This window comes from Vitis vinifera, chromosome 18 (assembly GCF_030704535.1).
Source record: "Vitis vinifera cultivar Pinot Noir 40024 chromosome 18, ASM3070453v1".
NCBI classification, from domain to species: Eukaryota; Viridiplantae; Streptophyta; class Magnoliopsida; order Vitales; family Vitaceae; genus Vitis; species Vitis vinifera.
In genome coordinates, this window is record NC_081822.1 from 13,271,212 (window position 1) to 13,534,565 (window position 263,354).

The following is a 263,354-nucleotide window of genomic DNA, read 5'->3' on the forward strand; positions in this document are numbered from 1 at the left end:
TTGGAGTCGCCACTTACTTTTTATTTTTGTTTTTAAAATGGGGAAAATTAAGTAAGAACAAAAACCCCTAATGACCCCAGTATGGAAAAAGCGGTCTACGAAAACTAGATTCTGGGTCCGAGGATCAGGTTACCCGTTGGGAAGGTACCTCATGCGAGGTAGCACCCCTCTAGGCCCGAAACTCGATCTCTACTAATGAATTGGGTATGTGGGAGCATATGGGTCAAAGGTCAAATGAAACCCTAGGTTAAATAGATGTCATGAATCACACAATCCTAATTGGTATTTGGCATGCATATGAATTCAACCAAACAAAACAATGGGTGCGTACCTGTGGTCCCTAGCCAAGTGCTGCATAAAAGGTCAGCCAAACATAGATAAACACATAACAAACATTCAAGATTAAGCACCATGCATGCATATGAATTCAACAACCAAAGCCAACGATGCATACTTGTGGTCCCTAGCCAAGCGCTGCACCAGAGGGTGAGTCAATCACGCAACATGTATTCAAAATCAAGCATCAAAGCTTGTGCCAAAAAGGAAGATAGCTAGTTGAAATGAGGTAAGGGACTCCCCAAATGTCATACAAATCGAACTAGACTCATCTAGACCACACCACCCATAACTTCCAAATTGCCCATACTAACTGAAATCAAACACTGACTTAAACCTTCAAGATGGCTCACAAGTGCCCTATAGCAAATGGGTTTGAGCCCCCATGGATAAGGGCATGAAAAATGCCAAAATCGAGGGCTACCTAAAGTCCTCCAGCATAACAGGTTGAACTAGTTCTTAACTGGTACAACCTATTGAGAAAAATTCCCAAATTTTTTTAGAAAACTCCTAAATGAGTGAGGATTCAAACAAAAGAAACGACACTCAATCCCGAGCCCGGATGAGTGAGAACCAGACAAAGAAAGCCAGGTGTTCCTCATGGCTGACAAAGGCAGCTAGCTATGGTGCTGAACCGGTTGAACCGGTTCCCAACCAATTCATCTGATTGATAAAAAATCCCAAATTCGGTTAGAAAGTTCCTAAGTGATTAAGGAAGCAAACAAAAGAAACAGTTCTCAATTCCGAGCCCAGATGAGTGAGAACCAGACAAAGAAAGGCAAGTGTTCCTCATGGCTGACAAAGGTTGCCAGCTATGGTACTGAACCGGTTGAACCGGTTCCAAGCCGGTTCAGCCGGTTGGTAAAAAATCCCAAATTCGGTGAAAAAGTTCCTAAGTGATTAAGGAAGCAAACAAAAGAAACGGTTCTCAATTCCGAGCTCGGATGAGTGAGAACCAGACAAAGAAAGGCAAGTGTTCCTCATGGCTGATAGAGGCTGCCAGCTATGGTGCTAAACCGGTTCAGCCGGTTGGTAAAAAATCCCAAATTCGGTCAGAAAGTTCCTAAGTGATTAAGGAAGCAAACAACAACAATCATGTGTGACCTTTATTATCCACACCCAAGCAATACAATCTTCATATCAAAGGGAAGAAAAGATGATGAGGAAGGAGAAAAAGCATATGAAGACGAGGAAGATAAACTGTAAGTAAAGAAAATTCAGCACGCTTACCTCAGAATCTCCACCAAATATGATCCGTGTATGCAGATGATGATTTCCAAAACTGAGATGTTGTCACTCTCCTCTTCAAAAAACCACAGTGCTGAAGCTTTCCCCCATGCTCTCAACTCAGAAGATGCTACTGACCTTTTGTTTTTCTCACCAGCAAAATTTCCCATCTCCAAAATGTCTCCTCCTGTCCTTTGCTCTCCTATCCTCTCACCTTTTATACTCATACCCCTCTTAGCATTTGAGCCTCCTGGATTCCTTTCCCTTCAGCACCGAAATCCCCTCATCAGCATGGGAACCACACCCCTCATTACTTCTCTTAAACTTACAAGGCCAGCTCACTCCTTCAGTTTTCAGCTTGCTTCACCACCAAGAATCCATATGGATTCGTGGTGGGCTGCAAGGAACCCAAACCAAGGCCCAAAATGGACCCACAACATTGCCCAAAACCGATCTGGAGCTTACGGGCCTGAGCCATGTAGGATTTGGGCCTCAAAATTACTAGAATTAGTGTTTTACCTCAGCTGACTCAATGAACCGGCTGAACCGGCCGAACTGGATGCCAACTGGTCGAATTGATGGAAAAAAATTCTGAAATTTTGACAGAATGTTCCTAGTAGAGTAAGGAATCCATTAAAAAAACAGTGCATGATTCCAAGTTCGGAAGAGGGAGATATGATCAAAACAATTACCAAAAATCAGTGTTCTACACCGGCTGACTCGATGAACCGGCCGAACTTGCTGAACCGGCTGCCAACCAGCCGACCGGTTGCAAAAAATTTTGAAAATTTTACAGAATGTTTCTGGAAGAATAAGGAATCCATTAAAAGAAACGGTTCTTGATTCCGAGTTTGGATGAAGGAGATACGATCAAAACAAGCCCGAGTGCTCCGAACCTCAACATGCCCCTATAAACTCCAACTAAGCTAAGACATCGGGATGACCCCACTTCCTTCCTATAGCGTAATGTGAACGACTAGGAAAATGGCCATGGTGACCCTCCAAAATGAACCACATATGCACCACAATGGACCATAGACAAACCCACACGAGGCTCGGACACCTACTAAGCCCAAAAGGGGCCTAAGTGGTGCCATATGCGAACGATGGGTGGATGTGAAACCCGAAGGATAAATGCCAGTGTCGAGGGACAAAATTGAGGGTCTACACATGGATAATTGATTTTGGTGCTACAGATCATATGAATTTTGATTCAAGACAAGTTTCACCCCTTAGACCTTCCTTACAAAAAATTGTTTCCACGGCCAATGGTAACACAACCCCAGTCATTAGGGAAGGATCCTTAAGTCTTACTGATACTTTGAATTTGGATTCTGTTTTAGTTGTTCCATCTCTAAATTACAATCTTTTGTCAGTTTCTCAAATCACTGTAGCCTTATCTTGTATTGTCATTTTTTGGCCTGAATTTTATGTGATTAAGGACATCCAAACAAGACAGACGATTGGTTGTGGTATTAAGCGGGGAAAACTCTATTACTTGGACTTGCAGTCAAAGGATTCAAATAAGTTGCAACAAACCTTGATGACAGATGGATCTAAGGAGGAGAAGAAAAAGTCTTAAATTTGGTTGTGGCATCGACGTCTGGGACATGCTTCCTTTGGTTATTTAAAAAAATTGTTTCCTAGTTTTTTTGCAAATAGTGATATTTCTGGTTTCCGTTGTGATATTTGTGAATTGGGTAAAAGTCATCGTGCTTCATTTCCATTAATTTTGAATAAAAGTCCGCTTCCTTTTATGGTTATACATTTTGATGTTTGGGGCCCATCCAAAGTCCCAACTTTGAGTGGCTCACGTTGGTTTGTTACTTTTATTGATGATTGTACCAAAATGACATGGTTATGCTTAATGAAGACCAAAGACGAAGTGAACTTGTTGTTTCAAAATTTTCATGAAATGATTGAAACTCAGTACAATGCAAAGGTTCGAGTTTTACGTAGTGATAATGGTGGAGAATATCAGAGTTCTGATCTTCAAAAGTATTTGGAAGAACCTGACATCATTCATCAGACTACTTGTTCCAATACACCCCAACAAAATGGAGTCGCTGAACAGAAAAATCGGCACTTGTTAGAGGTTGTTCGTGCTTCCTTGATAGCAGCAAAAATACTGATATCTTATTGGGGAGAAGCAATCACATCTACCGCATACTTGATCAATCGGGTACCTTCTAGCTCAATTAACTTCCAAACACCTCTCCAAGCTCTTACTAATGTCATAGCTGCCCCAACCATCCCAAATCTACCTCCTCGTGTTTTTGGTTGCGTGGCATTTGTGCATCTACACAAACACCAACGCACCAAGTTAACTTCTCATGCATTGCAATGTGTGTTTGTTGGATATGCATTGCACAAAAAAGGATATCGATGTTACCATCCTCCAACTCAACGAATGTTTATTACAATGGATGTGGTGTTTCATGAAGATTCGATGTATTTTTCATCTGAGTCTGAACTTCCGGGGGAGTACCATAAGGAAATTCAGACTCTCGATTATGATTATCATATCTTTGAGGAGGATGAATATGGACAATCTGAACTAGTGAACCAGGAAGCGGGTGAGTTGGATATGAGTGGTCAACAATTTGGGTCTGAAGATGTCTTCACTGAAATACCAAACCAATCATCGTCTGCTGAGGGTGTTCTTAATCTGGAACCTGATCCATTCATGAAACGGTTACCACACCGTCATAATAGAGGTATTCCTAAACCTACATATGAACCTGAATTGTCTACCAAAGTCAACTATCCCATGAGCAACTATGTGTCTAACCATCGTTTGTTTGAATCAAATAAGTTATTTGTAAATCAATTATCTACTGTAGCTATTCCTAACAGTGTGCAAGAAGCCTTAGTTGATCCAAGGTGGAAAGCAGCCATGAATGAAGATATGAAATCATTGCAGAAGAATGAAACATGGGAACTCGTAGAATGTCCACTAAGAAAGAAGCCAGTTGGGTGTCGTTGGATCTATACTGTGAAGTACAAGGCAGATGGTAGTATTGAACGATTTAAAGCAAGACTAGTAGCAAAAGGGTACACTCAAACTTATGGAATTGACTACACAGAGACATTTGCACCTGTAGCTAAGATCAACATAGTTCGAGTATTACTGTCTTTAGCTGCAAACCTAGATTGGCCATTACAATAATTCGATGTGAAAAATGCCTTTCTGCATGGCGAGTTATCTGAAGAAGTATGTATAGATCTTCCACCAGGATGCATGGTGTCAGAAAAGCAATGTCAGAAGGTGTGCAAATTGAAGGAGTCGTTGTATGGGTTGAAGCAATCCTTGAGAGCATGGTTTGGAAGGCTCACAAAATCAATGAGAGCTTTTGGCTATCGTCAAAGTAATTTAGATCACACTTTGTTCCTAAAAAAGCAACATGGTAAGATTACGACACTTATCATATATATGGATGACATGGTAGTTACAGGAAATGATCCTGAAAAAAGAAAAACTTTGCAAAATTATCTATTTAGAGAATTCGAAATGAAAAATCTCGGTCCTCTGAAGTACTTTCTTGGGATTGAAGTTTCTCGATCAAGTGAAGGAATTTTTGTCTTAAAGAAAGTATGTCTTAGATCTTTTACAGGAGACTGGAATGTCAGGATGTCAACCTGTTAATACACCAATAGAAAAAGGTCCGAACTTGTGTGTTGAGCCTCATCAAGTATCAACCGATAAGAAAAGATACCAGAGACTTGTGGGGAGATTAATGTACTTAGCTCATACAAGACCAGATCTTGCTTATGCATTGAGTGTAGTGAGTCAATACATGCATAATCCTGGAGAGCAACATATGAATGCAGTCATGCGTATTTTGAGGTATTTGAAGAATGCTCCTGGGAAGGGAATTTTGTTCGCTAAAAATGTTGATCATTAGAGTATAGAAGTATATACTGATGTTGATTGGGGCGGTGCAATGGATGATGGGCGATCTACATCTGGTTACTTTACCTTTGTAGGTGGTAATCTTGTGACATGGAAAAGTAAGAAGCAATTTGTCGTCGCTCGTTCAAGTGCAGAAGCGGAATTTAGAGGTATGGCTCTAGGACTTTATGAGGCATTATGGTTAAGACTCCTCTTACAAGATTTAGGCTACCTATCTAGGCAACCAATCCGATTGTTCTGTGACAATAAAGCCGCATGTGACATTGCTCATAATCCAGTACAACATGATCGTACAAAGCATGTTGAGGTGGATAGATTATTCATTAAGGAAAAGTTGGATGATAAGATTGTGGAATTGCCTAAGATTCTATCAGAAGGTCAATTGGCCGATATCCTCACTAAAGCTGTCTCAAGTCAAGTGTTCTCAAAAATTTTAGACAAGTTGGGCATGTGTGACATCTATGCACCAACTTGAGAGGGAGTGTTGAGATATTAGGAATGCTTTCCTTATATCATTCTTTCCTTGTATCATTTAGTGTTGAGATATTAGGAATGTTTAGATATTAGGAGAGTTGAGATATTAGGAATATTGAGATATTAGGAAAGTTGAGGTATTAGGATATTAGTTGTTATTTCCTTATATCATTCTTTCCTTATATCATTATTTCTCATTCTTAGAATGATGATTACCCTCTATATATACTCTGTACATGAACGAATGAGAGAATGAATGAAAAAACTACCATTTATCAATTTGAAGAGTAGGTATTGGAGAGAATAAGTCTTTAGGGTAAAACGGTCAAGTAAATCTATGTGACTTGATTCAAATAGTAGATTTCCATTGATAGGTCTTAGATCTCGTGGTTTTTTATATTCACAGTTTATAAGGGTTTTCCACATAAAAATCTTGTGTCTTAGTGTCTATCTCTTTATATTTAATATTACACTTAAATTGCCTAAAATAGGTTAATTTGTTTTAAACTAATATCTTGTAGGGCTATTCTAAAAAGTTTATATTTATTTATGCATATATTATGATTGAAGATATTGAATATATAAGATTAATTGGTTAATTGGTTGTTGAGTTTGTTAGGTTGGTTATTCTTGTGGTTTTTATTATCCCTAACATTCATCATCATTTATTGTTAATCTTTGGATATCAATTAACCATAAAAATCAAATTTTTATTGGGGTAAAATCCTTTTTGAATATCTAGTTTATCCCTATAATATTTTGCGACAAGAAACAATTATTATAATTCACAAATATTGATTTAATTTTTTAAATCACCCATTCACCCCCTCTAGGTGTTCTCTATTGGACTTTCGGTTATTCAAGGGGTATTCAAAGCAATACTCATATTTTTTCATAGTTGACACTTTGTAGTAAATGTTTAGTCAACTTCACAATTGGATTGTAAGGGATTTGACTCTCATAACACATGATATTTGACTCTAAACTGCAATATTACTATAATGTACACTTAGATACACTTTTCATATAATGCATTTTAGCTTATATATATATATATATATATATATATATATATATATATATATATATATATATATATATATATATATATATATATATATATATATATATATATTGTTTCTATCTTTATTTATCAAGTCTCCAAAGACTAGAAGATTTCTCCAAATTTAAGGGGTCTTGTTTTCAAGAAAATTAGAATTTCCTAAGTTATGCACATCCAAACATAATAATTTTATATTTGATTATATGATACTTATTCCCTAATTAAGATACAATGAACCAAAAGCATCCTTATGGTTTTCATGAAATTAAAGTCATGTTAGATTTTTCCCTTTCTTTTTTGGTGTTACCAGCGAGGAGCTAAACATATCAAATTTTAGGCCTATGTTTAGTTTAAGAGAGCCATAGATTGAAGCCTATGTTCCAATAAAATTTGTTAAGAATTCATATTTATTACTCCCACATATCAAATTTCTTTTAACAAGATATATTCTTAGAAGCATACAAAGAGAAGCTACATAAAATTAAAAGTTATGTTATGATGTGAACTAATGGATGATCAAATATATCATTATTCCCAATGTAGATAATTATTACAATATTAATATAAAAGCTCTCTAACTATCTATAAAAGGAAGACAAGTCTTTAGGTTCTGGGGAGTTAGCATTTGCAACTCTATTTTCTTTTTTGTCTTCACTCTAAGATAAGGCATGTTATGTTTATCATAGTTTTCTTGGATGGGTGCTGAGTTCGCACCTAAGATGTAGTCATTGATGACTTCTCCCAAGAAAAGTCTCCAACTGATTCGAAGGTGATGAATTAGGAAGAAGGCAAAGCTGCTAATGAAATAAAACAATATTTTTCGGTGAACATTCTAGTTCTATCTTCCTCTACCTATTTTCTTCCTTAATAAAAGCCCATATTTGATAACCTATATTTTCCACCTTTTTCTTTTGATAATACAACGTTCTAAAGTAAAGCCATAAATGTATAAATTACTATTAAAATTATTTAATGAAAATTTAACATACAGGACACATATATCTCATTATTCTCTATCAAACAACCAACATTTGTATTTCATCTGTGAATGTTAGAAAATAGTAAAAATTAAAATTAAAATTATGATATTAATTGAATAAAAACATTTTTACATTGAGGAAGTGAAATCAAATTAAACATATTTTTTATTTTGAAGGATGAGTTTAGTTAACCTTTGGTAGAACAAAACCCAACTTGACTCCAAAAGTAAAGTGGTTGTTCATGTAAGAAAGGGCAATGATTTTCTATCTTTCCCTACACATATAACATAAAACATGGGTCTATTATTGTTAAAAGTATCAAAAGTATACTTGTTTTCTATACATACCAAAAAGACATCGACAATTGGATGGTACAATGTATACAACTCTTATCTCATTGTTTTATATTCAAGTCTCATTCTTTTGCACTTAAAATAAAGTCTCATTACTTTGTACCTTGATTTAATTTTATTACATCTTGGTTATTGGTATCATTTCTTTGTATGTTGATCTCATTTATTTCTACTCATATTTATTAGATTTTATCGTACATAGTCATGTTCGAAATCTAACTAATTATAATAGCCATTGCTATATTAATATTTTCCATAAAATATTCATGTTATTGGGATAGTGAAGCATGCGCAAGACTTGGGATCAAGGTATGTGTCTTGAGTTGGAGTTCAATGTCAACTTCTATAGCTTCCACCTAAGAAAATTAAGGAAAAATCAAAACATGAGCCATGATAAGGTTTTTAATGAAGTGTGTTATAAATTCCAATTAAGGTTGCAAAAGGTGCACAAGGGCACTTAATTTATGCTTTGAAAGTGAGCTTGATCTTGTGAAAGATATTCTCTTTTCTAGGACTAAAAAAAGGAGTGCACAACAATAATCTAGTGCACTTATTTGTTCTTCTTGGGTTAGCACACCTAAGATTCAAACTTATGTAACATAAAAAATTTCAAAGTTCTGAATTAAATTGTATGAAATATACGAAGAGACAATTCTCAAGCATTTACCGTCATTAGTTCATTGGTTTGAAATGACAGAAAGGACCATTTAAAAAAAAATTGTGTTTTACACCCACTTGCGCTTGAAAATTGGCCCAAGATCCTCATTTCCCTTATATTTGAGCCCAAAACCTAAAGGAAGAGCGAAAATTGAGTTTAAGGACATTATCTTTCAAAAAAAATTGAAATGCCCTTAGCTATCAGGAAAAGAAAAAAGAACAAACAAACAAACAAACAATGGGCTTCTCACTTCTCTCTCATTCTCTCTTTCCCTTTCTCTCTCTCTTCACTCACCTTACCTTTCTTTCACATACTAATTGGTGGAACCATGTATATTAATTCCTACCTAGGGAGGTGTCACTATTTCCACCAATTATTTTTCTCCCAAAAACCATGCCTAGAAATTGAATATTGAAAATCAATGGTTACAAATGATTATTACTACATTTTTTTAGTAAATATTTTTTAAACACCTTATAAAATATTTTTTTTCAAACTTACAAAATATATAATAAATATTTTTAAACACCTTAAAAAAATATTATTATTCTTTTTATCTAATATATATATATATATATATATTTAAGGTTATAGACAATTATTTGAATATTTTCTAGATTTTATGGACAATACATAGATATTGTCTTAATATATTATTTTGTAACATGATCATCTTTTAACTAATGGTGATAATTAATTTTTAATTGAAAAATGTATTATAATTTAATAATTTGAAAAATATTAAAATACTCTTTTAAATTTTAAATAGATATAGACTTGACATGATTTAAATTATTAAAACACGATGTCATTAAGTAAAGCAAATATATCATATTAAGAGATGTGCATTAATTATATCATAATTTCTCTTCTTTTTTTCTCATAGATGATATCTTTTGTATGAAGTTTTGTAGATGAAAAATGATAAAATCTTTTGTTATGAAAAGAGATATAAAAACACATTAAAATCAAAAAGAGAATATAATGGGACACAAATTAGATGAAAATCATCTTAAATAGGGATATAATAGAAAACATGAAAATGTGAGAAAAAGCAAGTTTAGATAAAGTTTAAGATAAAGAATCAAAGAAAATAAATTAAAAGTAATAATATAAAAATCATAGAATCTTCAAAACTATAATTACAACAAAAAAAATATTTTAAATTAACTCGATAATTTAAATTAACGATTTTTAAAAAAAATTACAAATGTTACAAAGATAATTTTTATCATTTTTAATTCTATTTAAATATGATTTTTTTTAATCTCTGCTGAGATTATGTTTATAAGGGTAAAATAGTAAAAATACATATTCCATTAGGTTTACTTGTAATGAACACTTTAAATATGATCATTTTTAATTTTAAATCCTATGTTTTAATTTTGGTAGAGAAGATCTAAATGACATAGTTTGGTAAAAAATATTGATAATTTTTCCTAAATAGTTATTATATGTTGTTTATATTGTCTCAAGTCATTTGAAACAATGACACTAATGTGTTATCCATTTATTTTAATTTGATTTTACAAAAAAAAAAAAGGTAGTACCTTAATATTGTGGTTAATTTTCCTTTATATGAGATGTAAATGTACTAAAAAATTATTGTTAAAACTACTCAAATGAAATATGCAATTAAAAATTTTGAATGATGAAATTTAAAAATTCAAATCGAAACAATTTTTAGGTGAAGGAATGTGTGTGGGGGGGGGGAGTGTCCAATTCTTAGGTGACAAGAAAAAAAAATGGTTCAGAATTGAATAAAATCTTGTATAAAGGGTAGCCTTATACACCCCTTATACAGTTAGTACATTTGTCTTATATAGTGAGTGTAACACCCTTGTACAGCAGTATAAATTTCATATACAATCCATGGATGACAAAGAAAATAAAGAAGTGATTCAAAATCGATTAAAATATTTCATAAATGGTATTCTTGTGTAGCATTGTACAGTTAGTATATTTTCCTTGTATATTTAATACATTTCCCTTATATAGTTAGTGTAACATCATTGTACAATGGCGCAATAGATCCCTCTTAAGTTATATGTCCACGTAGGTATGTTAACCATATTTCTAATTGTTTGACATTGAGAAAATGGTGGATGAATTAGGGTTAATTTTTTTCCCCAAACATTATTACTAGGAAAAGTATCAGAATTTTCATGTGGGACGTAAATAAAGTGCATGACATGGGTATGCAATCCATGGGTGACAAGGAAAATGAAGAAGTGATTCATAATCTATTAATATATTTCACGAATGGTAGCCTTGTACACATTTGTACACTTAATACATTTCACTTGTACAGTTAGTATAATATCATTATACATGGTGCAATATATCTCTCCTAAGTAATGTATTCACATACATGTATTAACCATATTTCTAATGGTTTAACTAAGAAAATGGAGGATAAATTAGGATTAAAAAATTTTTCCCCAAACATCATTATTGGGGAGAGTATCATAATTTGCATGTGGGAATTAAATAAAGTGCATGACATGGGTATGCAATCCATTGGTGACAAGGGAAATAAATAAGTGGTTCAGAATCAATTGAAATCTTTTATAAATGGTAATCTTTTACACCCTGTACACTTAGCGCATTTTCTTTGTACAGTTAGTGAATACCCTTATACAATAGCATAAATTAAACATGATTTTAGTAGTTTGATTAAGAAAAATAGGGGAAAACTTAAATCCGATTTTTTTGTGAAAATATTATTATTGTTGTGAAAAAATGTACAATTAATCAATTCCTTTATGTAATTGTAAACATATTATATATTTTTATTTTATTATTAAAATAACTAATAGAAAAAATAAAAAAGAATAATCCATTAATGAAATTTAATTCTTTTTATTATTTTCATATAAAAAATAGCATTAAACAAGGTATTCAATGTTCATTTTTAAAAATAAAAAAATAAAAACTAGAAAAATATTTTAAAACCAAGCTCAAACATAATCTATATAATTTTTAACTACTTATTTTCATTTAAAAGAGTAAATATACTATTCAACCTTTTTATATGAGAAAAATTTAATCTATACTGTACTATGTATTGATATAATTCATTTTTAAATATGAAAGCATTTTAATTGGATATTTAAAATAAAAACTCTCAGTCCATCCTCTTTCTCTCCCTCTTTTTTTTTTCTTATTTCAATAAATTTCCTTAATAAACAAATTTGCAACATTTTATATAACTTATTACCAAAAGTCTATGTTCAAAAAATTATTAAAATAAGGAAGGAAAAAGATTAAAAAAAAATTAATCTTTTTATTTCATAATAGTAAAACAAATAAACTTTAAAATACTTTTTAGTATAAAAGGAAAAAAAGTAAATATATTCAAATAGTGTTTTAATCATTAAATCATATACTTCTAAAATGTAAAAGATAACTTTTATTCATTTAAATTATTTTTTTTTAAAAGTATTTTCTAAAATAGTTTTTGAATCATTAATATAATTTTTGTTTATTTATACTTTAAAAATAGAAAATAATGCTGATTTTTCAATTATTTTTAAAAGAGTGTAAAAAAATAATGAAAAATAAAAAAATGATTAAATAAGAGAGAATTTTATAGAAGCGACACATAAAGAATGGTGATATAAAAACAAAAATAATAGGTATAAATCAAAGGGATATTTTTGTTTATTTCTATCTCATATTATTGTAATCAATTATGAGTGTTTGAATAACTTTTTATTAATTATCATATAAATTATCAGGCTCAAAGTGAGTGTAAAGTACAATTCTCCCAAAAACCAGACCCGTGACATTGACTTTATCAAACAAAACAATCCCAAACTATCAAATGGCGACGAAGCCCGTGACCTTGGTGGGCCTGCTTTCATCTGCCAGGACCGGGATCTAGGCTTCAACTCTGACATTACATATATTATGTGCTTTCACATGACCCAAACAGCCCTTAAGATACAAAGTAGGACAAGATAATTTTATATATTTACTAGTGCCCATTAAATCAAACCCAAAACCGATATGGTGGCCAACACTAGTCTTTTTAACTAGGACTATAATAATTAGAGTGATAAGCCTTGATACAATATACTTTCATTAATTAGACTGCATTCACAGCAATCTTCATCCCAGACTCACAGTGGCCAGCATAGTTGCATATGAAGAAGTTCTGTCCCTTCACCAGCTTTATCTGTTCCTTACCGCTTTGATACACTTTGGCACCTGCCGGAGTGGTGCAGCTGCTGTATCCACCCTCATTCACCGCAACCACATTGTGGACCTTTGAATCATAGTTAAATGCTGCAACGCATATCCATACATACCCAATCACTAATTAATACGGAATGCAGGTGGTTTCTTCATCCTTGCCTAATGTAATATGCTCATAATGAAGTGTATATACATAATATAACCCCAACTGAAAACAGTTTTGTAACTCAGAAACAAGTTTGACATATTTTTGTTTATCAATGGAAGTGTTTTCTTCTAAAAGTGTTTTTGAAAAACTTATCTATCAAGTATTTTTTTCAAGAAATATTGTGAAGTAGATGAATGATAATGTAACTTACCTAGCACATCACCGGCTCTAAAGCGCTTTCCTTTAGGCCAGTTAGCGGAGTTGAAGGTCCAGCCAGCAGAGCCTCCAACGGTATAGGTTGCTCCATGAACTGGGGCGGAGTACTGAATCAATAAGTAAATTACTGCAACCATGATGAGCAGCATGGCTCTGCCTGCACTGCCTCTTCCCTCACTAGACATCTCAAGAGTGGAAATAGCTAGCAAAGGGAAGCTGAAGTTGTGAGAGTGAGAAGCTATCCCTTGATATTTCAAAGCGGAGGAGGGTGGTGGCCCTTTTAAAGGCTGAATTGGAGCTAGGAGAAGAAATGTGGCTCCCATATGTTTAAATTAAAACGAAATGATGCAAGGAGTTTTTATTTTTTTAAAGCATATGTTCGAACCAACTCCATAATAGCCGCTTAGTTGGACTTTGTGCTGTTGATTTAAAGCTAGTGGCATCTAGAAAGTGTGATTACACGCACGATCGATCAAGGTGGATTCGAATCAGCCCACTCCATTGAGATCTGATTGGATGGCTGTGGCTCAAGTCCTTCGTTAATTAAGTTTAGGGATGCTGCTACATCCAAATCCAAACTATTTAGTTAAATTAATCATGTCCTCGAAGGATCACATGACAGCTTTTTTCTAATTTTTATGTACATATTGTTGGGGTTTGAAAAAGCCATCAGAGTAAATCTAGAAGAGAACTAGTCATTTTTCTTACTCTATGCTGCCATAATTTTAATCGAATTAAAGTTCCACCAGTCCAATCCAGACCAAAAGTCAGGCTTGAGTAATCAATTTTATGATTTGGATAAGGCTTTGGTTTGAGTTTTTTAATCATTCTTGTTTAGCTTAAATGGAAGTCCAACTAATGAATCAATTTAATATTTTCATCATACTTATCATTTCTAGTTCCCTATATAATAATATTTATTTTATTACTTTCAATAGAAAAATATTAAATTGTAATTATCTTATATATTGTTTCATTTTGTTATTTTCTATTTAAATTCTAATATAAATATATTAATTTAAAATGCAATTCTTTTGAAAAAAAAAAAAGAAAAACTCTACAATTATCTTCAACTCAACCTAATCTTATCCAGCCTAATTTTTTCTTTATCTACAACTTAATCAACCCAAGTCTAATTTGAATTCAACTAAAATTTGAAAAAATGAATTATAAAGAAAGAAAAAAGTCCAACAAATTTTTTAGACATCTAAGTTTAAAGTATCCCCATTATTTGAGAATATTATATGTTTAATATATTATTAATTAATTAAGGTATTTGTTTTCAATCGTATTTTTTTAATTCTTAAGATTTTTTCAATAAATTTTAAAATAATAAATTACATTCAAGATCACTATTATAAGAAAGCTCTAGTACCATATGTTATGTTAAAAAAGCTTTGGCACCACTTATTATATGTACGAAAAAAATTGAGCAATAAACAAAAAAAAAAAAACAAATAAGAAAACAATTACATTTGAACATAAAATTTAATGCGGTTTGACAATGTGTCTATATTCATAGAAAAAGAGGAAATTAATTCACTACAGTCAAAGAATTAATTGTAATCCTAAAACTCTCAAATCCCAAAAGTTGAAGTTGACAGAAATTAAGTTGGATAAAAAGGTAAAAATTGTTAGATCTAATAAAGGTGATAGTCATTAATATGGAAAATATCAAGACAATGTCCATTGCTAAATTCTTAGAAAAGCATGAGATATGTGCTCAATACACTAGGTTAAGTTGACCATAATAAAATGGTGTAGTTGAAAGGTGTAACCTTAATGGACATGGTTATGATCATTATATATGTTAAGTAATTATATATTACCTATATTACTATGGATGCATACTCTTAAAGCTATCTGTATTTGTATAAACCCTCCATTTTCTCCTAGTAACACATGTTACTCTGTGTATTTTCCTTCACTTATTATTTTATAACCATCCCGCAATAGTCCATTGTCACTCATTTGATACTATTTTTGAGCCACCTTTAGAGATTCTTTGTCAAGGGATTATTATAGATCCCATTTGTGACCTTAGTCACACCTTATTTTAGTACATTTAGTTGCATTTCTAGGTTTAGTTCACTTAGTTGCACTTTATCTGAATTTTAGTTCACTTAATTGCATTTAACTTCATTCACTTAATGTTACCTTAGGTTTAGTTCACTTAATCACACTTTATCTTAGGTTCAGCTCATTTATTCATACTTTATCTTAGATTTAGCTCTTATCAACCCACTTAGTCATACTTTAGGTTAGTTCACTTAATGGCACTTTAGTTCAACTCACCTAGTTACATTTTAGGTTAGCTCACTTAGTTTAGTTCGCTTAATTGCATTTTAAGAATTTTCTTAGTTGCACCTTAGTTTGGTTGCACTTGAGGCTAGTTCATCTTAGTTGCACTTTAATTCATTCCATTTAAGTACACTTCAAGTTAATTCATCTAGGTGTATTTTAAGATAGTTTATCTAGATGTATTTTAGGAAAAATTTTAGGTGAATTTTAGGACAACATTTTACATCATCTTACATGGCATGAGCATGGGAGTGCTTATTTGGGAAGATAAGAAAGACATTAAGACATTGACATTTTGGAGAGTTTGAGTTAGGAAGGATTCTTTTATGATAGGAAGACAGATTAAAACATTGATATTTTGGAGCTCTTTTATTATTATTTTTAAGATTTGGAAGGCTCCCATTGAAGACATGGAGAGATTCACACAGCTACATGGAGAATTTTTTTGGACTGAGGAGATTATTGAATAAGGAAAGAGGAGTCTTTGGTATCAGCATGTAACAAAGATCTGTTATCTGATCTTTATTCAAATTCAAATATTTCTTTGTATATAGCAGAGTAGTTGAGTCTTCCTTAAGACTATGACTTCCTCTTGTATCTAGGAGTGATCTTGTTATTTCTCTGTGTGTATGTACTCTATTTCAGTTAATGAAAATCAGTGGAAAAATCATAATTGATTCTCATCTCGACATGGTATCAAAGCCCATATCGATTCCTCCCCATTAATTTTTTTTTTTTCTTCTCTTCTTTCCTCTATTGTTTCCCTCTTACTCTCTTGCTATCAAACACCATAATGACAACACCACACTCCATCGACATTACCTCTGCCGCTAGTCCTCCAAACACTGAAATTCCTCTTATCACCATCAACATATTGGCTCAAGCACCACTCAAACTCACCTCCACAAATTACCTATCCTGGAAGCTGCAATTTGAAACTCTATATGACCTCATTAGGTATATCGATGGATCCAAACCATGTCCTCCCACCACCATCACAGCAAACAACACTGCCACAACCAATCCTTCTCACAAACTCTGGATTCGTCAAGATTAACTGCTGCTAAATGCCTTAATTGGCTCTCTTTCCCCTACTATCATTCCCTTCATTACCCAAGCCAAGACTGCCAAAGAAGCATGGACCATCTTTACCAATACCTATGTCAAACCTTCATGTGGTCGCATCAAACAAGTCAAAACCAAACTTAAGAATCCAACAAAAGGCAGCCAGAATGTAACCGAGTATTTTCATTCTATCAAAGCTTGTGCTGATGAACTAGCCATCCTAGGTGCACTATTGGATCTTGAAGACCTCATCGACAAGATCCTCGATGGCTTAGGCGACGACTACAAGGAACTGGTCTGTGCCGTACAAGCTCGTGATACTTCCATCACATTTGATGAGCTCCACGAGAAGCTACTCTCCTTTGAAGCCTCTGCACTTGCAATCACAAGTTCAAAAACTCCACTTCCAATTACTGCCAATCCAACAAACAAAACAAACCACCAATGGCGCCCAAACAAACCAAATAATTGGCGTACCCCCTCTCCCTCACATGCACCTGCTAGCAACCAGAATTGGCGTCCACCAGCACCCAATAATGGCCGTCCACCAATGAACTCAGATCAATGCTTCAAAAATCGCAGCAACCGTCCTCCATCTCGACCTTATCAGATCTATGGCATCCAAGGACATACAGCCAAGAGATGTTCCTCATTTCAAGTGCTTCTCATTCAATCCTCTACCACTGCACTCTCATCCTTCAACAACTCAACTGCTCCTTGGCAGCCACGAGTTAACTTTGCTGCCAACAGCACATCACCAAACCCGACCTGGTTACTTGACAGTGGCGCCTCTCATCATGTCACAGCTGATCTAAACAATCTGTCCCTTCACTCACCTTACAACGAAATAGATGATGTTATGATCGGGGATGGTATAAGTCTCTCCATCACACACACGGGCTCCACTACTCTCTCATCTCCACAATCAACTTTCACTTTATCTGATGTTCTTTGTGTCCCAACCATGAAAAAAAACTTACTTTCCATTTCTCAGTTTTGCATCACTAACAATGCATCAGTTGAATTCTTACCATCTTCTTTTTTTGTGAAGGATCTTCGCTCGGGAGCAATTCTATTCCAAGGCAGTACTAAGGATGGAGTGTATGAATGGACGGCTCCCAAAAACCCAATTCTAGCATTCTCTATAGCCAAAACAACATCTATCAACTGGCATCATCGTTTAGGACATCCAGTTCTTCCAATCTTACAGCATATTCTCTCTAATTCTTGTTTAGAATCATCTTCCTCTATGCCAAAAGATTTCTCATGTACTACATGCCTCTACAATAAAAGTCCCAAATTACTTTTTTCTACTTCATCACTTGTGTCTACACACCCTCTTCAAATTATCTTTTCTGATGTTTGGACCTCTCTCATTATGTCTTCCACTGGTTTTAAATATTATGTCATATTTTTCGATCACTTTACAAAATATATCTAGTTTTATCCCCTCAAACGAAAATCAGATATTCATGAAGTGTTTAAATGATATAAAACCATTGTTGAAAATTACTTCAATCACAAAATCGTCACTTTATATTCTGACAATGGGGGAGAATATCTAGGCCTCAAAGATTACCTTTCTACCGTTGGTATATCCCATCTAACTAGTCCACCTTATACACCCGAACACAATGGCTACTCTAAAAGAAGACACCGTCACATTGTCGAAACTGGCCTCATCTTACTCTCCCATGCCTCCTTACCTCTCACCTTTTGGTCTCATGCATTCAGTACTGCTGTATACTTAATTAATAGAATGCATACCCTTACTCTCAACCTCTCCACTCCCTTTGAATTAATTTTCAAAACAAAACCAAACTATGCTAAACTCAAAATCTTCGGATGCTTATGTTATCCATGGCTTCGTCCTTAATCATCCCACAAACTAGCCCCCAAGTCCACACCCTGTGTCTTTCTTGGTTACTCTTTGTCCCAAAGTGTCTATCTCTATTTTGAACCAGCCACCTCTAAAGCATATGTCTCTCGTCATGTCCAATTTGTTGAATCCATATTTCCTTACACCACACTCAACATTCAACAACCACATCTTGCCACCACTACAGTTTCTGATTGGATTCCACCAGTTATCACAATTTTCATTCCTCCTCCAGCACAACCGTCTTCTTACACTCCAGAAGTACAAGCTCCGAACTTGGCCCCTGCTGCAGATCACATCTCAAACACGTTTCCACCACCCCATCAACCAGGACTTACACTGCACCCAGAACCTGCCTTACAACAAGTCTCTACACCAACTCCTCGCCATTCCATGACTACCCGCACCAAAAACCATATCACCAAACCTATCCAAAAACTCAATCTCCACACACACCTCGCTTCTTCCCCTAGTTCTGAACCCACATCTGTTGCTCAGGCCCTCAAATACTCAAACTGGCGCAAAGATATGTCCGAATAGTATGATGCCCTTGTTCGCAATGGGACTTGGGAACTTGTTTCTTCAACCGGCATCACCAACCTTGTAGGCTATAAGTGGGTGTTTTGCATTAAAAGAAACTCTGACGGTTCTATTGACAAGTTTAAAGCTCGCCTTATAGCAAAAGGCTTTCATCAAAGACCAAGTGTGGACTATCTTGAAACATTCAGTCCCGTAATCAAGCCAACTACTGTGAGACTTGTGCTCAGTATTGCCGTAAGCAATGGATGGTCCCTTTCCCAATTAGATGTAAACAATGCCTTCCTCCAAGGTACTCTATCAAAAATAGTATATATGGCACAACCTCCTGGCTTCATTGATGCTAATAAACCCACCCATGTATGCAAGCTTCACAAAGCCATTTATGGTCTCAAACAGGCTCCTCGGGCCTGGTATCATGAATTGTGCCAATTTCTTGTAGATTCTAGGTTCAAGAACTCTCACTCTGACACTTCTTTATTTATTCTACATGCTGTAACCAACCTCCTCTATCTGTTGGTATACGTTGACGACATTATAATAACTGGGAATAGTAACGATCTTGTATCCCAAGTTATTGAGTGTTTAGCTCAGCATTTTTCTCTCAAAGATCTAAGCCCTCTATCATATTTTCTTGGTGTAGAAGTTGTTCCTCATCGTCATGGCCTCCTACTCTCACAAATGAGATATATAAAGGATCTGCTCACTAGAACTAATATGCAAACTGCCAAACCAGTTCATACACCTTTACCAACCAGCTCGTCCTCCATCAAGTTATCATCTGGATCACCTCTCTCTGACCCCACGGAATACAAAACTGTAGTGAGCAGCCTTCAATACTTGTCTCTCACTCATCCGGACATTTCATTTGTTGTTAACAAAATGTCTCAGTTTATGCATCAACCAACAGATGAACATTGGACTCTAGTTAAACGAATTTTGTGTTACCTCAATGGCACCGTAAATGATGGCCTTCTTCTTCATCGCACCTTACCGCTATCCCTTCATGCTTTCTCTTACTCGATTCATGCTTTCTTCGATGATGACTGGGCAGGTAACAAGGATGACTACTCTTCAGCTGGTGCTTACCTTGTTTACCTAGGCAGTAATCTCATTTCCTGGAGCTCTAAGAAGCAGAAAACTGTGGCTCGTTTTTCTACTGAGGCAGAATATCACTCAATTGCTACTACTGCTGCTGAACTCTGCTGGGTTTGCTTTTTGCTCTCTGAACTTTACATCAATCTAGTCAGCCCCCCAGTTGTCTATTGCGACAATGTCAGTGCAACACAGTTAAGTTCAAATCTAATCTTCCATTCTCGAATGAAGCATGTGGCAGTTGATTATCACTTCCTTCATGATCAAGTTCAATATGGTGCTCTTCGCATGGCTCATGTTTCATCTGCAAACCAACTTGTTGATCTTCTAACCAAACCTCTGCCTCATTCTCAATTCCAAAAATTACAAGTCAAGATTAGCCTCTTTCCACGTGGCCTATCTTGAGGGGACATATTAGCATGTAACAAAGATTTGTTATCCGATCTTTATTCAAATTCAAATATTTATTTGTATATAGCAAAGTAGTTGAGTCTTCCTTAAGACTAGGACTTCCTCTTGTATCTAGGAGTGATCTTCTTATTTCTCTGTGTATATGTACTCTATTTCGGTTAATGAAAATCAGTGGAAAAATCATAATTGATTCTCATCTCGACATTAGGAAGGTGGGCTGGCATTGAGACTTTTTCCATTGAGAGGACTCTTACAGACACGGTTTTGGAGGATTCTTTGGGACTTATGGCTTCCATATATTGTTATAGGAAGACACGGATTGAAATTTAATTTTGGAGGAGAGATACATGGTTTTAGGAAGGTAGGAGGATTTTTAGGAGATCGAGGAAGACTCTTTAGTGAGGATTCTCTTAAATAAAAAGATGTGGGTTGCCACTTGCCATGAGAGAGGGCTGCCATAGAGAGTTTTATATGGGAAAGGAATCTTCATATAAGGATATGGGCTGCCACTGCCATATGAGATTTTTTAGATAAGGACTTTGAGATCACACATAGGCTACCACTGCCCATAAGAGTTGGGATTTTTAATTTTTTTAGGAGACTCATACACAAGGAAAGAGGGATTAAGATATCATGACATGAGCATTAGATAAGAAAACCCAGCTGCCACATTAAGGAGTCTACGGATTGGAGAGATAAAGGGAAAGTAGGAGAGCTTTCCTATTGTATGTTGAACAAGCTTTGGTATTTAATTTGGGCATTACTTTCACTATAGATAGTGAAATAAGGTTATTACTAAAGCTATGAAACACTAACAGGAAGGACTACAACTATCTATTGAGAACTTTTCATAAATCAATTGTTATTAAGGATTAAATCTCATGACAAGGTTCATGTGATCTTTCCCATCATATGTTGAACAAACTTCGGTATTTTGAACATAAATTTCGATACAAATATCAAAACGAGGTGATTCTTGAAGATATAGAAATCTAAGAGTAAGGGCTATAATTCATATGCTGACAACTTATCCTAAATCAATCGTTATCAAGGAGAAAATTTGGTGACAAAATTCAAATATAAGATTAGCCTAATTGGAGGATTCCCTTGGTGTAGACGTTTTGGAAATTGAGAAGAGAAGAAAGTGGTGGCTGCGTATAGAAGGGGGCTCATGCACCATTGTAAGGTGGAGTTGGAAGAGGAAATGTGAGGTCTTAAGAAGAAAGGTGAAATCTTGAGAGGCAAAAGTGAAGTCTTGAGAGACTAGAAGATGTATGTTATCTTTTCTTTTATTTACACTCCTTGGTTATGATCATCTCTTTACCTTCTTCCTTTATTTCCATCTTGTTTGGATTTAGGCTTATATTTGGTTGGTGTGGATGCATAGGCGACATGGATTATTGATTTCCATTTATTTGATGATTATTGAGGATGATTGCTTATTGATGCTAGAGATTTGTGGTTTTTTTATCCATTCTCTATTTTTAAGCCTCTTCAATTATCATATGGTTTTCTTTCTCTATTTTTTCATAAAGATTCAATCTTTTTGTGTTCTAAGTTCATCTTGTGTTTCTTGGTCACACAAAAAAATCATTTTTTTAAAACATGCAACCATGTTTCATTTGGTATGTAGATTTGAAAAGTTTTTTATTTTCGAGTTCTCACATGAATAAAAATTTATGGCTCCAAATATTGGAGTAATCTTTTATTCTCATCAACTTCCTCATGAATATGAAGGATTGGGAAACATGGATTAAATTCATATATGTTAATTTGGACCTTAATGAAGTCCATCTTTCAATCATTTTTTTCTGAATAAAAGCCTACTACCACTGTTTGTTCAACCCATTAACTTTTGGAATAAAAAACTAGAATCAAATGGGTTAGGATTTTTCTAAAATTATTTTGATATTTATATGGTGTTCCTAACTTCTTAGACTTGTCAAATAAATTAGGCTTAAAATCATTTTTTTAATTGGGATATTAAATCAATTTTTACACAGGTCTAGTTTTAACCTTATTCTAGACACCTAAAATGATTTTGCAAATTTAAATTATTTCTTAAGCTCCATAATTCTTATTGATATTTTTTTCTTAATCTACACTTCTTGAAATTAATTTTAAGACCCTATTTCGTTATAAACCAATTCCCCAAGAGGGAGAAAACAATTCTTTTTGTTACACCTATTGCATGACCCTATTCTATGGTCAGGGATTATTTGGCTTGATTTTAAAATCCTTCTTGTGTGATTAAATCATATTGTTATTTTTCCCGTAAAATAAGCATATTGAATATATTGTAAAATTTTGCCCTTGATTTTACTATGCTTCTAGGTTAGTCAAATAAATTTATTCTAAAATACTATCAAAATTTGTTATATTTCTAACCAATGTGATTGTAATGAAATCCAGTATTGGATAGGATACAATTTAATAACTTGGCCTTTTGAATTGTAATTTAGGCATATTAAAGATGTTGTCCAATTTTTTTCTTGACAAAATTTAGGATTTATTTTTCAAGCTCCTCCATTTTGATTGTATATTGATGGTTCTATGTAATGTCCCTAATATAATGAAATTTGGTATTGATTGACATGTGATTAAATAATTTAGGTTTTTATATTGTAATATAGACATGTTAAAGATGTTATCCAATTTTTTTCATGATAAAATTCCATCTCTAGGTATTTTTTTTTTTTTTTAAGATTTATTATGTAAGTATCCATGTTCTAACCAGTGCTAAATGTTTTGTAGAGTGTTGAAAATTTTGATTTAATATGGATTAATTGAGGGTTGATTAATTTATATTGACAATTAAGTTGCCTTTTAAACACTTTGAGGATGATACCAATTTTTTATTTTAATAAAATACCATGTCTAAATATTTCGTCCTAATTTATGTTATAAACACTTCAATTTGCTCTATTGCTTATTGTTTTGCTTATTCTTTATAATTCACCTTTTTATGTACAATTAAGAGTTCTTTTAATCTTAGTTTATGTTGAGGGCATGTTGCACATTTCAGGTATGTATCTCTTTACTTCATTATATCACTTTAATATATTTCATTTGGCTTTTTTTTTTTTTACCTATGCATTTATGATGTATTTATTTTTGCCTATACATTGACTTCACTATTGATCTTTGATTTGTGATTTGGGTTGATCCATGTTATGTATGATGTATCATGATTTTTTTTATTCATCGTTGTATAGTGTTGGGCTAACATTTATTGTCTTATGAAAGCACTTTGTTTAGTATCAAGGTACACTCTTTTTCTCCTTCCTTTGTTCTATTTTCTAAGTATGCATGTATTGTTTGAATGACTTTTAATAATGCTTTGATTTATTATGTATTTCTTGATTCTTGATATTCACTAATTTACAAATCAATTGTCATAATTGTCTCGACTGATAGAGCTCTTTATTTATGGCTTAAAGGGATGCTATCTTATGGGACCTTCCCGATAGGTAATCTAACCCCTAGATTCAAACTCAGATTTTCAAAGACACACTTTTCCAAATGAGGAGTCATATTTTAGAGTTTTATTTCTTATTTTATTTTCCTTTTAAAAATAAATGGTGACTCCAATTTTTACAAAAATCAATTTTTCATGAAAAAAAAAACGAATTTCACCATAAGTGAGGATGCACGTGAAAAATGTAGGTCCAGAATTTGTTAAACTAGATTCCTAGTTAGGTTGTTCTAAAGATACTTTTTCAAAATACGTGGATTGGAAAGAAACCGAGTTAAAGGCAATTGTATGTTTAAAGTTATTCGATAGAGGCAAGAACACATGAAGAGAAATTAGATTCTCAAGCAATTAGTGGTTACTTTATTGGTTATCTAGACAAATCCTTAAGGTGTGGGTTTTACTATCCTAACCATATTCAAAAGAATTGTGGAAGTTGGTAATGGTAGTTTCATTCAGAATTGTGAAGTTAATACAAGTAAAAATTCACAAAATGTTATTCAAAGAAATCATATGCAAGTATATCATTCACAAAATGTTGTATCTACAATTTTTTGAATAAAATGATGACAATATTTAACAACAAATTTGTTAGGAATATGAGGCTAATCCAACCTATGGTAATCACGTTAGAGGGGGGGTGAATAAGGTGATGGTCTCTTTTCGCAAATTTAAACTATGTGAATGAAGAGACAATTATATGCAAGTATATAACAAGCAATATAAAGACAATTGCATATAAATTAAAGAGTAGAGAAGAGAGAATGCAAACACAAGAGTTTATAGTGGTTCGGGGTAACCCGGCCTACATCCACTCTCCTCTATCTTCAATCCCGAGCTTGAGGTTCCACTAATTCAAGGCTTCCAAACTAAGCCTTCAAGCAATACAATTGGATTATGGTTCCAATTCACCCTCTTGGACTTTTGGCTCCAAGCACCATTTACACTTCTCAAGAGATATCCCTCTCTTGAACAACCCCTCAAGTGATACCTCACACTTGAGAAACTTCCTTTCAAAGGTTTACAAATAAAATGATCTCTCAAAAATCCTAGCACGAGAACTTTAAGCTCAAATGATACAAGAAAAACTAGGATTGAATGGTGCACTAAAGATATGCAAGTTTTGAAATAATGGTGCACTCAAAAATACTTTTCCAAGGCTCAAATATAATCAAGAAATATTTGGAAAGGTTAAGCTATTGAAACAATGAAGATTGGAGCCTTTTTATAGAAGAAAAAAGTCAAACTAGTTGTTGGGAACTCGATCGGTCGAGCTAGGGGTCGACCGGTTGATTAGCCGTTAGCATTTAATGCTTGGCAAGTGACCATTAGGCCTCAACCGGACCTCAACCGAACCTCGACCGGACCTCAACAGGTTGAGATTCAACCTTGACCAGGAAGAGAAGGCCATTGGGAGAGAGATAAACTTTTTAGCCTCCATCAACCGGTCCTCGACCGGACGAGCACAACTGGTCGACCGGTTGAACTGGTTGAGCTATTTTTTGGCTCAACACCCAACCTTTTTCAACTTAAAACCTTTTAACACAAGTTTGAAAATCATTTAACACAAAGTTTTAGTTGAAAACATGAAATCATCCAATTCTTAAGATATTTAAAACAATATTACTCTTGGATGATTTTGGTGCATAAATAAAGAATGAAATGCATGAAAGTCCTAGTGCACCAACAACCTTTCAAAGAGATCTTATGAAGCTTGGGTCTTGAAAAACTCTTCTCTTTAAGGTGGTCTTCTTCTTCATGATTTCTCATTGGCATGATTTGTCTTTGTGATTGCCACTTTGGAAATCGTCTTGCCTAATCACACTTGAAATATGAACATTAGTTCTAAACCTTGTTTTGTTATCATCAAAATCAAGATTAACCAAACCTTGGTTTCACAAAATTGATGATGATTCACATCATACCTATACTATTGATGAACCCATCACAGAAAAACCACTAAGGAGTAACATGATTAAGAAGATCTACTCATCTAAATGACAATTAAATTTTGATATAAGAATCAACAAAGAGTCAATTTCACTTTCACAACCCATAAAAGTTCATATTCTACTAAATGGATTGATGACATGAATGATGAATTGAAATCCATGGAATAAACTAAAGTCTATGATCTCATTTAGTTAGTTGCAAGATGTAAAAGAATAGGAGACATCCTTAAGACCAAATTAATGTGATTGTAATGGCAACATTAAATAGTAAAAGGTTAAAATTATTACCAAAAAATTTCACTCATAAAGAAGGCATTGATTATAAAGAGACATTTTCATACACACACCAACACACATATATATGACTCTTTTGGAATCATTAATTGTGGCATTAGTAGCTCGTTATAACTTCGAGTAACATCAAATGGAGGTGAAAACAACCTTTTTGAATGAGGATTTAGGATAAGAAGCTTATAGGAATCTACCTAAAGGCTTCTCAATTAAAGATAATGATCACACACAGTGCAACTTAAAAGTTCAATATACATATTGAAAAAATAAACCTCTCAAAAATAGTATCTTAAGTTCAATGATACAATAACTTCTTTTCGATTCAAGGAAAAAAGTGTTAAGATTGTGTACTTATTTAAAGGTCAATGGAAGCAATTTTATATTTATAATTTTTTATGTAGATTATATCTTTCTTGCTAATAATGATCTTGGTATGTTCATGCAATTAAAATCAAGAAATTTGTTTCAATGAACTTTGAAATGAAAGATATTGGAATGACAACTTGTGTAATAGGAATTGAAATATTGTGAGATAGGCCACATGGACTATTTGATGCAGTGCATATTGACAAGAATTAATTTTATTTCCTTTATTTTAGGAATTATTTTTATTTCCCTATTTTATTGTTTCCTTTATTTTAGTTAAAGTAGGATTGATTTCTTTTTCTAATTTTAGATAGGGATAGTTTCCTTTATCAATTTTAGATAGGGATAATTCCTTTGGTTTGAATTTTAAATGGTATATTTAAAGTTGATTACGAGGATTGTGATGTAATTGTTTTTTAATCAAAATTTCAGAGATTATTCTCTCATTTTTTGCTTGTTTTTTGGTATACTTTGAATCAACGAATTACTTGCACCCTTTTTTTATGGTATTTACATGAATCAACAAACCATGGTTTATTCTATGCTTCTACTTAATCAGTTGGTATCAAAGCACTCTTGCTATGATTCGCCTTCATGTCACCTTAACATCGACTTGATAAGATGGATGAACTACGATTATAGATGGCAAAGTAGTAGCAATAGATTGTTGGGAACCTTAGATTGCTTTGTTCCCTTACCCTGGTTCAAATAGGTGCATGTAAGTCTACCCTAGGCCTCTAAATCCTATGCAACGAAAGCAAAAACAAAATTGTAACAAAATTGAAACTAGAGAAAAGCCATTAGAAAACTTTAACTTTGATTTAGATGTTCCCAAATCAATTTCACTCGGAGAAGATGAAAAACAAAGAATCTGGAAGTCTCGTACAACTAAAATCTTTCTCCCGATGACTCAAACCATGATCTTACACTCCAAAGTGTAGGATTTGGAAGGGGGGAATCCTATACTCTCTTTTTTTAGAGATGGAAGACAATTGTCTCTTAAAAACCTTGGCCCATAAGGGAGTATTTAGGGTTCCCCTGCTAAGCTTAAGTGACTTGAGTCCACCAAGTCTTAAGTCACTTAATCTAACCCAAAATGAGTCATAATTGATTAATTAACCATACAGGTTCATCTAATTAATCAACTAACTCAATCTAGAGAACTTGTTCACAATCCTCTATACAACCTTGCATAATTATCAAAATTCCTTTATGCACAAGAGTCAACCAAGAGCTAATTCAACCCTTATAAACCGTGTCATCATGGTATATGAGCTTAGAGCAGTGATCACTATGACCCATAGGAGTACTGGCTCTCTCATAATCCAATTTTGAAGTTGATTCAACACTTCACTAAAGATAATCAATTGCACTCCAAAACCCTATGTAAATAATAATGAGACAAAGCTTGGGTTTGTGACTTACTATCAACTTCATGCAGACTTCCCATGAATTGGTATATGTAATCTAATAAGGTAGTTCTATCATGATTAGAGCTAAAATATGTACTCTAAAGGCACATATTCAATATGATTTGTGCACCAAAGGACATTCAAATCACCCAACTTGACCTAAATCAATGCTAAGGCCCTAGCCATGAGTTTAATTTGTACTTTGGAGACTTTTCTCAAGTTCAAGGGAGGAAAAGGGTGTAAGTTGAATCACTTTAGATTTTGAAAGATCAAGAAAGGGTCAAATGAGGAAATAAATGAGTCAAGACTCATGGACCATAAGGAAAGGCAAGAAGAGGATATCATGAGTTTGAAAGATGAAAAATGACCATTGTGGAGTAAGAAAGAAGGCAAGAAAACATGGAAAATGAGGCATGAAGCAAGATTCAGCTGCATGAAAATTTAGAACTCAAAAATCTGATAGTAATATATACTCTGAATTTGAGTATAAATTTAGCACACTTCTTGGAGTCCATTTTATACATACTATATAACTTGTCGAAGCTCGGGAAGTCAGGAGTCCAACACTTCAAACACTATACAAATCAGAGCTGGAATGAAGAAGTTATGGTCATTTGAAAACAATTGCACCAAGTTGAAGGGTCATTTCGAAATGATTTCGAAATTCAACTTATGATTTCGAAATTTAACTTATGAATTCGAAATTCAACTTATGAATTCGAAATCCACTTCAAAATGAAACCAATTTCGAATTCACCCACTGCCACTTTGATGTTTCACCTCCTCTACCTCGGGAATTGCATCTAGGGCACTCCATCCGCCCTAAGTGACCCCACAAGACTAGAAATCACCATTTTATTTTATTTTTTTAATCATTTTGGGAAATTATTTTGTAATAAGTGGCCAATGAGAGGGTGCCACATGTTAGGTAATTGAGGATATTATATAAACTCTCTTTATTCTAAGTTTTAAGGATCTTGGATATTTTTCTAGAGAATTTGACATTGAAGGTGGAAGAAGATGAGAACTTTGGTTTGTTTTCTTTTTCTTCTTTATTAAATATATTGTTTTTAGTTTTTTTTTATTCAAATTATGGGTTTTTACCCTGTTATGGATTGTGAATGTGACATCACCCCCATGAGAGGCTAAAAGCCAACTTTGGGCTTGAAGCATGAAAACCTAAGGGCTAAGAAACCTATAGGGACAATGGGTAAATTATTATAACAATGAGATTAATTATTGGTTGGGTGACAATTTATCAATTTTTTTATCCTATCCTTATGAGTTAGTTTAGGGAATGATACGGTAGGTTATTACCCGATATTAGTGATTCTTGATAATTCTTGATCATTAGTTATCCTCGTCTTCCCTATCATTATTTTCCCCAAAACAAAGCTATAAGGAGTATGAAGGTTAAAAAGCCAAATTTTAAACTAGTAATCAATCTCATTCATCTTATGGTTTTTGGAATCTGTTTTTAAAAAGGAAAAATTAGGTTTCGGATGCAATTTTGAGTTGTAGAACTCAACTTGATCTCGAGCGACCAAGAATCCCAAAACCCTAAGATCATATTACTTAAAAGACCCTTGATTCCTATAATTTATATACCCTAGGCTGGATTGTGGAAAACCCCAAACTTGAATCAATCGAATTTAAAATCGATATCCATTTTGTTATTAATTTAATTTATTTTACTTAGTTTCACATTATTCTCATATTGTTTTTCACTTTATGATTTAAACAAAAGCAATTCATTTATTCTAGTATTGACAATTTCCATAAGCCAGTCCTTAAGGACGATACCTGGAATACTATAAAAGTCATAGTGACTCTTTCTCTAGTTTTTCTTTACCAGAGTTGCTACGTAAAAAAAGGTTAAGTATTTTGGTACAATAAAGAAGTTCGGTCAAGAAACCGGCGTCGTTGCTGGGGATTGGCAATCGTCCTAACTAGGATATAGTGCATTGCTTTGTTTTAGTTCTTTTAATTTTTTTTTCTTTATATATATATATATATATATATATATATATTTCTTCTATTTTATGCTTGGTTGGGAAAGAGATCTTTCAGGTGACTTCAAAGAATAGTTGAGAAATCTCAACCAAATATGGAGGAGACTGAAGAATCCAACAGCAATAACAACAGGCCACGACCACCTATGCAAGACCAAAGAGCTATGAGAGAGTTTCTAAATCCTCCCAGGTTGAGTACACCATCATGTTTTATGCTACCTCCAAATCATGATCATGTTACCATTCAGCCTCAAGTGGTATCTCAACTACCGATTTTCAGGGGGATGGAAAATGAAAACCCATACTCTCATATCAAGGAATTTGAGGACATTGTTTCAATTTTTCGAGAAGCCAACACTCCTTTGGAGATTTTCCACATGAAGCTATTCCCCTTGTCATTGGAGGATAAAGCTTAAACTCGGTTAAATAGTCTTAAACCTTATAGTATCAAAAATTGGGGTGATCTACAATCAGTTTTTTTGCAGAAATTCTTTCCAACACATAGAACCAGTGCATTAAAAAATGAGATCTCAAATTTCAAGGCTATGGAGGATGAGAAATTTTTTGCATACTGGGAAAGATTTAGAGAGATGGTTGTAGCATGCCCCCATCATGGATTTGACAACTGAATGCTAGTATTGTATTTTTATGAAGGCATGTCACCACCAATGAAACAACTTCTCGAGACTATGTGTGGAGGAGATTTCATGAATAAAAACCCCAATGAAGCATTTCAATTCCTTGATTGTGTTGTCGAGGTATCTAGAAGTTGGGAAGAACCAATTTTCAAGGAACCACCTAGAGATAGAACAATGAACAGGGAAAGAGCTAGTGGAGTGTATACCTTACCAGAGGGTTTAGATGTCCAAGCAAAGTTTGCAACCGTTATGAGAAGGGTGGATGATTTGGAAGCCAAGGGAATTCAAGAGGTACAAATAGTCAATGAGGGAATAACTCAACTGTGCTTGATATGTAAGTCTACAAAACATGGTGTGCAATCTTGTCCCACTCTACCTGCAATGCAAAACATGTTTTCAGAGCAAGCCAATGCCTTGGGGGCATAGAAGCAATATTCTAGCAATTCTCCATATTCCAACACTTTGAGAGAGTTTATACAAAATCAAGACAAGCGTAATGAGGATCAAAATAGGATAAATACTCAAACATCTCAAGAACTAATAGATATTCGAACCACTTTGAGCCAACTTGCTGCAAGCTTATCTCAAGAGAAAGAAAAGTTCCCAACTCAACCACAGAAAAATCTGAGATGAGTAAATGAAGTTTCTAAAGTGCAAAATGAAGATTGCAATGCAGTTATCATACTCAGAAATGGGAAAGAATATGAAGGGCCTAAGCTACCTGTAAGTGAAGATATTCCTTCTAGAGATGAACCAACCGTGGAAAAAAATGCTAGAAATGAGAAAAAGTATGAAAAATATGAGGAAGTCATCGTGAGCAAAGACAAAATGAGTGTTTCCAATCATTTACCTTTCCCCTCAGTGATGTAGAGACACAAAGTGGGGGAATAAGACTTTGGAGATTTTGGAAGTTTTGAAGCAAGTGAAGATCAACATTCCACTCCTTGATATGATTAAGCAATTGCCTGCTTATGCAAAGTTCCTCAAGGACTTATGCACTGTGAAGAGAATGATTAAATTAAGCAAGAAAGCATTCCTCACATAGCAAGTTAGTGCCATCATTGAGAATAAGGCAATGGTGAAGTACAAAGATCCAGGTTGCCCTACCATCTCAGTCCAGATTGGAGACTCATTCGTGGAAAGGGCGTTGTTAGATTTGGGAGCTAGTGTAAATTTGCTTCCATATTCAATCTATAAGCAATTAGGATTGGGAGAGCTTAAGGCTACTACCATTACACTCTCTTTAGCAAATCGTTTGATTAAAGTACCCAAAGGAGTAGTGGAAGATGTTTTGGTGCAAGTTGAAAAGTTCTACTATCCAGTGGACTTTGTGGTGTTAGATACAGAATCGTTGAAAAAATGTGTGAATTATGTTCCAATTATTCTTGGGAGACCCCTTCTTGCTACAACCAATGCTCTCATTAACTATCGGAATGGATTGATGCAATTATCTTTTGGGAACATGACAGTGGAAATGAATGTTTTCAATTTATGCAAGCAACCAATGAACCATGATGATGTCGAGGATGAGGAAGCATGCCTTATAGAGGCCTTGGTGCAAAAACACACAAAAAAGTTAATTGAAGAAAATATCGATGAATTTTTCTCTACAATCGTTAAAGAAGAATGTGTTGAAGTTGCTACAAAGTGGAAAGAAAAATGTACCATTCAATATTTGAACAGTGTTGAGAATGATGAAGAAAGCAAAAATGAGGAGGTTGAGATCAGAAAACTAGAGTTAAAGCCCCAACCACATGGTTTAAAGTATGTTTATTTAGAGGAAAATGAAGCAAAACTTGTGGTCATTTCAGCTACATTAATTGAAGAGCAAGAAATCAAACTTTTGAAGATGCTTAAAGAAAATAAAAGAGCGATTGGTTGGTCCATTTCAGATTTGAAAGGGATAAATCCCTTGATTTGCACGTATCATATTTATTTGGAAGAGAATGCAAAACCAGTAAGGCAACCACAAAGAAGGTTAAATCCCCTTATGCAAGATGTAGTCAGAAATGAGGTATTGAAGCTTTTAGATGTAGGTATTATTTATCCTATCTCTGACAGTAGTTGGGTGAGCCCCACTCAAGTAGTACCTAAGAAAAGCGGGATAACTATAGTGAAGAATGATGAAGGAGAGCTTATTCCTACAAGGTTGACTACAGGTTGGTGAATATGCATTGATTTTAGGAAGTTGAATGCAGTCACCAAGAAATATCATTTTCCATTACTTTTCTTAGATCAGGTTTTGGAGAGGGTAGCTGATCATGACTATTATTGCTTCTTAGATGGCTATTCAAGTTACTTTCAAATTGTCATTGCATTGGAGGATCGGGAGAAAACCACATTCACATGCCCATTTGGCACCTATGCTTATAGGCGCATACTTTTTTGTTTTTGTAATGCGTCGGCCACATTTCAAAGGTGTATGCTCAGTATTTTGGAATCATGGAAGTTTTCATGGATGATCTGACAGTTTATGGGAAGACCTTTGATGATTGTCTCTTAAATTTGAAAAAAAGTTTTGAAAATGTGCATTGAGAAGGATTTGGTCATAAATTGGGAGAAATGTCACTTCATGGCAACCTTAGGGGTAGTACTTGGTCATATCATTTCTAGAGAGAGCATTCAGGTAGATCCAGCAAAAATTGAGCTCATCTCAAAGCTACCTTAGCATAATACTGTTAAAGAGGTGAGACAATTTTCGAGGCATGTAGGTTTTTATAAGAGGTTCATATAGGACTTCTCAAAAATCTCTCAACCTCTTTGTGCTTTATTGCTTAAGGATGCAAAGTTCATATGGACTAAAGCATGCCAAGAAGATTTTGAGAGACTAAAGTCACTCCTCACTACTGCACCAATTGTGAGACCTCCCAATTGGTCTCTTCCATTTGAGTTGATGTGTGATGCTAGTGACTATGCAGTGGGAGCTATACCAAGTCAAAAGGAGGATGGAAAACCATATGTGGTGTATTATGCTAGTAAAACCCTTAATGATGCTTAGAAGAACTACACACAACTACTGAAAATGAGCTCCTTGTAGTAGTGTTCGCACTCAATATATTCAAGAACTACCTTTTGGGAACTTCAATAGTAATTTTTACTAATCATCTGGCCTTGAAATATCTACTCAACAAAAAGGATGCCAAAGCAAGACTTATCATATGGATCCTTCTTCTTCAAGAATTTAACATTCAAATCAAGGATAAGCAAGGGGTAGAGAATGTAGTTGTTGATCATCTCTCCTGAGTTACATTTCGAGGAAGCACGGATTAATGACTTTGTGCAGTGGAAAAGTTGTCTTGGTTCACAAATATAGTCAACTACTTGGCAACCGGAGAGCTTCCCTCAGAATGGAACATGGAGACAAAAAAGTATTTTCTTTCACGAGCAAAACACTATGCTTGGGATGATCCATATTTGTATAAGTTTTGCCCATATCAAATTATTCGAAGATGTGTTCTAGAGGATGAACAACAAGACATATTGAGAATGTGCCATGAGGGAGCTAGTGGAGGTCATTTTGCTCCGAGGAAGACTTCAGCAAAAATTCTACATAATGGATTCTATTGGCCAACTATGTTCAAGGATTGTAACACTCACTGCAAAAGTTGTCCACAATGTCAACAACTGGGGAAAATCAACACAAGGTATCAAATGCCACAAATTATATTTGTGTTGTTGAGGTATTTGATTGTTGGGGTCTTGACTTTATGGGACCATTCCCTCCTTTTGGTAATCTATATATCTTGGTGGGAGTGAATTATGTTTTTAAATGGGTAGAAGCAGTGGCATGCAAGAGCAATGATCACAAAGTGGTGCTCAAATTTTTAAAGGAGAATATTTTCTCTAGGTTTGGCATTCCGAGAGCAATCATTAGTGATGGAGGTTCACACTTTTGTAACAAGCCCTTTTCCACTCTTTTGCATAAATATGGAGTGAGGCATAAAGTGTCCACCCCATATCACCCTCAAACGAATGGGCAAGCTGAGCTAGAAAATCGGGAAATTAAGAGAATCTCACCAAAGTAGTCAATACTATAAGAAAAGATTCGTCTACCAAGTTGAGTGATGCACTTTAGGCATATAGGACAACTTATAAGATTGTCATTGGCATGTCATCGTATCATACTGTTTATGGTAAAGCATTTCATTTGCCTGTAGAGCTCGAACATCGTGCATATTGGGTTACAAAGAAGATGAACTTTGATTTGGATCAAGTTGGAGCTAAAAGGAAATATGATCTGAATGAACTTGAGGCATATTGAAATGAGAGTTATGAATGCTTACGTAATGCATGGGAAAAACACAAATTCTACCATGACAAGCTTACTTTACGAAGGGTGTTCAAACAAGGTGAAAATGTGTTGTTGTACGACTCCAAGCTTCACATTTTTCCAAGAAAGCTTAGGTCAAGGTGGAATGGCCCTTATGTAGTAAAGGAAGTCTTCCCTTATGACACCATGACCATTCAGAATCCGAGGACTAGTAATGAATTCAAAGTTAATGGTTAACACTTAAAGCATTTCATTGAAAGATTTGAGCCACAAGAGAAGAATCTCCATTTTCTTGATGGGAATGTTCAAAAGGGTTGAAGTATTTTCTGAAAATCCGGTAGGTAAAAATTAGATTTAGGTAAAACTTTTATTTATTTAATTTCTCTTTTATTTTATTTTATTTTATTTATTTATTTATTTTCCTTTGTTTAGTTTTGCATTTTCAATTAGTCATTAGCAAGGTTTAGATTCTCACCATTTATATTTTTCTCTATGCATACTTTTGTTACTAATCTTGTTGCTTTTGTGCAAGACTAGTTTATATGAAGTCCTCATAATAAACTTCTCACTCGATGATCTTGAGGTAACATTAACTCATTCTTATCACTTTGATTTTAAGGAGTAAAAGTAACTTTGCTTATTGTGCTTCTACATGTTTCTTGACAAATGCTAAATTGTCCAGACACCTGTTCTGAATTGCTTTTTCCAATTGATGCATTGACATGGATGTGATTTATTGAAAATTTGAGATGACTATGGAGTAGTCTGGGGATTGTCTCATGTGATTTTGTGTTCCTCATTCCTTGTATTCATAGCTCAGCTATGTTGGTGGATTATATGGCTGAACTTTTTGGATATAAATTATAGACTAGCTGAATGCTTATGATTCATGGTGTTCACCACTTTCCTTCTTAATTTCTTTAGATTCTGTTTGGCTCTTGGGGAAGGATTAGTAAATGTCTACAGATGGCTTGCATCTGTATGCAGTTTCTTTGTCTCTCTTCTCAGATTTTTCCCAAATAGGGGGTTTTAGGTATGGCACAATGTTGAAGGTAGAATCGTTGTGTTGTGTCAAATGTATGGGTGTAATTAATGGGTTTCTCTTGTATGCAGAAATGGCATCCAGATATGTGGACGAGAACCCCTTCTGTATTGGGTGAAGCCAAGCGTAAATTCCAGAAATTCAGGATGCCCATTCAGGTAATATTTAATTCTTCAAATTCTTTAGAACAAGGATTTGAGTATACAGATTCTTCTCGATATGAGATGTGGTGGTAGCTCTCCTCCAATTTCACTTATAAACTTTTTTTGCCTCTTGCATTTACGTTGTATCCGAGCAGTACTATCAGACCAGAGGAAAATAACAGTGTACGGCGCAGGCTTGTATAACCCTAATGAAGAGGAGGACGAGGTGGGTGTCAATTTCATCATGTTATTTATGCATTTGCTCCCAGATTCTATCAAGGTTTTAATAATGATCACTATTTTTCCTTTTTTGCTTCTCTAATCACAGGGCTTCTCTGATTTCTTGCAAGAAATGATATCACTTATGGCCAATGTCAAGAGAGGTAAGAATTTTCCATATTTGCAGTGTTTTCTTTTTGTTTCTTTGTAGTTGTTATTATTAGTGCTCTCAACTGTGAGTGTTTTGCAAATGTACAGGGTAACATCTACAGTAGGGAGGAACTACAGAGTATGTTAATGGAGATGGTCCGAGACTTTGAGTCTCCTCAGCTGTTTTGTGGGGCCTCGATTTTTGACAACTCTCGGAGCATGAAGAGAGGTCGATGGGAAACGAAATTAATGGTGGACAGAAGTTCACGTATCCATGTGTATGGGACCAGCAGTTAGTGCAGTTAAGGAACTGAGGGGTAGCAGTTTGCTTTGAACAATCGAGTGTATGGCTTTGAAGGAGGGAGCTGACACAAGTTATGGGGCGGATCTGATTGATTGATAATCAAAGTTCCCATGATTTTCGGCTGTTTCCAGTATTTACTGGTGCACAAAATTGAAATTGTCAAAACACGAAAGCTGTAATAGAGAACCATCTTGATCGATCTGAGTCCGGAACTCAGTTGTAAAAATTTTGAATGAGCTTTTTAATGGAAGCTATGACTGTTGCTGGGATTTTTTTTTCTTTTTCAAAGATATTATTAAAAAAATAGATGCTTAAAAAATCAATACAAAAAAGTGGTAATTTCTGCAATAGTTTTGCATAACTGATTTTTAGAAAATAAAAGTACAAAATTTATTTTATTATTCAACAAATTGATAATCATTAAGATCGTTGATTTTGTTTTCCTTCCATTTTTTTTTTTACTTTTTTTCGTGGTTAACCAAACAAAAGAAAATGACTATATTCCTTTCCTCGAATTTTTCTTTCCTTCCAATTTTCTTTCTCTCGCATTCTCCAGGAACCAAACATAACCTTAATTTCAATAAATTTCAAATTTAATTTACCCATTATTAATGCAAAAAAAAATTAAGGTTGACTCAAAGAAATGATTAGTTCTCTGATCAGGAACCAATTAGTAACATATGAATGAGAAAAGGGGTGATAGGAATGAAAAAGGCAAGCAAAAAATGAAGCAAACATGCAACTTTGTTCTTATTGAGTAGTAGTCGCATTACATCTGCCAGGAATAGTATCATTTCCAAGCTCTCTTGATTAACCTTAGACTATAGTCTCATATCATATTACTTATTTTGCAGTCACGGTGATCTTCATCCCTTGAAGACAGTGCCCCTCGAAGGTACAGATGAAGGAGTTGGTACCTTTAACCAGAGTTATCTTATCATTTCCACTATTATGGACTTTTGAACCTGCAGGAGCCTTACACCTATTGTAGCCATTTATATCAACCTCAACCACATTGTGAACCTCTGGCAAGTAGTTAAACACTGCAACAAATGAATGCATTCATGCACAAGTTTATTTGGTCAGTTGAGCTCTCAAAATGACCTTCTTTTGGTTTCGATTTAGTTAATTAACGCCTTAAAAATGCAGTAGGCAAACGCATATATATGTAGAGTAATTAATCAAGCATACCTAGGACATCACCAGCCTTGAAGGTCTTTCCATTAGGCCAGTTAACCACGTCATAGATCCAGCCATCCGCATCTCCGACTGTATACGTTGCCGCATGAACCGGGGCAGAGTGAACTAGTAAGCAAAGTAGTGCAACCATGATGAGCATGGCTTTACCAACACTGCCTCTTCCCTGAGACATCTTAAAAGGTTACTAATATAGCAGAGGAATGGAGTCGCAAGGATGAAAAACCATCTAAGGATGCATGCTACACATGCCTTTTTATAGAGAGAGGGTAACACGATTGGCATATGTTAAGATGATAAAGACGAGATTTCTTTTTCTCAAATTAAGGAATAATACAGTAATTTGATAATTTTGCCTTTACCCTTTTTCTTTTCTTTTCCCTTTTCTTCTTTCTTTTTCCATTTTTATTTTTATTTTTTCTTTTTTTATTTTATTCTCTAATTAAGTGTTCCATTTTTTCCATTTTTTTCTTTTTTGAGTTGTGTTGTGCTTTAATTGTTTGTTTAAAAAAATTAAATATTGTGTGTTTGAGAAGGTAATTATTGGTAGCATTTTTTCTTATAATTAATTAAAATAATATAATTAAGGTAACAATGATTAGTCCTCTCGAACACACATGTGTCTAAGAGAGATGTAGCTCTTATACCCCTTCAAACGATATCAGCAATGACTATTACTCAAATGGAGGAATAGGAGAGAAATTTATGTGGCTCCTTTTTCCCACTCATTTTTTATTTTTTCCATTTTAATTTGTTTAAGTATTATTCACTATTAGTTTTTTTTTCCAAAAGAGAAAGAAAGCGGCAATGTGATTTTCACATGCTTAAAATAATATTGACAATAACTAGATCACAAATTAGAAGTATATTTAAATAGGAGAGTATCATGGTTTCCATACATTTAAAAGAACATAGATAAACATGGCCATTCACATATCAACATATAGCATGTAGCCAAAGAATAGCTAGAGTAACATGTTTATTATTCACAAATTAATGTGTGTTTGAAAATGAATCCTACGAGTTTGGTCGTGTAATTAAAAACCAGCTTTTGAATTTTAAAAATAGAAATTATTTTTAAAAATTTATAACATTATTTAGTCATTATTTTTTTCAGTTTTTTAAAACAAGGTGAAATAGAGAATCGTATCATTTTTAGTAAATAAGTAAAAGTTATTTTCACCGATTTTTAAAAACAAAAGAAAAATATAAAGAAATTAAAATTTTCAAAAAAAAAACCCATTAAAAGCAAATAAAATTGAATATGACATCATTCTTCTTCTCTATCCATGATCCAATTTACCAAAATCTTCAAATATGATATTTCATTCAATTATACGCGTTTTTTTTTCCTTTAACTTTTCTAAAACTTTTCATTAAACAAATAAATTGCACTTGATACATAAATTTATTAATTTTTAAAATAATTTGAAATTTAAAAACTGATTTAATTTGTATTATAAAGTTATAGAATTTAATAATATTAGAAAGTCATAAACCAAAATTCATTTTGAATGACTTGACTATTTTCTTCTTTACATATAATTATATTTTTGCAAATTTTTTTCACTATGCAAATTAAACTTTAAATCAAATAAGACTTAATACATTATATCCATCAACGAGTCTAGTAATTTTTTAAAATAACTAGAAATTCAAATAATGATCTAATAAATATCAAAATTTTATGGAAAAAAATTGATCTAAAATGAATCTATTGTTTCACTTCTACATAGGACCATATTTTTCTAATTTTTTTCACTAAACAAATAAATTTTAAATCAAGTAAGACTTAATGCATTAGATTTATTAAGAAGTCTAGTCATTTTTACAAATAATTTGAAACTCAAATAATAACCAATTAATACAAAAAAAAATTATGGATAAAAATTGGTCCACAATGACTTTATTATTTCTTTTTTGTACATAATTATCTTTTTATAAATTTTTTTTTATTAAAAAAATTTCAAATTAAACAACTTTGCATTGAAGTTATTAATGAGTTTCATAATTTAAAAAAAAAATGAAACTCAAAAAATAGATCAAACCACCAATAAAATAATGGACCAAAATAGAAAAATTATGAGTCATGATTTTGTTGTTTTTCCTATACATGAAACTATATTTTTTTTATAAAAAAAAATTCACTAAGTAAATAAATTCTAAATTAAATGAGACAATTATTAATTTTGTTGTAGAATAAAGTGGAAAGGGAAGAAATCAAGGAATGAGAAGTTTTCACCTTTCTTAAGGGAGTTATAAAGAGATTTACATAAATATGGATGATCATCCACAAATTCTCATAATCCGATAAATTATCATATTTTATAACACTCCATAACCTTATGAGTATTCAAACTATAACAATTGCGATGAAGAGTCACTCACTTTGGACCATCATAAGAATATGTCTCATTAAAACCTTACTAAGACAAACTTAGTAAGAAAAACTTTAGTGAAGGAAAAAAATTATAATATTCTTTAAATGTTTTGATTATTTAGAACTACCTTATTAAAAACTTTGCGAGTAAAAACCCAGTGGGACAAATTAAACCTATACAAAAGAAAAAAGAGAGTAGTATATCCATATCAGTATTCTCCTCCTCATTAGATATGAGTATGCTTTCTTTACCACTTTAATGAGTAGATTTCTCAATCTTTGCATTTTGATGTTATGTATTAATTTTTTCAATGTAATCAAAAAGATAATGCTTTTGTGAATAGTTTTGTTAAATTATCATATAACCAAATTTATTGAACATCAATTTCACATTTCTCTTAGAGCTCATGAGTATAGATGAATTTGGGAGAGATATGTTAAGTTTTGTCACCTTTTATAAATCCTCATTTAATTTGTGTAACACAAGCAATATTATCTTCATATAACTGGGTAGCATTATCTTGATGAAGGGTATTCCACATAAATATCACAACTTACTTCATGAACTGAAATTTTTTCTTAATGATTTGAAGAGATGGCTACCATTTTTGTTTGGTTGATCTCCTTGATATTGTCATACTACCATAGGTAAATACATACATTTGATATCAAGCTTTGTAAAGTTCTAAAAGATAGTCAGCATCAACATATCCAAGTAACTAAAATATTTTGATCCTTTCAAATAAAATAGACACATGTCAGTCGTTCCACGAAGATATCGTAGTACATGTTTGATTTCATTCCAATGGATGTGATTTATCCATATGAAAGTGCATCAAGAATTTCTCTATATATGTTGACTAATGGACTAACAAATCATTTAGAAAGTGTTTGATCTATAGGCCAAGACAAAATTTTGTTTTTTCAAATATATCATTTCAAATTCAACTTTTAGATAGTCAACAATTATTGTGAGCTCTTCAAGAGTTCCAACAAGATTCAAATCGTCTGCATATACTAGAATAATTGCAAATCCAATTGTTGGTTTCTTAATGAATATGCATGGGTAAATAAGATTATACACATATCATTCCCTCAATAAATATTCACTGAGGTAATACTCACCAAATTGCATCAATAAGTCTAACTTGTCTGTATTGCAATTTCCATTTTGGCCACTTATTTCTTTGTCGATATTTTTGTCAAGGCTCATCTAAAAAATACGATGGATGCATTTTTAAATATGACATTATTTTGATATCATCTTCCCCATGTCATGTAGATAACTAATAGGGATCTCTTTAGGTATATATGCCTCTTTAGGGGCTATTCCTTCTATTTGTACCTCTTCAAGGACTACTTATTCATTATATGACTCTTCAAGAGCCATTTATTATATTTGTGCCTTTTTAAGGGCTACTTGTCCAATATATATCTCTTCAAAGGCTATTTGTTTCATTTATGCCTCTTCAAGCAATATTTGAGACTAATTAATCATTTTATGGCCTCTTTGATAATACCAAGTTTTCATGTGTTTTCCTTATATTTTCCACTTCTTGGAGAATTATATCCTTTAACAACAAGTCTACCTTACTTCAGGCATACTTTAAATTAATTTGTTGTTATCATAGTTGCATGTCCTTCCATGACATAAATTTATCACACTTTCGGTGTGTTTTAGATTTATTTCTTGTAGCACTAGTTATTTGTCAATTGGTTAATTATCCTTCAAAAATAAAAAAATTAAAATAAAATTAAAATAAATACTTTCTAAGAAATTTCACATTATCCTTTTAGAATTAGCTTTACTCCCCTTAATAGCCCAAAAAATTGCTTCATCCAAATAACAATCTGCACATCATATCAGACTACCATTCAAGTGTATAGATAGACTAAATGAATACTTTAATCTTCATATGCTCAAAATAATGCAGAAGAAAATAACTACTAGATGCATTTAGGCACTATATCAGTGGGTACACGTACGGATGCACCTAGGAATGGAAGGAAAAAGAGTGCACATCATAAGGGAGTCCTGCGTGCTTACATATAAATTACAATTTTACTTTTTATCATGCAAAGTACTAGTAAAGTAAGTGGTAAGTTGTAGGACTTTTCTAACTAAGATATATATACAATTGGTTTGTAGACAAACTACAAGGTTGCCTAGCCATCGGATGGTTTAGAGTCTCAATCAAGATCACTGGTATGACAAATGATGCGGGCTGACTTCTAATTTTTGAAGTAGAATGTTAGGTACTCACATTCAACCGGAGGTACCCATCTCATATTGTTAGCTGTTATCTTATTTGCAAGTTTGTAACCCAAGTCATAGCCATTATCCAAGCGTGTTGAAAACATCAACTTGAACCTTTAGATATCAGGCGCCACCTGAATTGACTTATAGGTTTTGGAGGGCTGCACCTAATCAAATATAAACAGATTAAGGTCTACCTGAGTGATCAAGCCCATTAAAATGAATATGCATTCCCTTATGTTTTGGGTAACATTTAAGAAAGCGGTAGATGTATTTCATAATTTATACTACATAGCATAAAAAGGAGTCCATCTGTCCAGTGTGGAGGTTACTATATATGGGCAATTCATTCTGAGGATTAATTTCACTGAAAAGAAAGAGTTAAGTGATGGGTAAGTAGCAATTTATATGATAGAAACCTGCATTTCCATTTTTAAAGGTTATGAGGGTTTATGAGTGGAAGGAACAGCCTCTCTTGTGCTTTTCCAGCCTTATCTTTAAACATATGCCTCACTTATTTGGACACTTAATTTCTACTTGGGCAAGAGGAATCATACCCACCTCTCTTCATTTAGAGAGGATGGGTATTGAAAAAAACTGAAAATGCTCTATTTCTCAGGGAATTAATTTTGGATAGCTAGGTTGTTTGTCAGTTAATGAATGTTACAGACTCAATATTTTAAACTGCGTACATCGAACTAAACAAATTTTCAAATTTATCAGAAAACCTCTTAATGTTGCTAGAAATTAACCCACATATAAACATTTCAATATGCATAGCACTATGGCGCCAAGGATGCATATGTTCTATCAATTATACACTACAGTAATAACAAGTTTTGAATCTGAATTTTCTTTTCTTTTCAACAAATAGTTGTAAGATCAATTTTTTTTTCTTTTTTTGACATATTTTGAGCATCTTAAACTAGCATTAAAGACTCTCAATATTGGAAGCCATTTTTTATATATGGCAAGGTGATCAAGCCAGCATATATTGCATCAACCCTTTTCATATGCAATATCGTGCATTGATCCTTACATACATGAAAGGTACTTATAACATGCCATAATGGTTTGCATGACAATTCTTCGATATATATCATATTTGTGTCATCATGACCCCTGCCTTGGGGATTAGTTGCAAGACTGCTAGAAGATTTCATCCATGAAGTCAATATCATGTGTCATCATGACTTCAACTAATTTTACAATATGAAGTTTCTTGTAGCAGTTAATTTGACAATGCATGTCTCCATACTGATCATCTGGTATACGCATAAAATGCTTAACACGATACTGACCACAATTAGTCTAACACGTGATAGAAAATAGCACATTCATCAGAGTCTAAAGTATTAATTAATCTTCCACTCGATCCTGAAATGGAGAATAAATATTTTTCAAAAACATGCATCACTTGCATTAATCTTTGATAACAGCTACCTTGGGGTTGGAATGGCTGCAAGGCTCCAATTACTTTCTTTTCCTACAGCTTCTAATCAGTGAGACCCTCAGGGTGTGATTGAAAGCAACTTCAGAGAGGAACAACTGCTAAAAAAAACTTCAGAGGTGGAGCTTTGCACCCATGAAAAAGGGAACCTTTATTAACAATTTTAAACAGTTTTCCTGTTGAAGGCTTGAAGGTGCTTGTGAGAAGATGCAGGTGCCCCTTGCTTTCCACAAGAATATCCCTTCAAAAATTGCCATTTTGTTCAAAGAGAGAGAGAGAGAGAGAGAGTAGAAAAAAAAAAACTTAAAAGGTGGAGCTTTGCACACATGAATAAGGGAATCTGTATTAACAATTTTAAACGGTTTTCCTCTTGAAGGCTTGAAGGTACTTGTGAGAAGATTCAGGTGCCCCTTGCTTTCCACAAGAATATCCCTTCAAAAATTGCCATTTTGTTGAGAGAGAGAGAGAGAGAGAGAGAGAGAGAGAGAGAGAGAGAGAGATTCAGTTGAAGTTGCATATCCCCAATATTACCTTTTGCCATCTGGCCCAGCTAGAAATCACTCTTCCCTGAACTGAACAATATTCTAAAAGTATTTTCCCCTTTATTTTCTTGCACTTTGGTGCATTGATTGGTAAAGAAACAAAACAACGAAATCAAGAACTTGCAATAAGGACCATCCATACAGAAACTTGGATTCATGAAATCTTCAACCTAGAGAATAAGGATTCATGTGTCTTGCAATTTCATACAAATATATGGCATTGGCATTTCAATTTAAGCACTACTGATATAATCTCCACTAAATGGAGTTAAAATAACAGCTAAACTGCAAGATGGTCATAAATTTGAGATTTGTGTGAGATTGGCATACACACATATATATATATATATATAGTAAGAATAAAAATATTTATGCTCTGAAACTATTATATATAAGAACAGAAGTTAAATAGAATGGAGTTTTTGGGTGGTCAGGAAGAAATTCCCACGCCAAGAAAATCTATGAATGGAATATTCTTTTGTTTGATGGATTCATCTTCTTGCTCTTGCTGGTTGGTCATTATCATCTTTGCAAATGTGGGCGAGTTATCACCAAAATTCACGAACTCTCTCTTGAGCATTCCGTGGGGATCACCGAGTTTAGAGTACCCAACTGGACCTGAAACTACCCTCTTGTAGTTCGGAAACCCAAATGCAGTGGAAGTCCTATATCCGCCATATGCCGAAGAATTAGAAAAGTATCTGTAGAGAGATCGGTCTAAACTATTTTGGCTGTCCATGATGCCATCACTAGAACAAGAATTGAAATGATCTCTTCCTCCTCTTCTGAGTAAATCTGTAGAAGATGAGTTGTTTGTAGCCTTAGATATTGATCGGGCAAAAGTCCAAGAAGGTGAAGAACTTGAGGGTGATATTGAGAAAATCCCTTCTTTATTTGGGTTCAAGAATTCAAAGAGCCTACTATTCTCAAGCCGGTTTGCTGAGCTATACTGTTGAGACCTTGAATTACTTCCTCGAAAACCATTAGAGGAAGTGTTGGAATCACTAAGAACATCTTTGTAACTCCTCTTCCCACATAGCTTGGATTGCTCCCTTTGCTTTCTTGCCATTATTACATGCCAATGATTCTTCACAGCATTATCTGTTCGACCTGGAAATAGCCTGGAAATTAGTGCCCACTTGTTTCCATGAATGCGATGTGCTGCGAGAAGCCTTTCCTCTTCTTCTTCTGTAAATGGCTTTCTGTTAATTCTAGGATCGAGTTGATTAAACCACCTCAATCTGCAACTCTTCCCTACAAAAAGAGGAGAAATAAGAAAACCTACTTAGTACTTATTAGAACAAGAAAGAAACAATTCATTTTTGCCTTCCATGAAAAACGATATTATCTCCCCCAACTCATATTTTCTTAAGAGTTGTGATTAAGGTTCAAAAAAGCCCAAGAGAATATACTTGAGAAATTAGATGGAGATATTAGTCCAGAATCAGAAAGAGATGCTCAATTAATTAAAAGAGACCATATATAATACCCGATCTTCCTTGGAGCTTCTCTGCAATCGAGTTCCAGTTCTGGGCACCATATTCTTCCACAAGTTGCCTGAGCTTTTCGTCCTCTGCAGGTCTCCAGTGCCCTCGAGGGCAAGTCTTTGCATCATCACTAGATTCCTCCATCAAGTACTACAAATCCTCTAGCATCAATTACACCAGGGAGAAGTCCACAGCAAGATTTAAAGGATGGATGAAGCAGAGAAGAAAAATAAAACACCCAACAGAATAAAAAAGTGGGTTGGTTTAGGGTTGTGGATGGGCAGTCACTTTTGTTGGTTTTACACGACACATTGTGCCTATATATGTATCTATCCGTAGAACCACTCACCCTTCCTTTTTTTAGTCATTGGCCCATCTACTTCCCTATCAAGTCCCACACATTCTCATTCCTGTTTATATCTCCATATTTTCAGCCATGGTACTACGTTAAATCAACCCCAGTGATCTGGGCACTTCCTACTTTTTATTAAAGGGACTGCTCTCCTATTCCAATGACAACCCTTCCCCCCATATATATTTATGGGCAAATTTTTTTGTCTTACTGTTTCTTTTGTAATTAACAAGGTATCTCATTTATCAAAACTGGGGTCTGGTATAGTTCAGCTCTGTGATCTGTTCCACCCTTTTTTTATTAAGAAATTAAATTTTAGACATGATGTGGAAGAGCAGAACTGTACTCGAGCATTACAATTAATGACCTTCGATCAAGTGCATGAGAGTGTGTGTTCAGTGTAGTTGGGATAATGAATCCTTGTCACAATGCCATGGCCGGTTACCATTAACATTGAGCAAACTACAGAAATATTTAAGCTCGTTAGTCTATTTGGTAATTGTTTTCAAAGACAGTTTTTATGAATAATTTAAAAAATAAAAATTAATGTTTTATAGAACATATGTTTGAGTATTGTCAAAAATCACGCCCTGCTTGCACACCTCTTCCAAAAACTCAAAAATAAGGGCAATTTAAAGAATGTTTTGTCCATTTACTTTTCTATAAGTAGGTTTTACTTAATTAATTTAGCTGGTGTATCATTACTTCTTACTGGGAGCAGGTTATTAAATTGGCCAGGTAGATGGAACATATAAAGGTAATTTTAGTAATGGAAAGAAACTTTGGTTAAATTAACACAAAGCTGTTCAAAGCCCCAGCAGATATGGCAAGCAACATTGCTACTACTGGCAAACCTTTAAAAGCATCCACATGTGCCATGTGGTAAAAATAATCAGTACGAACTTGTTTGAGTTAAGACTTCATTTGATGCCATCTCTGGTTAAAACTTGCATGAAATATATATATATATATATGCTATGTTTAGTTCCAGGAAAGATCGAGGGAAAATATGAGGAAAAAAAATAGAGAAGAAAAATATAAGGAAAATAAAAAGTAAATACAAAGATAGTAAATTATTTTTATATATTAATTTAAAAATATATATGTTTTTTACTAATTTTAATTATATTAGACTTTTTTTCGTATTTTCCATAATAAAACCAAATATCAAAAAATTATTTTTTTTTAACATTTTTTTCTTTCCTTAATACATTCCGAGAACTAAACATAGCCTTAAAGATTTTTTTACAAAATAATATTGTACATGAGAATGGAATGTAATTATTTCCCTATGGAGAATTGAGGAGCAACTTCACTTTCTTCATGCTAGTTTTTATGTGGGTTTGGGAATGGGTTGAAAGAGTGCTTGTGACTCATGAAAGTTGAGGTCATTCTTAAGAGTTAATATTCCAAATGCCGTGTGAGTAGGGCATCAAGAAAAATATGGGGTAACCCTTTTGGCCATCCATAAATTCTTCATGCAGATGGCAAGTCAAGAATAAAAACGTTGAGACATATATTCTTTGAATTCTAGTCTATATAATAATAACAATAATAAGCTATCTTAAGTGATTAAGATTTCATACCCCACGAAATCAAACACTTTTCTTCCCATCTATCCATTAATGTTAGTATCAAGCTTAATCATATTAAGTAATTAAACATTAATAGGTCAGCAATTATATTGGTGGTTGTTAAATCCATGTCTAATAGTAATTGGTTGATATGCCACTCCATCAAGGCCATCCAATCAGAGAGCAATTCGTGGACTGGTCACATAATAAACTTCACTTGATTGGTCCATCTATCCAAACTCTTCTTCCATCAAAAACTTGACCCTTGGCTTTCAGCATATAAGTTTGACTAGTTTTTTATTGGATGCTTAGCTTTCAACTTTTCTTCTCCTGTATTTCCAATAACAAAACTTGACTACTAAACCTTACTTTTTAATTAAATTTTTCAATGGTAAAAGGCAATCCTCAACTCCTATTATGGTTAAAAAATATATATATTTATTAATTATTTTTTATTTCAAAAAAATTAATCAAGATTTGGTTGGATTAGTAGAGGTAGCCATGTAGGTGGGTTAGCAAGTTTGGTCAGGTTTATGTGCTTGTATATATAAACTATATCTTAATTTCCAAACTGTTAGATATCATTAGCTTCTCTACCACATCAAAGTTTGCAAAGATCAATTTGTTTAAGTTAATGAATCTTGAGGAGAATAACTTTATGAAAGCAAAGTTTTCTCTTGAAAATGACTGTAAACGGCCCAATTGTGAAGTTCATATATACCCCTGATGGTTGAAAAGTATTGTAGGGAAGAATTTATATGAAGACTTGGTGTACTCCAAAAGTGGGTGACAATGAAATGTTCTGATTGATATTAATTAATTCAATCTATTTTTACAGGTTCAATCAAAATTTGACACCTCTTGGATGGCTTAAATGGGTGTTTTAGCTTTCATTGTGAAGGAATTTTCATGCTTTGCCAATAGTGAAAAAGAGCTTTATTAATTATGTAGGGAACTAGTTCCAAAAATAAGGTATCTTAGTGCTATTTTTTATCCATTTAAATAGCCTTTTTAAATAGAAATTACACAAATGAACATCCTTTAATTTTGTAAATTTTTGCAGCATATGCTATTGAATGGGTTGGAGAAATAATTCATGAAAGTACTCTTCCAAGAAGAAAACATTTTCCAAAGACATGACTTAGAATTAGTTTGCCCGTGTTGTTATGAAATTTTTTTTTTAATAAAATTTAGAAAATATTTTTTAAAAATTAAGAAAAAATCTTTTTAAAAAAAAATTAGTAAGTGATTTTTCTAATAACACTTTTAAATAAAACGCTTTTATTCAAAATACATTAAATAAAAGTACTGCCAAATTCATTCTTAAATAAGTAGAAGTCAAAAATTAAAATCAAATTAAGAGTTTATTTGATAATGTTTTTCTTCAAAATGTTTTTAATAGAAACTTTTTCTTTAAAAGTGTTTTTGGGATAATTACCTATTAAGTGTTTTTTTTTTTTTTTTTTTTGTTAAAAAGTGTTTTTTAAAAACACTGGAAATCAGCCTCTATGCCAACATCTATCACGAGCCTAACCAACCTTAGAATATACCACTAGCTAATCAGCAATCAATCATGGAATTACAGGTCATAATTCTTTCTTGAAGCTGATTTATCCCCCACTCTCCATTTGTGTGTGAACATGAAGAATGAAGAACCGAAAAATGAAGATTGAAGCATGAAGCATCATGAATAGAAAGGTTTGGAATAGCTTTCAAACAGTGAATGCGAAGAATTTCAGTCACTGCACAACCAAATGTCTTTGTACGAAAACCATAAATCTCACCTTTCCAATAAACCCATATAAGCAACCCCCACTTCCCATCTTCCTCGTTTGGACTTCAACAAACCCTCAAAATCCTCAACAAACCACTTTGACTACTCTTACACTAACCACCCCATTTTTGCAACCCATGTAAACTGCCCTAGCTTTCAAAATATTACCCCTTTTGTTATTCTCAATTAATGCATCTTGTTACATGGTAGGTGTTCATAATGCCACCCTCTTTAAATTTTCTCAGGCTTCTAGCTAGGGTTTTTTAGTTTCTGATGGACCTCAAATGCATGGAAAAACAATGCTGCAGTGGGTCACTGGACAACGACTGCATTGCATCAGCGCGCAGCAACCTTGGATGGAAATCAAGTACTCTCAGAGAAGAGAAAGGCATATGACGTGTTATCCAACACAAATGGTGAAGTGAAGTAACCCATAAGAATTTGCTTGTTAGACTTATTCTTGTTTGATGATCATACCACCTTAACCCTAACTAAAATATTATGTTTCAAATATAAATAAAGTACGGTTAGTTGTTTTTTCAATGGATTTTTTTTTTTTTTTTTCGGCTTTGCTTAACCTCTCATTATCAGCAAACAACAACAACGTCCCCATCCTCCATATCATTTAGCAATCTCTATAAAAACAAGTGGAAGGACCTGATGAGATAGGGACAATTCAGCTACATGAAGTACCCTTACTACAAAGGGGTCATCCTCAATATTAGTCCAGGCAACTTGTGGGCAAAATTGGACAATTGCCCAATTCCATTACTTAGCTTCGCCATCTCTTTTTACTGTGTTGGGATGTCAACACTTGGGTTTGTGATCAAAGTAGGTAAAAATTGTACCATTTGCCGCCTTTCAGTTGAGCAATGCCTTTGGATTGGTACTACTACTCCTAGTTGCTTGCCAAACTTGGCTTTTCAGCTAGCATGTTTATTAATTACTGTAATTCAACTGTGTTATCATTTTTCATAAGGTGGCAAGTTGGACAGTTAGCGTATATATGTTGCTTTAGCATGACACCCTACCCACCTATACATGGACAGTTACGTATTTAGCCACTCTCTAATTATGACATTTACTTAGCGGGATTTTTATTAATCCTATTATAGTAGTTGTTTTTGTTTTTGGGTGTTGTAGATGTACCACTTATTTTGTACATCTTTTTTTATGTTATCTTTTAAGAAATAGAAGGATGCATAAAATTATCTTCTTACCCATCTTCTTCAATCTCAATTCATCACCCAAAATCCTATCCATCCCTTCCCCACCTTTCCCTTCTCCCACCTCATTGGCTTTTCCTCATCTAATTCCATCTCCCCCCTTCAAATCGGCCATATGGTGCTTCCCATTTTTTTTTTTTTTTTGTTTTGATCTGAAGAAAGGATGGGGAAAAGAAAATGAGGTGAAGAAAGGGATGAGAATGAGGGAGAGGGAGAGGGAGGTTGGAAAAGGAAGGTTAACTTGTAGGGTTTTGGGTGGGATATATGGTTTGTGATTGAAGAAGATGGGTGAATCGTAATTTTATGTCTTTTACTTTTAGGTTAAAAAAACAAAAATAAAATAGATTGTATGAAGTACATCCGAAAGTCCCTTTTTTCTCTTGGGTACGATTATAACAATTGCCCAAAAAAAACATCATTAAACCACTGGTACGTGTTTAAGGCCTCTTGGAAAGTGTATTTAATGCCCTTGGCAATTGTCCGTGTTCTCAAATTGAGGTTTTTAGAGAACAATTTAAAGATATTTTCTCTATTTCATACATTGTTAAGGATAACAAAAAAAAAAAAAAATGAACCAAATCCACAAACCCTTAAATCAAACAAATTCAATCAAATTTCAAATTCATATGAAAAAAAAAAAAAACAAACAAACAAACAAACTCACAAATCCTCAAATTTATGTTCTCAATTTTTATTTTTTTTTCTCGTTTCCTTCTCCAAATAAGATAATGCTTTAACAGCAATATTGAATGTGAAGGATGGTAACAATTTGCAATTTGAACTTCACATATATTAGGCAATGGGAGGTGGGTATAACCGTGAATAATGTTTAGATGAAAAAATATGTAAGAGTAGGGAAATAGAGGTAACAATAAAAGAAAGGTAGAGAGAGATCGTGAGAATAATCTCAAAGGAAAGAAAGAAGGTGCAAAAGGAAAAAAAATCGAGGTGACGAAAGTGATGCAAAAGGTTTAAAAAAAATTTTAAAAAATCATTTTTTATTGAAAAATGGATACAATTTCTTTTAATTGTAAAACTATTGAAAAAATTTTATATAATTTTTTTTACTTAAAATTATTTATATTTAAAATATTAATTTGATAATCTTATTATTTATACCTAATTTCATTTTTTATATATTTGAACCATCTTCCAACTGTTCAAATTTTTTAAAGTACTTTCAACAATCAGTATGAGATGAATTTGAAGCCCCAAATCTCATGATACTTTCTTGGAAATGGGCTACAAATACAAAGCAATAAAGAAGCTAACTCTAGGTTATAAATTGTAATTAGGAGAAAAGCCCAAAGGCCCACAACTTGAAACCCAAATCCATTGTGGGAGTGGACTGCTCTTGGTTGGTCCGGACTCTGGACATGGATTTTCAGACATGGGTGAAGTCAAAACTCTAAAGAAAACTGGCCTTCCCAAAACGACCAGCCCATCAACCAAGGGGTAGTTGAAGAAATCCATGGTTTCCAGAGAAAAAAAAAACTAAAATAGTGAAGAACTTAAGTATCGGCATACTACTGACTGGGCACTCCAGTATTGAAAGAAACATGTTTCCCTCTTTTGTTAGGCGTAATCCAATTATTGATTGGCTTTAGGACTTCCAGTCTTCCACTGATTTCTGCGGCCGCCTCAGGTTTGTGAAGAAATTAATCATAAAAGTTGACACAAACAACCGTGCAAAGGAGAAGAAAAAAAATTGTTCCATGCACGGCTACAATAATGATCGCTTCTGGAAGCTTGTGTTTTTTGGCATCATGGGTAAATAGGGAGCTACCAATGATCTTGCTTTGCAGTAATATGTTTCAACCAAAAATAAAAGATGCAAAGAATTAGTATGAATCCAGCACTTCACAAGATTATGCTTGGCACCCTTGGAACACACATTTTTTTAACTATTCCAAGGAGAAATTGATATGCTATTTTTAGCTCTATGGATTTTAGCGGGCGTTTTTAGGTTCAAAAGCATTTTTTTATTAAAAAATAACATTTTTGAATGATTCTAGAAAGCGTTTATAATATTTCTGATATTTGAATGATAACAATTTTTAAGTATTAGAAATATTAAAAATGCTTCATAAAATCATTACCAAATGGGTTCTAAAAACACTTGATATAGTTCTGAAGAAGCATTTCATAAATGACTATAAAAACACTCTCTTTATTAAAAATATTTAAAATCCATTTGGCAGTAATTCTAAAAATTGTTTTTATAATCTAAAAATTATTTTTGAAAAAACATTAGGTGTTTCTTTTTAAACTTTTGAAAAATTATTTATAATATTGAAAAATCACTATTTTATGGAGAAATATTTTATATGTGATTCTTTTAAAATTACTTAGAAACATACTTTCGTTAAAAATACTTTAAGTAAAAATACTTCTAAACACACTCTTAAAGTTCATTTGATACTTTGAGTAGAAATACTTCTAAATACACTCTTAGAGTTCGTTTAATAGTGATTCTGATAAATGTTTCTAATTTTTTTTTTATGCTTAAAAGATAATAAAAAATTTAAGTGTTAAAAATACTAAAAACACTTCCTAAAATCATTATCAAACGCAATCTTAAAATTCATTTGACAATGTTTTTACTCAAATTGTTTTCAGTGAAAGTATTTTCTCCAAAAAAAATTTTAGGAGAATCACTTATCAAAGTGTTTCTCCAAAAAACACTATAAGTGATTTTTTATATTTTATAAAAGTATTTCCTAAATTTTTTCAAATACCTAATTTTTTTCAAAAACATCTTTTAAGTTAAAAAGTACTCCTTAGAATTACTGCTAAATAAACTCTATATAGAAACCATAATAAACTCACTTTTATAATATTATATATAAAATATTTTTAATAAAAATGAAGATAATTTTGTTATTTTAAAATATTTATTGAATAGAAATATGTTTTTTATATGATCCATATTGAGAGCTCCTTTCATAATGCTTTTGAAAAATACTTTTAACTATAAAAAAATGATAAAATTAAAAAAAAACACTTTTAAAAGGTATATATAAAAATAAAAATAAAAACATTTGCCATGTTTTCTAAAAAAACATTTGATAAGTTATTCTTCCTTACAAAAAAATACATTAATTAAAACACTTCAAATAAAAACATTCACATAATCATTATAAAAAGTGAGATTCATGTTTAAAAATTAAAAGAAAAAAATTTAAATTATTAAAATATATACTACATAATTGAAAAAAAAAAATACCTATCGTATTAACTTAACTCCAATCCAAGCTGAATTGTATATACCCACTAATGTTTTTTTAAACCCACCAATAATGTTTTTAAACCTTACATTCATCTATACTAAAATATAGAACATAAATAATCAATTAATTAATACATTAAATTAGATATTTTAAATTAATTTAAAAAAATTATAAAATGATATAAATAATAAATAATATTAAATTATTAAATCAAGTTTTAGTTAAAAAATCTACTTGAAACCCAACTCAAGTAGCAAAAAATAATTGGCTACAATAGTCACACATATTGGGTACAAGATCATGATAAAAAGGAATTCAAAATAGTTGATCTCCCTGTCATTGGCTGAGTTGGAGGACAAAAATGTTGAGAGTCTTGTACAAGATAAGACAGTTGGTGTATGATTAACACATTATGTATATAGAAAATTAGAGATTAATCTATGGCTTCTTGAATTTTTCCCATTCTGCCATGCCTAATCCCACTACTTCTCTTATCATTGGTTTTCTCCCAATTATTCATTTCCCACTTCCAACCTTGGAAATTGCTGCCTTCTTCTCTCTTCCATTGCCCACAGGCTAAGCTCTCTTTCTTTCGCCTGATGACTCCATTGCCCCTCTCTTCCCTGCAATTCCCTGCTTAGCCAGTCGACGGTTGGAGGATTCATCCGTCTTTTCACATCTACACGTGTTTGACCAATGCACTACACGTAAAGATTGATGGAGGACCTGAAAACCTTTGACTTTTTCATCATATGTCATGATTCTTTGCTGGAAAATTCGCTGCCTTATTCAATTATATGTTTGTCACACACGTCACCTTTGCATCATGAAATATCTACCGAGTTTCACCCTTGCCATACACATGTCCTAAATCGGATGGTGTTGTGTTTTGCTTTTTTGGCAATCCGCAGATTGGATGGTCAGGATGGAGTGATGAAAGAAGGTATGGGTGTGTTTGGTGCATTGGGAGCACACCACATGAGCAGAGGCCATGGGTGATGGCACCGTCAACAACTTCAGTCAGACAAGCTGGTATAAAGATTCTGACAAACAGAAAAAAATGAAGAAAAAGTGAAAAACATAATTTGCAAAGGTTGAAGGAAGGAGTTGTGAAATTTCTCTCGAAGGAAAAAGAACATTGGGTGAGTTCCTCATTCTTTTCTCAGATTCCAGAAGATGGGATTTTCTTGGGATGGACTTTTCTAAATGGGTCTTGGATGTTTGATCGGTTCAAATTCTTTATTGGGTAGCTCAAACCCCTCTCAACAACCTTAAATATTTTAAGCTTTTTTTTTCCTCGTTCGGGTCTTGATTCATTAATTTAATTATCTTTTGTTCCAAGTTGATTCTTCCTGTGCTGCTATCTTTATTTTGTTTGTTATGTGTTTTATTGCTTTTCAACCTACCAAACCTCACAATCTGCAAGTTTTTTAATGCCCAGATGCCATAAAGAGGTATATTTTGCCTTTAGGGCTTTTTTTTTTTTACTTTTACGTGATCCATGGTCAAAACCCAAACTTTGCTCTTACCTGGAAGCCGGTTCTGATGCTCATCTCCATCTGGGTATCTATGAATTTTCAGGTTATAAATACTGATTTCATCTCTGTTGCTTCCTGTTGAGGTCTTGCTCCTGCTTCAGGTATATGTTGTTTCTTACCCTTGTTTCTTATGAGCTTAATTGCCATCTATTTTCTATTTACTTGGTCATAGATCTCTCCTTCTGAGGAGATGATTCTGTTTGCTCCAACCTCAATTTGTAATTTTTGGCTTTTCTGATAATTTTTTTTCTTCTGTTGTTTTTAAATTGTTGTGGCCTGTGTGAGGGAGAAAGAAATATGTTTTTTGACTGATATTTTTGTGACTTCAGATAGCTTTTTAATCAGTTTTCTTTGTAACTTGACTTGTAAACTTTTCTGCAATCCTGTTGGTCTTTCAGTTTTTGTATAATCATGGTTTGTTTTTTCCTTTTTTGTTGGTGGGTGGGGGGGAGGTAGGCTGAAGAGAGATCTTTCTCTTAAGATGATGTTGGCTACTTTCCCATATTCACTTAATTTCAAAATTGATTTTTATCATAACCCATCACAAGTTGTAATCTGACTGCTATTTTAAAGGGGAATTTGAAGCTTGAAGGTTTTATCTTCTTCTTGGCCTCAATTGGTATCTGAGGGATGCCCTTCATACATAAATTGAAACACTCTCAACTAGGACTTGAAAATCATACCATTCCAATATTTTAGTTTGTACTCTATAATCTCCATAGATTCTGAGATGAATGTTGTCTGCCTATATACTTCTTGATGGGCGTCAAGTTGATGGTGATGGAACAAGTGTATTTCATTTGCAGACATGACTCCATTATGCTGAGGAAAAATGTCTGATGACCCCAAAAAAGCTTTTTGATAATTTAATCTTAGAATGTGACCTCTTTTTGGTTTTCCCAAGATAACTAGGACCAGAATATTGTGAAATCAGAGTTTTTTTGTTGTGCATCAGCGAGAACTTCTTTCCTATGCTTTGTGGGACTGTATTTGAGTTGATATAGTACCAATCCAGGATGACTAAAGAGTTGATTCCAAGTTAGGTAACCTCTGGAATTGTATGGTGCAAATTATTTGAATGTGTCCTGGTAAATTATGATTTGATTTTGCTGACAAAAATGCCATAATATTGAAAACATTGAATACTTTATGCTGATTCATTTTAAAATAACAGTAAAAATGCATGTCATGAGAATTAATTGCTAGTTTTTTGAAGCATGGGGAAAATTTTGTAATTTCAGTGTTCAATTTAGTGGCCAAGAAGCAGGAAAAGAACAGGAAAAAATTGGATCTTTGAACTATTAGGGTACCAAATATCCAAAAAAAAAAATTTGTAATAATGTTGAAGACGAGGGTTTAGCTTGAATACCCCTTTTCTTGATTAAACAATGATGGGAAAACAAAAGTTTACCTTCAGAGATTTTTGTTCATCACACACCCTCTCATAATCTGTTTAGGTGTTGCTTATTTTGCTTCAAATGGTGATTCTGAATTGGCATTTTTATTTTCACAGCCAGATAATCATGGTACTGACAATCACAAATTATTTTCCTATGTGTTAATTGTTCTTCATCCATATAATAACCTTTCCTATTCTCTTAAACTTCTTCCATGAGACTGAAGTAATTTGGAAAGGGAAATTTCTGATACCAATGTTGAGCTCCCTCTGAATTTTTTCTTCGATCTCCATATGAAACCTTTTAGATTGTCATCTTTTAACCCAGGATGATATGTTTGGTCAAGCTGAAGTCTACCTAGGATATAAAATATTCATAATATCATATAAAATAAAATAAAAAAGGTTATATTTATCTCAAGCCCTTGAGGCCTGGCTCAAGTGGTAAAGAGATGGGGAGGGTTTGTGGGAAATTCCAGGTTCAAGTCCCAATGAGGACAAAAATTTACCTATAAATAGTAATAATAATAATATCCAATCAAAAAATAATAATAATAATAATAATAATAATTATAATAATAATATTGTCAAAAAAATATAAGGCTTATGGAAGACAAGGCTTGGTAATAGAAGGATGGGAAACGGTCATAACTCTAGAAGGAGAGAAACCTCATTTGCAGAGAGTTGAAGTTTTGGCATGGAAAACAGAGATGCTAAAATAACTCTAATAAATTTGATGGGATGGAATACCAGTTATCTGTACATTATGTTATAAGGTTAAAGCTAGTTCTCATCCATCAACCTTCCAAAACATATCTTGAGTTGATTATGATTTGCTGAACTATCTTGTTCCTCCATTGTTTTGTTTGGTCGAATGCAGGCATCCTTGACATTTCGGGGAGATTTCTATTGAGAATTTGCAGCATCAGGTGCTTATTTAGTGCTTCTTCTCGGCAAAGGAAACACATTTGTTCTTAAGTTGCAGTTTACCGGGTTTAGCAGAAATTTCACATCAGGCACTAGTGACAGAGGACTCTAATTCTAGAGGCAACCAGTTTCCCTTGAAAACTGAGTGATTAAAAGAAAACCATGTCTTTAGTTAGATCTGCAGAGCTATCTGCTAAAGCTTATGGTAATCCCAACCTCTATTCATTCAAGGGAAGCAGTACGGGCCCTGGCTTTTCTACTCAAATATTCCGCTCTGATAAGCGGAATATCGTGTACATGACTGAATCTTACTGTGGTGAGAGTAATGATCCAAAGTACTTAGTTGACTCTCCAACAGAAGAACTGATACACCCACCTAGTTCTGGCATTTCAGGAAGGCCATTTCACCCACAGGGTACCGCTTCTTACCAGCTCATAGCTGATTCTGTTTCCTCCATGACTCCTGAAGGCTCATTTTTTGAGTCAGACTACTTGGAGTGTGAAAGCCCAGATCAAATCAATTACAATGAAGACAAGATGAGATTGAAGCTTCAAGAATTGGAGAGAGCCCTTCTTGATGATAATGATGATGATGATGATCAAAGCATGGAGATTGATGCTGATTGGGCTGATCCGATTGGGAATGAACTCCTCCATGACTCACCCAAGGAGTCTTCATCCTCAGATTCTAACCTAAGTAGCATCAGCAGCAACAAAGAAGTATCACTAATACCTACTCGGACCACCAAGCAGTTGCTTTTTGATTGTGCTGCTGCACTTGCAGAAGGAAACATTGATGGAGCATCAGCCATGATAAGTGAACTCCGGCAGAAAGTCTCAATCCAAGGAGATCCTCCACAGAGGATTGCAGCCTACATGGTGGAAGGTCTTGCAGCTCGCATGGCTTCCTCTGGAAAATGCCTCTATAAAGCTCTGAAATGCAAAGAGCCCCCATCTTTGGACCGGCTCTCAGCTATGCAGATCCTCTTTGAGGTATGCCCATGTTTTAGATTTGGACTTACAGCAGCTAATGGTGCAATCACAGAGACATTTAAAGATGAGAAGAGAGTTCATATAGTAGATTTTGAAATAAACCAAGGGAGTCAATATATATTGCTGTTACAATCGCTTGCAGAACAGGCAGGTAAAAAGCCCCACATTAGGTTAACTGGAGTGGACGACCCCGACTCAATCCAGCGTGCTGTAGGGGGCCTAAAAGTCATTGGGCAGAGGCTTGAGAATCTAGCAGAAGATCTCAATTTGTCATTTGAATTTCAAGCAGTGGCTTCAAAGACTTCAAATGTCACTCCGGGAATGCTCAACTGTAAGCCTGGAGAAGCACTGGTAGTAAACTTTGCTTTCCAGCTGCACCACATGCCTGATGAGAGCGTCTCAACAGTAAACCAGCGAGATCAGCTTCTCCGGATGGTTAAGAGCTTGAACCCAAAACTTGTGACTATTGTTGAACAAGACATGCACACAAACACAGCCCCTTTTTTCCCGAGATTTGTCGAAGCCTACAACTACTACTCATCTATGTTCGACTCTCTTGATGCAACTCTCCCCAGGGGCAGCCAGGACAGAGTGAATGTTGAAAGACAGTGCCTGGCACGGGACATAGTTAACATTGTAGCATGTGAGGGTGAAGAAAGAGTAGAACGGTACGAGGCTGCAGGGAAATGGAGGGCAAGGATGATGATGGCTGGTTTCACTTCATGTCCAATGAGTCAGAATGTGAGTGATACAGTCCGGAAACTCATAAGGGAATACAGTGAAAGGTACACAGCAAAGGAGGAAATGGGTGCTCTCCATTTTGGGTGGGAAGATAAGAGCTTGATTTTTGCTTCAGCATGGAGGTGACTGGTGTCTAGATTATTCAGTTGCAGATATCGCTACAGCATCTGGCTTGCCTAGGTATTGTTTTGGCTGCGTATGAACTATATTTCTATGTAGGATCAGTATATATTGCGTTGCCACTTTATTTAACGTAGAATTAGGATATAAGGAGATGTCTGATCTAAGTCACTTGACAATGAAATTGTATGAAGTCTAATGCTTATAGGACTGCAGATGAAAAAATATATGAACTGAGTTGTAACGGCCATTGATTAGTTTACCAATTTGTGTTGCTGGACACCCAAACTAATTCACCAATTGTTCAGTCCATTTTCTTGGACCTGCTTCATGTGTATAACCATGGCATACAAGCCCCTTACCTTGATTCGTCCACCATCTATCTGATCAAAGGAGAAGGCTATCATCTGCGTCCCTGGTGAACCTACTTGTGATCCTTGGATTTTTCAGCTATGGTTTCTCATGGAAAAAACACCAACCCCTGTAACTAAATGAATTTCTTTTTCAGTGGAGCGTTCCAAACGACTGGAACTTTTTCAAGTTTGTGTCTAGCTCTAAGCAAAGTTCTTTCTACAGAAATAAGCTTTCCTCCTCATGAAGGATATGCCATCCAACCCTGGTCCCTGTTCCTTTCCACGATCGGATATGATTATATGAAGCCCAACACATTCCTCCAACTATAGACGGCGGGAATGATCACATTCTTCCCCAAGTTTACGTCCAAACCGGAGTTGAGTCAACCTGAAAATCCCCTAGTTGGTCTATTAAGAAGGTTCTATGACGAGAAACAGCTAAGTTGGTCAACTATGAGAATTCATCACTGTTGTAGACAAAAACTGCAGCTTGAATTGTCTCATAATAATAAATAAGAAGGCCGAAAGAAACACGATTTTGTGCAATTTATAAGACATGAATAATGACAGAATGTGATAGGATTATTTAAAGAAAGGGAGTAGGGAAGAACAAGACAAGATAATTCTCTGCTTCCGGTTACAAAAAGGCCAAAATATTCTTGAATGTTTTCTTCTAGAGGTCTAGAACAAGACAAAATACTAGTGAAAATCAACCATTCCAGTAGATGACCAACTGTTCCTGCGCACGCTTGAAAGATAAATTAGCGTGTTTTGACCAAAAATAACTCTTTTTTAAAAAAAATAAAAAATCCACAAACTAAACCTCATTCCAAATTAATACTAATCTAACGCGTTTCCACTGTATAAGCATCCACGTCATAAATTATGGTTTTGACCTTTAAATTTAAAACCGTTGGTGGTGATTATGGTTTGGGAAAGTTGTGTTTTCATGGGCCAATATGGTAATAATATTGTTTTTGGAACCAAGGTTTGTGAAATATGAAAAACATTTGTTAATGTGGAAACTTATATCAGATTCATGCACTCTAAGCCGGCTGTGTTTTTTCTACCGAGCTTGCCCCTCCAGGTATCCACGTCAGCAGCCCATCTCAGTCCGGGGGATTTTCAAAACCCAAATAATTCCAATTCCGAAGAAAACAAATTTCCCTATATTCTCTGGAAAATCAATTCTCTAGAAACCACATTTCTCCTCCAAAATCAAACCCCCCAACCGTCCCTTAAGCTGAAAACAAACGCAGAAGCATCCCTCCTCAACTCCATTGTTTCTCTCTCTTCAATCCCATGATTCTAGAGAGAGAAAGAAAAGAGTTTCAGACTACAGAAATGGCCAAAGCGTGTGATTGATCATCCAAGCCTCTCCACAACTTCTCCTTACCACGCTTGAAATGGGGCAATCAGAGATTCCTTAGATGCATGAAACTCTCTCCAAATACCTCTAATTCTTCATCTTCCCTCATACCCACATCTGTGATTTCGTTCCAAAACGCCGAGACCGACGCCAATGGTGGAATCGAAGCCATTCGCCAGAAACTCATGCTCGATCTCAGAGAGGTCGTCGACAAGATGAGACACTCCATTTTGGAGGACGATTCAGAGAGGCCTTGTTGGATTTTGGATCGCATGAGCGGCTGTTCGATCTCAATATTTTTGTGTATTGGAGACTCATGAAATGGAAAAATGTTGTGGACATATTTAGAAATTGGGTGGAAAACTTGTGTATTTATTCAGATTTTTAGACTGATGGTAATAATTGATGAATATAATTAGGCAATATCATATATTGGCGAAAAACTTGATAATTCAATCATATATGTTGAGAATAAAAATAAAAATAATAATAATAATAATAATTAAAATGCATAAATTATGTGTTGGTTAGTAGAAATTGTTGGTAGTGTTTGTGAATTTGTAATGTTTGTTGGAATTTGTAGTGTACATCTTTTGTCAACGAAGACAGAATTGTTTCATCGCATCAGGTACTACCTTAATGCAAAACATGTACTACCTTAATGGTCTTGAGGTACTACATTAATGTACATCAGGTACTATCTTAGTGCATATTTGAGAAATGTTGTTGTTGTGTGACTTAAGACACAATTAGTTCATTTCATTACACATTGCAACATGACATTGTTATGTTCTCATAGGTTACTCCATCGGTGGCGTATGTAATTATAACAAATTTCATGTACTACCTTAATGCACCTCAGGTACTACCTTAATGGTCCTGAGGTACTACATTAATGTACATCCGGTACTACCTTAATGCACCTGCGAGAAATGTAGCTCTTCTATGACTTTAGACACAATTAGTTCATTTCATTACCTATTGTAGCATGACGTTGTTATGTTGTCATAGGCAACTCCATCGGTAGCTTATGTAATCATAAGAAATTTCAAGTACTACCTTAATGCACTTAAGGTACTACCGTAATGGTCTTCAAGTACTACATTAATGTGCCTCAGGTACTACCTTAACGCACCTGCGAGAAATGTAGCTATTCTATGACTTCAGATTTTTATTAGTTCATTTCATTACCTATTGTAGCATGACGTCATTATGTTGTCATAGGTGACTCCATCGACCTGATGTAATCATAAGAAATTTCAGGTACTACCTTAATGCACATAAGGTACTACCTTAATGGTCTTCAGGTACTACCTTAATGTACCTCAGGTACTACCTTAACGCACCTGCGAGAAATGTAGTCATTCTATGGCTTCAGATTTTTATTAGTTAATTTCATTACCTATTGCAGCATGACATTGTTATGTTCTCATAGGTTACTCCAACGGTACCTTATGTAATCATAAGAAATTTCAAGTACTACCTTAATGCACATAAGGTACTACCTTAATGGTCTTCAGGTACTACCTTAATGTACCTCAGGTACTACCTTAATGCACCTGCGAGAAATGTAGCCATTTTGTGACTTCAGATTTTGTGAATCGTCCTCCAAAATGCACAACATTTTTCCACCCAATTTCTAAATATGAATAAATACACAAGTTTTCCAATACACAAGTTTTCCACCCAATTTCTAAATATGTCCACAACATTTTTCCATTTCATGAGTCTCCAATACACAAAAATATTGAGATCGAACAACCGCTCATGCGATCCAAAATCCAACAAGGCCTCTCTGAATCGTCCTCCAAAATGGAGTGTCTCATCTTGTCGGCGGCCTCTCTGAGATCGAGCATGAGTTTCTGGCGAATGGCTTCGATTCCACCATTGGCGTCGGTCTCGGCATTTTGGAACGAAATCACAGATGTGGGTATGAGGGAAGATGAAGAATTAGAGGTATTTGGAGAGAGTTTCATGCATCTAAGGAATCTCTGATTGCCCCATTTCAAGCGTGGTAAGGAGAAGTTGTGGAGAGGCTTGGATGATCAGTCACACGCTTTGGCCATTGCTGTAGTCTGAAACTCTTTTCTTTCTCTCTCTAGAATCATGGGATTGAAGAGAGAGAAACAATGGAGTTGAGGAGGGATGCTTCTGCGTTTGTTTTCAGCTTAAGGGACGGTTGGGGGGTTTGATTTTGGAGGAGAAATGTGGTTTCCAGAGAATTGATTTTCCAGAGAATATATGGAAATTTGTTTTCTTCGGAATTGGAATTATTTGGGTTCTGAAAATCCCCCGGACTGAGATGGGCTGCTGACGTGGATACCTGGAGGGGCAAGCTCGGTAGAAAAAACACACCCGGCTTAGAGTGCATGAATCTGATATAAGTTTCCACATTAACAGATGTTTTTCATATTTCACAAACCTGGGTTCCAAAAACAATATTATTACCATATTGGCCCATGAAAACACAACTTTCCCTTATGGTTTTAACTTTTAAAAAAAAAAATCATAATTACCAATTACGATCTTAAGCTTCAAGTTTTCTATCCAATGGAGATATCTTTGATGTTCATTTTGTATTATGTTTATTTATTTATTTATTATGAATGAATTATTATATATTAAAATAAAAATACAATAAATTTTAAACTTAAATTGGACTTATATATGATATCACATATGACATGCATTATAGTATATACAAAAAAATTAATTTATATCATTTTTTTTGCAAATTTGATTTCATATTTTATTTGTTTTGAATGAATATAATTTTTTATATTTAATTTATATTTTAAAATAAATAATTAATTATAATTTATATTAAATATAATTCCAAAATTTTAATAAAATTTAATAAAAATATTTTTATATCAAATTAAAAATATCAATTATTTATTTCATATATATTTTTTTTTTAAATTCATATAATTTTATATATAAAAAAAAATTAAATCAAAACGATAACTAAGGCTTTAAAATCAAGTTCAAAATCATAATCATCTACTATAATTTTAAAGCTTAAAACTGTAATTACCAAATATGGTTTTAACTCCAACTTGTACTAATTGCATGCACAAGGGCAATCAATCAGTCATTTACCAACAGCATCGAACATTGTTCTGCGGGGACGATCATTTCCCACAATGATGGCACATGGCAGTGAGATGTTTTAGCATACCAGCTGAGGCCTCTCCAAAACGGCTTGCTCTTCGGCCCATTCTTACTAGGATAAAGAAAAATTGAAGGCAAGAAATACATCGGGAAATCATGTCACCCTACATCAACCAAAAAAAAAAAAAAAAGATTTTAGAACTTTAATTTTTTCTTTTTAATTTTAATATAAAATAAAAAAATATTATCAATTCGTACACTTTAATAATGTTTTTTTAAATTCATACCTTTAAAAATAAATGACAAAATGCAAACCAATTTAGTACAATCTATTAACAAATATATGTCATTTATTTTTATTATTTCCTGTCATCTCTGTTATAGTTTTTATTATTATTTTTCTTTTTTTCTTTATAATACGCTCATGTATTTTCTCATTACACTTCTTTAATTTTAATTTGCCTCAGGACCATACTGCTCTGGATCCACTTTATGGTATAGAGATTATCATTACAAAAGAATAAAGATGACAGGACTGTAATGAAATTCTGATGAGTTAATGAAACAAAATTGAAAGACAATACCATAAAATTATACAAAAATAAAAGATGTAATAAAAACAAAAACAAAATAAAAACAAACCCTTAAATCTATTGTCTCCTCAGGGTACAACAATTCCCCCACATTCACTTTTATGGCATAAAATCATCCCAAAAAGGGAGAAAAAAGATGGCACTAAAGGGATCATCACCTAGAATTACAAAATTTCCCTGCCATCCTCTTCACAAAACCCTGCCATATTCCCAAGTCATAAAAAACATGAAGGCAGATATGTAATCTATACTCAATGCTTCACACCCACAAAACACAAAGCTACCTCAGCCTGGGCCTGGAGCTCTTCCAAGACTTTTACAAGTTTCTCACGGCTTACTGTGGTTTCAATCTGCTCTCTGAGCATTTTCCTCAATCTTCATCCATGCACAAGACACAGAACAAACCCAGAATGACTAACTGCAAATTCAAACAAGGAGGAAAAAATAAAAGTATTTGATTCTTATGCATGCCTGGCAGGATGTATCATCACCACAGATTTCAAATTGCAATGTAAATGTGAATGAATGAAATAGTTAGAGATTTTGCTCTTATGAATAGCTGCTATTGCCACTCAAGCTATCATATTATGAGCAAATTAAGGGTGTACAACCTACCTATATTCTGGAAAGTGACTCCTTAAAAGATTAAAACAAAAATAATACTCTTCATTTTTGACAATTAAAGGATTGGTCACTAAAATACTAATTTCCTTGAGTTCCAACACAAGATTAGCAATGCAAATTTAAGATACTTCCTGGTTAATGCATGGCCAGCAAAAATTGCATAAAAGCATATTTTTTTCAACCCCTCTTTCCTTCATTGTGAACAATTAGAAAATTCATTCCGTAGTCCAAATCTTCTGGTTGAACAGGATAAGCAGGAAAAACCTGAAATCATCTACTTCATCTGCCCTTTTCGAGATAACATCCATTAATGCAGAATACAGACAAAATGTATGGCTAGCTTATACTGTAATATGATTCTGGAAAAGCGGATTCTTCAACCCATTTTTTCCTTCATTTTGGGCAACTAAAGAATTCATTCAATAGAGTTCTGATCTTCTGGTTAAGTAAGATAGACAGGTAAAATATGGAAACCATCTATTTCACTTACCCTTTCCTGGAACTACCAAATGCAGCCTTAACCACCGAAATGCATTACATATACCTAAAATTGTATACTATAATACAGAAGTATCAATGTGGAAGGTAAGTTTAAGCAGGGACCCAATGCAATGGCCTCCTTAACAAATAAAAAACCAAACAGTGCAGAATGGGTTGTTAGTCTAGGATGAGGATTTCTGACTGGAAAAAAACAAAAAAAAAACCAAGGGTCTTCAATTGGAAATCACAGCCAAATTCAATGCTATGATTTAAACTTACTTAACATTCAACTCAATCAATGAACTGAAGTTACTAAACGATGTATGGAGATGATATATGGATGCAGCATGGGAAAATTTTTTTATTTTGTTATCAAAATGCAGCATGGGAAGATTAAAAGGTTCTTTTCTTTTTTGTCTTTTTTTTCATAGGTTAAAAGGTTCAATTCTATATCTGATAGGAAAAATAAATGGACACCAAAGAGTGCAACTAGGAATTATCATTCTGATCTGCATATAGCATTCCTTGTTTCTAGCCCTCAACAAATGCAGAAAGAAAATAAAAAGGAAGCATGCTTAGCAATGAAATAACGTGGGACTGATGAAGAAGTACCTATGGACAATGGCTGTGTCTCCATGACCTGTGCAAATTATAAGCATAGTATTAGCAGGCAATTCATGGTAGAGGCTTCGGATTCTAGTGTCAATGCAAGTTAGTATGTCCTTCAATTCAGAAGTCACACTAAACTTGATGCCTTTTGGTGTGGTAGACTTCTTATTACAAGTAAGCAATGATATCATCTCTGCCAGTTTTGCATTCAACTTGTCCGTGTCCTCTGCTTGTTTCTTGAAATAGGAATTCAATTCTGAGAATTGAGTCCAAACAAAGTGTACCTTATCATTCTTTACCTAAAATCACAAATATACATAAACAGTTGAAAGTGTTCCAATCATAAAATTACAAAAAAGTGTAAGAGCATATAGTCATTAACCCCAAAAATTAAGCAAGGAGAGGCATATGGCCAGTTAGTAAGATCTACCTCCTTTTTGGCCTTTGAAAGAGCTTCAACATCAGAAGACACAGGAAACGCATGGGATGCCTCAGAAGTGTATCGCCTAACTATAGAAATATCATCAATGAAAGAGGAAGTTTTGCCATAATCATTCAAAACTGTAAGGAGCTTCTTCCGCATAAATGACGGAGGTGAACCAAATTCAGGTCCTAATTCCAGAAAAAAAATAAAGAAAAGAGTCAAAGGCATACATTTAGGAATTCAGGATTAAAAACATGCTTGCTTATATATAGGAAAAATAATAATTAAAAAAAAAAAAAAAAAAAGGAATCAAGTCTTGTATATGCTAGTCTAGAAGAAATTAAAAAAAAAATACAATGTGATCTATGAGTTGTTTAGATGAGGCATGTGCAGGTCATTGAATGAGACATAGCAAGGACAGCCCATGCAATACTTGCCACTGGCACCTGGGCACCTACATTAAAGGCAAGATATACTTGTAGTGCCCAATATCATTCCAGACCAGAACAATGCCACATGATCAGCATTGGATATGTACGACCAAGGCAGACACCTTTTCCTAAAGCAGATCCAATAGTGATGGAGAGGAAACCTGTCCTAAGAGTGGACACTGAGAACAAACTTTCCCAATGTCCTTCAAAAGCTTTAGCATAGTACCCAGATGCCATATGCCAACCCAGGTTGGAAAGAAAAATTTCATCACAGGCCTGGCAGTGTTGGACTTAAAAATCAACTCACCATTTGTTTCTAGGAACATAGTTTGGTGGCTAGAGTTAGGGACTCAGCAACATAGAGTCTGCCCTTGGGTGCTACTATTATACTTTAGTCAATCCAAGAGAATGGGATGTTTGATGTCATGCTAAGGATCACTGTCATTACAAGACTCACCCAAGCTGCATCAGTAGTTTACTACTTGATTAGTTGCATGCCAGGCTACAAACCTGTGCCCAGGTAGTACTGACAACAGGTACCCCATGCAGTGGCATTGGTCCAGGACTGCAATCCAACTAGCTCAACCATACCAAGCCTTCGTATAAGGTCCAAAGGGACTCAAGTGAAGGGCCAAGAACTTCATCATCTAGACCATATTTCTCAACCTCACTATTGCCATGCCACATTCCCTATCTAGGCTCTCACTACAATTCCTCTACTGTTTCCCTTTCTCCCCAAATCGCTCCACTCTCCCCTCCAAGAAACTAGGTGAGAATCTGATCTAACTTCTTTTTGTTTTAACTTTTTGCAGTAATTATGACTTACGAGCAAGCTCGAAACTCAGAAGAGGATGGAAGGACTAATGTACTGGAGGACTAGAAACCTCATACTTTGCACTATCTGAGTCTAGAAAGGGTGAAATGTAGAACAGTCTGTGAATGTGAGCTCAAATGATCAGATATAGCTATGAAACAATGGTAACCTCAAATATGTTTGGTGCATACATGACCTTAAATAGTCTGAATAATGGTAAACATGGATTCATGGAATATTTTTCAAAAGCTGGCCTCAAATATTTATTTGAAACAAAGCTATGGTGAAGGTGGCGGTGCCAATCATTACTGATCTATTCTAACCCTCTTATTTATATGATGATTAATGAACTATCCAATTCTTTTCCAAATATATGATGCAAACCCAAATGTAGCCTGATCTTTCATAAAGAAAAGCAATATCTAATTGCTCCTTGGATGCTCCATTAGCTTCATTTCTGACATAAATGGTACCATGAGAATGCATAAAACAAATGACTTGCCATGTCTGATCTTTAACAGTGCCAGCTCCATAGCAGCTCTTGCATCTTCAATGCTGTCATGTCCATTTCTTGATTCCTGTATCTCCCTAGAAAGAAATCTCCTAGTGAGCACTCGAAGAGCAGTTTTATAAGATGCACCACGAGGGTGCTTGTATAATACTGCAGTATCAATCACCAAATCATGAGAGATCTTCAAAGCTAACAAATCATTCTCCAATGAATGTCCGACTAGGATGGTCTCTTTGTAAACCAGCTTCAGAAAATCTTCCTGAATACAGAAAACAACTGTAAATAAATCAAGAAACAATAGTTTAAATATGAAAGAATCAGTGAAGTAACAGCAGACATCCGTGGGTAACCCTAATCGGCATGGAATACAAGAGAAACAAAATCCAAGCAAACCTGAACATCCTTCAGACCTGTAGTCACCCCATTCAACATCTCACAGGTGATTCCACTATACCTGCATAATCCAATATAATCCTTATAGCAAAGAAGAAAATGTAGTTACTTTTTACACACACACACGGATTTTATAAGGAGATATTTGGTTGTCCAACAAAAATTTAATAAGTTCATTGCGTTTTACACAGCATTTCAACCAACACATTGATATATAGAAATTGAACCAGTATAGAGTGTTTCACAGACTTCCCTATCAAAAAATAAAAAATAGTGTTTCACAGACTTCTTGAACAAATAAGTTGGAGAGGTGATATTAAATACGAAGACACCCCCTACTCAAAATACCCCCGAAAAAAGTTACAATTCAAAAGGCTCATGGACTTATTTTTGTACAGGTACACCCCAAACACTGATAAAATGATGCTGCATGAGGGAAGGAAGAAAAATAAATAAATAAATCAGGAGTCCATTAAATCATTTATTTCCATCCCAAAATCAATTATACAGCTCCAATGCTTATGATATTAAAAGACCAAACCACTCCAAAATCAAAATTTATACAATCCCCATTGAGCCAAAATATCCCCAATCAATTTTCAGAGTTCAGAAGAGAACATTCAAATCATGTCACTAGACCTCCCCATCTTCTACAGTGACTCCAGCACAGAAAACAATGAAGCGGATCAGTTTGCCCCTGATTCTTTCCTTCACAACTTTCAACTTGGTCTCCATAAATTTTAAAGCATGTGAAGAATAAAATTCTTCTAAAATTGTCAAGAGTAAAAATAAAAAATAAAAAATAATAATCATACTAACAGGAAATTACATCAGAACCATTGTGTTAGTGCAACATGTTAAACAGTCAATAAAGAAGAAAGATATCAAGTAGATGAATGCACATTATATCCAAAGAGTGCAAGCTTTACATTGAAAATTTTCAGATTTCAAATAACCCAGTCCCAGCATAGTAGTTATTAAGGATAGGCATTGGAAAAAAAAAACCTGAATCTATATCAATTCTATGTTCAGGAATTAAAAGCCAGAAAGTGTGTAGCAATAATTTGGATAAAAATGTACCTAGTGTTGTAATCAATGATACGATTTGATGGCTTAACCAATTTATCTAACACGACCTGTCAAGAATTCAAACCAATCAGGATTAGTTAAACATAAAATGACACAAGAAAAGGATTTCATCTTTTAGAAAACTACAACTTAGAAGTCCCAATGGCACACTAAATATGGAGTGAGGCATGTACTAAATATGCAGTTAAGCAGACTAATATAATCCCAACTAAGATTTCTTAAACTACCTACTTTACCATTTGGAGAAAATAAACAACAAAAAAGCAAATTTAACCCTAAGCTTAACAACTATAGCATCCAATCCAATAAATATAGATCATGCAAGTAATATTAAAAAAAAATGCTTTTATTTAATTCATGAATAAAATATGTCTTCTCCAATTCCATTTTTAAAGAAGCTTGTGTTTCAATTTCCATTTATGAAACAGTTTTCTTTTCCTACCAGTCCATCAATGAAAAAAAAAACAGTTTTTTTCTCAAGTTCCATATATTAAAAACTTTTTTTTTTTTTCAAATTCTATTTATAACAAGATCTGGTTTTTCTAACTTCCAAAATAGAAAATATTCTATTTCTATAAGTTCTAATTATGAAAAAAAGACTATTTTTCCAAAATCCTATATGAGAGATTTTTATGCTTTTTCCAATTCTGTTGATGAAAATTTCAACTATGGTATCCAAATTCCATAAATAGAATAGTTATACTTTCATTCATAAGAGGATTTACCAGAAATACAAATTTAAGGGATCACAATTATGCATTTGTTGAGGGGTAAAATGATAAAAATATTTCATGTCATTAAGGCCATGCAGCCAACAGCTCCAATGACTGGTGGAAGGGTTGGATAAAAAACGAAACCTTAGGGGAGGTAAGTGGCCTATTTCAAATGTGAGGGAAGGTCCCAATAGTTTTAGCAAACCTCAGAGGAGATGGTATACTTTCCCCAAAATAGATGAAAGATTTAGATATATATATATATATATAAATAACCCCATTACAGAACCACTTAAAGAAGAGTTGTTCGCCATTAAGTTGAATATTTCAAGTGATGTAAACATCACAAAAATTATCCAGATGAAAATAAGGTGCACATTATCCATGTAAAATATAGATAGACACGGCCCAAAGATTGAGCCAAATGGTAGACAAGGACTTATACCAGACCCCAAATAGTTGAGAGTCAAGGATCTGTTGTTCACTGTTCCTGTTTTTGTTGTTGTTATGCATTGTGATTCATGCAAAAGTTAAGACACAATTGATAGTTAGCTTTTTTTTTTTTTTTTTTTTTTCTGATAAGTAGACAGCTAGCTATAACAAAGTGAGATTGGAATAAGGAAATTACACTAGTGGACAATGGTTTTCGTAGCTGAAACGAGATTGGAAACAACAGAATGAATAACAAACCAACACCACCCCCAACCCAACCCAACCAAAAAGAAAAAGGCAAATAATAGGGGGAAGAAACTTTGGAGTCAAACCAATTCCTTTGCAATATAGAAAGCAAAACATGGTAAAATGTACCTGTCCTTTAATATCTACCAGACTAATTCTTGTGAGCTCAAACCCCTCGCTTGTGACACACTACAAAAAAGATTGTTGACCAAGCCAAACATGAATACACTGTGAATATAGCACCAAAAGATTTATTTGCTCCTAGTAATACAAAGAGTAGAACCACTTGAAACCGAAACAATGTTTTAAGAAACATTAACAGATTATCACTCTTATTAGATACAATCCTTCCTGGCATTGTCCTTCTAAAAGATAACCTGAACATGCCATCTGAAACAGAGTGCTAAGTGAAACACAATAAGCAACCTAAAATGGAGAAGATAACTCTAGCATACTAAATAAAGATTAATAGCTAGAAAGAAATCTAGAATAACACATCAAAGTCGGCCCATGTGCAGACAATAATTAACAAATAAATAACCTAATTTTGGAATTGAAGTTCATATATGATTTCTTGATGAGCAACAGTCCATATAGAAGGAATCAAATCATGTTTTGCCAATCTTAATATGTAGAACTTCATCCATCACAACAAAATTAAATCAAATAGGAAATCCTTTTTAAACCCATAGAAGCCATAGTTTAAGTGTTTCAACCAAATCCAAGTACGCAACAGATATGGCAGGCCACCTAGGTCATGTACAACCTTTTCAAATAAGTCTAAATTGATAGCACTTTCATGTACTGTATAGGCATTAATTTAAAGCCTCATTCAACAGCATTTTCATATTTTCAAGTCAATACTGATATCTGTAGCCTTACCATCTCGCAATCAAGTGCCAACATTTCATAGAGGCGACATCCTGAAGGAGCAGGAAGAGTCGAAACAAAACCTGCATTACAAAATATAACAATTAAGAAACTAGTTATCAATTAAACAAGAAAATCTTTCTGAGGTACAAAGTTTTCATTTCTTCCTCCAATAGGTTTTACTGAGATACAGAGAAAATAAATAAATCAACATTTGTGATTATACATCACCTGGTTGATCATGACAATATCCATTATCTTCCAGTTCCTTTGCTGTGAGTGTGTAATATGTAATGGGGAAAGGTAAATCTTTCAAAACTTCCATGGACGATGAATTATTTGAACCACCACTACAACCCCCTGCACCGTAAAGATTCTAATGAGTTGCAATGAAATGGAAATTGATGAAAGACTCTAAAGAAAAAGTTCATATAATCGTCTCATAGGTCAATGCAATACACACATGCTACCCAGCATTGTTCATTGTACAGCCTAAATTAAAAGAGCAATACCTATTGTAAATAACTAAGAAGCATATAAAAACTTAAAGCCAACTAATCACTAAAAAACACAGAGAAGTTACAAGATATAAAACATGGCTCCCACTCACATGGTGACTAAGGGCTACAATATAAACATCAAAACTTGGAAATGGCAGATCCACTGAACTCTGTTATGGACAAGCAAATAGAGCAACTCACATCTGGCTTCTATGGTATGCAATAACTGTGATACCTTCACCTCATGCATATTCCTAAAACCAATAACATAACTAAATGACCATACAAGCCCACTTTAATAACATCCTGGACTAGTACACATGCTGAGAAATTGATAAGCATTGTAAGAAACCTATTCAATCATGACATCAAGAAAATTAAGAAACAAATAATTGGACCATTCAACATAACAAGTGAAATAGTTTCAAATAAGAAATAGACCTTGTTCAGATGTCTGATCATGTTTTTTCAATGCTGAATCAACTTCATTTCTCTTTCTTTTGAGCTTGCATGTCAGGAGTGCATCAATCGTCTGCATTCTATCTGATACACAGCTAGGATAGAATGACACCATGAAACATAATGGTTACCAACGGGAAAGTATAAAAAATAGCAATTTGATGGAAAGAAAAAGGAAAATGAAATATGTTCATTACCAACCTAAGAGCTAAAACTGCCCTTGGATTGCCACAGAATTCTTTCAAACCACTAAGTATTTTAGATTGTGACATGTACAAAGCTGCATCAAGGCCTGGGACATAGAGCATAACCACTTTTGGAATCAGGGGTTTGTTCTGCACATCATCAAAAAGTTATTTCAGTATCCCCATGGATGCAATTTTTTTCCTATCACATACCAGTGAGGTAGTCATGAAACAAAATGTATTGAAACATAGCATCTAAGAAAAATATTTAGTTCTCAATCTAACTGAACTTTTGAATCACATCATCACAACTCAAGAAGATAAAACAATATAATAAAGCAAATTATTTTTTTAAAGAAAAAAGAGCCACGTTAAAAGCACATAAAACAATGGTTAATTTATCCCTTGTTCCTCAGTACAAGTTATACTGCTAAGTTTTGAAGCTAGATTATGTGATAAATTTAAATTAAATTTTAAAAATAAAATAAGAAATAAAAAAGGAGAAGAACAAGAAACTGCAGTGTGCTACAAAATGAACTACATTTAAATGGGGGGCACATACAAACATTTGTACATGGATGCAAAAATATGTCTACGTGCAAGATGTATCAAGGCAATAATGAGGATGTAAGGCAGGAGCGGAGGGGGAGGGTCCTTACTTTAATAAAAATCCACGATGGCATGAATCCTTCAGCAAGCACCCAAGTTACAAGTCCTTGAACGTCCTGTTTCACAATGCAACTCAAATAAAATTGTTTTGTATACTATACATCTATTAATTAAGATCTCAAGAAATTTAGAAAGTAGTGGAAACTGACTTGCAGATTCAACGTTGAGTCGGCATCGGGAGTCTTGAAAACAACTTCAGCCTTAGCCTGAAAATGTGCATATATGCATCAAAAAACACCACCAAAGCTAAGTTTTTTTTTATTGTTTTTTTTATAGGCAAAAAGAAGGCATGTATTAAAAGTGCCTAAAAAAAGGTGTAGCAAGTACACACGAAGTATACAACCAAAGCCTAGTAAAGGCGAAAAAAGTAAGAAGCAACAAAACCCTCGCCTAACTTGGAGTCCAACCAATCTACAAAATCTAACATAAACAACATGTGGTGCTCTATATACACCCTAGCCCACAACAAGCACAAAGGAGTTTTTTACCCACAAAAGAGTCATGCCAACCCAACAAATTCCTTCTAACTAGGGAATGCAAAACCCACTACACTCCAAAAAGGGAGTAAATAGTCAATACAAAGAATTTTGCCTCAAGACACTTCCCAGACAAAAGAGCCGACCTTCATTGGAGCCCAAGTCCTCCACACTATACTAGCCGGAAAAGGCTCTCTAGGTCCCCTAGGGAAGGAACCATAAAGAGATCTAACTGAAAATTCACTACTCTTGTTTTCATTCCAACTTAGTTTGTCCTTCACTTCCCTTTTAACTACCAAAGAACATAATTTCCGAAACAAAGTCTCCACTTCAACTAGCTCCCAATCGTTGAAATGTCTAGAAAAACAAGGGTTCCAGCTACCCCCTTCCCTAACCTCCTCCCAAGCCTCTGCCACCCATCCATCTTTGTTGGCCACAAGAGAGAACAAGTTCCGGAAGGCTTCTTCCAAAGTTTGATCCTCACACCACAAGTCTTTCCAGAATTTAACCCTTCAATGTCATCATTAATGTTTGGCAGCATACGCATCTTCTTTCGCAGGCTATATATGTCTCTTTTTAGCAAGGATTGGTTTCTTGCCATTGTAGCTTGAATCTAAACCCTAAATCTTGCCTGCCTTAAAATTTAGTCTACTATGTAACCAAATGCATTTTAAAGCAGTTCAACAGCCAATAAATACTTCCAGACTTCTGAAAGCTGAAGCATACAAACCCAAGTCTACTAACTAGGTCTCCAGATTTTACTGTGCATAAGCCCTCTCTCTATTCTTCACACTCTATGGCACATTTCCTAAAACATGCCTGACAGGTTCACGGGCCCACATGTGAGCCATGCCCACAAATATACCAGAAGATCATCCAGCATTCTTTCACGGTTTTCAAATTCACCAGCTATTGGACATCTGAATTCAGCATTGTCCCTTGAATTCAAAATGGAAGAAGCCCTAACAAGAATCTCGTTGCAAATGTAAATACACTGTTAAATCTGGAAATTTCCCGAACATAAAACCCAGCACAAGCACCCAGGATGGCATGAACTTGTCCAAGGTTCATATGCTTAACTTGATAGTAAAAATAATTTACGAAAACAGAAACTCTGTTTTCCATTAAATAAGAAACGTCATACCATGCAGTACGATTATTTCTTCAAATTTGTTGATCAAACAACACTAATCTAACATAAATGATCTTCATGTCCGCATGACGAGACATCAGAATTTCAACTGACACATATATGTATATATCGAGAGAGAGAGAAGAGAGAGGGAGAGAGAGGGGGGTTGAAGGAGGGTACCTCTGGACCGTAGATATCAAAGAAAGTGGAAGAGGCGGTAGCATTGGTGGCGCTCTCCGGTTTGGAAACGGGTTTTTGAGTTTTGTGTTTGGGAGAGCGCATGGTGTGAATCTCAGGGGAAGGCAAATTGACTTACAGCGCTAAGCCTCCGCCGGACGATTATCGACAAGCAGGGACTAAGCTTCGTTGGTTGCTAGGTTTGATCGTTGCTCACTTGGAAACCATTCTCACTTCACAGTCCTGCTGTCTCAAACTAGGGCTACGGAAATCTTTGGAATCAAAAACAGAAAAAGGTCTTCAATTTCTTCTAGGAATATTTTATATTTGGTTAAAAGGGAAAAATAACTCTACCTGATAAATGTCGGGTAATTATATTTGCATCCACTCCTTTAATCAATTTTTTAGGATTAATTTTATTGACCTCCTTTAAAATTTTAATTAAATACATTTAGTGTTTAAACCCATTTAAAATTCTAAAGTTGAAAATGATAATTTATTTTCATCCCAATATTTGATAATAATATGAACGACAATAAAAAAATAAATTAATTAATAATAATATCCTTATATTTTAAAAGAAATCAATTTTGAGAAGTTTTTTTACTAAAAAATAATATATATAATATTCAAATATTATTTTTATAAAAATAAAAAGAATTGAATAATTTGTGAAGTTATAAAATTATATTTTATAAAAAAAAATAGAAGAAATATATTTATTATTATATTTAAATTCTTAAAATCAGCAAATATTTTTCTAATTTTTAAAAAGGGAAATAAAAATTTAAATTTCATTCTAATTTTCAGTAAGCATTATATCCAATAAAATCCACAAACCTAAAATATATGAATTTTCATTTGAATAACTTATCATGCAAAGAAGCCGTAGAATTATATTTTATCAAAAAACAAAAAAATACATGTAAAAGCATTTAAATTCTTAAGGATAAAATGGTAATTTTAAATTATTTTATAATCAAAATTAAAAAAAAATATGTAAGAACATTTAAATTCTTAAGGGTAAAATGGTAATTTTATATTACTTTATAATGATTTCCATTTCTCGTTCCCATATAACAAATGCTCCCTTAGTGGAAGATTTTTTTTTTTATTATTTTTTTTGAAGAATTTCCTCTTAGACGATGGAAAGGTTGAACGAAGGTAGACCGTAGATATAGCGTGGAAATGAGGTAACGGCCCAAATTCCAGCCCAGCCCCACTTTGGGTCATAGGTTGGATCCGAGGCCCCCATCCAATGCCCCAACTCCATTTTCTCTCTCTTTGACCAGGGTTTGAACTTTGTAGAGGCAGAGAAGGAAGGAAGATGTCAAGGGTAGTACAGCAGCCCATAGGGCAAAAGAGACTGACGAACGTGGCGGTGGTTCGTCTCAAAAAGAAGGGTATTCGCTTCGAAATTGCTTGTTATAAGAACAAGGTCCTCTCTTGGCGCTCTGGAGTGTATGCCCCAATCCCCTTTCTCTCTCTATAAAATCCCGAACCCTAATTCCCTTGGCTTAACTTCGTCAGTTCTTGGATTCTGTATTCATATCTCTACCTACTGTTATTGCTTCTAAAACTTATCCGTGTAAATCATAGAATAATGGCCAACATGCTAAATGGGTTCAAATTTCCATTCAATTTTTTCCCCAAAAAGTACTTGGGGATATTTTTAGGGATTCTAGTGTTGCGAATGTCTATACATGATTAAACGGTTATAGAAAATTAGTAATAATTCGTATAATTATTTTATCTACGAGGGATTGAACAAACTTGGGTGTTTCTTGTTGCATAATTTTACTTAATAGGATGTTGTTTTCTTTGTTTACATTGATATTTTTTGGACAATTCGGTTGAAAATTTTGTTGCTTTTGGGGGTATTACAAAATGTTAGACTTAGACTTACATGCATTCAGGTAGCCATCTTCTCCTGGCTTCTTTACTCCAACAAAAGAACTATGTCCACTCACCTGGATTGATTGATATTGCTATGTGATTTGAGGATTTCATTTGTTTGTCTGGATTTGTATAAGTGTACATAGTGTGAGCATCACTTAATCAAACATCATTAACTTTGCTAGTTACACTGGCAAAGGGCTGCATCATTGATACATGTTTACGTATTGCATGTTTTTCCTGTACAATATGTAGAGTGTATCATGGTTTATGTTTGCAAATATATGGCTTTGTTTGGTAGTGGTAAAGAACTGCATTTGTTTTCAGGAAGAAAAAAAACATAGAAAAGGTGTTTGGCAACAAATTTTCAAAATTTTTAAAAGATGTAATATTGTTTTTCATGCTTTTAAAAATCCAAGCAGATGAACAATTGAAAATGAACATGTTCTTTCTTAATTTTCAAAAATGAAAAAATTTCAAATGAAAATTCATTTTTGTTGACAAACAAGCCCTATGACATTGCTTTAGCAACTTAAAATTTAGGAGCTGAAAATTTTTATTTCTACCAATTTCATTTAGCACACATCCCAACACATTTATGTCTTATTCCTTTATTTTTTGACAGCTTGCATCGTATACTGTTTGATACTCATTCCAACAAACTGACAAACCTTGAGTTTCTTATAACTCTTTAGCAATGATAGATGATTCGCAATCATCAAACAGTTTTTGTTCATTCTATGTGTGATATTTAGAACATCCTTCAATGCTAAGCATACTGGAAAATGATCAACACAACACGTTTTGGAAACCATTTTGGTCAATTTTAATTTGTGTACTGTTATTTGTTAGTGAAATTATAGAAGAGCGTGTATATTTGAATAATTTATGCTTTTTTTAAGAACTCTCAACTCTTCATAAATTTGATATTTTATATACTATTTCACTGTTCCTTATTTACACTTAAGGCCCAGATTTATGTTATGTTATGATTTCTATCTTTTTGTTTGACTATGAAAGAATGAAGAGAATAAATTGGTGAACAAGAAAAAGAAAAAGGAAAAAGACACAAAGAAAACATAAACACAAATGAATTCATTCTTTTCATAAAATACATTTTTTTAGAGGCAAGCGTACATAATATATTGCAGACACTGATAAAAAATTGGGGGTGTGTGGTGTGGAATGTTTCATCCCCAGTATAGCCAGCGTATATAAAGGGTGTCAAAATGTTAGAAAGCAACAAAATATTAGTGTCACCCTATTGGAAAATAAAAATCTTCTTATATTCACTTTGAAAAATTAGTACAAATATATATACAACTTTTAAACTTGTACAATAAATGGAAATAAAATAAAACAACTGACCTACTCCTAAAATTCTTCCTACAAATCTTCTAAATTACAACATCCTTAGTTTACATAATCAACTAATTAAATATGCACAAAATCAGGAATAAATCAAATAAACTCCATGAAATCAGGAATAATTTTTAGATTTTGACATTCCCCCTCAAGTTGGTTCAAAGATATCTTCCATTCCTAGCTTGCCAACCATAGAGTTGAATGTAGGATTCTGGGTTGTGAGTAATGTTGATTACAGCCTTGTTATCACAATTTTTTTTTTTGATAAGTAAAGAGAAATATATTAAACAAAAAGAGGAGACACCAAACTAGTGTCCTCTAGGTATACAGGGAGTATACAAAAGCAGCCCACAGACTCTAAACCAAGGAAGAGGAGAGAATAACCCCTACCCTTACATAGAGCCTAGCCACTCAAAAAAGATAACAAGAGAACAAGGGCTCAAAACTATAAACACCCTAACCCAATACCACAAATTACATACAAAAGAATGTTTCAGCCTTTGGAGTGAAAACACCTCATTCCCAAAAGCCAACAAATTTCTTTCCTTCCATACTGACCAAAACATACATAAGGGGGTCATTTGCGACGCCTTTTTATAGGTTTTCCCCACAAATGCTCCATGTCATCCAATGAGAGTTTCCTTAACTGAACCAGAGAGAACCCAAGCCACACCAAAGAGAGAAAAAAGAAGATTCCACAATGCCCGTGTCTTAACACAATGAAGTAAAAGGTGATCCACCGTTTTTGCTTCAGAAAGGCAAAGAAAACACCTATTTGCCAAAGAGTACCCCCTCCTCTGGAGTTGCTCCAAAGTTAAGATTTTGCCCCAGGAAGCTTCCCAAGCGAAGAAAGCTACCTTAGGAGGCACATACGCTCTCCAAATACTATCATAAGGGAACAAAGCAGATCCTCCGAGCTCCAAAATAGAATGGAGCGACTTGATTGAGAAATCTCCACTTCTAGATGTTGTCCAAACCACCTTATCCTCGTCCTCCCTTTGCACCCTAAAGACTTGGATTTTTAGCATAAACTGCTCCACCATCTCAATTTCCCAATCATTAAGCGCCCTTGAGAAAAGAGGGGTCCAACCATCCCCTACACCATCTGGGTTCCACACATCCGATACCCAGGCATCTTTAGCCAAGGAAATGGCAAATAAAGAAGGGAATGACTCGCAAAGAGGCTCATCTCTACACCACTTATCCTTTCAGAATCTCACTCTCCTACCATTCCCCACGCAGTAGGCTAAACTGTTATACATACCCAACTACTCCTTTCTAATAGCTTTCCAAAGCCCTACTCCATGCCACCCACTTACGGCCCGAGTACACCATCCCCCTCCTCTACACCATATTTGTGACTGATCACTTGCTTCCACAAAGCCTCACTTTCAATGGCAAAGCGCCAATTCCACTTACCCAAGAGAGCTTTTTTCATCAAAGCTAAATTTCTCACCCCCAAACCACCTTTCTTTCTTTCCAGACAAACCGAGTTCATCCTAACAAGATGTGGCCTCTGTTCAAGACATAGGAAGTCCCTCTGAATCTTCTCCAACCTCAACCTTACTTTTTTGGGCAAAAAGAAAAGAGACATGAAGTAAACCAGCAAACTAGATTTCCAAGATCTTTGGTTTCAAATTCTTTTGCCAACTTTCCCGTAAGATTCTACATGTCTTCTACGTCATCTCCAGTGACAATTATGCCATTTACGTAAACAAGAAGTGCAGTAATCTTCTTTTTAGGTGATTGCTTGATAAAAAGGGTATGATCTCCTTGGCTTTGGTGATAGTCAGATTTGAGAAGAGACTTAGTAAATCTTTCAAACCATACCCAAGGAGACTGCTTCAAAACATACAATGATTTCTTCAATCTACAAACCTTTCCACTGTTGAATTTTCCTTCAAAACCAAGAGGCAAATCTATAAATACTTCTTCTTCCAAGTTCCCATGCAAAAATGTGTTTTTTACATCAAATTGTTGTAGAGACCATTCAAGATTTGCTGCTAAGGATAAAAGAACTCTAATTGAATTCATCTTTGTCATGGGTGCAAAAGTTTCTTGGTAGTCAATTCCTTAGGTTTGTGTGTATCCTTTTGCTACTAACCTAGGTTTATGCCTCTCAATCGAAGCATCAACTTTGTATTTAATGGTGAACACCCACTTGCATCCTACTGATTTTTTTTTTCTTTGGGCAAATCAATAATATCCCATGTTTCATTTTTGCACAAGGTTTTCATCTCCTCATTTATAGCCTCCTTCCCCCTAGGATCACTTAGAGCCTCTTGTACATTTTTAGGAACTGAATTTGAGGACAAATGAGTGGTAAAGGCCTTATATTGGTGGTAAAATCTATGATAGGATAGAAAGTTTGGCAAAGGATGTTGAGTACAACTTCTAACATTAATCTTTACGAATAGCTATAGGAATATCAAGATAGTGTCAAAACCATGATTAAGAAGAGAGAGATTAGAAGGATTAGATGTACCTCATTCTAGAGTAGAGGACTGGTTGTGTGTAAGAGAGATTGGGTATTGCTCTTGCATTGGTAGGCTTGGCCGCCTAGAATAAACCATCAAGTCTGAATCAACGTTTTCTGCTATTGCTGATTTTATGAGTTTAAACAAATAATGAGTTTAAACAAAGGTGAAAAATCAACATGGAAACCACCTTTAAGCAATAAAAAAAAGGGGAAACAAAACATCTTTAAGAAATTGAATCAAACTCTCTATTCCATCAAATTTCCCATGCTTTAGCCTTGGCCAAAGCATCCAAAACAAAATAGAGGTGTCATTCTCCATTCTACTTTTCTTCCTCACAAAACTCTGATGCTACCCCAATAAGACCTCTCTAACCAACCTTAGCAACACCCAAGACACCCCGATAAGTGCAAATTATCTGTTGCAATAAACTTACTGTTATGCGGATCAAAAAAATAAATAAAATAAAAATAAGCTTCCTGTTATACCACAATGAAGAAAGATATGGCTGATTTTATAAAAGCAACATGGGTCATTTAGAGGCCTTCCTCTTCTTCTTAATTTATCCTGTGTCAAAATTTTCTTCCAAGTCGCCTTCCATGCAAAAAAAGAAACTTCAGGAGCTCCTTTCAAAGAGCTAAAAAAAATTGGTAGAGAAATCCCCTCCTTCAAGCCTTTCCATGCTGACCTATTCTCACATCCCCTAGTCACCACAGCTTCTTGAATTTGCTAAAGTTGAATTGATCAGAACAAGCAATGAACCGAATGCCTAATGTAGAAGTTATTGCGCATTGGTGCTTTAGTTTGATTACTGGGCGACGTATTTTTATTATTATTATTGGTGATTACTGGGCGACATATTGAAAGGAAAGAAGCTTTAGTGTATTTCTGTGCATTAGTATCTTGTTAGGTAAAGAAAGACTTTTAATCCCTAGGTTGTCTTTTTCTTATCCAAAAACACAGTTGACTAATTACGTAAGCGTAAGGACCACCTCCCCACAAGAAGTCACACTGAATTTTTCCCAATGTTATATGGACCCCCTTGAAGGAAAAACTAAACGAAGTGCTCTTCAAAATGTAAATCTGCCACCATTAGACAACTATTAACTTTCCATTAGGGTAGTATTCTAATGTGCCTTTCCTCCATCGCATCCCAAACAATAGAAGATTTGAAAGGAGCATAGGTGGAAGGCAACTGACCCAGCCTGGAAGGCTTAAGTTTTCTCCCAGGTTAGACTCAACTCTGAAATGGCTTCAAACCAAAAAAGAGTCCACCTCAAATACAAAATTTGATTAGAGGACACATCATTAAAAAAAATGAGTAAATGGAAAACCTCCACCACTTCTCCCTCCTCCCCCCTCCCCGACACCAGTTATTTTTAATAGACAAAATGAGGATACATATTAAAAGCATTTAAGAAAGGGTGCACCAAAGTACACATGATGTAAACAAAATGCACATCAGGCAAACAAAAAGAAAGTAAGCCAACAAAAAACAACCACTCTCTCCTTAGTTAGAACCCAACCAATAAACAAAATCTATCATGGTCATGGAAGTGTCATCTATGTACTCTTTAAGCCAATCCAAAAATATACGCATGAAGGAGGACTTGATTGTCTGTTCTGAGTGTTTTGTATCGCTGAAAATTCTTATATTTCTTTCCATCTAAAGTGTTCAAAAAGGCACAAAGGAGCAGCTCTCCAAACTTTCTTTTGCTTTTCACTAAAAAGTAGCCATGCTAACTCCATAGATTTCCTCTTAAAGGAGTGTAGCACCCAAGTCACACCAAAGAGAGAAAAAACTAGTTGCCACAATATTCTTGCTAAGGAACAATGAAGGAGCATACGATCAATCGACTCACATGTAGCATCTATTTGGCATACTCTAATCTTTCCTTCTTAATCAATCAAGTGTTAACCCCCTTCCTCAAGTGATTTCCCAAGACAAGAAACCAACTATCATTGGCACCCATGGATTCCAAAATATGATTGTGAGGAAAGGCTCACTGGTTCATTGAGCTAAGGAAGCATAGAAGGATTTGATAGTAAGCTTGTTGCTCTTGGATTTCTTTCACCCCAATTTGTCTTCCTCATCCCTTCTAACTAAGCATGAATGTAACCTCTGAAAAAAGTCTCTGCCACTTCCAATTCCCAATGATACAATTATCTATAGAAGTGAGGACTCTAATGGCCACCCTTCCCTTTCTGCTCTCGCATCTCAGCTACCCAAGGATCTTTTGCAACCGCAATAGAAAATAACTCCAAAAAAGACAGTTCCAAGGAATTTTCACCACACCATATCTTTCTAGAATTTAATTCTTTTGTCATTGCCCACATAGAAGCAAGTTTTGCTTTTAAAAGTCCTCCATCTGAAGCTTTCCAAACACCCACATCACAGCTATCCCTCACTAACCTTGAACACCAAACCCCCCTCATGTGCTCCAAACTTTCTTGTTATGACCTACTTCCAAAGGGTTTCCTTTTTTGTAGTGAATCTCTGTTTACTGAGCAAAGTCGTGTTAAGGGTATGCAGATAACTGATGCCGAGACCTCCCTTTTACTCATCTAAATAGACAATAGACTAGTTAACCAGATGAGGCCAATTCCTACCAGCCCTTAGGAAGTCGCTTTGAATATGTTCCAATCTTAAGCTCACCTTTTGGGGAATAGCAAAAGAGGATATAAAATAGATAGGCAGATTTGACAAATTACTATTGAGAGTCCCTATGACTAAAACAAACAAATAAGAAGAGAGCAGATGCCATGGTCATAACCCCCTCGAGCTCCAAAGAAGCCAAGAGGAAAGTCTGATATTAATCTTATACAATAAGTCCTCTTTGGCCAAACCCCATCCTACTCAACAGGAAGGAGGAAATTCCAATTTACATGATCATAAGGTTCTTTTCATAAAATACATGCACTGAACTATGTGTATATACATGTGTTTCATGTCTATTCTTTGGTGTTGTGTCCAACACTTAGCTGTCTTAAAGCCTGATTAGTTCGCAGATAAGTGCTTCTAATTAACAATTTTTTTGTTTTCCTTTGTGATGGATGAATTATAGTTGTCCACTCATTTTATTTTCTTTTTCATTTGTTTGAATATTGAAGTTCTTTAAAATGTAATTATTCAAATCTTTACTAAATTCTTACACAGAGAGAAAGATTTGGATGAAGTATTGCAGTCACATATTGTTTATTCAAATGTTTCAAAAGGAGTTCTTGCCAAATCAAAAGATTTGGAAGCAGCCTTTGGGAAAGAGAGAGATCAGACTGAAATTTTGTTGGAGGTGAGTAAAATTCATTATCATACTTTTGAATATACCATTCTGGTAAGTCATTCATATACCATGTTTTGTGAATGTTAACCTGCTACAAACTTTCAGTTGGTTTGATTTATTCTAGAGGGTGTTGCTTTACCGATTTCCTTGTGGTGGTAGATTTTGGACAAAGGAGAGCTTCAGGTTGCAGGAAAGGAGAGAGAATCTCAGTTATCAAGTCAGTTTCGGGATATTGCCACAATAGTTATGCAGAAGACCATCAATCCTGAAACACAACGTCCATATACCAGTAGCATGATTGAGCGACTAATGCATGAAATCCATTTTTCTGTTGATCCCAACAGCAGCTCAAAGAAGCAGGTTATCTGATTTGTTTTACTGTAACTTGACAATAAAAAACTGAGTCTTATGAATCATAGTAATTTTTTAGCTTGTAAACATTACCATGCATGTAAATATTAAATTTATCATTCAATTAATTAATAATTCACTGCTTTTTAGTTTGTGTATCTTAAACAAAATTTTTTTTTTTTTTTTTTTTTTTTTTTGATAACCGTGAATGTCCGGGCCAGCTTATGCGCACCTCGACTAATCCCACGGGGTCCTGAAGTTAACGACCGGGTAAACCTCCAGTGGCCCTGAGGGGACTTGAACTGGTATCTTAAACAAAATTAACTTCCTGCATTTCATATATGCCTTTGCAATATTTGATCTAGTTTTCCTGTCCTCTTGAAGTTGTGTTGATGTGGATTCTATATTTATTCTTGATAGCAAAAATTCCATTTTCATGCTATGCTGTTTCTTCTGCAGGCACTAGAGGTTATTCGTGAGCTTCAGAAGCACTTCCCCATAAAACGCTGTCCAATGAGACTGCGGCTCACTGTTCCTCAACAGAATTTTTCTTCTCTTCTAGAGAAACTCAATGTCTGGAATGCTAGCATTGTTTCAAAAGATGAATCTGGGGGTCAACTATCCATTGTAAGTTTGAGATCTCAACCTTAAACTCTAAAGTATTCTATTTTGAGCTTAATGGATTTTGAAGTGTTATTTTTATTTTTTTTTATTTTATTTTTTTTGAAGAAGAAGAGACATAACATTATATATTATAAGATCTACAACATGTTAGAGTGCATGATATACATGGTGGACCTAAATCTTACAAGATTTAACTTTTAGGAAAATTGGTTGATCAATATGGTATTATAACCTTGTTTATTTCCCCATTTATTGTGTAAGTCCAAAAGAGATTAATTGTAGTTGTTTGTCTACTAGCCCGAGTTTCTCTCCATGTGTGGGTATGGAGCAAGAAAGGGCGTTAAAGTGCATGATATGCATGGTGGACCCCAATCCTACTAGTTTAAGTTTTTAGGAAAATTGGTTGTTCAATATGGTATTAGAAGTCAAAATTCCTCTAGCATCCTCACACATAATTCAAAACATATTCCTAGGAAAAGAAATCATCTATATCTATTCATCATCAATACTATGACCAAGATGAGCAATATATAATAAACTAGCCTATTTGCTTTCACAAAAATATGACTACATATAACGTCAAACTCATTGATCATCAATCAAATATCCTTGACTAACTAGCAACATTTGCATGAAACTTAATTAACCTGTTAACAATATCAATAACTATTTTGAAATCACCTTCAATACTTTCGTTGAATTGTTTTGCTAAGTTCATTCCCCAAGGCTTCACACCCAGCTACTATAATAATTGATGCTTGACCCATTAATTTTGTACCCTGACAAAAATATTACCATCATGTTTTTTAATAATGCAACCCATTGTACTAGATTTCCCAGTACCAACCCTAGGGCCATCAAAATTAAGTTTGAAACCTCCATGTTTAGGAGGATTCCACTTGATCCATATACTCAAATTCCTGTTAGGAATACAATGATAACCAGCTCTAAAATCACTCAAACAGATTAGCTGTACCAAGTGTTCAGATTTAGTTTACCCATCATTAACTCATGTTACTGGTTGGAATTCAAATATAATTATATATGTTAGCTTGCTTAGCATCATGTACAATAATCTTTATCTATTTCTTTATCTGGAATATATAATGAATAGGGGTCCCCTTCAGGCCTTTTCTAGAGCTCTAGGAGATTTGAGACAAGGAGACCCATTGTCTCCTTATTTGTTCATCTTGGCAATGGAGGCTATCTCCATGCTTGCTCTCTAGGGCAAAGGAAGGTGGTTTTTTTTATGGTTTCCTGGTCAAAGGAAGACATGATGTAGGAGTGGAGGTCTCCCATTTATTCTTTGCAAATGATACCCCCATCCTTTGTGACGCTAGTAAGGAAAATTTTGAGCACCTAAGTTGGGTCTTCGTGTGGTTTGAGGCATGTTCAAGGCTAAAGATTAATCTGGAGAAAAGTGAGTTAATTCTAGTTGGGAATGTCCCAAATATGGAGGAGCTTGCTGAGGTTCTAGGGTGCAAGGTGGGTGTTCTCCCAACCACCTACTTAGGTCTCCCTTTGGGTGCTCCTTACAAGTCTTCTAGGATTTGGAAAGGGGTGGAGTAGTTTCAAAAAAGGCTTGCTTTGTGAAAGAGGTAGTATTTCTCAAAAAATGGAAGACAAACACTGTTTAAGAGCACTTTATCAAACAATTAAAAGTTCTTTTTTGTATAACTTTTGGGATTGGGTTAGATTGTATATTGGGGATGGTTCTATGTTGTTGTTAGATTTTGTGAACTGGTTAGGCTCTTCGTAGGGGGCGGTTGATGGTTTTTGTGTGTTCATGCTTTCTTTCTCTTTGTTTGCTTTGTATACATCATATATACTTTTTAAATATTAATACAATCTGCATTTACCTATCCAAAAAAATAAAATAAATAGGGTGGAGTAGCTTTACTTGATAGCTGTTGGAGTGTTTACAAAATCAACCAGGAGAACATAGTTTAAATCAAGTACCAAAACTCCAAGACTATGCCCTTTATTTGACTCATTTTGAATGATGCAATGGAAGAACTGGTGATTACCACCATTTGTTCCCCCACCGCCTACCAAAAACATATTAAAAATGAAAAGAAGAAAGTATAAAGAAACCAAAAAAGCCTTTATAACTTGACTTGTCATAAATAAGCAATGGTCATTGGGAGGTCAACATTCATTCCTTTCATATGGTCTTAAGAGACAATGGTGACAAATTGGGAGCCATTTACTTGTGCAATAATTTGGAGTAGTACATTTTAAATTTTTTTCAGAAAGCAGTTACTGAGGCAGTAATATTCAGCAAGCTTTTTAGGTTTTTTTTTTCCCCCTGGTGGGTGCATAGGTAGGGGCTTAGAATCAATTTGAATGGATGGAAAATAATGCAGGTTAAAGAAAATCATCATTTTGGAATCATCCATGGTGATTCAAGAGTTTTAATTATTCTAGAACTAGTCTTAAATTTTATATACCTTTGCAATAAACTCACCTATTAAAATATCCTACACAACAAATTCTGATTTTTTTTTTTTTTTTTGCTCTATCAAGAGCTAGAAGTACTTTCTTGGGTTATTGCTCTAGAGAAGGAGAGCATTTCTGACTTGCTTTGATTTAGAATTATGAGGGCCTCTACCCAAAGTTTAAAATTGTAGGTGAAAAATGTTTCTGCTTTAATAGGAACCAAATCTGGTTAATAAGCCAAATTTGCAATTTAGAAATTGAGCATGTCCTGGTAATTTAACAAAATTATAAAATTTAAAAAAAATAAAAACCCTAGAAATGGGGCATTCCTTCTAGTCATATCTTTATGTTATTGATGGACTGATTGAAGTGAAAGTATTAAAAAGGTTTTTCTAAACTGGTGTATGCAAATTCCCTCATTGAAGTTGGCTCAATTATGAAGTGAGTAAAAAGATTGTATTAAATCTGTAGGCTTGATGTACAGCTGATTGATACACAATTGAAGTGTTAGGATGTTCCTTTTTTGTATTTTTCTTTTTTGTTTGTATTTTATTCTTTGTAGTCAAATAAAGATATCAGTATCTCACATTCTTTTGATATTGATTTTCTTCTATTTTTACTTCCTGGAATTCAACATCTTTATTCTTTTGCAGATCTGTGAAATGGAGCCAGGTATTTTCCGAGATTGTGATGCCCTGGTGAGGAACCTGCAGGGAAGGTTGGAAATTCTTGCTGTCTCTCTGCACATGGAGGGGGACACCCATGTGGATGATTATGATGATCATGAGCATGTGCCATCAAGGCTACCTAAGGAGTCTGCAGATCCTGTGCTCCAACTGAGTGAGAAAGTACAGAGACAGACAATCTCTGTGGGAAGCAGTAGTACTGAAGGGGAGGTAAAACAAAACAAGTGCAGCACATGTGATGCGTTTGTAGGGGATTCCAAGCAGTATAGAGAACATTTTAAAAGTGAGTGGCACAAGCATAATTTAGGACGCAAAACTAGGCAACTCCCTCCCCTTTCTGCAGAAGAGTGCCTGACTGATATGGAAATGAATGACTTGAAGGCAGATCTGAAAGATTATTCATTTTGAGGTGGGGCTATATTTTTAGTTAGCACTAGTTTCTGTTATACAAAGGTTTTCATAACCTTATCTACAAGTTCATGATGTCTAATGACAAAACTAGTAGGTAAATTGAAGTATAAATAGGAAATTCAGCAGAATAAGGATCTGGTTTATGGCTCTTGGCCAATATATATACTAGAAAACTGTGACAATACAAAATTTTCCATATATATATTATGTGTGTGTGCATTCACACCAAATTTGTATGGTAGAGTAGGGGCTAGCGTAGTATCAAGGGAAGCTACAGAGAAGTTCTAGAGAGTTTCAGAGTCTGTTAGCTTTTGTGGGATGTAGGAGTTGTAAGACTGGGAAGTTGATCTATTGGAGTTCTTAGAAAGTTACCTCATACATAAGATTGCTCAATTTATTTTTTATATTTTGAAATAACATCAAAGGGTAAGGAATCATACTGACCCTGTTTGTGTTTGTAAACACACACACAACATGCTAATATAGAAGCCCTTGGGAGGTTCCGTAGCAAATTTAGTCTATGAATGGCATGAACATTTCTTCCAAGTTACAGTACTGATGAGAATCTACTGCCAAATATATAGCTGGCAATTGACAAGTTGGTGGGTCAACATGACCTTTTCCTTCTTTTATTTTCACTATAGGATGATATAAATGGGCTACTTTCTTCTATTAGGTCTCTCCTTCTATTAACTGTGGTTTTGATGGCTAGATGTCTAAAGTTTTTAGTTGCATCATGTATTATCTGACTGTTGGTTGTATTTTGACAGGTTTGGGCATATACTGACGTTAGCAGATGAAGTGTAGGGCAGCATCTCCAAATTACCTATAGCCACTGTGTGTTTACATTACCCTGGGATCAGTGCTGTGTATAACCGAGTTTTGAAGCCCCAGCCCTTTTTGGTCTGTCAGATACCTACCCAAGGTGAATGGGGTTTTGTCATATGTCTACATGGTAACAATCAAGTGAGTTCACATGTAAAAGAGACCCATATGAGTATTTACACCATATAACTTAAGGATGCACGACATCTGAAAAATTCCCTGAAACTCTCTATGAAGCCTCGAACTGAAGTCGATTTCAGTCCTTTGAGGACGGTATTTCAAGTTTTTAACCTCTTTTTTAAACACTCTAATCATAGACTGTTAGCAATGAAGAGAAATAACATTGCTCTTATTTCTGCATTAAGTTCTTTTCTAAATTGAAAGATTTTTTCAATAAAATTATCTATATAAACAAATAAGTTACATTGGGTGAGGTCTGAATGGATTGGGTAGGAGCTGATTCTGTAATGGGCTTAAGGCCCAATACCATGTTTATAAAAGAAAGTACAGGATGTGGAGGCCCGATAAGAAGGTTGAGGACGAAAGGGAATATCGAGAAATTGAGAGCTGCGTGGGAACCACTTGGAGCCATTTGGTCTCCTTTGGATTCCTTCATTAAATGGAGAGCAAATACTATCCACATGATCATCACCACCTTAGCCACCTCACAATCTCCTAAGAATATCCACCTTTTAAATAATCGAAAAAAACCTCAGAAAAACATAGTTCAAAGAAAATAGGAAATCCATATAAAATCGTCCAGATTCTTGGCTGGCTGGTAATGCCAAGCCCACATTCTCTGCTCACCACCCTTTCAAAACTCAATTCACACTGAACACACATAGAAAAGGGCAAAAGAAGAAGAAAAAGAGAAGGTACTCAAAGGAGAGAGTAAAAATGGCTCTGGAGAATTGTTTTCAAGTGAGCACAGTGTCTTGTGCCAGAGCTGGTGTTCTTCAGTCCCACCATCCATTTTCTGCTAAGGAAAAGCTTAATTTGCCGACATGTAAAGGAGTCAAACCGTCCATTTTATCATTCTCCTCCTCACCTTCTTCCTTGGATTACTCCTTCCATCGCATCTGCCGCAAGTCCCGCATTGTCTGCAAAGCTCGCGAGGCCGTAGATGAAGGTTGCTTAGCTTCTCCTCTCTCATATCTTTCTAATTTGATTCTGCATCTTTTTAGTATTCCTGGTAGTTTTTCCTTTTAAGTATGCGTGATTCTCCTCTATTGGTAACTTGTAGAGATTGACAAAAAGCTTTAAAATTGAGAGAACCATAGTAGATATGGCTCCACGGTCACCATTTTCTGATTGTGCCAATCAAAACGTTCGGAAAGATTAAACCCCATTTTTCTGTGGTGCCATTTGCATATATATATAGAGAGAGAGAGAGAGAGAGAAGCAGTTTCAAGTAATTTTGTAAATAAGGGGCATTTTTCACTTCATCTTCTCTTAAACATGAATTGTCAAGTAAGGTAATCAGTAGTGATTCTTTGCTAAAGTGAGTCCAAAAAGCGTTCCCCAGAAGTTGAATTAATTAAAAATGCATGGTGGAAACACATGCAGTTCAAGTGGTGACAGATTCAAGCTGGAGTAACGTTGTGATTGCAAGTGAAAACCCAGTTCTAGTGGAGTTTTGGGCACCATGGTGTGGGCCTTGTCGGATGATTGCGCCAGTGATCGATGAATTAGCCAAGGAGTATGCAGGAAAGATCGTGTGCTGCAAGGTCAACACTGACGATTGTCCAAACATTGCCACCCAGTATGGGATAAGGAGCATCCCCACTGTTCTCTTTTTCAAGAATGGGGAGAGGAAGGAGAGTGTGATTGGTGCGGTGCCCAAGTCCACCCTCACTGCCACCATAGAGAAATATGTAGACATGTGATGAGAGACTAGCCTTGTATGTTTCTGATGTATTTTATCTTCAAATACTCTTTTCCTATTCTACACCAACCTTGCAACAAGTGTCCATCACAACCCATATGATTTTTGAGCTTTCGTTTTGCAGATTTTTTTACTTTGGAAATTTTATTAATCTGTTTTCTATTTTCTTTGGCTAATGTTGCAGACCTAGACACCATATTGATGAAAAACCTTTGATCAGAACCATACCATAGATAGATTAAGTGCAACCAGAGATGGGGCTGAACAGATCCTCCCCTTTTCCGAAATCAATCTGATTTGTTAATTCTTTTTTCTGAACACCGTTAGTAGCTTTGATCCATCCATGCATTAGACTGGAAGTAAAAAAGAGTAGAATGGATACTTCAAAACTGGCAAATTTGTCAAAATCCTTCCAAACCGGCAATACATATATATATATATATATATAGATATATATATACACTCCATGTGTCCAGGACATCCGTCCACGTGCAAGCAGAGAGAGAGAGAGAGAGAGAGAGTTGCAAATACTTGGTTTACAAATGGTTTCAGAAAAAGAATAGAGCAACTACTTAAGAAAAGAGCTCCACCAAACAATATTCCCTCTCTGAATTCCCACGTCCATTCCCATTCCCATTGTGAGTGAGTTGAGTTAGTTGAGGATAAGCAGCTGTATCGAGTGATAAAATCAGGGAAAACAAAAGTTAGAAGAAAACAAAGCCACTTAAAAGAGGATATAACATTTCAATGATAAAAGCACTATGCTATATGTTTTCCTTTTTCTGAAATTAGTACAGAGCGGGAGGAAAGGCCCTGAAACTATTCCATCATCATACACCGCTACCTCCTCCACAGCCTGGCATTTCACCAATTTCTCGTGCTGCACAAGCAGCTGTGATCATGATCGACAACAGAAAACATTAGTCAGATTCCCCATAGGTTCTTTCACGGTGACTGCTTCCAATCAAACTGTAGATTATTGAATCCATTAACTGCTCCTAGCCCGCCAAGCAGCTGGTTCCCCAAATCTTGTTGATGATTAATGCTTTGATCCCGAGTCATGGGTGTCATGCCCACCCTTCCATTTATAGTCAAGGAGTTATTACCCATTGCAGCTCTCATTCCATTAACCATAGCAGACTGCCCTAGTCCACCCATGCTGCCAAATCCACCGCCTCCAATACCTGGAGTGCTGTTTCCTGGCCCATTCCCTACCAGACCACCATTAAGGCCTGTGCTGTTACTTGTGGGCAAAATCCCATTAACATTTTTCACATCATTCCCCAAAGAACCAACACTCACCATACCCGCTGTGCCATTAAGTTGGGATGACATCATCATTTCTTGAATGATTTTCTGGACTGAGCTCTGCGAATCACTTGGGTCGGCCTCACCAGAGAGAGAAGGCTGTTGCATGGAAATATTCGCAGGTGAATTTGCTGTACTCATGTGAGTGGCTGCTGTCAAGGCACCATGGGAAGTTTGGGGGGGATTGTTAGATGAAGAGGGTGTTGGTGATTGGAATGGAGAAGGATTCGGTTGAGGCTGCGGTATTGAACTGGAGGAACCAGGGGATGGAATCTGAACAGCACCTCCACCATAGGGACTGTTTGCATTGTTCATAGAATTTTGCTGTCTAGAGTTCATGGAGTTCTGGTGTAGAAGCCCAACTATGGTGCTGGAAGAGGTAGAGGCAGATGCTGGGTTGAGGGAGTTATTTACACTAGTTACACCATTGCTAGAAGCAAGCTGCATCGCAGTGGCCTGGACAGAACTTGGATCATTGTTTGCATTCTGAGCAATCGTTTGTTGTTGCTGTTGTTGTTGCTGCTGCATCTGTTCCTCCGGTTGTTGAGCTTGGTTATGAAAGCCAGATGAGGCATTTGTTCTCCGCGGGAACTTGGCCAAGCTCTCTGAAATGAAACAGAAGAAATTAACTGAGTGGAATTTGATAATTGTTTCTGTAGCAGAAATGTAACTCAAATGAAATAACGATTCTGAATTTTGGGATGGCTAAAGATGAAAAGCTACACCCAGAACTGTAAGAAGTTCAAGAGGCATATATATGGTGAGGGATACATAAGACTGCTCTGACTTGTTTTTGGTATAGAATCAATAAAAAATAAGTCAACCTTTATTTTTTGATATAGGAAAGATGGAACCTGATTACCATACAGCATTATCTTTTACAAAAAAGAGAAGGACATGGTTTCGAAAGGACAGTATGAACAGTAACATTTTCATCTAAAAAGTATTAACCTATTCTTCAACCCATATATGAACAAAAAAGAGAGTGCAGGGAACCAAAAGACACTGAACCCAATGTAGCATGCATCACGAAACCCAAGGAAAAATTAACTCAGGGTTGCCCTCTCTTCCTGATAGACACTCACATGAAAACAGCAGCTAAACTCTCCCCACCCTCACCGTCCCCCCAGCAGAACTTCCCCAAAAGACCACTTGAATTTTTCTAGTCGCAATAGAAGTTGGCCCCAATCAAACCTTCTAATAAAGCTAGGATTTTGGTGTCAATACCCAAACTTGAACCAGCTGGCCTGGACAATGCTCTAACCACACTGCCATCAAGATTTATAGAAGCACCACTAATCTCCTCCCCTGGGTTTTCCCAATGAAAGACCACAAGGCACCCTAAGAAGGAGGAGCCCAGTTGATCCTCATCCCATCATCCCTTCTATTGGGTGCTACATAATCATATGCTAATTGCAATTGCCAAGAACTCTCTAGTGGCTGACCCCCCAAGTGAAGTTAAATGTAGTAGTGAATGACATGAGAAAAGTGACCTCAACGCCTCTGTTAATCCTTAAAAATCACAGCGCCATCATATCAAATCAACATCTGGAGAAAGAACCCAGGAAATATTTGCCAGTCACAATAACCTCTTCTACAAACACAAAGCAACAAGAACAAAGAAAGGTTTGCTGTCTTGCCACCACCCAAGTAAAGGAGACAGCATTCAAGGTTAATGACTTTATAAAACCACCTAATCTGCGGCAAATAATTAATACTAACCCTTTATTGCCACTAGCCATGTGTCATGCATATGCACCTTACTGAAGTCTGGAGAGTTTGGAGGGCAATGGAATTCATATCTCCCTCTTCTCTATTCCATGTACAAAGTTTCTTGCCAGTGGAAGTCATCTCTTATTTTCTCTATCATATCATTTATCCCCTCCCCCCTATTTCTTCACTTGTGGTAACATTTATATTAATGATATTACAGATCTTAGATAAATGAATTGATTTTTGTATGGGTAGCTTCAGATAGTCTAGCAACACTAGAACTGTAAAGACTTTCAGAGCAATTTCTCTATTATATTCTTCCAAGCCACCACTTGCAGCCTCATAGAATTACAACCAACAGAAAATTGAAAGACGAGAAAATCACATGTAGCTCACCCATAGGTCCAGTTCCTGTGTTTCGACTGTAATCAATCAAGTCTTTCATGCTATTAACGACTTCTGATATCTGAAATGTATCCAGAAACAAGAAAAGGAAATAAATAAATAAATAAATGTGACAACTAAGTTGCACAATCAAAAATGTTATTCTCCTTGAAGCGGGACCTGAATGGAACATAGGATAAACAAAGAATGCTGATAATTAAATGCATGCAAATATAGGAATTACAGGTATGAGCACACCAGTATGGACTATGACCATGATAAAATCATAATGATTATAGTTATCATGATTATGATGATGATGAAGACAACAATAATGATTTGATAGGCTACAATCATGAACATTATTGAAAAAACTCATTCTTAAAAAATGCAATAAATGCAAATGTCATTTGCATTGTATCTCGATATGAAGGAATGTTCTCATTATTTAAAGAAAAAGGCCAAAATTATGTGAGTTTAAACTTTAAACCAATTTGGGCCTCATGGCAATAAACCAATGCCAAATCCTCAAAGAATTCAATGGTACATCTTGGGAGAGTGAACTGACTATGTGCCAAAAGAAATCAAGGCCTTTAGGAATTGAATCTTTAGTTGGACATGCGCTAGGTAGATCTATGACATAAATGAAGAGACAAATATGAGTCTAATTGTACATAAAGAAGATTGATATACTCAAGAGTGCAGGATGAGGTCTGAACTGCTGGATTCAGGGAGGATAAATAGTTGAAAACAAGAACCCATTAAACTCATTAGATGGTGGTGACCATGGAGTGAAAATTACAACCAACCTAACATCAGTGTGGATTGCATCCAGCAGAAATTAAGTATGGGGTTAAGGAAAGTTCTGTGTGATCTGGTTTCCTGAATCATGCACTTTTGAAGGTCAGGTAAAGAAGAGAAAGTTCATTATAGTGGCTGAATGGAATGAGCCAGGAAGCTAATATAGGAGAAAGTATATGCCTCGCTACCAACAAATAAGGCGAATCAGAAACAGAACTTCACAGTTGGAGACTAAGATTCCATATTTTAAATAAAATGAGCATGGAAAACAACAAAATATCCTGCTCAGACTAGCTAGACATGATGGCATCAAAAAGCAAAATATATCAGCAGGTTTCAGACTCTGCAGAGTTCTCAAACTTACTTCCTACAACTTCGCAACTGTTGTCCATCAAAAGACACCCAAAGCGCTCAACTTGTAATACTTAAAAGACCAGTAGTTGCAAAAATATAGTCTAACTTTGCAACTTTTGACTGTCAGAAGCTACCAACAGCATTCGACTTCTAATGGTTAAGAAGCAACTTCTAAGTTGTGATGCCACATTCACCAAAATAGAATAAGATGGGTCACCCAAAGAACAAGTACAGTTAGCTAGTCATGATGCCAAATTGATGAGAATAGAAAAAGTGCCCTACCTGAAGGCAGCGAACATATCTCTTTGTATATCCCAAATCATTTACTAATGGTACTTCCAAAGCTTTTGCTAATTGACGAGCTGACGCAACAAACCTGAATAACAATTACAAATTACTGAACAATAAAGGGTATTGTAGGTGTCACACTATAAACATGGAACACTAGTTAATTCCGCATTCCACTGATGTAATGCAAAATTATACATAAAATTATGTCCAAGTCCTGAGACTGTACACTTCAGAAATACAGAAGATGAATCAAAAGAACTATAGCAAAACATGCAAGCCTCACAAGGATAAAGGAACATTTTTGAGCTCGCATCACATGTAACTTACATCCCCTGCATGTAAGCAGATCCATCTAAATCGAAAACATTATTCAGTTTGACATATTCCTCTGAACACCTCAATTAAATAAACTAATTAAGACAAACAATCTACTGATTGTATTAAGGAGAGGAATGACAAAGTATTATTAAAGATGCAATACTTCTAATTCATATTTGCTTTCCATTTCTTCAAAATATGGTGCCCGCACAGCCAAGAAAAGATATGCCAAGTGTCAAATATTTTATGATGTCAAAAGTACTTTGAATAAGTACTTTAACTTCATGAAAATGTTGTAATTTATTCATCTAATAAAACCTTGAAAGATGATGCTTTTCATTGAGAGGAACAAAGTTCAAGAGAACAATAGACGGCATGATATTGTTATAAGCAGCAGTAATCAACAAGTATATAAACTTTACAGCAGAAATAACCAAAATATGCACAAAACAAATACATGATTGATTACATGGCATGCACATGGACAATTACAAAGAGAGTGAAATGAAAAATATGGAGTATAAGAATTAAGTTTAGAGAATTCAAAACAGTATATGGACCACTAAAACTGCCAAATTCTCAATTTAAGGACAAAAATAGAAGCACGGCTTAGAGCCTCAGGTCACATAGAACTGAGGACTTACATATTACAGTTGCTTTGTAACTCTGGAACAGACAAATTGGATGATGCATTTTGAGTAGCAGACTGGTATTTCTGAGCTGCAGCCCCAAGCTGACTAACCTGCACAGTCCAAATAATCATAGTTAAAAGAAGGTAGTTTTAACAACACAGACTTCATAGAAAGTTCCCAAAAAACACACAACACCCAAGTACACAGCAAGTCTACAAGACACACCCAAAAGGGAAACATAAACGTAACAGTTGGAAAATTATGCATGACAACTGGCATCAACAACTGTCATACAGAACACGATATCAAGTAGAAATGCAAACCTTTTCAGTTAATTAACAGTAATATTGGTATAATAATGAAAATAACATTAAAAGATGCTTTAGATGTCCCAAGGAGACGATATTAGATCAGAAAACTGACTAGACAAGGTTCAATCAGAACTCATGTAAACAGTGATTTAAATAAACATGATTTTAGCTAATGCTAATTGTATCGTTATATCCAATTGGCTAATCTGAACGAACCAAAAAGAAAGGCAGACCAAAAAAAAAAAAAAAAACAAGAAAACAGAAAATCAGCACTCAGGGTATGTAATAATACAAGTCATTATCATTTTTTGACAGGCAAATTATAGATATAGATTACCAAGCACCTAGTAAAAAGATGGATCACAACTCAAATACACAGGAAGCAGACAAAGTGTGGCAGAAGGCAAGAATAAAACTAAAAGGAAACTCTAACCAAGCCTAAGCCATTCCCACACAATCAACAAATTTTAAAAAAGAAAGATGCAATCCCAAAGGAATCCCTAGACCAATCAACCAAAGATTTGAAAGCCTTCATGGTCTAACAGTTGGAGATTGACTAGTACAACTAAAAGGGCAAATAACTCCCTGTTACAATAAATTCATGATACAAGTATCTAGGCCCCCTTAGGAGAACTTTTTCTTTTTTCAAAAAATGAATTAAAGTTCAGAAGTTTCCTTACTAGTCGTCACGGTTTGGGAGATCCAAGCCACAAGAAATTGCAGTTCTCTATAGTTTGTCATTAATACACTAAAAAATTTGTGGTTCTCGAGAAACATGGTTTTGGAGTTCATTATATTTGCAGGTAGAAACCCCAACAGTTGGAACTCCACCCGACAAAAACAACTACAACCACTACTACTACTACTATAATACCAGGAAGTTAACTCCAGCCCCCGCCACCACTACTTCTACCACTTCTAAGTCCAGCTCATTTGGATGGTCATATCAAAACATGTTAACAACCCCCTTTTTTTTTAGATAAAAAGCAATAGCATTGGAAAGTGCCAAAAAAGGGGCACGCCATAGTACACACAATGTATACTGTCATCAAAAAGCGCCAAAAAAGGGACAGAAAAACAAAACATGCTAACAACCCATTTGGATGGTACAGCTACATTGACCTGACTAAATGAAACCTGTCATTTTGCTTTCATTTCCGATATAAGGCACAATCTACCTGTGTTAATGGAGTTATTACCCCCCACCCCACCCCCAACATGAAGCATAAAGCAATACATACTAAATTTTGTGAAAAATACTAAGTTAAAAGCAGTAAACATTGGCATTCGTTAATATCAACACATGAAAACAATGGCACTGGAATTTTGATGAAACCAACTTAACAAAATATGAATTTTAATGCATATAAACGACATTCAATCCATAAATTACATTTTAATCATATACTTGGATGGACTGTTCCCACATGTTTGTGCCATTTTCAAAGTTCCTAATTTCCCAGTTCATTTGTACTCCCCTTCCCTAATGAGGAAAAAAACACTTGAGAGAAAAAGCTAATACATTAAGCAAAGTCTTCATTCGTCATCATCCACAAGGTCCACATTCAAATCATTTCAACAACAGTTACACGTAAGCTTCAATCCATATGTTTCTTACAATCTGTTTATAGCATCTTTTACATGGGATCATTCCTCCTCTTTCTTTCCTTCCGTCATCCATTTCTACTACACAAAGTAATTAATGAAATCATCTTTTTTAGGAAAACAATTTTCAAATTTGATTTCAAAAAACTATTAAAATAGTCAAAGGATATTTGAATCATACCACTGTTTACCACATATACCTTAACTTGTATCATATATGCACTCTGTACTGCATACACCTTATCTCATATCATATATGTACCAAAAGATACACTCAAGACAAGATGCAAACCGGCAAAATGCATCCTTTTATATGAAAATTAAAATATAATTTGCAACACAAGTTTTTGATAATCATAGACACAAACACACTTACTATAAATTCAAGTAATTCCATATGCCTCCAAAACAAAATGATTTCATTGCACTGCTAAATACAATGGAATGGCTTTGCATTCATTAAGCCTACTAAACAATGATTCACTATCCATTGGATGTTTAAGCACTCCATAGAACAAGTAACAAGTTCAAGACACAAAATATCAAAACATAATTAGCCAAAACAAGTTAAAAGGAAAGGAAAAATGGTGAAGGCAGCTACACCAAAAAGGTCATAGACATGGGTCATGTAGTTAGCTCCCAACATCAGAATCTCATAGACGACAACCTCTCTTCCCTTCTTCTGTCTTTGCAAATTGTTTTTCCTTCTTCATTATCCCAAACAAGGGGGTTTGCATCCTGGATCCCACTGGTCTTTTCTCATCCAAGTGGTTCTATGCTCTTCCTAATACTAACATCTGAATCTTGTTCTTCATTCTAAGTTCATCTAGAAATTAAAGAATCCCCTATAAATCGAGGCCTTCACATGGATGGTGTTGAAAGAGTACTAATGATCCACTCTAGGAGAAGAGGCAATCAAAAACTATTTGTCCTAACTTTCAGAAGGAGGGGTGTCGTCCACAGCCCCTTTGCACCAAAGTTGAGGCAAAGGTTGTTATGTTGGGTTGCTATGGAATAGGTTGCTCCAAGAGACATCACAGATATAATGTTGATGTCTTTCCTGGCTTTTTTAGAATAGTTGGTGATCAGTGGAAGATGCTTGATGTCTTTCCGGGGTTGCTCCAGCATTTTCTCATTCTGTTTCTTGTACTTCCATCCTTCTTTATATATTCTGTCTCTATTTTCTTATAGGCAAAAAGTTTATCTACTCATTACTCCTCCCAAAACAACCATAATCTCATAAAATCAACATGAATAAATCGCAGTTCCTGCAAATGATAAATATATCATCTGATCGACACATCGGGAGGATTTCAATTAGCTAAGCTTATAAAAAGGGAAAGTTCTTCAAAGCAAAGAATTGGCTTGAAGGTGATAATCCTAAAGTGTCATTCCTCCCAAACCCAACCATTCCCTGTCTCCCACCTGCAATAGGTAGTTCAACTGGCAGGCACTCCCTCTCAGGTATTTGAGGTCCTAGGTTCAAGTTTCAATTGTACCTAAAACACATTTCTTGAGGAGGAGCCATGTATCCATGGTTTCCTAAGGTCAAATGAAGCAACACTAGTGGGATTTCGCATGAGTGAAATTGATTTTGTAACTACTTTTATAAACAAAAAAAAAAATGTCACTAGAATAAAAGAAAGCATCTTGTTGCCAACAGACAAGGATATAAACAGGTGAAGTAACTCAACCAAGCAAGCAAAACTGACTTGGTGAAGGTCCCTGACAACATAAAGGATCTTGTTGTCAGCAGGCAAGAAATATAAACAGGTTAATTATCAACATAAACAATCAAATAACTTTGATTTGATCAAGGTTCCAGGCAACATATTTAGTTCAAAAATGAAAAAGCAACAGAAGAGCTTCTTGATGATAGAGCCTAAACCACTTGATCAGTAACCTGAGGTATCAACAATCTTCTAGGGATAAGCTCCTCATGACGTCGAGCACAGAACTCCCACGAGCAAATCTGACCAAAAGCAAGAAAAGGGGCCAAGAAATTGTAAATAACTAATATCCCTAGAAGTTGTGATTTGTTGTAAATAAGAGGCTAGTTTATCAGTGTAACCTTCAAGTCAGGTGAGAAAACTATCCGAAGTTGACCTTCACGAACGACTCGAAGCTGTTCAAAGACGCTTTCCTGTATTGCTTTTGCATAGTCCAGGATAATTTGCCCAGACGAATTTTGATACTCACGGGGCATATCAACATAAAGAAGTTCTTCCAGAGTACCACTTTCATACTTGATTTTGAAAAGCCTGGGCAGAACCTCCACAGTCGCTTCTGAAAGTAGAGTTTCAGATTTTAGATGGTGACACAAAAAGAAAAATCAAATAAATGAACTACAAAGTAACAAAAATAATTCAGACAAGACAGCATTTCAACCTAGAATTTTTTTAGAAACCAAAACATACCAAAACCTCGTCCTGGCTTGCGGTTGCATATCTCACAGTGCCACACATCCTACAAAATCGCAATACCATAGTTTACATGATTGTTTGAAATTGATAAGCAAAACAAAATAATGAGTTCACCATAAATTCTATTAAGAGAGTTGAGTCAAATATATGATGCTGTTAACAACCCGAGAGCAATACTATAAAATAAGGAATATCAAAACTAACACTTTACAGATCTGAAAAAGTGGTAAGAAGTGAGTAGTAAACATGTAAAGGTTCATAAACAGTGACCTCATCTCACTAAATATGACCAACTAAGATAAGATTGCTAGGATTTACAGCCCTTAGCTTCAGATATTAGAAATGGTAATGCTATATATCAGGGCTTTCTCTAACAGCATACCTGAGGAAAAACTCCAGTTGTTTGTCGGCCACTTCCATACATAGAAACACACCACTTCTTCTTGGCATGCGGAGCAAAATACTCAGCAACAAACTTTCTCCAGAATTCAATATTGTTGTCCTATGTGGAAAATTAGAACAAATGCAACTCATAATAGTCTCATACAATATGCAGACAAAATATTTTTTTTAATGAAAGTAATCCTCACAGTGGGTTTGTGTTGTTGCTGATACATGTAATATGTCAGCCGCCGGGCACACATCCCAGGTTCATATCCTGGTTTCACAGGAGATCTCAAAGGCAAATTCTGCGCTTGAAATTGCTGTTGTTGTAGTTGGGACCGTTGCTGAGGAATAGCCTTCAAAAGTTGCTGTTGCTGCTGTTGTTGTAGCTGCATGTATCTTTGTTGTTGCAAAAGACTAATCTGCGCAGCAGTAGCCTGCGAAGACTGCCTTGACATATGCAGGAACTGCTGCTGTTGTTGCTGATGCTGTTGTTGCTGATGCTGCTGTTGCTGTTGCTGCTGTTGGTGCAGAAACAATGACTGATCAGAATGTTGGGGTTCCATTTTGACAGGTGCCAAGCTTCTCATAGTTGGAATTTGTTGTGGCTCCAGTTTCACTGGACCAATATTTCTCAAGGACTGCAACTGCTGCTGTTGTCCATGTTGATCATTGGTCACCTGGGGCTCTAGCTTAACAGGTCCAACACCACCTAGCCCACCTCGAATTGATTGGTATTGCTGCTGTTGCTGAGTGTTGAGTGGGGCGGAGAACTGTTGCAATGGCTGTTGGCCATGCTGGAAATTTTGTGCTTCAAGTTGTTGAGACTGCTGTTGATCTGGCAACATCTGGTTTCCAGAAGGGTTTTGGAACTGTTGTCCCTGACCAGCCGAACCAGGGTTCGCCATGTTGGTCGGAACAAATGATGCCGGAGGAGTGAAACCCAATCCATTTCCAACACCAGAGAGTGGATCAGATTCAGCACCAGCATCAATACCTCCACGCTGACCACTTCCTGGACCAGAAAGCCCAGGGTTTGAACCCCCGTTTCCAAAAGACTGACTGAGCAGTGAAGAAACACTGGGTACATTTCCAAGTAAATTCATATTATTGTACTGAGTTCTTGGAGACACAAGCGAAGGGAACCCTGTTTGGGGTGGCACAGGACCCGCCTGAGCTCCTAACATACCAGAATTCGAACGCAAAAGTGAAGGGGGAACAGGTTGGGCTCCACCTATAGGAGTGGGTGGCCCGGATGGCACCATCTTTCCAAAATAACAATCTACAAACACTCACTCAAGTACACCACAAGATTCAAATAAACTTCCAGTTACACAACAAAGTGCGCAAAACCTGACATTTCCCTCATCCCATCAAGCAGTTTACACCCAAAATCAAGGCCAGAAACTCCAGAGTCCTTGTTGTGCACCAAAAGAAATGGGGAAGCTTTGTGCCTGAGCATACGGAGTTGGGCGTTACCAAACACAAGAGGAAAGCCAAACAAAACCAAAACCAAGCAACAAGCTTTGATTCTGAACATTCTAGAATTGGACTAGCTCAGCGATTTCTTCAGTGAACCGCTGTACAATTGATGAGTTTTTAGATCAAGTAAAGCTTCAAACATTCTACAAAAGGGCAACCAATCAACGAATCGAACTCCTAATACAAAACAGGGGTTCAGAATCTCGATATCACCGCCAGTCACTCCAAACCCTCACTAAAATCATCACAAAACGACTTCAATCGACTCCCAACACAACTCCAAATCTCCAAACCTCACAAACCCAACAAAGATAAGTTCTTTTTCACACCTCGCACCTCAAATTCCAATCTTTAAACCCCAAAATATTTAGAGAAAATAAAAAAAAAAACAAACAAAAAAAAATTAACACTCAAAAATAGAAAATCAAACAAAAACCCAAAAGACAAGAACCTAAACACATCGATCGAACCCTAAATCGGCGATCCGGAGCTCCAAACGAGCAAGAGAAATCGATAGCGTCCTGAAAAGCTGAGCCTAAAACGACGACGCTTGAGGACTTACCAGAGTTGTAATTGAACACTGAAAGTCTTCAGAAACTCCAAAGATTTCGATCGAAGACAGAAAAACTGATCAAAATTGGGAAAAACATGCAGCTGCTCTTCACTTTGCTGCTGGTTTGCATTGAGTAAGAGTACAAAATTTCTAGGGTTTTTTTTCCCTTCTTTTTTGTTGCTCTTGGGCGAGTTCTTCACAAGGTCCCTCAGTATATCTCCATGTTGCTTTGCCCGTTCTTCCGCTGTATCTAGAGAGAGAAAGTAGAGAGAGAAAGAAGGTGCGTCTCCTTGCGGACGTCAAAATTGTGTTCAATCAGATTGAATTTTTCTTCATTCCTTCTTTACCTTTCTCCTCTCTGGGAATGAAGTCAAATCCTCTTCTCCCTCACTCATGTCATGCCCCCATGTGCCATACCCCATATTTCCCCATACACCATGTATCATCATCATGGACCGGCTAATGTTATCCTTATTACAATTATGACACTGGATTGCGGTTTAATTACTGAATTGCCTTCCACTTGGATTTGCCTAGCGTGTGAAGGCACATACCATACTCATCATAGTCACCCGCATTGATCAGCAGCCGTGGCACCAATCTATAGGCTAGAACATATATCCTTTATTTAGAAAAGAAAAATGGAAAATAAAAAGTAAAAAAAAAAAATTAAAAAGAAGGGTAAAACTCAGCTTTTGATATTATTAAAAAAAAAATTTTACTTTTATGTGAAATTCCATTTAAGGAATATATGGGACATTTAATGCTCTAGGAAAGCAAGTTTTGACTTTTCTTAGTCAATTCAAACATGGATGCAATTCCATGGTATATATATATAAATGTAATTTAAAATTAAAAAAAAAAAAAAAAAAAAAGGAGAATAAGGGTGGAAAGTTTGAAGGAAAATAAAACTAAAAGAAAACATTGAAGAAAAATTGGAGAAAATAAAAAGGGAATAAAAATAAAAAATAGATTTAAAGTTAATAAATTTATTTTTATTAATTATTTTAAATTTTGTTATTTATTTAATTTTTCTATAAAAATGATTAAATAATTTTTTAAAATATATAATATTTTTACTAATCTTAATTATATTTATCCCAATTTCCATAGTAAAACTAAAAGCTTGTTTTGTAATTGTTTTCAAAAATAATTTCAAAAAATAGTTTTTAAGAACAATTTTTTAAAATCCGTCTTTTAATTTTTGTAAAACAAAAATTTATTTAAAAACTTAAAATATTTTTAATCCATTTTTAATATTTTAAAAATAATTATTATATCTAGTGTTTTGTTTTAAAACATTTTATATGTTTATATAATTATTTTTTAAAACAACCTTTAAAAAAAACAAGTGAAAATATCATAAAATAATTCAAAGATGTTATATGAAAATATAATATTTTATGTTCTTAAAAATTAAAAAAAACAAAAATAATTCTCAAACAATTCCTAAACGTTAGAAAATCATTTAAAAAAACAAATTACTTATTTTCTTAGTATTTTTCAGACACCAAAAATAGTTTAACTTATGTTTAGTTTTCGAAAAAATTGAAATGAAATGTGAAGAAAAGATAAATAAAGGAAAATCATAAATACATCAAAACTTAATAAATTATTTTTATGTATTATTTCAAACTTATTTTATTTATTTTAATTATTTTATATAAGAATTAAATAGTTTAAATATATATAAATTTATTATTATTTTTAATTATATTTAATTTACTTTCCCATTTTTTAAATAAAACTAAATATGAATATATATATATATATATATATATATATATATATATATATATATATATATATTTTTAACTTTTTTCTTTCTTTCTTTCTTTGCTATTTCTTTAAAAATATACACATAGCCTTAAAAGGATTGTATTATAACTATTTTTATTGTAATTTTTAGGAATTAAATAAAAGTAAATCATACAAAATAATGGAGAAGTAAATTAATAAGATCATACAAGAATTAAATTATTGTTTTTTATTATATTAAAAATATAATATAAATTCAATTGTATTTTTTTTTTTTAAATGGCTTCATTTTGTTTTTTTTTAAATAAAAAAAAGGTAAAAATTATGAAGCTCTCAACCAAATAAATGCAGAGGACCACATGAACAAAGATCCTTGTTTTTTTCTTTGGAAATTTCAAATAGTCATGAATCTCCTTTGTAATTTGTAAGGATTTCACAAATAAAAATGACATAAAATATTGTAGATTTTATTACATCACACCCACAAGGTTACAACTTACAACCCATTGCCCTTGTGAGTGTATGATGATTTCACATTGAATCATTCCCCCATCCCAAAATCCCACCTTCACACTTCAATGCCTTCTCAATTTACTTGCCTAATTTTTCTCATGTCATGCGAATCTAGGGAAACAAACAAGGATTTTCTTTTCTCTGTACTACCATATCAATAAAATATTCCATCATATTTTTTTTACATTATAAGACCCATAACTTAAAAGATCAACCAAAATATGATTAAAGTGTTGCATGGGAAGCTTCTTTTGTATCATTTTCTCTACTAAAAAGTAAGGGCGCATATGGAAACTATTTTTTTTTCAATAATTTTTTATTATTCAAAATAAAAAATACATAAAATATATTTAACAACTAAAAATTGTTTCATGTTTTTATATTAAAAATAGAAAATAAGTCGTTTTCAAAAAATATCTATTAATTATTTTTTATTATTTTATCTTTATTTTTAAAAATTGTTTTAAGAAATAATTATATAAATATGTAGAATAAAAAATAAAATAAAATATTTGATATAAAAATTATTTTTAAAACATATTTTCAAATGTTAAAAACAGATTGAAAATATTTTAAAATTTCAAATATATATTTTTTTTATAAAAATTAGAAAACTATTTTTAAGAACTATTTTTTAAAATTATTTTCGAAAATAATTGTCAAACAAACTTTAAAAATAAAAATTATAAAATTATTTTAGTAGGTGATGCGAGTTTGTTAAATAAAAAAGAAAAAGAAAAAACGAGTTTGTAAAATTTTTAAAAATAGAATCATCCGGCTGCCACGTCAGAATATCAAGGGCGAAGGTTGCTTTCTAATGTTTTATAGTTAGTTTGGGGGTCCAATCGTGGCCGTTGAAAGGTCGTAAGCATGACAATTCAGGGTCTTGATGAAAAGATCTGTAGCAGTGTAATCGTATGATCAATCTGCTCAACTGTCATTAATCAGAATCGTTATCACAATAATCTCCATTACTAATATTTTCAGAAAACGACACTAAATCCGGGAGGGGGAAAAACACGACGACATTCTGTGATTTTTGTCAGCAACCGAGGGCCTTTTCGTCATGCCATGAAATTTTGGATTGCCGCGACAGTCCATCAATCGGGTGGCCCTGAAATATCCAATCATTTGGATTTGAGTCTAGGCGAATGGGCCTCAGCCACGTTTCGCGCCACATGATTAATGAGTGTGAGCGATTAGACGGGACGAAGTCCGCAATGAATGACAGAGAAGCAAACAGCGAAGATAAGAGGACAGCTAACCTCCCCGCTGCGGTAGATCTCTGTGGCCCGTGCTGGAAGGAGGAATTACGGAGATGCCCCCGGGCGGACACGTGTTGGATGATGGGGGCCGCGTCATGGCGATGCTGTGCACACTGGGGTAGAGTTATTCTCTCGGCTGAATCATTTCCAATGATGAGTATATAGCCCACATATCACCATGTAGTTGGGGTTGAATACAAGCTGAAATGACGAAATTACCCCTCGGGACCCTAATATCTTAAATAACTAATAAGAGCACGGCCAGACCATGGAGTACAACTCAGGTGCAGCACGAGGGCGTATGAACCCGTTGGGCTGGGCCACTTTGAAACTTCCATCACAATTACAACATGGCTCAAACATTAAATTAAAATAAAATTAAGCACAATTTTTTAGGCAAAATTTTCTAATTAAAGGATTTTGAAAATACCCAGATGATGAGGTGGCATTTCATGTTTTTTTCAATTTAATGCAAAATTGATATTCAGACTTCAGCCAACAGATAAAATAGAAATGAAAAAAGAAAAAAGAAAACTCAAGTCTATTCTGACAATAAACAGCCCAGCAGATGAGTCTAAAACAAAGAAACTGAATGGAGATGATTAACCAAAAGGGCCAAGTAATAAGGTTGTCAAAGCAGCAAATAGCAACAATGAAGCATTTTTGTCATGTAGTTGGTGGTGATTTAGTGAGGCATGGAATCAAAATGGAAAAGAAAACTAAGGCTGCCAAACAGGCCTTTGGCCACCCAGTCTTCAACCTTTTTGACACCCAAAAAAAAAAAAAGGACCTCTAAAAATGAGCATAATCCAGAGGGCTGGGGAACATCTGATTGGTAGAACTTCTTTCTGGTACTCCTCATAAAAAGGTACCACGTACTCGTCTCTACCACCAATACATCACACTTCAAAGTTCAACACACGACTGGCTTTATAATTTTGTTCACCATCCTTCGTTGCATATATACCCTGTTCGTCTGATGGCTGATGGCTGGCCCCCCATTAATGACCATTTCCAAACTCTTTCAACTGTTTTTGACCCTTTCTATTTATAGCAAGGGCACTTACCTGCTCATTCCAACTGGGATTTACTTACAAAAATGCCACTCTCCCTAGAAAAAATTTGTTTTTTATTTTTGAAAAAATGATTATAAAATTTGAGGTTTTTGCCCTTTTTTCAATCTATAACTTTATTAATATCATAGTTAAAAATATATAATAAAGCTTTAAATTTTAGAGCTGAAAACCATAATATATTTTTTAAATTAATCATATTTCATCTTATCTCAAATTTTCCGAAAAAAAAAAAAAAAAAATCTTAACAAATACAAACCGAGGAGAAGGGAATTTCGGTAGAAAAGCAGGGCAAATTGGTACTTCAGTAAAGCTTCCTATATCTGACGTAAGTGACGACAGACGGAGCTGGACTACAAGAAACCCTAACGTGGATAAAAACATCCTGTCATTTATCACCTCATGCCAAGCCATGCGATGCCATGCATCACACATCCATGCATGGATGTGCGAATACATACATACATGAAGCATGCGTGGTATTGAGTCACGTGTCACGTAGTTAACGGAAAAGCACCGTTATTGAAAAGGCATAACGGCCGTTTAAAGTTATATATATCAGCACTGCTGACAGTTGGACCCTGACCTTAAGTGGTTCAAAAGAAGATTCTCTCTCCTATATAATATGTTTTGAGGTCCGATCCCCTGTAATCAGACCTATTATATTACCTTGTCACCTCCCATTACTGTGCGTCCATATTCTTCTTCACCGTTCTCTTACTTTAATCGTAGGGATGAGGGAGTTTGCTCAAGATGTGCCACTTAATCGCGTAGCTCGCGATGTAGGGGAGAGAAAGTAGTAGGTTTTTTAATTTATATTTTTAGTGAGAAGTGTTAAGATAGAAGTAGGAGTATTTTATTAGGGTGTCTCTGGGAATGGGTATCTTCGACGGCGATGTTAACTCCGCATTCAACCAGATTCACACTCTTGATTTGGCTCCAGAATTAGGGTTCCAAATTTGGCGGGTTGAACCAAATCCAATCCCTTATTATTATTATTATTATTTTTAAATATAGATTTGGATAAATTTATAATTTAGGTTAAACTTTTTTAAAAATATAACAACTCAAATTAAAATCGGAAGAATTTGATTATTATTTGAATTGAATTTAGGTTGAATTTGGATTGAGTGCAGGGACAAAATAAATATGAAATTACAAATCCAATTTTCTATATTTTTTTTTAATAAAAAAATAAAAAAAAATATCAGGTAAAAATGCTATTATTATTATTATTATTTTAAATTACTTTCTTGTAAAACCATGTAAAATATTAAAGGATATTTATGTAAAAAATAAATTATTCTTCAAATTCAAGAATACAGTACGATTAGTTTTACCAATTTGAAATATTTTCATCATTTTTAACCCGTTTTTTTTATATTGAGTGTTTTATTTTTAATCATTTTACATATTTATATAATTATTTTATAATACAATTTAAAAATAAAAATAAAAAAGATAAAATAATTAAAAGATATTTTTTAAAAATATTATATTTTTTGTTCTTAAAAATATAGAAAATAAAAAATAATTTATAGTTATCAAGCATATTTACTTATTTTTTGTTTTAAAAAACAAAAAACCATTCTTAAAAATAATTAACAAATAAGTCCTAAATATTCATCGTTTATTTGCCACAAAACAATTTTTTATTTTTTTTTGGAATAATTGGATTAATTCACAAAAATATAAGTAGGTGAGGAAGGAGATCCTGTAAAAAGCACACTGAGAATGGCTGCTAATTTCAGAGAAAATGACCACTGCTCTGTGATCTGTGTGTCAATCTATGTATATGTATATATAAATCCCATTCAGATTTGGTTTGACACGTCTGAAGATGACTTGCTTTCTGTTGCTCTACAAGCACCTATTTGGATACCAAATTCTCTCCTGTCTTCCTCGGCACAGTCTCGACTCTTGATTGGTTCTCCCACAGAGATTCTGAATCCATTGCCCTTGAGTTTCCATGATTCCCCATCTCACATGCAGCTTTTTCTGATTATTCCTCTACTACATGGTGTTTGGAGGACACTTCAATTTTTTCATTCCCATAATTAAAATTAGATTGGGCTAATGGGATTTCAAGGGGAAACAAAAAAATCCAAAACAATTTATGTTCAATGAAGAAAAGAAAAGAAAAGAAAAGAAAAGAAAGGAAAGGAAAAGAAAAGAAAGGAAAAGGGTCAAATGTAAGATAATGAGAAAGTTGTATGTTTTATATTTGGACTGACATCCAACTTTAGGAACACAACAATGATGAAAGTACCAGCAGGCTTCTCAATTATTGTTGGAACATTCATTGGCATAATTACATTTTGTTTGTAATGTATACTTAGTTCTAGTGTTAAACAAGGAGAATATCAAAAGTCAATAGAAGAACCACCCTCATCCCTCACCAAACTTTTGTGGTCTTCACTCAAAATACCAATCCTACCACTACTTTTTTTTTAAAAAAAAAGTCTTTAATTTATTTTTAAAAATTATTTGGAAAAGATTTTCCAATTTTTTCTAGAGAGAGAGAGAGAGCATTTTTTTAAAATCTTAATTGGGATTAAGGAATGGTCTTTGAATTATTCTCAAACCTCTTCAAGTTTCATTCTTAATTTAAAATAGATTATTTTGAAATTATTTTGAATGGATTTCAACCCTTTTAATTATCGATACTATTTTTTTCAATAATTATGTTTCGATTATCATATTTTATATTTTTCTTCATTTTCATACAACATTAGATTCTATTCATCTTATTCAAATTTTACCATTTTTATTTTTGCACCACTCAAACTATTTCCAAACATTTTGGTTTTTGATTCATTTAAAATTAATTTAATATGGGTTAAATTTTATTCATTTATAAATAAGGATGAAAATATCAGTTTACCTGATTTTATGGATATATTGAAAAATATTAGTCGATTAAATAAAAAAAAAGATCAAAACTCATAGAAATATTGATAAAAATTCTAAAAAATGATTTAAAAAGTAAAATAGACATGTTGAAGTTATAAGAATAAAAATTGATTTAAAAAAACTTATAGAAATATTAAAAATAAACTCAAGAAATGATAGAAAAATTAATGATACATGTATTGAAGTTATTTGACTGTATAGCTTTAAAAATATAATCCCATCCCAATCCCACATCGGAATTAAAGAAAAACTAATGTGGTATTTATGACTGTCAGCAAAGGGATCCAGGCAACATTGGGCTGAGGAATTATGGTGCCTCGAGGCCGGCCCACTGGCGCCCTAACTGTTAGTGTTTCTTCAAGTTAACCTGAATCTGCAGGCGGTATAAATCACAGGCTAAGAAATATTCTGAAACCTGTCCAAACATGTGCCTCGGATTGGATGTTTCCTTCATGTGCTTTGGATCGCTTCCCTCGCTCTGTTTTTCGTCAAAAACAAATAGAACAAAACATCATGTTTATTTACTTTTGTTGTCTTCTGATCAATGGAAAGGAATCCAGGCAGTGAAGAAGGATCCACAAAAAAACTGAATTGGCATTAAATTGTTGACTAAGGGGAATATTGGTTTTGGAATGGACTTTATTTGGATATAAACTCAAAGTTGAATTGACATTGGATTTGTGAAAGCAGAAAAAACCTGCCATGTGGAAGGTGAGTTTTATTTTTCAAGGCCGAACGCATCTGCCACAGGGGTGAGTTTTAAATGCGGGGCTGAATGCATCAACCATGCATTAGGTAAGCTTTAATCGGCCAAGCAGAGCACATCCAACATGTCTGAGTTGAGCTTTAATTGGCCAAGGCAGAATGCATCCGCCATACCTTTAGTCATGCTTTAACCAGCGAAAGGCAAGCTATGCTTAAGGTGAGATTTGTATATTTATTTATTGATAATGGAGAAAGCCCACTGTGGCAGGGTCCAAGGTAAGGCCCTTTGGACCCATCCATGGTTTCCAAACTCTTGGGAGGCTGACTGCACCCGCCATAGCCAGTTTTGAGTAATCCATGGATTCCCAATGGAAAGAATAGAACCTCAAAACTGTACGTCTATATATACCACACATCTTGACACTCGCCCTTACCATTGAGCCATGCCATGATTGGTGAGATTTAGGTGATAAGGGTAGAAAATATCCGCCATGCATGAGCTAAGCAATAATCGGCCCAAGAAGAATGCATCCAACACACCTAAGGTGAGCTTTAATTGACGGAAGGAAGAACACATCCGCTACCCCCAAGGAGAGCTTTAACTGGTTAGGGCAAAACATATATACCATACTTAAAGGGTGAGCTACGATTGGTAAAGGCAAAGTGCATCTGTGTGATCCTGCATTTTCACATGCAGTTTCACTCGATGGCAAGACTCGACTTTTGTTTCTGAAAAACCAATTTTATAAATAACGGAGTCGCCACTTATTTCCATTTTATTTTTTAAAAATGGCAAACAAAATAAGAAATAAAAATCCAAAAAAATGATTCATTTTCTTTAGAAAGGTTTGTCTTTGAAAACCAGAGTCTAATAATGGTGTGTTTATTATTCAAGGAAGAAATTTATTTTACTTTATATTTTAAAACGAGGATTTAATAATTTTGTTTCAAATTATGATTAATGATAAGTTCGAACAATTAGAAAACCTTAAGTTACAAATTCAGAGGTTTATGTTATTACATCAAAAGTTTTGTAATTTATCCTCCAAGAAGCTCCCGAGGAAGAATCAAAGACTACAAGTTGATGAATTACAATGATTTGCTTGGATAGTAATCTATATGTGTCATGGGCAAAAGGACGGGTCTACAATTTGCCATGTTTAAGGTTAGATTTAATTAAGGAATACATAACACATCCTCCACACCTTAAGTGAGCTTTAATTAGCAATAGTAGGATGCATCTCTCATGCCAAAGGTAAGCTTTATTTTGCTAAGGCAAAACGCATTCGACACTCCTATGGTGAGCTTTAAATGACACATGTAGAATGTAGAATGTAGAATGTATTAACCATGCTTAAGGAGAACTTTAATTAATGAAAGCAGAATGCATCCGCAGCATCTAAGTTGAGCTTTAATTGATAAAGATATAACTCATTTACCTTATCCGATGTAAGATTTAACTTGCAATGGTAAAATGCATCCATCAAGTCTAAGGTGAGAATTAATCAATTATTTCTAATTACTTTTATTCCAGAATAGTTCTTTATTATTCTTCTTTGGATTGTGCGAATGAAATCACCACTATAAGAGACTAAAAAGTTATCTTGAGGTGTAAAACATGAAAACCTAGGGTTAGAGCCACGGGAAAATAATGGGTAAAATTGGACTAAAAATGGAATAAATGAATGGTTGAAGCATAATAAATGAAAACATAGATATCCTTTGATGCTAATTTGAATTAAGGGATGGTACAATAACTTATTCCTTGATACTAGAGATTGTTAGTAATTTTTTATCCCTAATTATTTGAGGTTTTGTTATTGTTATCTACCTTAAAATAAACATACATAGAGTGGTAAAGGTCTAAATCCAAAACCTAAACCCAGATTTCATATCAATTCATCTATTTGGTATTTTAGCAATGAAATCAAATATTAAAAGTTAGGATACATATGCAACCCTAAGTTATAGAACTCAGATTGATCTTGTTTGACCTCACATTCTACATATCCTAAGACTATCTAAAATTGATACCCTTGTTTTGCTTGAGGCCCTATACCTAGAGTTGGATTGTGGAGCCCTCAATCTTGAATCATTTGAATTAGAAATCAATAACTCTTTTGCAATTTAATTAGGTTTATTTTCGTAAATTTAATTTTATTCTAATAAATTTTTACACATTCTCAATTCAAGAAATTAGGCAAAAAATAATTATTTAGACCTAATTTGATAACTTCCCTAGGTTAGTTCTTGAGAACGATATTTGAAGTACCACAGAAGCTGTAGTGACTCTTTCTTTTGTTTTTTTTTTTTCTTGGCTAGAGTTGTTATGTAATTTAGGCTTTGTAGTTTCAACAACAAATCGTGGTCAAGAAAGTCTACCCTTGATGTGAACTTTAAGTAACAAAGGAAGAATACATTTGTCATATCTAAAGTGAGCTTTAATTGACAAAGGCATAACTCATTTGCCTCATTTAAAGTAAGATTTAATTTGAAATGACATAACACATCCATCAAACCTAAGGTGAGCATTAATTAGTGAAGGCAGGATGCATCTACTACACTTGAGGTAAGCTTTAGTTGGTGAAGGTAGAATGCATCCACTAATTGTCGAGGGAATAACACAACAATTATAATTAAGGTAAGCTTGAATCGACAAAGGTGGAGCGCATTTGCTACAGTTGTGTTGATATTTAATTGGTGAAGACAAGATACATCCACCACAACTAAGGTGAGATTTAATTAGTAAAGGCAACACGCATTTGCTACTCTTGAAGTAAGCTTTAATTGTTGAAGGCAAAATGCATCTATCACATCTGAGATAAACTTTAATTAATGAAGGTAGAAAGTATTTGACACGTTTGAGGTGAGTTTTAATTGACGAATACTAAATTCATTCACCTCATTTAAGGTAAAATTTAATTAGCAATGACAAAACTCATCCATCAAGCCTAAGGTGAGCTTTAATTGGCGAAGACAGAGCACATCCACCATGCTTGAGGTGAGTTTAATTAGCAAAGATAGAACACATTGTCACATCTGTGGTGAGCTTTAATAGTTGAATAAAAAATGCATCTGCCATGCCTAAGGTGAGCTTTAATTAGCATTAGCAGAACTCATACATCATGCCGAAAATAAGATTTAATTGGCAAAGGCAGAGCGCATTCACCATGCTTGATGTGAGCTTTAATAGACAAAAACATAACTCATTCACCTTACCTAAGGTAAGATTTAATTGGCAATGGCAAAACACATCCACCAAGCCTAAGGTGAGATCTAATTGGCAAAGGTAGAATCCATTCACCAACGTGAGTTTTAATTAGCAAAGGTAGAATGTAACTATTAGGCTGTGGTTTGCTTTAATAGGTGAAGGCAAAATGCATCTACCACACTTGAGATGAACTTTAATTGACAAAAGTAGAACACATCCACTACTCTTGAGGTAAACTTTAATTGGTAAAGGCATAACACATTTACCACACTTATGGTGAGGATTATTAAGCAAAGGCAAAATGCATTTGCTATGCCTGAGGAGCTTTAATTATCAAAGGCAAAACTCATATACCTTGCTTGAGGTCAAATTTAATAGGCAATGATAGAACACATTCGTCGTAATTAATAAAAGCATAATCCATCTACCATGTCTTAAGTGAGCTTTAATAGACAAAGGTAGAACTTATTCACCTTGTTTGAGCTAAGATTTAATTGACAAAATGCATCTACGAAGTCTAAGTTGGGCTTTAATTGGCAAAGGCAAAATGCATATGTCACGCTTGAGTTTTAATTAGAAAAGCCAAAACACATCCACCATGTGTATGATGAGCATTAATAAGTGAATGTTAATTGACAAACACATAACTCATCCACCAAGCCTAAAGTGAGCTTTAATTGGCAAAAATAGAACTTATTTTCTATGCATGAAATGAGCTTTAATTAGCGAAGACATAACACATCCACCATACTTAGGGTGAGCTTTAATTAACAAATGCAGAACACATCCACCATGCCTATGTGAGCATAAATTGGTGAAGGCATAATGCATCCACTACACCAAAGGAGAGTTTAATTGACTAAGGCGGACACATCTACAATGCTTGTGATGAGCTTTTATAAGAGGAGGTGGAACACATATGTCGTGTCTCCTAAGGTGAACTTTAATTGGCGAAGGAAAAATGCATATGCCACACCTATGGTGAACTTTAATTAGTGAAGGCATAATGCATCTATCACGCATGAGGTGAGCTTTAATTAGCTAAGGCTAAATAAATATACCACACCTATGATGAGCTTTAATTGGATAAGGCAGAACACATCCATTATGCATAAGGTGAGATTTAATTAATGAAATTAAAACTCATTTGCCTCATTTGAGGTAAAATTTAATTGCTAATGGTAGAACATGTTAGGATACTTTATGCTATTTTTAGTTGTTGGTAATTTTGTTTCTTTTTATTCTGGCAAAGAATCCTTTTTAGATAGTAACTTATTCTTCATGAAAGATTGAAGGTTGTTGTTCACTCAATCAGATTGTCATAAGTATGAAAAAGTTTGCGTAGTGACAGGTTAGTATTTGAAAGGTTATCTATTAGATCGGTTTCAAAAGCTTGAGTTAAAATGTTTTAAAACTTATTTTTAGTAAAATAGGAGCACTCAATTGTTGGCTAAAGCGCTTGAGCATTGAAGCCACCACTCAAGAGCTTAAATAAGCGCTCAAGCACTTAAGGCACTCAAGTGGTGGATAAATCTACTCGAGTGCTTGTGTCGAGAATTGTCATATTCTGGTAATTCAATTTTTGGAAATTCAAGATTTTATTTTTAAGAAAATTCAATTTATGATCCTTTAGGTCTTTGGACCTATATATACCCTACCTAAACTAACATGTTTCAAGGTTCAATGTTTTTTTTTTTTTTTTTGTTGAGAAAAACCATAACTTGTTCTATTGTTCCCTAAAGCTCTTCACAAATTGTTTAACAAATTTTAGGTTGTTAGAGAGGCATGCATTCCCTTAGAGGCTAAGGCAATTCATTAAAGCACTCAAGGTCTTGTATCCTAGACATAGATTATGATATAGGTACTGGAGAGTCAATCTTAGGTAGCATCTACTAAGTAAAACTATGTATTTTGATCTTGTATAGTGAATTATAAATTTGAGGTTGTATACCTCGTGGTTTTTTATCTTCACAGTTAGTGTGGGGTTTTCCACATAAAAATCTATTCTCTCTTTTGTATTGGTTAATTTTTTTTATCATTCCAAATTTCTTACACGGATTAATTGTTATAAAAAGTATTAAATCATTATCAAATGATTAATTGGATAAAAATTTCCAACCCTTATATTAAAATATTTGAAATTCACCCATTCACCCCCTCTGGGTGTTATCTTACTAGACAATCGGCTTTCCAAAACACATCGACTATGCCTGGAGTGAGCATTAATTAGTAAAGGCATAATGCATCTACCATGCCTAAGGTGAGCTTTAGTTTGTGAAGGTAGAATGCATATGTCATACATGTGGTGAGCTTTAATTGTTAAGGGAAGAACGTAACAACTGTGTTTGAGGTGAGATTTAATTAACAAAAATAACATGCATTTGCCATGCCAACATTGATCTACAATCGATGAAGGTAAAATGCATCTGTCACATCTAAGGTGAGATTTAATTGGCGAAGGCAACAGACATCTACCATTCCCGAGGTAAGCTTTAATTGGTAAAGACAAAACATATCAATCACGTTAAATTAAATTTTAATTAACAAAGGCAAAATGTATTCGCCACATTTGAGGTGAACTATAATTGGTAGAGGCAGAACACATCCGCTATACCTTAAGCGAGCTTTAATTGAAAAGAACATAATGCATCTATTATGTTTATTTTGAGCTTTAATTAACAAAGGCAAAACATATTTGCCATGCTTGTGGTGAGCTTTAATTGGCGAAAGGAGAGAGTTTCCACCACACTTGAGGTAAGTTTAATTAACGACGACAAAACACATCTGCCACACTTGTGGTGAGCTTTAATAAGCAGATATCGAACACATCCACTACCTTTTTCCTTTTTATTTTCTTATTGAAAAAAAGTCCATTATCCATTTGGATTGTTTAAATTGAAAGGCTTTTATCCAACAACTAGTAGAAAAAAAAATTTAATCATGAAATATTTGTGCCTACAAAAATATTCTTGTTTTGAAATGCAAACCCAAAATTATAGATGTACCTCAAATAAACAAATGTATCAAAATAGCTTTGATATTATGTTACGAAGAATGAGTTATTTGATCAAATGATGAAATAGCTCCTAATTTGTAAATCTCATCATTTTTTAAACTTTTTTTTTTTTTATAAAAATATTATCACTTTTTTCTTTTAAAAATAGTATTTTACAAAGAAATGACATATATAAATACAGTTTAAAAATGAAGGAATTAAAATTAAAGGCCACTCAATCAATCAAAGTAGAAATTGAAATAAATAAATTGATTTCCCATTTTAACATATTCATCCATTCATTAATCTCGCTTTTTATTTTGTTTTTTTTCTTTTCTATTAAAATTTTAAGGTAAAGACAATAGGTTTATATTTGGGACGAAAATAATAAAATCACTGAAGACCTATTCCCATTAAAATACTGGACAATTTATTTATTTATTTATTTTTATAAAAACATTAACACTATTCACATTAAATATATATATATATATATATATATATATATAATTTAAACGACTTTGGATCGAGCATGACCACATAAGCAACAACTTTGGATCAAGTACAAGTTCTTCACTTGGAGTCTTCTACTTCTTCTTCATACTTCGTATGCAACTCCGACCAACCTTCACTATTGCCTCACTACCTCCAATATGACTACCTTTTTCTTCAAAATCAGCATTGCTGATAAGAGCATAATTTTTTTTTTAAAAAAAAGAACCAATTTTGAGGAAATGCAGAAGAGAAACCAAACTTTACTATTGTCTCACTATTTACAGCATGGTCACCCTCTTCTTCAAAACCACCATTGTTGACAGGAGCATAAAAAAAATAAAAAATAAAAATAAAACAATTTTTGAGGGAATGGAGTAGAGAAACCAAGCTTCACTATAGCTTCACTACCTCTTACACGCTAGAAGAGGGCGAGAAAGAGTGGATGACCGACTACCTTTTTCTTTTCTTATTGAAAAAAAATATCCATTATCCATTTGGATGGCTTGGATTGAAAGGCTTTTATCCAACAACCAATAAAACTTGGTGTAATGGTATTGAATGGGTATTATAGAATTTTCCAACGAAATATTTATGAAAAAACATTTGATAACTCTGAGAGGACGTAGGTCTTTTCAATAACTTAGAGTTTGTTCAAAAAACATTTAAGAGATTTTGGAAATGATAACACAAGTTAGGGTGTTTTTTAAATGAGGGAATCCAACTCTAAAAACACATTTAGATAGGGTATATACCTAAGAGCCTAGAGGGTTAGAAATATTTTTTTTTAAAAAAAATATATAAAATCTCAACTTTCCAAAAATTAATTAAGACATTTTAGCTCAATTTTAAAACTTTTTATCCAACCCAATCTTATAAAAAAAACTAACTTGTCTTTACTCAAACATTTTCAAACTTACTTGTGTTGGTTTGGTTGATTAAACAACATCCTTGAATTTTTAATGGATAGTAAGTTACTATCTAAAAAGATCTTATGCTAAAAATGAAAAGGAACAAAATTGACAACAATAAAAACAAGACATAATGTCCTAATACTTCTTTCACTTGGATTTCAAGGTCTCAATGGACCTCTACAATATCTTTAAATAATCATCCTACTTGAGGTTTTTTCTCTCACAATGAGTAAATAAGAAATAATTTAATGCTTTCAATCATAGAGAAAAGTTTAGCCGTTAATACAAATAGAAGTTAGGATAGATTTAAAGGTCCATTAAAGGAATCGCAAGTGAGAAATCATCGCACTCTAAAAAAAGATCTTTCAATGAAAGAAAAAAAAGTTTTTTTTTTTTAATTGAATACAATTGTTCTCTTATCAATAAATGCTCTAAAATTATTCAATTCATAGGTTTATAGTTTGGGGACCCTAAAAGTTACAAAAAGGCGACTTGTTCAATAAGTTCACTAATCGTTGGAGTTTTTGAGCTCAACAAATAATGCAATCAACCCTTAAACGGTTGAGGTTATGCCTTAACCAGCTACACCATGGCTACTAGAGAGATGATACAAAAGTACCCTCGATTGATCTAGCTTAACTGACTTAGCTTATTTTTAACCTCCTCGATTGTTTGCACTTAAAAGTGCTTAAAAACCTCAATTCGAGGTCTAAAACCTCCAATAATTTCGATAACTCTTCTTAAAACTTTTTTTAAAAAAATTAGAAATTATTTAACTTAAGATTTTAATTGAATTGAAACAAAGATTCATCTAAATCTTTGATAAAAATAATCGTTTTAAGCTTGGGTAAAAATGAACATAAATTTTTAAGTGCATGAGAAATAGTTTAGACTTAAGTGCACTAACACATACCATCTTACAATATATCTGAGATCATTTTAAGTTTTCAAGGATTCAAGTCTTCATGAAATTTATATTTTTTTTTATAATTACTTAAGTTTTTTTTTAATAAAAAAGATTTAATAATAAATTTGAAAAACTTAACTTGATTTGAACCATTAGTATCATTAACTTGTTTTGTTATCATTAGAACCGATTAGAAGAACCTTTAGGCTAAGAGCATTGACAAAATAATAATAACAATAATAATAATTGCCTTATTTTAAATTAATTAATTAATTATTTATTTATTTTTTCTACTTTTTTCATTTCTCTTTCAATTTTTCAAAATGTTACTTTTATTACTTTATTTTTATTATTTTATCCAAAAGTTACGAGTTCCCATGGAAGAACTTGGATGATGAGGAGAAGAAAACATTTATCTATTTTGGTGAACTTCATTTTAAATTATATCTTTAGTTTTCCTTTTTTTTTTTTTTTGTTTTGTTTTTTTAACTTTTGAAATGTTTTTATACTTCCATTATTATCACTATTTTCACTTTATAGAGTTTTTAAGTTTTTATTTTCCACTTGGAATATTTACTTTATATCTTTGTTTAAAATCATCTATATTAAAAATTTTCTCACTTTTATAATAATAATAATAACATTTCATTTCATTCGAAAAGCTTTGAATTCATAATATATTATCAAAATTGAAAATTTGTTAAAAATCTTGACAAGGGTCAAATTGGCTGGGTTGGGCTGACCAAATGCATGTCTAATCTAACCCAGCCTTTGGGCTTACTTTTAATCTTTGAGGTGGCCCGTGGGCTTAGGTTAGGAGAACTTTGGGACAATTTTCATTCTCAAAATGAAGCACTTGAAACAGTAAATTAATTCTATTAGATAAAACTTACTAAAACTCTATAATTTTTTAATAATTTTTGCCTAAAAAATTAACTAGAGTATTATTATAAACAATAATTCCATTCTTTAATGGATATTTTGAGTTGTTGGACACATTGGCGGAGTCAGAAATGTAAATGTAGGGCGGGGGGAGGGGGGAAATATGTCTTCAAGATGCAATTTTGGCTCCATGGTCAAGTCTTTTTTACCTTTAAATTTGGTTTTTCATGGAGGCACTTGCCCACGGGCATATGCTGCCTCCGCCAGTGGTCGGACAAAGAAAACATTTATGTCTGTAATTGTTGCAAGGTGCGTTGTGGGCCGGCCCTTTACCCTTTGGCTTGTCTGATACTCAAAATTCAGTCACAACCCCCATCATAGCCCATCTCCGTATAAGATCGGACCAACAAAGCGAAAATCAGTCAAACATTCTACTTGTGTATTATGGTAGCCCATTTGAGGCTTGGTCATTAGACATTCGAGATACAGCAGAAAGGCAACGCTAAACCAAAAAAGGAAAAAAGGCAAAAAAGTCACTAGTAATTGAAACAAAGCCCAGGAAGTCCAGGTTTGTTGACCCTGTCCGCCCATGTGGCTCTACACGTTTCCATTTTGCGCCCTGGATTGCTTCTCTTGCTGGGGCTTCCCAAGCTCCATGTCCACCGGCTTGTCTGCAGCGGCCAGATTCTTGGACTTGCCTTTTTTGCAGTAGATGGCGTACAGTATCAGCTGCATCGCCCCTAGGCCGCACCCAAAGCCGTTCGGCACCTGCAGCACCATATAATGTCCCGCTTGATTAAACTACAAATTGGGTAATTCCCCACCACATAGGCAAACCTCGACAAGGACCAAGCGCTTACCGCGACAAAGGGGTCTTTACCGAGTAGGCCAAAGACAAACCAGGAAGTACCGCAGAGGAACACGAACAGTGATAAGAAGAAGGGCATGTACTCTACACTCTTTGTTTTGATCACCATTCTCTGCAATTACATAATAATCAGGGAGTTTAATCCCATCCAATCCAGTCTGTCTTATTCAAGAGACTACTAAAGAAAAAGGGAGTAAACTGAGCTTACCATGATGGACAGAGGTGATGCATACATGATGATGGAGAAAATGGTGGCGGCCAAACCACAGAAGAGCTTCCTGCTATGGCCATGTAAGGCGAAGAGGGAGACGAAGACGACGACCCCAAACACAGAAAGCACGAAGATGAATAGGCCTAGTATCTTAGCCCTCTCCTTCTTGATTGAGTATGCGATGAAGATGAGCACATATATGATTTCAATGGCTGCTCCAGTGCCATTGATGGTGGACACCAGTATGTTGTTCTTTGATACAAATGGAAGGCCATACCTGTTTGATTCATAGAGGGTAACTCAGAAAGTATAATGGAGCCTTCCATACTGAAGGGCGTGCCAGAGAAATTCAAAGGAATAGGATGAAATATTGTTCTTAGAGATAGCCTTTCCAAACATATGATTACATCATTCAGAGATCAATTTAAGAATCTACAGAATTCTAAAATAATTTCCCAAGTTTTCTCTAGTTTTGTCCAGTAGCATAGAGAAATGAACAGAGGGAATTATGTCATTTTACCATGTTTCCCGGGGTACCCACCGATCAAAAACCCCCGGGGTTTATGGTAGGCTGGTGATCGCTTGACAGAAACGACCCCATTTCATAAAGAAAAGAGAATCCAGTGAAGGTCTAGACCCAGAAAATCAGATGGGTAAAAAGGGCATTAAGATAAAGGAGCACTAAAAGCAGAGGAGGCTTACCAAGCAGAGAGAAGGCAGTTGAGCAAGGTCATGACGTACGGTATTCCTGAGAACTGCTCCGTAGATTTGCTTTTAATGATTCTCTTGAAAGTAATCCTAAAAAAAGAAAATATTTCAATTAAAGTTAAATGATTCTGAAGAAGTTTGATGGGGATAGAAAACTGAAGTTGGAAGCTGTTTGATCTTTTATCTGTTCCCATATCCGGGAAGTGCTTTAAGAAGTGGGAAAACTATACTTGGAGAAATGAAAACCCATTTCAGGAGAGGTTGGAAGAGGAAAATTTGGATGGTAGCTCTGCGTTTAGTTGGTAAAAAAAATGGAAGAAAAGATCTGAGTTTGCCGATTGTCTGAAGTGGGAATGAAGGAACAGAAACGAAAGGAAAAGAAAAGAAAAGAAAATCACTTATGTCATCCTCATCTGTATATATATATAGCTGGTATCATTCACCAACTTTCTTGATGAACTAGAGCCCCTTTGAGCCCAACTTTTGAAAACGCAAAAGAACAAGAATCACAGGAAGAGAGAGAGAGAGAGAGAGCCTTCTCTACTTACAGTGGAGCCAAGAAGAGGAACAGAGCGGTAGCATTTCCTGTTTCAAATAATTCAAAGATCAAAAACAAACCAAGAAAAGGCAGAAAGAAAACAAGGGTAAAAAAAAAAAATCTAAACAAGAACAAAGCTGATGACTATCTTGATGGAAATAAAAAAATACCCACCAAAAATCCCAAACGTGAAATGAAGAGCATGATGAGCATCCATCCTTCACAATCCAACAAGAACCAAGACCAGGAAAATGCTTTTTCAAGAAAGCGCCAGAGACCCAAAATTCAAGAACAAAAGGTGGTGAGAGCAGCAGCAGGAGGAAGGCCCAGCTATATATAATGAGAAAAAATAACTATGGGAGGTGGGATTAGCTTCGCTCTAGCACGCGGTAAATACAGAAATCATCCTTATCCTAAAAGCCCATTTAGTAACAAGACTTGTCTCTTCCCCACAGCATTGAATGCGCAAACAAAATGGTAGGTGATGGAATCAGAAAGAGAGGTGAAAAGTGGAATGTGAAAATGGTGATGGGTGGTGGTTTACTTAGAGGTTGGTGGTTTGAGTGAAAGAGGTTTCCTAGTCATACGTGTGGAGAAGTGCTTTTCAGTTAGGTTTGAAGGCTTGGACTGTTTGTCTTTTTCCTACAAACTACCATTTCATTGCCGGGATGTCTCCACTCTTTTTAGCATGAATCTTTTCAATTCTAGTCTCATTTTTTCATTTATTTCTTCAATATTTTGAAATTTTCTCTTAGATTCCGTAAGATACCCCACCATTTCAAATATTAAAAAAAATAAAAATGTGTGCCTACCATTTTTGAATCATTAATTAATGGTAAGATTTGTTGTAAAATTTTTAAAGCATTTTTCAAAAGATAATTGATAAATTTATACGTTTTTGCCTCGGGAGGTTCTGTCTTTTATATAAAATTTATTACTAGTTTTTATTTTTTTAAAACAAAAATTAAAAATATAATCGAACAAATTAAATTATTGAATTTTTTTTTTCTAATGCTTTGAACCATTCAAATGAATGATAGAAAACAAATCACTTTTGAATCATAGATATTTTCAGATAATCCATAAATAGTATGTTAAGATAAGAAACAAAGTCACTTTAAGTCGACTCTAAGAAAAATAAGTCACCTCATAGGCCGAATTCAAAGACTACTCTTTTTCAATTTTCATACACAAGATGGCAAGATGAGAAATTATTTATAGGTAAAATAGATAAAGACTGAATTAGTGAATTTTTTTTTTTCACTTTTTAAAAAAGAGTGAATTATTATTATTTTTTAAAATCCCATAAATAGAAAATTAGGGGAGAAAAGACTAATCATTATATGTCAAATCTATGAAAAAAAACCAAATTCAAGAATACTTTTTTTTCTTAAATAAATGAAATTTAAAATGAGTATAGTATTATTTATTTATTTATTTTTTCATTATTCTCTCTAATAGATTTTGCAATTCAAAAGAATAATAAAAAAGTACATTTAATATAATAGGAATTTTTTTAAAAAAATCCCATAAATAGAAAACTAGGGGAGAAAAGACAAATCATTATAGGTCAAATCAAGAAAAAAACCAAATTCAAGAATACTTATTTTTTTTCTTAAATAAATGAAATTTTAAATGAATACATTATTATTATTATTATTTTCATTATTTTCTCTAATAGATTTTGCAATTCAAAAGAATCATAAAAAAGTAAATTTTATATAGTAGGATTTTTTTTAAAAAAAAATTCCCATAAATAGAATATTAGGAAGAAAAAACAAATCATTTTAGGTTAAATCTTTAAAAAAAACAAGTCATTCCATAAATAAATTTAAGATATTGCTTTTCATAAACAAGATGATAATATTTATAAATATGAGGAAAAGTGAGATTTAACTCACTAATGCAAAAAAATATAAAAAAAAATGAACTTAAATTTTATAAGTCATACTAAAAAAAATTTAAAGCTAAAAATATAAAAATAAAAATTAACATTCACTTTGATATATACACTAGTAGAAAATATAGATTCGAGAAAGAGTTGAAAATATAATAGGAGTTGATATTTTATTTTATTTTATTTTATAATTTTTAAGTTTTTTGTTTTAATTGGATTTAATTTTTAAGTATTTTAGTTTTAATTTTTAAAATTTCTTATTTTATTTTTTATTAACTTAACAAAAATTTTATTCAATTTTATTAAAAAAGAAGAAGAAGAAAATGAGTGAATTTATATAATACAACATATAAAATCATTATTAATTAGAGAATTAAATAGATTTTATTTATATCATGGATGATTTTTTTATTATATAATAAAAAATTATAACATATTTATTTGTATAATACTTTTATGAAATTAAGATAATAAATTAATTTTTTGATAATTTTATTTAATATTATGAAGTAAAAGGGTATTTCAAAAAATAATTATTTTCGAATTCATAAAAAATATATGCATTTTAAAATGAATGAAGATAAAACTGATTTATAAAAGTTGAGATTAATTTATTTTTATATTTTTTCAAATTAGCTAGTTAAAACCAGCTCTTTCCTAAATATAATAAAAAAAGTATTAAATTATTTTTATTCAATAAAAGGACATGTGAATTACTAATTTGCCCATTTTATTTTATCTTTACCTTTCAAATTGCAAAAAATAAAATAAAAGGAGTCATAGTATTTTTAATTTGAAGTGGGAAGGAAAATAAGATAAATGGAAACCGAGGAGGTGAAGGATGATGAAGGGATCGAAGTGAAAGAGAAGAAGAGCAAGAAAACAGGATCCGAGGTAGGGTTTGAATTGAATGTGGGATAAGGGCATTTTAGTAATTTCATATATTAAAATTCCAAGGTGCAAGAGGGAATCTTTGGTCCAACTAGAATCCCTATGGCATGGCTGATGTAACAGAGTAGTGTTAAAAAGGCCCCAACAAAAAGGAATTTAAAAAATATTATTAGAAAAGTCTATTTTGAAAAATAAATAAAATTATTTTTTTGGACGATTACATGCTACCCTCTTTAATTTATTTTATTTTCATGCTAAACTCGTCTTTTAAAAAAATGAGTTCAATAAAAGTTCATTTTTAAGCTCAAATTATTATCATTTATATTCAATTCATCTTCTTAAAAGATAATTTTAGACTTTTTTTTTTATTAAATCATTTTATACATATATATATATATATATATATATATATATATATATATATATATATATATATATAACTTTACTTGTACCAAAAAAAAAAAAAAAAAAACATAAAAAAGCGGGCCAATGAGACTCCCCTCTCTTACACATGACCGCACACAACATCATACGGTTAGCCATGACCTATGTGATGGGCAGCAACACATAATCTCCCATTTCTCATTCTGCAGGATGGAGTACACTCCAACAGAAAAACCTCTTCCAAAGGAATGCAATGGCTCTCTTTAACAGAACCCAAAATTTAATTCTACAATCTGAAATAATAATCTGAACAATAGACAAAAAAAAAGAAAAAAAAAAGGATTTCTTCTATGAAAGGCCTACCACCACTTTGGGAATAGAATGTGTGAAGAAGGATGAATCCAATTCCAATTAGAATAGAATCATAAGCTTACCTAAAATATGTTGGCAGCCCTCTAAAATTTTGTAATCTTTTCTTGAATATTTTCGAGATAGTGACAAATGTGGTAGGATATGATATTGTCCTACACTATCTTTATGTAAAGTGTGATGATGATGATGTGATATTGTCTTATTAACGGTGATAACCTTCAACTGAAAGGTAAATGACCTTATACTTTGCATAAGAGGTATGAACATATGATGGTAAAGTCGTAACATATCTTCTTATTGTGCCACCAAAGAAAATCACGGCATATCTTTTGAGATGTCTAAGAATATTTACAAATTGTTTCATCTATAAAATCCTTTTTCTTTGATTGTGGATAAACTTAGAACATATAGCAAATGATAATTACAATACAAATATCTTCACTTTTGTTGAATAGTTTGATTGGATTGAGAAAAAGAAGAATATATGATTGAGGAAGACAATTTATCCATTTTCTTTCTTTATTTTATAATAGCGATATCTAGATGGTTTTAGAACTTCCTAAAAATTACATTTTTATTTATTTATTATTTGGTTGCATCAAGTCGAGTCAACCCTGAAATACATCACCATTATTAACATAAAAGAAACTCTACCAAGAATCTCATGTTAAACCATACAAAGAAATCATGCCTTGAAGGTTTTGCGGAATGCTACCATATAGAATCCGAACTAACCTGAGTTCATTGTGCGTTTGAAGACGGTATGGATCTTCTAAGGGCAACGGAGGGCACCACCTCTTTCATTGTATTCTCTCAGGCAATGGGAGCGGGAGAGAGAGTGGTTGTTTTATTGTGTTCAAAAGATGTGATTAATTCAAAAGACACAAACTTAAGCCATTTTATACCCTCCTGCCTTAGGGACCATACCCATTGGTTATTGGGCTTCACGGGCCTTAGGCCCATCATCTAAAGCCCGTGATGGCATTGGGCTCTACACATTAGGTGACCCATACTCAAGATTAAATAAAAAATTGCATGTTAAAAGATAGCTTAATCCTAAACAATGTTTAATATATTGTCGGTCCACATATATTTTATCAAACCCATGAAGAATGTCACTAAAATATTGTAAAAGTGACTAACAGGATATTCGATAAATCAACTTAATAATTTAATGACTTAATTTAAGTCGTTAAATAGATTAAACATATTTGACAAAATGACTTTAAGTATTAAATCAAAATAATTAATTTATTATCGATCTCAAATCTTTTTTACCTTATTTTCTCATATTATAGAATTATGATTTAGATTCATTACTTATTTTTATAATAATATTTTATAGTTATCTTATGCATCAATAATGCTTAAATATGAATGTTTTATAAATAAATTTATTACTTAAAATTAATGAAAATAATTATGAGTTAAAATGATGAAGATAAATATTAGTTAAATTCACAAGGGTAAATGCATTAATTTAATGATTAAAGTTAGATTTTAAGTGAAATTATTCTTAAATGGTTAACTTAAAGCTTTATTACTTATTTTTTTATTTTAAGTATTAAGGTTGTTTAATAAAATTAATTAAAAATTTATTCTAAATCATCAAATTGACATATTTATCCTTATAAGTTATAACTAGGATAAAGGAGATTGAATAATAATAGAGGTCGTAAAGTAGTGAAAGAAATCATAAAGATAATTAGGACAAATGAGGATAAAAAGATAAAATGAAGATGTTAGACTTAAAAATAAGTTAATTATTTTTACTTATTACTTAAAATTATTTTTGATTTTGAATCGTACCATTAAGTTTTTAAGTCACTTTAAGTTATTAAATTAGTTTATCAAATACGCACTAAAAATGAGAACAATATGAATATGAACAAGGCATAAAATTCGAAAAGACACTTTTTCTATTTTATTATCTTTGTATAATTTATAACAAAAGGAAAAGTTTACAAAAGTATTGGTAAGAATATTGCAAATGAAATTGCTAAAATTCACTCAACCAAGCATTAATGCCCAAACCGCTGCAGTGTGGAAAAGGAATTCATCAGTTAAACCCACCATATTTAAATTGTTGAGAGCTTCAAAGTAGGATCTCAGAAGTGTTGTTTTCTACAGGTTTCTTTTTCTGATCATGTGAGGGCCTCCACTGTGTCACATCCATGCTTTGGCTTTCAGAGCTTGTGAATCCCTCGAGAGGGGAGTAGCCTCCAAAGTTGAATGAGAAGAGGACAAATGATTTGATATTCTTTTTAGGGAAAATAATTAGACTTCCTCCCAACCCACCTGTGTCCACACATTATGCACACATCACTGAAGAAAAAAGAGGCAAATATCAGAACTTCTTTTTCAAAGGTTGGTGGGTTATTCCTTTGAATTTGCATCATTGAGTTTGCTATTAGGATCATTCTTAATATTGCTAAGCTAATCTTTTCACATTCCTATTGGGAAAACCCGCCTTTTCATTAACCTTATCGGATCTTATGCTGATCTTTCAGATGGCTCTCTTTTAATCAGCATCTCTTTCTCCCTTTAGCAAACTAACTATCGATTAGTTCTTTGATTTCAGGATTAGTGTTTTCCCTTTAAGAAAAAAAGGAAAAAGGAAAGAACATGTGCTATTCTCATTCCTTTTCATAGGTAGGTAAGACAAGCTAGGCATGTGTTAGCACTCAGTGAGGATGGTGCTGAGGCCAATGATAGAGAAAGATCACTCCTGCAGATGGACACAGATTGAGTAAGTTCCCTGAATTCAATATCCATGCCTTCAGTTCATTAGCAAAAGTGGTACAATGAAAGCAATGAACCCACAAATTTAGAAAATTATTTTACCTTCTTTTCAAATTATAGGGAATGGGCTTTCTGTATTCTAGTTTCATTTATTAGAAAGTTATGGGAAATGTTAGAAATCATCACATATTTATATGCTTTGTGGTATAAAAAAGATAGACAAGATTAGATGGTCACTCCGCTGATGTAACTCCAGTGGAATTTTTTAAAGAATATTAGCATGTGAGAGGAGCCTAGCCAAGGATACAGACCCATATCTTCATGCAATTTCTAGATGCATTGGGGTTGGGGTCCCAGGCCTAGAGGCATCTTCCATTTCAGTCCAAAACAAGAGCTTGTGAGGGTGTGTCTCCCATCAAATCCTTTGTCATCAATGCCCTCACAGACAACTTCATTTTCATATTGCCACTTCCTCATTCTCAGAATTGACCACCCTCCCTTTCCATCACAAGTAGCCAAGTAGGCACCATTTGGAACCCATATTCTCTGCAAAATCACTAAAGAAAATGCAGGCTTTTCATGGTTATACTAGGAAAGCCTGTTGAGTACTCCAAAGGAAAGAAAATTTTTCTCCAAACAGCCCACCCTCAAAAGGAGATATTGTCTACCCTTGTCACCGTGGCAAAGACCAGAATACCAGGCTCTGTGATAAGGAACCATGAACTTTTAACTTCGAGTGATTGGCAGTGGGTATGTCTGTGCCTCTTGAACTTTTATGATGCCCACCTTTTGGTTTGACAAAATGGAGACCAACCTCAATCAAGTTAGTTCTATGTTTGGGTCTTGGGAAAGTTGGTTCACCCTCAAAATAACATACCTAATTGAATTAAACCATTTTGGTTCTCATCTTGAGAATGATTTTGCCAATAATACCATCATCCACTGCTTAGCTTTTATATAGATTGATCCGAATTTCCCCATTCATTTTGCTTTTTTACAAAAATTTGACAAAACAACAGTCTATGCCAAACTTCCACAATCATGAGGGAGGCTCATGGACTGAAATGTAGTAGGTAAACTAGCCATGGGGGGTAAAGAGCCCTCCTCTCTGTGTTCACTCTACTCATAAGGACCCATCACAGTCATTGTATTATAGGGGGCTGGTATTGAAGTTTTGAAGGCTACACTGCCTTCTTGTGAAGGGCTCTTTAAGTTGAAAGAGCATACAAGGGTCTGTCCTAGCCAAGGTTTGGCCACATACAGAAACCGCAGGCATTAATGATTCTACAGAAGATAGAGATGAAGCTTATGGCCAACAAAATCACGAATACTTTCCGTGTATGGAGCATATATAGTCTTCAAATCAAACTTGTGGACGCAAGCTTAGCTGCCATTAATGAGGTTCTCCTTTCCTCTTATTTTATATTTTTGGGCAATTCTTGGTGCCCTGTGAGCTAGGTCAAGTGCAGATGAAAATTAAGTGACAACAGGTTACTTTTCTTCTCCCTTCTTTATGACTCGTTTGGTAATGAAGCTTAGCCACTTCAACAGGGGGGAAGTTCAGTTTGACATAATTTTGAGCCCAGAGATCCTGAAAGGACCTGAACTTGAAGGTAGGCAGGCATGAACAATGGTCAGAAACCATGTGACAATTGCCAACAAAATCTTTTACGTTGTCCGCGTCTGCATTTTCACTTTCATATCAGCCAAAAGTTGTTGAGTAGGCTGATATGTTCCCCCAGATACGTGAATCAATAGGCTGCTTTCTTCCCATTATTCTAGAGTGTTTTTCCATCTCCTCTCTTTAATTTACTTCGATGTTATACACAAATTCACTTAGTTTTCCAGTGAGGTTATTCAAATGAAAGCCACTTTCTTTCTTCCTTCACATCCCTTGCTGTCAAGGAATCCATATGATGGATTTGAGGGACTTACTTTGTTTGTTTCTGTGTTGTGTTATGGCACAGGTCGTCTTTCTCGGCCTCCAGTAGTCCCACCACACATTTCCTGTGCTACTTGGCACCACTCCTGACTTATGTCATTAAGGCCATGAGGTTTTGGAGGTTCGCATTGTCGTCAGGCAGGAAAAGCAGCCAAGGTGCATGGAACTTGGGACCATATACCTCATGTCTCTTGTTCGCTTTCGCTTTCCAGTCACCAATAGATTCCGTAACCGAATTGATTGAACAGATTGCTTCTGGTGTTAGAACAAAACAGCATCACATACAAATAACCAATCTCCACGACACATGCATAATTAACTCTCTTCATCCAATAATTTGTTTGCGTAAGTAATAATTGGAAGGCGACTTTTAGACACCCTCAAGCAGAATTTTGTGTTGCAAAGCTAGAGTAATACAAAAGTTATGATTACACAAGAGGTTCAACGAAGCTGAACCAATCCTAAAAGAAGGCTGCAGTTCCTGGATTAGAACTGTTTTCATCCTTTCTCAACAACCAACGTTGAATTTTGAATTTTGATATACAATCAACATTGAACACCAAAGTGTTGTGTGTACCACTTGGCTCTTGCCCATCACTTCATTCTATTTCAAAATGAAATAATCATCACCTGGGATGAATTTTTGTTCAGAATGGAATAGCATCTTACAATATTTTTCTTGTAGTTGCATCATATTCATGCATTGATTCCACCAAAAATGATAACACCCAACAAGAAAAGAACAAAAAGAAACTGATATTGAACATAACAAGAAGGACGATTTCATCCACACAATCCTCAAGGAAATGTGAAAGAATCAGATTTTGCCACCTTGTCAGACAAATCGTCACCATTGATCCGAAACGAGAAAATCATTGACATTGACAATAACTGAGGAACCATAACAGACACTGAAATTGGAGAGGGTTGAAGGACAGGCAAGGATTGAGACTCAAAAGCAATGGATGGCTGATTTGTTCCCCTACAGATGAATACAAAATAGTGATGAACCAATAGTAGAATAGAGGATTTATTGGGTGGGAAGGAAATTTTGAAACAGTTGCAGAACCATTCATGCTACAGTTAGAAGACAAACAACCTAAAAGAACCGGTAGAAATGCCAGGGAGAATTGTGTTTTGGAACCAACAAGGCCCAAAAATTAAAATTTGACCCATAAAAATTGCATAATTGATGGAAAAGATGTAAAATATGAAGAGACCAATATACCCTTCAAAACTATTTTGAGTATTTTCTAACACAATGTTTGACAAACTTTTTTATCTTAATTTTTTTTTAATAATCATTTTGAAAATTTATTATTTTTAGAAAACTAATTTTTTTAAAAAATATATTCTAAAAATATATCATTTAAAAATAATAATTTTGACATATTTTTTAGTTATTTTTTATATACACAATTTTAAATATATATATTTTCCAAGATGTTTTATTTTTAAATAATAATAATAATTTTATTTTTATTTTTATTGGAAAATGGTGTATTTTTTTCCAAATCATTAAATTAAATTTTATTGAGGTTTACAAAAGAAATAAAATTTAAATTAATGCTTTTCTACTCTTTTTTTTCATAGTCAATAAATGTCATTTTTGGAAAGATAAAAAATCAATATCCTTCTTCTCAATTTTCATACTTCCTCTAGGTCTTGGGCTTAAATGATGAACTTATATGGACCAAAGCTTAATTTTTGAGTCCAACTAGGTTCAAAACACAATTCCCAAAATTATTTTCACACAGTTACATTTGACAGTGTAGCAAACCTCTCAGATGAAATCATCCACTGAAAATAAAATAAAATACAAATCTAGATATGGTTACAGGTGCCCATGTTGTCTTTCCCAGTCAGAGATTTGATCCTCTCAAAATTGCTCCTACTTATATGCTTGAAAAAGGCTTAAGAGGAAGCAAAACCAAACTAATGGTATCACAATTGCACACAGAAACTCAAAAGCTCCTTTGCCAAGAAGCCAAATGGAGTTGTTTCCATCTCTGTTGCATTCTTGTAATGAGACTGTGCCCAACAGAAGACCACAAGTTAAATTACTTGTCCAATCTGTAAGAAAATGTAGCATTCCTTTACAACAATTACTTTTTCACTGCCCACAGTTCTTTCCATGCTAAGTGCCCACAATCCCATTTGCTAGATACATCAATTCAGAAATTTAGTCATCCATGCATAAAAATGCAGTTTCACCAGGGCAAAGTTCCTCTTCCTTCACCCTAAATTAGATTTTTCAATTCAATTTCCATATTATATCACCCATCTCGTGAAATACCTTCTCATTTTACTATACTGCAATATAAGTTTTCCCATTCTTGAAAGCAGCCAAAAAGTGCCTGCTTTCACATGGCAATTTGCTCAAAAGGTGATATATAATTTCATTATTCATCCTTCTTATTTGCCACTCTTTAAATCATCCACCATGGGGTAAACATCCTTACTGCAATAGTCATTGTGATATTCTTATAGCACAATCACATTCAACTTTCAACTGTCCATTTAAACAAACCAAAGCTCTATAAATTTCCTTCCTTTGCACATGCCGTGTATCCTTAGCTAGAAATTCATGGACCCTGTTCCCTACTTGGATTGAGCTACAACCAGGTACTTTTTCCATTCTTTGCTGTCTCATTGCTACCCGAAAGCTCAAGACATCTTCCCACCGTCCAAATGAAGCACTCAAATTTGAAACCAAAGTTAAATAGCTGGGATTTGAAGGCTCCTGATCCATAATTTTCTCAGTCACGGATTTTAACAAATCTCCATTTCCATGAATCTTACAACAAAATAACAAAGTGGCCCAAATGACAGCATTTGGCTTCAAATGCATTCTTGCTGTGAATCTGACTGCTTCTTCTAACTTCCCTGCTCGACCAAGAAGATCAACCATGCAACCATAATGCTCAATTCGGGGTTTAATACCAAATTCTTGCACCATTTGATCAAATACCCTTTTACCTTCTTCCACCAGACCTCCATGAGTGCAAGCTGACAGAACAGCAATGAAGATAACATCATCTGGTTTTGTTCCTTCTAGACACATCTTATCAAAGAGATTTATGGCTTCTCTACATTTCCCATTAACCGCAAGCCCTGAAACCATTGTTGTCCATGTGATTATACATCTTTTAGACATATGATGAAACACTTCTTTTGCATTTTCTACATCTCCACATTTTGCAAACATGTCTATCAAAGCATTGCCTAATGGAATTGACAAGTGAAGCTTGTTTTTCTTAATATATGAATTGATCCACTTCCCATGTTCAAGAGACCCCAAATGAGCACAGGCAGACAGTATACTGATCAAAGTAGTCTGGTCAGGCCTGCACTCACCATTGATTAACATATGATGAAATACACACAGAGCTTGATCAAACTCATGGTTGTGAACATAACCTGAAATCATAGCATTCCATGAGACCACATTTTTAACTGGCATATGATTGAAAATGTTTTCTGCAGATTTAAGATCTCCATTTGTTGCATATCCTGAAATCATGGCCGTCCAGGAAACCACAGTTTTCTCAGGCATCTGATAAAAAATAGACTGTGCAGCCCTCACATCACCAATCCTTACATATCCAGAAATCATTGAATTCCAAGAAACCTCATTTCTCAGTGGCATCTGCTCAAAGACAGAATGAGCTAACTCCATGTTCCCAGCCTTAGACAGCCCACAAACAACAGAATTCCACGTCACAATGTTCCGCTCTGGCATCTTATCCAACAACCCTATTGCAGATTGTATCTCCCCACGAGTCATATAAGCACTAATCATAGAATTCCATGAAATAACATCTCGTTCAGGCATTTCCTCAAATACCCGGTAAGCAGAACCTAAATTCTCACTGCAGTTTGCATAGAAACCCAAAAGGGAATTCTGAACAAACACACTAGAACCAAAACCCAACTTCAAAATTTCACCATGTATCACTCTACCATCTTCCAAGGCTTGTGAGGTTTCAAAACATTTAAGAAGGAAGGTAAAGGTAAAACTATTGGCCTCAACCATCAACGCCTTCATTCGACTATATACACGCAATGCCTCTTTATGAGTCTGTCCTATCAAACATTTAATCATAGTATTATAAGCAATAACATTTGGATTACTAAAATTTTGAAATATGCTCACCGCATAATCGAGTAAATTGAAAGCGGAGGAGACAGTGATCAGTTTCGGTAGCATAAAATCGCTATGCTGGAGGCCATGTATGAAAATCTGAAGATGGGTTTGCTTCAGTTCTCGGATATTCTTGCAGTGTTGTAGGATCCGGAGCATTTTCTGCTCCATTACCGGAATAGCTTCAAAATACAGTTAATTTAGTTTATTCTCAAGAAAACCATTAGGAGGGGCATTTTCGTTATTAAGTAGGGAAATATGGGCATTTGTTAAGAGATGAACCATATTATGTTGGCCAACTTAAAATTGCAATGTGATTTAGTGCATGGACCAATGGATAAAATTAAATATTTTCAGATATAAATCTTTATTAAATATTTTTCAATATCTATATACATATTTAAAAATTATTATTTAAAATATAAGTTGAGTTATTTTTTGAAAAATAATTTTCAAGTAATTTTTAAAATTTTAAGTTATTTCTATACAATTTTAAAATTTAAAGTCCTATTTGATAATCGACTTTTAAAATAGTTTTTTTTTATTTTTTTAAAGAAAAAACAAAAAATTACGTTTAATAATAAGAAAATAAAAAACAATTTTTTTTTGTTTTTAAAAACAGAAAATATGTGATTTTTAGTTAACATAGTTTAGAGCCCGTTTGGTAGTGATTCTAGTGGAAGTGTTTTTATTTGAAGTGTTTTCTACTATAGTGTTTCTGTGAAAAACACTTTTATGATAATCAGAAAAAATGATTTTAAAGTGTTTTTGATAATATATTGTATAAATATAAAAACACTTTTAATATTAATAAATTATCAAAAAGGACATACAATTTTAATTTAAAAAAATGGTACGATAAACAAAAAAAAAATTTATTAATGAAAAAACATCTAAATCACTAAAAAAATAACATTGAATAAAAGATAATTTTAAAATTAAAACAATATATGATTACCTATTAATTTCTAAAAAAAAAAAGACTTTTCTAATTAAAAATAATAATTTTTTATCACTATACTAAAATTTTAAAAAATATTTACAAAAAACGTCTAAATCAATAAAAAAAAAGAACATTGAATAAAAGATAATTTTAAAAGTAAAACAATATATGACCACCTATTAATTTCTAAAAAAAAAAAAGATTTTTCTAATTAAAAATAATAATTTTTTTTTATCAATATACTAAAATTTTTAAAAATATTTACAAAAAATATCTAAATCAATAAAAAAGAACATTGAATAAAAGATAAATTTCAAAGTAAAACAATATATGATTACCTATTAGTTTCCCAAAAAAAAAAATTATAATTAAAAGTAAATAAGAAGACAAGTGTTTTCATAGCAAAAAAATTGGGGGAAATTATATTCTTACATATTAGAGTCATAATCAAACATCAATGAGATATGAGAAGATTTGCAATTCGATCACGTTGTCGAATGAAAATAGAGGTTTACTGTGTTGTCTCAGATGGAGAGCGATGGAGGAGGAGAATAAAGGAGAGAGATATGAACGAAAGGGAAGAAAGATATCCGGAATCACTGAGGGTCATTTTTGGAATATTTCAAAAAAATTGAAGTGTTTTTTTTTAAAAAAACACCTGTCAAGTGATTCTCTAAAAATCACTTCAAGCGTTTTTCCAGATTTTCAAAAGTGTTTTTTAAAATTTGCCAAACACTTTATTTTCATCCCAAAAACACTTAAAAGTGTTTTTAAGGGTAAAAACACTTTTAAAAATCACTGCCAAACGGACTCTTAATTGTTTCCATTTGTTTTTTAAGAATTGTTTTTAAAAATAATTATAAATATAGAAAATAATTAAAAATAAAATATTTTATATAAAGAATATTTAAAAATATAAAAATTGGTTTTTTAAAACATATTTAAAAACATAAAAAATAAAAAAATGATTAAAAATATTTTAAATTTCTAAACAAACATTTATTTTATAAAATATTAAAAAATATTTTTCAAATATCATTTTTCAGTTAAAATCCCACTAAGCTGGCACAATCTCCCTCCAAATGACAGTTGGACTACAGATGATGAGAATTGGAAGTTTGTCCCAAAACTCACGAGATACCCGCAGCCCCCGCCCAAAACCCCAGAATGAACGTCAAAATCACCAGACCCAAAGCCCATCACTCCCCAAATCCCTCAAACAAGGCTCTGATTTTTGCCCCGGAAAAGGCACTCCGAGTCTTTCAAATTGGTGTCACCTTATAAGAAGTTACCTCTCTCAAGGAGCCCCAAGAGAAGCCCTTCTTGTGTATACTGGTTTGCGCAGGAAAGGTGTATACCTTCTGGGTGTGGCGCCTTTGGTTCTCAAGGCTTGTGCTTCTCTTTCCATAGTGAAGCATGGAAAAGCTTTGCATGCTGAGTCAATCAAGAATGGGGTAGACTTTGATGTAATGATTGGAACTTCGTTGGTTTGTATGTATGCAAAATGTGGGAATGTTGTTGATTCTCGTAAAGTATTTGATTATATGCCTGAGAGGAATGCGGTGACATGGAATGCGATGATATGTGGATACTTGGGGAATGGAGATAGCAAGTCCGCGGTTTTATTATTTGAAAAGATGTCTATACGAACTGCAGTGACATGGATTGAAATGATTGATGGGTTTGCAAGGAGCGGGGATACTGAGACTGCTAGGCGTTTCTTTGATGATGTTCCATCTGAGTTGAGGAATGTAGTAACTTGGACTGTGATGGTTGATGGGTATGCTAGAAATGCGGAGATGGAGGCTGCAAGGGAAGTTTTTGAGGGGATGCCTCAGAGGAATTTCTTTGCTTGGTCATCTATGATTTCTGGGTACTGCAAGAAGGGTAATGTTAAGGAGGCAAGGTCTATTTTTGATCGAATTCCAGTAAGGAATCTGGTGAATTGGAATTCCCTAATTTCTGGGTATGCACAAAATGGGTTTTCTGAGGAAGCTTTGGAAGCATTTGGAAAAATGCAAGCTGAAGGATTTGAGCCAGATGAGGTCACGATAGCCAGTGTTTTATCTGCTTGTTCTCAGTTGGGCCTGTTGGATGCTGGTAAGAAAATCCATCACATGATGAATCATAAGGGCATAAAGCTAAATCAGTTTGTTCTGAATGGACTGGTTGACATGTATGCAAAATGTGGAGATTTAGCTAATGCAAGACTGATCTTTGAAGGGATGGCTCATAGGAACAGGGCCTGTTGGAATTCCATGATCTCAGGTTTTGCCATTCATGGACAAAGTAAGGAGGCTCTTGAGTTTTTCGGCAGAATGGAGGACTCCCATGAGGGGCCAGATGAGATAACTTTCCTCTCAGTGCTCTCAGCATGTGCACACGGGGGGTTTGTGAATGCAGGTTTAGAAATTTTCTCTAGGATGGAAAAATATGGCTTGACAACGGGCATCAAACATTATGGTTGTTTGATTGACCTTTTGGGGCGCGCAGGGAGAATAAAAGAGGCTTATGATTTGATCAAAAGAATGCCAGTGAAACCAAATGATGTAGTTTGGGGTGCCCTTCTTGGAGCTTGCCGGGTTCATTTGGACATGGAGATGGCAGACCGGGTGGTGGAAGAGATTGTTAAAGTGGATTCTAACATTAGCTCTGGATGTGATTCACATTATGTGCTGCTGTCAAATATTTATGCTGCTTCTGATAGATGGGAGAAGGCTGAAAAGATGAGGATGGAAATGGCGAATAAAGGGTTTCAAAAGACATCAGGGTGCAGTTCAATTATGCCAGGCAACAACACCCATGAGTAAATCATGCCAGTGGTTCATAACCCATCAGCTATGAAGTGAAGTCTAAAGCATCTTGCTAAATCCAGTGAGCAAACTTAGAACTTGTTTGACAGTGATTATAGGAAATGTTTCTAATCTTTCTAATACTTGAAAGATAAAATTTTTTAAGTGTTATAAATATTAGAAACACTTTTTAAAATTACTGTCAAATGCACTCTTAAAGTGTGTTTAAAAGTGATTTTAAGAAACGTTTTTAACTTTTTTACTTGAATAATAAAATTTTTCAAAATATTAAAAAGATTAAAAATGCTTTCTAGAATCACTACCAAACATGCTCTTACACACAGTAAATTATATGTAATTGCAATATATCAATTCATCACGAAAGCATGAATTTTGGGATTGAAAGGGCACTGCCCCCAATTCACCAGACAAGAGGAAACTTTCTTCCTTCCAATGTCAGGGCAACATGCTTCCAGGCCATCATGTGCCTTGCAGAGAAGTGATGGGCAACAGGTGGTTTGCTTGAAACAGTTTTAGAAAAAGCAATCACAAAGGAGCTGAACCATGGAAATTTTGATCATGGAGAAAGTGGAAGGTTGGCCTTCGATATCTAGGTATACTAGTAAAACCACTGCCAGGCAACTTCTACAAAGCTTCTCGCAAGATTCAATGTGAACCAAAAATATGTAGTCCAAAAATGAATTCTATTTTTCTATACATGCAATTTTTTTGTTGTAAATTTCATTGTAGGAGAAGGATATTATATTTATGCTCCCTCAATTCATAGAAATATCTCGACTAGACAACACGGAAAGAGTCAGCTATCTTTTTTAAATCCTTGTAATGTCTCTTCCATTGAAGACCTGCAGAAATAAGTAACCTATAATTAGTTATAGCTCGTTTTGCGAGACAAAAACTTCATTTATGGCTAACAATTCTTGTTTTTTGATATGAAGCATGAGAGAGCAAAGAAGTTCTATACCACTTGCAGTTACACTGAACAAGTAAAGGCGATTTCCCGCTGCAGTTGCTGTGATAAGAACATGAGGTGGCTCCAATTCGAACTGGTAATATGTTCTTCCTGAGTGCTCCACTACTCCCATGCTCAAGACTTTTCCTTCTACATTCTCCCCAATCACTTCTGGTCCAAAAGCAGCGATCACTTTCTCTGGAGGTCCTATTTTTTCAACTTTAGCATCATCCCCAAGATCTGTACATCATAGCAACACTATGATAAGAAATGAATATCTGAGGCTAGTGAACCAAGTTCACCATGGAAAACTACTTGAGAACTGCATTTCATTTCAAGATTCCTGTCCACTTGTCAAGGTCTTAAATACAAGATCTGTCAGAAACTTACTGTCTGCAAATCTGAGAACTGGGGCAACAATGACAAATAAACGCCCTTCCTTAGAATTGGCAAACCTCAAATCAATCTCTGTCCCACCTAGATCTGCAATTGATACAGGAACCTGTGACATGGATCAAGAAGCTTATTTGGTGAAATTGTGGTAGAGGTAGATGTCCAGGAAGGGGGAAAATGAATCAATATAGGGGTCGAGTCTATAGTCCAGTGGAGGTAGATTATTACCTCTTCCCAACCAGAAGGGACTGAAAAGATGTAAGGAATAATCGGACTCCATCCAACACCATGGCCTCCAGATTTTTCATCCGGTCTCCGGTATGTCCTCCAACCTGTCTGAGCACATCTTTACTAATCAAGGTGACAGTTCACTTTACAACAGAGAGAGCTCTAAGTGACCCAGTTGCTTTAGCTTGTTAATTTAAGTTTCAAGAAAGGGATTCTGCACATAGTTTTGGCTGAATGTGGCAAAACTGCAGAAAATATTTGCAAATGTACATGGGGAAAAATGTGAAATTTGGTTATTGTGTCTATTTAAGCCTATCTTCCAACCTCGCAAGATGGCATATAATGTGATTTTTCACATGTAAGAACAATAGTTGGAGAGGGGAGAAGAAATCAGAGATGATTTTGTTTTTGTTTTTAATTTGGTTCTCATCTTGAATTCTGACCAGTATAAAAGTGCTTAGACTGAGTATGGGAAGCAGACTAAGAGCGCATTTGGGGATGATTTTAGAAAACGTTTTTAACATTTCTAACACTAGAATGATAAAAAATTTCAAATGTTAGAAAGATTAAGAGCGTTTAATAGAATCATTGTCAAAGGGGTTTTAAGAGCTTGTTTGACAGTGGTTCTAGAAAGTGTTTCTAACATTTTGAAGAATTTTATGAAAAGAGTTGTTTTCAAGTATTAGAAATGTTAAAAACATTTTTAAAAATCACTATCAAACAAGCTTTAAGAGTGTGTTTAATAGTGATTTTAAGAAGTGTTTGTAATCTTTTTAACACTTGAAAGATAAAAAAATTTAAATGCTATAAAGATTTTAAGCACTTCCTAAAATTACTATCAAACGCACTCTAATACTCCGTTTGATATTGATTTTAAGAAGTATTTTTAATTTTTGTAATACTTAAAAATTTTTATCTTTCAAATATTAGAAAAGTTAAAAACACTTTTTATAATCACTGTCAAATGCACTCTACGAGTGCATATGATACCGATTTTAAAAAATGTTTTTAATCTTTGTAACACTTGAATGATAAATATTTTTTTTTTTGTGTTAGAAAGGTTGTAAGTGATTTCTAAAACCACTAACAAATGGGTTATAACTCTAAGTGGCATACATGGCATATGAAGAAAGAATGATGATATACACTGAAATGGCTTTTCTCAATGGAGATATGTTTCAGTAGGCAGACTCTCAAGCTAGTGTGTTTGGAAGAGAGAATGTTTAGAGAAAAGTGTTTCTTCTCTTCTGTGGGTTTTGCTTTATTCTGCTTTCCTTCTCAATGTCCAAAATACACTAGTAAAGATAGAAAGAAACAGAGCACATGTGTTTAAGGTTATGAAAGCTATGAAACCAACCTTGTTCATCTGGCTCAGATAGACCAGGTACCCTTCCTGCTAGGAGGCCTTGTTTCACAACTGCCAATCCCTCTCTTGGAAAACCCAAAACTGCGGAAGAAATCAAAGAGACCCCAGAAACAATAGCGGATCTTCTCTTCAAAAACCCAGAGAACTTCTCAGTTTCTTCATCAACAAATTCAACACAACCATTCTGTCTTGTATCTACAGCAGCTTTTGCTACCGATAAACCCTTATCCGGCGAAGAATGAGAAAGAAAACGGTGAGAAGGAATGATATGATGATGATTTCTCCAGGAAAAGCTACAGCTAGTGAATATGGATGTTCCCATTTTCTCTGTACGCAGAAAAAAATGCTGGAAGAGAACTGAGATAGGTTCTTGTGATCAGAAATTCAGACAAGAGAACTGAGTGATATGCTCTTTTGTTCAGTAATTCAATAAATTTTCTTTGGGTGGGGAACAATGGGGAAGAACTTGAGGTGCTCGGGATACTGAAGAAGTGGATTTTTTTATTTTTTATTTTTCCTTTTTTTGTGGACGTGGTATCACTGCTTTATGTTTTCTTGATTCGCTAATATGATCCTCCAAGTTACACCACCAATTACAAGGTCCATCTTATCTTGTCTCTATCAATGGAGTCCGTACTTCCAATTTTTTTTATTTTTTATTTTTAATTCTTAAATCCATCGTGTGGTGATGGAACTCCACCATAATTTTAATTTAAGCATCTATCTCAAGGTAATGTTAGACATGGTGAGAAATTTTTTTATTTTAAAAACAAATATAAAAATAAAAAATGAGATGAAAAGAACAATTTTTTTTTTTTTTATACTTTCAAAAAAAATCCAAGTTTTATTTATTTTTGTTTTTTTTGTTACATTTAACAATTTCAAAACCTTCAAAAAGAAATAAAAAGATTTTTTATTGTTTCAAATAATTTTTTTTTCCCTAAAAGTACTAAATAGAAGGGGCATTTTATAATTTTCATGGCTTGGAATGTGTAAGAGATCAATGATGGCATAAATCTTGAAAGTAGAGAATTTGCAGCAATTAATCCAAACAACACCCTTGCCACCACATGATACATTCAGATTGCAAGTTAAAATCAGCCAAAATGCTTCCAGTTTTCAGGAATCAGAAAAACCTCTCCAAAGTGATTGATACAGAGTAGAATCTGTGAATTAAGAAACAACTAACATGGAATGCCGCAAATAAAAGACATGGGAGACAAAAAGAAGAAAGGAAAATACTGGAATCATAGGAGGGGACCCGTACATAACTAATTATGGCTATTGTACCTATATTCGTGTATGCATAACTACCAAGACAGGAGATCACCCAATGAAGAGGAAAGAAAGTCTCCACAAGTTCAGTGCAACTCTAAAGCTTGGCAGGAAGAAATTCAATAGAATTTAAAAAGAAAAATATGGCACCCATTATAGAGGGGATTTAGGGCATTGCATATAGGGAACGAGACAAGCAGTAGGGGTCATCTTTTGGGCACAATCAAGGCAAAGGCATGGGAGGTTTCCAATTAGAGAATTGTTCCAAATTTCTATTTATAATAGATCCATTGTGCAGCCAGAATGTTTCTGTTGACTGGTGGAATTTTCTCACTTTTCTCTGAAGTTCCCACATGATTCCGCGCATTGCTGAACATGGCTCTGATTCTGAAGCATAAACCCACCAACACCTCACCTCTCGCCCACGGGATATCATCTCCTCTATCACTTTATCTGGTGAAGCATAGCAGAAGCTGTGAGCTATAATCTTCTACATTTTCCTAAGATGTAAAAGCACATGATAAAATATGGAAAAGAGCTGCCAAGATCTAACCTGGTATTGATTCTAGGTACTCCAGAAGTTGGGGTCCAATTTGAGAGGATGGCCATTTGATTGATACCTGGGTGTAGTCAATGACATTCTGGAAAGGTAATTCTACTTGATCTGATAAAATCACTGGGACACACTCCTGTTCAGCAAACAAAATTGTTATTTTGATTAGCACATCCTATCAACATGTGTGCATCTAAAAAGATGGAAACAAAGGGGAGGAAGATACCACAAAAAAGGACTCATAGAAACGAAGAGTCCACGATGACTCCCCACGAGGGGCAAAGCAGAACTTGGCATTGCGCAGGTGATGAAAATACTCTATCCTGCCTAATTTGTCAGGGCCACTGAACTGCAGCTCTGGAGATTCCAACTGTTTATAAAATCAATGTGCATAGTTTCTGGAGGCAGTATCATTTCATTAAAAAAGAACAGAAATAAAAAATAGATGATGTGCTATAATCAAAGGAGATTTTGAATGAAGTGATGAAATAGCATGCAGGCATATCATGCATTAACAAGAAGAATCCAGAACCGAAACAACAAAGTTGTTTTAACAGTTAAATTAAGGCATTTGTTTAGGAAAATCAGAAAATAACTGACAGATCACAACAAAATGCAATAATTAAGGAAATAAGTTGCCTGTGTATTCTAAACAAAAAAAAAAATTAAAAAAAAAATCCCAGGGTATGAAATGAAAATAATAGTTTGGCGATTAAAAGAGAAACTTCTTGCCTATTGGATGGCACAGTAACATCCCTCACCAATAGAAATAACAGTTTGTCAGGTAAGAATTGCAATTAATTAAATAAATCAAAATGGAGTAATCACTTGCCCCAAAGAAACATTGTATAGTCACATTTCAGATCCACCATACTTGAAGAAAAGATGCTTAAGTTGATTCTATGCTAACATGATGTTAATATCACATAGAGGTATGAGTATGCGTGGGTGTTGGGGTTTCAGACTTTCCATTATGTATAGAATACAGGTGGCACATGGAAGGATAACACTCTATTGTGTCTAAAAATAAAAACTGGGAAGAGTTCAAGAGTGATTGACGAGAAGAGATACACTAAATAGTGCAAAATTGAGAGAGTGAAAGAGTTTGTAAGGAGAGATTTTAGAGCAGTAAATTACTTTTGGTGGATTTTGAACAATAAATTTCAGCTGCCTATCTACTTGTTTTAAATTTAAATTGATGATCTTTTTATTGAAGTAGGTGGTTTGATATCAAAATGCATTTTTAAATTGGGAGAGACAAAAGGAGAGAAAATGAGATTTTAGCTTTCTTTATAATACAGATAATGCTTATAGTGACATTAAACAAAAACAGATAATTTTTCTTCATTATGCAAACTCCTACAGACTGAAACAAAATAACCCACTCACAGAGCAAGGAAACAGAGTTGGATACAGGACATCGTAATGAATAAAATTTCAATTTGATCAATCCAACTCCAAATTGAAGCCAGAAAAATTAATTTAGAAAGAAGAAATTTAAGCAAATTGTATAATTTTATTTAGAAAAACCACAAGGTAACAGAAGAAGAGATACCTTATCAGGGTATTGCTTCGCAAGCTCTATTAATTGAAGACGACCAAGCTTTCTCTGTGCTCGGCCTAAGAAGTTTGCCAAGAACTTCCTCTTTGATAGAGGCAAAGGCTGTACAAAGGTAGCTCCATTTGTAGTCATCTCATCAGCAACATTTCCGGGAATGATGATATCTTTCCACGTATTAAAGGCACTTGTGTCTTTTTTGTCTGTACGGTCCCCCTGCAGTAGCACAGACATTGTTTTCAAGTTAGATATTGAGTGTCCTGGAGTTTCTATTTTAGAACCAGCAAAGAAACAGCTACTAAAAGAAACACACTACTGAAAAAGTTGATGATGACACCTATCTATCACAACCACTTATAACTTTGAAGACTTATGACCAGATCACACTCCTTTTAGTTAAAAGATCATAGAAGTCAATAAGATGCCCATACTTTGCCAACCTATAACTCAGAACACTATAGAAGACCATCAACAGTTCCAACCTAAGAAATTTCAGGATTGTTCGTTCCGGTGTGAAATTGGGATTTCCAGTCAATGAATTCTAAAATTACAAGTTCTCATTGAACATATTTACATGGTCTTTCCAAATTATACCAAGAACCAAATGTATCTTTTTAAAACACAGGTAGGAAGAATGATGAAGCTAATGCACCAAAGCACAAACTCAGAAATTTAGATCCTTTAACAACAGCATAAAATGTTTGATTAGAATGATGAAGATAAGGTGTGGGTCTATAATATAGTTTGATTAGAAGACTTTCAGGTCAACATCAAGAGAAGGGGTGTGAAATACCTCGTAGGATAGCATAAAATGTTCCTTACTACTGTTAGTTATTGCAGACAAATGAAAATTAATTCTTATATCCCTAAAGGAATGTAGTCATAACTAGAAATTCAGTCCTTCGGCACACAAGGAATGATCCAAACAGCAAATGGGTTTCTCCAAAAGCGAGCACAAGAAATACATATGTAGTAAACTTAGCTTGATACCTCAGGAGTAAGAATTATTGAGCGGTTTAAGTATGTTGCCCAGGATTTAAACAAGTGAGGCCCAGCACCACTGCAATTGAGCAAGTATTCATCAATGATAATAATGGACTACCAAAGAAAAATGGCATCATAATACACCAACATCCAAATATGTATGCATACATATAGAACTTCACTTAAAACATAAAGATAATAATGACTGACTTTCAGCCTCTATGGATAAATGTGATATCTTACCAAATTAATAATTGTTTGAATTCACCAAGTAACCATGGCTAGAGTAGTCTTGTGCTCAAACCTTGACTAGACACAGTAATATTTAGAAAAAAAAAAATTATTTTCAGTGAGAAAATGTTGTGATTTGAGGAAAATGCCATTGCTGTAAAAAGTTGAGCAAATTTTTTTATTTTTTTTCCAAACACGGCATATCTTTAAATATAAGCATGAAATTAATCTCAGTTATTCACAAAAACAGGGAAACCCATCTACGATATGTAGGCTTTATGACCCTGACAAATTAAATTACTACAAATGCTTCAATTTACAAGGCTCCAATGCATGACCACCAAAAGCAGCCACCAGCCAACCACCAGTATTGCTGCCAAGCACCCATCTCTGCTGCAAACCTAACTGGCACCAGCACCGCAACACCTATGGTTGTTGCAATTGCTGCTTCCATCACCTTGGGCCACCACCTTGAGCCACCACTTTGCTAACACCACCACTAACAAACAGTGGTAGCATCTCAGTCACCATTGGCAATGTTACTAGAACCAGCACTACTCTCTTTGGAGTTCACTCAATTAACTGATGCATCCCTAACTTATTCATATGTTTCTACCTAACATGGAAGACATGATTTTTGTACCTCCATATTACATCATTTTCTATAACTTAAAATACAGCTCCTATCAATTAATGAGTAGAAAAAATTATTTTTCATAATTCAGTCTCTAATTATGCAAATCATACTATTCTCAAAATGCTGACTGAGCTATGCGATAGCAGAGAATGGCATTGACTCATTTTCTTTACAATCTATACCTAAACTGCTATGCTCATGAGTGTGTGAAAGGTAGAAGAACCGTCAACTCATAATTAATATAGCTTGATTGGTTCAGGGTTTTCCATAATCTAATACGCAACATGAATGCTATGAAAATCTTTAGATTCAATATTTTGCTCCAAGTTAAAGGTACATAAACATTTCTCCTAATCCTTTGTTGAAACAAATATATATATATATATATATATAGATAGATAGATAGATAGATAGATAGATAGATAAAAGAAGCGATTATACCTTGGGAAAACAAATATGTGGTTGCGGCCACCAGATAGCCTGAAATATGGCATTTGACTTAAGACCTGAAAAAAAAAAGCCATTGTACAACCAGAAAATTTTCTTAACTCATCTAATCATACTTGCATCAATTGACAATTAACCAAGACAACAAAAATAGCAAGCGATATGCATATGCAAGTGTCAAAATAGAAGCATGAGCAAATGGCGTTTTACCTTCACATACATCTGATCAATCTCTTTGTCATTCAGACCTCCCTTCATCCTAACACATTTAATATAAGTTGGCACAAAAAATAGATCTGCTTCCTCTTTCCTTCTTGTTCTGAATCTTGATTTCAATAGAAGTCTGTGTATTTTAACCTACAATAGACAGATAAAAACATATTAATCACTAATTAAGAGAAAACCTAGAAGAGGGCAACCTGTAGAGTAGTAGGTTGAAGAGCCAAGCTCAAAAGATATTGCAGACGCCCTACCATCCAATAGAGAATCCTGAATGGGTCTCACACAAAATGCTACAATGGGTAAATTCTAAAATGGTTCTGTCTTCAATCTGCATTCCCCCATTCATTTCATTTTTTTGCATTATAGAAGGCGAGAAAAATCACATAATTTAGGTGGATACATACCTACCTCCATTTTGTAATAAAATAAGACTAAGTTCAAGAATATTTATCATCAGAGTTTCATACTCTCATGCAAGAATTCAACTGAAGTTTTCAGTACCTTCGAATTGTTTGAATTATGGACCACCAGTGAGGAAAAGCTCATGTAACTACCGCTGGGGTTTGGCGTGTGAAAATTCAATTTAGAATCTTAGGTTTTACATTTGTTTTTATTCCCAAAACAAATGAAAAACTCAGCTTAGCATGCCGAGCCAAAAACCAAACAGTTGGATTAGGCTCAGTTGAGTAGATTTCATATTCCCATTGTCCTCAACTTAAATTTTTTCCTTCCAGAGCCAAACTTTTTCTTTCCCATCTTACCTTTTTCCCAGAAATCAAGCAGGGCATCAAATTAAACCACAAGAAACCAATTTTTCTCACAAATCCAAAAATAAAAACTCCATTTCCTCGACAATCAAATGCGAAACCGAAACACGACAAGAAAATACCTGAGTCCCCCACTGGCCTGTAACGCAAACCTCCGTGGGGATCGAACCGTCTCTCCCATACAACAATGACTTCAAGCCGTCGATCTCATCCTCCTCGTAGACGTAGATCTTGAGGGAGAGCTGAGACCCGTACCCGCGCTCGGGCCACGACAGGGACCCACCGCCGTTAACACGCAGGACAGTCCGAGAACCAGGAAGCTGAGCAACAGAGGCTTGGGAGGCGCAGGGAGAAAAGGACCGATCGAGGAGCCTTGTGAGGAAGAAGGTGACGATGATGAGGGCTAGGGCAGCAATCTGGTGGGTGCGGGTGCAGAGGCCATGGTGAGTGTGAGATGTGAAGGCTCTGTGCTTATTGTTGGGGCTTCCCATGGTGAGTGTCCGTCCACACCTGAAACAGTCGGATCGGTAGCGCTTTTCAAGTGAGGGGAGAATGGGGACCAAAACGACGTCGTTTAGAAAAGTGGATTTTCCACTTTGATCTCTTATATGGAGCAAATTGTTAAGTGATGTTTTAAGTAAAGGTTGTATAAGTGTTAAATTAATTTGTTGATTTATACCGTAAATATTTAAATTAGTTAAGGACATTTATGTCAAACATTGGTTAGTCTTCAAACAAAAAATATGAGAAGTTTTAAAGTAAGTTGGTTTTAAGACTTAGTAAAAAACATACTTAGACTACATTTGATTGACGAGATAAGATAGGATATGTATATCCTAAATGGGATATATATTCTATGGACATAATATTTTAAGGTAACATATCTAATGAGATATGTTATATTTATATTCAATTTGTGAAATGAACAAAAAATAATATGAAATCTATATATTCAAAATAAAAATTACATCATATTCAAATATTTTCTATTTAAAAAAATAAAATTTTTGTTATGTTTAACAATATTCATGATTAAAGTATTTAAACTTTAAAAATAATTTTTTTTATATTATGTTATTTAATATATAAAAACAATTTATATAATATATATTAATATTATTTTATAAATATATTTTAGTTTTTCTTTTTTAATCATAAATTTAATTTATAATAAAAAATTATAAAATGAGTATATTAAAAAACAAAAAAATTGATAAAAAAAAAAAAAAGAATTTTTGATACATAGGATATATATATCACATATCTTATCATATGTCTCATGTGAAAGAGATGAAAAAAATGTGGTGAATAATATATCTCACCAAAAGAGGGATTTGACAAGTGAGGTCATGTTGGGTTGATTTGATACAACATAAGATAGAATAAGAGAATGAATATTATATCCTATTTCATATTTGGTCGGTAATGAAATAAGATAAATTATTATATTTTATATTGAACCAAGCATGAGATAAGACAAATGGTGATATATATGATCCACCTTTTTTTTTATCCATTTCACGTGGGGTATATTAATCACATGGTAAGATACGAGATATGTATATTTCATATATCAAAAATTTATTTTTGTATCAATTTTTATTTTTTAATATCCTCATTTTATAAAATAATTTTTATATTATAAATTAAATTTATGATTAAAAAAGAAAAACTAAAAAAAATATTTATAAAATAATATTAATATATGATATATAAATTATTTTTACATATTAAATAACATAATACAAAAAATTTATTTGTAAAATTTAAATATTTTCATCATGAATATTGTTAAACATAACAAAATTTTCATTTTTTTAAATAGAAAATATTTGAATGTGATATAATTTTTATTTTAAACATCGAAAATAATATATATTTCATAATATTTTTTACTCATTTCACAAATTAAATGTAAATTAATAGAATATAACATATCCCATATTTGTATATAATTAGAAATCATATCATATCTAATGAAATATAATATCCTAAGATATACATATTTTATCATATCCTATCTTACCACTTATAACAAAGAGAATGACATACCTAAGTCCCATTTGGATTGAGATTTGAAAAAGTAAAACTCTTTTCAAAGTTACAATAAGTTCATGTTTGGTTAGTTAAATATAACATGAAATATAATAAGTGAGAGGATATTATATCATATCTCATATTTGATTGATGATGAGATAAGAAAAGTTATCATATCACTTATCTTATTCTATGTTCAACCAAACAAAAGATTGGATAAGTGGTGAAGTATATTATCCATTTTCTTTTTTGCATCCCTTCTACATGGGATACACTAAGAAATAATTAGTTAAAAGTGATGAAATACTTCTTATATTTGTGAATTTATCCCTTCTCATATTTTATTTGAAGAATAATTTATTTTTGACATAAATACCATTAACTATTTCAAGTATTTACAATATATTTTAAAAGAAATTATTATTTTGACAAGAAAACAATGAGGGTATTTTTGTCAAAATGAGACCAAAAAGGCATGAAATGTTATATTTCCAAAATTGGGTTTCCAATGATTTTTTTAATCAAATAACCCATATATTAATCACATCTTAAGATTTGGGATATGCACATCCCATAAATCATAAATTTATTTATTTATTATCAATTTTTTTTATTTTTGATATGCTCATTTTTCGAAATAATTTTTTATTATATAATAAATTTATGGTTAAAAAATAAAAACTAAAAAATATTTATAAAATAATAATAATAATATATGATATATAAATTATTTTTATATATTGAATAACATAACAAAAAAAATTATTTAGCCCTAAAATATATTTTAATTATTTAACAATCTCAATTCTAAACCAGGAAAGCCCAAAGAACAATCACACAAGAGGGACAAAATGTTTTTTTTTTTTTTTTTCCTATGGAAAACCTCCACACAATGTGAGATAAAAAAAACTACAAGGTCAAAGACCTCAAATTAACAATCCATTATATGAGAATGCAATATATAGATTCATCGAACAAACACTACCCTTAGACTTACTTTCTAGTACCTACACTATATTCCACATCTGTAATGCATCACTTCATGTGTTCTTAGTGGATCTCATCTTAACACTTGACGAGGTGCAGTTCTACTTTAGAACCTAGTACAAGTAAGACAACCTTCTTTAATAGTTTTGGAAATACAAAGGGAAATCAAGTTTTCTCCAATATTTACATCAAATCAAAAACCTTTTTAGGTAAGGTGTTTATAAGACACAAAGACCTAGTAAACTCAAATTAAGAGCCCGTTTGATAGTACTTCTGGTCGAAGTATTTTTATTGAAAGTATTTTCTTTTGTAGCACTTATGTGAAAAACAAGTTTATAAGAATTTGAAAAAAAATGATTCTAATAGTGTTTTTTGACAATATGTTGCATAAGTATAAAAATGTTTTTAATATTAATAAATTACAAAAAATGACATACAATTTAATTACAAAAAGGAAATATAATAATAAATTAGGAACTTTTCATCACAAAAGAATATATAAACATCTATGTTAAAAGAATATATAAACATTTATATTGTTAAAAAGAACTAAAAATAATCATTTTTATGATTACAAGAAAATTTTGAAAAACATTTTTAAAAAATAGATTAATAAATAAACATCAATCATGATATAACAATTTTTCAAAATAAAACAAATTCTTTGATTATATATTAGATTAAAAAATAATATTTTTTTATCACTAAATGATAAGTGATAGCTACTTAAGATTCAAAAGTTTTCTTAAATTATATTTGTCTAAAATTAAAAAAGTCAAATGTCAATTTTTACCCCTTTTATATTCCTACCTAAGGGGTTGGGTTATAAAATATGGTTGAAATTGTAACTTTATGATGCTTGTGATATGTATGTAATTTTTGGGTTCAAACACTCACATATGTACGCTATAAACATATGCCAATTTCTTTACTTCTACAAGGTAGGAACGCTTGTAGAGACTTAGATATTTTTTTTTTTGCATTTTGCACATGATTCACTTTACAAAACTTGTCCATCTAGAACAGAAAGTACATTGGAGCTAGGGGTGTAACTTGGGCTAGTTAACCCAACTCACTTAACCTGGACCTAACTTGACATTTGGATGAGCTTAAGCAATTATTTTCAATACTCATGTTCGACTTGGGTTAAGTTTTTTCAACTTGAGCTCTAATTTGAGTTGGGTTAGGTTAAGTTTGAGACAACCTAAGTCTAACCCAAACCTCATTTAATATTTTTACAATATTTATAATGCATATTATCCCACATAATAATATTTATTTTCTTTTTCTATTTTTAAGAAAAAAAATATCAAATTATATTATATCATATATTTTTATTTTTCTTTTTTTATAAAAATGTATAAATTTATGTTTATTTTTTTGTTGCTATCTTGATATTTTGTCTTATTTATTGTTTAATTTTTTGTATAAATACATTAAATATTATTATTGTTTAAATTTTTCAAAAATAACATATCTTATGTGAAAATGATGAAAAATAGGGTGAATAATATATCTTACAAAAAAAGGGATTGGATAAGTGAGGTCATGTTTGGTTGATTTGATACAACATAAGATAAGATAAGAGAATGAATATTATATCCTATTCCATATTTGGTTGGTAATGGAATAAGATAAGTTATTATATCCTATGTTTAACCAAACATGAGATAAGACAAATGATGATATATATGATCCACCTTTTTTTTTATCCCTTTCACGTGGGATATATTAATCACATAGTAAGATATGAGATATGTATATTTCATGTATCAAAAATTTATTTTTGTATCAATTTTTATTTTTTAATATCCTCATTTTACAAAATAATTTTTTATTATAAATTAAATTTATGATTAAAAAAGAAAAAAAATATATTTATAAAATAATATTAATATATGATATATAAATTATTTTTACATATTAAATAACATAATATAAAAATTTTATTTGTAAAATTTAAATATTTTCATCATGAATATTGTTAAATATAACAAAATTTTCATTTTGTTATGATATATATAAATTATTTTTATATATTAAATAACATAACAAAAAAAAAATAGCTCTAAAATATATTTTAATTATTTAACAATCTCAATTCTAAACCAGGAAAGCCCAAAAAACAATCATACAAGAGGGACAAAATGTTTATTTTTTTCCTATGGAAAACCTCCACTCAATGTGAGATAAAAAAACTACAAGGTCAAAGACCTCAAATTAACAATCCATTATATGAGAATGCAATAGATAGATTCACAGAACAAAAACTACAAGAGGGACAAAAATAATCATTTTTATGATTACAAGAAATTTTTGAATTTTTTTTAAAAATAGATTAATAAATAAACATCAATCATGATATAACAACTTTTTAAAATAAAACAAATTCTTTGATTATATATTAGATTAAAAATAATAATTTTTTTATCACTAAATGATTCGTGATAGCTATTTAAGATTCAAAAGTTTTCTTAAATTATATTTGTCTAAAATTGAAAATGTCAAATGTTAATTTTTACCCCTTTTACATTCCTACCTAAGGGGTTGGGTTATAAAATATAGTTGAAATTGTAGCTTTATGATGCTTGTGATATGTATGTAATTTTTGGGTTCAAACACTCACATATGTTCGCTATAAACATATGCCAATTTCTTTACTTCTACAAGGTAGGAACGCTTGTAGAGACTTAGATATTTTTTTTTTGCATTTTGCACATGATTCGCTTTACAAAACTTGTCCATCTAGAACAGAAAGTACATTGGAGCTAGGGGTGTAACTTGGGCTAGTTAACCTGACTGACTTAACCTGGACCTAACTTGACATTTGGATGAGCTTAAGAAATTATTTTCAATACTCATGTTCGACTTGAGTTAAGTTTTTTCAACTTGAGCTCTAATTTGAGTTGGGTTAGGTTAAGTTTGAGACAACCTTAAGTCTAACCTAAACTTGATTTAATATTTTTATAATATTTATAATGCATATTGTCCCACATAATAATATTTATTTTCTTTTTCTATTTTTAAGAAAAAAATATCAAATTATATTATATCATATATTTTTCATTTTTTTTTTATAAAAATGTATAAATTTATGCTTATTTTTTTGTTGCTATCTTGATATTTTGTCTTATTTATTGTTTAAATTTTTGTATAAATACATTAACAAAGTTTTTTCAAAATATTATAAGTGGATTTTGAATTATACAACTTGATCAACTTAAACTCAACTTTATCAATCCGAGTCTAACCCAACCAACCTGAGTCTAACTTAAATAACCTGAACTCATCTCAAGTTAAAAATGAGGTTGGATTGAAGTTAAGTTTAATACCTCAAGTTAGAGTTTGGGTTGGGTTGGGCTCGAGTTGATTGTTTGTTAATTCGAATTGAGTTCAGGTTAGTCATCAACCTAACCAATCCGCCCAAGTTGCAACCTTGCTTGGAGTAGAGTTCAACTATGTTAAATGAGAGTGATGAAAACCTTTGGAATATGGAGTCCCCTAGTTGGATGGAAAGGGAAGGAGGAAGAGAAGAATAAAAGGGAAAGTGAGGGTATCAGGAAACACTTGGGTGTATTTCAAGAATATTTGAAAAATTTTAAAGTGTTTTTCTAAATTTTCAAAAGTATTTTTTAAAATATTGTCAAACACTTATTTTTTACTATAAAAACACTTAAAAGCGTTTTTAAGGCTAGAAACACTTTTAAGAAGCACCACTAAACGAACTCTAAGATTTTCAAAATAAATTTAATTACAATTGTAAAATAAAGATTTGCAAAATAAATCCAATTACAATTGTAAAATAAATCCAATTATAGTTAGAAAATAAATCCAATTACAATAATAAAATTAATTGAATTGTACAAAATTAAAATTCTGATACTAGTGCTTCAACGCCCTTAAAATTTCTTTCTTTTTGGTTTTAAAAAATTTTAAACATTTTTGCTCAATTTTAAAAAACCTTTTAGTTCATTGCAAATCTTATATAAATCATAGTAGTCTTTCATGAACCTTTCTATTCTTACCTATGTCATTCTAGTTCATCAGACAAAGAGCTTTAATCTTAAATGAAAAATAAGATATAATCTAGAAAAGTCTTATGTCGTAATAAAATGAACAAAATTATTAACTTAAATAACAAAATTTTATGTACCACTAAATATGATTATTAAATGAATCAATTTGAATCAACTTCGTATTATGTAAATTAATGAAAAAAAGGAAAAAAATTTATATATTTATTAAACTGATTAGTTAGGTTCATATAAATTTGGTTAAAATATGATTATGCTTAATCCACATTCTTGAAAAACCAAATCTATGAAAAACGTATGAAATTCGAGTCATGTTCAACAATTATATCAAACTTTACCACCCCTCACTCAAAAATCTAATCTCGAATTGAAAAGGTAAATTCAAACCAAGCTGATTATTAAAAAAATTCATAATTTCATAATTTTTAAACATTTCATAATTTTAAAAAAATGGAAAATAGGGAGGAGATGACATGGTATGTGAATTGAGATGGCTTGCACGGACTTCACACGTGCAGTTGTGAATATGAGGGTGTGAGGGAGGAGGCAGGTGTCAGAGTAGAGGTGAGTTGAATTTTCAGTTTGATCGAATTGGAGATGCGAGGTGGTTCAAACAGGAATCCATCTACCTTCACTCGGGCGGTCAACTCCGTTTTCACCTTCGTTCGATATGCCGAGTTTGAGATCCTCTTCGTTCTCTTCTTCCTCATCGCTTTCATCATTTTCAAAGATCTGGTGCGTCTCTCTATTCTTAGGGTTTGCCAATTTAATCAGATTCTATTTTGTCTTTATATATATATATATTGTTATTATCAAAATGATTTTATTGGGCTCTATCAAGTGTAGATTCAATTGCACCGTCAATTTGGTTTTGTGTTTGATTGTCTGTCAATCATAGTATATGGATCTAAGATTGAAAGCATCGTGGGAAGCGTGTCTGTCTGTATGTAATTTGATGGGTCATAGTTGTCAGGAAGGTTCTTTTGGATGACAGTTGGCAGTGAAAATTTAAAATTTGAAATGGTGACCCCATGTTTGATGTGGGGATAGTTATGGCATTCAGAAGGGCCTTCAGTGGTAGCAAGAGCAGAGATGAAGATGTGTGGGGATTCCCCTGAGAACTGGAACCTGGCTTAAGAGTAGTTTTCCAGAGTTGGAACCTATGAAGCATGCGTAAGGCCATAAGAATTTGGTGTTTGAATCTTTCCTGGGTTTGGATGGGAAGTTGGATCGGAGTTTGGATTTTTTGGAACTGAGATAGCTCTAACTTTAGAGCTATTTGCAGCTAAAATAGTAGGATGGAGGGGACTTTGTTTGGTTGCTTGGTAATAATAGAATTGGATGTGCAGCCTTGTGTTCGAAAAGGCAGAGCAACTAATAGGGCTAGAGATGAGGCCTTGCCCTCATAACCATTGTGAGTGGGAAAGTTGAACCAGTACCTGGGAGAGCAAAGGAGAAAATCTCTGTAGTTTAAGTATGTTATGCCTTTCTTGACAAGACAGTATTTCTAATGACAGAATAATAGATTCGGTGGGAGATAATGAGATCACTTAGGTCCTGCTAATGAGATGGACTAGCCTCATAAGAATATTTAATTCCACATTTTCCCATTAAAGTCATGACATTTATTAATAATTCCAATGGCAGTAGGTAAATCTGTGAACATCTTTTTGTGATAAGTAAAGGCAATTGTATTAAAAGAAAAAGTATACACGACGTATACAAAGCAATGAAGGTACGAATACACAAAAACAAGCAGCCACACCCTAAGAAAAACCTAACCAATCCACAAAATCTAACAAGGACATAGAACCGTCCCCAATGTACAATCTAGCACAATCCCAAAATAAATACAAAAAGGAGCTTTTAAAAGTTTGATCTAAACTTTCACAATTCTCAAAGGCTCTCTTATTTCTCTCCCTCCAAATGGTCCAAAAAATACATAAAGGAGCAACTTTCCAAACATTTTTCCTTTTTCTACCAACAAAGGAGCTTCCCCAACTCAAAAGCAACCCTCTCACTGAAGAGTTCATCACCCACTGTACATCAAATAAAACAAAAATTAGTTGCCATAAAATGCGAGCTTTCAAATAATGCAGAAGAATATAATCACTTGTTTCTTCTTCTTTACACATGTAACATCTATTAGGCATCACCCCTCTCTCTCACCCCTTTCGTGCACCAACCCCCATCTTCTTGCCCATACTTGCCAACAATTACCCATTTCCAAAGAGGAGCTCTTTCAGTTGCATATCTCCAAGACCGCTTTCCTAAAGGGCCCTTATTAAAGGTCGGAAGGTTTTTGAAACCCAAACCCCCTTTCGATTTTTCCAAACACACGATAGACCAACTCAATAGATGTGGCTTGTTAACCAAAGCTCCCCCTTCCCAAATGAAATCCCTTTGTATCTTTTCCAATCTAGTCGCCACCCTCTTAGGGATGACAAAGAGGGATATATAATAAATCGGTAAACTAGAAGGTGCTCTTAATCAAAGTCTGTCTTCTACCTTTTGAGAGATACTGTTGCTTCCACAAAGTAAGCCTTTTTTGAAACCTCTCCTCCACCCCTTCTCAAACCCTTGAAAACTTGTAAGGCACACCCAAAGGAAGACCTAGGTAGGTGGTTGGGAGAGCTGTCACCTGACAACCTAGAATCTCGGCAAACTCCTCCATATTTGGCAAGTTATTGTCCACCACCAATATTACCAACATGAACGTCAGAATCACATATCCTCTTGCTTGACCTCTTGTACCATGACCTTGAAAGGACCCTCTCAATGTGCAAACATCACCGAAGATATTAAGGAGAATGGAAATTCAGTGGTTGCAAGACATAGACAAGAAGATATTATTATGAGATAAAATACCGCATGGGTCCTTCCCTTTATAGTCAGGGTACTCTTTTAAGTTGTCATAACTCCTTTGTGAGAAGAAAACATAAGAAGTTTTGGAGAGCTGCTCTTCTATACATTTTGTGGACTATTTGGAAGGAAAGGAATTGAAAGGTGTTTGAAAGTGAGGAACAACCGATTCAAGCTCTAAAGTGTTCTTTCCTTAGAAATCTAGCATTGGGTGCATGTACATAGAATTAGACTCAATGCTTTTAATTGATTTTGTTAATAAGGTGGGCTCTAGTTAAGGGAGGGAGTAGTTAGTTTAGACTTTATAGCAATGCCTTTTGGTACCCATTGTGTAAGTCCTATGTACCTTGGTGTATATATTTTTTTATATTTATTATTCTTCCTTGCTTACTTATAAAAATAAAATAAAATACTGCTATTACCAGTCACAATCTGTGTTCAAATAGTTTGAAGATTGGGTTAAGTCCTGAAAAGTAATTGGAAGCATGAAACTGCTTGAGTCCTCTTCAAGATAGTTTTTTAGCTCAAGCCTCAAACTTTTATTTCCATGTTGGATAACAGATAAATTCTCATACAACTTGTAGGTTCAAGTTAAATTCTTGTCCATAAAATACATCTCAGAAACTGCATCCTTGATCTCCTTTAGATGTGTTTAAAGACACCACTTATACTAAAATTTGTCTCCCTGGTGTTCCATAAGCCAGCCGGAAGAAATTGTCATAGTTTCATTCAATAAACTACTTATTGAACTCTGCTAGTACTTTGGACATAATGTACTTCAATTGCACTTCTGGAAAACCTTCACAGAATCATAGATTAAGCCCACTCAAGATTCTTGACTCTATTTAACTTAATAATAGTGTTTTGTATTCCAAAACTGTAAGCAAGCATCCTAAAGGATGAGAAAAAAATTAATATTGACTAAGATTATAGCGTATAAATGACAAACGAAGCTATATGAGATACCTTCAGTCAGAAGTCTGTCAGAAGTCTCATAGAATGTGATTGTGGTTCTGATAAAGATTTAAAAAAAAAACTTGGGTTTTAGCAATTTGATAATGGTTCTTTCCTATGACTTCTTTCTGGCTGGGTATCTGTAAACATAAAAATGGTGTGTCAATCCTTGTAAAAGGTGGTAGGAATAGAAGAGAGTGGGAGAAGAACTTTCGTGTCACCATGCAAGAAAGAAATTTTAAGATGAAAGTAAGATTCTATAAACTTTGGAGAACTCTTAGATTTGTCCTTCAGAAAATAAATCCATGTTTTTCAAGTAAATGACCAGAAAATAAAGTATGATAATCCACAGGCTTTATTCAAGCAGAAATACCTCAGGAAAGGTAACAGAGCTAATAAGGGCTTTCATCTTATAATATAATCCTATAACTCTCTTACCTCACAACCAAACAATGATAACCTACTGTCAAAGTACAGGGCATGAATAATTTGTTTTCCACCTCCCTTTTTTTAGGTGTGCATTTGTTTTTCCTTTTTTCCCTCCAAAATTTGAGATTTCTCCAATCAAAATATTTTCTATACAGATTTTTCTCTGTATCCATAATATTGTCTTGGCCTAGATAATTATTGATAGCAATACCATGCAGCATGTTAAATAATTTGCATTTTTTAAATGTTGTAACTATAAAAAATATCTTGGTTGGTATTTACTTAATGGTGATCTATAAATATTTAAGCCATTTTTATCTTCACTACTAATGAATTTATACAATGAAGGTTATATCTTTAGTGTTATTAAAAACTTTCTTTGCAATTCGATTTGTCTGATTCACAATCATTTTGTTTGGTGTCATGAATTAATTGATTTTTTTTTTCATATGAATCCCATTTATTTGAATCTTTATTTTTAGCTTGGGTGGGCAGAATTTGGTTTTGGTCAGTTTATAACCAACCGACGAACCGATCCAAGTTGGTCTGTTTTAATTAAACTGGAACTGATTAATTTATTGACCCAAACCAACCCCATTTAACATCAGTTCAGTTTGATTTGGTTCATTTGTTTTGGACATCAACTAGATTATCAAACCGCAAATTAACAGAGAAAGAAGCAGTCAACTAACATGGGGCTATGTGGCTGGAAGTTGGAGGAGTGAAGGATTGATGGGCTCCAGCTGGTGTAGGTTATTGTGCATGTTGAAGGTTGAGGCAAATGAAAATGAGGAGTTGGGTTTGTGTGTTAATGAGGAATGAAAAAGAAAAGTAATCATGTGTTGGGTTGTGGATTTTGTGGGTTGGTGCCCTATTAGGGTAGAGTGGTAGAGGATATTGGGTTAGTGTGGACCAATGACTAAGGATCTGAGGTTGGCCCATATATTTTTTTAAAAATGTTTATACATAGTAAATGTTCGGTTCAGTTTTACACTGGTTTGAAATATTGGTAACCTACAAAACCAAACTGAAAGCTTCAGTTTTTTTTTTTTTTTCAAATTAATCCAATAAAATTGAAAATTTTGAAACAATTGATTTGATTCAGTGTGGTCTGGTTTTGCCTACCCTTATTTTAGCCGGAGAATGTTGATTTACTTTATTTTGCCCCTTTTGCGTTACTAATCTAGATCATATAATCAAAGGTGAATACTTTTATTGCTAATGACCTCTTAACCAGAAATTTTCTTATGGCTTCATTTGTAATGAGAGTTGAAACTAGGAACTTTCGCTTTTGGATGAAAGCCTCGACTCTGATTCTGAAATACTGAGTGAAAACCTAGATTTGGGGGATTTATTTGGAAAAGTCAGGGAAGCTGCTGAATAATTCTAAGATCATCAATTCTCCATAGGCTTGCTGATATATTGAAGAATTAACTGGTTATGTGTTTCTTTCATTATTTCTTGTTACTTTTGGCTTAGTGGGGAATCTTTTAAGCTTTCTAAATGAATGGTTTTTAGGATGTGATTTTTTTTCTTTTTTTAAACCACAATGATCTTCTGAGGAATATATCATTAAATAAAAAATGAAAAATAAGTAAATAAATAAATAGAAAAGGTGGGATAGAATTGGTACACCTCTTTTTGGGCATCTAACCAAGGATTCCATGGGATTCTGATTAGTATTATGTTTATGGATTGGAAAGTTATGTTCTTCAAAAGTTAGGGAAAAAGTGAAGCTGTCTTAGTGTTTCCCTCCTTTTTATAGTTCCAAGTCAAATTTTGATTATTATGATTGGGGTGGATGATGCCAATTGTATATATATCTGATTCATCAAAGATCACAAGGGAGAGAAATTGCATGTTTTCTCCAAGTCAACCAGGATTGGGTCAGCCATTGATGCTAATTTTTTTTGCCCTTTAGGAAAGATTACTGAGCACCTAAGCTGGGAATAAAAAATCTCCTTCTGAAGAGGGCTCTGTTGTTATATCCTAGGCTACCTCAGGGTGTAGAGACCACTGTTGGATTGTTCATCAGATGAGAAGGATCCATGTTTTCCCCCATATAATAGGAACCTGAGGACAAGTGGACAATCAAGTGGCCTATGTTTTGGCTAAAATTGGAGCTAACTAATGGACTTTGTTGGGATCTCTACACCAAACACACCTTAGTTCTCTGTGGATTTTGCTTTTCTTTTTTGCCAGTTCTCATGTAGTTGTCTTTATTTAATGATATCTCTTATTTCCTGTATTCTTCTTTCCTTTTTTATTTCTTCTAATGAGCTGTTTTTTTTATTTTAAAGAAAACCATGATCCTGATACTGATAGAACATAAATTATCATTTAGACACTATTATTAATAGAATCATTGAACATTAAATTTTCTTTTCAACATGATGGGGATTATGTTCCAAACATCATGAGCTGGTGACCAATTGGTTACTTGGACAAGGATATCTGGTGATAGAGTTCAGTATTACCATTCTAGAATAATTTGATCTTTCTTGTATCATTGCATTAGCTGGGTAGTGGGTGTGTTTCAGTCAGGGGTGCATATGGTATGGGTTCTGCTGCCAGCATCTTAACTGGTGAGGCAGTTAGTAAACCATCAAGATGACCCCTTACCTGCTGTCTTCGACTATAGCTGCCATTTGGCCTTTACCGCATGACATAATTATCATTTGATAGTTTTGTTGTCATCAACTGTGGTAACACGCTCAGGAGGGCCTTGGAGAAAGATGTAGGTGCATAAAAAATAAATAACATAACTTGTATGCTATGTTCTTGTTTGGGTCTTTACATAAAAATTTAATATGAAAATTTCAGAAAAAAAAAACTAGGAGTTTTGCAGAAGGACAAAAGTGAAGTTCGAGTAGTTGGCTACATTGAAGCAGTTATTGGTGATAGTAGTTGAAGTTCTGCTAGTTGTGAGAAGGCAATGGAAATCATTAGTGCAAGGAGAAGGATTATTAACTCAGTGATTGAAGATGGGTGGAGAGAATATGGAGGACAGCTTTGACTTGGCTTTTGAGTTGGTAGTCATGCTTCCTGCCATTCTCTAGCTTGATCCTTCTTGGGGGCATGGGTACTCTATGGTATAAGGTGTTGGAGTAGTGCTTGAGAGGCATGTCATCCAATAGCAGTAGACAGACTCCAGGGCAGATGTGACTTCATGACTATTATCTATTGCTTTGTGGAGGAAGTGTTTTGGATGGTAATAAAGGACTTGATAAAGGGATCTTCTGTTCACCAACAGAGCTTCTCTTGCTTCTGCTCGTATTAACATCCAACCCCAAAGTAACAGTGACCCAATTGCAATCATCCTCGCATTTGCACTTCTTGCTGATTTCTGTAACAAACTAAATATGTCCAGCTGAGAGCAATACAGGATGTATCATATGTTTTCTTTTGACATCAAAAGTTGCCAAGGCAATAAGTTGTTACTAAAGCATGGTGGTGCTTTCTAGAGCCTGATGAAGACACTAGTCTTGCAGTAGATTGGAAGGGAAAATGGATTTTCTCCCTGTGAATCGATTAATTAACTGGGGAAAACATGCCCCCCTTCGTTGTGCATCTTAATTAACATTTTTGATAGGCAAATAATAAATATATAAGAATATACTGAAAAGAGAGGGTGCAATCCTTGTATACAGTTGAGTATAATATGAACTTCCATGGAAAGATGCAATAGAGGGCAAACAGAAGGCCTGCATTAAAACCTCACTCCAACCCCAACCTATCTATGAGATCTATAAAGGCTGCACAACTTTTCCCCTGTGAATCAATTGATCAAACAAGCAGAGATTTAGGGATGGGTCTTTCCAGTTAGCCAGCTGGGACAGCTCCACACCTTTGAAAGTGATTCTATTCTGCCCCTTCATGATGCATCAGAACAAGTTCCAGGATGCTCCACCCAATTATCAAGCACACTAGTCTTAGGCTATTAGCAATGCACTCTCTTACCATTGATATCTTCTTATCAACCAAATTTTTGGTACTAAAAATTTCTTCTTGAAACTTTTTTATAAAATTTGATTGATGGAGAAGCCTAATCTGATATATATGGAATTTCATAGTCTTTCTTTATCGATCCTGCCTTCAATTTATTCATGCATGATTCACATATGATGAAACTAGAATGTATGACTGAATTCTTATATGGATGGTACATGTGAGGTATTGTGACTGACTGCATTAATAAACTTTTTTCTTTAATTTTCTGTCAAAATTCTAATAATGGAATGAAGTGATTGCAGACATCGAGGCCCGAATACAATCAGATTCTTGTAAAGAAGCCTGGTGGACCGGATTGGTGGCCTTACTAGAAGCTTTCATGGAGATTCTGAAGACTATATTTATTAAAGATCCAGGATATTCAGCTACAATTAGTAGTTCACTAGTTAGTTCTTCCTGTATGTAATTCCCACATGAAATCAGAAGATGAAATAATGTGAATATGCTGTCAGAATTTGAGGACTTGGTTGCAGTTCTTTCAAAAACAATGAAATCTTGTTTCTAAGGGGATATTGATCGAGTTAGTGTGTACTTTTTCTTATCGACTGGCTGCCCGTCTCTGTTACTTTTAAGCTATCATGTGTCTTTCGAGACCCCTTACAAGCAATTTCTTGCTAAGAAATTCATCGTTCTTATTTGTTTCTTGGTCCTTTTGATGTTGAAAAAAAAGTTATAAAGGAACTAGTTAGTCTGTTTTGATTTTATAAAACGTCCCATTTTCTTATGTTTACTAACATAAGGTTTAAACCAATTAAAATTAAAAATAACTTTTAAGACCCTGAGTCCAGCTAGAAATAGAAATTTGACTAATTATTAGAGGGGGCAACTTGGGTAGGTTGACCCGACCCAATCCAAATTCAATCTGACATTTATATGGATTTGAACAATTATTTTCAATATTCGGATTGGACTTAGATTATATTTTTTTTTTTAATTTAAGCTCAATTTGAATTGGACTCGAAGTAAGCTTTGGACAATTCAAGCCTAACCTGAATCCAATTTAATATTTTTATAATAGATATTATCCTATATAATCATATTGATTTTCTTTTTCTATTTTTAATAAAAAAAACCATCAAATTGTATTATATCATATATTTTTTTTATTTTTTTTATATAAATTTATGTTTATTCTTTTATTATTATTTTGAAATTTTGTCTTATTTATTATTTAAATTTTCATATAATTAATTTAAAAAGTTTTTTAAAAAATATTATGAATTAAATTTGAATTATTCAACAAGACCAATTTGAGTCTAATTTAAACAACTCAAATTCAACTTAAGTTTAGAAAAATGAAATTGGATTGGATTGAAATTTGGGTTGAGTTGAAATTGGGTTGATTGTTTCTTAATTTGTGTTGGTTTTAGGTTAGTCATCAATTTGACCAACCCATTCAAGTTGCAAGCAATCTAATTATTTATGGATTTAAAATTTTTTATTTTATTTTAATTCTTTTTAAAATAATTATCTTTATCATTTAATATTTTTTATAATAATATTTAACTTTCTTTAAATATTGTCCAAAATAAAATTTTGTCCAACCCTATCATATTCAAGTGCTCAAAAATGTTGGGATTTATTTTTATTTAATTTGAAAGCTACGAAATAATTAAATTATTATTATTTTTTTCTTCAACCCTTCACCTGTTCTCCACTTTCTAGTCCCATAAAAATGAAAAAAGGTGAATCAAACTACTGCAAATTGATCGGAGGGAGACATGATTTGGAGGAGCCCTGTTTCAGCAGAACCTCAAATTCTGCTTGTCATTGATAAGAAAGAAAGAGCACAATTTCGTCACACAGAGACTATTATTTCTATGGTAATTAAGAAGCAACGGGAAATAAAACTACAAAGGGACTCCATTAACAGCTGTGCAAATACGTCTGATCTCTCCTTGTGAACCCGTCTTCACTCCAATGTTACCCATCTTCACCATTGCCTCTGCAAAGTCCTGCCCAAATGCAGAACTCCCGCGCTGCCCAATGTAGGAGTCCACCACCCGCTTGGTTGCTCTGTCATCGTAAAGCCTAGCATCACTCTCTATCACTGCTAATCCATCCCTGATATTCCTCAATATCTGAACATCAAACGTTTCTTCAGTCACCGGATCAAGTGGCAGTCGGACATTGATATCTCCCCGAAACGGGCACTTGGCCTTTAGTTTTGGGAGGAAGTCAGGGTTGATTGCAGGATCCGAGCCACCGCCTTGGGTGAAGTTGTAGAGTCTCGTCTCTATGAAGAAGCATGCAGTTGTCCCAATGGTATGCGCAGCTGAAAAAGAAGGAAAAAAACAAAAAAAACAAAAAACAAAAATGGTTACAAAGAATTCATTTTGGGGGAGAGGGCTGCATAATATACCACTGAGAAGAACAAGGTCTCTATCTGAAAGACCCTTTTGCCTGAACTTTGATTTGAGAAGTTGGATAGAGTCACCGACTTCTGGGATGTTGGCAGCATGGGATATATCTGAGACCCGGCCATCTCTCCGGCCGGTTGGCACCTGATAAAATGGTCCATTTCTCTGCATCATATCAAGCACAATACCAGAAATTAACAAGAAAAATGATTGATGATTTATATGGAGAAATTAAAGATACCTGAGGAATTAATTCACACAACATATATACCAAGAACACAGCATCTCTGGCAGCCAAAGCCACTATGTCTGAGCAAGAAACCACTCCTTTGCAAACCCTTTCGAGCATTGCCTTGGCTTTATCTATCACATCAAAACCACCAAGACCTTGGTTACCAGTTGCCATTCTCTCGCCTGCGTTCCCATTATCAATCAGAATCGATCCGTCACAGCCCTATAACAACAATCCAACAAGTATTTTCATTAAGAAGTTCTGATACTAATTGAGAAAGAAAGAGGAGATCATCACCTCAACCATGCAGTCATGGAACTGCATCCTAAGCAATAGTGCAGGGGTCCTGGGGTTAGAGAGGGTAGCTTCTCTAACAACAGAGCTGACAATGGATTCGGCTTGGGGACATGTTCTAGAGTAGAAGCCAACTCTGAGCTCGCCTTGTGAAAACCCTATAGGATGAATACAACATAAACTCATAAGAAACATAATTATTAGACCACACTTTGAACTGTAAATGGGCATTTTGAAAGGTGAGAACCCCATGGCCAAGTAGAAAAAGAGATCAAGAGGGACGAAATGGTGTAGAAAAAGAAGGCTGATGAACCCCTAAATATGTATCAGCTTTTACGTGCAATGTGTCCAAAAACTGCATGTCTCCCGTTTTCTTCAATCCTTTCTCCACCATTTTTTTGGCTTTTATGGGTAATTCTTGCTTCGTACTCTTTCACTTCCTTTATTTATTCTTTACTGTCTTTTGGTATCCCACTGGAAAGCAGAAGCTGCAAAAATCTATATAAACTTAGAAGTTGCTTCGCCCTCTGACCAAGCGCCAACATGAATCATAGCACCCTCTATTTAGCTTTTGAAATATGAGAAGAAAATCTGTCTGTTTTGCGTGTACCTCTGGTCTGAAAGACATAAAACTTTTCAATTATGATGAGGTGCTTCAGAAACTAATCAAAATGAGTACTCTCCTAGCATTAAAAAAAAAAGCACTTGGAAAGAAATCATTTTGTATCATAAAGACTGGTATTTTTGAATTTTATCAACATGATTATGTATACGGTTGATATCTGTTGAAGGGGTAATTATGACCCACCCCTACATGCACATGGGTCCAAGGAGGAAAGCCTAAATGACAAAGGTCCTGAATGGTATTTTAGTATGTATCTGGCTGTGCTTTACACAGAGACTCCATTAAGGGAGGGAGACAAGAATGGTAAGGTTTGAAACTGCCATCTCTACCCATTTGGTGGACTTGACTCATGGCACACCCTGTCTTTAGAAGGTAGCAGTTGGCAAAAGTCGAAGTGAAGCCCCTTTTTGACTCTTGCAAATGGCTCATGGGCGCCCCCTTCTCTCCAATTATCTCCATTATTTTTTTACTCAGAGGGACTGGTTTGGAGATGCCAGAAGGGCATTCACACTGCTTTCTTCTATTTCCAAAGATTAATCCTATTACATTCATTAACTCCTCTAGTCCACCAAGAAAAAAAAGGCAGGAAACATAGCATTGTTGGAAGGGGGCATTAATTTTCATGTTTTTCTTGAAAACCAAACGCTTGCTGTGCATGGACTTTTGTCTAGTTTTAGGGGCCAACGGCTTAATGGGGCATTGGTTTGGCAGTAGAAACAAACAAAAATTGAAACAGAACGTTGACACTTGATGGCCAAGAGAAAACAAAACCGATATAATTTTGACTTTAAGTGGTAAAACGACACTGAAATTCACATGCCATGCCAAGTAGGGAATTAAATGGAACTGTTGGGTCCTAAGACAACACTTCTATGTTAAACAATAAAAAGTCGTTTTCTACTTCAGAAAACACATTTAACAAACTTTTCGATAAAAAAAAAACAGTTTTGGTTTCAAAAACAGGGTTTTTAAGAACAAAATTGAGGTGTTTCAATTGTTTTATATATTTTAAAACCTTTATATTATATATGGATGTCCAATGCATTCATGGAGAATTAATAAATTGAGAAATTTATTTTTCATATTTAAATTCTACTTTTAAAAATTAGTGAGAAGTTTTCTCGAGAATTGTTTATGAAAACAATTTTTTTAAGAATAATTTTATAATATTCTCTTAGGAACATGAATGGTATAGGTTAGTTAAAATCATATTTTCAAGTTTTGATGATAGTTTTTGAAAATTCGATGAAAATGTTGATAAAGACATCAATAAAATTTAAAACTAGTTATAACAAGTAATTTCAAAATATGAAAATTTTGAATAAAATTTGATAAATAATAAAGTAGTCAATGGTATCATATTAATCAATGACGGGAGAAGAAGGGTTAACCTTTTATATTTAATGTGGACTTTATGGAAGGAAATGAATGAAAGAGTTTTCAACGATGTCGAGTAGTCTAATCAAGCTATTAGTTTTTTTTTATATATTTTTTTTTGTGAATTGGGTTAGAGTGTATATAGAAGATCACACTTTAACAACAATTGACTTTATAGATCGGTTGTTTGTTAAGTAATTTTTTTTTTTTTAGTCTCTTAATTACCTAGTTTTTTTGGATGTTGTTTGTATACTTCATGCATACTGTTTTTGTCATTTTTAGACATTTCTAATAGAAGCCCTTTATTTACCTATATATCTATCTATATATATATCATATTAAAGAAAGACAATCATCATTTAAAAAATGAATATCAAATACTAATATGGAAAATAATTTATCGGATTAATATCATATTTCCTCTATTTTATTCCTATATAATTTCATTTGATTTTAATTTCTATATCTTACCATTTAAAAGAAGTAAATTTACCTATACATAACCTTCATATATTTTTCTGCCATTTTTACATGTGAAGCACTTAGAATTCTACTAGTGTTTCAAAAAATTTGTGGGCCTTTTATCATTGATTCCCCTTTTCATTATAATCATTGAGTTGCCTATATAAGGAGATTTTAAAAGTATAAGATATAATTTAACATAGCACAATTTGCTTTATTTCTATTAAAATAATTTAAAAAATAGGTTATTACATTTTCACTAATGACGGGAGATCCTTTTAGAAGTCACATTAAATTTAGTAATCTAGCAAAAAAATTAGTGTATTTGTAAATCATTTATTTTTGGAAAATACTAATGTACCATCAGTGGTACCTACCCAAATCCAAATCTGGACAACTAAATATATAAGATGAAATCTATATTATTACATGATGGTACAAACAATTTGAATTAGGATGCGAAGTTACAAATAAATGTGATTGAAGTATAAAATGCACGATGCCACTTGATTGATGGTACCTTTACTCATAAAAAAAAAAAGAAAAAAAAAAGTATACTTCGATACTATAAATTCATCCAACCTTTTACTAAGTATTCGAGTTTTCTCTTCTTTAGTCATTTTAAATAGCACTAGCATGCCATGTAAATAATTTAATTAATTGAGCATCAAACCATAATATCACATTCTCTCGGAGAAAAAAATATCCCCGGGCCCCATTTCAAGACATCATTTCAATGCTTTCTATGAACATAATTGAGAATGTATAATATTTAACTAGATTAATAAAGTTAATTGATCTGTGTATTTGGTTACAAATTGAGTCGTGTATTTGACTTTTACTTTCTTTACTTTATACTAGCCCACAACTACCTTTAATATATTCATATTTTTATTTAAGAATATTATTTCTCAAATAAATTATAAAACATCTATACTTCAGTTTGGTGGCTGTTTTTGAAAATAATTAAAAAAAAATAGTTTTTGAAAACTATTCTATGATGTTTATTGAACAAAAGTCTGTATCGAACTTGTTTTTAATATTTTTAAATATATTCTAAATATTTTTATATATTATGTTTTATTTTTAATCATTCTATATATTTACATTATTATTTTATAAAAAAAGACAAGTAAAAATAATAAAAACCGCTTAAAAGATGCTATTTAAAAATACCTTAATTTCTATTCTTAAGAGCAATTCTTAAAAATAGGGAATATAAAATAATTTTTAATTATCAAACATATTTTTTTGGTTTTTTATTATAATGAAAAACTGTTTTCGAAATCAGTTACCAAACAAGCCTTGACTTATCCAAATATTGTAAATTAGATATTTGGTCTCGGCCCTATTTTTTCATAGACGAAGCTCTGAAATTGAAAACCCAACATAGGCAGCATTGTCCGTAAGGCGGTCGCAGCCCCACACAAGCCCCCGACACCTCCTTACTTACCAGCCTATTAATCCCAAGTTCCCGATAGCCTTTTAGGGTTCTCAATTACTGAAAGATCCACACCATGCCTCGCCGGAGACACGACGACGACGACGATGATCTGGAGCCCGAGGAAGATGATGTTCTCGACGACGACGAAGATTACGAGGACGAGGACGTCGGAGTCGGTTCAAGTCGCAAGAGGTCGAGATCTGAGTTTATAGATGATGTTGCCGAGGAGGACGACGACGAGGATGACGACGACGACGATGAAGATTTTGGAGGTAGTCGTCGCGGCAGCCACCGGGCCAAGAGGCGGTCTGGCTCCGAGTTTCTGGACCTTGAAGCTGCGGTCGACAGTGATGAGGAAGAGGAGGAGGAAGACGGCGAGGATGGTTAGGGTTTATTCTTTTTGTGCTTTTGGATGTTTTTCTCATTTTTTATTGATGAAAATGTTTTTGGAATTAAAGCTTGATGGTTGAACTTTTTGCATGTGATACTCTAGTGTTTTTATAATCTGGCAATGTTAGGGTTGAATTAGGTCTATTTGTTATGGAGACTAGGAATCTGGGAATTAGAAATAGTAGTCAGCATTCGAAATCACTGGATATGAGATGAATTGAGGCAAGACTCTTGGGTTTAGATGTTCGATTAAGTTGAATGCTGGACTTTTTCTCTTTAGAACTAAACCTAACCGGAAACTAAGAGATGATAGAAAGCAAAAAATCTTCATCATCAAATTTTAAAACCTTCTATGAATTTATTAACTTAAATCTTGGTTATAAAATGAAGAACTGATGGCATCGCGGGTTTAGAATTATATATGTCTTTACTATTTTTCATTTCTGGGGTGGTCTTTGAAGGATAAATTTTACGTGTACTGGGATTATGTTTTGGGTCCCCTTCCCTTTCAGGCTTTTACAATTGTGCATAATCAAGGCGCCAAACATGTACACACATATATATATGTGTGTGTGTGTGTTACATTTTTCCCCTGCTTCATGTGGTATTATACTTGTTTTGTTTTGTTCCTTTTGGTTTTCCAATTTTTGGGTGGACTTGACATGATGCACAGCTTGGATTTAGAAATAATGTGATGGTAGCTTTAAAGCAAAAACCGGAATTCAAACTAGCAACAACAGAGAACATGCCAAACAAAATAATGAAAAACTTACTGAGATATGATGCTTAATTAAGTAGGAGATTGAATGTTCTTTCCTTATGACAGTTCTGCACCCACAGTTTATCCTTGCCATCAAATTGTGATTTGAATAAGGTTATCTGCCTTCTTCAATTTGGTTTGCTTTTCGGACTTGTGTGTAAAACTTTTATGTTTACTTGGGTGTCTTATTTTAATTTGTTTTTTACTTTCCTGATAAATATATTATTATTTTGTATTGAGAGGGGTTGGAATGGAACCATTCACCTTAGGAGCCAACAAATTGTAAAGAGTAGCATGAAATTTGTTCCAAATGCTCTGTTGTTTGAATACTTTGACTTTGAACTATGGAAGTTTCTATTGGATCTCATATTTTTCATTTACTGTTTTACGCTTGGCCAGCATTTTCTTTGATCCACTGATTGATCTATGGTCTTATCATGCAGATTTCATTGTTGATGCTGGAGCTGAATTACCCGATGAAGATGATGGTCAGAGGATGCGTCGTCGCCCCTTGCTACCACAAGAAGACGAGCAAGAAGATTTTGAGGCTCTAGAGAGAAAGATTCAGGAAAGATATGGTAAGTCAAGTCATGCAGAATATGATGAGGAGACCACGGAGGTAGAACAGCAAGCTCTTTTGCCATCTGTTAGGGATCCTAAGTTGTGGATGGTGAAATGTGCGGTATGATTATCATTTTCTGATTTTAATATAACTCGGTACTTTATATCTGTTCCTTCTATATCTGTATGGTTTTTGGCAGAATCTGTGATTAATTCTCTGTTGATGTATGGTAGATTGGTCATGAGCGAGAGGCAGCTGTTTGCCTAATGCAGAAATCCATCGATAAAGGACCTGAGGTGCAGATCAGGTCTGCTATTGCCCTAGATCATCTAAAAAACTATATATATATTGAAGCTGACAAAGAAGCTCATGTGAAGGAGGTATGTCATGATGGGCGATGCATATCTCTTGTGTAACAGAAAATTGGAACAAGCCCAAAATGATGAGTTATACAGTAATGTCATGATTGAAAATTGATTTCTCTATCTTTTTCTCGCCCTGCTTCAGGCATGCAAAGGTCTACGCAACATATATGCCCAGAAAGTAATGCTTGTTCCGATTAGAGAAATGACTGATGTACTTTCTGTTGAAAGCAAAGCAGTTGATCTTTCTAGGAATACTTGGGTCAGAATGAAGATTGGGACATATAAAGGAGATCTGGCAAAAGTATCTATCATACCATTCATACCTATAAAATATCTATCATACCATTCATACCTATAAAACAATATCATTATTTATTTATTTATTTTATACTAACTTGAAGGTCTCTTTTCTATAGGTAGTTGATGTGGACAATGTGCGACAGAGAGTTACTGTGCAACTAATTCCAAGAATTGACTTGCAAGCTCTTGCAAATAAGCTGGTATTTATTCATTACCCATTATTTCATATTGATTGGTTAAGGAAGTTGCATTTTGCTTTGGTCTAACATTCATGTTCAATTGCATTGATTTGTTTGTATCTGATAATGACTACAAGGGAACTCCATAATTGTTGCAGGAAGGTAGAGAAGTTGTGACAAAGAAGGCCTTTAAACCTCCTCCACGTTTTATGAATGTTGAGGAAGCTAGGTAAATTTTGCTTTATTTGGTTCATCACAATTGCATATCAATATATGCTTATTATACCCTATTTTATGTGGAATTGGGCCTGCATTTTAGGTAGGTGTATGTGTGTCAGATGATAATTGTGTTACTCTGCCAGATTGTTCCTTCGACTGATGGCCAACAGACATAACAGGATAAAATTTCTACATTTATACTTCCCGTTGAAGCATATTTTTGGGTGTCATATTCTTGTAAACTCGCTTGTGGTAGGAGATGGATACACGGTTGAATCATCCATATTCCTTCATCCCCATGCAGCTTATCTCGTTGGGCATGGCTAATTGACTGATATTTGTATGTAAATAGGGGGACTGATTCAGGATGTGCACTGAAAATTTTTTTAGTGAACTAGGAAGGTGTCTGTAGGCTTGTTACTAGTCATTCTGATGGGTGCTTGTTTGAGCCCATTTCTAACCATGTATTCCAGCAACTTCCAAGGGTCCTTTACTTGTGGTATTGTATGCAACTTGATTATTTCTGGCCTTCTAATGCTTTATGCTTTATGTTCAGAGAAATGCATATCCGTGTAGAGCGTAGGCGGGATCCGATGACTGGTGATTATTTCGAGAATATAGGTGGTATGATGTTCAAGGATGGTTTCTTGTATAAAACAGTGTCCATGAAATCAATTAGTGTTCAGAACATACAGCCCACATTTGATGAACTTGAGAAATTTCGAACACCTGGCGAGACTGAAGATGGTGATATGGCTAGTTTGTCAACTTTGTTTGCAAATAGAAAGAAAGGTCACTTCATGAAAGGTGATGCAGTTATTATAGTGAAGGGAGATCTAAAAAATTTGAAGGGATGGGTTGAGAAGGTTGAGGAAGAGAATGTTCACATCAGACCAGAAATGAAGGGTCTTCCAGTAAGATCTAATTGAACTTCTGCTACGTTTTTCCATTTGGTTGGTGCAATGTGTGTGGATTTTTTTAATTTTTTTGATCCATTTCATTGTTTGCTTATTTTTCCACAGAAAACTCTTGCTGTAAATGAAAAAGAGCTATGCAAGTACTTTGAACCAGGGAATCATGTGAAGGTTGTCTCTGGCACACAGGAAGGTGCGACTGGTATGGTTGTTAAGGTTGAGGGCCATGTGCTCATCATTTTGTCCGATACAACCAAGGAACATGTAAGTGATCCATTCTTCTTTACTCCTAAGAATAAAGTCATGGTAGTTGTAGCTCTTTTACTGGGCTAATGATGCAATAAATTACATGAGTATCTGTTGTGAACAGCTTCGTGTGTTTGCTGATGATGTTGTGGAGAGCTCAGAGGTAACTTCTGGTGTCACTAGAATTGGGGACTATGAGCTTCATGATCTCGTGCTGCTGGAGTAAGCTTCTGTTTTTAAGAACTACTTTTATTTTGCTTTCCTTCATTTGAGGTCTTATATATTTAATTTATTTGGAGCAGCAATCTGAGCTTCGGTGTAATTATACGTGTTGAAAGTGAAGCTTTCCAGGTTAGTGATTGAAAGGATGCCTTGTGACTCTGTTGAATAGCCCTTGAATTTTCCCAACTTTATCAATTTTTTTCCAGGTTCTAAAGGGAGTTCCAGATAGACCTGAAGTGGTGCTTGTGAAGCTAAGAGAGATAAAATTCAAGATTGATAAGAGGGTAAATGTCCAAGATCGATTTAAGAACACGGTATCTGTAAAAGATGTTGTTAGAATTCTTGACGGACCTTGCAAAGTGAGTTCCCCATATCTTGCTTGATTTGTCTTATTACAATAATTTTTCTTTAAAGACTATTAACTATTTCCATCATATTTAGGGGAAACAAGGTCCAGTTGAACATATATATAAAGGAGTTCTGTTCATTTATGATCGACATCACCTTGAGCATGCTGGTTTTATTTGCGCTAAATCCCACTCTTGTGTTGTCGTAGGAGGATCACGCAGTAATGCTGACAGAAGTGTAAGTCCTTGCAGTCTTATTTTTGTCCTTTTCCCTTTTAAGTTCTGTTTTTTAGTGTGTAAATTGTCTGCTTTGAAGGAAGTTCATTTATTTATTCTTGTTTCTTTTTATTGGGGCTTAATTTGGCTCACTCTTGCTCACTTTTTTTTTAGGGTGATTCCTTCTCAAGATTTGCCAATCTCAGAACACCACCTCGCGTTCCTGAGTCACCAAGGAGATTCCCTCGAGGAGGTCGTCCAATGGACTGTATGTTGTTGATGTTTTAGGCTTTTTTGATTTTGTTTATGAATTCATCATTGAGCATTCTAATTTTATTCTTTTTATGGTGGTCGATGATTTTCGTAGTTATGTTCTGTTCAAGAAATAGTTCTTTTATGGACAAATACTTACTATTATGCAGCTGGAGGAAGGCATAGGGGTGGAAGAGGACATGATTCATTGATTGGTAGTACAATAAAAATTCGCCAGGGACCTTTTAAGGGTTACCGTGGGCGTGTTGTTGATGTTAATGGTCAATCTGTTCGGGTTGAATTGGAGTCCCAAATGAAGGTTGTTACAGGCAAGTCTTATTTGGTTTTAAAAAATTTGTGTTTTGTCTTTGGTTGTCAAGTTTCCTGATTGGATGATGACTGCTTTCATATGTGCAGTTGATCGGAATCAGATTTCTGATAATGTGGCTGTTGCAACCCCATACCGGTATGCAAGAATGTTGTTTTTGTTTTTTGTTTTGTGCGTGTGTGTGTGTGTGTATGCTTGATAATTTTAAGTTTCTAACTGTTTCTGTTTTACCAGTGATGCACCTCGATATGGTATGGGAAGTGAAACACCCATGCATCCTTCACGAACTCCACTGCATCCATATATGACTCCTATGAGGGATGTTGGAGGTCTGTTCCTTTGAGTCTAGTGTTGCCCTTGTTCCAGAAATATATACACTTTCTGATAATTTCCTACATTTTATTCATTTGTTTACTGTATCTCCTGTACCTTCTACAGCTACTCCTATACATGATGGTATGAGAACACCCATGCGGGACCGCGCATGGAATCCTTATGCACCAATGAGTCCTCCAAGGTTTGTCCTTGAATCTGACTAGATCCTTCGTAGCTATTGTCATAAAATTAGAAGGTTGAAATATACTGCATGCACTATAAAATGAATATAATATTAAACTATAGGCAAACATTTTAGAATTAATATCGTTTTTTTCTTGTTCTGATAATGGAGAACCCTTTTGACAACAGCAAGGCATTTATCCCAATTACAAGCAAAACAAATCCCAAATGATATGGGGCCATCACTCTACCCTACACCAAGGAGAGTTGAAATAGGGACCTTTGGTTTATTGTTAGAGTGCACAACTGCTGCACTACTCCTGGGAGGGCTTGTAGGATTGATATCAATTTTAAAATGAAAACAATGAAAACTGAGCTCTTAAGTTTCTTTTCTTTTGAAAACACAAACAACAAAGATGATTTAATATAAACATAAATATTGGCTTTAACAAAAACTGCATTTATAAACTCCAGTTTAATTTATAAGATGGTAAATTTCTCTAACCAATATTTTCCCTTTTCTTTTAGGCATGGAAGTTATGTAAAAAAAGTCATAAATAAGAAAAAATTACAAATATGAAATTTAGTGAAAAAAAATTAAATATACTAGTTAATAATAGGGAGACATGTCAAGTAATGAATTGGTTTGACAGCATATCATCATGTTAGAAATTAAATATAAGAGTTAAAAATCTTTTTCAGACAGAAAGGGAAGAAGAGAAATAGGCTGTTTTTGTAGATTGTTTAGATTGCTTGTTTAATTTCTTCACCTTCTTTGGTGCTCATTATATATAACTAGTATACTTGAAATATGTCCCTTTTTGATTGGTGCCTTCTAATACTTACCTTTCCCACAAAAAGATGGATGGTATAGAAGAAATAAATTTTGAGATATACTGTAACAGGAGTAACCAAAATAGCGAAAAACATATTTTGAGATTAGAGTGACTCATGGAGGTGTGGAGGTGAGAGTGCTTGAATAGTTGAAAGGAATCAAGGGAAGTAGTTGAGGATAGATTATGAGCAGTTTCTGGAATCAGAGGAGAGACAGGGTATGAAGAGGGAATCAAGTGTTGCAATGTCTAATTAATTCCTGTAAAATATCAAAGTTCTTATGATTATTGGAGATGTCAAGAGAAAGAAATGGAAATATAAATTTCACCTTTTTTTTTCTTTGCTGAAGCATTTGTCATGTGACTCCTGATTCATTTTTGGAATTGTGACAAAAACAAATCAGGGACAATTGGGAAGAAGGAAATCCTGACTCTTGGGTAACCACCAGTCCACAGTATCAGGTTAGGTATCTTCCCCAGGTTGACCTTAATATGCTAATAAATTTTTTAGATGCTTTTTCAATGTTTGTAATGTGAACTAATTGTCATTTTTCTCAGCCTGGAAGCCCTCCTTCACGAACATATGAAGCACCTACTCCAGGTTCAGGCTGGGCTAGCACTCCTGGTGGCAATTACAGTGAAGCTGGAACACCGAGGGATAGTACCCCTGCTTATGGTATTTCTGTTGAAGAGCCCCTTTTGAGTTGCCATAGTTATGGTTAAGATTACTAATTCTGTGTTCCTGTTGTAGCAAATGTTCCCAGTCCTTACTTGCCTTCAACTCCTGGTGGACAACCTATGACACCAAATTCAGTATCTTACCTACCAGGTACTCCTGGGGGGCAGCCAATGACGCCTGGAACTGGTGTGGATGTTATGTCTCCAATAGGTATGCTTTTTACTTTCTGCCTTTTTTTTTGTAAAATGCTCCAACCACTAAGTCATCTTATTTGAGAAAAAAGCTTCTACATTTGTATAATTCTTCATGATTTTTGACATATGTCAGATTCTTATTAAGTACTCAATTATCATGTGGAGTATAGTAAATAAGGTAATTTCATAGTCATGACATAATTTATTAAATGTCACTTGGCTTAGATGTATGGAAAACGAAACTAAGTGTCTTAGTCTGAAAGTCATTTTCATATCCACTAAAAAGATTTATGCTTAACATGCAAGAATGTAAGCATTGGATCAAAATCATATTCAGCATCCCGGTGTTGTGTGATTTTGTAACAGCATCTTATTAATCCTATGATTAATCACTAGCAAGGGGCGGCCTTTTTCAATGTCACATGATCACTAAATTTTTCCATTTGTATTCTATTATTTGGAAGAATTTGAAAGGTTGAAACAGTTTTTTAAGAATGTAATCATTACCTACTTGGCCGCCTTTTTCCTCCCTTTCAATTTATAAAATAAAAAGAACTAATAATCCATTGAATTCTGTTTGCTGATGCTGGGTACAATTGTTGCTCATTTCTCTATGTAAAACAAGATAGATGCAATTTAAGTGGCATTTCAAATACAATATATATTCTTCTGATGAGCAACTGCAAACTAGATCCTTGAAGCAGAAGCAAATTTTATAATCAAGTTGTAAGTATTTTTATTTCTAAATTAATTTGGTGAGTATGAATATATGGCAGGCGGAGAACAAGAAGGGCCATGGTTTATGCCAGACATATTGGTCCACATACGCAGGCCTGGAGAAGAGAACACCCTAGGAGTTATCCGGGAGGTGCTTCCGGTAAGTTTTTAGCTAGCACTGTTGATTTAGCTCTTAAATTGCATCTGTTTAAGCTCTGAATGTAATGCCCGGAAGAAATGTGAGGATTTTAGGGAATTGTGGACTTTTGCTGTGTTTCAAGAAATAGAACTGTAACCAGTTTGTGTAGCAGGATGTCACTTGGGTTTATTGCCATTCTCCTGCATTTATGTATTTTATTTCATTTTTTTTTATAATTTTTTTGGCATTTGAGCACACATGCAGTGCAGTGCTCAAAGGCACTTTTTCAAGAGGTGACAAACATTACCTCTTTAACTTAAATGGGTGGGTTTAACATTACAATCTTCCTATGGTTTTGCACAAAGTCGTCCAGCTTGTGCTATGGTAGGTAACTGTGCTGTATGTTACCGATTCAAGGGGAAAGGTCATTGTAAAGTCTATAAGAGCAACCCCTCTTGAAAGCATACTCAATTGTGACTCATAACGTAATAACATGGCTAATTTTCTTGCAATATCCAGCATGCATCTGGCATGGGAATTTTCCATTGGTTGAGTGGATCAATTAACAAGTGTTTTGTGGTCCAGGATGGTACTTATAGAGTGGGCCTTGGATCCAGTGGTGGGGGTGAAATAGTAACTGTCCTGCATGCTGAAATTGATGCTGTGGCACCAAGAAAATCAGACAAGATCAAGATTATGGGTGGTGCACATCGTGGTGCCACTGGCAAGCTGATTGGTGTTGATGGCACTGATGGAATCGTAAAGGTAGATGATACCCTTGATGTTAAGATATTGGACATGGTTCTCTTGGCAAAACTAGTACAACCATGATCAACAATAGTGAAAACACAATTTTATAGTGTATATTTATTGCTAACTCTCAAATTTCATTGAGGAATCATGTTCATTCACATATACATGGAGGTGTTTGGATGTTGATTGAGATGGATTTTTATCCAAAACCTGTATGTCACTCAGAAGGAACAGAAGATATAGGACTTGGTTAAACCTGGGCTTGGGGGGCAGTATTGCCAATTTTGGGTGGAGCTTTTTCATTTTGTAGACGGGTTTGAACCCCCGGTCTAGAAATAATTTAGGTGCATGATGGACCTATTGATCGCCCTCTTTTTTTTTTTTTTTTTTTGTGTATTTAAGAATACTATTCTTTTTGGATTTTAAAGTGGAATTCTATCGTCTTCTTTCTGTAAAAACTGGTTGGGCGGGGGCTTGGTTTTAGTTTTATGATCAGAGTGGCATTCACAAAGTAATGAGGTTACCAAGATCCCTGTTCAAGCGTTAATCTGAGCTGAAACATTGACCTCGTTTTCCAATTCACTTTCGTTGTACCATCCAATCTGTCATTGTTGTGGGTCTTTTGCCTTACTGCAGGCAATGAAGGAATGGAATAAACTCCGTCTCTTTGAACCTAGTGATATGGGTTCTGTTTTCAAAGGGGTTCCAACATATGAGGTAGGCCTGATGAGAAAGGGAGATAGGATTTGGACATCCTGCGTGACAATTGATTAGATGAAATAATTTATTCGGGCCTTCCTCGTGTTTCCGATAGAATGATTCATATGTAGCAAATATCTTTTTTGAGTTTATGTATCTGTCTTAGTTGATCACCTTGTGACCAAAGAAATTATGTGTACCAACAAGAATCGTACGTATTAAAGAAGTCCTTTCATTATCGAGTTTGCAGAAACGTATAAGGTATAGACAGCTTATTGGTTTATGTACAATATTAATTTAGTCGAATTTATAATATTATTAACAGAAACTAAGGTGTGAAAACGTTTCCCAAAATAATATCTGAAACATGGTTTACTGTTTTTATGTTTTCCAGATTGAATAATGGATCAAACATGTCTTGATCCTGGTTTTGAAAAGATTAAAATGGAAGAAAAAAGCTCAGTTAATATGTCACTGATACCGTGCCCAGGATGCCCAAGGAAAAATTGTGTTTTTATCTCTACATTTCTGCAATGTTGTCTGAAAGGGTGAAATGCTATTGTTTTGAATTAGATACGGGGGCGAGGAATATTGGGTTTTTCATGAAACTCAAAAGATTTCAATTTACCAACCAACCATTTATACAAGGCGAATTCTTGATATACAGGGCACATCACTGCTTGCTATAAGAAGCGGAAGGAACCGGAGGCGAAACTCTGGCTAGCCATGAAAATTCATCTTTACTAGTGCTTAGATTTACGCTACGTTTACTTGTTTTCAACCAATGAGGTGTATACAAGCTGATGTGTGCTAATCCTACATGGAATGGAATGATTCTAAGATATATGTAAGCAGTAGTCTCTTTTAAAGTTGAGATTGACAAAGCCTACTGGACTTGGACCATTACAATATCTGCAGGGATTTGATGGAATGTCCTTTTAAACCGTCAGATCTATTATACCCATACCATTATACTATTTATGAGGGGCAGCAGGCTCTTACAATATTTAACAATATGAATAATATCTACATCTGGTTAACATCGGTTAGTGGTGGGCTGACAAAACAGATATTACATAGGGAAACGTGGGCTAACAATATGGATAATATCTACAGGGCAATATGCACTTGTACAATTGTCCTTACATGATGGCTGAAGTACCTCCATTAGACAATATCTATACCATAAAGGAATTGAAGGAACGGGACATTGTAATGATTGTATGATGGGTGAATAAATAATAGATTTTTTAGGTGCAAATAAGGATAAAAATATATGTAATCAATGACATATTGGTATAGGTGCAAATAAACATGAATGAATTTTAATAATTCCAAAATAATGAAATTTATGAAATTAATTCGTACAAAAATAAATCGGGCATTGGTAGGAGCCCAACATTCATGACACTCTTGACTCTAATTACAATGCTGATTGAGTGATAATTAATTGATTTTGTTTTGCTTTGTGACATGCATATGACTATTCTATAATTTTCCATTAACCCTATTTCCATGATAGCACATTATTGATTGGTTGCTCAGGTACACATCCTACTTTCTCTCATTTGCTTGGTCATTTTTTTTTTGTTGATATACACTCTAGTCATAGTATATCTTTGATTACTCTTTAGTATCCATTGATTTCTTTATCAATTGTCACACTTATCTCACCTTATTTAGTAGCGACCTGTTTTTTAGGGGTTTAGAGAGGTGTTACGGCTTATCATCGTACATTCCCAAGGTAACCTGACCCTCGAACCCAGACTCAGTTTTTCATAGACTTTTTTTCTTTTAGGAGTTACACATAGGGTTTTTATTTTTTTTCCCTTTAAAAAGAAATAAAAAATAAGTGGTGATTCTAAATATTTTCTAAAAATAATTTTTTTCACAAATAAAAATGTGAGTCGCACCATTCGAGTGGGAACGCATCGTGAAAATGCAGGTCCACAATCGATACTTCCATTTTACGGATAATCAAAGATATATCGATGGATATTTTGACACAAGATATTGATAAACCTAAAATTAATCAAAAATTATAAAAATGTAAGAAAAAACTCTTAAAAATAAAATTAGAAGTATAATAGATATTTTAAAGTTGTTTTGTTCAAAAATTTGATATATGTATAATATAATTTATTATTTTGATAATAATATTATATGTGTTAATAAAAAGATATGAATTTCATAAGTATACATTTATTATTAAATTATATCAAATATTATTCAATAATAATATGTTTAATTTTAAAATATATTAAAATTATAATTCATTTAGGTGGTGTTTGTTTTTTTTACTTAATTTTAAATAGAACCTTAATGCTTAATAGTGTTAAATATTAGGTTATTTGTTTTTATAGTATTTTATTTCCATTAAGTATTAAAAAGTAAAAAAAAAAATCAATATGTTATTTTTTCTATTTAGAAAAAACTACATATTTTAACTTTTTTTATTTAGTAAAAAGTTTATAATAAGTCATAAAAAAGTAGAAAAACAAACAACCTAAATTATGAAAACAAATTGCTTTCAGTAAGAAGTCAAAAAAACAAATACCACCTAAATTTAATTGCATTAAATGATATAAATAAATGTATGTATATTTTTTAATACTTAATTAATATATTAATGATTTTAAAAACACTATGAAGAAAATTATCACGATAATTTTTATATTTTTGGTATTCAAATAGATGAAATTTTTTTCATTTAATTATAATTAATTTATTCTTTAAAACATTTTAAAAAAATTATGTTTATACGATGAATTTGAGTTTACATATATTTGGTGCAATTATATAACTAGGCACAAACTTGTTCGTTGGCTCAACGCATGGTAAACCTTTTGGTTGGGGTTCAAGCCTCCGTAACAATTGAAAATTCAAGTCATTTTTAAAGTTAGGCCGCATTGATAGCCCCAAAATATCATTAAATGTAATATTGAGGTATCGATGTTTCTCTCCTATATGTTGTGTTGAGGTCTACCGATACTCAATATTTCAACGATATATCACCGAAATATTGCGATATTTTAATCACCGGGTGCAAGTCGGTTCAATGCTACTCCAAAATACACATCTAATTAACCTCAATGCGAAAATTATAAATAAGAATTTGATCTCCTGGGGAGGATTAACCTCCATGAATACACACATTGCACCACTGAAAATTGAAAAATTTAAAGCCAAGGGGAATGAGTTTTGACCTCCTTTATTAACCATAGTTATTTTCATAGTAACAACCAGACAGATGCTCTCTTTCACCGGCTAAAACCAAACCTTCTAATATGAAAGTCACCCAAGATCACCTTAGTTTTATTCAATTAGACTCTCTCATCTCAAGATATTCTATGGCTCCATATGGATGATGCATCGAAGGCCTTCCCCGTTTAGCATGTATTCAAAGGCCTTGTTGATCTCTGAGAACGGAACTGAATGGGTGATGAATTTTTCCACCTCAAGCTCCTGCAATATTAGACAAAAAGAAATTTTGCATTTCTCATCTTGTGCTTGAAGATTTGTTTTGAAAGTGAATTTGAATTCCCAAATTTACCTTGTTCATGTATTTTTCCACCACAGCCGGAATATCAGAACGGGGCTTGTAGTTCCCAAAGAAGGTTCCCTTGAGAGTTCTTTCATTCAACAGGTTGATGGGGTGGGTCTTGAAGACATCATCTTTGTTTGGTACCCCCACAATTACTGCAACACCCCAACCCTGAGACAGCAATATGGCTTAATTCAGCGACACAAAACAACCCCATACAATGACTTAGAACTAAAAATGACGGCTTTGCTTGGATCCCAGGAAAATGGGATAAAAGAATACTCAAACCACATACATCATGAACACATTCGAATGCAGAAATCATGGCATTGACATTTCCAGTGCATTCGAGGCTTCTGTCGACGCCTCCACCGGTCATCTCCACAATAACCTAATGAACAATTCCAAGAGCAAACTCTTTGAAGCATCTTTAGATTTGGGTTGAGAGCTTCACTCAAAAAGTTGAGTAACAAACCTCTTGAACTGATTTCTCATGGTCTTTTGGGTTCACAAAGTCGGTCACACCAAACTTCTTGGCTGTCAACAAGCACCAGAAACTTCAGTAACAAATTCTTTGCTTATATTCTCATGCATAATGGATTCTAAATGCGAGTATGATATCTGCTTTGAAATGCTTCACTTACCGTCTTCGTATCTTTTTGGATTCAAATCAACACCAATAATCCTCGAAGCGCCAGCAATCCTAGCCCCTTCTGCAGCCTGATCACAATAAAGAACCACAACTATTAAGATTTCCAGCAGAAAATTTTGGCCAAAACAAAAGAGATAGGAGAAACAGCTGGGAGGGCGGCTACTTACAGCAAGACCTACAGCTCCCAGTCCAAAGACGGCTACGGTTGAGCCCTTGGTCGGTTTTGCCACATTGAGAGTGGCACCGAGGCCTGAAAACCAAAATCCCAAAACTGGTTCATCCACAGCCATAAGAGCCTTAATTAATACGAGTTACTAAAGATTTTTTGTACCTGTGGAGATGCCGCAACTGAGGACACAGACTTTGTCAAGAGGGGCCAAGGGATTGATCTTAGCAACACAGCCAACGTGAACGACGGTGTATTCACTAAAGGTGGAAGTTCCCAAAAAATGGTATACGGGTTTGCCCTTAATGGTGAATCTTGATTTTCCATCATGGATCATCACCCCTCTGTCAGTGTTTATCCTGAGGAGGTCACACAGGTTGCTTTCTTCTGATTTGCAGTGAGCACAGTCCTTGCACTCTCCGGTGAATATTGGGAGGACATGGTCTCCTGGTTTGAGATCTGTCACACCCTCCCCAACACTCTCCACAATCCTATACACCCACAAAGTTAAACAGAGTCCGTTACATATGGGCATTTTATAAGATGAGCAATCCTCTGAAATTAAGATGTACTTTGTGCAAATTCACATACCCTCCTGCTTCATGACCGAAAATTCGAGGGAACAAAGGGGTCTGTCCCTGCAGGATCCCAATAGAAAAAATATGTGAAAGATATTAACTAATGGTATGGCTTTGATCACATAAACAGTATGCAAAAGAGTTTTCATTTGTTTATTCTTTTTTTTTTACCTTGGCTTCCCAAAAGTAGACATCAGTGTGACATAGGGAGGTGTAGAGGATCTTGAGACGGACCTCCATGGCCTGTGGGGGTGCCACCTCCACTTCTTCTATCACTAATGGCTTCCCTGCTTCCCATGCCACAGCAGCTGCAATCACAGAAAGAGAGAATCTCAGACATCAGTTATTTAACTAGTAAAGCCTTTCCCTTGGTTGATTCAGTTCCAATTTGAAGGAGATGGTTTTTTTATTTTATATATTTGATGAAAGCCCCACTTCCTCCATTAAAATTTACAAAAAAAAAGAACCCAAAAGAAAGAGCAAATATTCTAGAGTTATAAAAGCAAAAGCAAAGCCATTTATGCATAAAATACACTAGAATGGAGAAACCCTCTGGAAATGACAAAGAACTTGTATCAAATTCTGTCCTCCACTCTCTCAAAAGCCTATCAACTGAACAGATGTGGAGAGATCAGAGATGAATGGATTTATGCAGCATTGTTATACCTTTGCAGCAGATGACTTGACCAGCAGTGCCTGACATATTTTCTTAGATACTCCAAAGATATGGTGCTCCTCAGTCCTCCGTGGGGTATTTATAGGCTTATAGCCCCCAAGAAGGAAGAAAAATATTTCAGTTCATTAATTAATTATTTCGATGAAACGTTACTAGATACAGTTGCTTTCTGGATATATTTCAATGGTCTTTCATCACCCAAGTAAAACAACAGGCTGTGCAAAACCATTCCCAGCTTACAATTATTTCTAGACTCTGGTTTTCCTATGTTGTATTCTCCTTTATCATTAGTATAGTGGGCAGATGTTGATATCTCTAAGCAAAGTAAAGGTGCCATGGCTGTCACCCACATGTCTAGTGGATTTTGATGACCCACCAGTAAAGTCCCTTTCAGGCAAGGAAAAATAGATGTCACAGACATAAAAATAAAATAATATATACTAAAATATTTAAGCTTCTATATTCTATATTCATTTTAAAAGGGAATCGAAAATAAAAGGACTCAGTTAAATTCTCTATATTAACAAATAAAAACCAAGATTTGGTAACCCAAAAAAGTAAAGAAATTTCTCGAGCTCTTTTTATCTACGTCATTTCTTCCCAAAAACAAATATATTTGAAAATATTTAATAAAAGGAGTGGGTTTGAAAACCCATTATCACAAGAATAATTCAACATTCCTTTTAAAAATTCCGATAAGATTTATGATATTTCCTTTTCACCTTTAAGAGGACAACTTTGGAATGATTATGGTTTTGAAATCATTTTCACAATTATTCAAACATGTATTTTTCAAATGTTCATTTTCTTTGTAGGAATAACTCTCATTGTTGTACGTGGATTAAACTTATCCTAATCTTAAAGCTAACGTCCCAATCTTTTCAACTAAATTGATAAATTAATTTTACTTTCTTTGACCATTTCCTTTGAAATTTATACAATGGTTTTTTTTTATTTTTTATCTAATTATAAATAGAACTTAATAGTATAAAGTATTAAGTTATATATTTTTTAAAATATTTTATTTTTATTAAATTTTAAGAAATAAAAAAAATATTATTTAGAAAAAATAAAATTTTTTGATTTTTCTATTAAATAAAAAATTTAAGAAATAAATGATAAATTAATAAATAAATTATCTTAAATCTAAAAATAAAATACCTTTAACATAAAATTTTAAAAATAACAACACCTTATCCTCAGTGCTTTTACTATATTACTACTCTACTTATTGTAATTAACGGTGTTTTTATTATCAAATTTTGAGGATTAATTTTTCTAATTCTATTCTTTCAAATATTTTTGGACTTTACGCATCACAAACTCTAAATGAAAGAATGTAGAGCCCCCTAACAAAAAAATTATAATATATGATAATGAGAGCAAAAATGGGAATTAACTAAAAATTATGTTACAAAATTAATTTGAAAAATAATTTAATTTAAGAATTTTAATTTTCTCATTTTTAACATATATACAAAATAATAAAATAAATTATAAAAAAAAGTTATAATATTTTATATACTTAAAAAATATATTTATTTTTAAAATAAAGAAAATACTTTTTATAAATGTTACGAAATTTGTAAAGTTAGTCATAAAAGTTAGTGGTGGCTCCCTCTAAAAAAAGTCATATGGATTTATTGTTAAGAATAAAAAATAAAGTATTTTTGAATAATATTTTTTAGTTATTTTTGTTGTTATTTTTAAAAGTAATTATATAAAAACATAGAAGGACTAAAAATAAAATAATAGAAATAAAATTTATTTTTAAAACATATTTAAAATATGTTAAAAATATTTTAAGTTTCAAACAGTTTTTTTTTTATTGTACAAAATAGTTTGAAAAATATATTGATTATGAGAATTATTTTCAAAAGATGTTTTATAAGGATTGTTTTGAAAATTATTAGTCAATGGACACGAAACATCCATCAAAATCTTTGTAAAATTTTTGATGGATGAAGAAAGAGAATGAATGAAAATGATTGTTATTATTATTTAATTTTGGAAGAGCGATGACAGTAATAGGAGGCTCGTGTTTGAAATTTGAACATACGTACGGCAGGCAATATTGAATAAGACAACCACCAGCAGATGATGGAGTTGAAAATGAAGTTGCCTTTTTGCTATTCAAATTTGGCCTCATACAAAACCCATAATTAATATAGAAGTACTATTTTAAAAAAAATTATTTTATATTAATTTTCTTTGAAGTCATAAGTTTTTTATTTTATTTTATTTTATAAAATTACTCAAACCATTTAAAAAAAAAAAAATCCATTTGATCTTTGAGAGTGAATCCAAACAAACCCTTGAAGAATTGGGCAAATAATATACTTTAAAAAAAGGAGAAGGTGTTGATCCATTTAACATCCCCCTTTTAAGTCACTTTTCTCCTTTATTTTCCCAATTACTTGCTACCAAGTTGGCTCGTGGATAATGATGGCTGTCGTGACTCATGACCATGACTTTGTGGATACATAATTGAATCCGTTGGAGTATTTCCCCAATAAAAATTCCTCTGCTCAAGACTTTCTTGCAGACAAATCACGCCATTGGATATGCGAATTTCCTTTGGAATTCTTCTGCTTTTGTCCTATACTAATATGACAAGTAATTATTGATGTTTTGTATTTAGAAAGGTGGTATTATTAGCTTTTTTATTTCTTTTTTTTTAAGGAAATATTATTAAAAAAAATATTATTTGAAAAATAAATAAAAATTTTAAAAATTTTAAGCTCGGATAATAAATTTCTTAACATAACTAAAACTCGATATGTTTTTTAAATATTTGGATAGAGTATAATTATATTTCGGTTGCCAACCTGCAACCTACATAAACCTTTTAATAAATAGATTGTTTTTGGATCAATGAATTTGATCCAAATTAATCTATTTAATATTTGGATTCTATAATTATATGACTGTGGTGTCAAATATGAATGCTAAATCTAAGAGGTTTTCTACAAGTATTAACCTTTTTCTTTATAAATTTTTTATAGTAATTTTAATATTGATTTTGAATATAAAATCAAAATGAAGTATGTAATTTGAATATAAGATAAAAATAAAGTTATGAATATCCAAATTTCCGTTAAGTCAAGTAATTAAAACCTTTAATTAAATCCCTATTAAAATAATTAATGAAATGAAAATTCGAAACAAATGGAAAGATTAAATTTTCAATTACCTTTTAGGTTTGTGGTAACAATTTCAAGAATGATTTCCATCAAACAATTAAAATCCTAACTAAATGAAAAAGATTAAATTCTCATTTAAGTTGATTATTAGTATAGAAAATATTAAATTTTAAATTAGCTTGTGATGGTAATTTTAGGAATGACTTCCGTGAAAAGATTAAATTCCCATTTAAATTTATTATTAGTATGGAAAAGATTAGATTTTGAATTACCTTTTAGGTTGATAATGATAATGTTAGGAATGACTTTCGGTTACGTCAAGAAATTAAAGCCCTAACTAAATGAAAATTGATTATTAATATGGAAAATATTAAATTTTGAATTAGGTTGGTAATGATAATTTTAGGAATGACTTCCGTTAAATAATTAAAACCCTAATTAAATGAAAAGATTAAATTCTCATTCAAGTTAATTATTAGTATTGATAAGTCTATTTTTGGAAATAAAAAAGTGGCAAACAAGTCATACTTTTATAGGTAGTATAAATTATATAAGAGGCCGTGTGGACCGTGTGGTCATGGATTGAATAGTTTCATGTGAAAATGGAATTCTTAATTTGGGTACCCACTTCGGCGGCCCAAATAGTACCCACGGGCCTCAGGGATTGAATAGTTAAATGGGTGATTGAGACTTTGGGCCCAATTATTTAATTTGAGGTTGGCATGAGAAACTTTCTTTGGGCTGGACCCTCATCCTGGGTTGCAAAATTAGGGTTGTGGGAACAGCAAACAACAAAGAAGAAACCAGACAGCCCATCCACATCAACAATGAAAGAACGGTGGATAGGGCATGGATTTACCCTGGTTTAAAACTGTATACTGTAGAGTTGAACAACGTCGAATCACAGAATGAATTCACCCTCGCCTTACATTTTATTGGATGAAATACACTGATTTTTTTTTTTTTTTTTTTAAATTGGTCTTCTATATCATTATTATTATTATTTCTATTTTTGGCAGAATCAGTGGATCAGTGTCATATCACATCTATCTAACCAAGTGAACAAACCAACAACTCAAGTGTGGTTGCTTTGGTGCAGTTGAATTGGGAAGCAGGGGGTGAAATGGGAGGGTAGGAATAGTGATGGAATGGCGCGTGGGTGTTTGATGGCTGGCTGACTGACACAACGTACTTGTTTGAGAGTGGTGACGCAGCCCAGAACTCCAAAAAGAAAGAAGAGAGAAAGGTGTAGGTCTGTAGCGAGCTTGGATAGAAGTAAGAAGTGAGAAGTGAGAAGTGAGAAGTGAGAAGTGAGAAGGTCTGATTTAAGATGGTATGTATATTACAAGACAACAATGAGCATCCTCTGAGTAAAAGGGGTGGGGGTGGGTGGTGGGTGGTGGGGGGTGGAGGCAGCGGCTGATGGGCCGGTGCAGTTGAAGCATGCGTGCCAATCTCTAGGCCCACCTCTACACCACCTGTTCTTTCGCTTTCACCATAACCAGACAACTTCTGCTCCTAATTTCCCGACACTCCCCTTCTCCCCACCCACTCCACCACCCTTGTCTACGCTAACCTGTTCTTCCTCCATCACCCAATCATTATCAACATTTCCTTCTTCATAACCTCCTCCGTTCTCCTTTCTATTTAATTTCTTCTATCTCTATTATTAGCACTCATCACTCCTCACTCCTCACTGATCAAACATAAATTTGAATGGGGTCAAGTCATTCTTCGGTTTCCAATGCTGAAACCAATCCACACAAGCAATGGCCGAGGGAGATGGCAACCCAGATACAATCCAAGATCTCCTCCTGAGTCTAGACCTTTATCAGAAAGTAGGTCAACAAAAAATTGCACTACGACTCCCATACCACAAACCCCATTTAACTTATGTTAAAGGGCTTTTGTTTCACTCATGTTAAGCATCAATTCATTATAAATATCAAGCATTTTTCACAACATGGGGTGGGGACCTTGTTGCTTGCTCCAGAATGGATACTACCTTGCTCCTATCCTCATCTTGCCCTGCCAATTTGCAGGGTGTTGGGTTTGGGGTGATATGACATATGGGGCTTTCAGGCTCTTGGTTTTTCACCAAAGAGAATAACGGGGGCCCTGCCTTCACTCTGCCCCCTTACAGACCTCTGCAGACGTGAAGACTGACAAAAATTTTACCTCCTTTCTCCCTTTTTTCTAACCTTCCATGTCCGCCATTAACCTACTTCTACATCAACCTATAGTTTCTTCATAATTTCAAAACTTATACTTTTCTGATCACAACAATCAAAATCCCTATTCGTATTTTGAAGACAAAAAATATATCCCAGGGTCGAAAAAGAAAACGAGGTCAAACCCTTTTGATCCAAAGTTGGAAGGTCAATTTGATTTTGAGTAAAGTTATGATGCATGGCTCTTTAGGGGTCAGGTACTTGGGGATCTGTAAATTGCCACTAGAGGGCGCATGTCACAATGAGGTCAGCCAAACCTTGCTCTCTGGCCCAAAATTTGTCCAGCTTCAGTTTCAAAAGCCACAAGATTTTGCTAAGTTTCTTGTGACTCAAATCAACTGTCACTACCCTCTTCCGCCTAAGTTACCAAAGATAACGCCGTAGATAACCCTCTTAACCTTATGGCAAGAGGACGTCATTCATAACAAGCCAATTTAAATCAATGATTATGTCATATTCAACTCACGTATGACCTTATCAAAATCTCTTATTAAGATAAGTCACTTCTTTAACTTTTTCTTTTTTTTTGGGAAATCCTAAAAATTTAAATTAAAAGTAAAGTATTAGTGCCAAGTTAGTACCTAGTTTTAAAAATATATTTTTCTATTATTAAAAAAATAAAAATATTCTTAAACTTCAAAACACATTTGATACTTTTTTTTTAATATCAAAAATATGTTTTTACTAATCTATCGTGAAAATATAGTATTTTATGAGGATTCATATTTTTATTGCCTTTTTTCTTATTATAAATTATTTTATGAAATTTAGGTAATATTTTAATAATTATTATAGAATGTATTATTTTAAGAGATAACATATTAGTTGCCAAGAATGATAAGTTCTTAATTTTAGAGATTTAATATTTTTAATTCTATTATATTATCAAGATCTAAGTCATATTTATAAGAAGCAAATAAAATAACAAATTGTTTAATTAAGAAAAATATTTGTAATTTAAAATCAATCATTTGATGATCAAATTTCTTTAAAAATATTAAAAATTTTGGTTTTAAAGATTACTATAACTCATTTTTGGATTGTATTTATAAATATTCTACTACTTATAGCCTTATTTAATAAAAAATAAAAAATAAAACTATTTTCTAATATCATTTAAATAAATTCTTTTATAAATATAAAAAATAATTATATAAATATGAAAATTATGGTTACTAATAAAGTCCCTCTAACGGGTATGGAGGATATAAAATAATCGACCCAGCACCAGCAGTGGGTCATGAACTTTTATGAACATCAGTGTAATTCCGATGCTTAAGAATCTCCACCTTCGGTGCAATTTCAATATTTCTTTTTTTGGGCAAATTGCAAGATACTCTTTTCTGCAAGAGCCTGGGCATGGTTCAGCCCATCATAGGCTGACTCAAAACCTTTCCTTTTAATAAAGAGAAAAAGAGAAAGGTCTTGCGAATATTCAATTCCAAAATGCCAACCTCGATGCTCTGGTCCATCTTTAATCTGCAACTCTCCATAATTTTTCTGACACTTGGAGAAGACGACCCATTATTTGAACTCTTTTCTTTTTTCCCTTCACAAATTATATAGCCTTTATTAATATTGGGTCCGGAAAGGGAGGACCCTTTTACAAGCAATACAAAATAGAGAGAGAGCCATCTTTATGAGAAATGCGAAAGTGGGCTGAGCTTTTCCAGATTTCAACCCTCTCACAGTGAAGTCCATGGAGGAGGCTTGGATCCAAGTGAGCTTTTTGCTCAGCCTTTCAATGGGAGGGCAAAGGGTTGGGACCATGGATGGATGATGAACATTGGATTTGGAAATTCCTTTCTAGATTCTCAATGATCTCACTTACATAATAAAAAGAAGTTAGAGTCTTTAGTGAATGTAGAGGACCCCTAGCTAGCTTCTTCAAACCTTTTTCCATGTACCACAAGTACATATTCATTCCATAGGCATCAACAAAGAACTTTCTTTTTGATGCATGAGTGGTAATTTTGCAAACCAAGTGTAGCCCTGTGGGTGGGTTCCCTATAATTATTGGAATGGACCCTACCTTTCTATTAGAACCACCAAAAAAAACAAAAGCAAAAAAGCAAAAAATGACAGGCATAGAAATTTACATACCAAATTATCATTATGGTGTCACTATGTTAGAAAATGATATCACTTATGTTACGTGTGCATTTATTTCTTATTATTTTGTATTCATGATCCCCGTATATTGATTTTATTCATTTACATTTAGTCTTATCTTTAATACATTAATTTCATTATTAATACCTTTATCCAAAGGTCTAAATTTTATTATGTAATTTTAACAATGAAAATTGAGAGGTCGAAAAGTAAGGTGGTGTTTGTTTTTTTGGTTTTTTGTTGAAAACAATTTGTTTTCAGAATTTATGTTGTTTGTTTTTTTATTTTTTTATAACTTATTATAAATTTTTTATTAAATGGAAAAATCCAAAATATGTAACTTTTTCTAAATAGAAAAAATAACATATTAGTTTTTCTTTACTTTTTAATACTTAATAGAAATAAAATACTACAAAAACAAATAATCTAATATTTAACACTATTAAATATTAAGGTTCAATTTAGAATTAAGTAAAAAAACAAACACGACCTAACTCTTTGATATTTTAGATTTTTTTTCCTTAGGGAATTGTTTTAATTTTTTTCTTTTGAATAACAACTTTTAAAAATTATTTTCCAATATTTTATAGAATAAAAGTCTATTAAAAATTTGAAATATTTTAAACTTATTGTCTATAATTTTAAATATATTTTAAAAATAACTTTTATTTATAATTTTAAACATGTTTTAAAAATAACTTTTATCTCTAATGCTTTATTTTTCAAATATTTTTATTTTATATTTTTAAAAATTAAATTATTTTCTATTTTCTAATTATGAAACATGTTTTCACTTGACATTATCCTTATTTTCTGTTTTTAGAAACAAAAAATTGTTTTTAGATTACGAAATCATGTTTAACTGTTTTTATTCTAAAAAATAAAAACTATTCTAAAAATTAGTTGTCAAAGAGTAACTTAATTTTACCCGTTATAGTGAGAAGTTCATCTTTGCACCGGGCTTGAGAAAATTTAAAATTTTAAACATAGAAATCACATTGGTATCACTTAAAATGTAATCTAAATTAATGATGATTAAGTGTATTTAACTTAAATCTTAAAAAAGATTAATAAAAATTACTTAACTCATAATTAAAAATATAGGGAATATTTTTGAAACTCATAAAAGATAAATTGAAAAAAACCATTTTTAATATTAAAATTTTCAAATAAAATCTTATTCTTATAAATAATTAAGAACTATTTTTTCAAAACTAGTGTATGAAAAATTGGGTCATACACTTTTAAAAAGTGACATTCAAAGCACTTTTAACAAGTATTCTGATTTTTTATAATTACTTTCAAAATTACTTTTAATCATAAACTTATTTAAAAGCACATAATGTTATTAACTCTTTTGAGTAATAATTATCAATGGAAAATCACCCCAAAATTCATCGAATTGAGGGGGGGAATTTTTGTCCTTTCACAAGAAGAACAGGCATTCAATTAACCAAACAAACCTAAAATGATGGGGTGTGGGGGGAGTTGTCTGACTTTTTTTTCTCGTGATGGAGGATGATGATGAATCATGGCTAGGGCAGCCAATCGTGTGGTCCAAATGAATGCATCAACCAACTGTTAAAATAATGAGAGTGATCAGGCATCGTACAACAAAGCTGATGATCATAGGCACCTCATCATCACCATCATGCCAAGCCCACACACATTGATGAACCCACCTTGACTTCACCCTGGCAAAAACCCTAATTTACTGATGAATCAAAAAGCTCTCCCACATTGCTCTGTTAACATCATGTTTCCTGCTACATTATTGTTGCTTTCATTGTCAAATTGTTTTATCTCCAAATGCCCAATCCCCACCATGGTAATAATGGAGAGCCATACAATAATAATGGAAAGCCATTACTTTTTTTTTTCTTTTTTTCTTTTTTCCTTTTCTTTTTCTTGGGTGATTTCACGGGCCCAAAAATATAAAAAAACATAATCATCGAATTTCAATTATAATCAACTTTTATCCATGGGCAAAGAATCCAAGGAATGATCCTAACAATGAAAATGTTACACATTTCCAAACGTAGTATCATCATTTGGGATATTTTACATTGGATTTTCTGGCGTATTTTTGGATGGAAAAACATTATTATTGTTTATTTTTTTTTTATTTTTTTTTAAGAAAAGTTGAATCATGAGGTTGACACACCGTAATCCCCGCTAAATTACTGTACATGTGTAGGAAATCAATGACTTTTTGAGGGGCAATCTTGTCTATAAAGCTTTATATAAACACGTATCCCAGCCATCTCAGCCCACCCAAACTCAAAAACGAAGTGGAGGAAGAGAGAAGATGATCAGTGCAGATGATTTCTACAAGGTCATGTGTGCAATGGTTCCATTGTATTTTGCAATGCTGGTTGCATATGGGTCAGTGAAATGGTGCAAGATATTCTCGCCGGAGCAGTGCTCCGGCATTAACCGGTTCGTTGCGGTGTTTGCCGTTCCGGTTCTTTCCTTCCACTTCATATCTCAGAACAACCCATATGAGATGGACACCAAGTTTATAGTTGCAGACACTCTCTCTAAGTTGCTGGTTCTTGTGTTGCTGTCCGTGTGGGCTATCTTGTTTAAGGGAGGGTTGGACTGGCTCATCACTCTCTTCTCTCTCGCCACTTTGCCAAACACTCTGGTCATGGGCATCCCTTTGCTCAATGCCATGTATGGAGACTTCACTCAGAGCCTCATGGTGCAACTGGTTGTTCTTCAGTGCATTATCTGGTATTCTTACCCAATGCTTTTTTTTTTTTTTTTAATAATTATCTTTCTGGTTCTCTCTCCGTATGTTGAGGAAGCTAAATGCCATTTTTCCTTTTCTCCTCTCTCAGCTTTATTTGATGTTTGCTTGTCTAAACCTTTTGAAGAAAGGATGCTGTAAAGTGATAGAACAGAACAAAAGAGCATAAAACTTTCTTTAACAAAAGTTGATTCTTATTTGGCTGAAATGCAACCATATTTGAATGAGACATTCAGATATAAGCATGGGGATTCTTTATTAAGCTGAAAAGTTGGAATAAATAGGAAAAATTAGATACACAAATGGAGTTGTTTATCATGCAGATTATGTCGTTGTTGCAGGTACACTCTACTGCTCTTCCTGTTTGAATACAGAGCTGCCACTCTACTGATCAAGAACCAGTTCCCTGGCTCCACTGCCGCTTCCATATCGAAATTTGAGATAGACGGAGACGTCATATCGCTAGATGGCCGTGACCCAGTACGCACCGAATCTGAAATCGATGGCAATGGTCGTATCCGCGTGCGTATCAGACGGTCCACATCTTCCGCTCCGGACTCGGCCTTATCATCGTCCATGGGCATCACTCCCAGGGCGTCCAATCTCTCCGGAGCCGAAATTTTCTCCGTCAACACTCCCGCGCCGCTGCATGAGTACCACAACGGAAACGCCGATATTGCATTCGGAAATGGAGATTTGGGATTCGGGTATCGGTCGGCGAGTCCTCGACTATCCGGGTACGCCTCGTCCGACGCTTATTCGCTTCAACCGACGCCACGCGCCTCCAATTTCAATGAATTGGACACCACTACAATAACAACGACGAACACGCCATTCTGGGTGAGATCCCCGGTGGCAGGGAAGGTTTACCGGCAACAGTCGCCGGCTTTTTCAGGGGTGAGAATGGTGTGGGAGTCGCCGGGAAAGTGCAACGGTGGTGGAGGAGAGAGACAAGGGTGCAAAGATGTCGTCGGAGGTACGTAGACAGTGTCCTGTCTCTTTTATACAAAACTTTTTTTAGAAAGAAAAAATCAAAGGGGCATAAAAACGTCGTCGTTTAGATGAAAAAAGTGATGAAATTGTGTCGTTTAGCGGTTAAAAGGGCAACATTAGTCGTGAAAAAACAGAAACACCTGAATAATTGTTGGACCCTAAATATCAAGGGGACACTGGGCTTTTGAGGTTTGCATGGACGCTTTGTCTCCATAACCCATAAATTTTTGTCTTCAGACACACCATCTCAATTCACTTCGACCATATCTCTTTCTACAATTAACCCAACACGATAAAATAACAAACAATTCAATTTTGGTGATGATTAATTTTTCTTCACTTTATTTACTTAATTTTTCCTGAATTCGAAATATAAATGGGTCTGGATTATTATTCACTAATCTCCCAGAAAGAGAGATTAGTTTCAGGGACAGCTCCAAATTTCCAGTGGCGGAGGAAGAAGACCCAAAAGCGACAGCGACCGGTCAAGATATGCCACGCACCCATGTGATGCTGAGGCTCATACTGACCATGGTCGGCCGGAAGCTCTCACGTAATCCCAATACCTACTCAAGTGTCCTAGGCCTTCTGTGGTCTCTAATCTCCTTCAAGTGAGTCTGTTTATTAACTTGATCTCACTTAATACGTGGAAATTTCATGAACATTACTGACGATGACCATGGCTGTGCAGATGGAATGTGGGGATGCCGAGTTTGGTGAAGTATTCAATAAAAATAATTTCAGATGCTGGTCTAGGGATGGCCATGTTCAGTTTAGGTACATATGTTAACAGCCTTTCATTTATTCTTAATCATATGCATATCTGCTTACCATGATCACTAAATTGCAGGGCTGTTCATGGCTCTTCAGCCCCGGATAATTGCCTGTGGAACAAAGAGGGCAACCATGGGAATGGGGATCCGCTTCATTTGCGGGCCTATATTAATGTCAGCTGCGTCCATAGCTGTTGGACTAAGAGGAGTTCGACTTCACGCAGCCATAGTACAGGCATGTTGCATTTTCATACGTATATATATAGACATGTTAGTTTACATTAGGGTTTGGAAGTAACATTCTTGATACTGTATTGCAGGCAGCTCTTCCTCAAGGGATTGTACCATTTGTCTTCGCTAGAGAATACGGTTTGCATCCTGATATTCTGAGTACCGGGTAAGTCTAGGTCTAGCTACCTTAAAAGATTAAGAAATTAAAGGGTGTTTGGTTCATTTTTTGAGTAAAAAAATGTGGGGTTTGTTTTGCATCCATGGTGCTTAGAAAAGCTACTTATGATCATTGACTTGTTCTGACATTGATTAATCGCTGTCAAGTCTTTTCTTTGAACACTTTTCCTCCTCCTCCTACTGCAGGGTTATATTTGGCATGTTAGTGTCCTTACCAGTAACGCTCCTCTACTACATATTATTAGGCCTATGAAGAAAAAGGCTGGGGGTTACTTTCAGCAAAGCATGTGGAGCATCCAAAGTATTCCGTGTCAGCACTTGGGCCCTTGATGTTGGGTTGAGCCAAGGCATACGCCCGTCTCATTACCCACTAAAAATGGTTTCTCTAGGCTTTTCCAATATTGAAAATGCTTTTCTAGGGGCTGACTTGGGGTTTGTAGAATTTCAAAAGCCGAAAAATAGGGTTAAATTAGAAGTTGACAAAAAAGAATTAGGGTTTTAAGGCCGTGGGAGTTGTTTTGGTGCATGGACTAGTGGTAGCCGAAAGGAAATGGATGATCATGACTTATGATTAAGGAAGAAGACCTATTTTTCCTGTGGGGTGGGGTGGGGGGGGCTTGGATAAAGTTGTTCATGTAAGCCTGTAACCAAGTGTGTTTGACTCCAGAAAAGTAAAAAAGAAAAAAAAAAAAGAGAGAGAGAGAGAGAGAGAGAGAAGGCAAAATCATTCGATCGTTTCTGCTTTTGTTTTGTGTCATTTGGATATGTAAAACAATGATCACCACACTAGTTCTTGCCTCCCACTTTTGAAGCGATTTTAATATATGAAACAAAGACCAGATCGTCTTAGAATTGGAATGTTGTAAGCGAGATCTCTAGAGAAGTTTGATCAGTTTTCTTTCCTTTATTTGTTGCCACTATATCCAAAAATGTAAGGACGAGGGCCTTCCATGAATGTCTCATGGAAATGCAATCATTTCATTGTGTCTCAGACGGCCTAAAAAGCCTCCTATGAAGCAAAGAATGGAAAAGAAAATAAAATTTGTCTCTCTAATGCATACTTGTGGCACAAGTCTTCAAACATAATCATTTATTTTGCTTTGCTTGTTTGGTAAGGGTAGGAAGACTCATTTTTTTGGGCTCTTAGCAGGCCTAATAATATGATGCATGATAGTGGGTTTTCATTAATTTGGATTCATGTACATCCACCCACGTGGAACTCAATTTTATATCAATTACATAGCATCAAGGGCCAGGCTTTTTCAACAAACGAGTGGAATCTAATGCATCAACTTCTTATTCTAATGCCAATGTTTGGATGAAAAGGTGGGAATTATAAATAGAAAATGTAACATGAAGGGGTTGTTTCTCTGATGTAAAAGAAAGGGAAATGTAGAAGGTTAACAAGCTTTATGTCCAAGGAGGAAAATGACCCAACATGTACTTTAACCTAAGGGAGTAAGTAACAGGAGTTATTAGAATATTGGCTTTGTCTTAAGAATAAATATGCTAATTCAATCAAATTTTTGTTTGAAAAGCCTACCCTTAAGTAAGCTTAATGAGAATTGATATTTTGAGTCTAAAAAAAAAAAAAAAAATCATAGGAAAAATATACTTATAAAAATTATTGATATTGAAATATTAATGTAGTACACTCTTGGTTCTAATATTGTTTTAAAAATAATATTTTCCTCTTGTTCATTCATTTTGATCACAATTATAAGGATGATAATGAGTGTTTTTTTGAATGACAATGTCAGTGCTTTCTTGAAGTTGAAGATCAATTAAAGGTCTACAATGGCTTGTTCAAATTTGTATTTTTAATCCTTTCTATTAAATATGAAATTTCAAGATTTAAAGACTCTGATTATTTTGTTTTAATAATTTGTATGGAAATTTGTCAATAAGAAAATATTTATTTTCAATTCCTTTTTTTACTTTAATGGAAAGATTAATTTGTTTCTTTTGTTTAGGATATTTGCCAATGAGTGAATGTTTATTTCTAATTCTCTTTTCATTTCAATTATTTGAGTTGATTTTATTTTGTAAGACTTAATCTTGTAGCCTTACAAATTTCATCATGTACATGTCAAGTGTTCAATGTGTATAACTCATTATTGGTCAAATCCGTTCCTATCTAACATATGACTATTGAATAAAATGACAAAGACGTTGTTAAGAAAAAATGACTTTTCCCGGATGAAATGAAAATTTGATTCATGTAACAAGGAAAAGATTTCTCATTCATTATCCAGAAAGATATGTGGCCATGAAATAAAAATTAAATAAAACAAAATTGATTGTGTGGTAGAATAATGAAAACACTTGTTTCTTTCATATTTTGGACTTTAACTTCATGGAACGATTTGCTACTACTGAAACATGAAAGAATTGAAATCTTATATCAAAACACTATGTATGGATAATATAAACTGTCTAAACAAGAATTCTTGAACAGTAAACAACTAGAACTTATCACTCACTACAAGTTCAAATTTTGTTAAAATAAAAGTTACAATTTTGATAAATTTATTGATAATTTAATGTTCCAAATTTTACTGGATCTAATCATACACATACTTTGATGAGAACATAAGAATCTCAATAATCATTTAAATCTATTTCGCTGTGTGTGTTAAAATATCATGAAGATATATTATACTTAACAAAAATAAAACAGATGTTTATTATTTTTAAAAATAATGGCTAAGAAAAACATAACAAAGTTGAGATGGCCGAGTTGGTCTAAGGCGCCAGATTAAGGTTCTGGTCCGAAAGGGCGTGGGTTCAAATCCCACTCTCAACATGTTACTTTTTATCCTTCTTATTTTTAAAAACTCCAATTAAAAATGATTTTTTATTTCAGGAAAAAAATTCCTAAATTTAAATATATTTGACAAATTTTTTATAAAAAGCAATTTTTTCGATAATTTATTCTACAAATAGATTTGTTTTTTTTTGGAATAAATTTTAGATATTTCAGTCATTTTTTAAGAGATGTTGATGATTCACTAATTTATGAATTTCTATAATATCGACCAAAATTTAGGAGAAAAAAAATTTGAAGGCGTGTTTGGAATGAACTGTTTATATATATATATATATATATATATATATATATATACATAAACTTTGCTTTTTTAAAATTAACTTTTTTGAATTTATTATGAAAATATATTGTTTTCTATAATATATTTTAATTATTTTTATTTAAATTTTAGAGGCTATTTTAAAAATTATTTATATAAATATGAAAGGTGATAAAAAAAAAATTAATATGAAAAACATATTAATAACATTTCAAGTTCATAAGTTTGTTATAAAAAAAAACATTACACAACTATTTTTAAAAATTATTCTTAAAATTTGGTTTTCAAGGACAATTTTAGAAAATCTTCCCACTCAAACCCTAAACCAACCTTCTATCTTTTTCCAAAAATTTAGATATTTTTCAAGTGGTGGCTTCATTATAGTATGGTGCCTTGTTGCACTTCAAATAATAGCACTAATGCACACATCGATGCAAAAAAATTATCAATTTACAATTCAGTGGTTGATTGAGTTCGAAATGATTATATTATAAATATATAATTTATATTTTATTAAAATTAAAAATAATTATAAGAAATTAATATATATATTAAATTTTTAATAATATTTTATTTTTTATATTTGATATGTTAAATTAAATGATAATGATAAATAAAATTATATTTATATAGTAAATTTTATTAAATAGAATATGTATAATATTTAAATATAAAGATATATTTAAAAAGAAAAAAAATTATAACATTTAATTTGCACATGCGTTTTTTTTTATTTATTTGGTAAAAAATAGGATTTTTAGAAGAAGAATTAAAGTCGCCACTTATTTTTGTTTTATTTTTTAGGAGAAAACAAAATAAGAAAGAAAACCCTAAGTGTAACTCTTTATTTGAAAAAGACGGTCTATGAAAAAACCAAACCTGGATTTGGGGGTCAGGTTACTTATTGGGAAGGTACAGTAAAGATTGTAGCACCCCTCTAAGCCCCTAAAAATGAGTCTTTACTAAATAAGGTGAAACAAGTATGACAATTAATAAGGAAATTAATGGATACCAATGAAATAATTAAATAATAAAATGAATCGAGCATGATAACAAATAAATAAATGAAGTAGGATTGATAACGTACCTTAGTAACAAGCAAGGATTGAAATATCGGTAAATACGGATATATCGGAAATATCGGAGAAATATCGGTGGATATTTTTCATCAAATATCGATGAGACAAAAATTATCCAAAATTGATGGGAATGCTTAGAAAAATCCAAAGAATGATAAAAATAAGTAAGAATATACATGTTAAAGTTATTTTATAAGTGTAATCAATGTTTTCAGAACCGGACCGATGATCGAACATGTGACGTCATAAATATATAATTTATATATTATTAAAATTAAAAATAATTATAAAAATTTTAAAATATATATGAATAAATTAAACATCAATAATATTATTTTATATCTTTGATATTATCAAATTAAATCATATTAATATTTTAAATTTTATTAAATGAAATATGTATAATATTGAAATGTGAATATATAAAAAAATGAAAATTTAAACTAATTTCATAATTTTTAAAAATATTATATTATTTTTATTTAATATTATAAAAAAATTTAAAATCTAATATATATTGTTTTGTTTGGCATATTAGATAACAAAACACATGTAGCCTAGTGGTGTCCTAGGTGGACTATAGTAAAAGATTGGTCCAAGGTTCAAATCCTCTTGGTGGAGTTTTGTTATGTTTTTTTTCATTGATATTTAAGCAATCCCACATCGGAAAATGAGAGGAACAAGGAGTCAAATGACTCCTATAAAAGTCATCCTCAGCAAAGTCTTGGCATGGTCTTGTGGGCTGAAAAAAAAGCCCACAGTAATTGGAGTGGATATGTGGGCTGTGTCATAAGACAGACCCAACATGGAATCCTTCCTTTCATGCTTACAATGAGAGGGTAATATTTTTATTTTGTAATTTTTTTTATAAAAAATTAAATTACACGGGTGAAATCTGGTTGGAAAAAATCGCCGATTTATGGCGATTTTATCAGCAAAAAATCGTCGATATATAGCCGATTTTGCCGATTAATCGCCGATTTTTTTCCATCCACCTCCGTCTTCTCCGCGCGTGCCTCCACTCGCCGATGTTTCGCCGATTTTTTGGTTCTCCACCGATATTTCGCCGATATATCGGCGATTTTGCCGATTTTTGGCCGATTTTTCCGTCGATCGATAATCGGTGCCGATTATCGTTTCGATGCCGCCCGATAACCTATATTTCTCCGAAATATTGGCGACATTTTCCGATTTTTCAATCCATGGTAACAAGTAATAATGCGCTATCATGGAAATAAGGTTAGCTCAAGTATAAAATGATCATATGCATATCAAAGAGTAAGACGAAGATCTAACAATATTCATTAAACATAACAATTGATAATAAAAAAAGAAAGCTCATATGTAGGGCCTTCACCAAAGTCCAATTTATTTTGCATGAATTAATATCACAAATTCCATCATTTTGGAATTATGAAAAATTCATTCATGTTTATTAAAAAAATCAAGGAAAACGAAAGATTTTTTTTTGAAAATTGAAGAAAATTCATGAATTAAAAAAATATTTGAAAAATGGAGTGGAATTAAAACTATTTAAAAGAAAACTAGAATTTTGAAATTTATTTGAAAATTGAAGTCTCGAAAATTATTTAAAAATTGGAGTTTTGAAAATTAAATTTAAGAATTGAAATTTTGGAAATTAAATTTGAAAGAAATTGGAATTTTGAAAATTATTTGACAATTGAAATTTTGAAAATTAAATTTAAGAATTAGAATGTTGGAAATTATTTAAAGATGAAATTTAAAAATAATAAATAAATGAATAAATAAATAGAATAATGATAATAATGAAAATAATAATAATTAAATAAATAAACATGAAAATTGGAATAATTGAAATCGAAAATTAAATTTGGAAATCGAAATTTTGAAGAATGATTTAAAGATGGAATTTAAAAAACAAATGAATAAATAAATAAATAAAATAATAATGACGAAAATAATAATGATTAAATAAATAAATGTGAAAATTGGAATTTTGGAAATTGGAAATTGAATTTGAAAATCGGAATTTTGAATATTTAAAGATGGGATTTTAAAAAATAAATAGATAAATAAATAAATATAATAATAATAATAATAGTATAAATAATAATGATTAAATAAATAAATGTGAAAATTGGAAATTGAATTTGGAAATTGGAATTTAGAAGAACTATTTAAAAATGGGAGTTTTTAAAAAAATTAAATTTGAGGATCGAAATTTTGAAAAATTATTTGAAAATGGAAATTTCAAAATTAAATTTAAGGAAAGGGAATTTTGAATAATTATTTGAGAATGAAATTTTTGAAAATTTGATTTGAAAGGAATTGGAGTTTCAAAAATTTATTTGAAGGTGACATTTTAAAAATTAAATTCAGAATTGTGGAATTTTTGGAAAATTAAATTTAAAAATTTGAATATTGGGAAATTAAATTTAAAATTAGAATTTTAGGAAATTATTTCGAGAATTGAATTTTGAAGAATTAAATTTAAAAAATTGGAGTTTTGGAAAATTGAATTTTAGAATTGGAGTTTCGTAAACTAAATTTAAAATAAGATTTTACAAGATTATTTTGAAAATGATATTTTTTAAAAGGAATAGATAAATGAGTATATAAATAAACTTGGAACTTTAGAATTTTAGGAGATTTTAAAGAGTTATTTGAGAATGAAAAAAAAAAAAAGAATAAACAAAATAAATAAAGAAATAAAGCTTTTAGCATTAAAAGTTTTTTAAAAAAATGAATAAAAAGATGGCATGTGCATTGTTCTTCCCAATCACATCTGATTGTCATGATTGCCAATAGTAAAGTTTGAACAAGAATTCTACTTAGCATTCCAGTCCAGATACCTTTGATGCTCGAAATGAAACAACCATCCCAAGAGAAACCAAAAGTAATTGCAATCCCAACAAAACCAACCTTGAGCTTATAAACCAAAGAGCCAAGTAACAAACACGTGGACCACAACCTCATCAGGAAAATAATTCATTCTTCAAAAGCACACAATAAAACTACAAATACAGTAAATCTAGCTGTAAGCCAATCCAAAAGTCTACAACCTTCCAGACAAACAGCCAAGATCTGGTTCTGAATTCTCACACTCGATTAAACAAAGCTTTTTTTTTTTTTCTAATAAAACCAAGATCCCGGGCAAAAATTTTGGATATCTCACTTGATCTTCGAAAAGGTCCTTTGAAACCAGTCATTCAGATCTACAAATCCACAACTACCTCGGACTCAAAGAAAATGTTAACCCCAGAAACGAATTTCTTACATCTCTTCCCTCTCAGCTTAGATCTGAAACAAGAGAAGAAAAGAAAAATAAAAAAAAACCATAAACTTTCTTGAGAGAGAAAAAAAAAAACTTCTAGTACTAGAAAATACAGGAAAATATTTTCCTAGTGATCATCTCATGATCAAAAAGTGATGATTACCGCAATGAAAAACATCAAGAAAAAAAAAATCAAATTTATAGATTTGAGAATCTAAAATTTCCACAAATGATAAAAAAAAAAAAAAAAACTGAACTAAATCGAAATTAGATAATAATACTGCAAAATGGAAGGAGTTCTTGGCAATTAGAGAGAGTTCCTCTCACCACTCTCCCTCTCTCACTCTTGTTAAAGCTCAGAGAGAAGCCCAAAAAAACCAGGGAACAACCAAAACAGAGCAAGCATGAAAGTACACTCAGATTCAACACAACTCAATGCACAACAAAATAAACTAACAATGCTCAAGTGCTAGGGAGAGATGATAAAAAAAAAAAAAAACAGTGATAACGAGGAAGAATGAATAAGAAATGCACAAAGAAACCATATTTGAAATGCTCATTTATCAACCCCATTCTTTTAAAAAAAACTCTATCTGCTTCATTCAAACAAAATAAAAAAGAAAACCCTAAGTGTGACTCCTTATTTGGAAAAGATGGTCTGTGAAAAACCAAATATGGGTTCGGGGGTCAAGTTACTTATCGAGAAGGTATGGTAAAGACCGTGACACCCCTTTAAGTAAAAAAAAAAAAAAAACGGGTCTCTACTAATAAAATGAAGTAATCATGACAATTGGTAAGGAAATCAATGGATACCCAAAACGATCATACACATATGGAAATCAAAACACGTATAAAGAATGGCCAGAGTGAGAGCGGGTGCGTACCTTGGCAACGAGCCATAATGCGTTATAAAAAATATGAGGTTAGTGCACAATTAATGAACATAAAATATGGCTCATATGCGTTCACCGAACATAATATGAAATCACCAATGATACACATTGCACTTCATTCAAAACTTATTTTTATTTTTAATAAAACTTCTCTGATGTTGGACTCCCACCAAATCCCATTTTATTTTTGCATGAATCAATTTCGTAAATTCCATCACTTAGAATCACAAAATTTAATTCACGCTTATTTTAAAACATTTAAAAAAAAAAATCAAGAAATGTGAAAATTGCTTGCTAGAAAGAGAAATGGCAGCAAAATTGATTGAAAATGAGATTTTTGATAACCTAAAACTCTAAGGAATGAAAAATTAAAGAAATGAGTTATTTGCAAAACTAGAATAAGAAAAATATTTACAGAATGGAGGTAGAGAAAAGTATTTTCAAAATCAAAGGAGGAAATAGGAGATGACACATGGCTCAAAAGGTGGCCATGCGCGAGGCGCACCATGCAAAAGCATTTTTATTCTAGGCCCAGGGTAGGGAGATTGCATTATAGGGATTAGTGGGGCTGCTGGGCTTGTCGTAACTGGACACTGCATTCCTCACCATAGCCAACTTGCCCACCATGAGGACTGTTTGTTTGAGCTCCAAATTTTCCAAGGGCTGTGATAGATCATATTTTCACATGGCATTTTCACATCCTGAATTCCCAGTAGTATCATCATAGCCACTTACCATATAGCCATCTCACACACTTTCAAGCCTGAACCCTTTTGCAACAGTCTACTTAGTAGCCAAGAGATTTTCAAACTGTATTTCCCATAATTTTGTATAATCTAATGACTTGCTTGGCAAACTCAGTCTCCAAAAACCAGTATAGGTTCTTCACATCTGAAGAATAACTCATGGATTGCCACCTAGAGATCACAATGGTTGTTATGTCCCCCATTTGTTGCCAAAACCTCTCATACATTGTCGGATTCCCGTGGTCGAGATTGATCACTCTTTTGTTGTCATCTTTAATCTTTGTGCTAGTGACAACCATACACGATGACGTTGAAGGCGATGACAGATAGAGGCTGCTCATGCTAACACGCGTTGATTTTTCTAAGGCGTCCGCCATTGACGCTTTGATTTGTTCTTCCCACCAATTCTCAACCTCATATACGAGTCTAGAAATCAAGGCCACATTCAAGGTGAGTGAGAGCACCATAAAATGCTTTAAGGAGAAGACGTCGGAAAGCTTACCCATCTCCGAGAGAAATAGAGAGACCCTCAAATATCCTTCAATATGCTTCATTGCTGGCTCACAAAATCAAATTCTAGTTTTCAAGACAAAGACAGACGTTGAAGGCACTATAAATAGGTGTATCACATTCATAGCTCCCTTGAAAACACTTCTGACAACATATTTCTTCTACAATCAAGAAATTAGTTCATGATTCTCTTGGGAATTCGCTGCTTCATGACGTTGGATCTCGAAAATTGCCCTCACACTGAGCTTAGATTCAAACACCAAAATATGTGCATCATAACGGCTATTCAATGGTTGGAAATCGCTAAAACCTGATGCCTTTGTAGGAAGTGTCTCCACTGAGTCGAAGTTGAAGAACTGAAAAATTGGATGAAGTTTTCCAGAGCATGCTTACACAACCCCTTGCCCCACACTTGGAAGAATGATGATGCTCGATGTGGTGTCGAATATGGGACGTAAATGAGGAGTATGGTGGTGAATTTGATGAATGTCAAAGATGATCGAATGACGGGTTTGCCTTGAGATGTTGGATGTGGAGAAGGTTGGCATGAGATATGGGTTTAATAGTGGAGATAATGGGTATTGAAGGATGAGATGGTGAAGTGATAGGTAGGGTATGTGCATGAAGTGGGTAGTGAGAGGTGGTAAAGGAAGTGGGTTTGGTGAATGAACCAACTATGGCAATAGGTGTAACGGATAGGTGAGAGAAATGGGTACAAGTGAAGATTTAGAAAGAGGGAAATGGGCTTAAAGATGGGCATAAAGGATATAGAGAGAGGAAGGTGGTGACGGGTATGGGATTAGTGGGGTATGAAATTGGAGATGAGTATGGGGGTTGAAAATGGAGTTAGATAGAGGCGACCATGTGCATGGGATGGGTGTGAAACATAGCCATGGGTTGAGAGAGAAAAATGGGTATGATAGGTGGCCATGTTTGCATGGCTCCCATGCACGCGTGGAGCTTCATACAAACATGGGGAATGACGGAAATGAACGAATTGGGGATGCATATGAGGTTATGAAGGAAGAGGTGGGTGGTATGAACATGAGTATGGTGATGGGAGCGGGATTCTTGTGTACACGAGTGGAAAATGGGTATGAATGGTTGGAAAGGTGGTAAGAGGAATGAGTGAGTTGGGTATTGGAAAATGAAGTTATAGGTGGTGAGTGAAACTGTGGGTAGAGGGATAAATGGGTTGAGTGGTGTGTTAAAGGCAAATGGAAATGAGTGTGGCATGGGTATGGTGCTTGTAATGGAGGGTGGCGAGTAGATATGTGAATGTTGAAAGAGATGAGGGGGTGACAGGTATGTCGATTAGAAAGATGATGAGGTGAGGCTGACCATGCATTTTAGACCTCATGCATGTGGGGAAATGGTGGAAGTAAGTTGAAAGTGGGTTAGATGGGCGGGCAAGAAGGGTGGTGGAGTGATGAGATGAAACGAGTTTGATAGTGGTGATGATAAGAAGATGCACAGAGGGGATCATGCATGATGGAGATGAATGAGAAGATGAGTGAGAGATATTAGGGGAATCGGTTTAATGGGTATGGGTGAAGAAGTAAAGAGAGGAATCGATTTAGTGGTGAGTTGGGTAGATATGAAGGTTGGTGCAGGAGTATTCAATCATGGGTTCGAGTAGTCGTGAGGTAACACTGCCAGGTTCATTTAGATACTTGCATAGTTGAACCATCTTTTGTTGAGTGGATGAGACCTACTACAATGGGATCTAAGCACCTAAATCTCCTCTGGCTACTACTGCTCCATTTGACGCTTGAACAATCTCTTTCAACTTCTTCAATGAGTCAATATTCTCCAATTTTGGCAATCACAGCAATGTCACTAACGCATCAAAACCCCTCATCCCTTACTTACATCTTGTTCCTCCTCTTCTTTTTGAGCCACAAACTATCAGCAGGAAAGCAAAAACCACAACCACAGGTACAACTCCACTCGTTTTTCACCAAACCCCATATCATACAATCCACCCACCACAACAAAAATATAAGGATGGTAGCAAAGACAACAACCAGAGTAAACGACGAGGATTAAGCAAACACAAGAACATGAAACACATAATGATATGGAACCCTATTACAGGTGACGCTCATGAGCTTAAAACAAGTGAGATTAACAAAGAAAATAAACAAGGGTCTCATATATCAAGTTTTAGAAACAAACTCATGCATCAATCTTGTACAGAGAAGGGCAAAGGAACCCCAAAAATAGAGCATGCACACGAAAGAATAAATTCGACCAAGACAAACAAATGGCTCCTCCTATCCATACCGAAACAGCAAGTTGATGCCCAAAAAAAAAAAAAAAGTTGAAAATGAAAATAAAAAGCCCTGTGGAAGTGAGAAAACAGGGAACTATATTAGTCAAACCTGGAAGACCCTCCTCAAGCAAAAAGTTGCTCTTCTTCGAGCTCCCCTCCCCTGAGAATGATCTCATTTTTCGCTCAATTGTTTGCCTGCTCCAACTCCCTTCTTCCTTAAGTTTCTTTCTAAGGCTCCTCACTGGTTCACTCTCAAGTTCTCTCAAATTTCTTCCACTGTGCTTTCAGTCGGTATCCTCTCAAATCGTCCCTCTATAACTCCAAAAAACTTATTTTTCATTGTCTCCCCCCGTTTTCTCTGTCCCTTCACCCTAAAAAAAAATCTTTATTCCTAAAATCCCAACCAGCTTGCAAAACACGCTCCCTTTGTCCCCTACAACTCGCCCTTCTCCTGTAACCAACCCTCCTTTTTGTTTAGTTCTTTCTTTTTCAAATGGTTGTCTCCTTCTTACCCAACTATGCCTTCTTTTTTCACTCAATTGTGTCCCATTCTTTTCAAATAGCTCACCCATCAGTCTCATGGCCGCGTAGAACAGATCATTTCTAGTCTTTTCTGGCCGTCTAAAACGACTCATCCTCACTCTATCCTTCCTCCCTTTTCAATCTTCCTTGGCTACCCGAGAACGACTCCTTCTAAGGGTGGCCAGAAAATAATAAAAAAATAAAATGAAATCCCTCAGTTTGAGGTCTACACTAGAAACCATATGTCTAGTGATTGAAAAATCGGTTTTTTTCTCCGAAATATTAGATATCAACCGCCGCTGAAACAAAATCGGCCACGATAATTGGTTGGGATAAAACTAAAAAAAAATTATTGAAATATCAGCTATAGGGAGACATATTGGCCAAAAAAAATGGCGAAAAAAATTGAGCGTGAAGCAAAGCACATGTAGTGGAAAAAAAAAATCGCGATTTTTTGAAAAATTCATATAATGATTTTTTGAAAAATTTGTATCGGAGGTTTTTTTTAAATTTTTCTTAATTTATCCATTTTAAAATTATTTATTTTTAATTTATCTTTTATTTTAAATTTATATTATCATTTTATTTTTAAATGCTTTTCATATTTATCTCATTAACCCTATTTTAAAATATTACTATCACTTCACTCTTAATTTTTTCTATTCATCCTTTTAATTTTATTTAATTTAAAATGTTTTATTTTAAAATATTAAAAATATAATTTTACTCAAAATTTGCTACAATATAAATTTTTTTTTAATGAAGTTTTAATAATTTGATAAGATACATTATTGATAATTTTAATCATTTAAATAAATTAATGTTAATATAAAAAAATGTCATCACATATTTGTAATAAAATTTTAGAAATTAAATCTCAAATAAAATAATTTATATAAATCAATTTAATTTGTTATTTAAAATGTAATCAAACATATTTTAATAAAAATATTTTTTAAATTTTAAAATAAATGAATATAAATATATTAAAGGAATTTAAACTAATTTTTTTAATAAAAATTTGATAACTATTATCTTTAATCATACTTATATCCATTATACTTACAAAATAACTTTAACATTATATATATATATATATATATATATATATATATATATATATATATATATATATATATATATGACAAATTTTATCATTTTTTCGAATAATTTTTATCAAAATATCCACCAATATTTTTTTTCAATATTTATGATATATCCGTAAAATTCAAGTACCAATATATCAGTATTTACCAATATTTGAAACCTTGCATATGTCTTGTATTTATAATTGCACATTTTAGTATATTGCAAATATATATCAGTATTTACCAATATTTGAAACCTTGCATATGTCTTGTATTTATAATTGCACATTTTAGTATATTGCAAATGAGCTCCAAAAAAAGGAGTTTAGGCTAGATGAAGGGAGAACCTAGTAAATTTTGTTCATAAAATCAAATTAAAATTGTCTTTGATTGAATTAAACTTATAAATTTTTTAGTTACAAGTTTTACAAATCTTATATAAAGATCAAGTGGTTTAAAAGATGTAAAAGATAAAAGTTTTAAAAATTAACAAGAAATAAATAAATTTATCACAAATAACATATTATATAGAGAAAAGTGTATTTTTACACACATTTAAAGAAAAAAAAAACATAAAATGGGAATTGAAATTTATAAAATTCAAATTCAATACTTTTTACTTGATAATAATTAGGATTTTATGCATTCTTATATCAAATATATTATCTTTAATAATATAAGTATTATTTTTAACCAAGTACAAGGTATATAAATTATAAATTATTATTATTATTTTTAAATCTATTTTAAATTTAAATTGTATACATATGTGGACCTGCATTTTTCACACGCATTCTCATTCCATGAGAAGCTCGTTTTTATATATAAAAAAAATGATTTTTTGAAAAAGTTGGATCAATCACTTATTGATTTTTTAAAGGGGAAATAAAATAAAAAATAAAACCCTAATATGACTTTTTTTTTTAAAGGAAAATATATATATATCTATGAAAATCAAGTTTGAATATGAGGGTCAATTGCTTATTGGAAAAGTACTATAGGGTAGCATTCTTTAAACCCTAAAACCCTAAAAAGGTCTCTACTAGATAAGTGAAACGGAATTGTGACAATTAATTAATTAATATGAATCCTAGAAACATGATGATATAAATAAACATACACAAAGTTAAGGTGAAGCTCAAGTTGCAAAAATATATAAAATAATAATAAGATAAATGTGCAAATGGATTTATTAAGTAAATAGGAAGAAAGGTTTAATGATTTCAAATATCAAACATATTTTCAAGAAATTTCAAAAGGGTTTATGGACGTTAAAAAGAATTTTGAATTAATTATTTAAAGTTATTTATTTGCCGAAAAGTTCCAATTTATTTTTAATAAGCTATTTGATTCAAACTTATTTGTGTTCAATTTTTATTCTTATTTACATTTATTGTTGCCAAAAGAATTTATTAAAAAAAATAATTTGATTTGTTTTTTTATAGGAAAATGATTTTTATTCACCTTTGTTAGAAAATAAATTTTTATAATTTTATTTATTAAAGTATTTTGATTTATTTTTAAAGAAAGATTTTTTACAAACTTAAAGCAAGATATTTACACAATAATTTTTTTAGATTTCATCTAGAAAGATATTCTTTATTACCAATTTATTTTTTTTAAAAAAGTCTTTTAATTCAATTCTTATTTAAAAGGTTTTGGATTTTATTTAGAAAGGAGATTTTTATGAATTATTTTTAAAAATATTTTTACAAATTTATTTACTGAAGAATATTACAATTTGATTTTATTTACAAAGGAATTTATTTTTATTATTTTATCATCCTATTCTTATTTTTTTTTTAAAATTAAGATTTCTATTTATAAAAATTACTTTTAATCGCATTCATATCGAGGAAAGAAAGTTTATATAAAAAATCATTTTTTTGAACAGCTTTATTAAAAATTAATAGTTTGGATAGTTTTTATTCAAAAATCAATTTTTTGAACAATTTTTATTAAATGTTATCTTTTTGAACAATTTTATTTAAAATTCAATTTTCTCAATAATTTTTATTAAACAACTACATTTTGGGATGATTGTTATTAAAAGCAATTTTTTGAATTTTTATTAAAAAAAAATTCTAGCTTCCTCTAAAAATATTTTTCTGAATTTTTTTATTAAGAAAATGTATTTTATTAAGAAGTATATTTTTTGAGTTATCATTTTATTAAAACACAATTAATAAATTGTTTCTTTTATTAAAACAAAATCTTTGGATTATGAAACATCCACTAGATACAACCGATAAATGTATAAAGAAGGATATGTATAGGGGCTAATAGAAATGAAATTGAAAAAAAATATATATGTATCCAAATTAGCTTATAACAAACTCAATTTTTGCTTAAGGTCTCATGCTCTATTTACAACATTTTTTAGTTTCATTTCATGACTTTATGCATCATAGGTTCGTGCTCAACTAACAAAATACCAATAGAAGTGGTGAAATAGGTTCATACAAAGCAAAAATTAACCCAAAGTAAATATTTAGAAATGTGCAAAACTTTCAACAACCCCAAAAACAATCCTCAACTTAATAAAATAAATATCATCAATAAAAATGAATCCAAATTAATAATAAAGCCCAATAGAAATATCTAACATGTTATAAGCCCTAATCCAAAATTCTAAATTAGTAACCAACAAATAAGCACAATCAACCAAACTAAATTTAGACCTAAATTCAATATCTATAAACCCAAAATCCAACCATCAATGAATCCAAACAAAGCCCAAACCAATAAAACCAAATCATAAAGGCCCAAATGAAATGAACACATCAAACACAAGCCCCAAGTAGACAAAATTCGAGCCCAAATCCAAAAACAATCACTATAGAGATGGAGGGAAAAGAAATTACCCATCTTTGAAATCCTATGGTGGGGAATGGGATGGTAGTGGTGCTGTGGAGGAGTTGTGGACATGGAGATTATGAGGGCAGTCGGCCATGGGAGATGGAGGGGGGAGAAAAAAAGGGGGGAAATCCAAAAGAAGAAAAGAAAATAAAGAAAAAAGAGGACAAAAAAAGTTGAAGAGGGAGATGGGGTGAGTGGATTTCTTGGAGGGGTAAGGGAGCCGGAGAAGAAAAATGAAAAAAAAAATCAAATAAAAATAAAATGATAAAGTTAAGATTCAAAGCATATGAACGGAAGAAAAATCAAAATGTAATGAAATTAAAATTTAAAAATAAAATTGGACTTAAAATTAATATAAAATAAAATTTCAATAAATTTTAGGATTTATAATATAATTATAATTTAATTTTTGTCTAAAATATGTTGTGTTATTGCATATATATAATTATAATTTAACTTTTTTTTTCTAAAATACTTCAAATATACATAATAAATATTATAATAAAAGTACTAAAACAATTGAAGTAGAGTTAAATTAGATTGCGCAAACAAGAAGAATCACATCCTAGAAACTTTCTTCATTTTCACTTATTTATGAGAAAATGTTGGAGTATTGAATTGGTAGATTAAACTTGGGAATTCAATTATATAATAAAATCTAAAGGAAAATGCTAAAGAGAACATGGTAATGTCAATCAATTGGAAAATATATACAATGGAATTTAAATTATTGAAGAAATAATGATAGAAAGGTTGGAGGTTATAAACGAATACAATGAGATTTGAAAATATACGTACTTGATGATACGGTTTGAATAGGTAGTCAGGCCTGTTGATGCCTCGCGTCTTTGATGATCCACGTAGTTGCCAGATGGGTGGACGCGTGATTTCAATTTATACAGGTTCTTGATCCAGTCGTTACACCTGCAAGAAGGCATCCGGACAGGGTGTCCGGACGCACCCTCCGATGGTTTTGTTAGCCATGGTCAGAGAGAGGAATATGAATCAGTTGGCCTTTTACCAAGTATTAGGAGGTTACCAGGGGATCCCCTTCTTCTTCGTGCGAAGGCATATATATACAGCTTCAGGGGTACTGTTCCTCTCATTAATGGCGAGGAGATATTTTATGTTTGTCATGATGACATTCGGAGGCAGCATGGTCATCGCCACCCTACTGGCGGCTGTCAGAAACCGTGGTAGGTGATGCTGCTGTCTAGATATCGTGGGAAGTGATCATGTAGAATGATCGTGGGAAGTGACTTGTTGTCACCTCGACCCGTCCTTTCACTCTGCAGATGTTGGGACGTGGGCCATGGCTGGTTGTCGTGATAGCGTGTAAGACTCGCTTTACTTTAATTGATGATCCAGACGATTATGTCTGGGTGGCACATGCTAATTGCCCGGATGCATTGTGGAGCGGATGCATTATGAAGGTTGTCCGGATGTCTGTGCTCTGCGAGCGTCGTTTGCTCTTCCTTGGATAGGAGAAGCTAAAACGTCTTTTGCCTTTCCTTGAGGTGGTCCGGATAGGAGAACTGCCTCATGCATATCTTTAGGGGAATCCGGATGGTGGTGGTTCAGATGATGATGAGTGCCACGTGTCACTGTGAGGTGCGTGCCACGTGTTTCCCAGAGGGAGGGGTCCCTACATTGCCCCCCTTTTTAACTTGCCTATTTTGCCAAAAAATGGGCGAGTTAAAAAACAACTGGCCTTTTTGAAAAACTGAAGAGGTCTCTTCGTCTGACTGGGTCACGTGGCGAGTGGGGGTGCGGAAGCCAAAAAAAGCCTTTATGACGAGCCGCCGACTCTGGGTATTCCCAGGCAGCATGTCGTTTCAATGATAGCTTGTTTGGACGTTTGGCTTTCCGAGGGCCTGTCCCCCTATAAATAGCGTACTGTACCTTCTTTTTCATTTTTTCTACTGCATTTTCCTGAGAGCCTTTCTTCTTCTTGCTTTTGTTGCGTCATTTGCTTTTTCTGAGTAAAGAAACTCGAAAACACTTTTGTACCGGTGATTTTGTGTCGCGACACTCGTTTGCTGCTGGTGTTCTTGTATCGAAACAACGATCTTTCTTCTTTAGAGCTTCATTTGGTACGTGTACTTTTGCTATTGCTGTTCCTTTTGTTGCGTTTTGTTGGTTCTTTGGTTTTGGTTTCTGATTTGTTTGGGTTAGAGTTTGTGTATTTTCTGGGTTACTTGTGTTTTACCCATTGCGGTTCTTGTGTGTAGGTTTGGGTTTGTGTTTGTGGTAAGAAATGGCTGCAAAAAAGACTATTTCATCTTCCAGGGCTAGCGAAGTTCGTGGAAAGGCGATAGATAAGCTGGATGCGAAGGAATTTCGGGAACGGTTCTGTATCCCGAATAACGTGGCTATTGAACTGCTGAATGGGAGGGTGCTTGTGCCTTCTGAGAAAGCAGAAGAAAAAACTATCATCTTCTCGAAGGAACAATTCAACGCGGGGCTCCGGTTCCCTTTGCCGGCGTTGTTCAAGGAGTTCCTCCACTTCACCAAGATTCCACCCGTCTTCATTCATCCCAACACCGTCCGGGTGCTGATGGGATGCAGCATCATAAACATGTTGTACAACCTCGATCTCACGCTGCTGGAGGTGTTTTTTTGTGTATTCTTTGAAGAAGGTAAAAAATGACATCTTCAGTATGTCCGCACACCTGCCCTCCTTCCAACTGGTGACGGAGCAGCCAGATTCGACAAAGAGAGGGGCGACGGGACACGTGGTGGTCCGGGGTGCATGGGCGGGGCTTTTGGAGCATCCGACGAGGCCTTTCTCTCCAAACTACTCCTTGGTGACTATTGTCCGGCTTTTACTTTGTTGATTTTTTGTTGACTCTTCCGAATGGTATTCTCATCTTTTGTTGCTGTTAATGTAGGTCCGGAATGGAGCGGCCACCTTGTGGACTGGGTGGAAAAGGCATCATTTGGCTGTCTCAGCAAATTGTTCGAGATAGACGCCAAGAAGAGGCAGTGCAAGACGCTGCTGACCGCGCGGAACCTGACGGCGGTCGTCCGGGAGCCCCGAGAATATGTCATCAACATTCTCCCCAGGAAGATGCCAAATGAGGTTGTTCCTGGGGAGCATTATACTGTGAAGGATTTCCCGATTTACGAGGCGTTAAAAGAGGCTGACGCTAAAAAACGTCGACTTCTCCTGGAGGATCGGGAGAAGAAGAAGAACGAAGGGACCCTTCGGAAGGCTCCCGGACAGAAACGTGACACAGACTCTCCTCCAAAGAAAACTCCAGCGAAAAGGAGGAAGCTGGTGAAGAAAAATGGGAAGGACGTGAGGGAGCCTTCTCCTCCCATGGAATTTGCTCCTCCGCCCATTATTCACGAGGTGGAGGTAATGATAGAGGAGCCAGTGAACGCTGCCCCTCATTCCATCTCAAGCGGATCCGGACACCTTGCGGGGTTGAACCTCAAGCACCTCCTTGGCAGCGATTGCGCCTCTAGCGAATTTGGCTGAGGAAGCTGCGTCTGTCAACCATCCGAACTCTCGTAATCCGGATGCCGATGTAGCTGAGGCCGTTTGTGCGGCCCTCATGGAGGAAGTGGGAGTAGAAAGTCAGAGTCAGCCTTCTGACGATCCGGACCGGCTGACTCTTGTTCTGGTGACGGGGCCACCCTCAAAGAAGCCTCGCTCGGTGCGCAATCTGAGGTCCGGACTCCTCGGGTGGCTTCAAGAGCGGCAGCAAGAGATTGAAGTTAGTTGCTCATCTGCCCACGACGCTCATCCAAAGGGGGGCGAAGTGGAGATGGTAACTGAGACACCAGCCGTCCCGGTGGTGGTCCCGGCTGAGGTTGCACCCGGGGAGGTGCATCCGGCCGTAAATGTTGAGGTTGCACCCGGGGATGTCCATTCGGCCGGAAATGTGGAGGTCTTGAATCCGGAACAAGAGTCCTCTTCTCTTGCCTCATCGGAGGGAGATCCTGTTAATGATGCGTCTTGCACCTTTGCTAGCCCTTTTAGCTATGCGGAGTTGGAAGAGAAGCTAAAACAGATTCCACCCGGCTTGCCCCTTGTCAAGCCTTCAGCCCAGATGTTCGAGATGGTGGAAACTGTAAAACTGTTTTTGTGCTTTTTGATTGTCATTCTAATGTGTGATTTCTAACTTTGCTTTTCTTGTTTGGCTAGTTGTTTGCAGCTGGTGAGTGGTCTACGTGGCATGACCAATCAATACGATCTTTTCACTGACTTGCTGCGGACTACTGATTATGTGAAGGCCTTCGCCACTCGGCGTAAAGATATTGAGGATCAGTTGCGTCTGAGACTGGTGGAGGCTGAAGCCAGCTTATCCACCGCCCGAGAGGAGAATGAGGCTCTCCGGGCAGATTTGGCTGACGCAAAGGGCCGGGAGGAATCAATGCATGCTCGTCTACTTGAGGCATTAGATGAGATGGCCGGTTTGAGGGGGGAGGTGAGACAACTCTGGACAGAAGTTTCTATCGAAAAGAAACAGAGGGAAGATTTGCAGCTGCGCTTGGTTGCACAAAAAGAGGAGCTAGAACGGGAGTTTGCTGCAGAGAGGGAGGAAATTGAAGCAGAATACCAAAAACAAGTGGATGATACGTTCATCTTTGGGTATCGGTGCTGCATGAAGAAGAACGGTATCAAGCGGGACGTGCCTTCAATTCCTCCGGGTGAAGAAAAGAAACTTCATGACAAGCCTGCTCCCTGATAGTTTATCTCTTTTTGTAACTTCTTCTGTAATCTTCCTTCTGTATTTTTTTTGTGGTCCGGAGACCTCCTTGTTCATATTTTTAGCTACATCAATAAAAATATTTCTTTTCTCATCTGAACTTGTCTTTGCTTTTTTATTGATAATACTGCTTTAAATTAGACACATTCCACGATCTAAGTAACGGAGTTCTGTCCAACTTTTGTAAATGATAGGCTCCATTGCTACTTGCCTTAGACACTATATAGGGTCCTTCCCAGTTGGCTTGGAATTTCCCTGTACCCACTTCAGTAGTATTTTCAAAAACTTTTCTAAGGACTAGCGTACCATTTTTGAAGCTTCTCGGCCTGACTTTGCGATTGTAATGTGCTGATGCCCTTTGTTGATAATCTGCCATCCGGATGGCCGCACTTTCCCTCACTTCATCCGTCCAATCCAAATTTCTTCATAATTCCATGTTTGCATCACTTTGTTTTGCTGCATCAGTCCGGATAGTAGGGAGACCTATTTCGGTAGGAATGACTGCATCCATTCCATATGCGAGAGCGAAGGGAGTATTTCCTGTTGGCCGTCCGGGTGTAGTTCGGTAGGCCCATAGGACGCTGGGCAGCTCCTCGACCCATTTTCCTTTGGCTTGTTCAAGCCTTTTCTTTAAGGCAATGATTAGGGTCTTGTTTGTGGCTTCTGCTTGCCCATTGCTTTGAGGATATCGTGGTGTGGAGTATGAGTTCCGGATGTTTAGATCCGAACAAAAATTCCTGAATGCAATGCTATCAAATTGTGGACCATTGTCGGCTATGATGGTTTGGGGAATTCCAAAACGGCAGATAATATTTTTCCATACGAACTTGGTGACATCCTTGTCTTTGATGCTAGCATATGCTTCAGCTTCCACCCACTTACTGAAATAATCTGTGGCAACAAGCAAAAATTTCTTTTGGGCAGGTGCAGTTGGGAGAGGTCCCACTATGTCCATGCCCATTGTGCGAAGGGCCATGGTCCTGAGATTGATTTTAACGTTGTTGATGGCATATGTGGAGTGGGAGCATACCTTTGACATTTATCACATTTTTTGACATATGCTGCCACGTCTTTCTTCATTGTTGGCCAATAGTATCCTTGCGAATGAGCCCTATGTGCCAGAGATCGTCCTCCCGAATGATTTCCGCATATTCCCTCATGTAACTCAGCCAACACATATTGGGCCTCTGAGTGTCCTAGGCACTGAAGGTATGGTCCTGTAAAGGATCGTTTGTACAAGTGCCCCCCAATTAAGGTAAAACGGACAGCTTGCACCCGGACTTTGTGTGTCTGTTTGAGATCTCCGGGTAGAGTTCCTGCCCGGATATATTCTGTGATGTCATACATCCATTTTCGGCCGTCCGCTTGGGGTTCCTTAATGGTATTGCAGGTTGAGATTTCTGGGATAGAGGGATTGAGTTGCACATGTATGGGCAATAGAATAGTTTCTTAGATGGGGAGGGAGGCAGCTATACCGGCCAAAGCGTCAGCGCGCCTATTGTCAGCTTGCTTGATTTTCTCGATTGTCTATTCGGTGAATTGCTGTAAGGTGTTTCTTACTTTAGCTAAGTATCGCGCCATGCGTGTGTCCTTAGCCTCATATTCCTCCTGGACATGTTTTACCACGAGTTGTGAGTCACTGTGGATCCGGAGCTTGGAGACGGATAGAGCAAGGGCGAGGTCCAATCCAGACAGGATGGCCTCATATTCTGCTTCATTGTTGGAGGCAGGAAATCCCAGCCGGATGGCTTGCTCCAAATGTTCCCCAGTTGGGGACTGTAGTAGGAGCCCAACTCCAGAGCCTGATGAGCGTGAGGCTCCGTCAACTTGCAGAGTCCACCATTCTTTTTTAACTGATTCGTCATGTTGGCTGGGTCTTCGGGAATATTCTAGCACGAAGTCAGCCATTACTTGACCTTTCATGGCCAATCTGGGTTGGAATTCGATTCCAAATTCGCTTAATTCAATGGCCCATTGCAGCATTCTCCCTGTTAAATCTGGTTTGTGCAGAATGTTGCGAAGGGGTTGGTCGGTTAACACTATCACTGGGTGGGCTTGGAAATAGGGCCGGAGCCTTTGGGCAGCACTCCGAAGGGCTAAGGCTGTTAGCTTCATTTTTGAATATTTGGTTTCTACGTCTGCCAATGCCCTGCTAACATAGTAGATAGGTTTCTGCTCCTTGGGTGAGGGGCAGCGGAATAGAACGGCGCTGATTGCCCATTCTGATACCGCCAGATACATGTACAACTTCTCCTTTGGGATGGGGCTGCTCAAGATGGGTGGTTGCATGAGACAATGCTTAATTCTTTCAAAAGCGTTTTGGCAACTGTCCGTCCATCCGTGCGTTCCAGCTTTTCATATTGCCAAGAAGAAGGGTCGCAACTCATCAGTGAAGCGGGCTATGAGACGTCCTAACGCAACGAGCTTGCCTGTGAGGCGTTGTAACTCCTTCTTGTTCCTGGGAGGAGGTGTTTCCATGACTGCCTTGACTTGATCCGGGTTGACTTCTATGCCCCTTTGATTGACCATAAATCCTAGAAATTTGCCGGCACTCACGCCAAAGGCACATTTGGAAGGATTTAGCTTCATGCCATACTTTCGTAAGAGGTGAAAAACTTCTTGCAAATGAAGGATATGCTGCTCTCGAGTTTCGCTTTTGACTACGATATCATCAATATATACCTCTACCGAGTGGCCTATCAGAGGTTTGAAGATTTTAGTCATCAATCTTTGGTAAGTGGCGCCAGCATTTTTGAGTCCGAATGGCATGACTTTGTAGCAATAGAGGCCGTGTGGCGTTATGAATGCTGTTTTTTCTTCGTCATCCGGGGACATGGGGATTTGATGATATCCGGAGAAGGCATCCAAGAAAGAGAGCATTCCTTGCCCGGAGGTGGAATCCACAATCTGATCTATTCGAGGCAAGGGAAAACTGTCTTTTGGACACGCATTGTTGAGATTGGTATAGTCTACACAAACTCGCCATTTTCCTTCTTTTTTAGGTACCACAACTACGTTTGCCAACCAATCCGGATAAGAAACTTCTTTGATGAATCCGGCTTCGAGTAATTTGTCAATCTCATTCCGGATGACTCTTTCTCTCTCCGGGTGAAAGCGCCTAATCCTCTGCCGGACAGGTCTGGCAGTTGAAAAGACGTTAAGCTTGTGAGATGCAATGGAGGGATGAATTCCCTTCATGTCGGAATGTGCCCATGCGAAAATGTCATGGTTCTGTCTGAGAATATTTCGCATGCGCTGAGTTTCTTCTTGTGTCATGAGGGAACTGACGTTCGTGAGGTGATCGTTTTCCTTCGAAATTTGGATTGTTTGTAAGGGATCCGCTGCCGGGGGATCTTTGTCCGCCGGACCCAATAATTGCTATTGGTCGTGTGCAATGCTGGGTTCAGGGGGAGATACATCCTCCTAGTTAGCCCCTGCTTCACGTGCTATTTGATAGCATTGGCGAGCGGCTAATTGGCTGCCATATAGGTCGATTTGGCCATCGTTGGTGAGAAAACTCACCATTTGATGGTATGTAGAGGGGATAGCTTTCATGTAGTGGAGCCATGTGCGTCCCAAAATGACATTGAAGGGTGACAGCTCCTGTACTACTGAAAACTGTACGTTGAGAGTGACTGGGCCTGCTTGGACCGGCAGTACAATGTCTCCCAAAGATGTAGTTGAAGACCCATTGAATCTGGATAGGATTCGTCCAGGGTTTTCAAGGCCTGTGAGAGTGTGTCCCATGTGGCCCACGACCGATGCTTGCACAAGATCGGCCGAACTGCCTGGGTCAATCAAGATACGCCGCACATCGAAGTCCCCAATTTCCAGGGACAAGATGAGGGCGTCGCGATGCTGTTGCAGTGTCCGGGTGGGATCTACTGGTGGAAAAATGATTGTTCCATTTATGGGGCGAGGGCCCTCTTCTGTTAGCCTAGGCCGGATGGAGTTTATGCGTTCGCGTATTGATGCGGCTCGCAATAATTTTTGCCTTTTTCGCCTAGAGTCGTATTCCTCGTCAGATGGACCTCCGGTAATATAGTTTATAACAGCCTTGGGGGCAGCTGGTGCCCTAAGGTTCCCGGGATTGTGATGTTGGTGTGTGTCCCTTCGTCCACTATCTGATCGGAGGTATTGCTTCAAATGCCCTGCTTTTATGAGCCTTTCGACCAGATACTGGAAAGATCGGCATGTCTCTGTTGTATGGCCATGATCTTTGTGGAAGGCACATCTCCTGCTACGATCCCTTGTGGATGGATCCGTTCCAAGGGGTCTAGGCCACTTGAAGTCGGACAAGTCCTGGATCATCGGGAGAAGCTTCTCATATGATATGGAAAGAGGTGTGAGAGGTGGCATTTCCGGGCGACTTGGCCCTTCCTGCCTTCGGTCAGACGGTTTTGGCCGATCCGGAGGTTTAGTATTTCTCTCCGAATTATTTCCAGACGGCCGTCCGGCAACCAAAACTTGCTGGGTGGCTGCACGTACGTCATCTTCGAGCATTGAATATTTGTTGGCTCGTCTGAATAAGTCATCCATCGTAGTAGGAGGCTTTTTAGCCAGTGATTCGAAAAATGGAGTGCCTGGACAAATGCTTCGCTTGAAGATCTGTAGGACAACGTCCATACTGCAAGCTTCCACTTGAAGTACGGCCTGGCCAAACCGCTTCACAAATTCCCTCAAGGATTCATTATCTTGCATTTTTATGTTCTGCAAGGTGCTGATATTTTGCTTGTGTCGAGCGGAGCATAGGTATTGTCCTACGAAAGCTTCGGATAGGTCCCTGAAATTACCAACAGAGTTGGGAGGTAGGCGATGAAACCATGAGAGAGCTTGTCCTTGTAAGCTGGCGAGAAATACTTTGCATAGCAGTGCGTCGTTGCCAATATCGAACGTTATAAGCTGTCGATAATGCATGATGTGATCGAAGGGATCGTTGGTTCCATCGTATGTGGAAAACTTTGGTACGAGGAATCCCCTTGGGGGCTCGTAATTAATGATATGCGAGCAGAAAGGAGTGGAGAGCATGTCATCTAGCCTTTTGCTAATAGAGCCAATGGGTGGCCCATTTGGGATATTTCTCCCAGTCGGTTGTTCTGCTGGGTGCGAATGAACGTTCCGCATCACGGGGGTGACTAAGGGGTCACGATGTGGGTGAACGTTTTACACCATGGGAGTGGTCACGGGGTCAGGGCGTGGTGCCCAGGTTGTGGCCATTGGTGGCCTTGATCTTCCAGGCTCTTATGGGCCTAGTCTTGCGCGCATTGAGTTCGACAATTGAGATTTTTTATCACGTTGTCTTTTCGCTGAAAAGTGAGTAGAGTCTGAGCTTTCCTCACGGGGAGCTCGGGGCATAGGCGTGCGTGGCTCATGAGGTCTTGTGTTGCCTGCTCCTGGGATAGCTCCTGTTGTCCTAGGATATATTGACTCCGGTTCTTGTTGAGGCCTTGAGTTCGCTACTTGGCCCCTCGAACGTTGACGTCGAGGGGGCACTGATGTTGAAGCCTGGATGCGTAATACAACGTTTTTTTCTCTCAATCTTTCTGTCTCCTAGAGGAGAGCTTTCAACTGTCTTTCGCTTGCCAACTGTCTCCTTTCGATGGCTAGGCGCCATTCAGAATTATCATCCTCTCCCCTACCAGATGAACGGCTTTGGGAAGGTGTAGCCATCTTTTTAGTGACTGAATCAAAGTAAGAAAATTCCCACAGACGGCGCCAATGTTGATGCCTCGCGTCTTTAATGATCTACGTAGTTGCCAGATGGGTGGACGCGTGATTTCAACTTATACAGGTTCTTGATCCAGTCGTTACACCTGCAAGAAGGCATCCGGATAGGGTGTCCGAACGCACCCTCCGATGGTTTTGTTAGCCATGGTTAGAGAGAGGAATATGAATCAGTTGGCCTTTTACCAGGTATTAGGAGGTTACCAGGGGATCCCCTTCTTCTTCGTGCGAAGGCATATATATACAGCTTCAGGGGTACTGTTCCTCTCATTAATGGCGAGGAGATATTTTATATTTGTCATGATGACATTCGGAGGCAGCATGGTCATCGCCACCCTATTGGCGGCTGTCAGAAACCGTGGTAGGTGATGCTGCTGTCTAGATATCGTGGGAAGTGATCATGTAAAATGATCGTGGGAAGTGACTTGTTGTTACCTCGACCCGTCCTTTCACTGTGCAGATGTTGGGACGTGGGCCATGGCTGGTTGTCGTGATAGCGTGTAAGACTCGCTTTACTTTAATTGATGATCCGGACGATTATGTCCGGGTGGCACATGCTAATTGCCCGGATGCATTGTGGAGCGGATGCATTATGAAGGTTGTTCGGATGTCTGTGCTCTGCTAGCGTCGTTTGCTCTTCCTTGGATAGGAGAAGCTAAAACGTCTTTTGCCTTTCCTTGAGGTGGTCCGGATAGGAGAACTGCCTCATGCATATCTTTAGGGGAATCCGGATGGTGATGGTTCGGATGATGATGCGTGCCACGTGTCACTGTGAGGTGCGTGCCACGTGTTTTCCAGAGGGAGGGGTCCCTACAAGGCCTATATCTATCTCAATCGTTTGAAGGAAATATGAGCAATGAAATAACGATGAGGGGTTCCAAACCATGGGATCACACTGTGAATCGCCAACAGTTTTGGTTGGAAATTGCCATTGGTGGGGTGATGTAAGGAGGGTGCTGATCTCCGGTGATGAGACACGTGCCACCATGCATGAGCCCCACACTGAAACTTATCCACGTCTATCAGCGGGGCCACCACGTTTCACAAATCATACCACGTGCCCTGTTTTCATTCTCCTCCTCACTTACCCCTTGTTGTCAATCGGTCAGTCCCGCCGCCCCCCATTCACTGGTTTTCGAGGTTTGGAGGAGTTACTATTATTTACTTATTCCACGCCAAATTCCTGCATTTTCTCGGATCTCGCATTTCTGTTGGGACGGGTTGAGAAGGTGGCACGTAGCTTTATGATCGTGTCTCCTCGTTAGAGGGAATTTATTCGGAGAGAGATAGGGTAGTGGAGACCGGTAAAAATGATGAAACAAAATGGTATTCTTGTCCATTCGACTGGAGGGCGGTCGACTCTCCCCCCTTTCTTCCACCATAAGTATCACCCACAACATCTTCATTACTCCACGAAACGTTCTCTCAGAGTTGTTAAAGCAGCCATGTCTAATACAGCTGGTCAGGTCATTAAATGCAAGGGTAGATATCAACTTGATCTGTCTCTTTCTGCCTTTTACTATTGTTTCTTCGTCTGGGTTGATCATCTGATTTAGTCTAATATTTTAATTTTTGGGTAATTGGGGTTTGTCTGCATATGGCATGTGGTTGGATCCCAACCTTTTTGCTTTTCGTGATGCTTATGTAACCTTGTTTTGGGGGTATATATTCATAGTTTTCTTCCCAAATTGGGGATTTTTTTTGGGTCTACCTAAGCAATCTTGATCTCCTTTATCAGTTTGGTGTAGTGGTTAACTGGGTGTGTATGGGATTGTAGCTGCGGTTTCATGGGAGGCAGGGAAGCCCCTGGTGATTGAAGAAGTGGAGCTGGCTCCACCACAGGCAAATGAAGTTCGTATCAAGATCCTTTTCACCTCTCTCTGTCACACTGATGTTTACTTCTGGGAGGCCAAGGTAACATAATTGTCCTCCTTTGTAGGCATCTTCTTCATTAACTATAAGTGAGATTCGGTTTCATCTTATGTTATCCCATAAATTGCAAATAGGTCTCTAAATCTGAAACGATTTCTCTACATCGCAGGGACAAAAACCAGCATTTCCTCGGATATTTGGCCATGAAGCTGCAGGGTATGCATCCAAATCTTAACAGTGGCATTAGCTTCATTAGAAATCAAGTACTTATAGTTGTATTTGATCTTTCTGGTTATTAGAGTGGTTGAGAGCGTGGGTGAGGGCGTAACGGATCTCAAACCAGGAGACACTGTCCTCCCGGTGTTCACCGGAGAGTGCAAGGAGTGCCGGCACTGTAAATCAGAAGAGAGCAACATGTGTGACCTCCTTAGGATAAATACGGACAGGACTGTTATGCTGAGTGATGGCAAATCGAGGTTCAGCGCTAAGGGAAAGCCCATCTACCATTTCCTTGGGACCTCCACGTTCAGCGAATACACCGTTGCCCATGTTGGCAGTGTGGCCAAAATCAATCCTGCTGCCCCACTTGACAAAGTTTGCGTTCTTAGTTGTGGAATATCTACAGGTTTGGAAAAGAAAATTCCATCTTTTTGGCAATAATAATGATGATGATGATGATGACAGTGTTATTCATTTGGGTTTTTGTTTATTGGATTTGGTTTTGCTTTTGAAGGTCTGGGTGCTGCTATCAATGTTGCAAAACCCAAAAAGGGCTCATCTGTTGCAGTTTTTGGATTGGGGGCTGTAGGCCTTGCAGTGAGTTATTCCTCTGTCCTGTTTGACCCAAAAAAGAAATTGATTTTGTGATGTGGCTTCATTTTCCTTACCCTTTTGTTGTAATTGTTAGGCTGCTGAAGGGGCTAGGATTTCTGGGGCATCAAGGATCATCGGTGTCGATTTGAACGCCAGTAGATTTGAACAAGGTAAATGAATCAAGTACAAACATGTGGGTGAATAATACACACATACTTATATACTCCCATACTCTTAGCCTTTTTAAATGATTGATGGTGAGTCAAATTCTTGTCGCTCAACAGCCAAGAAGTTTGGTGTGACCGAGTTCGTGAACCCCAAAGATCATGACAAACCTGTTCAAGAGGTTGGTTTCTAGACATTTCACTTCAAATTCTACTTTCATGTGCAATGGATTATATACCTTGCTTCCCAGAGGCTCTTCATTCCTTGGTGAGAGAAGTATCCTAAAAATTTAATACAGAAAAAAGCATGGTGAAGCATGAATATTGGAGAATGTTAACTAAACTTCTCCTGGAAAATTTCCAGTATATGAGGCCCATCTGGGAAGGCATTGATTGAGATTGTTGGACAGAGTCTGCTCTGTTCCTTTAAATATTCAATGGTAGTTGCAGCAGCATTGATTTTTTTCAATAGGCAATGGTTTACAACTGGATATTTTGACACAAATTGTGTATGGATCTTGCTCATCAGGTGATTGCTGAGATGACCGATGGAGGAGTTGACCGGAGCATAGAGTGTACTGGAAGCGTTGCCGCCATGATCTCTGCATTTGAATGTGTTCATGATGTAATTCTACTCATCATCCTTATTCATGTACTTTTAAGTTTAGTAATCAGAAGCTGAAATTTAAGATGCTTCCTTCTCAGGGTTGGGGCGTTGCTGTTCTTGTTGGTGTGCCAAACAGAGACGATTCATTCAAAACTCACCCCATAAATCTACTGAATGAGAGGACTCTCAAGGGCACATTTTTTGGCAACTTCAAACCCCGCACCGATCTTCCCCGTCTCGTGGAGAAATACGTGAATAAGGTAAAACCTTAAATCTCTCCACAAGAGTTACTGGTTGTTGTTTGAGGAACTGGAAAATCTTGCAAAATTAAGGATAGGAGCCATGGCCTTCTAGAAGGCGCTCTGCAGACCATTTATTTAGGTGTAGATGATCTCACAGGTGGCTTAATGTTGCAGGAGCTGGACCTGCAACTGGAGAAATTCATCACCCATGAAGTCTCCTTCTCTGATATCAACAAAGCATTTGACTACATGCTGAAGGGGGAAGGCCTCCGGTGCATCATCCGCATGGGAGCCTAGAACACACTCCATGAGTGAAGTCTATGTTAGATGATGAGAAAATAAGGGAGGAATGAGCCTGTGTGAATGCGTGTAACGCAAGAGAAATTTGGCTGTGTTGTTATATGGTGTAGCCTTTTAGACACTTCTTGTGTTGTTGAGGATGATTCAAAAGCAACTCCCACTCGCTTGTGGAAATTCTGGTTATCTTTCTTTTCCTCTGAGGTTCAATACATGTTAGTAATATTTCCATTGATATCATAAGAAATCTTAATAGGGAGAATTGGAAATTACGGGTATCTTTGCCATGCCTATTAAGAAATTTAAGATAGAGAGAGATTGGCTAAGACTTATACTCTTATGATTTCATTGTAGAGTTGTGAGTTCAAAAGAGAACTTTAATCTATTTTTTTTAATGTAAATTAACTGTGATTGACCTTGGTCAACCTTCCTTGATACCATCACAATGAGGAGGGAGATTATTTACTTGGTAGAATAATCTCCCTTAACCCGCCTCCTTAAGCTAGAGAGGGAATGGAAATGAACTCCTAGCTTGTCTCAGAAGAAAAGATAGCTTCGTTTTAGGCAAAGGTTTTGTGAAGATATCCACGGGCTGAGAGGATGAAGAAATGTACCATGTGACAAGAGAACCCATAGCAACTTTCTAGTAGACAAACTCGATATGTATAGATCGGGCATGGAACATTGGATTGATTGACATATGGAGTGTGCTCATATTATCATAGAATAACTGAAGGCGAGGAAGTGTTGTACCAATGTCTCGAAAGAATGTTAACCAAGTAATTTCAATGGTAGTAGATGCCATAGACCGATATATTGCTTTAGAACTAGAGCGAGCAACTATGGGTTGCTTTTTTGAACACCATGAAATGTAGTTTGCCACAAAGAAGACACAAAAACCACTGCTACTTCTTGTAATTGAACATCCTACCCGATCAGTATCGCTGCAGGCATATAAAGGACTTTGCAAAAGATAATGTAACCTAATGTGTTGAGTGCCCTTTAGATACTGTAGGATTCGCTTCACTGCCTTTAAATGAACCAACGTGAGATTGTTGAAATGTTGAGATATCCGATTTGCAACATGAACAATGTCAGGTCATGTAAAAGTTAGATACTTTAAGGCACCAATAATACTAGGATGAGTAGTGGTATCAATAGTTGTCCTTCTCTTTAAGGACCATTGGTGTGGCTATGGAAGAACTGTCAAAAATCTTTGTTCAAGTAAGATCTTGAATGTATCTTGTTTGGGAGAGGACAATGCCACTAAAGAAAGGTCGAAGCTCCACACCCAAGAAATAATGCAATGAATCGAGGTCCTTTATTACAAACTTATGACCAAAATGGGTGATTAAATATGAAATAAAGTGGTAATTGTTACCAACAACAAGAATTTCATCCACATATATAAGGAGAATAGTGACAGTATTATTGTTGTGATAAATAAAGAGAGAAGAGTAGGCTTTAAAGGTATCCAATGGGCTGTGCTGGGTTGGCACGACCCAATGTTTAGCGGGCCATTATGGGCCAATGTGTCAGGCTGGCACGACCCACTTAAAAATCGTGTCAGGTTGGCCCAACCCATGCAAACCAAATAGGTGGCCCGACACGACCCTTAAGCCCATAGGCCAATCGTTTTGTGTTGTGTCGTGTCGAGCTGAGCCATGCCAATCGTGCCATGTTGTTCCTTGCCAACGGGTTGTGCCGATAGATCATGGTTGTTAAAATTTTTAATTTAATTTTTTGAGTCATTTTGTCTTAATTTTTTCATTATTAAATGATTTTTTTTTCTTTAAACATCTCTAATAATTATACTTTTTATTTTTTATATTTATATTTATCGAGTTTGTAATTGTAAAATCTATAGAAATGTTAATTTTTGTTTTTAAAAATAGTAAAAAAAAACTCATTTGAACTTTAAAAAAAAAAAAAAAAATCAAAATATCAATAAATTTAAAATATTGGAATACAATAGGAAATAACAAATTTTCTTTTATTCAATATTTCAACAAATTACATGAAAAAATAAGGAGAAAAAAAAGTGAGAATTGAATCACTATAGTTTGAGTACATCCTAACTAGGTTGACACCCACTCAACTATCAATCATATGCATTACTCAACTTTTAAAAATTAGTTACATTTAGTAGATTTAAGAAACGGACAACATATACTTTTTAAATTTTCATATTCACTTTTGTCTTCTTTTTCAATCTTCATTCTTTTTTCTTTTTTTTTTTTCATCTTCATCCTTCATCTTCAATCATCATCAATCTCTTGAACATCTTTTTTTTTGTATTGAGATCCAATTTCTCAAGGTTTTCTTTATAGTCATCTTCTAAAGTTCAAAGCCCCATGCGTCCAACTTTCCAATCCTTCAAAAATGTCAAGGCTTCAAGCATATCTGGTGCAAGACATATCTTATGGTCTCCAATTATATTTGCTGCTATAGAAAAAGCAATTTCTGATGCTACAATAGACACTAGTGGGGTTAGTAGATTACGTGTCATTTTAGATAGCACATGAAATATGGATTCATGAGATTTCCACCAGTTCGTAATATCATTTTTTTTTCTTTTTTCATTGGGGGATATGTATGAATAATAATCACTGTCTAAATATTTTGAAAGATCACACATACTTGAAGGACCAACTTGTTGCTTTCCCTTAACTAATTGCATAAAGAATTGATCATTTCCAAATATAGATGGAGTTATAGCACTTGAAGAGGCACTACCATATTTATTCTCATAATATTTATATAAGTTGTTTAATTGTTCATATATTTTACCTTCTAGTTTGAATGGTTGGTTCATACAAGTAGCTATAAAATTTAAAATGTTTTCTACGCCTTCAACCTTAACCCTTGGATTTATATAAGCAACTAAACAAAAAAGTAGTGAAATAGTTTTCTTATATTTCAATTTAATTTTTCCATTTTTACACATATTTCACTAAAAATGGGATATTCCTTATATTGTTGAAACATAACACTCATGTTGCAAATACATCCAAGTGTTATACAAGATGTAGGGGTATATACAACAAAACACATGTCAGTGGTATTATAAAAAACCTTCAAGAATTTTAAAAAAGAAAAACCTTTCTCTCAATCATTTGAAGTTATTTTAATTTCACCTACGTTACTATTAACATAATCTAATATTATGTTATTATACTCTATAGAAGATTTTAATATTAGGTAGGTAGAATTCTAACAATGACTGATATTATGATGAAATTTTCTTTTCTTCAAACCTACTGATTAACATAAAGCATTAAATTCTTGTAATTTGTTAGATGAAACAATAAAATGTAAAGCAAACTAGATAGCCTCTAATGAGAGTGATATTAATTTAAAACCGTTTTGTAATATTAAATTAATTCTATGAAAAAAAAATCTCATATGAAATATCTCACTTAGTGGACCTCCTCTAGTTGTTCTTACAAATAAATCTATGACACTTGTATTGTTTGAAGCATTATCAAGGGTAATACTAAAATTTTTGTTTTGTATGTTGTACTCTTTAAAAATACTTGTTATAGAATTATTGTGGACCCGCATTTTTCACATGCGTTCCCACTCAACGGCGAGACTCGCTTTTCATATTTATTTTTTGAAAATTTGATTTTTAGAAAAAAAAACTTGGAGTCGCCACTTATTTTTGTTTTATTTTTAAAGAGAAAAACAAAATAAGAAAGAAAAACCCTAAGTGTGACTCCTAAAGGAAAAACAGGTCTATGAAAAATCAAGTCTGGGTCTTGGGGGTCAGGTTACTTATTAGAAAGGTACAGTGATGAACCGTAGCACCCCTCTAAGCTCGTATACATACGGTCTCTACTAAACAAATTAAGGGAATTGTGACAATTAATTAATTAATTATGGATACCAAGAAAAATAATCATGCAAATGAGTATGTACAAGTCATGGTGAAAATCAATATACATAAAAATAATTATGAAATCTAATTACAAGAATACACGAAATAAATGACAAAAGAATTATGCAAAATGATTTATTGAACTAAAAAAATATTTCAAAAGAATCAGTTTTCAAGAAATTTTAAAGAATTTTGTTAAAAACAATTTTCAATTTATTTATTTACAAAAAAGAGTCAATTTATTTTCTCAACTTCATTTGTATTCAATTTTCAAAAAAGTTATTTACACTTATTGCATCAAAATAATTTATTACAAAATTTCAATTTGACAACAAAAATTATTTTACTTGCTTTTACAAAAAATGAATGAATTTTTACAATTTTATTTACAAAAGTATTTCAATTTGTTTTTATTTAAGAAAAGTGATCTATACAAATTATTTAAAAAGACATGACTTTATTTGCAAAAGGAATTTTAATTAAAAAGAAAAAAAAGATTTAAATCATCTATTTCTAAAAAAATGCTTTTAATCCCATTTTAATTAAGGAAAAAGAATTCATTTAAAAAAACATTTTTTGGACAATTTTATTAAAAACAAATTTTCAATTTCTATTAAAAACAATTCTTTTGGATTTTTCTCAATGCATTTTTCTGAATTTTTATTAATAAAAAAAACTTACTTTTATTAAAAATAATATTTTAAAATTATTATTTTGTTAAAACATATTTACTGAATTCTTTCTCTTATTTAAACAAAATTTCTAGTTTGTTCGATGTTCAATTTTGTACACACTCAATAAATATATACAAACGAATATTTACAAGAACTAATAAAAATAAAATCAAACAAAAGTGAGAAATAAAATATGTACCCAAATAAACTTACAACAAGCTCAATGTCTTTTTATAGTTTTTTCAATCTCACTTTCTTCCATGAAATTTTATGCTCCACGTGTCATAAATTCGTACTCAACCAACAGAATTGCAGAATAGGTCCATGCAAAAACAAAAATAACACGAATGTAAATATCCAGAGATGTACAAAATACCAAACAAATATTCAAATCCAAATTCAAATTTCAAATTAGTCAAATAAATTTCAGCAAATAAAATTGGCTCAAGTTAACAAATGTAGTCCAACAAAAATATCTCACATGTCATAAACCCTAATCTAAAGTTTCCAAATTAATAGTCAAAATATATGTTTAACTAATCAAACCCAAAACATGACAAAATTAAAATAAATCCCGTTATGCCTATATTTAATATCCCATAATACAAGCCTAAATTTAATATGTAAACCTAAATCCACTACCAAAATCAACCCAATTTAATATGTAAACCCACATCCAAAATATTATATCATATCCAAATTAAATCATTAAAATGATCACAAATATATAAATTATCAATTAATCTAACCAAATTAGCCAATTCTAAATTAATTCACCAAAAATAAATTATCCCAAATTTCATATTAATTTACTAACAACAAATTAACTTAAATTTCATACTAATTAACAAAGCCCAAACATAAGGCCCACAAACAAACATAAATGCACAAACCTAATATCAACAACAATTACTATTAAAATCAAATCAAGAAAAATAAAGAAAAAAAGTAATAATAATAATAATAATAATAATAATAATAATAATAATAATAATAATACATGAGTGTGACTGGAAAGTGGAGGAATGAGAGAAAATGGGAAAATGGGAGGGTGTTGTCGGCCAGTAGTGGCTCGCCGACGACGACTGACCAGTGGTCTTGTCGACGGTGGTGAAAGATTGGGTATGGTAAGAGGAGAGTAGAAAATGATAATAATAATAATAATAATAATAATAATAATAATAATAATAATAATAATAAAATGAAAGAAAAGAAAATAAGTATAAATCAAAATAAGAGTGTTTGGATGGAGAAAAAGAGAGGGAAAATAAGGGAAAGAAAGAAATGGGGGTTGACCAAGAGAAAAAACAAATGGGAAACAAAAAAAAGTGGGGGGAGTGTTGTGGGAAGAAGAAGAAAAATTGAGGAAAAAAACTAGAAAAAAATGGGGAAAAATAAATAAATCTGGAGGTTGTCTTGGCCGGTAGTGTGGAGAAAAATGGGCTAGCCATGTGAGAGTTCAGTGAGAGAAACAGAAAAAAAAAAAAAAAAAAAAAAAAGGAATGGGGGGTCGACTAGTCTTTTAGGAATGGAAATGGAGAGAGAAAAAAAGAAAAATGGGGAAGACGAAATCGGAGGCTCCGACCATGTGGGAGTGAGTAAGGGGAGAGAGGAGAAAAAATGGAGCAAAAAAATGGGGGCCCGTGTAAGATTTTTTAGGTAGAGAAAAGGGCTGGAAAAAAAAAGTTGAAGAAGAATGAGGAAAAAGAAGAATGGAAGGAAAAATCTAGAATCTAGGATCTTCTCCAAATGCTACTGAAAGCCTTATACTAGCTACCATTCCAACTAACCTTGTTCTCATGAATTATTGATTGTATATAATGGGGACATTGAAGATATACTAGATCCTATTTCAGTTTGACTTATTTGGAATTGCCTAGGGTATGATGCACCATGTTTTTTTGGTATATTGTTCGGCATGTCTTCTAAGGTGACCTATGCCACCACTAGCTTTGTAATTATATGTTTTTTATTTTTTGTTTATTTTTTATTTTTTATTTTTACAATATTTACATTCAATTTTTTTTCTACCTCTCCTTTTGTATTTTGTCTAATTATTATAGTGAAGTAAATTCATACTATAGATGTGCATCTATTAACCCTAGGTATTTTGCTTATAGGATCAAGTTGGGGAAGGTTAGAGGGAAGGACACTAGCAATGATAGGGTTCTCTTCACTTCAAAAGGATTAAAATCATTATATTCATCGATACCAAAGTCAAGGTTTTCAACATCTAGGTAATGGGAATCTATTTTTAATTTTAGAGAGAAAAATAGGTAAAAAAAAGATAACAATTAAATTAAAATATAGAATTAAAAAATAAATGAAATAGCTAAATATAAATACCTCAACCTTATGATGATGAACACTTATAAAGTTAGTAGATATCTTTATCACAAAAAAACTTGTAACTAATGAACACTTGTGGAGAGTAGATAATTTGAAGCCTTGAATTGGAGGACTTGTAGAGAATTTAAACTTAGAGAATTATAGAAAGAGATACTAGAGAGAATTGTAAACATTGTGAAAAGTGAGAATAAAGAATTACGTGAGAAATAATTAAAATGAAGGGTATTTCTAGAAAATTATTGGTGAGTCATTTACTTATTTATCCCTAAAACTAGTCGGTATATAGTTGTTGAGAGAGATATTATAGATATTTGACATAAAAAATATTAATTATAAGTTATTTACTTATTTATCCTTTAAATTAGTCGTTCTATAGTTATTGGAAGGGGTAATATAGACATTTGACTTGAAAAAAAAATAAAAATAGCTATTAATTCACTTTTTTACCTCTCAAATTAGTCGTTATATAGTTGTTGAGATGAATATTATAAACATTTGACATGTAATAAAAGGAAAAAGTAAAAAGTAAAAAGTAATATTTGAATAGGCCAATTGGCATGATGAGCTAGTACGATGGCATGACGGACCAACACAATAGCACGATGGGCCATCTCCTTAGGTCTAGCACAACCTGCTCTTTTGGGTAGTCCTGGGCCATAGGCTAAAATTGGCGGTCCAACCCATTGGACACCTCTAATCAACCTTGCTACAATAGAACCCAAGATAAAGCAAAAATAGGGAAAGACAGTCAAACCAAGCACGAGGTGCTTGTTTTAAACCGTATAGGATTTTTTGAGTAAACAAACATGATTAGGCATGGCTTAATTTATGAACCTTAATGGTTGCTCCATATGTACTATTTATTTGAGATGACCATACAAAATGTCAATTTTTATATCAAGTTGATGCATTTTCTAGTTGAAAAAAAAGTTAGAGTTATGACAAGTCAAATGGTAGTTGTTTTCACAATAAGACTAAATGTTTCATCACAATCAATACCTAATTCTTAAGTAAAACCTCTTCCAACCAAACGTGCCTTGAAGCAATCAATAAAGTCATCTTCTCGGTATTTTATGTAATACACCCATTTTATGCTATAGAGTCATCTTAAATGTCACCCTTTAAACTATCTCAACACTTTGGAGCACAAACACATAATCTCTCTTCATATTAAGATACTTGAGTATATGCTTGATAGCAGTTCAATGTTCTAGACCTGGATTAGATTGATATCTACTCACCATATCTATTGTAAAGCAAATATCTAACCTACTATGTAGCATCACATACATAAGGCTACCCACTATAGAGACATAAGGTAATGACTGCATGCGTTCTTTCTCCTCAGGTGTTTCAGGACACTGATATTGAGAAAGAGGAATTCCATGCCTAAAAAGTAACAAACCTTTCTTTGAATCCTGCATCTCATACTTGACCAAAAGCTTATCTATGTAGGTAGCTTGCTATAGCGCTAGTTTCTTAATCTTGCAATCCCTAAAGACCTTAATCTCAAGAATATACTATGCTTCTCCTAGATCTTTCATTTTGAACTGAGTAAACAACCAAATCTTGACTGATGACAATAACCCTACATCATTATCAATGAGTAGAATGTCCTCAATATACAAGATCATAAAGATCAACATGTTTCTCTGCATCTTCTTGTACACACAAGGTTCATCATTGTTTTAATCAAAGTCAAAGGTCTTGATTGTTTGATCGAAACGTTTATTCTATGAACGAGATGCTTGCTTTAATCCATAAATGGATTTATGCAACTTGCATACCATATGCTCTTGACTCTTTGCTAAAAAATTGTATGGATGCATCATATAGACGCTTTCATCAAGATTGGCATATTTCATAGTCAAGATATGCTACAATGGATAGGAGTATTGTGATGGACTTGAGCATGGTTACCGACGAGAAGGGCTCATCATAATCAAAACCAGGTTTTTGACTATAATCCTTCACTACAAGTCTAGCCTTAAAAGTCTCAACATTTCTATTGTTAGGATAAAACCCTTAAAACATGATAAGATGTAATAAATTTGGAATTCATTATTGAGAAAATAAAGGCTATGCTTAATTAAGAAAAACACCCAAAAGGGGGGGGGGGGGTGAATTGGGTTTTTTAAATTCTTTTCAATCACAACAAGTTCAAGCACAATATAGACAAAATAAAGAGATAGAGTTAGAGAATTCACACTCGGGTTTTATAGTGGTTCGAAACTTTCTTGCTTACATCCACTCTCCTCAATCTCTTAACCGAGTAAGGGTTCCACTAACTTGAAGCTTCAACTAAGCTTCCAATCTTCTTACACTTGGATTCCGGCTCCAATGGGCTCTTACACAATCTCTTCAAGATTCAAACCTTTTGAAGGCTTTAATACTTGGTTTTTACAAGAATTAATCCCTCAACCTAACTTAAGGATAGCTCAAATACAAGACAAAGCTAGGATGACACACAAGAGTGCACTAAAGGATATGTAAGTGATGATTTAATGCACTAAGAAAAAAATGAGAGCTTTTTGGACAATAACAGGTAGGTAGACAATTGATTGCAAGTGTTCTCTTGTCAATAAATGAAGTGGAGCTCTCAATTTATAGGTTTCTAAGCTCAGGAGCCAAAAACAACTAAAGGTAACCTCGACTAGTCAAGTTAGGGGTCGACCGGTTTACTAGCCATTGGAGCATTTAATGCTTGATAGGTTACCGTTGCCTCGATCGAACCTCGACCAAGAAGAAAAGGCTACTGGGAAAGAGAGAAAATTTTGTGCATCCCTCAATCGGTCCTCGATCGGATAAGGGCAATCGGTCGACCGGTTGGCCATAGCCTCAACCGGTTGAGTCTTTTGGCCCCGAAAACCTATCTTTTTCAATTCTTTTATTTTCTAACACTTAGGCAAGGTTTTTAGGTAAATTATTATGCCAATTTTAAATCATTTTGCCTAAGGTATATTTGTTAAAACTGGGTTTTAATGAAATCGAAGTTTTAAAGAATAAACCGAGTTTTCTAAGTTGTATGAAACGGTATGAAAATCCTAAGTGCACTCATGCATTCATCTTACATTAGTTTCCTATGATCACAAGTCTACCAAATGTCTCGATCTTGTATCCATTTGGTCATTTGATGAATTTTCGAGTTTATGTCTGAGATTCTTAACCATTAAACCAAATAGTCATTTAACAATGGTTTGTTATCATCAAAACCCGATTAGGAGAACCCTTGGGCTAACAATTTCCCCCTTTTTGATGGTGACAAACCTTGGTTATCTAGGAGAGAAAAAAAAATCTCCCCCTCAAATCAATCATGGATCAATTAATCAATTTTCAATAGGAAACAATGTAAAGCATGAAAAATTGAATAAGAAACAATGGATCATGAAAATAGCATATCATATATATATGGTAACCTCACATGTACACGAAAACATAACATATATGCTAATCAAGATAGATATGACAATGATATGCATGAGGGTATCCTAGATCCTAGATATTTATCCCCATTTGGCAACATAAAAAAGAAACAGATGAGAGAACTCTAGATAAACTCAAGGTTTGGGGGGGGTGGAGGAGGAAACACGGAGCAGAGGTAAGCCATTATCTCCTCATGCTGACTCGCCTGGCGACTCTCAATACGCTCAATACTCTGTTGGAGATGCTCAATTGTAGCCTATTGCTGATCCATACACTCCTCTTTACGCTCAAATCTTTGCTGGAAGTGCTCAAATCAAGAAGTGAAGTCAGTCTGATACTGATCTATGTGATCCTCCATAGAGTAGAATCGAGTATCATGGACTAAAGCAAGCTCCTCCATAAGAGTCTGAAGAGAGCTGATCTGTGCTGATACATCCATCTAAGGCGCATGATCAGGAGCGTGAGGTACCTGAGATGGTATCTCTGTGTGAGGAAGCTCGGTGAATGATGGATGAGATGATGGTCCCACTGTGTAAGATGACTCAGTCATCATAGGCTTTAAGAAAGTGGCCTCAACATGAATACCCTCTGACTGAGGTGGATGAGGAATGTCAAGCTCGGGCCCTCTCTGCTCAAAATCCCTCTTAGGGTCTAACCTATCCTCTATCTCTCTAATCTCGGCCTCCTCCTCTACTATGGGATGCATTTATCCATGTCCCCGGGCCTATGCTAGAGATCGCTCAGCTCTCCTAATCCAGGAGCCATCAAGTGCCTTCTCGAACTTCATTCGTCCCAAGGACTGCTCATCGTAAGTGTTAGAGCTAGTAAGGGCCTCGAAGTCCGTCTCTCTGCTCAAATCGAACCCGACATCCTTGAATACTCGAGTAAGGAAGCGTCCGTAGGGGAGTACTCGGGTCGTGTTCTCACAGCAGGATATCATATGCATCATCATCAGATACCCTACATGAATCCGTCTCCCCATCAGAATGGAGTCCATTATGAAAGCCTCCAGGTAGGAGACCTCGTCTCGATGTCCGCCTCGTGGCAATAGGATGGAGCAGATCATGTGATAAAGGACTCGACTGGACATAGTCAGGCTGTGTGCTAATGGTTTGCCCATCCCCTAGGTGTTTGCAAGTCCGCACAACCTCTGAATAACCTCTTTAGGCTCGAATCCCGGCATAGTAGTTCAAACCTTGGACTCATATACCCAGAGTCTAATTGAAGGAATGTCGAGAATACGACAAATGCTCTATAGGCTCAGTCTGATATCAACACCTCTAATAGTGGACATGACTGGTCCTCCAAGTCCATAGGTCACCCGTGAATAAAATGCCCGCACCAGAGTCGGGAAGATCGGCTCGAAAATCGTCACAACTGGCAGTCATCCCATCCGAATGAAGAGTCCCTCAAACCCGAAGTACTGAAGTTGGGAGAAATTGATACTTCTCTCTAAAATGACTTTTCTCTAGGCAAATTTTTGCTTCTATCTCTAACAATCTTCGACGAAATTGAAAAGGGTCGTGTCATACCTCGCCTTTTGGCGAGCCTCAGTCTACTCAGGCTGAGATGACTCAGCAGGGCGCTTGCCCTGAGCCCTGGAGGTAGTTGTCTCTCTCCTAGGCGCCATCCAAAGAACGAAAAAGGAAGAAAGATAAGTCTGAAGAGAGAATGAAACCAAACAAGAGAGAACGAAATCCGACCCGAAGCCCTAAACGCATTGAGGTGGAGTTGAACCTGGTTGATGCCCGCGGTTAGAGAGGAATCGCTCCCAAAAATGAAACCCTAGGTTTCAAATTGAAACCCTAGCCTCAAAAGCGTCCCAAAATCAACTCCACAGTCTTCAATCAGTCCAAAATCCAACCCAAAATGGTATTTGGAAGTAGGTATGTGAAGAGTTTTCAAGGAATGGAGGGGAACCGTGAAAAACCGCGAGGGCCTCTTTAAATTCCCAGCCCTGACGAATCAGTCAACCGCTTGGTCAACGGTCAACAGTCAACGGTCAATGGTCAGCGTTTCAATTTCTTTTTGCTTTTTCTTGTCTCGTGATCCTCCCCCTACCATTTTCAATTGAAATCCCCAATTTTTTATGTCCAATGCCAAGGGAATTTTGATTTTTGGTCAAAATTTGACCTTTTTCCTAATATTATTTCTATATGATGCATATAATATAAAATTCACGCAATCATAAGGTATATTCAATCAAGAATTCATCAAGCAATCATTTGATCATAAAGAAATCACCCCTAGTTGTCTTCTAATATCAACAAATTGCTCTTCACTTAGAGGTTTTGTAAAAATATCGGCAAGTTGATCTTTTGTGCTCATAAATTCAAGTGTAATGTCACCTTTTTATGCATGGTTTCTAAGAAAATGGTGTCTAATCTCTATATGCTTAGTCCTAGAGTGTTGCACTGAATTTTTTGAAATGTTTATGGCACTAGTGTTATAACATTTAATAGGAACATGCTCAAAAAACAAATTGAAATCACTAAGTGTTTGTTTCATCCAAAGGATTTGTGCACAACATAAACTGACTGCTATATATTCAGCTTCCACCGTTGACAAGGCTACCGAATTTTGCTTCTTACTATGCCTTGAAACAGGTGAGTGTTCTAGGAAATGACAAGTGCCAATAGTGCTTTTCCTTTCAACTTTACAACCGGCAAAGTCGACATCCGAGAATCCAATTAATTCAAAGTTATCATCCTTAGGATACCATAGGCCTATGTTCATTGTCCCTTTTAAATATCTAAGAATTCGTTTTATGGCACTTAAGTGAGATTCTTTAGGACAAGATTGAAATCTAGCACACAAGCATACATTATACATGATGTCGGGTCTACTAGCAGTCAAATATAGCAAATAACCTATCATGCCTCTATACATAGTTAAGTTGACAGACTTACCTTTCTCATCCTTTTCAAGCTTGATGGATGAGCTCATTGGAGTCTTCATTGTTTTGGCTTCCTCCATATTGAACCTTTTGAAAATATCTCTTATATACTTTGCTTGATTGATGAAGGTTCCTTCCTTTAGTTGCTTGATTTGAAGTCCAAAGAAGAAGTTAAGTTCTCCCATCATGCTCATTTCGAACTCACTATGCATGCATTTAGAAAATTCTTCACAAAGAGAGACATTAGTAGCTCCAAAAATGATATCGTCAATGTATATTTGCACTTAGAGCATGTCATTTTCTTTGGTTTTTATGAAAAAAGTCGTGTCAATTTTTCCTATTTTAAAACATTTTTTCAAAAGAAATTTACTCAATCTTTCATACCATGCTCTAGGTGCTTGTTCAAACCATAAAGTGTTTTTTTAAGTTTAAAAACATGATTAGGAAAGTTAAAAATTTGAAAACCAGGTGGTTGTTCAACATATACTTCTTCATTTATAAAGCCATTTAAGAAAGCATTTTTCACATCCATTTGATATAAAACAAAGTCTTTAAAACATGCAAAGGCAAGTAGCATCCTAATGGCTTCTAATCTAACTACGAGAGCAAAGGTTTCTTCATAATCTATCATTTCTTCTTGATTAAAACCTTGGGCTACCAATCTTGCTTTATTCCTTATAATTATGCCATTTTCATCCATTTTATTTCTTAAGACCCATTTAGTTCCAATAACACTTTGATTTTGAGGTCTTGGCACTAATTCTCATACTTCACTTCTTTCAAATTGGTTTAACTCTTCTTGCATAGCAATCATCCAATTTTCGTCAACTAGAGCATCATTTATATTTTTAGGTTCAATTTGAGAGATAAAAGCAAGATTATTGCAAATATTTCTAAGAGATGATTTCGTTCTTACCCCACTAGATGGATTACCTATAATTTGATCTTGTAGGTGGTTGATGACAAACTTCCAATCTTTAGGAAGGTCTTGGTTTGATTCACTTTGCACTTGTTGAGGAGGAAGTAGTGCCAAATGTGATTATTCTTTCTTGGGATCCTTTATAATTTTTTCTTGTTGCCTTCTATTTTCAATTTGTAATTTTCCCATGGAGGTCTCCAAGCCTAAATCATCATCAAAGTTTTCTTTTTCTTGGAGAGAATTGTTAGATTCATCAAAAATAACATTGGACTCCTCAACAACCATGGTTCTTTTGTTAAAAACTCTACAAGCTTTACTTGAAGTTGAGTAACCAAGAAAAATTCCAACATCTGATTTTGCATCAAATTTTCCAAGATTGTCTTTGGTGTTTAATATAAAGCATTTGCACCCAAAGACTTTGAAATAGCTAATGTTGGGTTTCTTGTTTTTCCAAAGCTCATAGGGAGTTTTCTTAAGAATAGGCCTCAATAAGATTCTATTTAAAACATAACAAGAAGTGTTAACCACTTCAGCCCAAAAGTATTTTGGTCAATTATTTTCATTTAGCTTGGTTCTAGCCATTTCTTGAAGAGTTCTATTTTTCCTTTCAACTACCCCATTTTGTTGAGGAGTTCTAGGAGCCGAAAAATTGTGGTTAATACCATGCTCATTGCAATAGTCTTCAAAATCAATATTTTCAAACTCTCTCCCATGATCACTTCTTATACAAGTAATTGTAAAACTTTTTTCATTTTGAACATTGTTGCAAAACTTTGAAAACTCATAAAAGACTTCATTCTTTTGACTTAAAAATAAGACCCAAGTGTATCTATAGAAGTCATCACAATAACAAATGCATAAGATTTTTCTCCAAGGCTTGGTGTCCTAGAGGAACCAAATAAATCCATATGCAACAATTCAAGAGGCCTAGTTGTTGAAATGAATTTTTTTTTTAAAGAGTTTTTGATTTGCTTTCCTATTTGACAAGCTTCAAACTTTGTCTTTTTGAAAATTTATTTTGGGAAGGCCTCTAACAAGTTCATCTTTGTTGAGTTGGGAAATGAGGTCCATGTTAGCATGTCCCAACCTCCTATGCCACAACCAACTTTGATCATGCATGCTTGAAAATCATCTATCATGGCCATCATATTTTGAAATATTTATAGCATAAACATTATCACATCTATAACCCATGAAGATGGTTTCATCATTTTAAATATCCTTGATGATGCAATGAGATGCTTAAAAAATCACTTTAAAACCTTTGTCACAAAGTTGACTTATGCTCAAAAGATTATGTTTTAAACCATCCACTAATAAAACACTTTCAATAAGAGAGGATGTGTCATTACCAATGTTGCTTTGACCAGTGATCCTTCCTTTTGCATTGTCTCCAAAGGTAACGTATCCTCCCTTTCTCTTTGTAAGGAAAGCAAACTTGGATTCATCCCCGGTCATGTGTCTTGAGCATCCACTATCCAAGAACCACTTATCCTTCTTTGAACCCTACAAAATAAAATTTAAGTTGATTTAGGTACCCATATCTTTTTGGGTCCTTGAGGATTAGTGACCTTGGATTTCTCAACCCAAACCTTTTTAGCTTTGGCATTTGAATTCTTTTGAGAACCATTTCTTAAGGGACATGTACTACTAATGTGCCCTCCTCTTCCACAAAAATTGCAAGTGGTAGAAGGACTTGCACTTACAGATTCTTTTGCAAAGTAGTTTTTAAAATACTTTTGATTTTTTGAAGATTTGAATCCTAACCCTTGTTTGTCAAAAACACATTTTTGGCTAGTTAAGATCATTTCAAAAGATTTTTGTCCACAAAAGAAAATTGAAAGAGAGGAGGTTAACCTTTTATTTTTCTTTTTCAAAATCTCATTTTCACTTCTCAAAATCTCATTTTCTTTTTCAAGATGAGTTTTAGACATTTCAACAATTGAAAAATTTTCTTTTACTTCTTCAAGTTCTTTTTCAAGTTCTTGAATTTTCTTTTTAAGATAATTATTTTTCAAACTAAGTTTTTCAAAATCATCATATAATTCTTGAAAAACATCATGCATATCTTCATCACTAAAGTTAGAGTTTACCTCATCAAGATCATCTATTGTCATGAAGCACATGTTTGTCACTTCCTTCTCCTTTTCTTCTTCGGAGGACTCTTCATTTTCACTCTAAGTGGCTATCATTGCCTTCTTCATTCTTCTCTTGGCTTCACTCTTGTAGAGAGGACAATCATATTTAATGTGTCCCAGTTTTTTGCATTTGAAGCATATTAAATCTCTTTTTTCTTCTCATTTCTCCTTGTCACCATGGGATGAAGATTCTTTTTTAGAAGGATCTCTTTTAGAGGTGAACTTTCTTCCTCTAAACCTTTCACTTCTCATGTATTTGTTGAGCTTTCTTGCGATGAGGGCTAAATCATCATCTTCATCACTTGGTTTTTCTTCTCCAACATCTTCGTCTTCCTTAGTTGTAGCTTTGAAGGTTATGCTCTTCTTCTTTTTGTCTTCACCCTCTTGTAGCTTCTTTGTCAAATTGATCTCATATGTCATTAATGACCCTATGAGCTCTTCCATAGGTAGCTTAATCAAGTCTTTTGCTTATTGAATTGCGGTGACCTTGGTATGCCACTTTGATGAGAGAGACCTCAATATCTTCATCACCTTCTCGGGTTCCTTGTAGGTTTTTCCCAAAGCTTCAAGACCATTGACAATGTCGGTGAACCTAGTAATCATCTCAACAATAGTCTCATTTTCTTCCATTGAAAACAATTCATAGTTATGAACAAGTAAATTAATTTTTTACTCTTTCACTTGATTAGCTCCTTCATGAGTTATTTCAAGCAACCTCCAAATTTCTTTAGCCGATTTGCATTGACATATTCTATTATATTCATTTCTATCAATAGCACATTGCAAAGTAAAAATGACTTTAGCATTTAATTGAAAGTTTCTTCTATCAAGCTCATTCCATTCTTGCTTGGGTTTTGGAACCAAAACTCCATCAACTAGTTTAGTGGGAAAAGTTGGGTCATCTTCAATGACGTCCCATACATCTAAATCAGTAGATTGTAAGTACCAAGTCATTCTAGTTTTCCAATAGGGATAGTCGATTCCCGTAAAGAATGAAGCTCTATGTTTTGAAAAAATTTCAGCTTGAGATGAGCTTGATGGAATAGTCATTTCCTCTTAGAAAATTAAGTCTTAAAAAAATAGGTCTAGCTCTTATACCAATTGAGAAAATAAAGGCTATGCTTAATTAAAAAAAACACCCAAAATGAGGGGTGAATTGGGTTTTTTAAATTCTTTTCAATCACAACAAGTTCAAACACAATATAAACAAAATAAAGAGATAAAGTTAGAGAATTCACACTCGGGTTTTATAGTGGTTCGACACTTTCTTGCTTACGTCCACTCTCCTTAATCACTTAACCGAGTAAGGGTTCCACTAACTTAAAGCTTCAACTAAGCTTCCAATCTTCTTACACTTGGATTTCGGCTCCAATGGGCTCTTACACAATCTCTTCAAGATTCAAACCTTTTGAAGGCTTTAACACTCGGTTTTTACAAGAATGAATCCCTCAACCTAGCTTAAGGATAGCTCAAATACAAGACAAAGCTAGGATGACACACAATAGTGCACTAAAGGATATGCAAGTGATGATTTAATGCACTAAGAAAGAAATGAGAGTTTTTTGGACAAGAACAAGTAGGTAGAAAATTGATTGCAAGTGTTCTCTTGTTAGTAAATTAAGTGGAGCTCTCAATTTATAGGTTTCTAAACTCGGGATCCAAAAACAGCAAAAGGTAACCTTGATCGGTCGAGTTAGGGGTCGATCGGTTCACTAGCTGTTGGAGCATTTAATGCTTGACAGGTTACCGTTGCCTTAATCGGACCTCGATCGGGAAGAAAATGCTACTAGGAGAGAGAGAAAATTTTGTGCATCCCTCAACCGGTCCTCGACCGGACAAAGGCAACCGGTCGACCGGTTGAGCCGGTTGGCCATAGCCTCGACTGGTTGAGCCTTTTGGCCCTGAAAATCTATCTTTTTAGATTCCTTTCTTTTCTAACACTTAGGCAAGGTTTTTAGGTGAATTATTATGCTAATTTTAAATCATTTTACCTAAGGTACATTTGTTAAAACTCGGGTTTTAATGAAATCGAAGTTTTAAAGAATAAACCGAGTTTTGTAAGTTGCATGAAACGGTATGAAAATCCTAAGTGCACTCATGTATTCCTCTTACATTAGTTTTCTATGATCACAAGTCTTCCAAACGTCTCGATCTTGTATCCATTTGATCATTTGATGAATTTTCGAGTTTATGCCTGAGATTCTTAACCATTAAACCAATTAGTCATTTAACCATGGTTTGTTATCATCAAAACCCAATTAGGAGAACCCTTGGGCTAACAATTATTTATTTAATGATGTTCCAGTTTCACTTTTATCTATCCTTATTTCATGTATTATATTTTATGAGCATTCTTGTTGCATCTTTTGCATTGTATGTGACTTAGGTATATTAGGAGTTGCACAAAAGTTATAAGTCATAGGTTCCTTGCAAATAGATGACTTGTTCATGGTCAATTCATGGACCTAGGCAACTCATTAAAGGTTGTAGTACACCACCTCCTAATTCGAGGGATGACTGATCTTGGCTATTGGGATGGGTTTCCCATGGTGAGTGTAGTAGTGTGTATGGTTACACATTGGATAAGACTTACGGTAAGTCATGACTTAAGGCTATCAAGTAGTCATGACCTCACCAAGCTGATTCATTTTGTTGTCTCTCAACCTTGAGAGAATATTGAGTTTGTGCTAAAGTTAGCAATGTCTTTGACCGATGGGAGATCATATGCTGATCATATATTCCCTATAGATTGGGTCATTGTTGATAGAAGTCGATAACAATAGGTATTCTCAATAGACGCACCATGATATATCTTGAGATTGAGACAATGTGTTCCATTGGGTGATCCTAAGGAGGTGTGTTCATGGAAACTAGGAGCATAGTAGTTCTTGAAGTGAACTTGACAAAGATTCTTTGAGAGTTAAGATATGTCAATTGAACACACAATATGAGGATCTGTAACTCAAGGATAGTAGAAGTAATCTTGAAAGGCTTATAGCTTTCACCTTGTTAGGCTACGGACACTAGTTCATGGGGAGACTGAACACAATGGATAGTAGGTTACGGACCCGAACACTTGGTGTCTCGTTGTTTTTTACATAGGATACTGGAGTTCAGTTGATTCTCTGTAGTGAGATGTTGAATCAACTTTAGAATTGGATTATGATGGAGAAAATATTCCTATAGGTCCCAGTGGTCCCCACTCTAAGCTCATATACCTTGTTGGAATCAGTTATGAGAGTCATATTAGCTTTAGGTTTACTTTTGTGCATAAGGGTGTTTTGGTAATTACGCAAGGTTGTATAGAGTTAAGTGAATAAGGTCTCTGGATTGGGCTCATTGATTAATTAGTAGGCCCTATTAGGTTAATTAATAAATTAGAACCCATTTTGGGCTAGATTAAGTGACCCAAGCCCATGTGGGCTTAAGTCACTTAAGTCCACTTAGGAACCCTACAAATACCCCCCTAAGGGTTAGGGTTTCCATAACCTTCGTCTTCCACAATCCAGAGAGATTGAGAACCATAGCCTCCAACCTCTTTTCCTCTCCACCAAAAGTGTGCCAAGATCAAGGTTCGAGTCATTGGGTGGAAGACTTCATGTTTACGAGACTTCTATGATTTTGATCTTCATCTTCACCATGTGGATTTGATTCGGGAACATTCGAATCTAAGGTATGGTTTTCCTTAGCACTTTTTAATTTTTTTTTAAAGTAAAAAAATACTATTTTTCCACTGTGCATAAGATTTAGAACAAGCCTAGAATAGTTGTGCATAATCCTAACCTGATTCGAACTTGGGAAACAAAAAGATCCTGGTTTTTCCCTTCATCCATCTATTCCTCCCTTCCTTTTATAGACCCACTTACACCTTATGGGTTTTATTCTTTCAGGTGCTTCTATAAGTTCCCAGACTTGGTTAGAATGTATAAATTCTAACTTTGTTTCCATAGCCTTTTGCCAAATATGTGCATCCACATCGCTCATTCTTTCATCATAATATGTGGGATGGATCTCATATTCCTTTAGAATGGCCTTGAAAGACTCTCCTAAATACATGAGTTGGTCTAGTTGTTAAACAACCCTCCCACTACGAAAAGGCATTGGTGTACTAGAAATGAGAATGGTTGGTATTGGATCCATAGTATCTTGTGTATAGTGTGACTATCTTCTAGTCTTCTCCAATCTATATCATTGTTTGCCTTATTACATGTCATATAGTTTTAATCAACAATCTGGTATTTGTAGCAACAAACACCTTCTGATAATTCTGACTATAAAGTAATAACTTGGATATCTTATAAATTGATACACCTCTTTAGAAAAAAAAAATGTATTACATAGTTTTTAAGATATATCCCCAAAGAATATGGAAAGTAATGAGAAACCAATCATCGATCTCACTTTGTCTATCAAAGTTGAATATCTTTTTTTTTTTATTACTCCATTTTGCAATGGAGTCCTTGGTACACACAATTGGGATATGATCTCATGCTTCATTTGGAAAGAATCAAACCTACTAAACTAACCACCTCAATCTAATCGAAGTGCCTTAATATATTTACCTAATAGATTATCCAATTCCACCTTAAATTCAATGAATTTATCCAAGGCATCAGATTTCCTATCTACATATCCAAAACTAGAGTATTTATCAATAAAATGATCAAATACATATAATTTCCCTATATAAACACAAAAGGTCCATATACATGAGTGTGCATTAACTTCAAACATTCCTTGGTTCCAAGTCTTTTAAAAATAAAGGGGTCTCATGGTTATTTTACAATTTATATAGGATTCATAAACTAAAGGATATTCTAGATTAAGAAGGTTCAAACTTAATTAGTCTTTGAATCTTATATAGATTAATATGATATAGGCATTAGAAGCCAAATGTTTGATTAGTACTAGGTTCTTTCTTTTAGTGAGATTTGACTATTCTCATTACTTGGAAAAGTGATAATGGAGTCTCACATAAAAAAAGGTAATACCTCCCACTAACTTGCACAACTAATCTTCCAATTGAAGCTAAGGTAAGTATAATCTCATCATGTGACCTTCCTACTTGTTGAAAACCTTGTAAAGAACTAAAAATAGTGGGTTTGGAATTTATTCACCACAATTGGTGAAATCCACCACTATGTATTCAAAAACAAGAACATGATGTGTACTTGCCTATCCTTGGGCACTCCAACCATTCCTTTTTTAAGAGTCCTAAAAGGTTACAAAGGAATCATTGCCCATGATTTTGTTCTCTCATTCATTTTCTTGAACTTTTCTTATTTGGTATTGTTGTTCTTTTTCTTGGCAAAAAAGCTTGAAGAACATTGACTTTCATATGTATACCCTTTTACTCTTTGAGAATCTTCTTACCTATCCCAAAGGAATTTGGTAAGATCTCTAAGATAACTTGAATCCTAGTGTTCATTATAATCTTTAGGGTAACTTGTCTAGTTGATTTGCCTTTATCACCAAATAACCTTTGCAACTTTAAAGAGAATATCATAGACTATGACAATAAACATGTGTTATTTTTGCAACACATTATCTAAAGACCGAAGAATGAAAGACTTAGAGTGCGTTTGGTAGTTATTTTAGGAAGTGTTTTTAGTATTTCCAACACATGAAAAATTTTATCTTTCAAGTATTAGAAATGTTAAAAACGCTTCTTGGAATCACTGCCAAACAAAAAATTAGTCTTTTAATCTGTCTTATGTCATCTTTGATATGTTTCTCTTACTTTATGATATGTTTGTTAAAAGGAAATAAAAAAACTCTACCAAAATCAGCTTCTATGCAATTAATACTATATCTAGATTATTTTCAGTATATAATTAGGTCCAATTTAAACAAAAAATAATAGGTGATAGGTTAAAGACATGATATCTATAACAAATATAATAATTCCATACATTAATAAAAAGAAATTGAGCATTCAAGGCAAGTTTGTAATAATTTAGCAAAAATATAATATTCTTAAACTAAATATATCCATGCAAGGTATCCTAGTATCATAAGAATCAAGCCTACTTTAGGTAGGTTATGACTCTTATTACTAGGTAGAGACCCTTTCTAATTAATCAACCTGCCTTAAACATCCTAGGGTTATCCTAAGGCATTGATCAACATACCTTTATGTTTAGCCCTTAGCCGATGCAAGTGAGACCACTTTTGATGATTCTACCACTTCATGTCTGAGTTAAGTGTGTAACCAAGATCCTTGACATCAATGTTACAAAGTGAAGAGTTCCATCTTTAGGATTGACCACTCCTACCACAAACATATATAATCTTGTCCATAAAGGATAGTCCATATCCTTTGATTCTTTGGGACATCCCATCTTTAGGATAGTGATGGGCCCAAAATCAAGATGGACTCAATCTTGGAGACTATGGGCTTGCCTATGACCCCCACTTAATATTTTGGAAAAGAGGCTTTAAGATAATTTTGGTAACTATCTTAAAATAAATTATCCATCATGAGAATTTTCAAAACTTTTATTTATTAATTGAATTGAGACTTGTGTGTCAAATAAAGATATCTTTCATATTCTTTTTATTTGAACTTTCCTTTTTCAAACTAAACAATTTCCTCATTCTCGAGGGGGGTGGCTTGGAGGACCAATTTAGGTGTCATTCTCATTCTCTTTAGAGGAGAGAGCTTGGAGAACCAACTAACCCAAATAAAGGAAAGTTCCAAAAGAAATTTGAAATTCCAAATGACAACAACCAATTCCTTAAATAAATAATAATGGAAATAAAACTCATGAAAATTTATTATTTTAAGAAAATCCAAAATTACTATTTTAATTTATTTTATTTGAAACAATATCTTGGTAAGCTATCTTAATCATGAATTATCTATTATATATTTTTCCAAAAATAAATTATTTCTTTAAATTAGAATCTTGTGTTAAATAAGAAACATTTTATTTCATAAAGACTTGGAAAAATAAAACTTCTTCCTTAAAATAAAAAGATTTTTAGAGATCTAAAATCTAAAAAGATTTATTTTTAAAAAAAAAAATCTCTAAGAGTTTAATTTTGAAAAAGAAGTAAGTTCCTTATTTCTTTCCAACTTGTCTTTTCATAAAATAAAATTTCCTATTATGTAGCACATTCCAATTTAATAAATTATCTAAAATAAGGAAAAAAATAAAAATTCATTATTTAAGAATACCAAAATATATTATATGTAAAAAAAAAACATAAAAGACATAAAAGGAGATTAAATAAATAATTCACATGGCCTTAGGAATCTTGTTGCAAATTTGGTAACTAAAACTTTGATAAAATCCAAATTACCAAAATAGCCTTGAAACCAAAGATAGGATTAGTGAAAAAAGAAAAACCCAATGGGCCCAATTGTCACAAAAAGAGGCCCAAAAATTGGGCTCAAACAACCAAAAACAATTTGGCCTGAACTCAATCTCGTAATTGCATGCCCTTTGCACAGTGTTGCTTCAATCAGTCATATCTCCCATGTTTCAACTCTGAATTGCAATCCGTTTGAAACACTGGATTCTTGACTTCCTAAACTTCAAAACCGTATATGTTTTGCCCCAAAAAGATCATGTGAGATAGCCCTAATTTTGAGTTGAAGCTAGCATCTCTATGTTGCCATGCTCTTTGTGCAGCCTCGATTCAATCAGCTAAAACTCCCTTGTTTCAACTTCGAATTGTGAACTTTTTGAAGCCTTGGATTCCTGACTTTCTAATATTCAAAACCATATGAGGTTTGTCCTAAAAATCTCATGGGAAATGATCCCAATTTTAATTTAAAAATGATGAAACCGTGTTACCAACGATCTCAAATCAAGATTTTCCAAGAATATTTCTTTTCCCTTAAAACACCATAGGAACTTATAAAAGAAACTTCAAGAAGCCTTCTTTTCTCTTTTTCGGCAAGGGAATGCATTCGAACACTTTGTGATGCTTCGGATTGTTTCCATAATCTCTGTAGGTTATAAAGAATGATACAAAAAAAAAAAAAAATTAAAAAGAAAACAGATTTTTACAACAAAATCCTATATTGCAAAGATTTGGAGTTTACATATCATTCTAAGATAAAAACAAGATTTTTACAAAAGAGCAAAAATCATATGCTTCTTATGAGGCTTAAAACATATCTATGAAAAGTAAACAACAATCTAAGTAATTATTACATTCTCAATAAAAAGCAATCACAATAATAACCATCAAATTATAACAATATCATAATAAAGAACGAACATTAATTATCCATTGGGCCATGGGATAAACAAAAACTCTACAACACCAAGTTAGCACACCCTAGAATGGTTCTAGCACGATTACTAACCTATGGCTCTGATACTAGTTGTTGGGAAAAACTCAAATCTCTCCATTTCTCAAGCTCGAATTAGGTTAGGAACATGCATAACTATCCTAGACCTTTTCTAAATCCTATGCACAACAAAAAATAACAATTTTAAAATTTAAAGGGATTCAGAAAGTGCTAACAAAAATCATACCTCAGATTCAGATGTTCCTGAATCAAATCCATGTGATGAAGATGAAGAATAAAATCGTAGAAGTCTTGTAAACTTGAAGTCTTCGACCCGATGACTTGAACCTTGATCTTGACACACTTCCGGTGGGGATAAAAGAGAAAGTGGAGGCTATGACTTTTTCTATTTCTCTCTGGAGATGGAAGACAACTCTCTAGAAAAAATTGTGTGAACCCTAACCCCTAAGTGGGTATTTATAGGGTTTTCTGCTAGGCTTAAGTGACTTAAGCCCACTAAGGGCTTGGGTCACTTAATCTAGTCCAAAACGGGTCCTAATTGATTAATTAATCCAACATAACCTACTAATTAATCAATTAGCCCAATCTAGAGATCTTGTTCACTTACCCTTATACAACTTTGTGTAATTACCAAAATACCCTTATGCACAAAAGTAAACCTAGAGCCAATCTAACCCTCAAAACCCATGCCAACAATGTTATGAGCTTAAAGCGGGGACCATTGGGACCCATAGGAATATTGGCTCCCTTAAAATCCAATTCTAAAGTTGATTCAACGTCCTATTACATAAAATCAATTGAACTCCAATATCTTATGAAAATAATAACGAGACACCAAGTGCTCGGGTCTGGGACTTGCTATCCATTGTGTTCAGTCTCATGAACTGGTGTCCGTAGTCTAACAAGGTGAAAACTATCAGCCTTTTAACATTACCTCTACCACCATTGAGTTATAGATTCTTCTATTGTGTGTTCAATTGACATATATTAACTCTCAAAGAGTCTATGTTAAGTTTCACTTAAGGAACTATTATGACCACAGTTTTCATGAACACACCTCCTTTGGATTTCCCAATGGGACATACTATCTCAATCCCAAGAGATATCATGGTGTCTCTATTGAGAATACCTATTGCTATCGGCTTCCATCAATAATGACCCAATCTATAGGGAATATATGATCAGCTTAAAATTTCACCCTTATGCCAAAACCACTACTAATTTCATCACAAGCTTGATATTCTTTCAAGGTTAAGAGACAACATAATGAAGCAGCTTGATGGAGTCATGACTACTTGATAGTCTTAAGTCAAAATTCACCATAGGTCCTATCTAATGTGTAACCATACACACTAGTGCACTCACCATGGGAAACCCATCCTAATAGCCAAGACTAGTCATCCTTCCAATTAGAAGGTGGTACACTACAACCTCTAATGGGTTGTCTAGATCCATTAACCGACTATGAACAAGTCATCTATTTGCAAATAACTCATAACTTAGATCTTCTATTCAAATCCTAATGCACCTAAGTCACGTATAATGAAAAAGATACAAACAAGAATGCTCATAAAATATAATACATGGAATAAGGATAGATAAAAATGAAACTAGAACATCATTAAATAAATAATGAATTTCAAATTTATTACATCATGTCATGATTTTAAGGGTTCTATCCTAATAGATAGTAGGTCATGGACCCAAGCTTCATCTTGTTGTTATTTACATAGGATACTAGAGTGCAGTTGAATTCTCTTTAGCAGAAGGTTGAATCAACTTCAAAATTTGATTATGAGAGAGTCGATACTCCTATGGGTCCCAATGGTCTCATCTCTGAACTCATATACCATGATGACATGGTTTATGAGGGTTTAATTGGTTCTTGGTTCACTCTTATACATAAGGGTATTTTGGTAATTATATAAGGTTGCACAAGGGATATTGAACAAGTTCTCTTAATTGAGCTAATTTATTAATTAAATGACCTTATGTGGTTAATTAATCAATTAAGATCCATTTTAGGCTAAATTAAATGACTCAAGCCTTAATGAGCTCAAGTCACTTAAGTCTAATAGGGAAACCCTATAAACACCCCTTTTGGGGTTAGGGTTTTTATGAATTTGTCTCCTACCTCCAAAGAAAGGAAGAGAAAGTGAGAGCCAAGAGATCCTCTCTTCCAAAGCCCACACTTTGGAGTGCCAAGATTGTGGTGCGAATCATCAAGCAAAAGATCTTGGGTGTATAAGACTTCTAGATTCATTATTCTTCATTTTTACTAAGCAGAATTGATTTGGGAACATCCAAATCAAAGGTAAAGTTCTTTAATGACTTTCCTCTTGATTCTAGAATGTTAAAATTTTGATTTTTGCTTTCGTCGCATAGGATATAAAGGCCTAGGGTAGTTTTTCATGCATCTATATGATTTAGGGTAAAAGAATGGAGAAATCCAAGGTTCTTAACGAATACTATTACTTTCCAAAGTATTTTCGGAGCCCTCCAATTCTGAACTTTCACATTGATTGGAGCTAAAATATGTGCTCTAATGGCACATATTCGATATGATTTGTGCACCAAAGGACATTCAAATCACCCAACTTGACCTAAATCAATGCTAAGGCCCTAGCCATGGGTTTAATCTATACTTTGGAGATTTATCTCAGGTTCAAGGGAAGAAAATTGTGCAAATTGAACGACTTTAGATTTTGAAAGATCAAGAAAGGGCTAAATGAGGAAATAAGTGAGTCAAGACTCATTGAACGTAAAGAAAGGCAAAACAAGGATATCATGAGGTTGGAGGATGATAAATGACCATTATGGAGTAAGAAAGAAGGCAAGAAAGCATGGGGAATGAGGCATGAAGCAAGATTTAGCTGCATGGAAATTTAGAACTCAAAAATCTGATGGCATTATATACTCTGACTTTGAGGACAAATTTGGAGCACTTTCTGGAGTCCATTATATACATACTATATATCGTTTCGAAGCTCGGGAAGTCAGGAGTCCAACGCTTCAAACGGTTTTCAAATCGGAGCTGAAATGAAGAAGTTATGGCCATTTGAAGACAACTGCACCAAGCTAGAAGGTCATTTCGAAATGATTTCGAAATTCAACTTATGATTTCGAAATTCAACTTATGAATTCGAAATCCACTTCGAAATGACACCAATTTCGAATTCACCCACTGCCACTTTGATGTTCCGCCTCCTCTACCCCGAGAATTACATCTATTCAACTTATGAATTCGAAATCCACTTCGAAATGACACCAATTTCGAATTCACCCACTGCCACTTTGATGTTCCGCCTCCTCTACCTTGGGAATTGCATCTAAAGCACTCCATCCGCTCTAGGTGGACCCCACACGACTAGAAATCACCATTTTATTATTTTTAATCATTTTTAGGAAATTATTTTTGTAATAAGTGGCCAATGAGAGTGTGCCACATGTTAGGTAAGTGAGGATATTATATAAACTCTCTCAATTCTAGGTTTGAGGGATCTTGGATCTTGGATTTTTTTCTAGAGAGTTTGACATTGAAGGTGGAAGAAGACGAGAACTTTGGTTTGTTTTCTTCTTCTTCTTTATTGAATATATTGTTTTTAGTTTCTTTTGATTCAAATTATGGATTTTTACCCTACTATGGATTGTGAATGTGACATCACCCCCATGAGAGGCTAAGAGCCAACTTGGGGCTTGAAGCATGAAAACCTAAGGGCTAGGAAACCTATAGGGACAATGGGTAAATTACTATAACAATGAGATTAATTATTGGTTGGGTGACAATTTATTATATTTTTTTATCCTATCCTTGTGAGTTCGTTTAGGGAATGATACGATAGGTTATTACTTGATACTAGTGATTCTTGGTAATTCTTGATCATTAGTTATCCTCGTTTTCCCTACCGTTATTTGCCCCTAAACAAAGCTATAAGGAGTAGGAAGGGTTAAAAAGCCAAATCTTAAATTGATAATCAATCTCATTCATTTGATGGTTTTAGGAATCTGTTTGAAAAAGGAAAAATTAGGTTTCGGATGCAATTTTGAGTTATAGAACCCAACTTGATCGCGAGTGGCCAAGGATCCCAAAACCCTAAGATCATATTACTTAAAATACCCTTGTTTTCTATAATTTCTATACCCTAGGTTGGATTGTGGAAAACCCCAAACTTGAATCAATTGAATTTAAAATCAATATTCATTTTCTCTTATTAATCCAATTTCTTTTACTTAGTTTCACATTATTCACATATTGTTTTTCACTTAAGGATTTAAACAAAAAACAATTCATTTATTCTAGTATTGACAATTTTCATAAGCCAGTCCTTGAGAACGATACCCGGAATACTACAAAAGTCGTAGTGACTTTTTCTCTAGTTTTTCTTGACCAGAGTTACTACGTAAAAAGGCTAAGTATTTTGGTACAATAGAGAAATTTCGGTCACACATGACCAGATATTATTCATGCAGTTGATCAGGTATGTCAAAATTTTAGTAACCCTACTATGGCTTACTTGATTGTTGTAAAGCGTATCTTAAGATATCTTAAGGGAACCCAATAGTTTAGTTTACATTACTTATCCACTAGTCCAATATCTCTTTATGGGTTTAATAATGCCATCTAGGCAAGTTGTCTCATTACAAGAAGGAGCACCACGAGTTATTGTTTTTTTCTTAGAGCAAATTATATCTCTTGGTGTTCAAAGAAACAATCAACTATTGCTTGCTCAAACACCAAGGCCGAGTATTTCTCTTTGGCTTTCTCCACAGTTAGGTTGACTTGGATTACTTCTCTCAGTCACCACAATTATTTTGTGACAATGTTAGTGCTTTGTACATGTCCGTTAATCCAATGTTTCAAGCTTGTTCTAAACATACTAAGTTTGATTTTCATTTTGTACAAGAGAAAGTGGCTATAGGTACCCTTGTCACTTATTATGTTTCCACATACTCTCAACTTGCTGATATTTTTATCAAACCTTTGTCAAATAATGTTTTCATCATGTTTCGAACAAGTTAGGTGTCCATTTTCATTTCCACTATAGCTTGAGGGGTATGTTAAAGGAAATATTCAAGGAAATACATGGAATCAAGCGCATAAAGGGCAAGAAGACACTTCCATCTATATTTCCATAAATCTAGAGAAATCTAGAAAACTTAGAGAAATCAAATATTAATAATATGTGGAAATCAAATATTAATAGTATTTGATTTTCACAAAATATGAAAATATTTTATTCTCACAATATTTGGAAATCAAATATTAACAATCATTGATTCTCTTCATTTTAGGATACTTTCCAATATGTTAGGAATATTGTTTATTTCTTTCTTTGTACAACACATCTATATTTTTGTATAAAGTTCCAAGTGAAGTAATAGAAAATATAACTTCCACAGCCAAATTATCATATTTTACAAGGGCTTTGGTAAAATGCATTAAAATAATGTGTTTGAAGAAACGTCTTCAATAAAATGCACTAAATCATATTTCAACAAAATGCACTGAAATTCATATGGGGGCATTATTGGTATAAGGTGATATTTTTTAAAGTATTGTTTTTAAAAATTATTATATTTTATAAAAAGGTCCTACACATGGGATGACGATCAACTTTTATGTATCACCTTCTTATATTTTTACATCTGGGATTCGACTTGTATCATTGATACTAATAGTAACTATACCGTTATGATAAGGAAAAATTTAATTTAGAGGGAGAGGAAAAGACAAAAATTGAAACAAAAATATCATTTGGCATATCAATCCTAAAAAGAAAAAAGAAAAAGGAAAAAAAAAAAGGCAAAGTTTCGTCGTCTAGGGACAATTTGGAAATTCATGAAAAGTTACAATCCTCGTTGCGTAATAGTGCACCTACTCATCGTCATCCAAGTTGTTTTTTAACCGAAATATTGAAAGCTAACTACTCAATCATGGTCAACTTTGCTAAATACTTTATCATAATAAATGCATTTTCTTTATGTTAGGTGGATGGTAGGAATCCATTCGAACGTATCTAAATTTTGTCATTCTTAATATAAAATATATTAACACCTATATAATATATGTTTGTATCATATTTGTGTAGAGTTAAACTAGATTCGGTCTCCAAGGTAATTCATATATTATTTATATATTTCTTCTAATTCAATTTAAAATTTGAATTCAATTTTATATTTATATTATATACTTATAATAATATATATAATTATTTATAATAAAAATTATGATATTAATTAATGTAATATTAATAGGATTAAAAAGGACTAAAAATTTAAAATTTATTAAAAATTAAATTTAAAATAAAAATATATATAAAATATTAATAAAGGTCCTACACGTGCGATGACGTTCAACTTTTACGTACCACGTAAATGCTAGCGGTTTTATTTACTTATTAAATTCATTTAATGGAAGAAGCCAGTGCGATACGTTGTCGTTTTGGTGGAGAAGAAGCGCGAGTGTTGGAGTGAAGTAATGAAGTTGGGAGTTGAAGAAGAGGGGAAAAATGCAACCAATGAACCAACCAGGTGTCGTATTGGCTAAATAGCATGGAAGGTGTGTCACTTTGGGTTTTAAACCCGCGTCTGCAATGTCTGACTCTACTCTTCTTTTACCTTTTTCTTTTTTTCTTTAATATTA

General features: G+C 34.3%; 18 protein-coding genes and 1 non-coding gene across 25 annotated transcripts; 8 read left to right on the plus strand and 11 right to left on the minus strand.

Moving 5' to 3' along the window:
• Nucleotides 1–12,768: 12,768 nt before the first annotated feature.
• Nucleotides 12,769–13,846, minus strand: LOC100248861 (basic blue protein). The gene is made up of 2 exons (XM_002266537.4): nucleotides 13,564–13,846; nucleotides 12,769–13,294 (listed from the first exon to the last, which is right to left on the minus strand). The coding sequence occupies exons 1-2, from the start codon at nucleotides 13,751–13,753 to the stop codon at nucleotides 13,095–13,097; spliced, it is 390 nt and encodes a 129-aa protein (XP_002266573.1). The 5' UTR covers nucleotides 13,754–13,846; the 3' UTR covers nucleotides 12,769–13,094.
• A 24,124-nt stretch (nucleotides 13,847–37,970) lies between these two features.
• On the minus strand, nucleotides 37,971–38,499 carry LOC100248899 (basic blue protein). The gene is made up of 2 exons (XM_002278610.4): nucleotides 38,319–38,499; nucleotides 37,971–38,170 (listed from the first exon to the last, which is right to left on the minus strand). The coding sequence occupies exons 1-2, from the start codon at nucleotides 38,497–38,499 to the stop codon at nucleotides 37,971–37,973; spliced, it is 381 nt and encodes a 126-aa protein (XP_002278646.1).
• A 6,764-nt stretch (nucleotides 38,500–45,263) lies between these two features.
• LOC100253993 (transcription factor MYB73) lies at nucleotides 45,264–46,737 on the minus strand. Its single transcript, XM_002278596.5, has 2 exons — nucleotides 46,443–46,737; nucleotides 45,264–46,207 (listed from the first exon to the last, which is right to left on the minus strand). Exons 1-2 carry the CDS (start codon nucleotides 46,582–46,584, stop codon nucleotides 45,384–45,386), a joined length of 966 nt encoding a protein of 321 aa, XP_002278632.2. The 5' UTR covers nucleotides 46,585–46,737; the 3' UTR covers nucleotides 45,264–45,383.
• Nucleotides 46,738–55,041: 8,304 nt separating this feature from the next.
• On the plus strand, nucleotides 55,042–60,573 carry LOC100253954 (scarecrow-like protein 1). Of its 4 annotated transcripts, none has more exons than XM_010666567.3 (3): nucleotides 55,042–56,050; nucleotides 56,178–56,235; nucleotides 58,411–60,573. In XM_010666567.3, the coding sequence occupies exon 3, from the start codon at nucleotides 58,620–58,622 to the stop codon at nucleotides 60,315–60,317; it is 1,698 nt and encodes a 565-aa protein (XP_010664869.1). In that variant the 5' UTR covers nucleotides 55,042–56,050; nucleotides 56,178–56,235; nucleotides 58,411–58,619; the 3' UTR covers nucleotides 60,318–60,573. The 4 variants fall into 4 exon arrangements, with proteins under 4 accessions (XP_010664869.1, XP_002266415.1, XP_059590440.1 ...); XM_002266379.5 differs by having other exon boundaries at nucleotides 55,042–55,738; XM_059734457.1 differs by having other exon boundaries at nucleotides 55,042–55,738; nucleotides 56,178–60,573.
• Nucleotides 60,574–65,636: 5,063 nt separating this feature from the next.
• On the minus strand, nucleotides 65,637–77,271 carry LOC100242014 (small RNA degrading nuclease 5). Its single transcript, XM_002278535.4, has 14 exons — nucleotides 76,978–77,271; nucleotides 75,339–75,395; nucleotides 75,180–75,245; nucleotides 74,537–74,670; nucleotides 74,318–74,430; nucleotides 73,608–73,736; nucleotides 73,389–73,459; nucleotides 72,636–72,695; nucleotides 71,107–71,162; nucleotides 70,027–70,087; nucleotides 69,625–69,892; nucleotides 67,884–68,065; nucleotides 67,457–67,752; nucleotides 65,637–66,115 (listed from the first exon to the last, which is right to left on the minus strand). The coding sequence occupies exons 1-14, from the start codon at nucleotides 77,077–77,079 to the stop codon at nucleotides 65,992–65,994; spliced, it is 1,719 nt and encodes a 572-aa protein (XP_002278571.1). The 5' UTR covers nucleotides 77,080–77,271; the 3' UTR covers nucleotides 65,637–65,991.
• An 807-nt stretch (nucleotides 77,272–78,078) lies between these two features.
• Nucleotides 78,079–91,619, plus strand: LOC100259091 (uncharacterized). Its single transcript, XM_002266074.4, has 6 exons — nucleotides 78,079–78,435; nucleotides 85,870–86,002; nucleotides 86,153–86,353; nucleotides 86,804–86,971; nucleotides 90,061–90,502; nucleotides 91,275–91,619. Exons 1-5 carry the CDS (start codon nucleotides 78,302–78,304, stop codon nucleotides 90,499–90,501), a joined length of 1,077 nt encoding a protein of 358 aa, XP_002266110.1. The 5' UTR covers nucleotides 78,079–78,301; the 3' UTR covers nucleotide 90,502; nucleotides 91,275–91,619.
• A 362-nt stretch (nucleotides 91,620–91,981) lies between these two features.
• LOC100264263 (thioredoxin) lies at nucleotides 91,982–93,294 on the plus strand. Its single transcript, XM_002265986.4, has 2 exons — nucleotides 91,982–92,458; nucleotides 92,896–93,294. The coding sequence occupies exons 1-2, from the start codon at nucleotides 92,227–92,229 to the stop codon at nucleotides 93,213–93,215; spliced, it is 552 nt and encodes a 183-aa protein (XP_002266022.1). The 5' UTR covers nucleotides 91,982–92,226; the 3' UTR covers nucleotides 93,216–93,294.
• Nucleotides 93,295–93,918: 624 nt separating this feature from the next.
• LOC100241984 (transcriptional corepressor SEUSS) lies at nucleotides 93,919–106,189 on the minus strand. Its single transcript, XM_002265884.5, has 9 exons — nucleotides 103,945–106,189; nucleotides 103,737–103,856; nucleotides 103,349–103,397; nucleotides 103,003–103,217; nucleotides 102,835–102,903; nucleotides 99,028–99,125; nucleotides 98,057–98,150; nucleotides 96,632–96,701; nucleotides 93,919–95,127 (listed from the first exon to the last, which is right to left on the minus strand). Exons 1-9 carry the CDS (start codon nucleotides 105,001–105,003, stop codon nucleotides 94,160–94,162), a joined length of 2,742 nt encoding a protein of 913 aa, XP_002265920.1. The 5' UTR covers nucleotides 105,004–106,189; the 3' UTR covers nucleotides 93,919–94,159.
• Nucleotides 106,190–123,819: 17,630 nt separating this feature from the next.
• Nucleotides 123,820–126,339, minus strand: LOC100247121 (bidirectional sugar transporter SWEET1). Its single transcript, XM_002265800.5, has 6 exons — nucleotides 125,901–126,339; nucleotides 125,737–125,773; nucleotides 125,183–125,278; nucleotides 124,478–124,757; nucleotides 124,262–124,381; nucleotides 123,820–124,169 (listed from the first exon to the last, which is right to left on the minus strand). The coding sequence occupies exons 1-6, from the start codon at nucleotides 125,941–125,943 to the stop codon at nucleotides 123,999–124,001; spliced, it is 747 nt and encodes a 248-aa protein (XP_002265836.1). The 5' UTR covers nucleotides 125,944–126,339; the 3' UTR covers nucleotides 123,820–123,998.
• An 8,413-nt stretch (nucleotides 126,340–134,752) lies between these two features.
• LOC100262528 (pentatricopeptide repeat-containing protein At3g21470) lies at nucleotides 134,753–138,269 on the minus strand. Its single transcript, XM_010666572.3, has 4 exons — nucleotides 138,111–138,269; nucleotides 136,485–138,035; nucleotides 135,903–135,985; nucleotides 134,753–134,936 (listed from the first exon to the last, which is right to left on the minus strand). Exons 1-4 carry the CDS (start codon nucleotides 138,267–138,269, stop codon nucleotides 134,753–134,755), a joined length of 1,977 nt encoding a protein of 658 aa, XP_010664874.3.
• A 1,876-nt stretch (nucleotides 138,270–140,145) lies between these two features.
• On the plus strand, nucleotides 140,146–143,912 carry LOC100267687 (pentatricopeptide repeat-containing protein At3g21470). The gene is made up of 2 exons (XM_059734792.1): nucleotides 140,146–141,915; nucleotides 142,790–143,912. Exon 1 carries the CDS (start codon nucleotides 140,511–140,513, stop codon nucleotides 141,849–141,851), a length of 1,341 nt encoding a protein of 446 aa, XP_059590775.1. The 5' UTR covers nucleotides 140,146–140,510; the 3' UTR covers nucleotides 141,852–141,915; nucleotides 142,790–143,912.
• Nucleotides 142,414–145,355, minus strand: LOC100252244 (psbP domain-containing protein 4, chloroplastic). 2 transcript variants are annotated; one of them, XM_002265659.5, is made up of 5 exons: nucleotides 144,782–145,355; nucleotides 143,425–143,528; nucleotides 143,194–143,305; nucleotides 142,816–143,043; nucleotides 142,414–142,696 (listed from the first exon to the last, which is right to left on the minus strand). In XM_002265659.5, exons 1-5 carry the CDS (start codon nucleotides 145,110–145,112, stop codon nucleotides 142,632–142,634), a joined length of 840 nt encoding a protein of 279 aa, XP_002265695.1. In that variant the 5' UTR covers nucleotides 145,113–145,355; the 3' UTR covers nucleotides 142,414–142,631. The 2 variants fall into 2 exon arrangements, with proteins under 2 accessions (XP_002265695.1, XP_019072400.1); XM_019216855.2 differs by having other exon boundaries at nucleotides 143,425–143,532; nucleotides 144,782–145,306.
• Nucleotides 145,356–145,832: 477 nt separating this feature from the next.
• On the minus strand, nucleotides 145,833–152,054 carry LOC100257378 (probable beta-1,4-xylosyltransferase IRX10). Its single transcript, XM_002265596.5, has 8 exons — nucleotides 151,587–152,054; nucleotides 150,686–150,832; nucleotides 150,470–150,534; nucleotides 149,167–149,236; nucleotides 148,174–148,392; nucleotides 146,845–146,988; nucleotides 146,619–146,754; nucleotides 145,833–146,518 (listed from the first exon to the last, which is right to left on the minus strand). Exons 1-8 carry the CDS (start codon nucleotides 151,953–151,955, stop codon nucleotides 146,289–146,291), a joined length of 1,380 nt encoding a protein of 459 aa, XP_002265632.1. The 5' UTR covers nucleotides 151,956–152,054; the 3' UTR covers nucleotides 145,833–146,288.
• Nucleotides 152,055–168,503: 16,449 nt separating this feature from the next.
• LOC100245373 (peroxidase 43) lies at nucleotides 168,504–170,149 on the minus strand. Of its 3 annotated transcripts, none has more exons than XM_010666574.3 (4): nucleotides 169,668–170,149; nucleotides 169,410–169,592; nucleotides 169,141–169,303; nucleotides 168,504–169,053 (listed from the first exon to the last, which is right to left on the minus strand). In XM_010666574.3, exons 1-4 carry the CDS (start codon nucleotides 169,914–169,916, stop codon nucleotides 168,629–168,631), a joined length of 1,020 nt encoding a protein of 339 aa, XP_010664876.1. In that variant the 5' UTR covers nucleotides 169,917–170,149; the 3' UTR covers nucleotides 168,504–168,628. The 3 variants fall into 3 exon arrangements, with proteins under 3 accessions (XP_010664876.1, XP_010664877.1, XP_059590330.1); XM_010666575.2 differs by having other exon boundaries at nucleotides 169,144–169,303; nucleotides 169,668–169,965; XM_059734347.1 differs by having other exon boundaries at nucleotides 168,504–169,303; nucleotides 169,668–169,966.
• A 3,309-nt stretch (nucleotides 170,150–173,458) lies between these two features.
• On the plus strand, nucleotides 173,459–182,894 carry LOC100267652 (putative transcription elongation factor SPT5 homolog 1). The gene is made up of 22 exons (XM_002265247.5): nucleotides 173,459–173,955; nucleotides 175,166–175,404; nucleotides 175,518–175,664; nucleotides 175,792–175,950; nucleotides 176,066–176,149; nucleotides 176,287–176,357; nucleotides 176,904–177,261; nucleotides 177,370–177,525; nucleotides 177,632–177,729; nucleotides 177,810–177,858; nucleotides 177,936–178,088; nucleotides 178,171–178,314; nucleotides 178,467–178,560; nucleotides 178,715–178,873; nucleotides 178,962–179,010; nucleotides 179,107–179,201; nucleotides 179,311–179,389; nucleotides 180,608–180,665; nucleotides 180,762–180,879; nucleotides 180,955–181,092; nucleotides 181,853–181,953; nucleotides 182,518–182,894. The coding sequence occupies exons 1-22, from the start codon at nucleotides 173,646–173,648 to the stop codon at nucleotides 182,761–182,763; spliced, it is 3,105 nt and encodes a 1,034-aa protein (XP_002265283.2). The 5' UTR covers nucleotides 173,459–173,645; the 3' UTR covers nucleotides 182,764–182,894.
• A 3,668-nt stretch (nucleotides 182,895–186,562) lies between these two features.
• ADH1 (alcohol dehydrogenase 1) lies at nucleotides 186,563–189,066 on the minus strand. Its single transcript, NM_001281150.1, is given in 10 exon segments — nucleotides 186,563–186,849; nucleotides 186,938–187,099; nucleotides 187,224–187,319; nucleotides 187,404–187,465; nucleotides 187,573–187,648; nucleotides 187,748–187,830; nucleotides 187,912–188,237; nucleotides 188,338–188,384; nucleotides 188,496–188,632; nucleotides 188,991–189,066. Coding segments are annotated over 10 exon segments (1,143 nt in total). The 5' UTR covers nucleotides 189,028–189,066; the 3' UTR covers nucleotides 186,563–186,732.
• A 9,696-nt stretch (nucleotides 189,067–198,762) lies between these two features.
• Nucleotides 198,763–202,470, plus strand: LOC100250503 (auxin efflux carrier component 6). Its single transcript, XM_059734889.1, has 7 exons — nucleotides 198,763–199,222; nucleotides 199,580–200,214; nucleotides 200,641–200,842; nucleotides 200,923–201,008; nucleotides 201,082–201,243; nucleotides 201,329–201,401; nucleotides 201,599–202,470. The coding sequence occupies exons 1-7, from the start codon at nucleotides 198,795–198,797 to the stop codon at nucleotides 201,663–201,665; spliced, it is 1,653 nt and encodes a 550-aa protein (XP_059590872.1). The 5' UTR covers nucleotides 198,763–198,794; the 3' UTR covers nucleotides 201,666–202,470.
• Nucleotides 202,471–204,137: 1,667 nt separating this feature from the next.
• On the plus strand, nucleotides 204,138–204,218 carry TRNAL-AAG (transfer RNA leucine (anticodon AAG)). The gene has a single exon. It is a non-coding gene; the product is annotated as a tRNA-Leu (tRNA).
• Nucleotides 204,219–229,583: 25,365 nt separating this feature from the next.
• ADH3 (alcohol dehydrogenase 3) lies at nucleotides 229,584–232,350 on the plus strand. The gene is given in 10 exon segments (NM_001281142.1): nucleotides 229,584–229,653; nucleotides 229,949–230,085; nucleotides 230,213–230,259; nucleotides 230,343–230,668; nucleotides 230,777–230,859; nucleotides 230,951–231,026; nucleotides 231,141–231,202; nucleotides 231,550–231,645; nucleotides 231,726–231,887; nucleotides 232,044–232,350. Coding segments are annotated over 10 exon segments (1,149 nt in total). The 5' UTR covers nucleotides 229,584–229,616; the 3' UTR covers nucleotides 232,167–232,350.
• Nucleotides 232,351–263,354: the final 31,004 nt, after the last annotated feature.

Bases quoted from the DNA above. Each gene is read 5' to 3' on its own strand.
- LOC100248861 (XM_002266537.4), bottom strand. From the start codon at position 13,753: ATGTCTAGTGAGGGAAGAGGCAGTGCAGGCAGAGCCATGCTGCTCATC. The intron at 13,295-13,563 runs GTAAGTTACATT...TATGCGTTGCAG, and splicing joins TAGAGCCGGTGATGTGCTAG to CATTTAACTATGATTCAAAG.
- LOC100248899 (XM_002278610.4), bottom strand. From the start codon at position 38,499: ATGTCTCAGGGAAGAGGCAGTGTTGGTAAAGCCATGCTCATCATGGTT. The intron at 38,171-38,318 runs GTATGCTTGATT...CATTTGTTGCAG, and splicing joins CAAGGCTGGTGATGTCCTAG to TGTTTAACTACTTGCCAGAG.
- LOC100253993 (XM_002278596.5), bottom strand. From the start codon at position 46,584: ATGGAGGAATCTAGTGATGATGCAAAGACTTGCCCTCGAGGGCACTGG. The intron at 46,208-46,442 runs GTATTATATATG...CTCTTTTTGTAG, and splicing joins GAAGCTCCAAGGAAGATCGG to GGAAGAGTTGCAGATTGAGG.
- LOC100253954 (XM_010666567.3), top strand. From the start codon at position 58,620: ATGTCTTTAGTTAGATCTGCAGAGCTATCTGCTAAAGCTTATGGTAAT.
- LOC100242014 (XM_002278535.4), bottom strand. From the start codon at position 77,079: ATGCGCTCTCCCAAACACAAAACTCAAAAACCCGTTTCCAAACCGGAG. The intron at 69,893-70,026 runs GTTTGCTTGGAT...TTCTGTATTCAG, and splicing joins CAGGTCTGAAGGATGTTCAG to GAAGATTTTCTGAAGCTGGT. The intron at 67,753-67,883 runs GTAGATCTTACT...TTGTGATTTTAG, and splicing joins TTTCAAAGGCCAAAAAGGAG to GTAAAGAATGATAAGGTACA.
- LOC100259091 (XM_002266074.4), top strand. From the start codon at position 78,302: ATGTCAAGGGTAGTACAGCAGCCCATAGGGCAAAAGAGACTGACGAAC. The intron at 86,354-86,803 runs GTTATCTGATTT...TTTCTTCTGCAG, and splicing joins ACAGCAGCTCAAAGAAGCAG to GCACTAGAGGTTATTCGTGA. The intron at 86,972-90,060 runs GTAAGTTTGAGA...ATTCTTTTGCAG, and splicing joins CTGGGGGTCAACTATCCATT to ATCTGTGAAATGGAGCCAGG.
- LOC100264263 (XM_002265986.4), top strand. From the start codon at position 92,227: ATGGCTCTGGAGAATTGTTTTCAAGTGAGCACAGTGTCTTGTGCCAGA. The intron at 92,459-92,895 runs GTTGCTTAGCTT...AAACACATGCAG, and splicing joins TCGCGAGGCCGTAGATGAAG to TTCAAGTGGTGACAGATTCA.
- LOC100241984 (XM_002265884.5), bottom strand. From the start codon at position 105,003: ATGGTGCCATCCGGGCCACCCACTCCTATAGGTGGAGCCCAACCTGTT. The intron at 103,857-103,944 runs GTGAGGATTACT...TTTTCCACATAG, and splicing joins AGCAACAACACAAACCCACT to GACAACAATATTGAATTCTG. The intron at 98,151-99,027 runs GTAAGTCCTCAG...ATTGTTATTCAG, and splicing joins TTACAAAGCAACTGTAATAT to GTTTGTTGCGTCAGCTCGTC.
- LOC100247121 (XM_002265800.5), bottom strand. From the start codon at position 125,943: ATGGATGCTCATCATGCTCTTCATTTCACGTTTGGGATTTTTG. The intron at 125,279-125,736 runs GTAAGTAGAGAA...TTCTTTTTTTAG, and splicing joins TTCCTCTTCTTGGCTCCACT to GATTACTTTCAAGAGAATCA. The intron at 124,170-124,261 runs GTAAGCGCTTGG...ATGGTGCTGCAG, and splicing joins GTAAAGACCCCTTTGTCGCG to GTGCCGAACGGCTTTGGGTG.
- LOC100262528 (XM_010666572.3), bottom strand. From the start codon at position 138,269: ATGGAGCAGAAAATGCTCCGGATCCTACAACACTGCAAGAATATCCGA. The intron at 135,986-136,484 runs GTTTGTTTAAAT...TGTTGGGCACAG, and splicing joins AGGAAATTTATAGAGCTTTG to TCTCATTACAAGAATGCAAC. The intron at 134,937-135,902 runs GTGATACCATTA...ATTCATCTGTAG, and splicing joins TTGAGTTTCTGTGTGCAATT to GGGAACAAATCAGCCATCCA.
- LOC100267687 (XM_059734792.1), top strand. From the start codon at position 140,511: ATGATTGGAACTTCGTTGGTTTGTATGTATGCAAAATGTGGGAATGTT.
- LOC100252244 (XM_002265659.5), bottom strand. From the start codon at position 145,112: ATGGGAACATCCATATTCACTAGCTGTAGCTTTTCCTGGAGAAATCAT. The intron at 143,529-144,781 runs GTTGGTTTCATA...GTGCTCAGACAG, and splicing joins ATCTGAGCCAGATGAACAAG to GTTGGAGGACATACCGGAGA. The intron at 143,044-143,193 runs GTAAGTTTCTGA...TATGATGTACAG, and splicing joins AGTTCTCAGATTTGCAGACA to ATCTTGGGGATGATGCTAAA.
- LOC100257378 (XM_002265596.5), bottom strand. From the start codon at position 151,955: ATGGGAAGCCCCAACAATAAGCACAGAGCCTTCACATCTCACACTCAC. The intron at 149,237-150,469 runs GTATAATCGCTT...GCTCAATTGCAG, and splicing joins CACATATTTGTTTTCCCAAG to TGGTGCTGGGCCTCACTTGT. The intron at 146,989-148,173 runs GTATCTCTTCTT...TTTTATAAACAG, and splicing joins CGAAGCAATACCCTGATAAG to TTGGAATCTCCAGAGCTGCA.
- LOC100245373 (XM_059734347.1), bottom strand. From the start codon at position 169,916: ATGGGGTTCTCACCTTTCAAAATGCCCATTTACAGTTCAAAGTGTGGT. The intron at 169,593-169,667 runs GTGATGATCTCC...TTGTTGTTATAG, and splicing joins TCCATGACTGCATGGTTGAG to GGCTGTGACGGATCGATTCT. The intron at 169,304-169,409 runs GTATATATGTTG...GATATGATGCAG, and splicing joins CCAGAGATGCTGTGTTCTTG to AGAAATGGACCATTTTATCA.
- LOC100267652 (XM_002265247.5), top strand. From the start codon at position 173,646: ATGCCTCGCCGGAGACACGACGACGACGACGATGATCTGGAGCCCGAG. The intron at 178,561-178,714 runs GTATGTTGTTGA...ACTATTATGCAG, and splicing joins AGGAGGTCGTCCAATGGACT to CTGGAGGAAGGCATAGGGGT. The intron at 178,874-178,961 runs GCAAGTCTTATT...TCATATGTGCAG, and splicing joins CCAAATGAAGGTTGTTACAG to TTGATCGGAATCAGATTTCT.
- LOC100250503 (XM_059734889.1), top strand. From the start codon at position 198,795: ATGATCAGTGCAGATGATTTCTACAAGGTCATGTGTGCAATGGTTCCA. The intron at 200,215-200,640 runs GTACGTAGACAG...CTAATCTCCCAG, and splicing joins GTGCAAAGATGTCGTCGGAG to AAAGAGAGATTAGTTTCAGG. The intron at 200,843-200,922 runs GTGAGTCTGTTT...ATGGCTGTGCAG, and splicing joins TGGTCTCTAATCTCCTTCAA to ATGGAATGTGGGGATGCCGA.